General features: G+C 38.8%; 10 protein-coding genes across 14 annotated transcripts; 4 read left to right on the plus strand and 6 right to left on the minus strand.

Annotated features, from left to right (window-relative positions):
• Positions 1 to 4,795: 4,795 nt before the first annotated feature.
• Positions 4,796 to 56,598, minus strand: dtnbb (dystrobrevin, beta b; the record flags this gene model as incomplete). 2 transcript variants are annotated; one of them, XM_079833777.1, is made up of 18 exons in its annotated part: positions 4,796 to 4,845; positions 7,402 to 7,455; positions 7,538 to 7,627; positions 7,897 to 8,056; positions 9,595 to 9,615; positions 9,790 to 9,886; positions 11,988 to 12,101; positions 12,337 to 12,422; positions 12,680 to 12,770; positions 23,046 to 23,120; positions 39,427 to 39,551; positions 49,496 to 49,662; positions 49,813 to 49,918; positions 50,041 to 50,195; positions 53,103 to 53,188; positions 55,081 to 55,294; positions 55,442 to 55,522; positions 56,532 to 56,598. In XM_079833777.1, 18 exons carry the CDS (start codon positions 56,596 to 56,598, stop codon positions 4,796 to 4,798), a joined length of 1,839 nt encoding a protein of 612 aa, XP_079689903.1. The 2 variants fall into 2 exon arrangements, with proteins under 2 accessions (XP_079689903.1, XP_079689902.1); XM_079833776.1 differs by having other exon boundaries at positions 12,680 to 12,773.
• An 11,926-nt stretch (positions 56,599 to 68,524) lies between these two features.
• Positions 68,525 to 95,039, minus strand: asxl2 (ASXL transcriptional regulator 2). Of its 2 annotated transcripts, XM_079833648.1 has the most exons (12): positions 94,868 to 95,039; positions 91,465 to 91,547; positions 90,376 to 90,484; positions 88,758 to 88,902; positions 82,270 to 82,388; positions 79,786 to 79,903; positions 78,393 to 78,533; positions 78,153 to 78,313; positions 77,937 to 78,033; positions 76,988 to 77,093; positions 73,244 to 73,877; positions 68,525 to 71,208 (listed from the first exon to the last, which is right to left on the minus strand). In XM_079833648.1, exons 1-12 carry the CDS (start codon positions 94,922 to 94,924, stop codon positions 69,346 to 69,348), a joined length of 3,633 nt encoding a protein of 1,210 aa, XP_079689774.1. In that variant the 5' UTR covers positions 94,925 to 95,039; the 3' UTR covers positions 68,525 to 69,345. The 2 variants fall into 2 exon arrangements, with proteins under 2 accessions (XP_079689774.1, XP_079689775.1); XM_079833649.1 differs by lacking the exons at positions 88,758 to 88,902; positions 90,376 to 90,484; positions 91,465 to 91,547; positions 94,868 to 95,039 and adding an exon at positions 83,763 to 83,882 and having other exon boundaries at positions 68,869 to 71,208.
• Positions 95,040 to 97,039: 2,000 nt separating this feature from the next.
• kif3cb (kinesin family member 3Cb) lies at positions 97,040 to 102,132 on the minus strand. Its single transcript, XM_079832454.1, has 8 exons — positions 100,485 to 102,132; positions 100,293 to 100,394; positions 100,062 to 100,184; positions 98,803 to 98,921; positions 98,572 to 98,688; positions 98,374 to 98,482; positions 97,754 to 97,911; positions 97,040 to 97,664 (listed from the first exon to the last, which is right to left on the minus strand). Exons 1-8 carry the CDS (start codon positions 101,925 to 101,927, stop codon positions 97,556 to 97,558), a joined length of 2,280 nt encoding a protein of 759 aa, XP_079688580.1. The 5' UTR covers positions 101,928 to 102,132; the 3' UTR covers positions 97,040 to 97,555.
• Positions 102,133 to 103,017: 885 nt separating this feature from the next.
• slc30a1b (solute carrier family 30 member 1b) lies at positions 103,018 to 107,349 on the plus strand. Its single transcript, XM_079833932.1, has 2 exons — positions 103,018 to 103,990; positions 105,385 to 107,349. Exons 1-2 carry the CDS (start codon positions 103,369 to 103,371, stop codon positions 106,239 to 106,241), a joined length of 1,479 nt encoding a protein of 492 aa, XP_079690058.1. The 5' UTR covers positions 103,018 to 103,368; the 3' UTR covers positions 106,242 to 107,349.
• Positions 107,350 to 110,089: 2,740 nt separating this feature from the next.
• On the plus strand, positions 110,090 to 124,205 carry hadhab (hydroxyacyl-CoA dehydrogenase trifunctional multienzyme complex subunit alpha b). Its single transcript, XM_079832441.1, has 20 exons — positions 110,090 to 110,226; positions 111,064 to 111,105; positions 111,235 to 111,305; positions 111,396 to 111,529; positions 111,651 to 111,789; positions 112,395 to 112,514; positions 112,611 to 112,713; positions 113,046 to 113,168; positions 113,298 to 113,416; positions 113,506 to 113,562; positions 116,581 to 116,690; positions 116,848 to 116,982; positions 117,842 to 118,013; positions 118,090 to 118,176; positions 118,260 to 118,400; positions 118,510 to 118,578; positions 118,713 to 118,908; positions 120,398 to 120,512; positions 120,640 to 120,785; positions 123,038 to 124,205. Exons 1-20 carry the CDS (start codon positions 110,160 to 110,162, stop codon positions 123,181 to 123,183), a joined length of 2,292 nt encoding a protein of 763 aa, XP_079688567.1. The 5' UTR covers positions 110,090 to 110,159; the 3' UTR covers positions 123,184 to 124,205.
• A 598-nt stretch (positions 124,206 to 124,803) lies between these two features.
• tmem62 (transmembrane protein 62) lies at positions 124,804 to 145,404 on the plus strand. Of its 2 annotated transcripts, none has more exons than XM_079833542.1 (14): positions 124,804 to 125,182; positions 128,083 to 128,194; positions 128,286 to 128,423; positions 130,936 to 130,981; positions 131,685 to 131,826; positions 133,053 to 133,177; positions 134,567 to 134,689; positions 134,866 to 135,021; positions 135,667 to 135,826; positions 137,669 to 137,782; positions 137,964 to 138,048; positions 138,149 to 138,244; positions 139,780 to 139,898; positions 142,169 to 145,404. In XM_079833542.1, the coding sequence occupies exons 1-14, from the start codon at positions 125,006 to 125,008 to the stop codon at positions 142,487 to 142,489; spliced, it is 1,914 nt and encodes a 637-aa protein (XP_079689668.1). In that variant the 5' UTR covers positions 124,804 to 125,005; the 3' UTR covers positions 142,490 to 145,404. The 2 variants fall into 2 exon arrangements, with proteins under 2 accessions (XP_079689668.1, XP_079689669.1); XM_079833543.1 differs by having other exon boundaries at positions 124,838 to 125,182; positions 133,059 to 133,177.
• ptgr2 (prostaglandin reductase 2) lies at positions 144,481 to 151,270 on the minus strand. Its single transcript, XM_079833545.1, has 9 exons — positions 151,108 to 151,270; positions 150,886 to 151,004; positions 150,499 to 150,690; positions 150,233 to 150,403; positions 148,366 to 148,575; positions 148,146 to 148,267; positions 146,240 to 146,327; positions 146,124 to 146,163; positions 144,481 to 146,013 (listed from the first exon to the last, which is right to left on the minus strand). The coding sequence occupies exons 1-9, from the start codon at positions 151,145 to 151,147 to the stop codon at positions 145,949 to 145,951; spliced, it is 1,047 nt and encodes a 348-aa protein (XP_079689671.1). The 5' UTR covers positions 151,148 to 151,270; the 3' UTR covers positions 144,481 to 145,948.
• Positions 151,271 to 152,860: 1,590 nt separating this feature from the next.
• mideasb (mitotic deacetylase associated SANT domain protein b) lies at positions 152,861 to 181,038 on the plus strand. 2 transcript variants are annotated; one of them, XM_079833850.1, is made up of 13 exons: positions 152,861 to 152,974; positions 159,775 to 161,651; positions 164,249 to 164,557; positions 164,869 to 165,226; positions 165,960 to 166,026; positions 167,377 to 167,519; positions 167,683 to 167,786; positions 172,196 to 172,271; positions 172,731 to 172,819; positions 176,326 to 176,472; positions 176,562 to 176,684; positions 177,039 to 177,238; positions 179,954 to 181,038. In XM_079833850.1, exons 2-13 carry the CDS (start codon positions 160,149 to 160,151, stop codon positions 180,177 to 180,179), a joined length of 3,345 nt encoding a protein of 1,114 aa, XP_079689976.1. In that variant the 5' UTR covers positions 152,861 to 152,974; positions 159,775 to 160,148; the 3' UTR covers positions 180,180 to 181,038. The 2 variants fall into 2 exon arrangements, with proteins under 2 accessions (XP_079689976.1, XP_079689975.1); XM_079833849.1 differs by lacking the exon at positions 152,861 to 152,974 and adding an exon at positions 155,116 to 155,510.
• Positions 181,039 to 202,603: 21,565 nt separating this feature from the next.
• On the minus strand, positions 202,604 to 210,280 carry crip1 (cysteine-rich protein 1). The gene is made up of 5 exons (XM_079833527.1): positions 210,112 to 210,280; positions 203,568 to 203,662; positions 203,293 to 203,350; positions 202,935 to 202,987; positions 202,604 to 202,850 (listed from the first exon to the last, which is right to left on the minus strand). The coding sequence occupies exons 1-4, from the start codon at positions 210,149 to 210,151 to the stop codon at positions 202,947 to 202,949; spliced, it is 234 nt and encodes a 77-aa protein (XP_079689653.1). The 5' UTR covers positions 210,152 to 210,280; the 3' UTR covers positions 202,604 to 202,850; positions 202,935 to 202,946.
• A 28,942-nt stretch (positions 210,281 to 239,222) lies between these two features.
• crip2 (cysteine-rich protein 2) lies at positions 239,223 to 262,137 on the minus strand. Its single transcript, XM_079833526.1, has 8 exons — positions 261,903 to 262,137; positions 247,027 to 247,121; positions 243,657 to 243,714; positions 242,480 to 242,614; positions 242,159 to 242,227; positions 241,941 to 242,035; positions 240,893 to 240,950; positions 239,223 to 240,664 (listed from the first exon to the last, which is right to left on the minus strand). Exons 1-8 carry the CDS (start codon positions 262,060 to 262,062, stop codon positions 240,597 to 240,599), a joined length of 738 nt encoding a protein of 245 aa, XP_079689652.1. The 5' UTR covers positions 262,063 to 262,137; the 3' UTR covers positions 239,223 to 240,596.
• Positions 262,138 to 278,106: the final 15,969 nt, after the last annotated feature.

Below are 278,106 nucleotides of genomic sequence, written 5' to 3' on the forward strand. Positions count from 1 at the left end.
GCGCAATGCGTCGTGGAGGCACACACGGAAGGCAATAACAAGTTGGATAAAGGTGTTATTTTGATTTTTTTTTGCGCACAAAAACTATTGTCGTCGCATCGTAAAATGATTGTAGAGTCACTGTGGTGAGATTGACTTTGTAACGACGTTTTAAGTGCCTTTTCTGGGTCTTGGGAGTATTAATGTACTGAATGCCAATGGAGGCCTATCTGAAGCCTTTCGCAGCCATCAGCTTTCAACAAAAATATCTTCATTTGTGTTCCGAATATGAACGGAGGTCTTACGGGTGTCGAACGACATAAGGGTGAGTAATTAATGACAGAATTTTCATTTTTGGGTGAACTAACCCTTTAAGGTCGGTGGACGAACTTGGAAAAACGGTGTGTACTGATGTCTTTCGGTTGAAACAACATTTCTTTTTAGTATTCATTCATATTTATTTCATGCTTATCAATGAACTAGGCTACAAGGAAGAGATAAACGGTTCACCAGCAGCTTTAACTGAGGCGCTACAGCGATCACGACACATTAAAGAGCCACAAAACGGTATTTATTGTTTAGATTTATTTTAAAAAATTACAATTTCAAAGTTGAGACTTTGTTTCATATCAAAAGTAACTTGCTCTGTCCTGTCTGTCGGTGTGTTGTCAGTGTCCTCTTTGCTCCGCAATGTTTTCTCTACATGAGAACGTGTGTGGTGTGAGAGCGCCATGGCTTGTCGGACATAGCAACAGTAACTAAAGGGGGGGGGGGGGCTTTGCGAACGGTCCAATGTTCACACAGTGATAATATCAAGTTTTCAAGGAATACACCATATTTACTTTTTCGCAATTGAAAACATGACATATAGTCGTACCGTCCATTCAAAGGGTACTTTTGTGTGCATGGGTACCGAACATTCAGCTAATATTGGGAAAATATCTGGAATAAAATTCTGGAAAACATTTGTTGTGAAAATTAGATATGATATTTTACTTTAAAGTTGGCATGAAATGGAATGATCATATAATTAAAAAATATTCATCCATGCATTTTTTTTTAATTGACCTTGTAATTTAAACGCATACGTTTTGAAAACGGTGTCATGTAAACATACTGTTTCTTTGTAATTATTTGTGAAATTAGTCTGAGAGAATGTCTGAAAATTAATTCAACACCAATTTTTTTTCAGTGTATAAAAATGAATGAGAAACCGTAATGTCTATTAGGCTTAACATTAAAAGATTAAACATTTGATAGATGACTGAAAGGCCTCATCTTGTTTACACATTAGCTGGAACAGGCCTAAACTATAGGCCTGGAAAAATTTGGTTTAGCATAATTTGAGCTAAAGAAACAATCTGTAGCAGCACTTTCATAAATGGAAAGAGCTGCCCGGCAGGTGATGGCTCCCATGTATAGGCTTGCCTTTAAAGTGATTTATAAGGTCTACAAGTCTCTGAGACTTTGTCAGTAGTAAGCCCGTAGGTAAAAAATGATGGGGAAAAAAATAATAGGGGGTGGGGGGTGGGTGGATATGAAATCTCACAGAAAACTGCTGTAATTGCTTTTTTACAAGTTACAAGTTATTCTGCCTTACTTTTACTTTTGTGCTGCACTGGAAAAAGAAAGTCATATGGACTTGGAATGACACGAATAAGGAGTTGTGAAAGGTACAATCTTCATGGTTGTCTACGGCAATAAATGTAAATAACTCGTACGCTAATTTTGTCAGGACTGCTGCCTAAATTCACATTTAATTTTTATGGGTGGCCCCTTAATCACAGGGCCCTTTGACAACAGGTTTTAACTCAATCCTATTGGAGCTGATATACTGTATAACACACACACACACACATACACACATTCATTGTCCTTTGAAGTTTTTTTCATATACTTTACCCTTTAATAGTTTACAAAAAGACATAGGGGTGACGTAAACATAAATATGGACGTAAACCTTCGCAATACATGATTGTATACAGCAGCAAAACCCTCAAATGAAATAATTAAACAGTGCTTGTGGATATGACTGACAGTTTTGCTTTTTAAAAACAGAGTTGCTGAAGAAACTAAAACCTGATTTAGTTTTTGAAATAGTGTTTCGTCTATCTTTGATAACATAGGAGGTCCTCCGTTGGAGGCCCATCTGTAACGTATAAATCCACAATGATGCTTGAAATTGATTTCAAGCAGGGTTCCTTCCTCTTAAACCATATTGTATTTCAACCATTTAAGGCACCCCGTTATTAGTTGCCCTCTCTGTGGACTGCTTCAGTAAATTCATAATCAATAAATCGTGGTTTAACACACACAAATACACAGAACAAAGACCTAAAGGACACACTACAGGTTGGCAAACAGTTTGGCACAACTTTTAAAGGCAGAACAATATTTTTTGTCCAAAAATCACAGGTAAATAATGACTGCATTCCGACTAAGTCACATACTAAAACTCCTATCTAAGGGCTGACTTGCACATGTGCAGAATTTTTATTTTATACAGCACTTTATACAGTACATCTAGGCACACACCTACATCAGAAGATTGCATTCATATTTGTAGCAAATGTTGGAACATAATCGAACTTTCAAACTTGCCATGTGAGAATATTTTGTACGCTGTCGTTCAAGCTGTATTGTTTCTTGTAAATTTAAACAATGACAGTAAATTCCCAACTATCTTTTATATTCCTTTCATTGAAACACAGAACAAGCATTATGATCATCTAAAAATCGATTTGAAAAGCAAATATATAAGATTTCACCCACTATTACAGAAGCAACACTTCGATTTCCAGTGTAAAACAGTGAATGATACCTCACTGTTCATATTGTAGCCATTCAAAAGACCTCCTTATGCAGAATTACAAGCATTTAAAAAAAAGTGTTGAATCATTACACCTACTGACCCTCATAAATGTCAAAGAATCTTAATATTCTACACCAAAACTCACTTCAAACTGTTGCTCAATGGATTTATCTAATTTAACATTCAAATGTTAGCAGTCACAAACAAAATGGGTTTTTTTTAAATAATGGTAATTATTATTTCTTATTTGAAACCAATCTAACAGAACAAATCACAAGTATAATAAAATCACATACGTATAATAGTTAGAGAAATGTAATTATTGAACCTGAATTCCTTCTGATTCAAGTACAGTAAGTCAAACTGTCTTCCTCACGACAAATAAAGCTTTAGACTCTAAGCATATCCTCTTCTTAACACTGCGTCTCTACGTCCAAAGTGCAATACTATGGAAATCATAAATCATGTAAAAATTAAGACAAAAAATTATGATTGTCATATTCATGACTTTCAATATAATAATTGTGACTTTTTGTCAATTATGACAAAAAAAGTCATCATGTCGACTTTTTATCTCCTAATTATAACATATATTGATTTATTTTAATGTCAATTTTGACTTTTGTCATAATCATGACACTTTATCTCATAATAACTTTTCATAATATTGACTATTTATGCCAGAAGTCAAACTTTTGACTTTTATATCAATTTTGTTTTTGTTATATTTAATTTCATAATTCGATTTTTTTCTTCTCATAATTTCGACTTTCTGTCATAATTAGGACTATCTCATAATTTTGACTTTTTATCTTATAATTATGACATGTCATAGTTTGGGCTTTTATGTCAAACCTTTGACTTTTTATATAATAATTTGTTTTGATGTTATAATTTAAAAAAATTACATTTCAGAATTATGACTTTTTATCTCAATTTCGACTTTTGTCATAATTGTGACTTTTATCTCATAATTATGATTTACCAAAGCATTTTTCTTATGTGGCAGAACTGGGCTTCCATACAATACCGTTTCTGTTAACCACCCTCAGCCATTCCATAAAGTTTTTATGACCTGTGCTAATCTTTGACACTTGACCTTTGGGGGGGTCGAAGTAAATTCCACCAATTTGTTCACAAGCATTGCTACCGTGTTCCTCTCTCAACAGTCCCTGAGCACTTGTTTCATTTATTTCACACAAATATACACAATAACTGAACTCAATAAAGCTTTTGAAGTAACTTTTACAGAGAGACGTGTGCACTCAAAGATGGCTGGCTAAGCTGGTTCATGGATATACGGAATCTATCCGCATTCCATTAAAGTCCCTTTATGCTCTCCATAAATACAGAGAGATACAAATGCGATACTCTAAACTAAGAAGCGCTAAAACAACGGCCACAACGACGGGATAAACTTAACACAGTAGCAGAAATCCCAGACAAACGACGAGACGTCCCTGATATATGGTGGTTCTGATGCGCGTGATGCAGAAGCAGCAGTTTGATGATCAGAAGACTACAAGGAGCGACGGAGCAGGCATAAATGTCACATGCAGAGCAAATACGAGCCCTCTCCACCTATCCAGCAGAGCCACTCCATGCATTAAAACACAAAAATCATCACTAGTTATACAAAAAAAAGCTTCCTGTGTGGGGAACATCTGGAAAAAATAGCTACAGCTTAGATCGATTTGAGTGACGTCATGAAGATGCACAGTGCGTTCGTTTCAGAGAGTAATAATCACAAATTCATAAAGGTTTTTTAAGAAAGCACAAACAAGCCATTCTCATGGGTAACATGATAACAATGGGTTTATACAGATAGACATAGAGCTATATTTATATATATATATACTGTATATATTTATATACTTCCTAATAAATACAACTTGCTCTGTGCAAGATGTGATGAAGAGTTTGTTTCACATAGTGAAACCCAGTTGGGAAAGAGCATGCATTTGTGCGAATGCCAGGGAGGTTTTGATGTCGCTGGTTCTTTCCTTAGAAGGAAGGAGTGGATTGCCTTTTCCCAGAATGCTTCAGCGATGACACTGGACAAAACACAAATTTAAGGTTAGGGGGTCACGACGGCGCCACAGCTCATGGCACATTAAACTTTGGCATTCAGGGCAGGACTAGTCAATGTTCTCAATTATACTTACATGTAATATTCTATATTCTTTTACTCTGACTCAGCTAGAAGAAAGAAAAGAGGCCTTAATCAAACCGAGAAACTACTGACAACTAATGATTCTACAGGCTGGAAATTGTGGCCGTTTAACCCCTTTAAATAATTAGGGATGCACCCATATTCAAATTCTGATAAGTAAATTTTTTTTCACTTTATGACTGGTAATTAAGATAATTTTTACTACTTTGTCTACGGTGGGGCGAAAAAGTATTTAGTGAGCCACCAATTGTGCAAGTTCTCCCACTTAAAAAGATGAGAGAGGCCTGTAATTTTCATCATAGGTACACTTCAACTATGAGAGACAGAATGAGAAAAAAATTATCCAAAAAATCACATTGTCTGATTTTAAAAGAATTTATTTGCAAAATATGGTGGTAAATAAGTATTTGGTCACCTACAAAAAAAGCAAGATTTCTGGCTCTCACAGACCTGTAACTTCTTCTTTAAGAGGCTCCTCTGACCTCCACTAGTTACCTGTATTAATGGCACCTGTTTGAACTCGTTATCAGTATAAAAGACACCTGTCCACAACCTCAAACAGTCAGACTCCAAACTCCACTATGGCCAAGACCAAAGAGCTGTCAAAGGACACCAGAAACAAAATTGTAGACCGGCACCAGGCTGGGAAGACCGAATCTGCCATAGGTAAGCAGCTTGGTGTGAAGAAATCAACTGTGGGAGCAATTATTAGAAAATGGAAGACATACAAGACCGCTGATAATCTCCCTCGATCTGGGGCTCCACGCAAGATCTCACCCCTTGGGGTCAAAATGATCACAAGAACGGTGAGCAAAAATCCCAGAACCACACGGGGTGACCTAGTGAATGACCTGCAGAGAGCTGGGACCAAAGTAGCAAAGGCTACCATCAGTAACACACTACGCCGCCAGGGACTCAAATCCTGCAGTGCCAGACGTGTCCCCCTGCTTAAGCCAGTACATGTCTGGGCCCGTCTGAAGTTTGCTAGAGAGCATTTGGATGATCCAGAAGAGGATTGGGAGAATGTCATATGGTCAGATGAAACCAAAATAGAACTTTTTGGTAAAAACTCAACTTGTCATGTTTGGAGGAGAAAGAATACTGAGTTTGCAAAGTATCCAAAGAACACCATACCTACTGTGAAGCATGGGGGTGGAAGCATCATGCTTTGGGGCTGTTTTTCTGCAAAGGGGCCAGTACGACTGATCCGTGTAAAGGAAAGAATGAATGGGGCCATGTATGGTGAGATTTTTAGTAAAAAAACCCTTCCATCAGCAAGATAATTGAAAATGAAATGTGGCTGGGTCTTTCAGCATGACAATGATCCCAAACACACCGCCCGGGCAACGAAGGAGTGGCTTCGTAAGAAGCATTTCAAGGTCCTGGAGTGGCCTAGCCAGTCTCCAGATCTCAACCCCATAGAAAATCTTTGGAGGGAGTTGAAAATCCTTGTTGCCCAGCGACAGCCCTAAACTACCAGCATAAGTGTGTAAAAACCTTGTGGAGACTTACAGAAAACGTTTGACCTCTATCATTGCCAACAAAGGGTATATAACAAAGTATTGAGATGAACTTTTGTTATTGCCCAAATACTTATTTTCCACCATCATTTGCAAATAAATTCTTTAAAAATGTGCTTTTCTGGATTTTTTTTTTCATTCTCTCTCATAGCTGAAGTGTACCTATGATGAAAATTACAGGCCTCTCTCATCTTTTTAAGTGGGAGAACTTGCACAATTGGTGGCTAACTAAATACTTTTTTGCCCACTGTATCAATTAAAAATAAAATGTTAAAAACGGTGTGAATTTAGGAAAAAAAAAAATTTATGATTTAAAAAAAAATATCTCTTATGCTCACCAAGGCTGCATTTATTTGATCAAAAATACAGTAAAACAGTAACATTGTGAAATATTCAATTTTAATATTTTTTTTATGTAATATTGACAAACGCTGAATTTTCAGCATCATTACTCCAATCTTCAGTGTCAAATGATCCTTCAGAAATCACTCTAATATGATAATTGATAAACATGTTTCAATAGTATCACAGTTGAAAACAGTTGTGCTGCTTAATAATTTTGTGGAAACCATGATGCATATATTTTTCAGGATTCTTTGATGAACGGAGAGCTCAAAACACCATTTATTTGAAATATAAATCTTTTGAAACATGTCTTTACTGTCACTTTTGATCAATTTAATGTGGCCTTGCTGAATAAAAGTAGTAATTTCTTGTTTTTTTTTAAATGAAATATCCAATATCTGCTGATATTTTGCCGATATATCGTGCATCCCTATAAATAATAGCTTGGTGGCTTACGAAAGACAAATGGACTTTGGACCTTTACTGTTCTAATAATTAAATCAGTTGTTATTCTAAGAGAACATAAGTAAAGGAGTAAGGGTAAAATGGCAAACAAGGCTTTTGGGACTCACCCTTCTCCCTTCCATTTCGCATGTTCTCCTCTTCTTCCTCCAGACCGTCATCCACTGTGAGATTTACAAACGTTACAGTTACCACTAAAATCATGAAGTAGGTACTTAGAAGACAGAAGTGAGTTTACGAGAGTACCTGAGTGAAGTTCTTTCACTAGTGACGACATAGTGTTTGTGATCGAGTCTGCAGCCACCAAAAGATCATTACGGAGATTTCTTGGTACACCTAGATGAAAGAAGACCGTTTTCAGATCACAATTTCCAAAGCTAAAAAGGAATATATATCATCAACATATATATATCTATTCCTCACTCTATCGCTATCATGTGGTATTTCAAGAAGACTTCAAATATAGTCAATAATAGTTGTAACGAATACTTTTATGGTACATCTTGTCCTTAAAAATTTAAATCCTTTGACATTCTTCTAAATATCTGCTATACATCTCCTAAACGTCTCCTTTTGTGTGGATGATGAAGCTTCAGACTCCTCACCCTGAGAGAAGGCATCCAACACGTCATCTCCGACCCCTGCCAGGCAGTCCTGCGGTGTGTGTGTGGGGGTTGAGCCGGCCGAGGTTGAGCGGATGGGCATAGGCATGGTGCAACTGGCACTGTGGCTGGGTGATGAGTGGGGCGAACTCCCTGTCTGAGACTGTAGGAGGAGAATGCAAGAATTACACTAGATGTGTAACAACCTGAACCTCCATTGGTCCCTCGCTCCCCAAGAAACACTCATAAAAAGCTACTACTGCATACATGGCTATAGATATCTGATCTATTTCTTGATTCTCCATGCGTTTTTGGCCTGAGAGCTCACTGAGCAGCATGCAAGAGCCATTAGAGGAGCAAAAGGCTGGTAGAAAAGGGCTGCACTGTCCCACAGATCGATGCTGAGCCCAAGGCCTGTGGCCCACTGCCAGGCAGCAGATGGCTGGCCAGACTGCAGTCACATTAGACGTGAGGTGCTTAGCCTTGATGAAAGGAGAGCAGGTCTCTGATATTTGGCAGGGAGACATGCGGCTCGTGGTCCCTCCCTGGGTCACAGGAACAAAGCAGCAGGACTTGACTAGAAATGGGAGCTTCATGTCCTCTTTATGAGGAGCAGACGTGATAGAGATCGCCCAGAGAGACAGTCTGCGATATCCATGCTTTATTCTAATTAGGCAACTTTCACTTATCAATCATTTTGTAATAGTAAAATGATTTGAACAGTCACTGATAAAGAAATTACAAGTCTGTGATCATTTACTCATCCTCATTACAAACCTATATGACTTACAATGAACCGACATGCCAAAAAAAAAACAGACAAAAAGAGCTCTGTCCGATAATTATCTTTATATTATAGCCAAATACAGCAGAATGTCTGATAGTAACATTCTATACTGTTTTGTATAAATAAATGTTATTATTTTACATGCTGCAAGTGAATTTAGGCATCACAGCATTAATAGTCTTAAATATGCATATTTATTTTGAGATTTTTTAAAAGATTACATAAAAAAAGTGTTAATTTCAGCAATTTTATATACATTTATTTTTCACAAAGTAAATATATAATATAATTTATAATATAATATAATCATTTTAAACACTGCAAGTTAATTTAGGCGTCATAGTATTATAATGTACAGTGTTACAAATGCATATTTATCTTGATATTTGCTAAGGATTACATTACAAGATTACATACAATTTAATACAATCAAAAGTCGTGCACAAATTCAAGATTAATATAATATAGTATAATATAATACTGTATGCATTATAACATACAATATTAAAATGCATTTAAAAGTGTTATAACATTTTTTTTAAAGATTAACTAAGCGAATGTTAGATGATGTCGAATACGGACTAATTTCATAGTATTTTTGCTTGACAGAAAAAAAACCCATTCACTTTCACTGTAGTATGGAAAAGAGCGCCCTGAACATTCTTCCTAATATCTGCTTTTGTGTTCCATGGAAGAAAGAAAATCAGGGTGAGTAAATGATGACAGAACATTTTCTTTTTGCCAGTGATCCGCTCTGTTTTCGGCGTTGTTCAACCCATTATTCTTTTACCTGTCGCCTTTATGAAAATGTCTGTGTTTTGCCATACACTATACATATGTTAGATCAAACTTTTGCAGCTGTGACCCAGTGTGTTTACTCCAGAATTTTCGAGCTATATTAAAGGAACACTTACTGCCTGTTTCTGCTCTTCGTCCTGTCAGCCAGAAGATGAGAGATGATAGTGAGTGAAAGCAGACACGCCAGAGACAGAGGTGGTAGAGAAAGACGTGGAGAGAAAAAAAGTGAGTATAGAATGAGAAAATAAATGATGTTTTCAGACATGCCATGGGAAATGAAGAGCCACATTTTTGTCCAACAAGTTGCGTACCTTCAGCAGCCTCATGAGACCTTCCAGCTGGACCATCAGTTCTCTCCTGCTCTCCTGCAGGGCCGACATGCGCCTCTCCAACTCGTCTTTTCTGTGGCTGAACAAAATGACAAACAAAATGAATGAATGAGTCACCATGTGAATCATAAAAATCAATGACTGCCAAGTATATAACTTAAAGGGCATGTATGATGGAAAACAGGATTTTCTAGAGAAAAGCTCCTTGTACTAACGCAAATCTCCCTCCACAACCTATTCATACAATTCATGAAAACTAAGTGGGGAAAAATGGCTCATGGTAAAACAGAATTGAGTCCAAAAATGTGAGTACAGAGGATGCACATACTATTCTTAAAGGTGCAGTAGCAAAAAAGACTGGAAAATGGTCATGTAAAACTAAATTATGAAACCTTTATTAACAATAACAATGTAGAATATGCCTTTTAAATCTGCTCAAAAAGGCACATAATGTGGCAAAATCTCCATTAAACCAAAACTAACTAACATATAAACTAACATATTATTAAGAAAAATAATTGTAATTTGGCTCCTACATGCCCTCTGGTGCCCATAAAAGGTACTCCGTTTAAATGACTTTAGCAATGACTACAGGGAGCAAAATTTATTTCACTAATACCATTCAAAAAGTGAAACTTGTATATTGTATTCATTCATTACACACAGACTGATATATTTCAAATGTTTATTTCTTTTAATTTTGATGATTATAACTGACAACTAAGGAAAATCCCAAATTCAGTATCTCAGAAAATTAGAATATTACTTAAGACCAATACAAAGAAAGGATTTTTAGAAATCTTGGCCAACTGAAAAGTATGAACATGAAAAGTATGAGCATGTACAGCACTCAATACTTAGTCGGGGCTCCTTTTGCCTGAATTACGGCAGCAATGCGGCGTGGCATGGAGTCGATCAGTCTGTGGCACTGCTCAGGTGTAATGAGAGCCCAGGTTGCTCTGATAGTGGCCTTCAGCTCTTCTGCATTGTTGGGTTTGGCATATTGCATCTTCCTATTCACAATACCCCATAGATTTTCTATGGGGTTAAGGTCAGGCGAGTTTGCTGGCCAATTAAGAACAGGGATACCATGGTCCTTAAACCAGGTACTGGTTGATTTGGCACTGTGTGCAGGTGCCAAGTCCTGTTGGAAAATGAAATCTGCATCTCCATAAAGTTGGTCAGCAGCAGGAAGCATGAAGTGCTCTAAAACTTCCTGGTATACGGCTGTGTTGACCTTGGACCTCAGAAAACACAGTGGACCAACACCAGCAGATGACATGGCACCCCAAACCATCACTGACTGTGGAAACTTTACACTGGACCTCAAGCAACGTGGATTGTGTGCCTCTCCTCTCTTCCTCCAGACTCTGGGACCCTGATTTCCAAAGGAAATGCAAAATTTAGTTTCATCAGAGAACATAACTTTAGACCACTCAGCAGCCATCCAGTCCTTCTTGTCTTTAGCCCAGGCGAGACGCTTCTGACGCTGTCTGTTGTTCAAGAGTGGCTTGACACAAGGAATGCGACAGCTGAAACCCATGTCTTGCATACGTCTGTGCTTAGTGGTTCGTGAAGCACTGACTCCAGCTGCAGTCCACTCTTTGTGAATCTCCCCCACATTTTTGAATGGGTTTTGTTTTAACAATCCTCTCCAGGGTGCAGTTATCCCTATTGCTTGTACACTTTTTTCTACCACATCTTTTCCTTCCCTTCGCCTCTCTATTAATGTGCTTGGACACAGAGCTCTGTGAACAGCCAGCCTCTTTTGCAATGACTTTTTGTGTCTTGCCCTCCTTGTGCAAGGTGTCAATGGTCGTCTTTTGGACAACTGTCAAGTTAGCAGTCTTCCCCATGATTGTGTAGCCCACAGAACTAGACTGAGATACCATTTAAAGGCCTTTGCAGGTGTTTTGAGTTAATTAGCTGATTAGAGTGTGGCACCAGGTGTCTTCAATATTGAACCTTTTCACAATATTCTAATTTTCTCAGATTATAATCATAAAAGAAATAAACATTTGAAATATATCAGTCTGTGTGTAATGAATGCATATAATATACAAGTTTCACTTTTTGAACGGAATTAGTGAAATAAATCAACTTTTTGATGATATTCTAATTATATGACCAGCACCTGTATATCCATTCTGTGTTTTTTTTTAATTTTATTGTTTGTATACCGTAGCAGTCGTAGCTCTGCGAGTAGAGTGGGGTTTTGCTGGGCTTTTTCAGGGGTGGGTTGAGACGCCTGTTCATGTTCTAGACGTAGACGCTGGATTTCTTGCAGGATCTCCCTATATACACACATTGCACAAAAAACAAAAATGAACTTCAAATGGCACCTATTGAATGCACTCAATTCATGATCTTTATTCTTTTATGGAACAATAAATATGAATACATAATGAGTTTAATTTAGCAGTGGTGTTTGAAGAGCATTTAGATAAGCATAGTGTAAAAGCTCTGACTCTGGGAATTTAGAGATCGGTAAAGAACGATCTGTTCTTCAAAAACTGCTCAAAAACCCACCTGTTTTTATTCTCTAATTCTGCGATGAGCTGCCTCTGTTGCTTATTAGCATCAAAGTTGAAACTCAGATCAGTTGGAGGGCATTGCTGAAAGACAAAACAATTAAAGAAGAGTATTACTAATTATGCACAAAACTAATTAGAAAGATGCCGTTAAATGAAGATATCAAACTATGCATGCATAACAGCCAGATGTACACTAAAACGAATATTACTAAACATGCTGTGGATTTTCAATAAATTCCACACAATAAAACAAACGTGCCCTCTGAAAACATTGTTAACAAGACGTCCCCCTCTTGTAACGTATGGTGTAATTTGAGTGTCTATGAATTGAATCTTACTGTGGAGTTGCTGGCCTCCGCTGCCAGACGAGCGGCATATCGAGCGATAAGACGATGTTCTTCATCCAGTCTGCTGGGACTCTCGAGGGTGCTACTGTCCAGACAGATGGAGAGAATAAGAAGAAATACAAACAGCAGGGAGAACAGAGGCAAAGAGAGTGGTGAAGCATGAGACAGATGAGGGCAGATGTGAGGACATTTTTGTTTTAGAGCATTTCATTTTTATATGCATTTATTATACACTTTTACATTATATTACATTATAATTACTACTCTAAAATCATGGCTGCCCAAGCTACTCAATCTACAGACCATGATACATATTATTTATATATAAAAAATATTTAATTTTTATTAATTTAACATTATAATATAATTAATATAATATAATAACCATTTTAAACACTGCAAGTGAATTTAGGCTTCATAGCATTATAATGTACAGTGTTACAAATGCATATTAATTTTTAGATGTGCTAAGGATTAATAATAATAATAATTTATAATATAATAAATATAATATAAATCCTTTTTACATTTTTGTAATTTTGAGTCATTTTGTAAGCGTTTCAGCAATTTTAAAAACATTTATTATACATAAAAATCAAGATATAATATAATGTTTATATAATAGATAAATATAATATATGTAATATAATTTTTTTGTAAAATTTGAGCACATTTTAAGCTTGTCTGAATGGATGTAGAACACAGACGTGCATTGGATACATAGGCTCTCGTAGTGTGTCTGGGTCTTGTGTTATAGGGTTTGGCATATGCTGGAGCAGATGATGGAGCATATGTTTTCCTTCCTCATTAAGTGTTCTACAATTAGGAGTGAATCACGTGTGTATATGTGTGAATATGCGTATGTTCTGGCAGTTAGATACCACACACACACACACATATTTATCAAAATGCACACGCCACATTCATCAATCAGATGTAACAAAATATTATATTAGTCTGATAATACAATAGGATTATAAATGACCTGCATGGAGCTTTACTGCTGTGTCAGTCCCTGGGGCCGCTCCGCTGTGACCTGCCTGAACTCTCACAGTCTCAGGGGAGTGATTCATTAAGTGGGTTGTTTCGATGCCAGACGTCTCACAGACAGACATGATGTTTATAATAATCAGTGTCACGCTGAGAATGATCCACTGGAATCCACTTATTGATATGGCACCCTGACAGCGACTGTTAGGCCCTTATATTGACACTTCAAGTTGCACTAGGTAATTTTTTCCTCATTAAAAAGCTTTACACAAAGACATGAAGAGCACTTTTGACAAATATGTTTAAAATGATGTGCACTCATTTGAGATAAATACCCATGCGTATCAATGGACTAGAAAAAAAACCTCACTGGGTGGAAAATGCTGTCGGTGAATAACTGTGAAATCTTCCTCAAATCCTTTACATGCAAACTTGAAAACTTGATAATAATCAATTCTAAAAATTTTATTAAAATTATTAAAAATATAATAATTATCAATTATTAAAAATATGATTAATAGTTTATTAATTAATTGTTTTGATTGATTTAATTGATTAAAACAACAACAATAATAATAATTATTATTATTATTATTATTATAACATTACATGTAACATTATAACAATATGCAATTATTAAAATGTTATTACAAATACTAAAATGTAAATTATATTAATATTTATTATTATTATTTGCTTTTCAAGAGCTCAAAATGCTCTACCAAGCATAAAGCTGCATGTAAACACATATCAATTATTATTATTTATTTATTTATTTTTTAAATAAAAACAGAAATGAATCATGGTACTTTCCACCAAATAAGCACAACTATTTTCTACATTGATAATAATATAAAAAATTTCTTAAACACAAAAAAACCTAGCAAACCAAACAATATAATAATGAACACAATCTAAATTTTATAGACAGAACATAACAATAGTCCCATGTGTGTGATCCACCAGCCAAACAATGAAAACAAGTGAAGAAGAAAAAAAGGGAGCATTAAAGATTGGTGGCACATAGTTTCCATACTTATCAATGTAAAAAAAAAAGGGGAACATACTGTCAAAAACAATTTAACTTTAATGCCATTACAAATTTCTGTTGTGACAGTGTGAACATCAGGCATTCATCTTAAATATTAACTAACAATCTACTTCATATAGTTATTAGTTTGTAAAAAGAATAGTGTACATTGAAAAGTCATAGAAGTCTTAAAGGCACAGTCAATTCTAAGGGCCCTACCATACAACTGGCGCAATGTGGCGCAATGTGGCGCCAGGCGCGACGCAAGTGTTTTTTGCTAGTTTCAGCCAGACGTAGTTATCATTTTCAAGTCCAGCGCCATATTGCTTAAATCGCAAATGCATTTGCGCCCCCCATGGGCGTGCTGGTCTGAAAAGGAGTGTGTGTTCAGGCGCATTGTTAGCGTGTTGCTATTTTGAGGTAGAGGTCTGCGCGGGACTGTTTTTTTTGTGCCTCTCCTGTTCTATTCTGCACCCACCCGTTCCCACTTAAAGTTCACTCTGTGTTCACCCGCTTACCGTTTAGAACGATTTTCTTCCTGACCCGCCCCGATCCCGCTAAATTTAGACCTCGTTTCCAGATTTAAATTTCCCCAAAAAGAGTGACTGGGATAACAAATATAAAATGTTGGCTATACAATAATTGTATTTGTTATTTTGTATAGTACTGTCAACAGCGTAAAAAATGTCAGAGAGAAAAATAGGCTAATCAAATACGACCTCTGTCACTCAAAATTATAAGCCAAATGTCGCTGAAGGACGACAGTTTCATTACCGAACGTCTTTCCTCCAAAATGCGACCACAAAGGCTTCATGTTCTCTTTGAAGGTGCTCTCGTGGACGGGACGCAAAGAACATATATTGCCAAGTTCAGGACAGGGTACTCGGAACTGTGTGAACGCCACCATTGCAGAAAGTTTTGTTCACTTTAAGTTCAAGCGCGAATACGCTGTTGCCAAAGGATTGTCGAAAGTACACCAGAGTTACAAACCGCTACCGTTTTTGATTTGGAAATTTACTCCGCAATACACACTGCAAGAAAACTGATCAGGTCCCACAGTTCCTGCAGGAGAGCGGTGGGAATGCAGATCTCTATTTTGAGGCAACTGAAAAAGACTGCCCCATTGACAAACAAAAACCTGGTCTAAAGTCAATAGCGCAGTATTTTTTGTGTTATTTAAAGAGCGCCTTTTTAATATGCGCCTATAGTCGGGTGCACAACGCACGTACACTCTGCTTATTACACACACAGGGGCGCATCAGCACACAAACATGCCAAATTTCTTAAATAAAAGGATTATAATGTAAAAGATTATTATTGTGTACATAAAGATAAAAATGCCTACATGTCATAATGGATGGCATGTATCAGAATTACCTGTTTGCAGTAATGATGAATTAAATTGGCTACTTATTTAACCAAACGTGGCAATACACACATGTATTTAAACTGACTCATCAGGTTGAGTGTGTCTATATTCCCCCATGTAAACAGCGAATCAGCCATGGTGCAAGCGCTACTGGCTTTTAAAGGGAATGGGAGATGAGACTCGGATTGGTTTATTGCACGTTATGCCCAAAACACACCCACGACTCATTAAGAGACTAGGCACAACCCTTTTAGACCATGCGACGGGCACGCCAACCATTTTACCTGTCGTTAAACTAGCAAAAGGGGATTCGGACACGCACTTGTGCCGTGCGCTTTAAACCATGCGCTTAGATTTTTAAAATAGGGCCCCAAGGGTCAAAGAGAGGGTAGACAACAGCCATGAATACCGAACAATGATATTTTACATTCTAAATTACCTGAAGAAAAAAAAAAAAAAAAAGTATACCCTGACCCCTTCAAATACAAGAGTCGATAAAGGACATGGAGAACCTATCAGCACTCTCTGTAGGGCTTGACTGAGAGATGGAGTCTATGATTTCATATCCAGTGGCAGGTGGTCAATACTCACTTAACTTCAAATTAAAAACTCATTCAGAGCAAATGGAAAATTATATTTCTGTTCTGGCAGCAAGACTGGCCATGACCCAGCAGACGATAAATTCTACGCAGGGCCACTTGTCCTTGAATGCCCAACCCGGTAAATGAACGTGTGCTGGAGAGGGTGCACCGTCAGCAGAGAAACTCGTGCTTATTGTCCTAGCTTTGATGGCCCTACAAGGCCATGCAATTACACCCAAAGAGTGAGATAGAGAGAGAAGGAAAAACTTCTTACGGAAGTTCAAGGCCAAAAAAGTTCCACACTGAATCTTGCTGTTGATGTTTTGAGAAGTAAGAGAGATCAAGGGCTGTTGTGGCATTTTTTACATTTTCAACTTTATTTAGTGTGTATTGTTGCTCTTTGAGCATGAAAAAGACCTGCAGAGTAATAAAGCACAAAGTCCACTCAAGTCAATTCTTCTCCATTTCAGTAGGCACCGTTTTTCTAAACTCCCTGAAAAGCCTCGATTGCAGTCTTGAGTTTTCTTATGGGAATGTACACATCACAATATTCCTCATTCAAACACTTCCCGCCCAAGGTATATGCAAAAAAAAAGTTATCAGCATGTCCAAGATATCTAATGTGGTTATGGTAAGAGCATGACATTTCCGAAACAAGCTCGAAGTGGCTGACCAATCACAACACACTGAACCAGCTAACCAATCAGAGCACACTGTGCTTTTCGTAACGAGGGGCTTCATAGAGGCTGGAACTAAACAATGTTACTGACAGACTGGGAAGAGAGGTGCTGCAAAAATGTAAATAAAATATGTGTATATTCAAGCATGAAAACCTATTCTAGTAGACCTCAAAAACAAAATCAAAACTTTGTAAATGTGCACAATAGGTCCCCTTTCAAAACTATTTGCCACCCTTTGATATAAAAATATATGTGTGTGCCGCTTAAAGCAGGACTTAAACAAGGGTTGATGAAATGGGAGGCGGGTGTGCTAACAAGGAATCTAAAGTCCACAGTATATATCTTCAGTCGCTAGTGCGCCTCTTGAGATCAGGGGAGTGAGGTTTAACACAGCTCTCACTAGCTGGCCTCCGATACATGTGCTAATAGTAATAGTACAATAAAAAAAATATTTTAATACTGAATTTAAAATGAGAAATCATAACATGATCAAAATGAAGCATAACATGAAGTGACATGTGAAGGTCAAGTATGGTAACCCATACTCAAATTTAACCAGTTTACTTGCAAAGAAAAAAAATGATATATGAAACTCGGTACACATATAGGGCCCTATCTTGCACCCAGCGCAATTGACTTTGTACACCGACGCATGTGTCATTCCTATTTTGCACCCGTGCAAAGCGCGCTTTTCCCTCCACAGAAGCACGTCGCTAAACTAGTGAATGCACTTGCGCTCCCTGGGCGGTTCAGCGCAAAAAAGGAGCCGTGTTCCGGCGCAAACAATCCCTGGTGCTATTTTGCTGTTCCATTAAACAATTGCGCCACTGACCAGAAAAAACCTAGTCTAAAGTCAGTGGCGCGTTGCGCGTTGTTCATTATGCTATTTTAAGGGCGCATGCTTGACCATAATGTATAGCGTGCACAACGCGCATACACTTTGCTCATGTAATCTACACAGATGCAACAGATATTTTTGCAAATCATAAATTGTTTCACTAAAAAAATATTAACACATGAGATGACGGAAATCATTGTGGTGTGCCACGAAGATGTGAAAAAATAGGCATAAATCTAGCTTACAAATGATTCAGGCTAATTGTAATAATTAAGGATAAGACCTGTTTGCCCAATAGTGGCAAGACATATATGTATATAAGGACATCTGACAAATTGGTTTGTCCGTCAAGAACCAGGAAAAAAAATCGACTGAAAAACTGAAAAAACTGAAAGACTGAAAAAAAAAAAGACTGTGAAATCACCTTTACCATAATGTACAACATTACAACTTCACTTCTCTGTCTTTCACTGCTCTTACAAGCGCATCAGTCTCCTCGGCTGTGAACCGCTCCTGGCGTGCGCCTGGTAAATACGCCATAATAATAGCAATCCATTATGGAACTTGCGCACCTGCTTTTAAAGGGAATGTTGGATGACGCTCGGATTGGTTTATTCACGTTACGCCCAAACCACACCTATGAATAATGAAGCTACTTCAGACCAACCCATTTTAGATTTGCGCCGGGCGCAAGAGCCATTTATCCCGCCGGGAAAATAGCAACAGCGCCGAGACCCGCCCACAAAGTTACTTGCGGTTCGCGCTTTGACACTTGCGTTTCAGATCGTTAAAATAGGGCCCATAGACCTCATCGGGCAACTTTCGTGCTCTAAGTTGTACGTCAGCCCAACAGGAAGTCAGCTATTATGGGTTGTTTAAAAAGGCATGCTCTGGAATTTTATATACTCCTCATAGGAGATTAACCCGATCAGCGCCAAACTAGGTCAGCATGAAGACTTAATTGATATTTATAATAAAGAATCATTTTCAATCTTATACAATAGTAATTATTTAGCTGGTTTTTATAATATGCATTTTTAAATTATATAATTTTTTGAAATCGTAAAATCCTTAAATGCACGAAATTCCTAACGAGTCCAAACTAGTTCAGAAAAGCCTTTAATGAAATACCATTCATTACATATTTTAAGCATTTGTTCTTGAGACATTTTTTGTGCAAAGAAAAACTTCTGGCGTTATTTTTCTCATGCAGAGAGAAAAGGTTTTTGAGAATATGTTACAGTTGCCCTATTGATGTTAAAAGTTCTGGTTCATCAGTATCAACTACCAATTAAAAGTCAGGGGTCAGTAAGATTAAGATATTAAATTGATCAAAACTGACATTAAAGACTTTTATGTTGTTTTGTATATATATATCTATATAATAAAAAAAAATATATTAACTTTCTGGAGAATTTTTCCCCCACAAAAATATTAAGAAACATAACTGTTTTCAACATTGATGATGTTTCTTGAGCAGCAAATCAGCATATTAGATTGATTTCTGAAAAGTCACGTGACTGAAAACTGGAGTAATGATGCTGAAAATTCAGCTTTATATAATATATTATGGAAAACAACAATTAAATTAAAATTGTAATATTCCACAAAATATTTTTTTTTGTACTATATTATTGATTAAATATTTTTGGTGAGCATAAGAGACTTACTGTGAAACAAAATAGAGGTAACACTTTAGTTTAGGGTCCATTTCTCACTATTAGCTAGTTACTTATTAGCATGCATATTAGGATATTAGGTGTTTATTAGTACTTATAAAGCACATATTAATGCCTTAACCTGCATGACCATATTCTACCTCCCTTACCCAATACTTAAACTTAACAACTGCCTTAATAACTATGAATAAGCAATAATTAGGAGTTTATTGAGGCTAAAGTCGTACTTTATAGTTAGTTAATGTTAGTTGACTAATGCTAGTTAGTTGAGAATTGGACCCTATAGTGTGACCACAACAGGTAGAATCGTGACAATTTAATCTTGGCATAAAATTCTATACTAACGATACTATAATTCACTAACCACTACAATCTAACTTAACCTGTTGATGAATGGACTGACTGTCTATCTGATATTCTGCTGTATCCTCCATATAACAAAGCAATTATAACTGACCTTTAACCTATTGCACTCATTACAGATTTTGTCAATGCATTTGCAGCATTACCTGATTTACATAATTCCTTTAGTAAATGAGGTGTTAAAACAATGCAGATAGCACGTGCAAATAAACTACCTCTGGATAACCTTGGCTGTAACCCAGCCTGAAATGCACCAAGGGTTCACAGACAGCAGCCAATTTCTCGACTGAATGCTTTTAGTCTTCTGTGTAATATCACAGGTATTGGCATCGACTACTAAAATCATCACGACACTAACAAATGTAATCAACTGTGGCGGGTTGAACGCAACATAATTACATAAGAATGCTAAGGAGCACTCCTTGTGTCCCTAACATCTCCATTTTGACAGACTCAAGTAAACAAGAGTCGAGACGAGAATTAAGTGAATTATTATTCTGCATAAATTTCTGGCGCCCCAGGCATTACCAGCACTTGACATCCAACTCGCATAAACAGTGTGTTGTAACGTACGATTGTGATATTGGGTGAAAGGTTCAAGCAGACAGAGAGACTGACAGTCTGTGTCTTTGATTTCATATACAGTGGCACGTTATTGATGGAAGCGCAGATGAAACTAACATGTACAATCTCCCTCAACCACAGGCCTCATTTAAATGCGTCGCATCTCCGATCGCCTGAGGTTAAAGAGTCAAGAAGAGTCAGCTCCTTTTAAACTGACTATGATCATTACGGTAAGGGACTTTATGTAGGGTGAAGTGTTTACCCGTCCACTGGTCCTGCCTCGACGCTGGGCTATATATAGAGCCGAATACACAATAAGCCAACACTTCTCTGTGCAAATTCGACACATGTCACATCTGGTCCATTTAAGCACGACACGCATTAGTCCGTTAGTAATATAAGTATTTTAGCATTCACCCGATATTTACTGTCAGTGGCCTGACACAATGACAACAAACGTAACGCTTTACCTTCCAATGTGTTCAAAGGAAGGCAGACGACACAAGAAATCCTGTGAGAAACAGGCTGCTTTGGCAGCGGCTGTAAATAAATGGGGAATGGTGGATCATAAAGACTGAGATTGAATTTTCAGCTGATGGAAATGTTTGCACCGGAGCTCACCACTATAATAAAATACAAAATGTGGCGCAATAAACCATGGGTTTCTGCACAGTGTTTTTCAAACAAGTCTATCAAACCAGGGTGCGAATTATGAGAGTTTGAAAGGTCTGTTCCCCCTAATTAAGGGAACTCAAAATAAAGACAGGGTTTTTATGGTTAACCAAAACTAAAACCAATACAATAAACGTTAACTGAAATAAAATCTTAAAAAATAAATCTTTTATTTCAGGTAGTTGTCAAGGAAACACTTCCTATTTTCATTTAGTTGAACTTGATATACTAAGATAACAATAAAATTAACAACATAATTATATATTAATTAATATAAAAACATTAAAAAACAAATCAAATTCAGACAAAAAATTACAAAAAAAACAACTAGAAGTGAAAGTTTTAATGTAAAATATTTTTAAAAAACGAATTCAATAAATACATTTTAATTCTATTAATAAAAACTCAATTATACTAAAATAACACTGATAAAAGCTTATCATATCAGCTTATCAGAAAGTAAAACATGACACTAGAAATGCCAAGGTCATAGGTTTGATTCCCACGGAATGCATGAACTGATCAAATATATATCTTGAGTCGCTTCAGATAAAAACGTCTGTCAAAAGTATAAACAAAAATTATAAAAGTACCTTCCTTTATTTTTAAATCTTCTTTAAGATAGCTGATGACTGTCATGTTATGTCGTTCCAAACCTGTGTGGCTTTCTTTTATCTGCAAAACACCAAATACTTTGAATACATTTAGTAACCATTCAGTTTTAGTTACCTTAGACTTCCATTGTATGGACGACAATAAAAGAAAGAAAAACTTCTCAAAATATCTTATATTACATTTCACAGAATAAAGTCAGTCATTCAGTTTTGGAACGACACAAGGGTGAGAAAACAATGACAGAATTTTCCTATTTGTGTAAACAATGTCTGGGAAGATTTACTATTTGAAACTTTCTACACTTAAATTTCGGTCTATTCCTCACATAAAGATTTCATATGGCTCAAAATTGACTACTTTTTTACCCTTTTTTTTGGAACATTACAGCATCTGTCCTCTTTCACTTTAATTCAATGGAATTGAGCAGCATGAACATTTGACCTAAAATCTCTTTTTGTTGTTCTATTGAAAAATTCCTACGGATCTGGAAAGACATGATGGCGAATATATGATAACAGAAAAAAACTTCACAACGCCAGAAAGTCAAGTGTTAAGTGACTACAAACAAAGGCATTTGTCTTGGGACCCTGGGCATGTGTCAACAGCACAAAACAGAAAAAGCCATTCTGACCAGCTCTCTATTTACAAGATAAGGCTCTCGCTCCATCAGAGTTTATCTTCCAGATCACCTTTGGGCTGCAGCCCAGCCCAGGAAGCGCAGAGGGTTTCGGAGACAGCAGGCCAATTTCTCGATTCAATGCTTTTAGTCATCTGGCTTTGAAAAGCAAACATTCAACCTAATTCTGCAGCGAAACATGGAAAATAGTCCACCCAGAGAAAGATGCTACAATCTTCTACTCATCCGCGCGCAACATAATTTCAAAACAAGCCATTTTACATAACAGGCTTAAGTGGAGGAGCCTGAAAAACACACACACAATCAGCATGCAGACAGAAGCCTGTATGGAACGCTTACCTTTTTGAAGGCGTGGGCGTCCCGGAGGAAATGAGAACGGTATCGTTCATGTTGTTGGCCACTGGCCTCAGCTGACTGCAAAATTATAGAGTTTGAGTCAAGCATGGCCACAAACCTATGCCGCTCTAAGCTCTCCAAACGCACAAGGGGGCATCAAACCGCTCTAAGAAGTGATGTTATTTTTGAAGTGCACATTAAACTTCCTCCTCATAATCGCCTTCCAGACGCACACGTTTTAATTTAATGCTATTTGCCCAAACTTAATTAAGTTAACAAGATGACAAAAGGGTTTAGAGGAATTCTAATTAAAGCTGAAGAAATCCGAGAAGGTTGGGAGAAACAGGGGTGGGGGTGACATTGCGCAAGGTAATTTGTGTGAGTAAACAGTGCCACGAAATCCATCTGGACTCGATGCCCGCACACATGACAGATCATTTCGTTTCATTTCACAAGGTTAATTCTAAGAGGTTTCAAAATATTGACATTGTAAACTGTTTTGTCGGTACACTCTCATTGCAATTCATGCTTTTGCGAATTTGTGGCTATTTTGCATACATTTTTACACTTTAAGTAAGATCTGCTTATATCCCAATGACAGTTAGGTTTAGGGGTGGTGGGACCTTCATTCTTACCTTTTTTTTTTTAAATCATGAAAATCACTTCATAAAATGGTTACGTTTTTGATTTTTGTACATACAAGAACAGACCTTCTGAAACGTCCCTTCCTTATATCAGTCCCTAGCCTCTTATGTTTATTGTTCCTATTTTTTACCTCTTGACTGATAAATATTTAGGATTTTTCCTAAATATGTCCACAAGGTCATTTGCGACATATTGATAGGGATTTTAAAAAAAAAGGGTGTTAAAACACACACAACCACTGAAGAAATTTCCAGAACTTTTCCCTGACTTTTTAGGATTTCTTTTTCTTTTTCAGAGCCTGTAAACCACAATTTTAAAATCCTTGATATTTCCAGACTTTCCATGACTGTGGGAGCCCTGCTCATATTGGAGGCATTTGTTCACTGCAATCCAAAATACAATCTCTTCAAATGAAAGAAGGATGTCGTTTCTTAGTTCAGTCGATCGGAGGGTCGGTGCATTTGTATTACTGAGACGTCCTAATGTTAAATGTTCCTCGAGGCTGCTAGCGTCATGCCACACGGCTCGTGGAACACCGTATTGCATTTGGAACATCCTTCTGAGACCTTCAATAAAATAGTTACCAACATCGAGCAAAGTGATCCAACACATGGCAAGAAAATCATGCTAGACATTTACTATAACTGCAAGTTAAAAATACAAAAGTCTCCTTTTCTTTAATAATAAAGCTCTTCTGTTCTATGCAATTACTCACCCACCTCCCGTCCCGTAAGGCAAAGAGTGGCCGTCTGTCAAGTGGCGAGACGCAAGCGGTGACCGCTCAGTCCAGCTGCCTGTCCTGTTCTGTGCTCAACCGAAGGAGCATCTCAATGCACAACACTGCTGCTGTCTCCAAGGAAACCTGACAGTCACGTGACACAGTGACGATCCAGACACACTCTTACTCTCTCCTCTTCCCTCTCTCTCCTCCGGGCTCCACCGTTTAGACACACACACTTTCTGCCACTCAGAAATAGATGCTATATTCTTCCCTAAGAACATTTAAATTTCTTCTATCTTTGTTTACAGCCACCCACATTAGTCATGATCCAGATAAAACAATTCCTCTTTTCCAGCAGAGAGCTTCATTTACAACACAATTACTACACAGAGCGTTGCCTACAAAGCAGTCTCATACTTTAAGTGCAAAACTACAAATTTCCAAAATTGACTCGCTCTGTATAATGACACATATAAGACATGTTTCATGCATCAAATGTTACAAGCCTTTTCCAGCCAATCACAAAGTTCTGAAGGAACTGGTACAGATACTCCAACGTAGCGATCGAACGATATGGATTTTTTAGTGCCGATGCCGATACCGTTTCTTTTTCATCAGCCTTAGCCGATGACCGATACGGGCTGCCGATTTTCTTGAGCCGATATTTGGAGCCGATACTGCTTTTGCTCCCTCAATTTACAACATAAAAATGACACAATGATCATGGTGATAATTTAAAATTTACAATTTAAAAAAGGAACATTTATTGAACTAAAAAAAACTATATTTAACAAATAGTAAAAACAGGTGAGGTAGAACAAGAAAAAAAAGAGTTCAGTGGTGAAAATAGATTCTGAAAATAAATATTTAAGCATAAATAAAATAATTACACTATTGCATACAGTATCAACAAGCAAGCAGCATAATAAAGTGCACACTGACTGTACTATGCTTCATTTTAAAACGATTTACAACCTAGTCATTTAATGGTTACACTCTAAAAAATGCTGGGTTAAAAATAACCCAAGTTGGGTTGAATATGAACTAACCCAGCAATTGGGTTGTTTTGACCCAGCGGTTGGGTTAAATGTTTGCTTAAAACAAACCAATTGATGCTTTAGTCCATTTTAAACCCAACTTGGGTTATTTTTAACCCAGCATTTTTTAGAGTGTCGGTGCACTTAACTTAATCTCTTGTAGACCAACACCAGCGGTAATTCAGGAAAAAATCTCCCAATGCTCCACATGAAACTTCAGTCTTTCGACCTTTTACCATCGTGTCAATTCTCAATTGATTTTGATTAATATACGCAAGGGAGGGAGAGCAAGACAGTCTGAAGACGGTAAAAGCTTCCTGTGGACGCCTGTCTGTAAATAATGCAGGGAAAAAAATATATAAATATATACAAATAATATCAGCCCGATATATCGGCGGGCTAAAACTACTCCAACGGTATCAATAACTGTGATTATCTACACCGTATAATTTTTTTTTTAACAAATTGGACAGACGCTAAATGGCACAACTGTTTAAAGGTAATTTCCGGCAAAGGACATCATAGAATGTTGAAGCTGATGTGTAGATTATAAGTGTGTGTGTGAATAGCATGTGGCACATTCAATTGGACAAGGTAATCTAGCTTATTTACTGAAATATAATGGGTTTTGTGTGTGAAAATGGCTGGTAGAAATGTTGTTTTGGTAGAAATTTAGGTAACACTTTAGTATGGGGAACAATTCTCATTTTTAACTTATTAGCTTGCATATTGGCTGTTTATTAATACTTATAAAGCACATATTAATGGTTTATTCTGCATGACTATATTCTACACCCTTTAATTCTACCAAATACCAACACTTAAACGATACAACTGCCTTACTAACTATTAATAAGCAGTAAATTAGGAGCTTATTGAGGCAAAAGTCGTAGTTAATATTGAATATGTGTTCCCCATATTAAAGTGTTACCGAAATTTGTTACAGAACCAGTGGTTTGTAGGAATGAATTTTGAGATTATCAGAGAGTTATTAGGGTCCGTTTATAGAGATAGAGACAAAATGAATTAACTTTAATTCAAAATGAATTGAAAATACATCTACTAGAGAAAAAAAAACATCAAGGGGAATTTATAAAAATATTTTTATAGCCTAATTATATTTTTATATAATAAAATGTAACAATTTGGTTTGGCTTCAGCGAAATGTCAAAATTCAATTAAAAACAAATATGACAGCTTAAATATGATTATATAAAACACATTTTTATAAACCTAAATGTTGTTTCTATAATATCACTTTTTTTCCTCACACAGTGTAGCTACATGAATATATAAAACTTTATACTTTAGGTAGGGAAGAGTTGCAAGGGGATCATCATATTTTGGGGGTCCTCCTCGGCATCAAAAAGTTGAAAATAAAAAACAGCAAACTAAAACCCTCTCTGCAAGGTTCTTCAAAAAAGAAAAGAGGAAAAAAAAATGGATTAAAATTGTTTGGTCAAACTCACTAGTTGTGAGCCTGGACCACAAAACCAGTAGCCATTGTATGGGTCAAAATTATCGATTTTTCTTTTATGCCAAAAATCATTAGGATATTAAGTAAAGATCATGCTCCATGAAGATTATTTTGTATTTTTGTATTTCTGTAAATATATATAAAAATGTATTATTAGTAGTTATATGCATTGCTAGGACTTCATTTGGACAAGGCGTTTTAAAGGCGTTTTTTGCACCCTCAGATTCCAGATATTCAAATAGTTGTATGTAACTATCCTAACAAACATGCATCAATGGAAAGTTTATTTATTCAGCTTTCAGATAATGTATAAATTGATGACCCTTATGACTGGTTTTGTCAGTTGGTCACATATATATATATATACACACACACTACTGCAATCCTCCACGCCAGATTTATGGGAAAGTTTGGGATAGTATAATGGGAAACTTTGATGCCTTTCTAATTAGTTGTATCTCTCAAATCAATGTGCATATGATGCAACATAATCATTAAAAGGTAACCCCACTGCTAACAGATTCCACCCCATCACTCTCCGTCACTGTATCTAGATTCTTCAGCGCTCACTTGAACCACAAAAGCCACATTTTAGCTAATCTGCAACCACTCGAATTCATCAAGCAGATCAAACCAGGATGAAACCGTCTTCTAAACTTTGATTAGCAAACTTCGCGTGACTCAAAGCCAGAGACTGACAAATCTTAGATGTCAGACGTGTTACGAATGTAGATTTATTCATCCCGATGTTCTGCCCTCACACTCACATCTTTTTTATGAGGTCAAATGAATTACATCAAGGGCCGTTCACAGCCACTCTTCTCCTCTGGTTAATTACAATGAAGTGAGTACTTTCACAGAGCCTGAGCTGGAGAAATATGGAGCATCTAATATCCCGTCTCAGCTGAAAGTTATCAATGCGTGACCTGCCTCTCAGCCGGTTTACGCCTCCGGTTCTGGGCCCATGGCGCACATCTGCAGTGAAACATCACTGTTTTATGACCTTGGCTGTTTATTCACTGTCTATTTCAGCTACATTGCACTAATTCATACTGATTAAGCAAATAAAAGAAAGAGGAATGGCATATGCACATTTGGTAAACAATAGTCTCTGCTTAAATTCAGTGTGAAATCATAATTCACTTCATTCTTGGTCTTGTTTTGCTTGATTCATCATTTTGAGCTCTAGTATGTAATGCTAGTTGTGAATGATTTTTCATGTTTCATAATGTCTAATACTAATTAAATACTAATTCATAGTTCAAAACGTAAACAATTGTATTTGGGTCAGTGGCATCTTAATCGTCATTTTGAAGTAATATTTTTCAAATATCAATTCATAAACATCAATTAATTTTCATGGAAGCCCAACACATGACATTGACTAGGCAGACAGAAGTTTTTCCACATATAAATACTGTTATATTATTTATATTTTCACATAAATAATATTCTTCACATATAACAAAAATAAATAATAAATAATTATTGATTGATTACGCCACACTTCATATGCCTTCATATGCCATCAGCTGTCAGAAAAACAACATTCCAGTAGGTCATCAGAAAAATGTATCTCACATTTATCTAAACAACAACAACAACAAAGCTGTCAGAGTCCCTGTGTCTTTTTGATTCATGGGGCTGAGCAGACATGATTCTCCCTTTCTCTGACTCTGCTCTGACCAATCAGAACCAGGCAGCCTGCAGCTTGTGACAGTGGGATATGGAGGATCATGTTGATGGATGTCATATTGAGGTCAAAGCCAACATGAACACTATGCTGACCAATTGTGAGGGGCAGTAAAGGGGCAGTTACGTTTATCTGCTAACTGCCCACATTGCAAAAGGTGGTCATAACGGGGCAGAGCTTTAATAATGAAAATCATGATAATAGTGTAAAAGTCAGGTTGAATTTTTTTTAATAAATGTTAAATAAATAAATAAACAAATAAATAAATTGTCACAGTGTAATATTCAGGTTTAAGAAAAATACATGCATACATGCAAAGTGTGACCAATAGTAATTTGCACCTCAGTAATATTATATTAATTCAAATTACTTCAAAGTTAAATGTCCAGTGAGTGGCACTAAAAACACGTTCGGTTTTATTTAAAATAGATGAATCTGAAGTGTTATAAGCTGCTTCCCAATTCAGAGGCTGCATCCTTCAAAGGACGCAGACTTCAAAGCCCACGAAGGTCAGAACGAGCGTTGGTAAATGGCATGGTCTAGCCTACGGAGGATTGTTCTTGTTGCCTAGCAACTGTGAAAGCTACTGTTGATAAGTGGCAGTACCGTTTGTACTGGACTTCTTTGAAAGTTATATTCAAATGCCTGAAAACAAAACAGGGTTCACAAACTGTCTAAATATGTTCACCATGGTCCATTTTGCTATATAATCAAGAATATAAATGATATATAAATCGCATCTTAGTATGTCAACATTTGAACCGATTTAAAGGTTTTTTATTTGTACATTCGTATCAATAGATATTCGAGCAAGTTGAAACCCATTGTCACTGGCACACAATAAATTCTGGGGTAGGCCAGGCCGCGAAGGATCCAGCTGTCATATCCGTAATTACACAGGAAACAAATGCTGCATTTGAAGGAGCCTTCAAATTGGGACAGCCTTCGTCACGCCGCTGTGACGAAATCTTTTTTTCGAATGCACCCTTCGAAGGATTGGGACAGAGCTATATTTAGTGGTGTATAGGCCAACCTGGAAGTTAGCATTACCCTGGTCCCCAGGGCCGTGCACAGGGGGTGGCCCGGTGGCTTGCCACTGCCCCTCTCCTCATCAGCTGAGGTGCCCCTCTTGCAGTCTATGGTCGCTACCCATCCACGCTAAAAGTGTTCTGTTTTCCCTCCGCTAAAGATCTACCGATTCTGCGAATCCTCTCCCGTGTTTTCCCCTTCGCTCTTCAGCGTCATTCAGAGTCTGTGCACAGAAATCTGGAAAGCGGCGGAGACAACAGTTCCAGAATGTCGTCGTATTAACAGTATGCATTAAAATTCACGGAATTAGTAATTTGGTAGTTCGTTGTGCTAACAACTTGTACAAAATAAAATACACTGGGTTTTTTTTATAATTCTTGTCTAATCAAATCTGATCTAATATAAATAACACCAGCTTTGCTGTTGATGGCACACTTTGTAGAATATATATAGGCCTAATTTCATATAATAACCCATAAACTGGTACAGAATGTATAAATTACTTTTGATATAATTCTTATTACTATTTATATATATTTTAAACAGTCATTCATGTAAAAAACTAAAAATATTCTACTTAAAATTTTATTTGGACAATTAAGTAGAATAATTGAATAACTGATAACAGAATAATCTGAATCCCATTAAAAGATAATCATCTAAAAGGTAAATGTTTTATGATTTATCTACAAGCTAACAATATTTACTTATTTAATTGCCCATATTTTAATTGAAGATATGTCATAATAATACAAATTAAAAAAAAGAATTCATAATACAATTCACTCACTTAACCTATAGGTTTTAATGAAAGTGAAGATGCCTGAAATGTACATCTAATTCATGAAAATATTAAATCATCGCCCCGTTAATTACAATAAGTATTACGTTTAAAAACAATAACACCAGTAAAAACATGCCACTTGGGGCCTTCTGTGCCAAATATGGCTGGGTCATCTTACCTCAAGAGTCTATTTTATCTTTTACTTCAAAATAAAATCTATAACATTTACTCCACAAAACCAAAAACATTGTTGCTTGATTACAATTCTTTGAGCTCTTTTATATTGACTTTCACAGGACTCATACCTGAGGGCTCCACATAACAAGTGCATTGCTGTACCAGGTGAGCTATCGAACAAGTTTACTATTACAATAATCATAATTTGTGTGAAAAAGAATCAAAGTTTTTTCCATTTTACTGCCTCTAGTGTTCATTTCTGCTAGCCTAGAAATCTAGACACACCCTAGCGGCAGCAAATCTAATTTGCAGCCAGGGTGTCTAGCAACTCTCCGTTGGCTTGCAAGCTGGAAAAACCAAACTCTAGTCAGGCCAATCACATCGTGTGTAGAGTCGGTGGGCGGGCTTAACATAATGATGGCAAAGTTGCTGCGGTTCAGCGTGCTACTTGTAAACAAAGAAGCTGGCGAACAGCGGCCTTTTGAAGCGGCTTTGGCCGCGACTCTGGAAGACTTGGAGTTCAGCTTTTCTTTGAGAAAAGAACAAAGAATGGCGCTGAAGTCATTCTTAAAAAAAGGAAGACGTGTTCGGAGTTTTGCTGACCGTATAGGGCGAAAGTTTAATCTATCAACTAGCTCCGCTTCACCTTCTTCGTTGCTCTGGTTGGTTGTAGCGCTATCCTATTGCGTGTAGAGGGAATTTGAAAGACAACCGTTTATCCCGCCCCTCGGATTGAGCCCTGCCAATGGTGTGTTCCCAGACCCAACATGTCAGGCTACATTTCTGCTGGAAACTGCGGTGAATTGTATGTAGCCTATAGGTATGTTTTTGGAGTTTTAAAAAAATGTAGGTAGAGTCATGTATTTCCAATGAGTCTAGGTTAGTAAAATGTGCATTACCAAGTACAACTAAAAATATAATGTGACACCACTGAGAGATTTATCACAACAGAACCACTTCAATATCCAATATAAGAATGCATTCATCTCAGAGCTGAGAGAGAAGCTCAATGGAACAGACCATAATATCTGTCAGAGTCCATAAAAATGGGATTGTAACATTCCACAGCCATAGTAAACAGCAAAACGCTGGAGGCTTGAGATTGATTTAGCACTAAAGAGATGGACTGGCCCGCAGGCACCTCAAACTACATTTAGATAAGTTGGAGGACAATATGTGACAGAAAGAGAAGACAAACAGTGCACAGAGTTATAATACTTTTGTAATATGTTAATGGGCTTGTTGTAAAGAATTTATCTGTGCACATTAAAGGGGAAAATGGATCAAAATGTACTAACTTGCTCCGGCTCTGAAATGATTTTGCTTGTCACTTACATAATTTTCTAATTTAATTCCTGATTCATTCCAAAATATGCCACATTACAGAAGTTAAATGGGTTGTGAATGCTATTTCATGTCTTTAAAATGTGTGGAAAATGTGCTCCGCATTGTAATCAAGCACTGATATTCATCTGTTCTAATTCAACTCTTTCATATCTCGAATTGTCACACGGCCAATTGAAGAAAGCATTACGAAAGTCTCTTGCTATCTTTATCCATAAATAGGAAGGGTTATTTGAAAATAAATTGCTACAAGTCTTTCACACGAGGACTATTTGAAGCGGATGCTATTCGAGTGGTACAAAGGGATATTTCAAGAGCAGTTTTAATTGCTTAGCAATCTGAATTTGGGAACTATAAATAGACAACGCTGGCAGCAAAACACAGACTGGTAAATGTGCCCTTCGGTCACAGTGAGTTCAAAGGCAATTTCATCATTAAGCCTGCATCTAGGTGGTAATAAGATTTTTTCATTGATTTACATGCAAGATTGTGTTTAGAATACAATTCTAAGGAAACATACACTCCTGGGCAAAAAACTAAAATTGGCCAAGCCAAAACTGGCAAAATACTTAGTGGTCTTTTAATGGTCTTAACCATTTTAAATCACAAATCACTGGTCAGAAAATTAGCAAGTATTGCACAAATACTGTATATATGTAAAGTAACTTAGCACAGAATAGCCTTCCCTTTTGTTTTCTTTAAATGTTTAAGCCGTGTACATACATTTGTAGATGGCTTTATACAGGAAGAATAGTCAGTGTTGTTCCACTCAATGTTGAAATTGGAAAATATCTCCTAATTAGTTTGAGTTTAAAGGGGTGGTAAAACATTCTTTCAAAGGCTTGGTTGTGTTTGTGGGGTGCACTGTAACATGTGTTCATGCTTCGTTTTTAAAAAATGTCATTATTTTTCATATATTTTACCTTTATTCTACACTGCTCTGTCCCTCCTTGTAAAAATGGTCTATGGTTTCCGGGTTCTATGAAGCCAGTCCCTCAAAAATACGCAATGGGCTCAGATTGGTTTGCTGGCCCAGTGTGTTGTGATTCGCTAACCGCCTAGTGCACGTTTGTCGGAAACGTCACGCCCCTTACCTTTTCCGGTAGTCTGTGCTTTGGGTAGTATTAGAAACAATGGCGTCAATAAAACCATACCGATTTGAGCCCGAATCGGACCCAGACAATTTTAGTGAAGATGATTGACCAGAACCTGTTAATTCCTCAAGAGTAAAGACTGCGGATCTATAGTGATCGCTACTGAATGGCACTGTTACTTTTGTATTTTTAGAACGATTATAGCCAAATATCTGTCGCAAGAACTATTAACCCAAAACAAACACTAAACATTGGCTTTACTAGTAGCCAAATCAAACACAGAACCATGTTTAGCATGCCTGTAGATAAACAATACATAAAACCTCTAATCAAAGAGTAATTTACACTAATTCCAAGTTCGCTGTTGAGATTTAAAAAAAAGTTTGTAACATTAGGTGTTTGTCGGATAACGTCAAGTATGAATGAGCATTTAACAAACTGGTTTGCAGAGCCAAACAGCGTTGTCATCTGTTTACTTCCTTGCTACAACGTACAATTAACAATACGAACTATAACAGGAAAACACATCGACGAAAAATAAATCATACTTACAGGTTGTGGCCCGTGGCTTCTGTTTTTAAATCCATCTTTCAGGACAAGCCGTTGTGCGAATCCTGCATTGAACTCGCGAAGATTGTGGAAGCTTTCCTCCGGGAAATGTGCAGCGGGAGCCTTTTTTTTTCTTTTTTTTAATCGTGTATTGCAAATACAGACGAATATTGTCCATTATGTCACATTTTCCGGTCTTCTCCTCCGACCCCTGTCTGCCTCGTGCTTTGATTTATGATGGGCAGCATATAACTGCTGCAAATGCGACCTGTTCCCCTCTGTCTCATACACGCATGCATATAACATGTTGTATGTTAAGCGCACTGCAACGCACCCCCGTCCCTAGGAAGGCTGAACAAAGTGGACCTGCAATCCGGATGAAAATAACAGCGTTTCGTCTGCATTGCGGCAACAACACTCCAGCCTAACTATACCGCAAGAAAGCTTCCCCGCGGCGAAACAAAATGGCCTCGCCCCCCCTTATTTAATATTCTCGGAGGAGGGGTTTATGTAAATATTGGGGCTGGTGATGTCAGCAACCCTGGAGGAATGTCTGTAGTCGCCTACCGGCCGTTTGCTGTAGTCCTTAGAAATTGATTTCTTTAAAAGCAAATATCTCCCTCTGCTTTAAACTTTGAACGTTGTAACTTTGCAGATGTTGTTTATGCTCAAACAGCAACATTACACACTAGCTAAAGTTAGAAAAGTGAAATCGTGGTTTACCACCCCTTTAATGTGAGACCAATTATTCACTATAGGGTTCAAACCAAGACCAAGACCAAAACATGAGCCTGATGACCTTATTCTCAAACCACCAACATCTGATCCTTCCTCTTTAGATAACAACTTTTCAATTGTGCGAAGCAAGCCATTCTGCAATATTCTCATGTATTCCAAAGCATTAAATGTCTTTCAAAGTGAAGTAGCTCACTTCAAAGTGAAAACACCTCTTCAAAGGTGAAGACACCGCTCTGGAGCATCACCATGCAACTCGTGTTTCATTGTTATTCATCACTCCGCACACAACTTCCCATATACTGCCAAAAACTTAATTCTGTCTTTGATGTTTTTCTGAGACAGCAATGGCTTTTTAAGTAGTGCATTTGCTTAAAGTTAGATGCTGAATAAAATCACTAGATGTCAGCTATATGCATGTATACATAAACTAACATTTAAAAGTGCAGCCTTTCAACTGGTTAATTCAAAAGATATTCAGAAAATATATAGGCTATAAATGGTATATCTTTATTATACAAAACCATCAAAGTCAACACACAAAATTGAGACCTACAGATTATGCAGAAAATGGGTACAATAAAATCAGACAAAGTCTGACTTTGTCTTTAAAAAATGATTGTCGAAGCCAGTAAATGTTACACAAGTTCTGCTTTATATGTTAAGCTTGATTGTAATGGCAGGCCTTTAAATGGGATTGAATTTAGAAGCACATCTTATCTTAGAGGGCTTTTCCATGCTGACCATTCAAACATTTTCTCTGAGAAGTTGCATCTAATAATTCATTACCTTCAGAGCATTGTCACTAAAATATTAAAGCTAAATATTTTTTTTTTTAAAGAAACGCTGTAACTCAGATCACAAACTTTTGTTCTTGTGTTATTCTACATCCACACCACTAGGTGTCAGTATAAAGTATGTCAATATGTCTGACGACACAAGCAGAAATCATGTCATCTCTGTATTTTTTGCACTGATAATAATACAAATAAAACATTTAATGTTTATTGTTCACTCTACAGACAACGAGATGTGTTATTCACAATATATTTTTCCCCATAAGGTTATGAAAAATGAGTTGAATTGGATTATGAAAGTGGGCAGTACAGTATATACCAGAATGGTGACTGGCGGCTGGAGGAGAAAGGTTGCTTAGTCAGAGGGATTCATGATTCATCAGGTACACTATGGAACGTTTGGCCTTCTAGCGGTTAAAAAATAAAACGGCATGCCTTTTGAGGAAAACAATTTTTTGGTTGTTGTGCTTCGGCTCTGCGTGACCGTGTGGATGAATATGGTTATCCTGCTGCTCATAAAACATTCGCTACTAGGCTTAAGAGATGTAACCAGTTTAAATGGAAAGGAACGCAAGCTGACTAACTGAAGACGTTACTGTAGCTATACCCAAAATAAATTCCAGCACAGCGCTACAACAACCATAATGAAACAACCCTTCACAATAGACAATGCTTTACAATGAACTCTGTTACAGAGCTACATATGGCAATTTATCTGTTTAATAAAATCACTAACCTGTTGAGTAATAAAAACGTCATCGCCACGTCACTTTTACATTTCAAATCCCTCGGTTCTGAAAAAAATGCCAAGCCAATGTTGATTCTCGTTTTATTACGAGCTCTGTCACGTTCTCTTTTTGTCACCAGACACTCCTCTGTTCTGCATTTTTTTTAAATGGGTGATTCCCCAGAGGTTAAAGATTTAGCTGCTCCATGTCAAACTTTCTCGCTAATTGACAAAAAACCTATGCCCCTCCCACACCATACATGCATCAAAAGTAGACTAAGTAACTTTTCTCTATTTATAGATATTGCACGAGCTAGCAGCGCCATCGGCCAGACAATATTCGCTTGTTAGCCAGGGTTCAAAGTCCAAGTGCTACAAAACCAGGGCTAAAACGTAACATTACTCGTCAGTTGCCCGGTAACCTTTTTATGAATGGATGGATTTGAGAAAGTGATATGGTTTAGTGCGAATATCTTGTCTGACGTGCTGCATGTTTTGTACGGAGTACAGCATGTTTTTCTGCAAACTGCTATTTCGTCCCCTTGGATTTATAAGTTGTGTAGCCTATTTTTTGGAAGTTTTTATTTAGAAAATAAAAAGTTTCTTTCTACACAGTCGACAGGAATGCAAAAAATAAAATTGTATTTCCGCCAAAATAAAAGCTCTGTTTAATGTTTGAAAGAAATCAACATTTCTTGTTTTTAAAAGAAATCTCTTCTGCTCACCAAGGATGCATTTATTTGATCAAAAAAACAGTAAAAACGGCAATATTGTGAAATATTATTATAATGTAAAACATCTGTTTTATATGTGAATATAGTAACGTGTGATTTATTCCTGTGATCAAAGCTGAATTTATCATCATTACTCCAGTCTTCAGTGTCACATGATCCTTCAGAATTCATTCTGATATGAGGATTTGATGCTCAAGAAACATTTATGATTATTATCAATGGTGAAAACAGTTGTGTACAATATTTTTAGGATTTTTTTGAAAGCTTTCTATTTAAGAGAAATGCTGTTCTTTTGAACCTCCTATTCATCAAAGAATCCTGGGGAAAAGTGAGCATATTCAGCATAAGAGACTACTTACATTTTTTTTTCTTAAGTACATATCCCGGTTTGAACTGTAGTACAGTAGTAAGGCTTTGAATATTAACACCTGACCACACCTGCGGGTTTGCTACTGTTACAATTAAAAACCGTATAAGGGTAAGACCATTACTGCCAGACATGATGAAAGCAACACAGCTACAACTACTAAAATGGATACTGGGTGTGCGAATTATCAAGAATAGACAATAGTCAATTGTATTGGTGGCACAGAGGGGCCCCCAAATAAAATTCTGCTTAGGGCCCCATAAGGGCTTAGGCCAGCCCTGCACGGGTGAGTGACGTATGTATGCAATAACCGACAAAAAACATCTAAAATAAAATAAAAACACTTATAAGTTATAATAGGCTTATCGTAGTGAATCAGGGTAAGACAAAAACCTGTTTTAGAAGAAGGATTGATAACGTAATGACTCATTTTTGAAATTTTGTTTATTTAAAAAAGTAATGTAATTTTAGAGGTGGAGAAAATTATTTGATTTAAAGGAATAAAGTGCAAAAATCAATCGTTCGATAAGACAAGGAATGTTATATGACAACTTGTATTAAGAAAGTAATCAATTTTGGTATTGATTAAGGTGACTTAAAAATAAAGATTTCAAAAATAGTCCACAAGTGTTTTCGGCAATCATCCACCACCCATTGCTACAGACAGAAAGGGTCAAAGGGAATGTCTGAGAGAAACATTTGGTTTAAAAAGCTTGTATATCTCTATAAAGATACAGAGTGGGATCCTCGAGGGGATGTGACTCAGGTACATCAGCAGCTTCCATTAAATTTAAAACTCCATCATTTTTAGTGCAGCTATTCTCTGCCAACTCAGAAATGTCACTGGAGCATGACTGTGCACTTCAGCTATTATTTTAGTCCCCACAGGAGACCGTCTGCCTGGCTGGGCTCTAAGGACTGGTAAATCTTATTTTTATATAATTTTTCTGCACTTTATAAACAGCACTATGCACTTTGCTTTGACTGCTGTGATGTTGGTGACAACATCTACCTCAAGGTCAGATTTTAATGCTGACCATCAGTGCACAATTAGTCCAGTTATGAACTGTATTAAATTGTGATTTTAGCAACATAAAATATCACATAAAATAATGAATTATACATAAACTACTATTCAAAATGTATTTATTAAAAATACTGTGAAATATTATGACAATTTAAATATTTTAATATATTTTAAAATTCCTTCATATTTTTTATTTCCTTCAGAAATCATTCTAATATTCTGATTTGGTATCATTTTGGAAACTGTGAAACCTTTTTTGGCCCCACTTTATATTAGGTGGCCTTAACTACTATGTACTTACATCAAAAAAATAAGTACAATGTACTTACTGTGTTCATATTGTATTGCAAAACACCTTTGCTGATATTGAGTTGGGATACGGGTAAAGTTAGTGACAGGTGTGGTGGTCTGGGTAAGTTTAAGGGTAGGGTTAGGTGTAAGGGAAGTGTTAACTGTGTAATTACAAATGTAATTACAGAAATTAATTACAGAAGTAATTACATGAAGGTATTTTAAAAAATGTAAGTACAATGTAAAAACATGTATGTACACAATAAGTGCAATGTATCAAATGATTGATTCAAATGTTAGTACATAGTAGTTAAGGCCACCTAATATAAAGTGGGTCCCAAATCTGACAAAAATGTATGAATATGATTACAAATGTTAAAGATAATTTTCATAAAAAGACAAGATTATGACTAAAATAAATGATCACAGACTACAGTCTTACATTCATATTGAAACATTATGCTTTACTGCTGTTAATTTTCACAGTTCAAACACTATGCACGATAATATAAAATCATGCGATTGTAATCCGAGCTAGTTCATAATCAAATAATGCTGGTACTTCATCAGAAAAATAAATTATCACAGTAAATCTGCTACACTTTCCCTCCAGTGGAGGGCACATATGTTCTGTAGTTTTATGGTCTTCATCAATCCCCAAGTTCACGTGTCATTTAATGAAGGTACTTCAAGACCAGCGCCTGTTCCTGAGAGCGAAGGTCTGGCAAGATTGATTCAGCGCCCCGATATTTATAATTCAGTAAATGAGAAAACTGTACCCATATATTTTTACACACAATATCTTTCTTCTTGGCATTTCCTAATTACATTTCTTTCTCATGACAGATCTGCAGATCGATATTCTCTCTCGCTATAGAAATAAGAAACAAATACTGTGAAATTTCAGACAAGAGGACGTGATTACAATTATTAAGACCTGACTGCAATACATACATTTGAAAACGTTTATGTAAAGTCTTAAACGAACCGAAAGACCCGTCTGGATCAACTTGGCATTCGTATACCGTAGTGAGTTGTTTTGTCAAAGTCACGCAGAAATGCAGTAAATGAATGATATGAGATGTGTATGTAGTACAGAGCTGAGATGGTAAGAGCAGAGGGAAAAGTGATTGGAAAAGTACTCCAGAGAACTTACGTAGTGTGTGCAAGGTCCTGAGGTCTTTCCGCTGCCTCTGGGAACACAGGATGAGGAGGCTCGCCGATCGGCATGCAGCCCAGAGATTTACTGATGGCATGGCTGAGCTTCTTTGCTGGAGACTTCTGTAAAACAAAACAAAAAAAAACACACTAAATACAACCCAAAAATACTTGCATAGAATACAATAAAATTATAATTTCTGCCTCATTCTGTGATGAGAAGCCACATCAGTTCACAGAAGGAAGTTATTTCAATCACTATATATTTCACACACAATTTTGAAGTAAAATATGCTGTTTTTCTAAACAAATTGTATTTTGACGCTGTGCTACGCTAAAAACGGTTAGCATTTTAGTCTCCTATAAATTAAATCACATAGCATGGTCTTAAAGGGATAGTTCACCCAAAAACAAAATGTTTATGTTTATCTGCTTACCCCCAGGGCATTCAAGATGTAGGTGTCTATGTTTCTTCAGTAGAACACAAATGAAGATTTTTAACTCCAAACGTTGCAGTGTGATAGTCGTATAATGCATGTCAATGGGGATATTTTAGAGTATGAGAGCAATGAGAGTAAAAACACATAGACATACGAATCCTTATTAAACCATGCGGCTCGTGGCGACACATTGATGTCTTAAGACATGAAACGATTGGTTTCTTCAAGAAACCAAACAGTATTTATGTTATTTTTTTACCTCCTATCAGACGAATGTCATCTAGTATTCCCAGCGCCATAACTTCCGGCGATTAAGGTCAACATACTGGCGCAGTCAAAGATATATATACGTAGATGCCTCATTCAACCGATCCACGCAGGCACTAATGAGGAATCTATGTATATTTCTATGATTGCACCGGTATTTTGCATGTATTTTGACCTTATTCGCCAGAAGTGATGGCATGGGGACGGCTGAAAATGATTTTTTTTTTTAAATATGGATATTTTTCTTACACAAAAGGCATCGATTCGCTTCAGAAGGCCTTTATTAACACCCCGGAGCCGCGTGGAGCACTTTTTTTTGACGGACAGATGCATTATTTATGGACTTCAAAAACAGAGCAACTATTACTGCTATTATAGTTCTTGGATTAGCCAGAACATTTTTAATATAACTCAGATTTTATTCATCTGAAAGAAGAATGTCATTTACCCCTCGGATGACTTGAGGGTGAGTAAATCATGGGCTAATTTTCATTTTTGGGTGGACTATCCCTTTAAAATTGTTCCATAAATCGTCTCGGTTACGTATGGTAACCCACGTTCCCTGAAGGAGGGAACGGAGACGTACGACGGACGTACCGACGAATTGGGATCACTTCTGGGAGCCCCTATCAGCTTCGAGCTATCTAGAACCGGCCAATGAACAATTGGCGTGCGAGATTTGCATCTCGCGCTCCGCCCCGCGCCGCGGGTATAAACAGGAAGCGAGAACGAATGCACGCTGTTTTTCACTGAGGAGCCAAACGTGGTGGCTCAAACTGCAGTGATGGTACAGCAACTGTGGCGACGGGACGTACGTCTCCGTTCCCTCCTTCAGGGAACGTGGGTTACCATACGTAACCGAGACGTTCCCATTCAGTCGGTCACGTTTGACGTACGACGGACGTACCGACGAATTGGGATCCCTTATGGAAAACGCCATAGTTACTACCACTTCCAGCGCCCAGCGATGAGCCCCTCAGACCCCGATCTGATGCGGGCGGGGAATTCACGCAGGGAGAGTCCAAGCTGCTGTTCCGCAAGACCCATTCAGCTGACTGTATTGGATAACGCTGGGAAAGCGTGCCTGTGAAGGCAGCTGCGGAAGCCACATCATGCCCAGAGGGAGTTAACATGTGGAGAATACACGTATGGGCTGACCGTGGGCAGCACAACATACGGAAGTCCCAGGGGTGGCCCCGGCCAATTAGTGGAGGGGGACAACACGTACCTGGGACGGCAGAGGACACTCTGCCGAGGGAAAGACACGGGCTCGCCGTAGGGAGCCGTACCGTGGAAGAATACACATATGGGACCGCCGTGGGGGTCACTACATATGGAACCCAGCCTAACACAAGTTCCACCAATGCATACGAGTGTTAGACCTGGCGTCGAATGCTCCGCCACGTCCAACTGCCGCGGGTTGCGGAGGACTCAACAGGGTTCGCCGTTCCGGGGATCTCGACTGGAGCAAAATAATCGCACGCATCCGTCTACCATAGGGGAGGGAATGGCGCAGCAAGCCGACACTAGAACAGGCACTTCGGTGTTACTGACTATGGGAAGTGAGCACACAGGAAGATACCGGCTCTACACGGAGGCTATAGAATCTAGCGAACGTGTTAGGTGTCGCCCAGCCCGCAGCTCTACAAATATCTGTCAGCGAGGCGCCACGAGCCAGCGCCCAGGAAGAGGCAACACCCCTAGTGGAGTGGGCTCTTAACCCGAGCGGGCAGGGCACGTCTTGGGACTGATAAGCCAAGACGATGGCATCCACTATCCAGTGGGCCATCCTCTGCTTGGAGACAGCCTTTCCCTTCTGCTGTCCTCCATAACAGACGAAGAGCTGCTCTGAGGTCCTGAAGCTTTGCGTTCTATCCACGTAAGTCCGGAGAGCACGGACGGGACAGAGAAAAGCTAGGGCTGGGTCTGCCTTCTCCGAAGGCAGCGCTTGCAGGCTCACCACTTGGTCCCGGAAGGGAGTAGTGGGCACCTTGGGCACATATCCAGGCCGGGGTCTCATGATCACATGAGAGTTACCGGGCCCAAATTCCAGGCACGATTCGTCGACCGAAAATGCCTGCAGGTCCCCTACCCTCTTGATGGAGGCCAACGCAATCAGGAGTATTGTCTTTAACGACAGGATTTTCAACTCAGCTGACTGCAGAGGCTCAAAGGGTTCTCTCTGTACTGCAGTTAGCACCAGAGTTAAGTCCCAAGAGGGTATGGAGGGAGGACGAGGCGGATTTAATCTCCTCGCTCCCCTAAGGAACCTGACGACCAGATCGTGCTTACCTAGAGATTTCCCATCTACGAACTCATGATTAGCGGCGATAGCGGCGACATAGACTTTGAGGGTGGAGGGAGACAGCCTTCGCTCCAACCCATCTTGTAGAAAGGTAAGCACAGATGCGATCGAACATCTTCGGGGGTCTTCTCGGCGAGAAGAGCACCAATCGACAAACAGGTTCCACTTCAACGCATAGAGGCGCCTCGTAGAGGGGGCTCTAGCAGAAGTGATGGTGTCAACTACCGCTTGCGGTAGGTCACCTAGAACCTCCGCGTCCCGTCCAGGGACCAGACATGGAGTTTCCAGAGGTCTGGACGCGGGTGCCATAGGGTGCCCCGTCTCTGAGTCAGGAGGTCCTGCCTCAGAGGAATGGGCCAGGGAGGTGATGTCGCAAGGAGCACTAGTTCCGGGAACCAAGTCCGGTTGGGCCAATACGGAGCGACCAACAGGACCTGCTCCTCGTCCTCCCTGACTTTGCACAGTGTCTGCGCAAGAAGGCTCACTGGGGGAAATGCATACTTGCGTTCTTCCCGGGGCCAGCTGTGGGCCAGGGCATCCGACCCGAGGGTCCCCTCGGTCAAGGAATAAAACGACTGACAGTGGGTCGTCTCTGGGGAGGCAAACAGGTCTACCTGTGCGGCCCCGAAACGACTCCAGATTAGCTGGACCGCCTGGGGATGGAGTCGCCATTCTCCCGGAAGTACCTGCTGACGTGACAGCTCGTCGGCCGCACGATTGAGCAGGCCCGGAATGTGAACGGCACGAAGCGACCTCAGATGCTTCTGAATCCATAAGAGGAGATGGCGGGCGAGTTGCGACATGCGACGGGAGCGTAGACCACCCTGTTTGTTGATGAACGCTACGGCCGCAGTGTTGTCCGTCCGGACCAGAACGTGCTTGCCTCTGAGCGGCACTTTGAAGCGGCTGAGTGCAAGACGAACTGCTAACAACTCGAGGCAATTGATATGCCATTGCAGTTGAGGCCCCGTCCACAGACCCGAAACTGCAAGCCCGTTGTACGTGGCACCCCAACCCGTGGATGAGGCATCCGTGGAGACAACGAAGTGCCTGGACACTTGTTCTAGGGGAACTCCCGCCCCGAGAAACAAAGGGTCCGACCACGGGCCGAAGGTTTGGCGGCACTTCGGAGTCACTTGGACATCTCGGGACTCGATCGTGTAGCCAGCGTTGAAGCGGTCTCATATGAAGCAATCCGAGCGGCGTTACTGCGGCTGCGGATGCCATATGCCCCAGGAGCCTCTGAAAATGTTTCAGTGGTACCGCTGTCCTGCCTTTGAACGAATTCAAGCAGTTCAACACTGACTGGACACGCTCCTCTGTGAGGCCCGCTGTCATGGCGACCGAGTCTATCTCCATACCGAGAAAAGAGATCCTCTGTGTGGGACAGAGTTTGCTCTTCTCCCAGTTGACCCGAAGTCCCAACTGGCTGAGGTGACTGAGCACCTTGTCCCTGTGTTCGCACAACTGCTCCCGCGACTGGGCAAGGATCAGCCAGTCGTCGAGGTAGTTGAGGATGCGAACGCCATGCTCTCTCATGGGAGCAATGGCCGCCTTTGCAACCTTCGTAAAGACGCGGGCCGACAGGGACAGGCCGAAGGGTAAGACGCGGTACTGATATGCCCGTCCCTCGAACGCGAAGCGCAGAAAGGGCCGGTGTCGAGGGAGAATCGAGACATGAAAGTACGCGTCCTTCAGGTCGATCGCTGCAAACCAATCTCGGGGACGGATGCACCTGAAGATGCGCTTCTGCGTTAACATCGTGAACGGCAGCCTGTGAAGGGACCGGTTCAGGAATCTCAGGTCCAAGATTGGTCGTAACCCGCCGCCTTTCTTGGGTACAATGAAGTACGGGCTGTAGAACCCGGACCTCATATCGGCTTGAGGGACCGGCTCTATCGCGTCCTTCGCCAGTAGGACAGCGATCTCCGCCCTGAGCACGGGGGCGTTCGCCTCCACTACAGTCGTGAAGTGAACGCCCCTGAACTTGGGGGGACGCCGGGCGAACTGAATCGCATAGCCGAGTCTGATGGTACGGAGGAGCCACCGAGACGGGCTGGGAAGCGCTAGCCAGGCTCCAAGACTCCGAGCAAGGGGGATCAATGGCACCACAGATGTACCCGCAGCGAGGCGGAATGCAGGGATCCGGCTCGGACGGCATGGGAGCGGCCCGAAGCGGGATCTGGCACTGGGGCCAGCGGCGGAACAGACAAACAAAAGATTCTCCCCCGGCCCTCCTCCGGGGGAGGGAGTGGTGCTGCAGCCATCTCCCTCAGAGCAGTTTCCTCCATCTCTGGGCGGGCCGTCTCAGGGTCGCTTGCGACGGCGCTTGCCACCTGGCTTGAAAGCGGCATGAGCGGGCTGGACATCCTTCCCACGGCCGCCCCCACGCCGTCGGCTGGTGTTAGGCTGCTGCGGTGCTTTGGCGGGGGCGGCGGCGGGTGGCGACGAGCAGCCGCTGCCACCGGCGGCGGGGTGGAGGCAGCAGCGGGCCGCCGGGGCAGGATGTGCTTGATCGCCTCCGTCTGCTTCTGGGCGGCCGAGAACGGTTGGGCGAAGCTCTCGACCGCGTCGCCGAATAACCCAGCTGACGAGATGGGGGAGTCCAGGAACCGATATTTATCGGTCTCCCTCATATCAGCCAGGTTAAGCCAGAGATGCCACTCCTGGACCACAAGTGTGGACATCGCCTGACCAATGGCACGGGCGGTGACCTTCGTCGCCCGGAGGGCGAGGTCCGTCGCCGTCCGGAGCTCCCGGAGGAGCTCTGGGTCAGGCCTACCCTCGTGCATGTCAAGGAGTGCCTGGGCCTGGTGGACCTGAAGCAACTCCATGCCATGCAAGGCGGACGCAGCCTGTCCGCAAGCCTTGTAAGCCTTCCCGGTCAGACCGGAAGAGAACTTACAGGCTCGGGACGGGAGACGTGGGTCACCGCGCCAGTTAGAGGCGGTCGCCGGACACAGTTGCATCGTGACGGCGCGCTCCACTGGCGGGATCCCCACGTAACCCTTGGCTGGTCCGCCGTCGAGGGTAGTGAGGGGGGAGGAGTCACTCGGCCGGGTTCTGGCAGAAAAAGGTGCCGTCCACGACCTCGTGAGCTCCTCATGCACCTCCGGGAAGAAAGGTGTCGGGGCGGGACGCTGAGAACCAGCGCGACCCGCCCCGAGGAACCAATCGTCCAACCTAAAGGGTTCGGGACACGGTGGAGGGTTCCACACGAGCCCAACCCTTTCGGCGGCCTGGGCAAGCATAGCAGTCATCTCAGGGTCCGGGGCAGCCGTTGCCACTCTCCCAGAGGGAGGCAGTACAGCTGACCCTTCATCCTCCGAGGACTGAAACTCCCCCTCCGATGCAGCGATCGACATCTGTTCATCCGCTGGAGCTCCAAAGTCACCACTGGTCTCCCGTGGGAGGGTCCAGCGGGTTCTCTTGGAGGCTCTACCGGCTGCGGAGCTGAGGGATTAGGGGCCTGCGGAGGTTCACTCGGCGGGTTTGCCCTAAACGTAATCCTCAGATCACCCTGGCCATCCAAAGAAGCAGGTCCACCCGGGTTAGGGGTAGACCTAGTTCGTGGGATGGGTAAGGGGACTCCCCCAGCCCGGAGGTAGGAGAGTCTCGATCTTAGCTCCGATATAGTCATGTTCCCACAGTGGGAACATGAACTATCCACAAACGCCGCCTCAGCATGCTGTGGGCCCAAACACGTGAGACAGCGGTTGTGACCGTCAGCAGGGGACAGGGAACGACCGCATCCAGAAACGCACGGGTGGTAAGACATCTTGAAAAAGACGGCACGCCACCCGTGTAGCTCTTTTTGTGAGGAAACGCTCTGTGCTGAAGCACTCAGGGGGAAACCCGACAGCGCACGGGATTGTTGTGCAGCCCGTGCCTGTACTCGGCAGGAAAAACGTCCAACCAGACCAACAGTGCTGTTGCTGTGAAAACAGCAGTTTTTCTCTGCTTGCAGAGGCAGCCGATGAGTCAGCGCGGTCCCACTGAAGCGTGCCGTTCCTCCAACACGCGTCTTCCTCTGGATTCTCCGGTTCGATAAACTTGCTGAAAGCAGCGAAAATACTCAACAAAATGTTGTGAGTCTCCTTCATATGCTGTTTGGCTCCGAAGTGAATGACAGCGTGCATTCGCTCTCGCTTCCTGTTTATACCCGCGGCGCGGGGCGGAGCGCGAGATGCAAATCTCGCACGCCAATTGTTCATTGGCCGGTTCTAGATAGCTCGAAGCTGATATGGGCTCCCAGAAGTGATCCCAATTCGTCGGTACGTCCGACGTACGTCGAACGTGACCGACTGAATGGGAACTCAGAATTTTATCATTGGATTTAAGGATTCAAAGGTGCAATGTGTAGTATTTATGAGGATCTATTGACAGAAATGCAATATAATATACATAACTATGTTTTCCGTGGTGTGTAAAGACCTTACATAATGAACCGTTATGTTTTTATTACCTTAGAATTTCAATCTACATACACCGCGGGGGCCCTTCCAGTGAAGTCACCATTTTGCGCCGCCATGTTTCTAAAGTAGCAGACAAACTGCTCTGAGCACTAGCTACTCTCTGTTGTCTCAAATGACGACATCTTTGTCCCGTGTCGGCCACCGTAGCTTCTCTATGTGCTTCGAAATGGAGGGGTGAGTGGTTGCAATTCGCAACCTCACCACTAGATGCCGCTAAAATTTAGACAGTGCACCTTTAATTAATCCTGATTATATGACAACAAGCTGCCAAATGTTTTCTTTCAAATGAGTCTACAATGTTTGAAGTCCAAAAGCTTCATGACCTATGCATTTTAATTTGGGTATACCATTTCTTGGATTTGGATTCTAAATGGGGACGCAAGTTAACAGTTTAAGGTATTAGTTGTGTTGTTAAAGCTTATTTATAATACTGTTGAACTTCACATTATTTTCTCTCTCCGGGTTATTGTCAAAGAAGCCAGAGAAAGTCTCAATTGTCAGTTGGCTAAAAAAAGAAAGCAAAACACAAATTAAACTAAGTAAAGATTAATTTGACTGATAAGGTTTCTATGGATATCGCAATATACCGTTACTGTTGGCCACGGTAACCGGGTGAAAGATCTGTTATCGTGACAGCCCTATTACATACTGTATATTTCTGGGGGGAAAAAATCTAATGGAATCCAATTATATGTAGTTTGAAGGAATAAAAGGGGAATTAATGCATATTTGATCTGTACATAAAAAGTCACAGACTTACTTCCCATGTGAAGCTGGAACATTTTATATAATTTAATGTAGAAATATATATTTAAAGTTAATGAAAAATTATCTTTGATTCAGCAAAATCCTTGTTCTGTGGTTAGAGAAAAAAAAACTTTATCGAGGTTGTAAGAATGAGAAAGAAAAAAACCCTCTCTTATAATTGGATTTGGAAGGCAGTGCAAATCGTTTCCCAAGCTGTAATTTCCAGCAGTGTGACTGAGCTTTGGAACAACGCTTGAGTATTAAAAATGTAATCAATATAACTCACTCGGTGAAAAACATGAACCCCTTGAAATCCTGAATTAGAGAGGAATGACATTAAACAGGAAACAAAAAACTTGCAGTTCATCCATCCCTGTTTCATGGCCTAACAATTTTGGTATAAACACGTACACTACTGTTTGTGGTCAGTACGATTTAAAAACAAGAAATGTATACTTTTATTATAAAACAATATTGAAAATAAATGTATCACTGCATCCACAAAAATAAGCAGCACAACTGTTTTTCGACACTGATAATAATGCGGAAATGCTGAAAATTCAGCTTTGCCATCACAGGCATTAATTATATTTTATAATACATTTAAATAGAAAAAAAGTTGTTTTAAATTGTACCGTTTTTACTGTGTTTTATCAAATAAATGTAGCCTTGGAGAGACTAAGAGACTTATGAACGGTAATATAAATCATGTTCATTCAGTCCCTTTTGAGGAGTTATGAGCTATTAAAAATATACTTGTGCTTTAGAGAATAAGCAGTAAGTGTAAAGCTTGAAATCTTACAGGAATAGAAAAGCGTGTCATTATTTATTCACCCCAATATCATTCCAAACCTCTATTATTTTCTTTCTTCAGCCAAAAAGCCAAACCTTCCATGTTTCCTTTAGAAATGGAAAACACAAAAACCAAAACCTCAAAACCTTTAAGCCTTTTTTCAAGATTTACGCATTTCAATTAATAGCAAAATTCCATTTAATTGAATAATCCTTGCATATTATTCCGAATTAAGAATTTTAAACGAGTAAAAAACTAGAGCTTAATAAAACATTTTGTACAAACCTTAATGGAACAAGGGAATGGACCATTTCGTTTATGTGATTCGTTTTCATAAAAAGATAAAAATAAATGAAAATAATGTTTAAATGTAAGTTTAAGATTTATACAAAATGTTTTATTTAGCGCTGTTTTTTACTTATTTAAACTAATTAATTCATAATGTGAATAGTATAAGGATTATTCAATTCAGTTTGATAGATTTTTACTATTAATTGACATGCGTAAATCTTGGAAAAAAAGGCTTACAACATTTTTGCGTACATTTGACTTTTTTTTTTTATTCCTTAAAGACTATATAGGGTACGGTGTGCTAACATTAGCCAAAAATCAGTTGTTCAGTATTTTAAAAGCATAACATTTTTCATTGCATTTTTCCAGACAAAGTTTAATTATGCGTCCAGAAATTTCAGTTTCAGCCAATAATTTTCCTTTTGATGCAGCACTACTGTATGTTGAACCTTAAGCTGCATAATTGAGAGCTTCTGTGATTAATGACTTCAATTTTGGTCTATTTTTCTAACAAAACCATTTTACACTTTGAATATAGAGTATTATAATTATGTACATTTATGGTATTTTATTGTAACTTTAGAGGAATATAAATCACCGTCCACTTTCATTATAAGCTAAAGAACAGCTTGAAAATAACATCTCTTTTTTGTGTTTCATGGAAGAAGAAAATAATGCCATGGGGGTGAGTAACGATGGCGGAATTACCATTTTTGAGTGAACTATCCCTTGAAAGTGACGGTACGTACCCATGAGGAGTGCTCCTTCATCTGGTGCTGGTTGCTATGGGGGCCGCTGGCATGACCACGCCAGAAGCAGCTCTGACAAAGCTGGTAGCCATGGCACTGCTGGCAGCGGTACCGGAAACCCATCATGCTCTCACTCCGGCAATACGAACATTCCACTGGATGGAAGACTGTGGGACACCAGCACAAAGGGTTTCAGGCAATCGCAAACCTTGTTTTAGCCATCTTTTTCGAGTGAGGTGTCCAAACGTAGTGGGCGATGGGAAATAAGTCGTTAAAACCCACATACAATCTCACAAATCTCCAATCGCAGCACGTACCATTCTCTACATTAGCGAGTCGGTGCATGAGAGGTAGCCATACGAGGTACTGTGGGGGTGGATCTGCCATCAACACATCCAAAAACGTATTCAGCAAGATCTTCTTCTGGCAAAGCACAGATAAGACACTCACAGTGAAAGCCTTTAAGATTTCGAGACAGGTTGAATGAAATCCCGATCGTTTTAAAGGGACTCTTGCTGTTATTTGAAGCAGATTAGTGTACTTACCTGCTGAGGGAAGCATGTTCTCACAGAATGCTCGGTGTAGCCAAACGAAGGCCCCTCGAAAACTGCCGTGGGAAGCTTCAGCACTTCCCTCAGGAACTGGTCAAATTTGGCATAGACCATCACCCCATTGGAGTCTGATATTTGGGAAAATATATCTGAAAGAGAAAGAAGTGATTTTAAGTTATGCTATGTTGTGGATAAATATTTATAACCATTAAAAAAACGGAATCTATGAAAGTGAAAAAATGCATTATTATTTCACATTAAAAAAGACTATAATATGATGAAACAGAACTTTTGTAATGGTGTAATTTAACCAAACGATGCACACCATTCTACAGTTAAAATAACTCGTGGGATTTTTAATTTTAGATTAATGATACAATTTTAATAAATGTAATGAGTAAACATTTAAAGGAATAGTTCACCCAAAAATGAAAATTCTGTCATCATTTACTCACCCTGAAGTTGTTCTGAACACAAAAGAAAATATTTTAAAGAATGTCGGTAACCAAACAGTTGATGTGCCCCATTGACTTTTTTTTCTCCATACTATGGAAGTCAAACTGGCCAATTTACTGTTTGGTTGACGGTAATCTTCAAAATATCTTCGTGTTTGGAAGAAGAAAGAAATTCATACAGGTTTGGAACAACTTGAAAGTGAGTAAATGATGACAGAATTTTCATTTTTGGATTAACTATCCCTTTAAATTTTTTGGGAAATGTAATTTTGTGTCCAGTACACATCATGTACAAAAGGGGGAGCCAAACTCTAAGTAAAGCATCTTGCATGAAGGCCCTTGTTTATTATTTTAAATTAAAAGTTTGTGTATATGCCTCCTAAATAGACATATCATATAATATAACATTTTATGAGCTTACAGTCTTTAAAAATTGAGTAATACTGACAGTTTAGTAGAAAGAAATGTAGCAATTTAGCAAAAAAGAAGAGTGCAAAATTATTACAAATGAGTTGCTCTCATCATCCGTGGTTGGATCTCTCTATTAGTGTTACTGGATCTGCTGCATTTAATACTATCGACCACAACATTCTTTTGAACAGACTCAAAATTTACATTGGCATTAGTGGAATTGGCATTTGCATGGTTCAAATCATACTTATCTGACCGTTACCAATGTGTAGCAGTAAATGAAGAGGTGTCGTATTGATCAAGTTCAATATAGAGTACCGCAAGGCTCAGTACTAGGACCGTCGCTTTTCACTCTGTACATGCTACCCTTGGGAGATACCATTAGGAAGCATTGCATTCATTTTCACTGTTACGCTGATGATACTCAGCTCTATATTTCTTTGCGCCCTGACAAAACATACCAATTCATAAAATTAATTGAATGCATATAAAAAAAAATGGATGACTAGTAATTTCCTACTTCTTAATTAAAAACAAAAAACAAAAACAGATTCTAATTATTGGTTCAAAAACCTTCACATGTAATAATGACTTAGAATACGGTCTAACACTTGATGACTGCTCTGTCAAGTCTTTGTCATCAGTTAGGAACCCGGGTGTGCTCTTTAATACCAATCTTTCATTTGAAAACCACAGTTCTAGCATCTGTAAACCACATTTTTACATTTTAAAAATGAATCTAAATTACGACATGCTCTCAATGACAACTGAAGAAAAGTTAGTTCATGTGTTCATGACTTCAAGGCTAGATTATTGTAATGCTCTACTGGGTGGTTGCCTTGCACGCTTAATAAACAAACTCCAGCTGGTCCAAAACGCAGCAGCCTGAGCTCTTACCAGAACCAGGAAGTATGACCATTTTTATAATAATTAGCAATCTTGCTAATTATTTGCAAAGCACAAAAATGGTTTAACTCCTTAGTACTTGAGCGAGCTCTTAACACATTATAGTCCTTCACATCTATTGTGATATCAAAATTCTGGCCAGTTGATAATAGCTATAATATCAAAATCAACTGCAGGCAGTAGATCCTTTTTTTTATTTAGCACCCAAACTCTGGAATAGTCTTCCTAGCCTTGTTCGGGAAGCAGACACACTCGTTCAGTTTAAATCGAGACTAAAAACACATCTCTTTGCCCTGGCATACACGACATATTATCAATTTCTAAATGATTTTTAGGCTGCATAAATTATGCCAACCGGAACCAGGAACACATAACACCCGATGTACTTGTTACATCGTAAGAAGATGCCATCTATGCTAATATTAGTCTATCTGTTTATCCCGAGGTTACCGTAGTCAGCTGGATCCGGTCCATATCCAGATCAGATGGTGGACCTGCACCTAGACACGACCAAAACGCAGCCCTGAACTGTGTCTACAAGACAATCCCCTGTGAAGGCCTCGTCGACATGACAGCGCCGACATCGGCACAGATCCTCAGCAAAGACCACAGAAGCAGACAAGTCCTCCGGCAAAGACCCTATGGCCAGCTTCACCTCCATATCAGCGTGATGAATTGATCTTGAAGCAAAAGGAACTGGATGAATATTTGAATGCTACCGATCCTGATCTGAAGTCTGACTTTTGATGCAGACTTTTGGCCAGAGGACAACTGTCCCCCCGACTGAGCCTGGTTTCTCCCAAGGTTTTTTTCTCCATTCTGTCACCTGATGGAATTTGGGTTCCTTGCCACCGTCGCCTCTGGCTTACTTAGTTGGGCACACTAGATATTCAACAATAATATTGATCTGACTGCACTGTACTGATGCTGTTGAATGAGAACTGAACTGAGCTGGACGATGACCATTTTTTGCAGAATTGCTTTATAGATTAAATCAACTAATTTTATAATTGATTATCTTTACAACAAAACTAAATCAACACTGAACAGACTTCAACTGAACAACAGCCGAAATGCATAAGTATCCTGTGATAACTGTAAAGCTGCTATGAAACAATCTGTATTGTATAAAGCGCTATATAAATGAAGATTACTTGACTACTTAAATACATTCAACGCTATCAATAACAGTTTAGCATTGTACAGCACATGAACTCCAGAAAATATCCATAGTGTTCTAGAAAAATTACTGTTGAATAGCTGTATAACAGGCATGATACTCACAACGTAATTTGTCCAGTATTTTACCGCCACACATTGTAGCTAGCATTGCCTTCATAGCAAACACTGTGAGTTTCCCATGGCCTTCACTGAAACACAAACAACACATTATCAGAAGACATTCTGTTATAACAATTCAAAGGGGTTCTTTAAATTCCAGTCACTTTTTGGACTACACCAATCTTCGTACTCTTTATTTCCAATCTTTTGGAAAAACAGAACATGTTTGACTACATGTTAATAGTGTGAGAACAGGCCCACAACCCCACAGCCACACCTTATTAGTACTTTTCAGTACAGTGTTGGGAAGTAAGTAGCCTAATTGAAAGTACCAATGCTCTAACCTTAACTAAATTTTCTGTAGCTTAACAGCAGCTGTTTTTGTTTATAATGTAGTTTTTTTTAGTTGCTAGCAACTTTTAGCGTGTAGCATGACAAAAAGCTACATCTCCCTTTTTGTCACACTGCGCACACAGCTTTACAAATAAGGAAGCTAAAATGTCCTCAGGATCATTTGTAGTGTTGGAAAGTCTGATTCATTTCAGTGAATTGGTTCGTTTGAATGATTCATGTAAATGAACCAGTTCCAATTAATTTGAGTCCATGTGCAGCAGCATCTTTTTTTGTGATTTAAAAAAAATATATATATTACTGTTCGTCACTATGTTTTTGACTTTTATTAGATGTTATTTGTGCTTGGTGTAAATGTAACATTTTATTTCAAATGTAATGCTGTCAACCCTGATTAAGATTGCTTCTGAACCAGTACTTATTTAAAGGATTAGTTCACCCAAAAATGAAAATAATGTCATTTATTACTTACCCTCATGCCGTTCCACACCTGTAAGACCTCATCTTCGGAACACAAATAAAGATATTTTTGTTGAAATCCCGATGGCTCAGTGAGGCCTCCATATCGAATCAGCGAGTTGAATCATGATTCGGATCGCGTGTCAAACCACCAAACTGCTGAAATCACGTGCAGTGTTTTGAAATCGGTTATCGTTATTGAAGTCGTTATTTCGTTTTTTTTTGGCGCACCAAAAATATTATCGTCACTTTATAGTATTAATATTGAACCACTGTACTCACATGGACTGATTTAAATATGTTTTTAGTACATTAATGGATCTTGAGAGTGTAAATTACTTTGCTCCCTATGGAGGCCTCACTGAGCCTTCGGATTTCAACAAAAATATCTTAATTTGTGTTCAGAAGATGAACGGAGGTCTTACGGATGTGGAACGGCATGAGGGTGAGTAATAAATGACATTATTTTAATTTTGTTATATATATATATATATAATGGTACCATATTATTTTTCAGCTGATATATATTATTTAGCAATATTATTTAGAGAGTACCTTTGCTGTCATCTAACACTAATCTAAAAATTAAATAGAACATATATTTATTAATATATGCATACAAACTTTTATGTTAGATGTGATCGATTTGACAGCACTATTAAAAACAATAATTTAATAACACTGTTAAATGTAATCATGTGAAAAAAAGAGTATCCAAATATCCACTTTTCATAAAGTACATTATAATAATGTACTGCCTAACTTGCACCATATAAAATGATTGATTTTAGATTTTTGTATTCTATTTTTATTTATAGCAGAGAGCCCCTCACATGACATGCTGGGGAATTAAAAACAAGATATTGTGCTGAAGGATGGTAAATGTGACCGGACCTTTTAAATTATACCATAATGAGGTGCAGCATCTTAGTAAGCAACATAACGTTGTTGTCTGTTGTCTTTTTTGAACAGCCTTCACGTTGGAGTGTTAACGATACCTTAAAATGCTGCCTCCGTAGGCAGCTCACTATGTGTTGGAACAGAGCATATGCCTTCCAAACACACCCTCTTGTCACGATTCATATGACTCACAGTCCGTCAGGTTTGCAGGGACATACTGCCACAAGGGACCCCCTGAGAGAAAAACAAATCTCCCGCACTAACAACACACCTGTCATAAGTGGCCACGATGAAGTTTAGCAGCAGGCCGATGGACTGCTCCACATTTATCTGGTGGGTGGTGGGCAGCCGCTTGTTGAGCTGGTAGAAGATGGAGGACAAAATGGTCTCCAGGCGTGACACATTAATCTCTGCGTTGTGGTCTAATGTGCTCAACCCATTGTCACGGAAAGCTTCGATCATGTTCCACACGTCCACCAGGTGAACTACGACAGGAAAAGTATACAACTGAGATGATCGAAAATAAGAATTTTGTTGTTTTTCCCATACCAAAACAAATGCACATACAGCCAAAGTGAATTCATACATCACAAAATAACATTTTAAAGTAAAAGCATGTAAACAGGACTTACGGTTGCATCTTTTCTGAACAAATCGTAGCTTACACGCTGTCCTATATGTTGAGAGGCGAATAACGTCAAAGTTTTGTGCCCCTGTTGAAAAAATAAATACATAAGTATTAGCACTTTTAGAAGACCCTTGTTCGGCCCCAAAATTAAAATTCGGACATTACTCATCCTCATGTTGTTCCAATAGCCTCATGGGCAGCTCTCTGACATATATAGCTCAACTGCGTCTCCGGCGACCCACATTCAATTCCCGATTCGAGGTCCTTCGCTGACCCTGTACTTTCCTGTCTGATGCCTACACTGTCCTATCCAATAACGCATTAAAAATATAACTTTAAAAAATCCATCGTCTGTGGTCAATAGTGTGTCGATATATGACACAGAAACTACTTTGAAACCAAGCAGCTTTTTGTTGGTCAATGAAAGTGAGCAAAATCTGTGTGAGGAACATTCATTATTGGTCACACAGATTCCTATTGAAATAACTGGATTTTGCCTATACAAACAGAGGAACTGTAAACGTGACTGCACCTTAAAACTTTCTTTAAAGTGGTCCATTTGATTTGTCCACCTTTTGTGCTCCACAGAAGAAGAAAAATGTCAGACAGCTATGGAACTAAATGAGGGAAAGTAAGGGCATGTTCACTCTTGGCAGGTTTGGTTCAATCTAAACAAACTCTGGTGCGATTGGTCTGATAGTGTGGTTCATGTGAATGTTCTAGTGTGAATGCTACCATCCGAAACCTGGTGCAAACTGAACAAGCGGACTGAGACCCATGAAAAGATGGTTCTCAGTCTGCTTTTAAACAAACTCTGGTGCGGTTCGACTTAATGAAAGAATTGTATTTTTGAGAGAACTCATACTTTGTGAATATACACAGTAAAGCAACTATGTAGCATCTGTACTGCATAGTTCTACTTAGTCTATCAACCTGGTTCTGGTGTTTTCTCAAAATCAGCTTTGCCTTCCAACCATTGACGCTAGATCTATTGCCCTGTGGCAGTGAAGGGTGAACAGGATTCGACAAGACCTCTGTGTATGTGTGTGTGGTGCATTGTGCAGGAAATGTTGTTAACGCTGAAAGCAACTCACTCATCTCCATGAAGAGCTGTCTCTTCTCCACCATGGACTTGCTGCTTTTACTTCCCTCTTCAATCATTCTACACAACACAAAAGGTCCATTTAATACCACAGCTTGACCAAGGCCTCATTACGAACACATAACTCAATACAACAAAAATCAAAAGATAGCATTATGTTAAAGTATTTCATAAACAAGTTAACAAAGAAATTGTAATTACCATACAGCTAAAAACACAGCGATTAAAATACAGCGATTAAATTAATAGTTTTAATCAAGTCTTTTGTGTATTTATCTGGTTTCTTTTTTTCGTTTACAATCATCAACCAACATCTTTGTTGATCCTGGAACAACGTTCCAATCAACCAATCAGATTTGAGGGACAAGTTTACAGTTTAAGTCAAGTTTAGGCTTACAATCAGGGTTAGGTGCTTCTACATCAGTGTTATTCACCCTTCATTTCTCTCTGATTTTAGGGATAACTTATGGGTAGGGTTGGGGTAAGGATAGGATTATCACCATGCACTGATCTGTATTATGATTGGATTGTTCACTGCATTCTAAACTGTCGTCAGGCGGTGAAGCCACCGGAAATGTTTGAGCGGCCATCTGGGATTTGAATATACAATAAATATTGCAACATAAATATAGACATTACCACGATATTGCACTGTATGTATTGTATTAAAATCGAAAGTTTACCATGCATCATCATCTTGCTCGGTGCGACAGTACAAATGTTTGGAAATAAAATGTCATGTCTTTAAATCCAAACGCAGTCAGCGTTATTTCCTGATGTCTTTTTGTCGACCAACATCCACTTGGAGATCTTGACTCTTGGAGGTCTTTAAAGACCATTAAAAAGCCACCGGTCAGCTCATATTCTATCGCTTTTTACTAGCATGACAGTTTGCAAATGAATTAAGTGTTATTTGTATTGTTGAGCTAATTATTAATTTAAGCAACGTTTAAATTGTTATCTTTACTGCTTCGAAATACATGCTGTTATTTAATGAAAACACTGTCTAATCATTTACAGTTACTGTAAGATTAAAAACAATATTATAGCTATAACACTAAATCATTTCATAACCACAGTGAATAACTGTAGCCTACATGATTAATTAAGCTGCATGTGCATGCCCTTACAAAGCATGAATCTGTATGCAGATTTCAGAAGAATTATTTTGAAATTTGTAATGCAAATGTTGAGTTGTCTCGTCCGTCAGCTGATATTCACTACTGCAACGAACAAAGATGAACGTAACTTTTAATAATCTAGGGAAATTCCCGATTTTAAACAAATAACCATTCAAAGGTTTACGTTGCAAGAATGCACAGGGAGTCTATAAAAATGCTGACTCGTTAGGTAATGTTCTCTTATCTCCTATTAATTCAAAAAAATGTGAGGGATACCAATGTGGCGGCACGGTGGCTTCACTTTTTATGATGCCATGAGCAATCCAGTTCTCTATATAGATCAGTGGTTAGCACAACATTTTGGGATATGAATGTTGTTCTAGGATCAACAAAATTCAGGAACGTGTCTTGGCAAAATCACGGTGACTGACTAGCTTTAGCAAACTCATGCATTTCTTTAGTCCTTGGAAACTCCTGAACACTATGACTCACCTGTCAGGTTGGCTGGGACTCAGAGAAGATGATGCAAAGGAACCAGGAAGCTCCTACATAAGGAAAAACATTTTGATGTTGACATCTGGGGAAATACTCCACCAACTCCCCCATTCACAAAAGGGCATTTGAGTTCTTTCTATATGCAAGTGCTGATTATGTATGACAATAGTGTCTGCATAGGCTGCATTCTGTGAGCTAATGAAACAAGAGCCACTAAGGAGCCACTTTAGTGACAGGCAGTCTAAGAAAACACATCATTAGAGACAATGAAGGAAGAATTCTTACTAAATTGATTGTAAATACTATTATATTATAGATTACAATTTGCTGTGAATATAAGTAATGAGCAGAGACAAGAGAAACAAGAGCCACTAAAGAACAACTTGATGCCAGTGTGTGTTTGTATAACCTATAAGTAATATGCAACGTTATTATTGCTCGTGTAATTGTAGCTCTTACATCATCAACATAAAGCGTCACATCAGCCGTCATGTCACATTTACTCGCTTTTTCTTTTCACATTTACTTAGGCCTACTATTTCTACGCAATCTTTATCTATAATATATGTATATGGTAAAAATAGTAAGTGGAGTATAGTAGCCTAGCTATTCCAAATTGAGCTAGCGTCTCGTTCAGATAAACTGAAGAGTTTGTTAAAGGCACAACATGTAATTTTTGCCGCTAGAGGTCGCTTATTTAAAACAACGGTGTAGCACGCCGTGATTTCGCGGAATCATGGGAGTTGTTGTCTTCACCTCTATAGCCGGTGGAAAAGAATCTGGTGGAACTTGGGCAGAAATCATATTCATGGATGAGCTAATGTATTAAAGATTTATTAACGTTACTGTAGTATGAATCAGGGTGTGTCTGAAAGACGTTGGAGAGGAACGAGGCCGCTAGAGCGATTGCTAATGAGAGACAAGCACATGGCTAGTGAGCAGTGGAACTTTTATTATGCTGCAGATGACTGCTTCCGCTTCCTCCAGTCATACGGGGTAACGTATCGCTGTTTTATCATATTAGATACATTTGAGTGTGTTGCAAGTTGTTATAATGCCTTCGCTCGGCGGCAACCATGAGACACTTGTTGCTCACTGCGGTAAGCTAGATCAATATTAGTCATGGTAAAACATGGTAGTTGCGGTAAATAAAAAAAACGAGATTTAAACAATAAGACTAATCACTGTTATATAGCTCAACACAGTTAGTTTTCTTTATATGAAGGTATCTAAACTGTCGCTCAACTGTCTAATAAAACACAATATATTAAAGCGTCTTTTGTGTTTCCATGGTTTCTACAAAATAAAACCGTAAATCAAGGGTAACGCAGGTATGAAGTCGTTGATATAGGTGACGCACGGACACGATCCGTGCCCTTGTTAAAATTGCTTATTTCTCTGGATTTAAACATTTTTGGAAACATTAGGGATGATGTAAGTACACAAGTCAACAAAATATATAGGCATAACATTGTTCTAGTGGTTATTGGATATTGTCTTTAAGTAATTAACAGTTCTTCACAGGACATACTGGAATACTATTAGCTCTCAATCATTAAAGTTGGCATGAAATGGAAGTTGCGATAGTCTTGTGATGTAGGCTATATCCGAGTGAAACGGCTTTTTGAACAAGACAACTTTAGGCCAGGACTTGATTTTGTCTATTGATTGGATTATTGCGGTTTGCTATTCTCACATGAGTGACAGGTTGTCCCGCCCTCACACCAGTAAACACGTCACCAGAGATTAAATATTATGAGGGCACATGAATAAAAACATAAATAATAATATGCACAGATAGACAATTTATAATGAACATTCGTCCATTTTGATTTCATGGTGACTTCAGTGACAGGAAGGCAATGGGAGAAACTTCCGTGAACCAAAAAATATGAGTCAGTGCATGGAAGTGAACAAGATTCGTTCACTTAAAAGATTCGCTCAAAGGCACTGATTCGTTCGAAAACACCACCAGAAAGCATTATGTCATTCCTGACCGTTAGAGACACTGCTGACATGACTTCTGGCTTCACATCATTCCGTTCGTTTTGCTAGTCTAATCGCATCTAGCAGTGCTTACTACTGCTGAGTGAGTGAATATAAGGCCCAGCGTAGAAGTAAAAGGCTACACCGCACCTCTATAATGACTCGCGCTTTGACGTGACTCAACGTGAGGATTTTTCATTAACCATCGGAAATTCACATTGTACAAACACTCCTATATTCAAAATAGCAATACACCCCCGTGCGATTAAATGACAGCGTCTAAGCTTAATGCATACGGCCATATTATATTTAACTCCATGTATATTGCGTGTTAAATAAATAAAATACTATAGCCTATGTTGCATACATACATTTAGATCCAGAGGATATTCCGAGGACGCCTTTGGTATTTGCGTCTGAATGTGAAAGCATCATTAGCGGATGATCTTACCAGCGAGAGGAAATCACGCAGGTCGCGCGACCATCATCAGCATCTGATGAGAGCGATCAACGGTCTCGCACTCGATTCCTGGCGTATCATCATCATCATCATCATCTTCTTAGCTGTCTTTCGTTTCACTTTTTTTTTTTTTTTTAATATAGACTTACAATCACCGACATAATACGCAATTTGGCAGCGCTGCGCCTCCCCATTGTCACATTTGTGCCGTGGTTACCGTTCGTTCCGTTTGATTCGGTCTTGTAGGAACTGCAGTACAGGCTGCGCGAGCGCTTCTCTGAGCATCAGCCAACAGCAGAGGACAGCAGAGCACTCCTGCCTTTCCCATTACTGGTGCATCACTGTTGCTCTTCATATGCACGATTATTGCAAAGACATTAACCGACTGTTAGTTTTATGTAATGATGTGCAATGTGCTTGCTCGAATATGCAGCTGTTCATATTGCTACTGTATGTATCCTCATTATGTCTACGTCGGACACAAAGATATTTATATAGACTATAGGGCCTTGATGTAGTGCTAAACAGAACAGAATAAAAGTCCTCTAAACTAGGCATAAAACAATTCTAGCATTTTTCCTATTAAAATAGCATATTGTTAAAATCCTAATTTATAGTCTATATTAATGGCATATTCTTTCATCTGCGTGTGAAGCTTATTTAATTTTGATGAAATTTCGGATGTTATAGGCTGGGTTCTGCATGGGGTCAGTTTCAGACTTCAACTCAGATTAGACTGATCTACCTTTATGTAACTGCCTTTTAAAAGTTTCAATCAGTCTTGAAGAAGAAAATTTACCCCCGATTATACAGACAAGGCTTAAAACTAGTCCCGTACTAAAATGCATGGTTGAGCTGTTTTAACTGAAAGCAACTCGCACTGACATATCTTAAAATATATCAGTGCCATTGTTTTGTCTCAAGAGGCACACCAGCTATGGTTTTTCTTTCTTTCTCCCTAAGGCACGTTTAAATGCCCTAAAGGAACTAAAGCCTAATCTTGGCTTAATCTAAACTGTGGAACCGTGCCTTTGATGACTAACTTTTAAGACTACTCTAAGCAGTTTATGCAACCGGCCACAGGCTTCTGGATGGTCAATTCAGTGTTCCATTGCTAAAAATCCAGAGAAACACCTGCTCACCTTTTCATAAACAGCAGATCATTATTGTTATTGCACGCACCAATGTTCCGTAATTTACCTATTTAGTACATGGCACTTAAAGGGGTACTTCAGCGCTGGGAAGATGAATGTGTATTTAAACTGGGTCATTTATGTAGTACAAATGTGAAATTATTTTTTAATTTGGTGCCTTCTAGACTGAGAAAAAACATAAAATGTATATTTGTCTCATGTGGATGGAAGACAACAACTCCCAGAATGCACGTCGCTGCTCGACCAGGCCACTCCCATGGCACCGCCTCCTCCGTCGTTTTGATATTCATAGTAATAAAATAATTTTGTTCAGTTAGAGAACAGACATACAATTAAAAACTGAACGTGTCTTTTCAATAAAGTGTGAGTGAGCCGAACGAAAGTCACCGCACAAACGCAGCAGGAGTCAGATTTCATTCATCAGGAGAGCGAAGAGCTGAGCAGAGCTGAGGTAAGCGCGGCAGTTATTCACGACGCATGTCCAGTCTGGCGCGTTTTCAGATCATGTCTATGGAAGCTAAACTTATAAAGGAATTCATTGAAAAGTTGAAACACTCACTTTTCTCCGTACCGCTCCGTTATTAAAGGGGTAGTTCACCCAAAAACGAAAATTGTATGTTTTTCTGCTTACCCCCAAGGCATCCAAGATGTAGGTGTCTTTGTTTCTTCAGTAGAACACAAATGAAGATTTTTAACTCCAACCGTTGCAGTGTGATAGTCGTATAATGCATGTGAATGGGGTCTAAATCTATTAGAGTAAAAAAAAAACTTCAAATTAAACCCTGCGGCTCGTGACGACACATTGATATCTTAAGACACGAAACGATCGGTTTCTGCAAGAAACGGAGCAGTATTTATGCTATTATTTCACCTATTATTAGACAAATGTCATCAGCTCTCCAGACCGCCATGACTTCCTGCGAGTAAGGTCAAAATACCTGCGCGGTCATAGATATATACATAGATGCCCCATTAGTGCCTGCACAGATCGGTCGAATGAGGAATCTATGTATATATTTCTATGATCGCACTGGTATTTTGACCTTACTCACAGGAAGTTATGGTGGTCTGGAGAGCTGATGACATTCGTCTGATATGAGGTGAAATAATAGCATAAATACCATTCGGTTTCTCGCAGAAACCGATCGTTTCGTGTCTTTAGACATCAAACTGTCGTCACGAGCAGCAGGGTTTAATTTAAAGTTGTCTGTGCATGTTTTTTTTACTCTAATAGAATTAGACCCCATTCACATGCATTATACGATCACACTGCAACGGTTGGAGTAAAAAATTTGGAGTTAAAACGCAAAATGACGAGATTTGTCTCATCGGAGGAGTTTTTTCCAGAAATAAAGTGCATAATTCTCTTGTCTCAGGGGGACATGGGGGGGGGGGAATTACGATAATGCGAATATACAACAGAGTTTCTACTGATACAAAGCTTAAAGCAGCACTAGGTAACTTTTCAACCTTTATAATATATTTTCAAACCTCTTGTGATGATACATCGACTTACAATAGGTTGAATGACACGTCTGCCATAGCCTGACGGGGTCTGTATTGTTTTTAATCGTACTTTTAAACTTCGGGTTTCGGGTAGTAACCCGAGAAAAAAAAGAACTACAAAATTCGACTGCTTTACAGCATATACGTCACTTCCACCACCACCTCCAATTCCTTAAATTCGGACGTGCGAGAAAAACTATCATTTGTTTGCCGAATGTTATTATAGTCATGGCCGAAGCAGCACAGAAAAATAAGAAAGCAAAGGTTTTGTCGGAGGAAAGCAAAAAGAGGAAACGAGAAAGTGATCGGATTAAAGGCAGGACGAGGATCAACATTGGGCCAGCGTTTGCTCGTTGGCGTGAGCTGAAGGAGGAGGGGCTACATTCTTGCAAGTAAATATGATGAGACGTACAAAATCATATTTTAGGATACCTAACATGTCTGTGATATTGGTTTATTTGTCTTGCCTCAAGCTATAATGCAAATCGATTTTTCAAATTTGCAGATTCATCTATGGTAGCTTGATATTATAATATTGACGATATATGGTTATTATTACCTACCACAAAAACATTGAATTGAAGTATCATATAGATTCTGTAAAACGGGAACCAATAGACTAGGCTACTATAATGACGCTGGCTTGTAAACGTGAGCATCGCGATCATTTGGCATTTGAAAAAAATAAAACCCATGAAATTATATTCATATGACATGCTGAAACATATGCCACTGTACCTGGGATGAAGACATTTCACACGCGACGCAAGCAGAACACCAGCATGTGAACTCCGGCAGTGTTCAGGGCTATCATGGTTGTCATGTCAACAAATGCACATGCGATGCATCCCCTGACAGAGTTTACGACAGTAGTAGAGGACAATACTGTTTCCCAACTGTAGGGGGACCCCCGAGAGCAAAAACTACCTAGTGCTGCTTTAATGCCAATCGCTGAAGTAACCCTTTAAATAATTTGCTAATTAAAATGACATTTTAATGAAAATGTGTTCTTTATATTTAAAATAATGATGTACTAAAAGCAATAAAATCCTAGCCATATTGAAAATCAACAAAATTAAGCCTATAAAAATACCCCATCACTTCATTTGTTTTATAGCATTTTATTCATATTGTTTCTTGATAAAATACACTTTGCTTACAAGTGCTGATTACAATGACTATTTTACATTCACCTTTATTTTACATAAAATATTTGACTTTTAAAACATAAAATAACACACACTGTGGAAGCCAATCTAAGGTCTGGAATACCAACACCTCCTGCACTAAGAGTCGTAATCGTATTATTTCATCGTTCCGCAGGGGAAAACATTGACTCATTCATTAAAAATCCAAGTGTTTTGTAAAATGTCACAGGCATATAAGGTTGGGGACAGAGGAAGTGGTAAATCATGCATTGCAATAAAAAAAGCAAATAAACAATGACAGTTAAACACTGCATGTTTACAGCTCTGACAAATGAAAATATTTCCAAGAACCCAAATATCCGTTTTTAAAGATTCAAATCAGTTCTAAGGCCTGATATACAGTAAATGGAGGTATCACAGTTATAGTCTATGAGTCTCTTGAATGTTTATATGCTGCATATGTATATATATGTAAATGAAAGCTGACAAAAGTCATTGAAAGCCAGTTACCTGAAAAACAATCTAACACCCAAAGACATTCAGCACAACCCAACCACCACTAGTAAAATATTATTCATACAATACAAACACGATAACCTGATGGAATTTTTTTTTTTTCAGTAATAAGCTAGACTGATATTATTAGTCAATTATAAATCCACTGTGAGGGAACATCAATTCATTGCAGGCAAAACTAGCCACACAAAAGACTATCACAAGGGCCCTGGTACAAAAAAATGTGTAAAAAGTTTGTACACTTCAGACAAAGGTATACCAAAATGGGACAGCCAATATAAAGATATAGTAAATACCCTGTTTCTTGAACGTTTCATAAAATGATTTGTATATAGACCTTTTTTATTAAAATATATTACTTAAAATATATTACTTTGCTTAACTAGACAGACATTAAAAACAAAAATTGATTATCTAGTTACCATAAATTGACTTTGGTATATTACCAAGCAAATCTAAATTTATTTCACTTTTCTATTGCCTGGAAGGCAGACGATAAAAAAAAAGAAAAAAAAAAGACTAATTCATAGATGCAACAAGACAGGTTTTTTTAACATAGAACTATCGGTATCAAAATGTATCGGTTTAGCTGAATTGTTTCAGGACAGAAATTGAACCACAACATTTAATGTTGCAACAAGATTAAAATTATGATTTGTGTTGGACAGTATTTCTCAAACAAAAACCCAATCAGACAATCAGATATGTGTAGGCAAGATGCACGAATGCTTTGTAGAAAATGTTTGTACATCTCAAAGAAAGTCAGTATTTACAATATAAAACAAAAATCTTCATATCTCCCTTCTGAGTGTTAAACTTCATTGTTCAAATAGTTTTGCTGTGGATACTCAGCATTATCCCTAAAAACTAAGGTTACTGGGAATATCTACTATTTCAATTAGAGGCAATGTCAATCGTGTGACGTAAACAACTCAAATGATTAGACACAGGCTATTAAAATGATTAAGACCTGTAATTTTTTTCTCCTGAGAGGGTACAATAGATTACTTGATTAAGAAGTGCTTTAATTCATTTCATCCCTACAAGTCATTTTTGAAGGTATAGCAAAGGTAAAGTCATTTTCGAACATAAAAAAGTGCAACCCTAATAAATCCTTTTTTTCTCTTTGAAGAAAATGATGTAAGGGGCTAATGCTCTTAATTTTATAAATATTCTTAATATATAAATTATTGCCATTCATTATAAACCTGTTCTTACATTCTTCTCTCAAGTAAAAACCCACCGATGTAAGAGTGCTAGCCTGCTAACGTATTTGAAAAAACTCCCTTCTATCCCATAAATAACTTTTAACAGTACCATATAAACCTAGTAACAAGGCAGGTTAATATATTAGGTTTACATATTCACAGTAATTCTGCAAAGTAACTGGTATTTCAGTTGTGTGGTTCTTCATTTGAGTCCAAAAGTCTCAAACCAACCGACAAATAGTTTTGCAGGATAAGCGAAGACTAATCCAGCAGGGCGTTGGGGGATGGTCATGATTTTTAACATCTATAAAAATAGTATTATATTGATTTCCATATCTAAAATTGTAAAAAAAAAATATATATATTAAAGAAAAGAAACATGCCTTAAATATTGCCACTATTCAATATTGAGTTGAGTCTAAAGCAAGGTGCTCAAAGGAGAGGAAGTATTACTCATTGCACATTTAACATACCTCATATTCTACTATGCTAGTTTGTGCTGTAAAGAAAAATGGGGCGAATTCACTAAAGGAGTGCCACTTTTGTGCGCAGCATTTCAATGCAATCCAGTTTAAAGGTGCTGTATGTAATTTTTTACTCTACTAAAGCATAAAAATACCATAATATGTTTGCAGATATTTAGGAAACATGTCGGAATGTCTGTTTTTGTTTTGGTCTGTGCGATACCGCAAGTTGCCAGTTTACCCAAATAGTATTTCGACACCCCAGGTTGCCAGTTGGCGGAAAACACAGCATATTGCAGCCATGAAAGCCAGCAAACAAACTGGGTCAAAGATCGCAGATTATACCCGACCTAAAATGCCTCAGCATCCACCTATCGAGAGCAGATTAAAACGCGGATAAATCAACTCACCCACTTTGTTTAAGTCTCCTCGGCTTTCATTGTCAATTGCGCTCGCTCCTGTTGTATGTCCTCAAGCTGGCAACCCGCGTAAGAGTTGAGCTTGAGGAGGAGGGGGCGGGGGAAACGACTCTCTCCAATATTTTGAATTTGGACTGCAGTACCCATTTCGACCACTAGCTGTCAATATTACATACTGCACCTTTAACCAGGCGCTTAAAGTGCTGAAACTGCAAATGATAGACAAAAGTATGATAACCTGGCACATATCCAGACATGCAGTGTAGAGGTCTTCACAGGTCCACTTGGATCCAAAAATTCGAAGTCTGACGCGAGTCCAAAACTTTGACGAGTGCCTCGGACACGGGTCGGGTTCGCTGTTAGTGGCCTCGGGTCTCAGCTAATTTAAAAATAAATGTGCTTTTTCCAAATAGACCTGAGAAGACCCAAATTCTTTTGAACTATGTCGGGCATTTAACAAAATTGTATAATTTAAAACAATTCAATGACAACGTCATTATCTCACGTTTTTTAAGTCCTCTCTGAATCCGCGCTTCAATGTGCAATGCACGGTTTAGACTCCGGTTTATACGGTTAGATATACGGTTTAGGGTGCGTTGTCATGTTGTCAAATACTTGTCATGTTTGGTACGATTAAAACGAACCCTGGTGCGATTGCTCGGTTAGTGCGGTTCATTTGAACATGTGAACGCTGCCATTCGAACCCTGGTGCGCACACAAACAAGCGGACCGAGACCGCTAAAAAGATGGGTCTCGGTCCGCTTCCAAACGAACTCTGGTGCTGTTCGATTGATATATGAACGCAACACGGACCAAAGACATGTAAACGAAGCAAAAACAGGACGTGCTGTCACAAGATGCCGCTACAAGTCAGCTGATTTGACGACGCGGAAAGATCAGTGTATCCAAAATGAGTAGAGGGCAAACGTGGAGCAACGAAGAGGTAAAGTGCCTCATCAATATATGCAGATCTTTGTTTCTGCATACAACGGAGGAAATCCTGGTGCTGTTTTGAATGTTTTGAACATTTTATGAGCTCTTCGTGAGTTCTCAGCTGGTAAAAATAAAACCATATGTACACGCATAAAATGATTGCGTTTAATCCAGCACACAGCATTGTTTTGAATGTTCGGTAAGCAAGCTCCGTCGCGAAATATACGCCATAAAAGCCGACCAATCAGGTTGTGACCGTATCTCTATGCCTTTGGTTCGGTAACTTTAGGTTCGCAGTTAAAAATGCCAGTGTGAACGCTAAGCGGACCAGGACTATATGCTTTGTTTTTGTTTTTTGGTCCGGACCAAACGAACCGAACTACAAGTGTGAACGCACCATTAGTTGCTTTTGACATTTCAGCACTTGTGATAAGTGCATTTTTGAGAAACGCACGTAGAAAAGGAACAAACGTTTGTAACCTCGCACACAGAAATCCATCTTATAGCCATGAGATCCATCAGGAAAAGCCATTTGCTTCATTACACTGTGTGTTTATGCAGGGCTTTTCTTTTTTGCGTGCAGAAGCCCTTCGCTGGAGATGAGGTAAATAGCTTTGCAGACAACACAAGCGAATCCATGATTTCTTAGGCTATCGATTACATTTTTATGGAGCCATCACGTTAATTTTTCCAATCCAACGGTCACAATTGAATGCCGAATAACTTGCATCCATCGGGCAGGCAATAATATAAAGTAATAATAAATAAGTAAATAAATAAACAAAAGTAATGGAGCAGCAACTAGGATTTTTCCTAACTGACTGCGGGGCTGTGCACACGTCAATGCTGTTTACGTCCAGTCGGGTTCAAAAATAAATGCCTTCGGGTCAGACTTTTATCGGGTCAGTTTTTTCTTTTTAAAAAATGTATGCATGTCGGGTTCAGGTAAGAAGTGATTTTGTGCGATTTGGTTCGAGTTTAGATTTTAGGACCCGAGAAGACCTCTAATGCAGTGTAGTCGAGTGCATTTTCGGTACTTAAAAGAGCCGATTCAGGTGTCTGGATTGCAGTAGTGCAGTAGTCTGCTGCATTCCCCACAACTAAGAACTCAGAACTGACTTACGAGAACAGCAACATTATTTGATTAGCATAATTCCTTTCCTGAATCGGCCACTAAAATAAAGCAGAACGTACAAGCAAATAAGTAGCACTATTGGCAGGTGCAATTCGTTCTTAGTGAATTCCCCCCAAAGAATAACAGCAAAACAGCCTGTCTCAAATGACAATGGATACATGACAAGGTTACCACAGCGAGAGCATCACTGCTGTACTGTTGTAACATTTCTGCTACCCTTTTTTGAATGAGTGAACGAGTCGCAGTTTATCCTCATGACCATTATCGTACCACCAAACATGAGACACATAGTTTGGATGGACCAATGCAATCATCATGACAGAATGCGCCACATCCCTTGCACATAATCATGGCCTTCAGCCGACAGTAGCACTTTGATTGGACGTCCTCCATCCCAGAGGTTTCCATGTAGGCTTGCTCAGGTGAGGTTTCACCCTGACTGCTCTGATCCAGTAGGTGACCTGCAGGTATGGCAGTGACAGTAACGGAAAAAGACATCATACCTCTGGCAGCCGTTTCACCATCACCGCTGCAGGACACAGTAGTAGAAGTTGGAGTGTCAGCCATGCTGTGGTTCAGTGCATGAGGGACAGACACGCTGATAGTGCCACCATACTGAGGTCCATTATGGGCTTTCTGAGACAAAAACGTGTGTTGGTGACAGTCACTTAACTGATATCGCTCTGTTTTATCCTGTATACTGCTGCACATATCAAGTGGTGTTCTTGAGCATGTTTCTTTGGTTCTAGTAGAAGTGCTGCCTTCTTCTTTGCTGGATAAACAGCTCAGTGATGGAGATTCAGACTTTATATCAGAACAGGGTTGGGCTGCCAAACCATCATCTGATTTATTGATGAAACATCCCTGCTGTTCCACTTTGACCTTTGGGAAATTCAGATGTCCTTGAGAGGTGGTATGAGACCCTGCAAGTGATTCTGTCTTCCCTTTCAAACTCTCCTCTGCTTCAATTTTCTCTATCTTCAGGTTGGCAAGGGCAGAGCTTGTACTACTAGCTAGGTGCGGCCGTTTGCTGCTCTCGGATACTCTACCGTATGTGGAGACATTGAGGAGGTAGTGTCCTGTCATAGCTGGCTTAGATATCCTCTTCCGTCCAAAGATTCCTAGCTGGACTCTCTGGTCCAGGCTGCTCTCAAGGTGACCTAACTGACAGGATTGAAACTGAGAGGGTTGACAGTTTGAATTGGTGTGCATCTGCTCACATTTGAGCCCGAGTGGATGGAGAATCTGGTCCTGAGTGCCAACTTTGTCCATACTTCTGACTTGCATCACAGATGAGCCAAAAGGAATTTGGTTCCCAAATTTGCTGATATCATCTTGGTATGTTGGGCTATCAAGATTCCCTTTATCTCTGGCAGAAATAGCCATAGATTGAACCTCCACCTTGGCTAGTGGTTTTGGGAGGATTTTTTCTAATGGAACCTCTTCACCTTGAAGAAGCTGGGTGACCAGAGGATTGTTTGCTGGGATTGAAGAGATAGGCTTGGTCACTAACACTCCTGAAAAAGGTGTCTGCTGTGGTCTCTGGTTTTGTGCAATTGTGTTTGAGACAGTCACATTTCCTACATGACTTAAAGGTGCTAGCGTCCCTCCAGGACTGATGAGGTTATGCTGAACCATGCCCGTTGGATTCAACATGCACGGAGTGGTTTGGGACCCCATCAAAGAGCGATTTTCTTTTAAAAAACCCTGGCTTGCACTGAAGTCTTGTACAAAACCAGGGTCTGTGAGTCCAGTAAAACCTGAGGAAGGAGGGGTTCGTGAAAGAGTCACTGTGCCTTCAGAGGCCGGAGATCCAGAGCTTAGCTTTATAGGCGACACAGATTGACTTCTGCTGCTTGCTGGTGAAAAATCTTCTGACAAGGACCGAGCTGGAGAGGGTGTTGAGGTACCTCCAACTGAGCTGGTTCCTCTTGAGGAAGATGACCCGGCTGCTGCTGCAGCAGCACGCTGTGCGCGTGCTAACTGGGCTTTTGCCTTGATGTCAGCTAGAGTGCGTGCACCGGTGCGACCGGGCCGAATGCTAGGGGGTGTCAAGGGAACAGGAGTCCTTGGAGATACCTGCTCCAGAGAGGCAGGGGCAGAGAGAATTCTTGACACTGGGATCTGCAAAGAGAAGTTCAAGTTTAAGTGTTACTATCAGATCCTAAATTCCACTAGTTAACATTTAATGTCAAAATGAATAAAAAGCATTTTGACAGATATTTCCATTTTCAAAGTTTTTTCTAAAGTGTAGGGAAAACTCCCTAGCACAATAATAGGATGTTGTGGGTGGTTGGCAGGACATTGCTAAATGGTTGCTAAAGGGTTCTGAGCGGGTTTTAGCATTCTATGATTATTCTATGGTTATGATTGCTAGTGTTCTCGATAGTTGGTAGTGCATTCCAAGGTGGTTGCAAGAGTGTTCTGGTCGGTTGTATAAAAGTATGATTGCTTAGAAAATCAATAAATCTCTCCTCAACAACTCACACAATGTGAGATATCACCCCTAGTTTGTTTATTTTGGGGGACCCCTCCGCATTAAAGGGTTAGTTCACCCAAAAATGAAAATTCTGTCATTTATTACTCACCCTCATGTCGTTCGACACCCGTAAGACCTCCGTTCATATTCGGAACACAAATGAAGATATTTTTGTTGAAAGCTGTTGGCTGAGAAAGGCTTCAGATAGGCCTCCATTGGCATTCAGTACATTAATACTCCCAAGACCCATAAAAGGCACTTAAAACGTCGTTTTAAGTCCATCTCACCACAGTGGCTCTACAATAATTTTACGATGCAACGACAATAGTTTTTGTGCGCAAAAAAAAAATCTAAATAACACCTTTATCCAACTTGTTATTGTCTTCCGTGTGTGCCTCCACGACGCATGCGCGAGAATATGACGTAGCGCCAGCGTTCGGGAATCCATGAAATGCACACTTAAGCCCCATTTTGAGAACTACGCTGAGACCTAAAGCACGATCAATGTAGAATCCAACAGCTTAGACACGCGCGTCTTCCTCTGCTTGTAAACAAATCCCTTCTGGGTCATGTGTCCGAGCGCCGGATCTGCTTCATATTCTCGCGCATGCGTCATGGAGGCACACACGGAAGGCAATAACAAGTTGGATAAAGGTGTTATTTTGATTTTTTTTTTCGCACAAAAACTATTGTCGTCGCATCGTAAAATTATTGTAGAGTTACTGTGGTGAGATGGACTTTGTAACGACGTTTTAAGTGCCTTTTATGCGTCTTGGGAGTATTAATGTACTGAATGCCAATGGAGGCCTATCTGAAGCCTTTCGCAGCCATCAGCTTTCAACAAAAATATCTTCATTTGTGTTCCGAATATGAACAGAGGTCTTACGGGTGTCGAACGACATGAGGGTGAGTAATTAATGACAGAATTTTCATTTTTGGGTGAACTAACCCTTTAAGTGATCTGACCCCTCCACTCTCTAACTGGACCCAGACTGTCCTTATGTTAGGCCGGAAACTTCTGGTCAAAGAATGGAAAGCCCCCTCTGCACCTGCACTGAATTTGTGGCTCGTTGCTCTGGGTCAGCTGGCTGCCCTAGAGCAACTGTACTACAGGCTGCTTGATAAAGTGGAAGAGTATAACTTGAAATGGGGGAAGTATCATTCGTACATTTTGGGTTTTTAATGGCGTTCTGGCTCATAAACAAAGCATTTAAATAGAAAACATGATTGACGGACACTTTTTGATACAATTCTGTACCTACATATAGGAAAGGTTGTAAACTCAAGGGCTCTGTGCATCACTGTCATCGTTTTTTTTTTTTTTGTCAATGGTCGTGTTATGTCTTCCTTTATTCTATTTTGTTGTACGGATTTGTGTGTGTTTAAATGTTTTGAAAAACCAATAAACTGTTAATCATAAAAAAAATGCAAGCAGCACAAATGACACTTATGCATGTATACACTGGGTGTGACCCTTGTCAGCTGCTTAAAGCTGTCAATAACTCATTCCATTGCACCTTGCCGTAAACAGCGTAGACAGTATCACTGAATATAATGGGTTCTATTGGCTTTTGATGCATCGCATCACTCTCATCTGGTGTAAACAGGGTGTAACACACTGCAGTTTATTACTTAAGGTTATTTTTTCTTTTCTTCAAAAGAAATAAACCTAAAACTTACTTTGAGAGGAGGTACTCTCTGTTCTACTTTTTCTTTAGCTGTCACAGTGGATGACATTTCTGATGAAGAGAGACAGGGCTTCTTCTCTGTTCTGAGCTCTGTATCCAGTTCAGCAGATAATTTTCTCTTCAGAGGCTCAGATGTGACAGCAGTTATTGGAGATCCAGCCATATTACTCTCCGTTATCTGTCCAGCCTTCCCCACGGGACTTTCCTCTTTAGTGGTTTGTGTTTCCTTTTCTTTCAAACAGGTGACTATCGCTTCCAAAGGAGATACTGGGGTCTTACATGTGATCTCATCCTCCAGTGTTTTCTCACTGCCAGATTTGGGATCCACTGCTTTTTGAACAGAAGACTCTAGAGTCAATTCTTCCTGTGTATCCTTCCTTGTGTTTAAGGATACATGTGATTCCTCTGAAGCAGGAGGTTTGACTGGCTCTTCAGGGGGGGCATGCGTTACTGTTGATTTCACATCTCTGGATCTCAACTCCATGTGGATGACCTCTGTCACCGGGTTTCTCTTCTGAGACTCTTTGACAATCTCTGGCTTTTCTGATAGGACTGAGCTTTTAGCTGGTTCAGGAATGTCCCTGGCTTCTGTCAGCTCTTTGGATTCCTCTATACTCAGTCCAGAACTGAAAAGCAAAAAAAGGACAGAAGATTAGCAAAAAAGGATGTCAAAAACAAAACCTCACCTATGATACATTAAACTAAGGGTCCACTAATAAATTTTCCGGCCTCATGTTGTTTGGAAACCAAAATAAGACAGAACTACATGGCAGGGATCAAACTGTAAGAAATGATTGTGATTTAAACGGTAAAAGACTATAAAAATGCTGCGGTTATAGTTTAACAGTAAGGTTCCTAATAAAATACAGTGAACAAAAGATCTAACCTAAAAAGATTTACAGTTTTTGGAAGTGAAAAATAATTTAATTGTATAATTTACAGTGAAAAAAAAAAGTAAATTCCCAGAATTCCCTGCGTGACACTTCACATTTGATGTATTTTTAACTAAATAACTGCGTCGTCTCAATCAGTTATATACATTAGGGTTTTATGTTATATCTAACATTGTTAAATTAATGTTCATTACAGAACTTTGTGCTCATGTGAATAACACTGTGCACCTTTTATATATTAGTATTTACCTTCTCAGCTAGTAGAAAAGCTGCTTGTGATGAGCTTTGATTCATCACATGACTTTCTCATCACCACCTGTTTTTGGTGGTTGTCAGTGTTTTACAGGTACAAGGTACAAGGTACAAAAAAGATATTATTACTTCAATATATTAGTATATTAACATTATATCAGTTAATGAAATATTTTTTTTTTTACTGTAAATTTAAGTTAAATCTCTAAAACCTAAATATATTTACGGTAAATTTCTGGCAACCACAGCTGTCGTTGTTTTACTGTAAATGTCAAAGATTTTTTTTTTTTTTTTACAGTGCACAATATACAGTGAGGAAAATAAGTATTTGAACACCCTGCTATTTTGCAAGTTCTCCCACTTAGAAATCATGGAGGGGTCTGAAATTGTCATCGTAGGTGCATGTCCACTGTGAGAGACATAATCTAAAAAAATTAATCCAGAAATCACAATGTAGGATTTTTTAACTATTTATTTGTATGATACAGCTGCAAATAAGTATTTGAACACCTGAGAAAATCAATGTTAATATTTGGTACAGTAGCCTTTGTTTGCAATTACAGAGGTCAAACGTTTCTCACCAAGTTTGCACACACTGCAGGAGGGATTTTGGCCCACTCCTCCACACAGATCTTCTCTAGATCAGTCAGGTTTCTGGCCTGTTCCTGAGAAACACAGAGTTTGAGCTCCTTCCAAAGATTCTCAATTGGGTTTAGGTCTGGAGACTGGCTAGGCCACGCCAGAACCTTGATATACTTCTTACAGAGCCACTCCTTGGTTATCTTGGCTGTGTGCTTCGGGTCATTGTCATGTTGGAAGACCCAGCCTCGACCCATCTTCAATGCTCTAACTGAGGGAAGGAGGTTGTTCCCCAAAATCTCGCAATACATGGCCCCGGTCATCCTCTCCTTAATACAGTGCAGTCGCCCTGTCCCATGTGCAGAAAAACACCCCCAAAGCATGATGCTACCACCCCCATGCTTCACAGTAGGGATGGTGTTCTTGGGATGGTACTCATCATTCTTCTTCCTCCAAACACGTTTAGTGGAATTATGACCAAAAAGTTATATTTTGACCACATGACTTTCTCCCATGACTCCTCTGGATCATCCAAATGGTCATTGGCAAACTTAAGACGGGCCTGGACATGTACTGGTTTAAGCAGGGGAACCTTCCGTGTCATGCATGATTTCAAACCATGACGTCTTAGTGTATTACCAACAGTAACCTTGGAAACGGTGGTCCCAGCTCTTTTCAGGTCATTGACCAGCTCCTCCCGTGTAGTTCTGGGCTGATTTCTCACCTTTCTTAGGATCATTGAGACCCCACGAGGTGAGATCTTGCATGGAGCCCCAGTCCGAGGGAGATTGACAGTCATGTTTAGCTTCTTCCATTTTCTAATGATTGCTCCAACAGTGGACCTTTTTTCACCAAACTGCTTGGCAATTTCCCTGTAGCCCTTTCCAGCCTTGTGGAGGTGTACAATTTTGTCTCTAGTCTCTTTGGACAGCTCTTTGGTCTTGGCCATGTTTGTAGTTGGATTAATACTGATTACTGGTCTTTGAGGGTCAGAATTCTAGCTGATAGACAGGTGTTCAAATACTTATTTGCAGCTGTATCATACAAATAAATAGTTAGAAAATCATACATTGTGATTTCTGGATTTTTTTTATAGATTATGTCTCTCACAGTGGACATGCACCTACGATGACAATTTCAGACCCCTCCATGATTTCTAAGCGGGAGAACTTGCAAAATAGCAGGGTGTTCAAATACTTATTTTCCTCACTGTATGTCAGAGGCACTTGTTTAATTCAGTGAGTGTGACAGACCCACAAGTAACAAGTGGCATTAATGGCCCCGATATACTTCAAGCGAAATCAAAGAACAAACTTTTGTGATGCCATTTTGAACAAAATCAAAAAGTTTGAAACAGCTTGCCAAAGCAAACTTTCTGCAAAAGTTCACTTCGGATGGTAAAACCCTTCAAACTACCATTGGTCTGTGGCGATTGCTTAATAGGTAGGTGTGGTCTGAGGCTCCGCCTTCTTTGACTAGTTCATTTCTTCTGATCAGTCTGTCAAGGTCAGATGTGAGTAAAGTTTTACAGTATAAATTAATGTCATTTAAATTGAAAGCAACAACAACATTTCTTTCAATTCTGTAAATCTATTTTATAAAATGCTATAAATAAACAACTTGACTGGTGTCGAATTATTTTGTTATTGAAAGGAAAACGCACAGCACATGCATGTTTATTTAAACGCCGCTTCTAGGAGCATGGGCAGATTTTTTTAACAGTAAAAAACATCACTGTGAGCATATCGGGGCCTTAAGTGACAGTGGGCAGCTTGCTTTACCTAGACAAGGGGTATGCAATCCTGCTCCTGGAGAGCCACCTTCCGGTTGAGTTTCACTCCAGCACTAATTACACACATAAACAAGCTAATCAGTGTCTACAGGATGATTAGAAACTGCCAGGCAGATGTGCTGAAGCTAAACTCTGCAGGACAGGATTGTACACCCTTGACCTTTTCAATTTTCTGATTTTCTTTTTTCAGTATTTCCATAAGGTTTGGTGGCTGACTTACTGTTCACCATAGTAGCTCTCAAAGAAATGCTCTTTCCAAAGTTCCACCTTCTTTTCCTTCTCAATTTCTTGCCGCATTCTCAGTCTCAACTCTGGGGTAAACTCACCTGAGAACATAATTATAACAATTATGTTATTACACAACATCATTTTCAACTAAAAACTGAAAACTTTTTATGCATTTTGGCCGTTTCCACGACAACAGCGTTTTGGTGGCCTGAAAACGCAAGCTTTTGAAAACTTCCTTTATCATCTTTGTGATAAAGATGCAAAACCGCAAATTTTTTAAAACTGTGATGCGTATTATTATTATTATATGTCATGCATATTACATGTTCAGTCTATAGGCAGGCAGTGTTTCTTTACAAAGTGGCATTCGCCAACTACTGGCCTGGTAGCAGAATACAGTGTTTTTAGTCATTTTGGTGTGAACGGGATTGATTTGACAACGCTGCTGTCTGTACATGAAAAATGCAAAGGCAAACCTTTTCCATTTTTAGTACATTATTGTTGTGTAAACGTACCCAAATATTGCAGATAAATCTGCTTATTAACCAAGTAACTTGTTCTTTGTGTGTGTAACTAAGCACTAAGTAATTTCTTCCACTGTAAAAAGGTTTACTCCTAAAGAGTTTTACTTTTTTTTGTATTCTTTTGATAAATGCTTAAAAATAAGTACATTCACATTAAATGAAGATTCCTTTGATATTGCCTCCTCATGGGGGCTGACATGTTGAGATCGCATGACCTGTCAAATGCTACTTATTTTACCTCAATTGCCGAAAAAACAATACCTCCAAATAGGGTATTTCTATAATTATGACCAAAAACTTTTGCTTCTGTGTGATGCTGTATTCACACAGAGAAGTAAAACATTCAAGACCAATGATGTATCAGGTAGTGAAATTAACAAAAAAATGTGCATTTAAGAAATGAGGACAACAACTGACCCTCTGACAACCTCTCCTTCCAAGATTGTGCTGCTGATGTGAAGAATTCATTGTTCAAGGCAGAGCTGGTCACCTTCAATGCTGCATCCATACTAGCCTGCAACAAAGAGTGAACACTCAGCACCACAATTGGATAATCGATAACAATCAGTGATTCATGATCCACAAAATCATACTGCATGTTCAACACAGCATGGTTCTTCTGCATTTCACTACCTGCTGGTCAACCTCTGGCAGCATCTTAAGGAGCTTCTGTTGACAGTCTGTAGGCAACATTGAGAATGTGTGCTTGTTGATTAGTGCTCGCAAGTTGGTGTTGACAAGGATGGAATCTGGTGTCTCAACATCTATCTCACACCTGGAACGTCTCAGTTGTCCTGAAAATCCAAAGCGGTGGGATCAGTTACAGAATCTCGTGTGGTGACACAAATGACATCAATCTGTGATGATACTCACTGGCACTGAGCCGGCTGGAGCGCTGAGACACCTTTCGGGCACCAGTCGGGTGGCACACGTCTGCTTTGACAGAGGAGGACGAGCTGGAGGTAGAGTTCTGTGGACTGGCGGGGCAGCGCTCTGTCTGTTTCATCTCCCAGGCTACAGCAAACAGACATATGGTTTTATATATATTTATATTTTGTATTTACATGAATACGCAGAACCATCAATAGTTTGAACACACCTGAAGAACATGCTTTTATTTCTTACACAACAGACAGGAAGGTAAAATTCACAATGAAAAATATATAGACAATTCGTATCATTTATGTTTTGGTCATGTGATGAAAAGGTGTTGAAGGGTCAAGGGTCAAGTCAAACATCACTTGTCTCTTCATCAGACACATATCCTTCAAGAATGATTTTATGTTCAATATTAAAATAAGAATTAATGATAATCAAGTTATAACCATTTCCTACATTTGATAAATCAGTTCTCTATATTCAAGGAGTGATTTTGGATATTGTAGTGTTTTAGTTGCTCTGTGCTTTTGAATCCAGATTATTTAGGTGCTGCTCTGATGTCTGTGTCAAGACGTGCTGACAGGCAACTGTCCTTGGTGTTGTAATAACACCCCAGGGAGTGAAGAGTGCTCAGCATGTGTTAACTGTATGTCTTACTAAAGTGACCCCTGGAGTCATCTATGTCACAGCTATGGGACTCTTTGGGGACTCAGAGAAATGTACCTCTTTGATATACTTTTCTTTCTTTATAAAATAGAATAAAGTCACTTCTGAACTAAATGTAGTATCAGCATGTTTTGGAGAAGTGCTTTGTTGATAGTTAGTTAAGATGTTCCGACCTTGATGGAAACTGCTATTCTGCGGAGCTTTGTGTGTGCGTCTCATGATTCTGTGCAGATCCAGTTATGGAGATGGTCCTTTCGGCAGACGATTCTAGACTTGGAGGCGTCTTTTCTATGACCTCCAAGGTCACTAGGGACTAATCTGGGCCTGGGCGACATCAAGTCTACGCATTTTTAGTGATATATGCTCCTATCTGTCTACCTGTGGAAAGTTGCTTACATTGCATGTTGTTAGAACCAATCAGAATCATTCCACATGGCAGTAATGACGTGTCTAGACCTTGAAAACAGTATAACTGTTCAGAAAATTGTATGTACGTGAGACGGAGGCGGGGAGACTGTTAGAGGGAGTGCGGCCTACGAACTCCTCTTGAGCTGGCTTCTGCTGATGAAACTGCAAACTATTCTTCAGTAAAATTTTCTTTAATTAATCTGACTCCTGACTCCTGGTCTTCATTTTTCACTACTGGTCCTGGGTCCTAAGCGGTTACCCCAACAGTGTCCAGTGAAACTAAAAATACTGTAAAATCTAATACTGTACTTACAGGATTTGGAGGAGTCACGAGCCATGTCTTTGACAGTCTTGAGGAGCAGCCGTGGGCTTGAGGCGTTGGGGATTCCACATTGCCGACGTTGATTCCTCTGCTGCTGCTGTTTCAGCGCCTATAAATGAAGAAGGGCAAAAAGGGAGAACGTCAATAAACCCACAGGTTACATAACAGGTTATGTGCAGAGTAGGGCTGTCAACGAATATTCTAAATTCGAATATATATTCGAATAGTTTTTAAAAAACGAATTTCGAAGGTGAAAATTAATATTCGAATAAACAAAAAAAATGTGGGGAAAAAAACGCCCGCGGTAGTAGAGGCGTGGCTGTCTGCTTTGCGAGTGGGCGCGCTAGCGCGCCTGAAGCCTTGTGTACTTTGGCCCGTCTCCAGAGCGCGAGCCCCCGCTGACTGCGCGCGCTCCTCCCCAAACGGACGAGGCGTTTATACTTGACGCGCTCGGCGTTGTGCTTTTCTTTGAAACGACAGATGGCGACTCGGAGTAATTGTTCTATAAACTATCAGGAAAAGCGTTGAGAAGAAGTGGGCTAATGTACACGGAAAAGCGTCGAGAAGAAGTGGGCTAATGTACACAGGTGACGATATTTATTTTAGTACACTTCACCGAAAACCACACTACAAAAGAATCATGTAAAACAGATCAAAATAAACCTTGATATTACTTGTGACATGAGAACAAAATGTATGTAGAAATGTAACGTTAACTTATACAACTCAATTTATGATATCTAAATGTTTCCTAATTTCACTAAACACTTTAGTGAGTTTTCACTTAGTTTCGTGAACTTTTCTTTATTAAACGGGCTTTTTTATGCTTTTGTAGGCTCGTTTTGTAAATATAAGCAACTAATTTGTATGTGCAAACTGGACCACCCTTACTTTGCATCGCCCGCCACAAGCTCTCTGTCTGCACACGACAAGAGGCCATAACGGAGAAATTAATTTAGTTCATTTGTAAGGACATGAGAGCGATCAGTGTCGTGGATGGGGCAGGCTTCAGGCAGTTCTGTCAAGCAATGGAACCGAGGTACTGACTGAATAGATATTGCATGAATGAAGGATAAATGCACTGCTTCCACTGGTTTGATTATTTACCGTTTCATGTCAAGGAAAAGTTCCATGTTTACCACAGCACAGCTCGCTCGGAGCGTTCAATAATATGCTGTAAAACTTATATTAATATTTGTTTCAATCACTGAATGAAGCCTGCTATATTTGGGACAAGAGTCGCGACCTTAAATTGCTTGCACAAAACTCTTGATCAGCTCTCAAAATGTGTGTGTGTTCATTTAAACCGTTATGCGCAGAGAGCGTGAGGGCGAGAGAGAGAGAGTGAGGTCTGCGGTCTTTAGCCATTAGTGATTTACTTGTTTTTGTGTAGGTAATACGTTGTCAAATATGTTTAAACTTAAATAGACTACCTATATAAGTAGTTATGTGTCTTTTGTATTCATTTGTCCTGTTATTGACGTAATGCGCGTCATTGATAAAATGCGCAACCAGATGTTCGAATAGTTCGAATATTCGTGCTTTATTTAGAGGGAATATTCGAACGTCATTTTTGAGCAATTTTGACAGCCCTAGTGCAGAGAGGGTCTCTCAACAGCTTAAGGTTTAAATTAAATGTAATGAATTACCTTATGTTTTCCCTCAATTAAGTTGTAATTACAAATAGAAAAAAACTAAAATGATATTATGTACTTCTACTTTATGTTTAATTAATTGATTATCCAAATAGGCATTACCACATGGTTCTCTAATATATAAAGCATTTTTACATTGAATTTCGAGGAAAATTTAACATGTGATATACCGTTATCGTAGTATACAGTCAAACCAAAATGTATTCAGACACCTTCAACATTTTCTCACATTCTCACGGTTTATTCGCTATAGTTTAGAAAATGGTAATAAAATATGACAAGAACACAGAATTAAACTGTGTCAGAACAGATTCATCTTGATAATGTCAGATAACTTTGATAGAAAGGTATTTAATGGATTACAATCATCCAATCAACTGTTCAATTTAAGTAAACAATTAGATAACACCAATTTTTCTCAACCAATTACCAAGCAATGCTTAATTTTGTTCAGTCTGTGGTGTAAAAGGTCACATTAGCAATTAAAGAAAAAACACTTGCAAAACATGGCCAGGTCAAAGTGAATGAATATTTTTGGTCCCAAATTTTGTATATATTTTACTGGTAGTCCACTGTATGAAGAATCTTTGGGTATAATGTGTCAGTTTACTTTATTTTGCTATTCTCACTTACATAAATGAACTATAGTGTCCTGCACCCACTAGTAAAAATATATATCTGATGTCTGATTAATTTTTGGTTTGACTGATAACTGAACATCAAAACAAATGCCATGAAAATTAGACCTCCATGTTACTTGCAGTAATTGTTATTTACAGCTTGAGAAATAAACAGTAATAAGAGATGTAAATGACAGCACCTGTTTGAGGGCCTTCTTGCTGTGTTTCTGTGATGGGGACATGAGTTTGCTGCTGGAGACTGACGGAGACGAACAGCGAGACTGTGGGGAGGATGGCTGAGACTGCAGTTTTGTTGGCACTGAGAATGATTGGAAAGCAATACATATTTGGACATCTGTACCACAAACACAAATGAACAGGCATAATGCATAAACTTAATTTCACTCGATGACAACTCATTCAAGGTAATTGTAATACAAATACACAACAAGTTTGCAAACACAACAAAAAGTACAATATAAGTACATGATTACTATTAAAAAAGTCTGAATTTTTTAAATATATTTGTATCATAAAGTTAAGTTGTTATCTTGCAGTAAACACTGGAAATGACATTGCTTTTACACTGTTCCGTGACAACTATAAACTTTTGCTGGAAAACTATAAACTGTGTGATTGTTTAATAAATGTCAACTGCAACCCTTTCTTCTTGATTCTTCCAAGACTATTCATTCTCACAAGTCATGTATCCAGTTTGTTTGTTTGTTAAAGTTTTAACCCCATGTTAGCACCAGGGCCATTTGTCCTCAATCCAGCTTGCTAGATCAGGGGTTTTCAAACTTTATGATGCCAAGGACCCCCAAATATGATGAACCGTTTATGAGGGACCCCCTTCCTAAAATCCATCTATATATTTGTATGTATGAAAAAACATTTAAACTGTAAGATAGTTAGTAAGTGTGGCATTATAAATACAACATTGTTTCCAAACTTAAATTGGCTATGCTTAATGTTGGATGTATAAACCCGAAGAAGAACATTTTCAATGAAAAGGATTTGTATAAGCAACTTTCACAATAAATGTATGTAAGCAGATTACGTAAGCAGATAAAGGGGACTAAAGTGAGAAAAACCTCACTAGAAAGATACAAAGCAAACATATACTACAATTCTGGAAAATATTTATACGGCAAGAAAGAAGAGAAACATTTAGAATTGAAACTGTTAGAATATTCGGTAGACTTGATCTATTTTTGCCTTGTCTTTTTATTCACAGAAATTGTCTGGGGACCCCTAAGAACCTTCTGGCGGACCCCAGTTTGAAAACCCCCGGACTAGATAACTTTACATTGTGACATATGTAAATCAGCATAATTCTCAACCATTATTCAGTGCGTCACAAAAAAACAAATGTTCAAGTCTGCAAGGCATAAAAAAACTAATTTATAAATTCAGCTAAGATGTAGTATACCAAAAGTCATAACCTTACCTAACCTCAAAAAATAACAACAGATCTTTCACTGTAATTGATCCATCCAGTCATCCAAGCACATTTATAAAAGAAGGAGTGTTTTAAAAAAAATACTTCAAACTAACTCTCAAGAATAATATGCTGTGGTAATTATTTCCTGGTCTTTGAGAGTTAATTTCTCTCTCTGACACAACAATCCTCATCTTCTCAATTCACAACATTAAAGTTTCATCAGCATATTAAGATGAAAGTGTTACTTACAGTACTTTATTCTGCATGAATTCACTCTGTTAGAGCGCATTATCCTCAAATATTTAATTCAAAATGTTTCTACAAGACGGCTTGAAGTAAAGCCTGTGTTTGTCTAGATAACTTTGTACTGAAACTCAAATACATGAGGAAGTGGTATCAATCTTGCAAAAAAAAAGTAGAGTAGAATTTCCTGTTTAAAGGGTGTTCTGCATTCAAAGAATATTTTGACTTGAAAGGAACAAAACTACAACGTGAGGTCTTTTATACATATATCAGAACCAGTTTCACATTCATGGTTCAGAATGTCATCTCCATCCCACAACACGTGGCATGAGTCCTGACATCTAATAGTGATCATGGGACCATAGGTTACTGATACATTTACATACAGTAAACCATTTTACGTACACAAATGTACTTCAAATATTTAAATATTAGTGAGAACTGCCACCTGCTGTTAGATTCAACATCTATTGACAGTTGTTTTTGTTTAGTGTAAATATTGTTTAAAATAACTGATATTTTAAAGAGACATTGTAATTAACTTATTTTCTCATTAAATTGCATTACAGTATATGTTTTACAATCATACCCTGTTATATAGATCATATGTATTGCCCTTTGTTCTTTAAAAATCATAACAGTCGACTTTTAAGTCATATAATATATCGAGTGACTGGATATAATATAGGTACAAATGCTTTTATAATCGGCCGCCTCATTCATGAAACACGAGCAGAACGAATTTGTGTGTAAATCACTCGTAAAGCCGCTAATCCCGCTATGACGTAAATTTTCATATTTACGAAAATGTTTATATTTTCAAAATGTTAGTTGGTACGAAAGAAATTTACTCCTGCTCCCTACCATGTGTAAATGGTGCGTAAAATATTTGAATCTAGTCAAACTGATGACATTGCATTTTGATGCACTATGTAGGCCTACCATAATAATATTTCAAGAGTTGACTTATTATAATCGTTTTTTTTTACTGTTCAACGTTAGGTAATAGATAGCACTCGTCACTGTCCCTTTTTTACCAAGCCGTCCAATCACAGTGGAGGAAGGGCGGGACAAATACTACACCGACCAATCATCCTACTGGTACACAATAATGGAGAAGTTAAAGGGATAGTTCACCCAAAAACGAAATTTTTATGTTTATCTGCTTACCCCCAGGGCATTCAAGATGTAGGTGTCTTTGTTTCTTCAGTAGAACAGAAATGAAGATTTTTAACTCCGTTGCAGTGTGATAGTCGTATGATGCATGTCAATGGGGATATTTTAGAGTATGAGAGCAATGAGAGTAAAAACACATAGACATACGAATCCTTATTAAACCATGCGGCTCGTGGCGACACATTGATGTCTTAAGACACGAAACGATTGGTTTCTGCGAGAAACCAAACAGTATTTATGTTTTTTTTTTTACCTCTTATCAGACGAACGTCATCTAGTATTCCCAGCGCCATAACTTCCGGCGAATAAGGTCAAAATACTGGAGTGATCAAAGATTTATAAACGTAGATGCCTCATTCGACCGATCCGCGCAGGCACTAATGAGGAATCTATGTATATTTCTATGACCGCGCCGGTATTTTGCATGTATTTTGACCTTATTCGCTGGAAGTGATGGCGCGGGGACGACTGATGCAGAGCCATAGAAAAAAATGAAATATATCCATATTTAAAAATGTTTTTCTTACACAAACGCATCGATTCGCTTCAGAAGACCTTTATTAACACCCTGGAGCCACGTGGAGCACGTTATTTGACGGACAGATGCATTTTTCATGGACTTCAAAAACAGAGCAACTATTACTGCTATTATAATGCTTGGATTAGCCAAAACATTTTTAATAGAACTCAGATTTTATTCGTCTGAAAGAAGAATGTCATATACACCTCAGATGACTTGAGGGTGAGTAAATCATGGGCTAATTTTCATTTTTGGGTGAACTATCCCTTTAATGCTGCTTTTTACTGCATTTTTTATATTCAGTAATATTCTTCAAAATGAGATACTAGTAACACATTACTGCCATGGATATTCTGTATCATAGCAATCAAAGTTATCAAAGTATCTCAGCTGGAAAAATGCTGCCCTTGCAAAGCGCTTTCAAGCGCCACCAGCTGGCCGTTTTCAGAAGAGCACCAGGTTTTTTTAGATGGCTAAAAATGCTTTAGTGGACACACGATAATTGAATATTTATTGCTAGGCATATGGTCAGTTAGTCTCTTTAGCATTTATGCAAAATACTAGAGCGAGCCAAACCTCAGAAAGAATTCCAGAAGATTCCACGGTTTTCCTGGCCACGTCATTTGCAGTTGTAACTCATGGGCGGGAGTTATGCTAATTATGAATGAGCGTGCACGTGCATCCTATTTACGAATGTTTGGAATTCATATACACACATTTAACTACCGAATCAGTGGTATACGAAGCGTTTGTGAATCTGGAGGAGAGTTTTCGTAAAGGTCCACTTTACGCGCAAATTACTCCGAATTTGCTCATATATTTACGAACGTTTCATGAATGAGGCCCATTGTGTGGATGTTACAGACTGTCATGACACAATATACTTCACCATGTAAAATGATGGCAACCTTAGGACGAAACCTTAAAAAAAATTCTCTCCCAAACAATGATGAGATATTTCTAGTGGCACAACCTTAATAATCAGCCACAAATTGCATTTTCTTTAAAAGAAATTGCCTTTTTTAAACAAGAATCTAGAGCTGTAGAGCATTAATATTTAAATATATTTGTAAATAAATATTTAAAGGGATAGTTCACCAAAAATGAAAATTAGCCCATGATTTACTCACCCTCAAGTCATACGAGGTGTATATGACATTCTTCTTTCAGACGAATAAAATCTGAGTTATATTAAAAATGTTCTGGCTTATCCAAGCATTATAATAGCAGTAATAGTTGCTCTGTTTTTGAAGTCCATAAAAAAATGCATCTGTCCGTAAAATAACGTGTTCCACGCGGCGCCGGGGTGTTAATAAAGGCCTTCTGAAGTGAATCGAAGTGTTTGTGTAAGAAAAATATCCATATTTAAAAATGCATTTAATTTTTTTCTATGGCTCTGCATCAGCCATCCCCGCGCCATCACTTCTGGCGAATAAGGTCAAAATACATGCAAAATACCGGCGCGATTATAGATATATACATAGATTCCTCATTAGTGCCTGCGCAGATCGGTCGAATGAGGCATCTACATATATATATATCTTTGATCACGCCAGTATTTTGACCTTATTCGCCAGAAGTTATGGAGCTGGGAATACTAGATGACGTTTGTCTGATAAGAGGTAAAAAATAACCTAAATACTGTTTGGTTTCTCGCAAAAACCAATTGTTTCGTGTCTTAAGACATCAATGTGTCGCCACGAGCCGCATGGTTTAATATGGATTCGTATGTTTATGTGTTTTTACTCTCATACTCTAAAATATCCCCATTGACGTGCATTATCCGACTATCACACTGCAACGGTTGGAGTTAAAAATCTTCATTTCTGTTCTACTGAAGAAACAAAGACACCTACATCTTGGATGCCCTGGGGGTAAGCAGATAAACATAAACATTTCGTTTTTGGGTGAACTATCCCTTTAAATGTACATTACCATTAAAAAGTTTGGGATCAGCAAACATTTTTAATAAATTAATACTTTTATTCAACAAAGGTGCATTAAAGCAAGACACAAGATACTCAGCAAGACACTCAGCTAAGCGTTGCTAGCATGTTTTAGAATGTTTCTAGTATGTTTAGTTCTCAATTACATATTTTAGTACGTTGCTAGCAGTGAATCACAGTGTTAAACACGTTGTCATTTCCTGTTGCCAGTGGGTGGTGTTATTACTGTAACTGAATATTGTCATGTAGATGTATTCAGGGCAGGACTCTAATAAAACATGTCAAGTTTGGGGCAGGTCGTACATTGTATGCCTGAGTTACAAAAACGTCCTATTTCATGGTCGAAACATCAGGCTTCGTCAGGCCACCACGGACACGCCCTTCAGCGAAAACTCAAGATCTCAAGAAAATTTCAAATATATCACTTCCTGTTGGTTTTCAGATTTTGTACCGGGAGAATTTTTTGTAGGTATTGGGGTGTTATATGTGTGTACCGGAATTCATACCTGTTCATGAAACGTAGTGCGAAAGGCACTTCGCTGAAAATGTGTAGGTGGCGCTATTGAGCCATTTTGCCACACCTAATTCTGAAACCCACATCAGATGGGTTCAAATGTTCGCCGCTTCTGACGCGTGTGCAAAGTTTCATGAGTTTGAGCATGTTTAGGTCCTCAAAAATGCGATTAATTCTAGATCAGACTTTGTCAGGCTGCCACGGACACGCCCTTCAGCGAAAACTCAAGATCTTCACAATTTAACATCGCAAAGGCCTTTAGATTAGACTGTGCAAATGTGATGTTGATCTGTTTCAATCTCTAGTAGGAGCTTGTTAAAGTACGTCTGGAAATGGCAAAAACTGCAAAAATTTTGCAGAGAAAATTCTAAATATCTCACTTAGTTATTTTTCAGATTTTGCTCCCAGGGACATTGTTGTAGGTATTGGGCTGTTACATGTGTCTACCAAATTTCATACCTGTACGTGAAAGGTAACGTTTCACTTTAGCTATTGTAGGTGGCGCTAGCTATCGAGACATTTTGCCAAACCTAATTCTGAAACCCATATCAGACGTAAATTTTCATCACTTCTGACGTTTGTGCAAAGTTTCATGAGTTTGAGCATGTTTAGGCCCTCAAAAATGCGATTCATTTCGGAGAAGAAGAATGATAGGCCGAGCAATTACAATAGGGTCCTCACACCATCAGTGCTCTGGCCCTAAACATTGTTGTTTCAGTGGCCCAAGACAGGTCTATCCAGTGTCATGAGTTTGGAGTGGAACTATCTGACCAACGACAGACAGGAGGAATATTACACACTTCAGCTCTAAGTTTGGCTATTCAGAGTTCATAAAAATGTGGTACCTCTCCTCGTCCACCTTCCTCTGCGTCCATCTTTGCTGTAGGTAGTGGTGCTGGTATTTTCTGTGCATCGGGTATCAGACATGCTATCACTGCTGTCCTCTGAAGCCTCTTCTGACAGTTCCTTCACCACATCTCCAATGTCCTTCTGATCACATACAAATACAAACCATACACAGATGCCCAATATTAATTTTCATAAAACAGCTCATTTGAATCTGACCAAACATTTAATGTTAATTCATACATTTAATAAATCATTAGGAATGTAAAGAGAAATCTTCTATTCTTTACATTTTCAAAAGTGTGGCATATGCAAACGTTAACTGAGCATTAATTCATTAAAACAGCAAATGGCACAGTAAATATTCATGCCAGTCAACAGAGCCGTAGGAACTTTAGAAAACAGACAAGCAATATGTAACATTTATATTTAATTTTATTCATAATTTGGAAGGCACTTTTATCCAATGCAACTTACGGTTCATTCAAGGTATGCATGTTATTAGTACAGTACACTCCACTAATATTGGCACCCTTGGTAAATATGAGCAAAGAAGGCTGTGAAAATAAATCTGCATCATCCTTTTGATCTTTCATTAAAAAAAATAAAAAAAAATCACAAAATTCTAACCTTCCATTGAAGTACAACAATTGAGGGGAAACTCTCATTATGAAATAAATGTTTTTCTCTAGTTAACGTTGGCCACAATTATTGGCACCAAATTATTGCAACATCCTTTTACCAAGATAGCTAGGAGTCTTTTTCTATAATGCCTGATGAGTTTGGAGAACACCTAAAAAGAGATCAGAGACCATTCCTTCATACAGAATCTCACCAGATCCTTCCGATTCCCAGCTCCATGTTGGTGCTTCTTCTCATCAGTTCACCTCACTCATTTTCTACAGGGTTCAGGTCAGGGAACTTGGGCGGAAGCTTCATTTCAGCTTTCATTTCTTCATTCCATGGCAGAAGCTTCATTTTGAGCTCAGTGACACATTAATCTGTTGATTTTGACGTTTGTTTTGGATCATTGTCCTGATGGAAGATCCAACCACGGATTTCTAGCAGAAGCAGTCAGGTTTTGATTTTCTTATCTGTTGGTATTTGCTAGAATCCATGATACCACGTACTGTATCTGAACAAGATGTCCAGGACCTCCAGCAAGAAAAATAGCATCCAGCATTATATTTAACCGTGGGCATGGGGTGCTTTTTATTTCTGTTTACACCAAACCCATCTATTGTGTTTGCTGCCAAAAAGCTCTTTTTTTTATTTCTTGTTTCATCTGACCAGTTAAGCCATGTCACTTTTGAGGTTCCAGTTGTGTCTGACAACTGAATATGCTGGAGCTTGTTTTTGGATAAGGGAGGAGGATTTTTCTTGAAACCCTCCCAAACAACTGGTGGGGATGTAGGTGCTGTTTGATACAGTTTTTTTTTTTTCAGCCTTCTTTGCTCATATTTATCAAGGCTGCCAATATTAGTGGAGGGCACTGTATATACCATCTGAGAATGTAATCTATGATCGTATTTGTAGTGACATGCTGAGCTACAGGACCTGTGCGCAGACAAGAAATATGTAGTCTCTGAGAGTTGCGGTGTGATTAGCCTTGTTTACCTTCAGTGTATAGACTCCCATTCGACCAGGGACCTTGTAGAAGATCCCTTCCTCTCCACGTGAGTTTGTATGGAGCATGGCATTGAGACAGGCTAGAGGGGAAGTCCCACTGAAAAATGAAAAATCAGCAAATTAAATCAGTCACCATCTTTACATAACTGAAAAGCTGCAACAAAGATCACAGATCAGTGGTTGGTTTCCAGATATTTAGATACCTAGTAGAATACGTTTTTAATGCTTGAATATTCAAACACCACATTATTTTTCACATATTTTACATTGTTAAAGCACCTCTTTTTTCCAGTCTGTCAGTAAAGCTCTGTTTAGTTCTGGTCTCTATGAAGCCCCTCCTTCTGAAAAGTGCAATGTGCTCTGATTGGTCAGCTGGACCAGTGTGTTGTGATTAGTCAAATGTGTTTTATGCGGGTACTCAAAGCGCTTTACATGGAAGGGGGGGAATCTCCTCAACCACCACCAATGGATGATGCGATGGCAGCCATTTAGATTTAGACTTTTCCTTGCAAAATGTTTGTTTGTAGTGGCAAGAAAACTGATTTGTTGTCTACAACATTTGTGGATGTCATTCACAAACGCTACTAGGCAACCAATAGTGGGAAGGCTAAACACGCATTCGGTACACAGATATTATGAAGCATCATCAAACAGAAAAAACTGCCAGAAGCACAACAAGCCACTAGCCATTTCTGAGGACAAGCACTATGGTCAAAGCCATGGCCATTAGGTCCTCACTCTTGGGGTTTACAGAGTCCCTTTGCATGCTGTGTCAACTGGGGACATGTTAATAACATGCATAGGGATTGGCTAATGGACTTAAGTTAGTTGGAGGGGAGGGTGTACTACTGTGTAATCTTACCTTCTGGAAGACAATAGAGAAATGAAAAAAAAGAAAAAAAAAGATGTGATAATTAGATACGTTGCCACATTAAATTTTGCTTTGGAAAAATAAAACAAAAGACAGTAAATAAAACAAAATATATGATGTGGTACAGTTCAGGAGAAGCCTACACAATCTGACCTAAGTGTGTTTGATAAAGAGATCCTCAACAAACATCTGGAGAATGACCTCACCTTATCTCCTTAAGCCTTTCTCTCTGAATCACTTGCAGGATCTCTTTATGACTCATCGGTGTGTTGGGGTACTTCTCGAGCACCTGCGAACAGTATTACGGGAACAAGTTAACAATTCAGCAATGACTCACTATAGCAGCAACCGCAGTGAAAGGGTGAAGTGGAACTAATGGTCAGTCCAAAAGGAGGTTTGTTAGACAATAATACCTTTGAATTATATCATTAGTTGACAATCCCGTCCTGTGAAACTAACCTAGTTCTTATTGGGTCAGAGAAACGTGTTAGTTTGGGTGAGATATTTTGAACTTTGATCTACATTCAAAAGTGGTTGTATTTCGAGAGTTTGGAAAATGCAAACAGACTTAGACATTCCAAGTCATCTGTGGCTTTTAGCCACACATGAAGTCAGCTGCTGGATGGAGGCCAAAGAGCCGCTTCACCCCTGCTGTGTCACAGTGATGACGTGATCTCACATCCTGCATACATCCATGCATCTTTTGCTTACATGAAACCCTGTTTCTCGTCTTAGACACAAGGCACATACAGTGGCCCCAAACTGCATCTGGATACCAGTGTCATTTTAGTATTACTGATATACTACTCGTTTTTGTTAAAGCGGTCATGACATGAGAAATCAAATTTGGTCTTTTGAACCATTAAATCCTATAAAATTTTCTAGTTTAAAACATCCTACTCGTAGTAAACAAAGCATTTATTTAATCATGTTCCAAAAACAGCTTGTTTTTATATTGTGGGATCTGTGACATCACATAGACAAATACATTTATGACTGCTTCCAGAGCAAGACATCGGCAAATAGTTATACGTCATAGCACTGTAGGCCCTGCTGACTTGTGTTCAGTCTTAATGGCTGACATTTACTTATGCTGGATGTGAGCGCTACGTCTCTTCACTAAAAGCAAATAGAACCCATTATAATCATTGACGCTGTCTACACTGGATACAGTGCAGATGCGCGTTCAGTTTCAACAGGACAAATGGAAGAGAGAATGAACGTTTGATTTGATGTGTTCAGTTTAAACGGCTCGTTTGCGTATCTTTGCAGACTTCAGAAGGATCCCAGCGCCAGAAACAAGTGGATGGTTTGTTTTAATGGGTTATGGCTTTTAAATTATTTATTTAAATTGTAAAGATACTTAGTAAACAATGTTAGCTATTGATTCATAACAAGCCCCTTGTTCAAGATGGATAATTTCACACAGAGATTAAAAAAAATTGCAAATTTTTTTATATTTGTGTGTAAAAAAACTAACATTATAAGTGAACCTCAAGGAACATATTAAAATAATAATTTAAAAAAACCCTTTAATAATGACATTTTTTGTATTTATACACCGATCAGGCATAACATTATGAGAATTAAGGCAGTGAATGAAGGCAGAAAAAAGTTGCGGTGAAAGAGTAACCCTTGACGCATGGGTATTGCCGAACGCAGAAGCGCAGAGGATAGAGCAAAACACCAGTCATGAATAAGAACTCTAAAACGAGAATTTTTCAAGCGAAATGGAGGGGGATTTCGATAAAAGAGAAGAGGGGCTTGAGTTTGTTGCCCAGCCCTATCCGCAAGAGGCGTCAAAGCCTGCGATGCTCCTATTGCATCGCGTCAGGGGTTACTCTTTCGCCATAAAGTCGGCTTGCATATCCCTGACCGCCGGAAGCTAGTTATTTTATTCTATAAAGTTTTAAATATGGATATGTTTCTTACGCAAACACACCACTTCGCTTCAGAAGGCCTTTATTAACCCCCCGGAGCCGTGTGGAGCAGTTATATGATGGATAGATGCACTTTTATGGACTTCAAAAATGACTGCCAGTCACTGCCATTATAAAGTTTGGAAGAGCCTGGACATTTTTAATATAACTTTTATTTGTCTGAAAGAAGAATGTAAAATACACCTAGGATGGCTTGAATGTGAGTAAATCATTGTCTAATTTTCATTTTTGGGTGAACTAACCCTTTAATAAATACAACATTCAATTCAATTCAAATTTATTTGTATAGCGCTTTTCACAATACACATTGTTTCAAAGCAGCTTTACAGAAAGTGCATTTCATAAATGTACATTGAAAAATGTTAGAAAGAGAATGTTAAAGAAAAAAGAAAAACATTAATTACATCGTTAATGTAAAGATAAGAAAATACAATTGTATTTGATTTATTTTTATGTAATGTAATGTTTATTTAAAATGTAACATTATGTGTAACTGGGACATGAATAATAAAAAAAAAAATAAAAAAAAACCTGAGTTTGCCTCATTTCAGAACACCACTGCCTGCCTCTAACTTTTTTTTTTTTAGCCTTTATGCTGTAACTTTCAATTCTCTCATTACGAATTGGACGGTTTTTATTGTAATTGCATGTGTCCACGTTCATTGTACTGTAAACCTGTTAGGCAGTCATGGCATAAGCATTTTCCGTTGTATTTGCATTTCTGCTGCAACTCTTTCGAACATTACGATTTGGACAAAGAGTCAGTTCTTGGTCAAAGGTGTGGTTGAGCTGTTGACACTGCGAATAGGAGATGTCCATTTAATCCACTCATTCGAGGACCACTCTGACTGATTCAGAAGGATTCGTAAAACAAATGGTTCAGTCAGATTCGTTACCGATTGATCAAGAACATCCGACTGGTTCACAAGTCGAACAGCGCAAACAGGTGCATAATCAAAAGCTGTGAAAATATGAACCTTCAGTTTGAAGTCTTGAAGGGGACACTTGTATCTCAGAAACCATGTCCATAGTGTGTCGCATATTACAAACGAAAGTTATATGCAACAGCAATACGGAAAGTCCGTCTGAATTCAAAATACCATAGCCAAAACAACAATTTTAACGGCGTCAAAAAGTAAACAAGCTCTGTTTGACAAACTCGCGGTCTATAAAAGCACACCATACTTAAGCGGGCGGTGATTCTAACCGTTTACAGCAGAAAACACTGACGAGTTCAAAAGCAAAGATTAATATCAAAGTGTCCTTGAAATGTGAATGAAAATACGGGGTTGTTTTTGTGGGTTGAGCTGTGCTAAGCTAACTGGCTAACCAGCGAAGTGTCACTAGTCTGCATAAGCGCGCTAAGCTGCCTCACGCGAGCTAGCAACTGACAAGAACGTCATGCTACATACGTTTCATCAAATCACTTCCCGGATCAAAAAGTTCTCAAATGTAACGTAATTATGGAGAAAACCTTTTCATACACGCGTTATGTCATGCTTTATAATGTATGGATCTAAATGCACTTTGGCAACACCAACCGAAACCAGGCCGCGAAATGCATACACAATACTTCGCCTACAGCAGAGCGGGTCATGAACTCATAAACACAGTTGTACAAGTGGGAGCACAAGGCGAAAACAAGCTCTCAAGAAGTCTTCTGTTTTACCGTTTTGGCGGCCTCTGCCCACGTCCTCCCCTTTTTCTTCTTCGGTCTTTCCCTCATGTCGGCGGTCGGTCGCGAAAAATCGACCAGGGTGCTGTAGAAAGTGTTGGTGTTGCTTTAGTTACCGTGCAAGACCTGCCATCTCTGCCATATTGGGTTTTTACTGTAAGAGACCAATCATGTGACCCTCTGGGAAACGTCATCTACTGTACGATGACAGTTCAGGGGAAACCACCTACCTTAGGCTACCTTCTCTCCATTGTTTTCATTTGTGTAAACGTTTCAAACTCCAATCAGACACACGCTTACACATAGTGTCACTTTTAAGCATTTATACCGATCAAATTTACAACATGAGCTTTTTCCCATGCTAGATTACAGTGGTCAACAGATGGACAATATATGTTTAAAATTTAGCCTATGTATATATTTATAAAATAAATCTTAGACTTTACATTACAAAGCATGTAGGCTGTCATTTCACTAAATAAAACTTGTGACATTTGTTTTTTAATCACAAGCAGAAGTTTCAAGCAAGCATTTCACAAAAACTAGTTTGTGGGTATGAATTATAAAACGACAGATACACGGTTCAATGGGTTCAATAGATGGGGGGGGGGGGGGGGGTATTTGGACACTTTCTAGTAGGCTATAGTGACACGTTTAAAATGAAAGGTGCACTTTTTGTGAGCTAAAAGAACACACATTAAAAGGCGTTTTTGGAAAGGTATCAGTTAAAGGATGTTAGTAAACATATTGAGAGATATAAAGACTCAACTCATTAGTATTCATAAAGAAATCTACATGGTGCATGTCGCCCCCTGATGGGTGGTGCCATGTTGACACCACATGACCAGACCTTTTTTTTAAGGTCTATGGACCAGCCACGTTAAACTTGCTGCAGTTCTGATATTGTATTTTTCATTCATTTATTTGGCCTGGATCTGTACTATTTTAATGTCAGCTGGAGTGCATTTAATTCATAGCTGATAAAATGTTAATAATTTAAGTTATTAGACACATTATGTTTATTACACTAAAAAACACACACAATATAGACTTACAACATTTACCAAAATGTAAATCTACCTGAATGCTTTATTGCTTTATTTATATATGCTTTTATATATGCTTTAAATTAATGGACATATGGAAATATGAACATATATTTCAGGCAAATTGCAGGAAATTCTAAATTTGAGATTAATTGAGACATTTTTTTTTAAAATATTGACAGTCCTAACGTTGTGTTAAAGAAATAAATACCTTTTCGAAAAGTACACATGGCATAATTAAGCATTGTACTGTTGTTTTCACACTAACACATTAACCTGAGTTGAGAACTAAAACTCTTCATCTAAAATTATATTTAGGCTTACACCTAATTGAATTGTTAAAAACCTTAAACAAATTGAACAGCAGAAAACACCACTGCGCAAGATACATATGTTAATTTATATTGAATACATACACTTCCATTCCTGTCTTTGAGTATATGGCCCCCAAATCATTAAACATAAACACAAAAATATAATGAGCACCTTTAATGTATGCAGTGACACCATGTGAACTTGAGGGTAACTGACTAAAATATTCCCGGGACTTGTTGGTATCATAAATCATAAATTTGTTAATATAAATATAAAAATAGCTATGAAAAGTGAAATTAGTTTTTAGAAGAGGTTTGGCATTTGTTAAGAGATGCTATTTGGTTTAATATTTTGTTTTAATACTATTAAAATCTTAATCGTTTTAATGTAAGATTGCCAAGCTAACCTATTTTTTCTGTTGCATCTCTAAGAACAGGAACATGTATTAATAAAGTAAACAAGATCAGTTTTGAATCATGTTCACCTTAAATGTACAAATAATATCTAAGTATGTGTGAGTTAACGCTTGCCTAGTCCAAATTTGTGATTAACCTCCCAGAGCTCTGAAGCTAATGGGTATGTAATATACAATCATGAGCTATAGTATAATGGCATTCTTAAACAAACCCCTTTTGTGCTTTTATTTCTTTTACATCATGTGGAGTCGTGGTTAGATATTCAGAATTGTACAGTTCAGTATTGTATTTCTACTAATTTCTGTACGTCTTCATACTATAAAACCTCAGCTACTTCTAAGCGATAGCTAAACTTGTTTTGTGGTAAAATAAATATTGAGAGATCATTTGTTTATGATACATTTATTGTTTGCATTTCTGTTCAATGACATCACAAGCTTAAAGAGGATACACTAGCTTTTTTCAAGTATACAGGAGACAATTGTGCTTAAAATTACTAAGCTTTGATGTAAAAAAAATTAAAGGGATAGTTTACCCAAAAATGAAAATTCTGTCATTAATTACTCACCCTGATGTCGTTCCAAACCTGTAAGAATTTTGTTCATCTTCAGAACGCATTAAATCTTTTTTAATGAAATCTGAGAGATTTCTGTCCCTCCTTGACAGCTATGTAATTACCACTTTAAAGCCCCAGAAAGGAAGTAAAGACATCATTAAAGTAATCCATGCGACGCAAGTGCTTTGTTTGTGCAAAATAAAATCATTTTTGGGTGAACTAACACAAGACAGACAAAACTGAAACAGACAGATGCCATTGCTTAAAGCTCATGAAAACAGTGCAAAGAATAATTAAGTGCTTTCTATGCGTTCTATGTGTGTAGGTGCCTGAGATACACTGTACAGGCTCATGGTTGGTAGGTTGCCGCACAAGCACCCATTACTGAGGCTGGGCATTGGGACCCAGAGGCCACAGAGCTGGCTGATGAAGAAGCAGACTGACCTGGCCCTTGGTACCTTGAGGAGAAAGAAAAAAGTAAGGTTTAAATGCAGACAATTCATTTCTGTGTAGCAGTTGCATAATGTATGATATGCAGGGTACTCACCACGATCTAGCTTTCATGACCCGTGATGCAGTCGACTTCTTTCTATAATGGACAAAATCCCGAATCAAGTCTTGGGTTCTTATATCTGACCTCTGAAGATCCAAGGGCACCATGGTGGGTGGAGAAATGTCCAGCTCCAGAAGCATGATATTCTCAGCCTGTGCCAACACAAGATTTGTTAATCAAATTAATATACAATACAGTTTTTTGAATCCATCAAAAGTGACATTAAAGACATTTATCATGCTACAAAAGAGTTCTATTTTAAAATAAATGCTGTTCTTTTGAACTTTCTATTCATTAAAGAATCCTGACAACAATCCACAAAAATGAGCTGTTTTCAACTTAATATTAAGAAATGTTTTGAGCAGCAAATCAGCATATTAGAATGATCTCTGAAGGATCATGTGACACTGAAGACTGGAGTAATGATGCTGAAAATTCAGCTTTGGCATCACAAGAATAAATAGAAAATGCCTTGTTGAGCATAAGAAAAACTTGTACTGACCCCAAACTTTTGATTGCTAATGTCTATTTAAAATTCACTAAAATATTATTATAATCATAAAATGCTAATATGATTGAAAGTTTAAAAACATAGTTGATCTCTGTATACCAACCCTGTATCTTGAAGGAGACCCGGTTGCCACGGCAACTTGAGCATACTGACTAATTGGTCTCTTGTATCCCACTACAGAAGTTGGCCTTCGTCGAACGAGAGGGGAGTTACTGGAAAATGAGAGAAAATGCAACATCATAAGATAAAAATATCATCATCATGGTCCTGTAATATGTAAAAATGTCGTTCTTTCACTTACTTTTCTGAAGGGAAAAGAGGTAAGACTTTCCACTGGTCTTCCTCGCTATCAAAGTGAAGACGATTTATGATCTTATTCTTTTCCTCTGGGGGAATGAAGTTCTCGATGATCAGATTTCTGGTCAAAAATACAAAGGGACAAGTGACAATCGAAACCATCACCGCATGTAGAGGAGCTTTGTCTTTTTATAGTTTATTTGAGGATAAAACGGCGAGGACAGGTGGGACATACTTGAATTTCATCTCTCTTGTCAGCTCATTCATTGTCTGCTCCAGTTCCTGCCTCATTGTGACATGTTCATTGATGATATCGCCAATCTCAGACCTCACCAACTGCAGCTTACTGTAAAACTGAGAGGAGCAACCAATGGGGTGAAAGGAAGACATCAGTTCGAAGCACGAAAATATAAGACGTACAGTAGCTGCTGAAATATATTAAACATGGTTTATACAATGTACTGAACTGATGTGCTTATGAGCATCAAATATAGCCATGTCATGCAATGAGCAGTTGTGTCCTTGAAAATGCTGATGTGACAAAAACGTTTGACAAAACGACTGAAAAAACACAAGCAATCTAAAGGAAGTATCCCATGCCTGTTAAAGATCATACCATGTTGGGTTCCAGAAGTAAAAACTCTATCCAGGAAATTGATTTTGAATGATAACTTATAGACCTTTAGAGACAGACCTACTGTGAGCTATGAGGTTGTTAATCCACGGTATTTGCTTCTGCTGAAGCCGTCAGCCTGCTTTATTTTAGCGTATTTTTCAAAATAATTGTTTAACAGTGGAATTCCTGGTGAAAAACTACATTACCCATGATGCCGTACAGAAATTACACCAATCAGAGAGTTGAAAAAGCAACATGTGCCAAAACTTTAGCTCCGCCCACTCCCATGAAGCACTGTGAATGACATAATCGAATATATATCTCCCTACACTCTCAAAATACTGAAATGTTTGTGTGTATATATATGCATATTTTGCAATAAACTTAAAATAGATTGTAGTTTTATATTTCCCCATCATTTTCATGTGATTGTAGTCCTTTCCCTCACGAAAACCTTTGTTTTCCAAGGGATTGTTCACCCAAAAATGACAATTATCCCATGATTTACTCACCCTCAAGTCATCCTAGGTGTATAATGACATTCTTCTTTTAGAAAAATACAACCGGAGTTATATTCAAATATGTCCTGGCTTTTCCAAGCTTCATAATGCCAGTAAATGGCAGCCCAAAAGGCGGTCGATGAAGTTGATGTTTTTTATTCATGGCTTTTTGACTGAAATAAGGTCTGTGACATAAGCTCAAGATATTGTCATGTTTTGTTCTATGACATAAAATACATCAGTATTTCGTCTGTTTACAGTTTAGTTGTCATTCCAAGTCTATCTAGTCTATCATATGATGCACTAGACTTAGACTACAATGTTAACATTTTGTTCTATTTGAAATGCAGCGAGGAGATGAGCTGTGACCTTACGCACCTTTCTAAGTTTCTTAGTCTTAAATTCCACCTCTTGCTGTAGAGTGGAGAACGTCTCTTTCAGTTCAATCGTCTCTTCATCTTGTTCAAACATCAGCTGCTGCATATCTCTTTCCTTTCTGTCCTAGAAGGATTTATCACACACGTATGAGATTCTTATCCTTAAAGTGTATTCATATGACTGTGTATTATAATCTAAATATGTACATGTCTACTTTTGTACTACAGTTACCTGTTCAGCAATCTCCTGCCTCGTCAGTTCCAGCATTTTCTGCTGTTCATTCGTGTGGTCAATGATGTTTTTCCCTCCAACCAGAAGCTTACTTTCCATAACCTACAAAAAAACATGGCACACGGAATTTGATGTGATTTATGAATGATACGGTGTATAATTTGCCTGAAAAGTTGTGTGGAAATAACTAACCTTGTATTTTTCAATCATAATTTCCATGGCTTGTTGCTCCTTCAGCAACTCTTCCACAGTCTTTGCTTTCTTGTCTACCATGCCAAGTTTCCTGCTAATATCTGGCTTGTAATTGGCAGAGGTCTTGGCCATCTGCTGCTTCCACCAAAAGTCCTCCACAGTCTCCTCCCGAACCGTCTCAACGACCCCCACCTCGCCACCTCTCGGAGTTTCCACCTCTCCGCTACTCATACTCCTCGTCATCCTCATACTATTTCTCCTCTTTCTCCTCCTTTCTTTTGCCAGCATCCCTCGTTCCTCGAGCTGCGCCTTTAGGCGGGCTATTTCCTCTTGGAACTCGCGGAGCAGGGCGTCTTTGGGGTCCTCGTTGATCTTTGGCTTGTTCCTGATGTTCTTTGCTCTGTTGGCATACCTCAGTGTGGTGAGGGTCTCCTCGTAGTGACACGAAGCTGGTCCAATGGTGGCCACCATAACGGTTTTAGAGTTGCCTCCGAGGGAGTCCTGTAACAGCCGGGTGAGTTTTGAATCCCGATAGGGAACATGGGTGCTCTTCTCATCCACCAAAGCCGAAATAACATTTCCAAGAGCGGATAGAGACAAGTTGATCTTCGTAGCCTCTTTAAACCTTTGTCCGTGCACACCTGTTTTGCTTTGCCGCTCACTGCCGGCAAGGTCCACCATGTTTAACTTGCCGACACGAATGTGGTCCTCACCATCAATGCCCATTTCACTGCATTCAATGGTTATGACAAATATCGCATGAGATCTGGAGCTACGCTCGTTCATTTTGGTGAATCCGACAGATCTTGATTGGTTCCCTAGGTTCATGACATGTTCAATCTCCTTCATGTTCTTAGTCACCACAGACGAGAGATCTTTGACATAGACGCCCAACTCTGGATTTTCCTTGATCTCCAGTTTTTTGTTGTTGTCCTTGCAGAGAAGGTCTCGTATCTCTTCTTGGTATATTTCGAAGTAAGACACTCTCACCAGATACTGTTGGTTCTGAGATCTAGATATGTGAGTGAAAATATGCTGAAATGAATTTGGGATGACTCCCCTCGTCTCGGGGTTTGTGGGCACACCTTCCATTGTATATGTTTTGCCAGTGCCAGTTTGCCCATAAGCAAATATAGTTCCGTTGAACCCGAGCAAAACAGAGTCAATAAGAGGTTTGCATGCACAGTCATACAAGTCGTTTTGTTTTGAACCCGCGTCATAGACAGCATCAAAAGTGAATGTTTTTACAAGGCTCCCCGATGATTTGGGATTACGCACGCTCACCTGTCCCAGTCTGACATCTACTTCAACAATTCTTTCTCGATTCATCGCCTCTTCCTTCTTGTTTAAAGGGCGGCACCGCACCACCACCTTGACCGCCTCTGATTTTTTGCCAATCGACATGGAGCGTGGGCGCAATAGGCTATTATTTCTCTTCATCATTTTTATGATAAGCCGTTATGTCTGCTATGTTATATGTCCATGCAAGAAACTATTGCACATTCACACGAAGGCTACAAATACGCTTTTGAATGCAGCAAATGTATGTCCGTCATATGAAAAAGGAGAGCACACACCATCATCTTGGTCCAACGCCATCATTACATTCCGCTCCATGCATCGTGCCTCGCGCATCTTCTCCTGCTCTGGCTGCACACGCCCTGCTCCTCACAGACAATAGGCAGAGCGCGCTCACATGCGGCGTGCTGCTGATAGGTAGACTAGCATGTTTTCTGTCTGCGTGAGGGTGTGACGCATTCGGTGTGGGTGATAATCATTCAATGATAAAATTACTGGTGTGTGCTGTGTGGTGATTAAGTTATTAAAAGTCAGTAGCCTATAATTGAGCACAATCATTGTCTATGGCTTAAACAGTTTATCAAATGGGCAATAATTAGGTTATTTGAATAATAGCCTTCATGATTGTGTAGGGTTTTGAGATAGCTTTAATAGCTCAAAATCATTTATAAGGATAAGACTGACAATTAATTTTTTCAAGGGAAAAATGGCGTCTATGAATTTTACCATGAAAATGCAATGATGAAGATGATGCGAGCATTATCTTATGGGTATTTTATTTACATCGGACATAATTTAATATGCAATGTGTGTGTGTGTAAGAGGTGGAACATGTTAAAATAATTGAATGGAAAATAATTACAAATTGCAATTATTATTCACTTTTTACTATTTTATATATATATTTTTATTAATTTCCCCTATACAGCACAACTACCTACGTGTCCCCCAAAATAAAATAAAAGAGTCAATTCGAACAGATAGGATATTTAATGCTATTGCAAAATACTGCAGCGATTCAGAATTATAATAGTTTGCGGGTAGGCCTAATGGTAATCTTTATTTATTACCAGTGCAACTCATCTATCTATGCACACCTTGGAGTAATTTTCATTCATTTGCACTGATTGCTATGATTTACATTGTTTAAAAGATTGCAGAATGTGTTCTCACTGACCATGTGACTCGGTGATAATCGGCCAATGGGGACGCATGGGACTGCGTGTCCCCTCTCAGACCGTGTGGAGAAGTTTACCGGTCCGGGTGCAAAGTCTCAAGTTTCGTTTAACTTCTCCGGGCGATTCACGGGCGTCTTTTATTCCATCCTCAGTCTATGGCGGCCGGTGTTTCTCTCTAATAAGTATGAATGAATGTTTCGCCCCGCTGAATTCTTTAGTGCGTCGCGCAACTGAAAATTCGCAAGTTAATTGCCAATAACAACAGTGTTTACGCGTTTATTTTTAATCTCTTACAAACGTTCATGCCCTTGACACCTTAACCCGTTTTTGTCAGGGCATGTACGTTATTGAAAAATAGCCTACTATTCGCGAAATTAATTGTTTTTATTTGCCGTTAAAAGACAAATATGGGGTTGGGACAGAACCGGGTGCGTTTGCTGTGTATGCTTTCTTTAACGCTTGTGTTTTTCATCGTTGAAGTTGTGGTAAGCAGGATAACGGCATCTCTCGCAATGTTGTCAGACTCTTTTCATATGCTCTCGGATGTAATAGCCTTGGTAGTGGCGTTGATTGCCGTGAGTTTTGCGGAGGCAGCTCAAGCCACAAGTAAAAACACGTATGGATGGATCCGCGCAGAAGTGATGGGAGCACTGGTGAACTCCGTGTTTTTGACAGCCCTCTGCTTCACGATTCTCTTAGAAGCCGTCGAGCGCTGCACGCTGCCTCATGAGATTGAGAATCCACGCGTGGTCATTTGGGTTGGCGTTGCTGGTCTCCTGGTGAATGTACTTGGACTTTTTCTGTTCCACGGACACGCAGGGTTTGGAGGGCACGGGCACTCTCATGGTGGTCACTCTCATCGGGGACACGGACACTCTCATGGTGGTCACTCTCATCGAGGACACGGACACTCTCATGGTGACAACACAAAAAGCAAAGATTATGAAAAACCAAAAGAACATGAAGAAGTACACAATTTAATAAACAGCAACAGCTCTCAGGGAGATAAAACTTCTGAGCTGAAATCAGGTAGGACTTTTTTTAAGGCTAAGTATTAATATTAAATATAGCCAATGCTTTTTCATTATAATTGTATTTATACACTAAAAAAGTTTCTGTTTGGATTTAAATAGGCAAATTATATGATTGTATCATTATTGCAGTGATTTTTATGTTTCTTCTAACCCTAACTGATGGATTTTGTAGCATATTATGCACTCTAAAAAAAAAAAGGTTCTATATTGCACCAAAAATGGTTCTTGGCTCGTAATCATAGGGGAACCTTTTTTAGTGCTATATAGCACCAATTTTGGTGCTTCAGTGGTTCTTCAGCGGTTCTTCAGAGGTTCTTCAGCGGTTCTTCAGAGGTTCTTCACCGGTTCTTTGACTAAGGTGCTATATAGCACCTCTGAAGAACCGCTGAAGAACCACTGAAGCACCAAAATTGGTGAAAAAAGGTTCCCCTATGATTACGAGCCTTTTTTTTTAGAGTGTGGCCATGACAATGTCAAGATTCATCAGGCTCAAACTGTGAAAGAATAGTTGGGAGGGAGCATAAAAAAATTATTTTCACACATGAATTGGCTCCTCTGAGTCCAGACCTTAAATTCATCGAAAGTTTTTGGGATGTGCTGGATGAGACTTTACATAGTGCTGGACTCTTGCATTGACAATTCAAGATCTTGATCAAAAATTGATACACCTCTTGATGGAAATAAATGTTGTGATGTTACATTTTTGGTCAGGATCTTGTAGTTTTATATAACACATACATGTAAATTCAGGGTTATCACCGTCTTGGAAAATCTGGAAATATTAGGGAATTTTAAATGTGTTATTTGAATTGAGAAAGAAAGAAAAAAACAGGATTTCCACAGTCCTGGAAAATCTTTAAATATCAAAAGTATGACTTCAAGGCTTGGAAGAGTCATCAAAATTGACAAAATCTTAAAAAGCTAGTGGAAATGTTTATAGTCAACATAAATTTGTGTAGATATTGTTGTAGTTATTTCTTCAGCTAGAAATCGGTATCCAGTCATCACAAACAACTGGAAAAGTAATGGGGAAAACCCTGATTTAAAAGGCATGGAGTTTTCTATTGTTTTTGTAGTTGTTGCCTCTTTTGAGTGCAATTTCTATACAATTATTACTATAAAAAATGATTTCAAAAACGATGAGAACCATATAAATTATAGCTTTGCTTAATTTTTTAGCCTCTTCTTTTTATGCATATAACAAAATGGAAACCGTATAATTGAAAAAATTATTTCTTCGTCTTTATTTTTATACTCACTTTGCGCACTTGTAATGTTTTTATAATGTTGTGTATTCCTCCTTTTGTTGTGAAGCACTTTGTGATTTTTATCTGTGAAATGTGCTATACAAATACATTTTACTTACTACTTACTTACTTCCTTTTTTAGACAGCCTAAACATCAGAATCACTGCCAACGGCTCGTTGGAGGACCTGGATCACAGTTCTGAGTCGGCCTCCCAGCTGAACATGCGTGGAGTGTTCCTGCACGTGCTTGGTGATGCGTTAGGTTCCGTCATTGTGGTGGTCAACGCCTTGATATTCAATTTTGTGTGGACGCCATGCCACAGTGACGAAATCTGTTCCAACCCCTGCCGTAGCACCCACTTGACTGAACACCAACATGTTAATACCACAGTCGTCCTGAGCATATCCAAACTGCACGACAGGACCCCAAGAACAGTATCTGTAGCCGGACCATGTTGGGTGCTTTATCTGGACCCAACGTTGTGTCTAATAATGGTGTGTATTTTGCTCTACACAACTTTCCCTCTCCTAAAGGAGTCGGCTCTGATCCTCCTACAAACAGTACCCAAACAGATTGATATGCACAAGCTGAATGGGAAACTACGGAGCCTGGATGGTGTTATAGCCGTTCATGAGTTGCATATCTGGCAGCTGGCTGGGTCCCGCATTATTGCCACCGCTCACATCAAATGCGCAGATCCAGCTACTTACATGGACATAGCCCAACGCATTAAAGACATTTTCCATGATGAAGACATCCATGCTACTACTGTTCAGCCAGAGTTTTCTTCCATTTCTGAAGGATCTGGTGACTCCCGGTGCGAGCTTTCCTGTCAAAGTCAATGCAAACCCAAACTATGTTGTAATCCGACCAAAAGGGCTAAACCAGAGTCGGAGTTGGCCAAGATCAAAGAAAAGACCTGCAGGCATGCTGTAGGATGGGCTGATCATCAGGAAGTGGACGAAACTGTACAAACAGAGATGGAATCATCAGTTTAGGTCAAGAAGGACATTATATTGCACAAATTGCACATAACCACTTGCTCAGATGATTGCAGGAAATGTGTGAAATTAGGGCAATTGTCTGGATTATTTCAAATCTGCTTATTGCAGAAGTATGGGTTTGTTGAAACCAACAACATTAGATTTTATGCTGTGTTCTTATATATAAACCTGATATATAGAAAAACTCAATTAAATTGTATTCATATTATGTTTGTTTGTTCTTATTGATGGCTAGATATAGATAGATATTAAAGAATACATATTTACAAATAAAGATATATATTGATGATATTTATATAGCAGATGATATTTAATAGCAGATATTTATTTTTCATAAATATAGTATAATTTCTCAATCTTTCAATTATAACATGCAATTTTGCCATCCAGTAGTGGCCAAAAGTGATGTCCGGAGCGGATTGGTTTTGGCTTTTGTTTTTAATGAGTTTGATTAAACCACCAAAATATGAGGAAAATATTTTCTAATATTTTAAATATGAAGGTAGAACAAAATGCTAAACTTGGTTAAGATATATTATTTGGCAAAAAAGGGCTAAACTACAGCTAGAGGTTTTATTTTTCTGTGCATAGAAACACAAGCTCACAGGGAAAAAAAACATTAATTGACTACAACATAATCAGTTATTATTACAATTTAGTTTTTATGTGTTCATAATGTCTTTGTATGACAGCCGGGCCAAAAATTACGTCCTTATTTGGCATGTTTCATTTCAAAATAACACAACTGACATCCAAGCGCAAATATGCAAAATTCTTACAAAATTTTTAACACATTTTTTATAAACTGAGTAAGGGGTGAAGATGTTAATCACTTTTGGGCACTACTGTACATGTTCAATTGACAATAATATATTCAAGTTAGATTTTAATCTGTCTATTGTGGCTATATTTGTGGATTATTAAAAAAAAAAAAAATCCACAGAAATATATAATGCTGCATTTTTAAAATGAGCATTTCTATTTTTTCTGCTTTTCTCTTCTCCTCAAGAAAATGTTGGCAATGTTGATTATTATTAAAATATACATGAATATTACAGGATACATGAATTTGCCATGCTGCAAAATAAACCTATATTCTATTATTTGGTTGATGAGTAGTGAATGTTAATGTGTCTGATGTAAAGTTGTCATGACGTAAATCTATCCAAGTGAAACACCTTCTCAAACAAGAAAAAAATAGGACGGGACTTGATTTTGTCAGGAATTAATTCGATGGTTGGATCATTGTGGTTTGCTATTGGTCGATCTCATGTGAGCGACGGGTTCCTCCGCCCTCATGGCAGTAAACACCATCAGAGAAGAGAATTTGCTGCAAGTTGATTAAAGATTACAAGGGCACATGAATTAAGAAACAGCCCGTGTTCACAGACAAATCATTTATAATAAACACTGCAATATTCCATAAAAAATAAGAATGGTCAATTTTGATTTCATGGTGACTTTAAGCAGATGCACCAGTCAGTGGCGTCCTCTCACACAAAATGGCAGCTTGTTCCTTGCACAGCTGTAAAAACAAATCATGTCTTGAATGGACCTTGGAACCAACTACACTCGCATATGAGCACACAATCACAGTGATAAGTATTTAGTGACTAGGTTGAATTCTTTAAATAGATTTCTACTCTTGTGTGGCCATGTGGAGGATCAGGGGATGTTTGTTGTGAAACAACAGTATTGGGATAAGGGGTGGCGAGCACTTAATGAGGGCAGTGTGATGCAATCAGTAAAGCAGTGTATGGAGCCCTGTTTCAAAACAATGAAGAATGGTTCTTATTCAGTCATTGCAGTCTTCAAATCAATTCTCTATAGGATAAGAGACCTGATGTGTCTACTATTGTAACAATTAATAATTGATTGACCGTTATTCAGCAATCACTGTTTTGTGCTGTTTGTATCGCTGTAAATCCGTAAGGAGTTTTTTGCTTTTTAACTATAGGTTAAATGTGGAAAAGTTCACTTAAGCCAATTGACTGTTGAACTGAGAGTATGATGAAGGGGCTGGGGATGACAGAGCTTATCATGTGAGAATGGTCCCGAGTTCAGATGGAACGTACAAGGAAAATACAAGGCTTACAATGAGACCACTGTAACACGCAAGAACAAAATAAGAAAATCTGCCAGAATTTAGTTCAGCAACATACCAGCTATGTTAGTAATATTGGAGCATTATCATGCTGATACACGGCACCCCATTCAGGGCAATGTTTGAACTATTAGGTGCACATGGTCCTCCAGAATGGTTCACACGGCAGTGATGCGCCCATCAAACACAGTTGAGAATGCCATGATATTTAGGGTGACCGTATTTTGATTACCGAAAACCAGGACACTCGGCCTGTAAACGAGATACTCAAATGATACTCAAAGTTTACTCAAAGATTCCTTATTAATTTCAATAGCCTACATTTAAAGTATGCCCCCTCTTTATGGATAGAAAATTGTTATATTAGGGCCAGGACAGGACTTGAAAACAGGACATGTCCTGGGAAAACAGGACGTTTGGTCACAATAATGATATTGCAGCCCAAACATCACTGATCCACTCATGTGCTTCACTCTGGGCACCAACAGCCCTCCCACACAAATGTGGGAAAGACATGAAGGTGGACTCATCAGAGAACAATACATGTTTCACATTGTCCACAGCCCAAGATTGGCACTGTTGGCACCAATGAAACCGATATTTGGCATTGGCACAAGTGACCAAAGGTTTGGCTATAGCATCTCGATCATGAATATTTGCGGAACTCTGTGGAACGCCCAACGAAGTTTTTGTGGAAACAGTAGATTCGAGGTTTTACTAACTGCTAATAAAATAAATAATTTTATTGTGTGTTTGCCATCTTGTGGATGCACGTTACACTGCAGATTTGTAAATAACTGTGGTGATTGACTGTTGTAATAGACTGTGGTCAATTGCAATTGCACGTATCATGGTCAATTTATTTGACCTAAAATAAACTAGTTGACTGAAATAAAATAAGATATAAAAAAACTTAAACTTATTTTATTTCAGCAATGCCAACATTTCTTATTTTAATTTAGTTTACCTTAATGTACTTAAATAACTAAACAAAAACGAAAATGCAACATTTTGCATGAAAAAATGTATAAATACAAATAGGCTAAAAAAAAAAAACGAAAACAGAAAATATAAACAGCCTAGGCTACTGATAAAAACAGGCTAATGAAATATCACCGGCACATTTTAATAATCATAAACCACAATGCAACCAAGATGGTAGGCTGTAGGCTACATAATTTTCAAAGGGGTCCAAAATTCTTCTGTTGCTGAGTTTGTCTAATAATTTGACGCAAAATTATATTTTTAGCATAACAAATTCAGTTAAAAGTAATGGAAAATGTATACATTTCTAAATGTGTTAGTATGTCTCTATTTTGCTGTTATCCTGTTATCCTATATAGGCTATTTTAGAGAAATATATAACTTTTAGAAATATATCCACCCATCCCATTTATTGTTGTTGTTGACGTTTATGATTCCCCTGCGGGAAACTCGTTACCAAATCACTCGTCCTTATATAAATAGCCTATAAAATGTATATAAATTAATACAAATACATTTCATTTTTTTAAAGTCTTATTTATAGGTTATTCTGCTCATTTCTAGGTTTAACAGAAAAAAAAGAAAAAAAAACAGAACAGAACGGTTCAAAGGGTGATAGCACATTGAAAATCAAGGATTTTACCCCCCCCCCCCCCCCCATTTAAACCCACAAAAAAAAAAAAAGTATTATTAGTAGGCCTATTCTTAATCTTAGTATTATAGAGTTGGTGTTCAGCAGGTATCTGGCAGTTTAGAGAAATACGGTAACGTACCGCCTCCTCCAGTCTTCCGCCTGCTGTCATTACACACATTGACCTCCAAACATGGCCGGCGTACGAGCCCTCGGTTCCCTCTCCAGACTCACAACCAGACGATATACCCTGTTTCCAGGTACTTCATACTTCTACAATCCTTCATTAAATGACTCCACATCCCTATTGTATTTCGTTTTGACACTCGCGTAAATAAACTACTTTGGAGAGTCATCTCAGTCACACTTCAATGAAGTAGCTTAGCCCAACTGCTAATTAACTCAAGGTCTAGTGATCAATGGTTTGTGTCTGTTTTAAGTTTCATGCGCGTGCAGTATACATTAAGGCGCATGCAACGAAACGCGCACGTTTACCATTGCCTGTTTTTCTATTTAATTTAATAAGCAGTAGAGTTAAAGCAGTGACGTGTTGGTGGTTGTTCTCATTCAATTCAGATGGCTATTGCTGGACATTATCTATTAATGCTGGAAGAACTTTATAATAAATATTTTGAAGTTTTTAATACGTGCTAACGCCACAGTTGTTGCCTCTGCCGTTTAAAACTAGTTTAATCGAGGTTGGTTTAATGGCATCTGCTAATACAGCTGCATATACACATATTATTGTTAAATTATGGCTGATATGTCAGATTTGTTTACAAAGAGCCTTTGTATTCAGTTCTTTAAGTTTCCATCATTATTGAGATGTGTATGACATTATGATTGTGGTTGTAGTGTAGGTTAAGGGGAAACTAGGTTAAAGTTCATCTGTGGCTGTACTACAGAGTCATGTCCTCTACAGGCCTGTCTACATTCTACTGTGTGTAATATATCTTCAGTGTCTTCCAATTGAGCCTGACATGACCCTTACTGGGTACTAGAGGTCTTTTTTATATGACTCCATTTCTTATATTGAGTCCATTTCTGTGATTATACCTTCACATCACTATTAACTATTTTCTTTTCACACAATAAAGGTGTTACCAGGCGGACCTTTAAAGTTGCTGCTTGTATGATGGGTAAATATTTTTTATATTATTTATAATGATTTATAGTATGTGTATAAATATATACCTTATAACCCACACATTTTATATTTTTATGTTATCATTTATTTAATGTATTGTGTCTTTTCAATATTTCCTCAGCTCGTACACACGTGAGCTATGAGGTCAAGGGAGATGTAGCTGTGATCCGTATGAATGATCCCACTGCAAGGGTAATGGTTGTCTCTGCAGCCACATTAATGCATTCAGATGACAATGCATGATCGTTATATGTCATAATGTGTTTTTTTTGCCATGTCTAGGTCAACACACTGTCTGTTCAAATGCAAAGGGAAATGGAAGAAGTTATGAATGAGATTTGGGGAAACAATGCTGTCCATGGTGTTGTTCTCATCTCATCCAAACCCGGCAGCTTCATCGCAGGGGCAGATATTAAGTCAGTATCACAATCCGGTAACACTTTAGAATTCGTAATGTGTTTATTAGCTGTTGGTGGTTATGGTGATCATGAATAAATACAGTGCTGATTTTTTTTTTTTACTGTACAATGTATTTAGCATGATTCAGGCCTGTAAAACTGCAGAGGAGGTCACTGGCCTTTCTCAGGAGGGCCAGAGGATGTTTGAGAAGATTGAGAAGTCTCCTAAACCCATTGTCGCAGCCATTAATGGATCGTGTCTTGGTGGAGGCTTAGAGGTACTGCATTCATGTTCATATTTAACACATTTTCTTTCTCCCACAGGGCGGGCAAAGGATTACTGTAAAATTTCTGATCTGATTTTAAAGTGCCCCTGGCTATTATGCTATTTTAAAGGTTCCTAATTTTGATTGGACTCCTGCAAATAGGTTTACATATATCCAAGGTCAAAAATCACTTTAATTTTCTCATAATATTCATTTGCAGCATACATTTTCTCAGTGTCTGAAACTGCTTGATAAAGGATACAGTCTTTCTAAACCCCTCATTTCTCCGACCCTACTCTGCTCTGATTGGTCAGATGGCCCTGTCTATTGTTTTGGGTCCACCGCTTAAAGCGTGTGTCGGAAGTGAAACGCAATTTCCTTATCTGAATTTCGGCTCCGAAGGCTTCCTCAGTGCTTGATACATAGTGATACACAGTAATGATGCCGTCAGTTTTATCGTATCAATTCCAGCCCAAGTCCTCATCCTTTGGCAGTGCATGCAAAGTGAATTTGCTTTCGCCTAAATTCAACACAAAAATTGAGATTTAAAGTGCATTTAGTTTTCAGAACTATAATACAAGGAATAAAAGTTGATATTCTGTTTTATGTGTTTGTAGTTTGCCATTTCCTGTCACTACAGAATAGCCACCAAGAGTAAGAAGACAGTTCTGGGCTTACCTGAGGTCATGCTCGGCCTTCTGCCCGGAGCTGGAGGAACACAGAGACTGCCCAAAATGGTCCGTAATATGCCACAGACACGTTTAGTAATTATTCTTTTGGTTGAATCTTCACAACTCAATGGTGGTTGTTTTTACACCCATGCTTGAATGTAGATTGGTCTTCCCGGTGCTTTTGATATGATGCTAACAGGAAGGAACATCCGTCCAGATAAAGCCAAGAAAATGGGACTGGTTCACCAGCTGGTGGATACTCTTGGTAAAACATTTTCTGTGATTTGCAGTTGTGTGTGTGTGTGTGTGTGTGTGTGTATGTGTAAAACAGTAAATTGTGAAATGTTATTACGAATTACTGTTTTCTATTTTAATGTATTTCAAAATGTAATTTATTCCTTCAGTGTCACATGCTCTTTCAAAATCAATGTAAAAAATGCTTGTATTGTTTAATATTTTGTGGAAAAAAAAATTCCGGATTCTTTGATTAATAGAAGTGATTAAAAGAACAGCATTTATTAGATTTTTTGTCTTGTCACAATTTATAGCATCCTTGCTGAATAAACATATACATTTCTTTAAAAAAAAAAAAAACAGGACCTGGACTGAAGAGTCCAGAAGAGAGGACTATTGAATACTTGGAGGAAGTAGCTGTGGAGGCTGCCAGAGGCCTTGCTAACAAGAAAATCTCACTTACCAAAGAAAAGGGCTTGATGCAGAGTGAGTATTTGCAATGGTCAACTACTAGACGGTTGTAGTTTCAAAATGAGTTAAAGAACACTAGTTATTTAGGCTTCAGTGTTGAATATATAGAGCTTCATTGCATTATTATATACAATTTCCTTGCAGAAATTCAAGACTACATCATGAGTTATCCGTTTGTGAGACAACAGATCTACAATACAGTTGAGAAGAAAGTCATGAAACAGACCAAGGGACTGTACCCTGCACCTCTGAAAATAATTGAGGTATGATTCTGTGGTTATTCTGTGTTCAATGGAGTTATCATAAATCATAGTAGAAATAGTTTATATTGAGTGCTTGTTTTCTCTTTCAGAGTGTGAAGGCTGGTGTTGAACAGGGTCAGACTGCAGGTTACCTGGCTGAGTCGCAGGTGCGTGAAAATGTTTAAACTGTTCTATTATACAGTAAACCAGAATCATGCAACTAGGGCTGCTCCCAACTGGATATTTTTGTAGTTGCCTCGTAGTCGATCATTTCTTTATGGCATAGATTCATCAAGGTGTTGGAGACATTCGTCATAGATTTTGGTCCATATTGACATGATAGCATCACGCTGTTACTGCAGATTTGTGGGTTGCACATCTGTGATGTGAATCTCCCATTCCACTACATCCCAAATGTGCTCTATTGGATTGAGATCAGGTGGCTGAGGAGGCCATTTGAGTATTGTGAGCTCATTGTCATTTTCAAGAGACCAGTTTGAGATGATTTGATCTTTGTGACCTGGCGCATTATTCTGATAGAAGTAGCCATCAATAGATGGGTACACTGTGGTCTTAAAGGGATGGACATGGTCAGAAACAATACTCGGGTAGGCTGTGGCGTTTAAGCAATGCTCAATTGGTACTAAGTGTACCAAGAAAATATTCCCCACACCATTACACCACCACCACTAGCCTGAAATGCTGATAAAAGGCTGGATGGATGCATGATTTCATGTTGTTTATGCCAGATTGTGACCATACCATCTGAATGGCATAGCAGACACTCATCAATGTAGCCTCCGTTTCTCTATTCTTAGCTGTTTGGTGTGGCACCGGTGTGTCTTCAGTGGCTGTAGCCCATCTGCTTCAAGGTTTGACGTGTTGTGCATTCAGAGATGCTCTTCTGCAGACCTCGGTTATAAGGAGTTGTTATTTTAGTTACTGTTGCCTTTCTATTAGCTTGAACCAGTTTGGCTATTCACCTCTGGCCATCAACAAGGAATTTTTGCCCACAGAACTGCCGCTCATTGGATATTTTCTCTTATTTGGACCATTCTCTATCAACCCTAGAGATGGTTGTGTGTGAAAATACCAATAGATCAGCAGTTCTGAAATATTTAGACCAATCCATCTGCTACCAACAACCATGCCACGTTCAAAGTCACTTAAATCAACTTTCTTCCCCCTCCTGATGCTCAGCGGATCATCTTGACCATTGCTGCGTCCCAATTCGACTTCTTATTCTATGCCATAAAGTATGTACTGTTTTTGTGAAGAGAAAGTACATACTTTTGAGTGTGTAACAGAAGAGTAGGCAAGCTTTAGGACTACTTCATTATAATTGCGTCTTTAACCCACAGCTAATGTGTATCCACTATCCTGTCACCATCGGGACGCAGAACGTCTACATGCATAAACGATTTGAGTTGCTGCTATGTGATTGGCTATTAGATATTTGCGTTAACGAGCAGTTGAACAGGTGTAACTAATGAAGTGGCTTTTGGGTGTATACCACAGACTGTAAAAGCCTAAAGTCGGCCGTTGCCATCTTGGCAGCGCGTCACCACCATAGACTGTAAAAAAATATGGACGTAGTGTGCGTGACGTCACCCATAGAATTCTGAAGCGCAAAGTAGGGACGAGCTGGCCGTTGCCATCTTGGCAGTGCGTCATCGCGCGTCACTCCCAGATAATAGAAAATAGGCAAAGAGGCGGGACGTGGGCGGAGCTGAGGTGATGCGATGACTAACAGACAGCAGATAAATAGCTATCCACCTGTCACTCAAAGTGGCCACGCCCTTAATTATGCAGGACTTTAAAGCTTTATATAATGTAAACAAATGAGTTATAAAAAAATTCACCCCCTCACTGTTGTCATGAAGGGCAAAATTAGCCGTATAGACCAAAACCACAATTTGTACCGGGCTTTAAACATGTTTTTTTCTGCTGTAAAGTTGGGCATTTTAACATGGGGCTCAATGAGATTCTGCTCCTTTGCAGTTTAAGTCACTTCCGTATTGGCTTCAAAAGAAACTGGGGGAGGTTGCTGCTTGGTGTATACCATAATAATGAGCCTTTAAAATTTTAATTAAGCAGACATAAAGCTTGCCGCAGCACACTGGCAAAAGTAATGATTATGAATGTGTCAAAAAACAGAAAAGAGACTGTCTAAACATTTTCATAATCCATTATCAAACTAGTGTTTTCTGAGTCTGTAGTGTTTTCTTGATGACACTGACTCTCATCTTCACATTATAGTGGAGAAATGCATGTTAAGAACCTTTGGGATGCGAACGTGTACAGTTTGTTGTGGAACAAAATGTCCTAGTATCGTCAAGTTATATTTACTACAGCCTTATTTTACTCATATATTGAAATATCCCTATAGGAAAATCGCGAAGGAACCAGCAGCGAACTAGCCTTCCGGGTTATGACGTCATACCTGCAAATAAGTCGTAATATGTTAATAAGTCAATAAGTCAAATATGTTTTAGGCCGATAAATGATAGACGAATGCACATTACTACATGGACCAGCCATGTTAACGATCTGTCAGTCATGGATGGATTTTTTTTTTTCTGCAACCAACCAATTAAAATTTGGTCGACCGATGTTTACACAACAAAGATGTAATAAAAACTTAGCATTTTTTCGTGTACAGACGACAACGTTGTCAAAATGGTCCCCAAATACACAGATCTGCGGAAACTACTAAAAACACTGTATTCTGCTGCCGGACCAGCAGTTGGCGATGTCACTTTGTAAAGAAACATATAGACTGCCTATAGACTGGACATGATGAATTGAACAAATTCACGTTTTTTTTTGTTTATACTGAGACCACAACAGTATAATAAAAAAAAAAAAAAAAAAGACTTTGAAACCCATTTTTTCAAGTTTGCACTTTCAGGCCCTCAAAACAACGTTGTCGTGTAAATGAGTGGCCTAAACGCATACAAAGTTTTCTCTTGTTTTTCTCTTCAAATCTTCACTTGCATCTCTGATCTGGTATATTTTTGCAGGGGGATTTTTTTTTTTTTTTACTTTACAGAAAGCTTTTTACGTTATCTGTTAATATTCATTTAATAATCATTTTTGGTAATTGCTGGTTCTGGTTAAAACAAAAGACAATGTTATGTGTGTAGCATAATAATCTAATTATGCACTTTTTATTTCCATTACAGAATTTTGGCAAGTTAGCCATGACCTCTGAGAGTAGAGCACTTATTGGCCTTTACCACGGGCAGGTCACATGCAAAAAGAATCGATTTGGAACCCCTGAAAAGGAAGTAAAGTACGTATTTTCTTTGTCTATTAAAATCTGTAAGTTTATGAGGGAACTTGACAGTTACTGTATGAATGAATTTATATTGCAGCTACTTTATACTTACAATTATTTTTTCCGTAGAATTGTAATTAATTTTACTTGCATGTTGATTTTCTATTTTTAGATCACTCGCTGTTTTGGGAGCAGGTCTGATGGGTGCTGGCATTGTTCAAGTGTCTGTAGATAAAGGTGTTCACATTATTCTTAAGGACACCACAATGGAGGGACTCAGTCGTGGAGAACAGCAGGTCTTTAAAGGGTGAGTATTAAATATACTGAAAATAGAGCTGCATGATTAATCGTTAAAATATTGCGACCGTGATTCAAACACCCACGTGATTTTATTCCTAAATGACAATGATTCAGTAGTGATCAAAATAGAGTAAAACACCTTTTGAAAGTAACTCAAATAAAGATTACACCAGTAGATGGAGACAAGTGACTGTTAAAAAAATTTTGTCATTGAATCATTCAGTCAAGAGATTCGTTCAAAAACACTGATTCATCCTGTAATAAAACAAGTGAAGTCTTTTTGAGTCATTGAATCGTTCAGCAAGTTTTTTAAATTTTTTATTTATTCACTCAAATTAATTAAACATTTTTTAAAAAAAATCAGAACTTGCCAGAACCATTTTGTGTAGTTGTATGTTCAGAATTGTCTCTATTTTACTTTATTTTAAACAAAAAAATATTCTCAATCTATCCAGATTCGTGCAGCTCTAACTGAGGCCATTTACACAACGGCCATTTTCGACTAAAAATTTTAAACTTTTTGTGTTTTGTTAATGAAGTTTTTGAATATGATACCATTATCATCTCTATGTGAACTATAAAAATGCTCAGTTGTGAAAACGGTGACATCATGCGTATGCAATTTATGTGTTCAGTCTATAGGTGCGTAGTTTTTCTTTACAAAGTGGCATTATTAGTCGTTTCCGCGGATCCGTTTGAACGTTTTTAACAACATTGTCATCTGTATGCAAAAGAATGCAAAGGAAAAACTTTTCCTTGTTTTAGTACATCATTGTCATGTAAATGTACCCTGAAACTAATGGATTAAAAATTACAGATGGATCAAACAGCTGCTTTTAAAAAAAAAAACTTTTTTTTTTTTTCAGGCTAAATGACAAAACTAAGAAGAGGAGCATAACATCATTCGAAAGGGACAGTTTTCTGTCCAACCTAACAGGACAGCTGGACTACAATGGCTTTAATAAAGCCGACATGGTCATTGAAGCCGTTTTTGAGGATCTGAGCATCAAACACAAAGTCCTAAAAGAAGTTGAAGCAGTAAGTTAAAATTAAACTTTTAAATGATAATAATAATAAAAAAAACTTTTGGTGATACCGTATCTTGTCATTGCAGGTGATTCCTCCACATTGTATTTTTGCTACCAACACATCTGCTTTACCAATCAAAGATATTGCAGCTGTGAGCAAGCGGCCTGATAAGGTAAGGCACTTTTAAGAAAGTTCTTGACCACCATGTGCGATAGTTTGTGATTATCTCAAATTTGTTATTGTGTTTTGTTTCAGGTAATTGGAATGCACTACTTTTCTCCAGTTGACAAGATGCAGCTACTGGAAATCATCACCACTGATAAAACCTCCAAGGACACAACAGCCTCAGCGGTGGCAGTCGGCCTGAAGCAAGGCAAAGTCATTATCGTCGTTGGGGTGAGACTGCATATTCTTCCATCAATCCAGAATGCGTGTTTTACAGATCTACAATCATACATAAATAGATGAATTGGATGCAATAGCTAATTGCAATGTTTGTCTTCAGGACGGACCAGGATTCTACACAACCAGATGTTTAGCTCCCATGTTAGCCGAGGCAGTACGTGTATTGCAGGTTTGTGTATTTCCTTCTGAATTATTAATTTATTCCCATCTGTTGTAAAAGTGTTATGTACAGAAATCAGGCCATGATGTTCTTTACAATTACACACCTGATATACAGATCATAGATTTGTTTTCTACATACAGGAAGGTGTCGACCCCAAGAAGCTGGACTCCCTGACCACAGGCTTTGGCTTCCCTGTGGGTGCTGCTACCCTGGCTGATGAAGTGGGCATTGATGTGGCAGCTCATGTGGCCGAAGACCTCGGCAAGGCCTTCGGCTCCAGATTTGGTGGAGGAAATATTGAGGTCTTGAAGACCATGGTCGAGAAAGGATTCAAAGGTACATTCTTTAGCTTAAGCACAAAGTACACTTCAGTTTGGATGCATTTTGACACATCGCATGTGTGAAAAGTTTCATCCGTGACCTGTAATTTGCGTTGTCAAAATTCATACTTGATTCATACCCGATATGTAAAAATCAACTAAATGGTTACACTTGCAGTGCGTTTACATGCACATTGTTAAGCCGGTTATGCTTAATAAGCTGACAACGCAAGTGGTCATGTAAATGCGTTAACCCGTTTTCTTTTAATGGAGTAAGGTCATAAATGGCTTATGCATAAACCGGTCGACCCCGGTTTCGTGCGGCATGTAAACACATTAACCTGCTTTCTGTGGGCTTATTGAAGTACGCATGTGTGATTTGAGGCAGGAACGCATCCTTAGTGCAGATTCAAGCGATTTACAGGAAAGAAAGATGGAAATATCACAAACCCAGAATCTTTCATGACCGAGAAAATGTGTTCTCATCTCATGCAGCAGAAGTAGAAGTGATTCAGTCAAAACGCTGCATCTGTAACTGCATGAGAGGATAACATTATGAGCTGGAAGTTTCTGCTGACATGTTGCAAGCTTTACATTACATTACAACTGACATAACATGGAATACTCAGGGTCAGATACACAAATGATTGTTTTTTTTTTTATTATGATTATGTCACTACAGGGAAATAACCTGATTTATTAATAAAGTCATGTAAATGTGGTTTACTTGCGTTGTCAGGTTACTGATGTGCATGTAAACGGGGAAAACTGGTTCTTTCAAAAAGCTGATATTTGTGAGTTATCAGCTTACTGGTGTGCATTTAAACATGCTCAATCACATTTGTAGAAAGCACATAGTTTGTGCTCAATTCAATGCCTTAAATGCAAAATAATAAGCCTAATAGGGAATGTTAAAGACCCCGCCCCCCTGTGGTGAATGTTTTTTATATGTCTGTGGTATGCTTTATGACAAACCATGTGTAGTATTTTTTTCCTTAAAACTGCAGTATCAAAAACGCTGTTTGAAACCACGATACGTAAAAAAACATTCTGATACATTGACGTGTAGACGGACCCTTTATAATTAACTCTTCCTCTTCTTCTTCTAAATCAGTTCCTGGTTTAAGGACATATATGGCCGAATTAAATCAGTATTTCCCATAGACTGCAAAAAAAAACTGACGACGTGCCTTAACTTTCTTTACTCGGGCTTTATGACCTATACTGCATCAAGTCACCTGGGGGCGTGCAGGAATGAAAACAAGACTTTAAGGGATATAAGTACGATATGTTCAATTGATTGTACTGTTGTTTAACAGTATGCCATTTGTTCAGCTGACAAAACAACTTTCCAAAAGACTTTCAGTAAAACAGTTTTGAAAATGACATGTGATATCTGACAATTCAGTATGGCGTCTACCCAGATGAATTCTGTTCTTTGGGTTTATTGACATTAACATGTTCAGTAATTGCCATATAATATTTCTTCTCGATTCACTTTTTAGGCCGGAAATCGGGCAAAGGCTGCTACACCTACCAGCCAGGACTTAAACGCAGAGATGTGAACCCAGACGTTCTGGAGATTTTGGAAACATACAAGCTGGCGCCAAATGCTGCAGTGTAAGTTGTCCGGACAGTTAAGTTTAGATCTATTTTAATCTTTATCTGGACAAATTAGTGTTATTGCTTTGTAGTAGAACAGTATTTCTGCTCCATCATCACTACTTCTTTCTGTCGCTCCACCCAGATCTTCAGACTCAGATATACAGTACAGGCTGGTGTCTCGTTTTGTGAATGAGGCTGTTCTGTGTCTACAAGAGGGCATCCTTGCCAATCCAGTGGAGGGTGACATTGGGGCAGTGTTTGGTCTTGGCTTTCCACCCTGCCTTGGAGGTGAGACTCTTAATATCTTGATTTACTTTTTGAAACTTTTCCTTTTTTTTTCTTTTTTTTTTCTTCAGATTAAAGGTGCTATATGTATTTTTTTGACTGTACTAGAGCATAAACAAACTATAATATGTCTTTATTTAGGAAAGATGCTTAGTTCACATACTTGTTTCTCTGAAAAACAACAAACTACAGCCAGTTATTTTGTGTCGGAATGTTTGCTTTTGTTTGAACCGTGTGATCCCACCCACTGGTAATTTACCCAATAGAGTACAACAGTGCCACCCCCTTTTTCCAGATACATTTTTCCCATAGGGATTTTAAAATAGACTTCTTTAAGGAGTTATAAGCCATGAACCAAGACAATCAGCTACGAGGTGAATCACAACACTTCAAACTTTGATTTGAAGCAAAAAAGTTTTTGAAAATCAGACAAAAAGACAAGGGTACAAATCTGTGAACTTAAAGGGATAGTTCACCTAAAAATGAAAATTCTGTCATCATTTACTCACCCTCAAGTTGTTCCAAACCTGTATGAGTTTCTTTGTTCTGCTGAACACAAAAGATTATATTTTGAAGAATATTTGTAACCAAGCAGATAGAGCAACCATTGACTACCATAGTAGGGAAAAAAATACTATGGTAGTCAATGGTTGCTCTATCTGCTTTGTTACAAACATTCTTCTAAATATCTTCTTTTGTGTTCAGCAGAACAAAGAAACTCATACAGGTTTGGAACAACTTGAGGGTGAGTAAATTATTTTTCATTTTTTTTAAAGAATTTTCATTTTTGGGTGAACTATCCCTTTGACGGCATTAGTGAGGGAAGATCTACAATCCTATGAAGCATTGCGAACAGCATAATCTAATTATAAATCAATGTTCATAAATGAGTAGTTTTATATTTCTTTGTGGTTTTTATGTATAAAAACAATATTTTAAGTTTATTGCAAAATATGCAATATATATATATTTATATACACACATACACACAAGCATTTCAGTATTTTGAGAGTTTATGGAGTGCTTCATGGGAGTGGGCGGAGCTAAAGAGCTATTTTGGAGCGTATTGCTTTTTTGGTGTAATTTGAGAGCATCATGGGTTATGTAGTTTTCACCAGGAATGCCACTGTTAAATAAGCTAATGTGGGCTGACTGCTTCAGTAAAAGCAAATTCCATTGATTAACAACCTTGTAGGACTGTCTTTTTAAAGTTTTATAAGTTATCATTCAAAATCCATTTGAATGGAGTTTTTACTTCCGGAGCCCAACTGTTGTACTCTATAGTACTTATACACCTTGGGTTGCCAGTTGGTGGAAAACACAATGTATTACAGCCATATAAGCCAGCAAAAGAATTGGGACCGAGATCGCAGATTCTACCTCACCTAAAAAGCCTCGGCATCCATCTAAAAAGCTCTGACCAGAGGCATGTTTAACGCATATAAATCAACTCCTCAACTTACAGTGTAAGCAGGCCCTGTGCGAACGCGATGTGCAAGCCCCGGGGGGTATATTAACGGGGGTCTACTGTTGCTATAGTGACGAACAATTTGTTGTTTATGTTCTAAATTATGAATGGGTCAAACGCGTTTGCAAAAAAACGGCCTGAATCCCCTCGCCTTAGTTTGGACTGCTCTCTCACTGAATCATCTCAAGCAATTTCTCAGTCAGTAAAACAAACAGACAGACAGTATCGACAGAACAACCAGCGCTATTTTTCAGTTTTCCTCTGAACATGCGCTAAATGGATGTCTGACAATTTTGTTGCTTTTTGCAGTTTTCAGATTTAAAAAAAAAAAACGTTTAAAACATCTAGAGATAGTAGCTACACTCGTTCTGCACCATTGCACTCACTGATGGTCCGAAAGCTGCGTACTTTGTGTTCAATATAACAAACCCTTTGATGAAATCCTGCAGGCGTCCGTGCTTTCTCCGTACATGCAATAAACGCACATCCTTGAATGAGCGTCGATTTCTAGCGTATTTACTTGAACTTCTTAGGTAATATCTATGGCACTAAATGTAAGGCTCATCGCCTTCCATTACCAATTGCGCTCTTTCCTGTTGTGTGCGCTCAATCTGGCAACTAGTGTGAGCGTCGAGTCTGAGGAGGTGGTGGCAGGGGAAACGACTCTCTCCAATATTTTGAATTTGTACCGCAGTACCCATTTCAACCACTAGCTGTCAATATTGCATACTGCACCTTTATGGTATATTGGCATTCAGTCCTTTAATTATTTGAATTGTCAATGCAGGACCCTTCAGATTTGTGGACAACTTTGGTGCAGACAAACTTGTGGAGAAGATGAGAAGGTTTGAGGAGGTCTTTGGGAACCAGTTTACTCCTTGTCAGCTGCTGCTTGATCACGCCAAGGATCCAAGCAAGAAATTTCACAAGTGACTTCAGCCGTCATGTGCCATTACGACTTCATAGAAGTTTCAGAGATTTAAGTGAAAAATGAGCAATCAATTGTGCACTTAAAGCAAGAGTTCAGAATGTGAAGGGCCTTTTTGTTCCTTATTAAGGAAATAACAAATTTCCCCAGTAAGATACCATGCGCTTGACTAATATTCAGGTAGACTTTGGCCAAGTGACAGCCTTTTACTGAATTAAACAATTTATTTTTGGGGTTGTTTTTGTATATTTAATGAACTCTTTAGGTGAAATTGTTTTCTAATGGTTGTGTACATATCAAATGTACAGACAGAGATATCAAGCATGTTCCAGTTCAGGCCGGGTGTCAAAAACCCCTAATAAATTTACTCACATTTTCTAGGGTATAGTCCAAAAGCACTTTTCTGTAAAATAATTGTTCTAATTTCAGCGCACTTGGGTACTTATACACAATCTCTCTCTCTCTCTCTCTCTGGACATAGAAAGTGGCCTCAGAAAAAATGAATGTCAGTGAATTAAACAAAATGTTAAAGTCTTCTGTGATTTATGGTGTTTATTTTTATTGATTCCATGTGGTGTTTACAAGTGGGACCATTTAGGCAAAGTGAACGTCTCTTTTTGATGCAAGAATTATTTAGACGTTCAGAGCGGTTATGATACATTTCAAATAGGGTCATAATCTGTACTACCTACTGTACCAAAACGTGAATGAATGTATAGTCAGTTTATAATGTTAGATAAATAAAGCTTTGTTCAATTATATTAAAATAGGATGTATATTAAATACACATTTTGAAATTAGGTTAAATTTAGTGACTTGAAAATTACAGCAGAAAACAGTATGCAAATATTTAATTAAGTCCATTATTGTAGCATAATCTGTCTGTCTCTCCTACAGACTTTTCTAAGTGCAACAAACAAAATTGAGTAGAAAGGCCAAAGTTATTGATTTATATTTTACTGATAGAGAGAACCTAATCTCCTACAGGGGGCGCTCGGTGGATCAATATAATAAATAATAGATGTACAAGGAATCAACTAGAAGTTGTTTATTTTGTGAAAATTACCAGCTGATAGACTACACAATAGTCCACTTATTACAGTGCTACTTACCAAATAAATATTTATGGGACAGTATTATTTTAGTATTATCAATATACTATTATAGTTCTTATTAATATTTTGAATTAGCTTTTTTTTTTTAGTTTTCATTTTGATTTTACTTCAGTAATTTTGATATGTACTTTTTACATGTCATTTTATTTGTTTTTAAATGCTTATGTTTGGCCTTTATTTGTATTTCAGTTTAGTTCTAGAAGTTCCAACTTATTTTATTTCGATTATTTGCCAAGACAAAAATTTTTTAAAACTCGAATATTCAGATTTCATTTATTTCATCTTTATTTCAATTAAAATAATTTTTAATACTTAATCATTTATAATTTATTTATCTAGTGTAATCAAGCTTTTGATGGAGTAAACGGATTGTGTTGATAATTATTAAAATGTAACTTCTATTTAATATTTCTAAAAAAAAATTAAAGAAAATATTTAAACCATAGACTGTAAAAACGTTCAATCAAGTGTGAAGAGGAGTAGTATAGCTTAGCCCCGCCCCCTCGCGGTCTACAGAATCCTGGCTGCCACCCGGAAGTATCCCATTGATGATGTTGGCGATTACAACGCGCTGGTTTGCTCTTCCGTATAGCGTTCGGTGAACCGAGTGACCGAGGATGTGAGGCTGTCTGAATTCCCCATTAGGCTCCTTCAGCATGAAGAAGAGAAGCGCGTGAGCGGATCTTAGTGAAGGCAGTGTGATTTCGGCAGGATGCTCAGGCTGTTCGCGGCGCTGATGATTGTTGGGCTGCTGCTCGCGTGCTTCACTTCTTGGGTGTTTGACAGCTATGACACCGCCTGGCACCCGAAGCGCAGTTTACATCAGCCCAAGAAGATTGTCCCACCGTATCCCGGCGGGCAGCTGGACAACATATTTTGGTTCGTGCAGGTAAGCAATGAATGAGAGGCCAGGCATAATAACCTGTCACGCTGTCAATTAACTGATCATGTGATCGATTGGGGATGGCTTTTATTTTGTGCTCTGCCATAATAATTTATTCTTCTTCAGTATAGAGGATTATTGTGCTCGAAAAGGAATATTCTAGCAGGTAGCATGACATCGAAAGCCGTTAGTAAGTTAGCTGTATTGTATATGCACTTGAATACTCAAGACTGTTTTATGTGGTTTATAAGTGTTACAAAAATGAAATTATTTTTTTTATAAAGGACATATATCGCATAATTCCAGTGTAATCAATAATTTGATGTAGTATACTGATTTAATTGTTTATTAATGTTAATATGTAACTTTTCTATTGTCATGTAAGAAATCTTGGGTAGGCCTAACCAGTCTTAAAGGGTTAGTTCACCCCAAAATGAAAATTCTGCCGTCTTTTACTTTACATGTAATAGAATTACATAATTTCAGTAACAATGTTAACCCTCTGGTGCTCTTCGTTTAGGGGTTGCATTGGTTGTCTTGGTTGACACCTAAAATTAAACTTCCTCCACCCCAGTAAAACCAATGCAATTTATTTTTCTTCAATAATATTTTTTCTTTTTAATTTTGTATTTTGAGATGATTTTATGGTATTTTTTAATATTTATGCAATAATTATGGTCTATTTTTGCCATTGAAAAAAAAAATTGTAATTTAATTTAAAAAAAAAAAATGTATTGCAGTACTTCAGGTTAAAATAGAGACTAGGCCTTAAAAATAAAAATTTTTGAAGGCAGATTAGTTCCCTCTTTTGGAATTATTTAAGAAATCATGCAAACATGGGTGTAATCACTAGAGGTCTATATGGAGAGGCTTGAGAATTCCCTAGTTCTGTTTTAGACACATTTAATTTTTTTTTTTTATGGATTTGAATATATATTTAAAAAATCTCAAAGACTACTTATTATAAAGTTTTAAATATATATATATTTTTTGTTAGAAATAAAGATTTTTTCTGTGAATTTGTGTTTTTGAGGATTTCCCATTCATCCCATCATGGTCATTTTTGACCGAAGAGCACAAGTGGGAGTATTTTTTTTTACGACCAATTAGCATGCTCGAATCATGCCCTCAATTTTTTAATGCTAGAAAAGTCACCAAGTTTCATATCATTCTGATGAAGCTGTGATTTTTAAAAAATCCAAATGTGGTTCATAGGTTAAATTTTTCCATAGGTGTGTGCGCGTGTGTGTGTGTGTGTGTGTGTGTGTGTGTGTGTGTGTGTGTGTGTGTGTGTGTGTGTGTGTGTGTGTGTGTGTGTGAGAGAGTGGATGTGTCAACATCACACTCTTGATGTTTTAGAGTGTCACCCCTTTACTGCTGTGTACTTTTTTTCAGCATCGTGGCCGATTTGTTGATTGTACACACAAATATTCTGAGAATTTTTGTGTTTTTGCCGATTTCCCATTCATTTCCTATGGCAATTATGACCGAAGACAATGAACGCTTTTTTTGTTAACGACCAATTAGCATGCTTGAATCATGACCCCAATTTTTTTGTTTGCTTACATACCTAATGCTAGAAAAGTCACCAAGTTTCATGTCATTCCGATGAAGCTGTGATTTTTAAATTTTCAAAACTGGTCAGAAATGACCGAAGAGCACCAGAGGGTTAATGCTGGGACTTTAGGCCTTTTATAAATTATAATATGTTATTTATTTTAGAGTAATTTTTTAAATATATATTTATTTAGAAGAACTGTATTATTCTACTGTTAGCTACAATTGTAGTTCATGTGTCTTTCACTTATAAATCACTTGGGGGGTCCTTTTGGCCTGTTGTCACTTGTCATAGAAAAGAGGATAGGTCATAATTGGTTCTTCAAATATGAGTCAGATTTGATATTTTTAATACATATTAATGAACTATTTTAAGAAAATTTTAAATGGAAGGCTTAAAGGCACAATATGTAAGATGTTTGGATTAAAATATCCAAAAACCACTAGAACAATGTTATATATTTTGTGGACTTGTGTACTTGCATTATCCCAAATGTTTCCAAAAAAATTTAACTCCAGAGAAATAAGCCATTTTGACCAGGATACGGACCGTGTTCGTGCGTCACCTATCAATGACGTCATACCGCCTTGCCCTCGATTCCTGGTGGAAACACCAAAGACGCTTTAATATATTATGTGTTTTATTAGACAGGTGAGCAACTGTTTGGATCCATTCATTGACAGGAAACGAATCAATCTTATATAGCTCAGCACAGTTAGTCTCTAGCTTACTGCAGAGTGCAACAAGTGTCTCATAGTGGCCGTCGAGCAAACTCACAGAGTAGCATTATAACATAACTTTCAACAAACTCAAATATATCTAATTTGATAAAACCATGCTGCGTTACCCCACATACGCATGACAGGAAGAAGCAGAGCCTTGTCTGCGACATAATAAAAGCTCAGCGAAATCAAGGCGTCATCAAGCTAAGCCTTTGCTTTGAATAAGCAACCTCTAGCGGCGAAACCATACACACACACACACACACACACACACACACACACACACACACACATACATATATATATATATATGAGGCTTATTTCTCTGGAGAGAGAGAAACATTTTGGCATTTTTTTTTATCTACTGTATGACATCCTGGAAACAAAAAGCATATCACTCAGATGTGTATGTACAGTGTGGATAAAGCCCTTATGTTATAGTTTGGATGGTAAAACATGAAACCTTCAGCTGTGTACTAACTCGCACATAAGAGATGCCTCCTCTAATATGCCAGTGGCACTTGTTCTATAAATAGGCATGTTTTATATGTGAGATTTCCAACACTCACTGTTAACTACACACAGGCCTGCATGAACCCTCATTATTTACTGATTTCTTTGTGCAGGTGTCCGACATCCATATCAGTCGTTTCCACGATCCGAGGCGCATTCCAGACTTCGAAAGGTTCTGTAGTGACACTATTGATGTGATCAAACCTGATCTTGTGCTGGCCACAGGTGAGCTAAAATAAGTTATTTATACATAGTCAAATTAGATTTTATATTCAGCATAAACACACATGTGTCTTTTACTTTGACTATTTAACAGGGGACTTGACAGATGCAAAGACTGAGAGTAAAATGGGTTCTCTTCAACATGAAGTGGAGTGGCAGGCCTACCACAACGTCCTTAAAAGATCACGAGTGCTGGAACGCACAAAATGGATTGACATTCGGGGAAACCATGGTGATTATTTTTTCCCCTTGATTTTTAAGGGATGATGTTGTGAAAATACTGATGCTGTCAAAAAGGTTTACCTAAACACTCCAACCTGATTTATGACGTAACAGCCTAACTTTTTTACAAGGTGGCGATTTTGTATGAATTTGTGCGATTCACATCATAAACACAACCGTCACTGGGACGTAAGCAGATCATACGAAAAATAATTCAAACGAATTAGCCACAAATTCAACTAAAGATTATGTTCAATACTCTGCCTGTCTGCCATAGGTCAGTAAAACCAATAGTTCCGCCCCAAATGCATGTGATTGGTTGAGCCAGTGTTGCTGTGTCAGGCTGGAACCACAGCAATAAAGGCCTTGTCCACACTAATACATTTTTGTTTGAAACACATCTTTTTCTATTTCCACACTAAGGGGCCGTTTACAAGACACTGTTTTCAACCAAAAACAGAAAACTTTGTATGCGTTTTGGCTGTTCATTTACACGAGAACGGCGTTTTGGCAGCCTGAAAATGTAAGCTTTTGAAATCGGGTTTCAAAGTGCAAGTTTTTGAAAACTATATCGTTATCGGTAACAACAAAAAAAACGCTGACGTCATCCGTATTATGTGATCAGTCCGTATTATAGGCGCTCAGTGTTTCTTTACAAAGTGACATCGCCAACTACTGGCCGGGCATTAGATTACAGCCTTGTCAGTCATTTTCGTGGATTTGTGTGACCGGCGTTCGTTTTGACATTGTTGTCTGCATGTGAAAAAAAGAAAAAACTTTTCAGTTATTAGTACATCGTTGTCTAGTAAACATACCCCGAGATGGCATTTTTGTCAATAAATACAGAGCTTTTTAAAAACGTTTTCCCAAAGTGGATATATAAGTCGAGGTATTTGAAAAAGGATGACGCATGTTTAGTCATGTGATGCATATTGTACCCATAGCATGAGAAATGTATTATGTCTGCTCTATCGGTATGACCTTGTGAGCTTTTATTATGTTTTATGCGCCGTAAGGTGATTTTAAGGTGACATTTCAGTATGGATGAGCAACGTTTGGAAAACTCTGGTGTGGACGGAGAGCGTTTTGAAACGAAAACATGGTTTTCAAACATATCCAGATTAATACAGATGTTGCATATTACAGTGGGATAGGAAAAATATTTTAACATTGCAAAAATGACCCACTTTAGCTTTAGTTTCTATTGTCAGTTGCATCCAGATTTCACCGTAGACGTGTTTGGGTGGGAGATCTAAATAAAGATCAGAATTAAGTTTCCTCTTCACACGTCACTGTTGGTCAGGGACAATAATTGTCCATCTTTGCCCCAGTGTCTGTTGGCAATAAAACAATTAAAGCGAAGACAGCTGGACACTATTATGTCCCACTAATGACTTGAAATGAAGCCTAGCTCTATTAAACAGGATATTGCCTGCTTGTTGTGACACAAGAACAAACTTCAGTGGATTAATAACTTTGCCATCATGTGGCTGTTTATCAGATTCATTACTCCTCCAGTTTCTTATCTTGATTTAAAGGGATAGTTCAGCCAAAAATGAACATTCTGTCATCTTTCAGTCAGCATTGGTTTAGTATTTATTAATATTTGGAATTTGCTTTTGTTTTATTTATTTATTTTTTTATACATTTTTTCAATCTGATATTTTATTTTATCTTTATTTCAATGATAGAAAATGATTTTTATTAAGTTTAGGTTTTAATTAACAACAATAACTCCTCATTCTAAACTAATATGAGTTTTTATTTGTGTCTGTCATACACAAAAAGCCATTTGATAGCTTTGCGTGAGAAAAAGACTGAAAATTAAGTCATTATACTGTAAGAATTATGTTTTGCCATAGTTCTACTGACATTTATCCCTTTAAGCCTCTTTTTAAAACTAACCAGGTGTGACACTTTAAGTTTCCAAAGACAAGTCCACGCTTAAACAGAAAACTATGCAGCACAGCAGAATCACAGCCAGTCAAAATACATGTTTAATGTACAGTTAATATTTCATCTGGTATATGTATATTAATATTAAAGGGATAAAAGGGTTGAACAGAAGATATTTGAAAGAATGTTGGTAATCAAAAAGACATAGCCATTGACTTCCATAGTAGGAAACCAATACTATGGAAGTCAATGGCTAGTACCGTCATTTGTCTGGTTGGTTACCAACATTCTTCAAAATATCTTTTTATGTTCAACAAACGAAAGAAACTCATACAGGTTTGGAACAACATGAGGGTGAGTAAATGATAACAAAATTGTCACTATCCCTTTAAGCTACAAAGATGGCATCAGCTTTAGTGAAGGCTAATGAACATCTCTAATGAATTTGCATAGCTCGCATATCATTTTTCCCCTATTCCCATTATCCCATTTCCCCGCAGGTCCTGTAACTGGTGTTACATTACAAAAGCTGCCAGACATGTAATTAGAGCTCCATTATCAGTTTGTCCTCACTCTTCTTCCGTTTCCAGGAAATCTTGACTAATATTCTCTTCTTGTCTCCTCAGATGCCTTTAATATTATTTCTCTGGAGAGCGTGAACAATTATTACAGGTCTGTACAAATATGACAAAATGGCTATAAAGCTACTAGAAGGTTCAGATATTAAATTCCACATGGAAAAAATCTGTTTACTTTTTTAATTCACTTTTAATGGTGTTATTGTGGAGAATATATCGATGCTTATTTTTTCCAAATATTGTCTTCATTATCTTTCAGCAAAATATAATAACTTGCGCTGCCTCAAACAGAAGTACTATGCATCGCAATTACTTTTTCAACTTAACTTTAAATTGTAGTTAAAGGGATGGTTCACCCAAAAATGAACAATCTGTCATCATTTACTTACTCAAGTTGTTCCAAACCTGTATGAATTTCTTTATTCTGCGGAACACAAAAGATGATATTTTGAAGTATATGGGGAACTAAACCGTTTATGGACCCCATTGGCTTCCATAGTAGGGAAAACAATTATATGGAAGTCAATGGGGTCCATTAACTGTTTGGTTACCAACATTCTTCAAAATATCTTCTTTTGTGTTCAGCAGAACAAAAAAAATCATTCAGGTTTGGAACAACTTGAGGGTGGGTAAATGATGACAGATTTTTCATTTTTGGGTGAACTATCCCTTTAAATCAGTATGGGGTGTAGGACAGTTTCAGAGGGATTCATGTGAAATGACTTCTCCAGGCAGACCAGTTATACAAGATTTACACTGACTTGTCAACTGTTTTATCTCCATTCCTGAAAACTTAGCAAGTACTCTGCCAATCAGAAAGTTGGATCCTTCCACTACATACACAGAACCTCCTTTGGGAACTACTCGTTCATTTGTGCCGATGCCACTCTGACCCCTGGACCCAAGCGGCCATATAACTTCTTTGGGATTATCAATCAAGTAGGAGAGATGTGTTCATTTTTAGCTTTGCTTATGTAAATATAGAGCTGCACGATTCATTGTTAAAAGATGGCAATCTTAAAGGATTAGTTCACTTTTAAATAAACTTTTGCTGATAATTTACTCCACCTCATGTCATCCAAGATGTCCATGTCTTTCTTTCTTCAGTCGAAAAGAAATTAAGGTTTTTGATGAAAACATTCCAGGATTTTTCTCCATATAATGGACTTCAATGGGCTCTAAACGGTTCAAGGTCCAAATGACAGTACTTCAAAGGGCTTTAAACGTTACCAAATGATACCAGGCGATGAATAAGGGTCTTGTCTAGCGAAACCATCAGACGAACGTGATCATCTCTGAGCTCCGCCATAACTTCCGCTAAGTGAGGTCAAAATACTGGCGTGTCATAGATATATCAATCGTAGTTGCCTCATTCTACTGATCCGTGCAGGCGCTAATGAGGCATCTACGTATACATCTATGACCATGCTTGTATTTTGACCTCACTTAGCGGAAGTTATGGCGGAGCTCAGAGATGATCACGTTCGTCTGATAAGAGGTCAAATAATAGCATAAATACTGCTCGGTTTCTCGCAGAAACTGATCGTTTCGCTAGATAAGACCCTTATTCATCGTCTGGTATCGTTTGGTATCGTTTAAAGCCCTTTGAAGCTGCACTGAAACTGTCATTTGGACCTTGAACCGTTTGGAGCCCATTGAAGTCCATTATATGGAGAAAAATCCTGGAATGTTTTCATCAAAAACCATGATTTCTTTTCGACTGAAGAAAGAAAGACATGGACATCTTGGATGACATGGGGGCGAGTAAATTATCAGCAAAAGTTTATTTAAAAGTGAACTAATCCTTTAATTCAAACACCAACGCGACAAGTGACTGTTGAAAAGTGTGTTTGTCATTGAATCATTCATCCAAAAAATTAATAAAACAAGTTATGTATGAGTGAGTCATTGAATCATTTACACCGTTTAAAAAAAAAAAATCATTCAGATTCATTAAACATTTTAAATAGATTGCAGCAATTAACATTTTGTCAGAGCCTCTAGTAAATTTCATTATTTTGTTCAGTTGTCTGTTCAGAATTGTGATCTCTGTTTGAATCACAAAAAAAAAATCTTTATTCCAGTTTATCCAGAATCGTGCAGCTCTATGTAAATGTTATGGCTAAAACTTTTTCTTTGGACTAAAATATGAATGTTCCCCATAGACTCAGATGGACATGTTGGCAACCTTTAGAGAGGAGAGCCTGAGCAGTAACAAGTCCATCTGGTTTGGACATTATACCACATCTACCATCGTCTCCCCTTTCCCAGGAATTCGAGAGCTTATGAGGTTTGGAGAAATCTCGCAGTAACTCTGTCATTCAATTCAACCCCCCCAAGCACTGATATCTGGCACAGATCATATGCACTTATGTTGTAGGACGCTTATAAATAGCACAAATGTTTGAGATATGTTTAGTTTTTTTGGCACATGATTTACGCATTTTTGCTAAGCCAAAACTTCGACTAAACAGCATAAGGTTGTGAAATATTATTACAGTTTACAGTAACTGTTAATATAAATTAAATCAATGTAATTTATTCCTGCGATGGTAAAGTTGAATTTTCAGCGGCCATTACTCCATCCTTCATTGTCACAGAAATCATTCTATGTTGATTTCTTGCTCAAGTAATATTTCTATTATTATCTATGATGAAAACAGTTGTGCTGCTTAATATTTGTGTAAACAGTGTTAAATCTTTTTTAGGGTTCTTTGATCAATCGAACGTTCAAAAGAACAGCATTTATTTATAATTATAATTAATTAATTTGTTACATTTATATAGCGCTTTTCTAGGCACTCAAAGCGCTTTACATATAGGAGGGGGAATCTTTTTGTGGTAGAAATCTTTTGAAACTATGTAAAGTCACTGTTGATCAATTTAATGCAAATTTAATGCATCCATGATGAATTATACTATTGATTTCTTTAAAAATAAACTGTCCTCACACTTTTAAATGCTAGTGTAGATTGATATTATTAAACATTTTTAATTACAGCACCACGTCTCTTAGAACAATACTGAAAACACCAGAAAACAACTGAAAATTAATATAGACTTTGTAAGTTTCTATCCATAAAAAAGTAATAGTACAATAATTTCATTTTAAAATATATATATTTGCATTAGTGCCTCAACCTAAATTCTATATCTTCCAAATATTTCATTTTACTTTGGCGAATCCAGTGATTTATTTCATCTTAAAAATCACAAATTTTCTCAGTCTTGTAAACATGACTTATTTGCAATTAAAAAATTCCCTCTATGTTCCAAATTAGGAAAGTACATACAATTTTTGTGTGCGATATGAATCAGTCAGTGAACTGGCTGTGCCGTCTGAGACTAGATTTGGGCCACTTTTCAAATGTTATTCTAAATCCGAATTCTGGTCTGAAATCAACATTTAGGTGGTCAACACTCAGGTGCATGGGAATATGCTGTATTAATAATGTTACATTCAGTGAGTTAAACACTTGTGAGGAATAATGTTAAAAAGCTAACAAGCGCCACTAGTTTGCAGATTGTGTTTTGGAAGGGCATTATTGTGTACACAGTGTCTTAAGTGAATGCAATCAGGTGGGTTGCAGGGTAATTGCAGCCTATAAGACCGTTCATTTCAGTGCTGGCGCATCATATTCTGCTAAATCTCCAATTTCATCCGTTGTGTTTTCTACAGTACAGCCGTAGCGTATTTGTGTGGGCACCTACATACACTAGGAGGCTACATGCCAGTACTGCACAGTCGACATCAAGCAGGCACGATGGAGTTAGAGCTGGGAGACTGGATGGAGAACCGCAGGTAAGCTCACAGAGAACGAGGCCCACACTCAAGGGAATGCCGCACGATGTAAATATAGCTGTATAGATGTTAGCAAGTACAAGAACAGCTGAAATATGAGGAAGACAATTCGTTGTGCCCTAACTCTTATAAAAATAATAAAAAATGCAGTCACATGCTGTTTTCCCTTGGTTCAGGTACAGGATATTGGCTTTCGACCATGATCTGCTTAGTTTCTCTGATGTGACGTTTGAGGACTGGCCAGTTTTGCTGATCACCAATCCCAAAGACGCACAGTACCTTCACCCAGGAGTGGAGCCTCTGGGTCGTATCCGCAGTTCCACGCACATCAGGTGTCTCTGTGTGTGTCCTCTTGAACCTTCAAGTGTTCAAATGTTGACTAGAGCTGCACGATTCTGGATAAATTCTTCCACGATTCTTAACAGACAACTAAACCAAATCATTATTTTAAAAAATCGGTTTGAATGAATGATTCGATGACATGTTTTTGACAGTCACTTGTCGCCACCTACTGGCGTAACGATGTAATCAATACAATCGTTATTTGAAGCACCAAGTTACTTTTAAAAGGTTATTTACTCTATTTTGACATCAGTGTTTATATCCGAACTATAAACTTTTATCCCAGTACTTCTGTGATTTAATATTAATATTTTTAACACAGCAACAGCGATACTGTGTGCCACTGTTTGTGAAGCTATTTCATACCTATACATGGTAACTGCTCTCTCTGGATCAGCAGCAGCACAAACGGAGATTTGAATGTTCCGATGTAACTTTGTCAAAAGTTTAATAGACACAGGCAAAGTCATTGAGATCGCATGGGTGTTTTAACGGTTAATCGTGCAGCTCTAAACGCGTGAAGCATTATCGTCTCTCATCTAAACCTCACACTGTCTTGTCCTGTCATACCAAGAATGTCACATTTTGAAGTTTCAGTTATTGTTGCTAAATGCGCCATGTGTCGGGTTCTGTAGGGTCCTGGCTTTTTCTGAATCTCCGATCACATCCGTGTATGTGAGTGTGGATGGAGTTTCACTGGGAAAAGCAGTCAGCGCTGGGGGTCCTTTACATGTGCTGCTCTGGGATCCAACGCTCTACTCTACTGGACTGCACTCTATCAGAGTTCAAGTGGAGGTAGGTAATGATTAGGTAACCAACCCTGAGTATGAAACTTCAGGGTGTAACCCTTTCCTCGAATCATGCGATTTGTTGAGGAAAGATGTGCTATTATTTTTCTTAACAACTGGACAAGCAAATTATGTCTGGTGGACGATAAATTGAGCAAAAATCCCCACTTTGTAAGACGAATATCTGGAGACAGAATATCATACAGATGGACTTAAGCAACCAATTAGAAAACACAGAATAGCAGCATGCTTAAAACCACACAGAAAACCTTAGCAACTGCATAGCAGTGCCCTGGCAACCACCCAAATTATCCCAGCAACTGCAAAGCAACATGCTTAAACCAGTCCAACCTTTAGCAATCGCATACCAATACCCTGGCAACCAACAAAAACACCCTAGCAACCTAAAATCAACATGCTTAAACTGCTCTGGACCTTAGTATCCACCACATAGCAATGCCCTGGCAACAACCCAGAACACCCTAGCAACTGCAGAGCAACAGGCTTAAACCATTCAGAACCTTAGCAACCATATAGCAATGCCCTGGCAACCAACAAAAACACCCTAGCAACCTAAAGCAACACTTTAAAAAACACTTAGAACCTTAGCAACCACATAACAATGCCCTGCCAACAACCTTGAACACCCCTGCAACTGCAAAACAACATGCTTAAACCATTCAGAACCTTAGGAACCATATAGCCATGCCCTGGCAACCAACAAAAACATCCTAGCAACCTAAAATCAACATGCTTAAACCATTCAGAACCTAAGCAACTATATATCAATGCCCTGGCAACCAACAAAACACTCTAGCAACCTAAAGCAACATGTTTTAACCACTTAGAACCTTAGCAACCACATAACAATGCCCTGCCAACAACCTTGAACACCCCAGCAACTGCAAAACAACGTGTTTAAACCATTCATAACCTTAGCAACCATATAGCAACACCCTGGCAACCAACAAGAACACCCAAGCAACCTAAAGCAACATGTTTAAACCACTTAGAACCTTAGCAACCACATAACAATGCCCTGCCAACAACCTTGAACACCCCGGCAACTGCAAAACAACATGCTTAAACCAATCAGAACCTTAGCAACCACATAGTGGCGCCCTGGCAACAACCCAGAACACCATAGCAACTTCAAAACAACGTGCTTAAACCATTAAGAACCTAAGCAACTATATAGCAATGCCCTGGCAACCAACAAAACACTCTAGCAACCTTAAGCAACATGTTTAAATCACTTAGAACCTTAGCAACCACATAACAATGCCCTACCAACAACCTTGAACACCCCAGCAACTGCAAAACAACGTGTTTAAACCATTCATAACCTTAGCAACCATATGGCAACACCCTGGCAACCAACAAGAACACCCAAGCAACCTAAAGCAACATGTTTAAACCACTTAGAACCTTAGCAACCATATAGCAGCGCCCTGGCAACAACCCAGAACACCATAGCAACTGCAAAACAACGTGCTTAAACCATTAAGAACCTAAGCAATTATATATCAATGCCCTTGCAACCAACAAAAACACCCAAGCAACCTAAAGCAACATGTTTAAACCACTTAGAACCTTAGCAACCACATAGCAATGCCCTGCCCACAACCTTGAACACCCCAGCAACTGCAAAGCAACATGCTTAGACCATTCAGAACCTTAGCAACCATATAGCAACGCACTGGAAACCAAAATAAAACACCCTAGCAACCTAAAGCAACATGTTTAAACCACTTAGAACCTTAGCAACCATATAGCTGGTTGTGCTGTTATTTTAAGAAAATGGCCCAGTGTGAGCTTTTCTCACCTCTTCTCTGTCTCCCTGTTCCAGGACTCAGCAGGTCGCTCAAAAGTGCGAGAGCAGCACTTTACCCTTGAGGAGGACCTCACCCCCAGCTTTGGCTTCATGCAGTCCTTCATCCTACTCACAGACCACTACATACTGGTAGGGAAATGCAACAAAATCATTGTGTGATGCTGAAAACTTCATCACACCATAAATATTGAATTGAGTGTTTATTTACTCATTGTTCATAGCTTTAAACGTCATAATTCACATACAACAATAAAAGTTAGTGTTAATGGATATTAAATGCATCTCAATGACCATGTGTTTGTTCCCACAGGCACGGTTTGCCTTTGTGGCAATAGTATTACTAAACCTTGGTGGGCTTGTACTCTTCAGACTTATGCCTGTATCTTCAACAAGAGGTATTTCAGTTGCTTTAACATATAATACATCTTCTGTCCTGTCTTCATAGTGCCAAAGCATAATTGACATTTCACACTATATACTCTTCTATTTTAACAGGGATGTTTTCTCAAGTGTGGATGTCCCTGCATCTTGTCAGTAAGAGCAACGTGTTCTTCTACTCTCTGCTGCTGTTCAACCTGTGTACAGCATTAGGTAAGTCATTGCCTGACACCACTTTAACAGTTTTGCAAATTGTTGGAACATAATGACTTAAACTACCCCTGTAGAAGGCCTGTGATCATTATTATACAGAAAGAGGCTTTTTTTCCCATTTACCATTCAGAGGAGAGAATGAATTATAGATAATGACATAATTATTATATTATAGATAACTGCCTCTTAGTTTTATAAATGTCTATAACTAACCCTTGACCTTTGGCTGCATAATTAATTTAATAAAATAAAAATCTAATAAAATTGTGAAAGTGCCGATTACAGCATTCTATTCAGGTCAACTCCTGTTTTAGCTAAATATTCGTAAATACATTGTTTTTTTTATTGTTTTGTGTTTATAAGTGGTTGAGCATTGTAAACAAAAGACAAATTTTCTTCAACGTTTGCTTTATTGATTTTTAGAAAAAACACTAAAGAACAATGAGAAAAAAACTATGGTAACACTTTATTTTACATTGTCCGTTACATATGTTACATATACTTACCATAGTAATAACCGTAAAAAATTATGCATAATTACATGCAAATAACCCTCAACCAAAAGTACATGTTTTTAATGAATAATACTCAGTACTTAAATATATAATTACACTGTAACAATGACGCCTTAATAATAAAAATAAAGTGTAACCATAACTATATAGTATATAATATACAAGATGCATGTCAAAACATTGGTACATTAATATCATGACATGTGATGGATATTAAGCCAGGTTACACAGAAAATAAAATAATATTTGGATCAGGTTTCATACTTTGAAAAAAAAAATCTAGGTTTTCCTTTTAACAATTTCCGAGTTTTTTCCAGAGCCAAACAATAAGACAGTTCCTGTAACCACCATTGTTTAAATTAGGGCTTACAAAATCAATAGGAGTGTACTGTACATTTTCTTAATGTAAATTGAAATCTATATGGGTCATTTTTGACCCAAAACATAACCGGTGTAATTTTTTAGTTCACAACTGTTCACAAAATGAAAATTGTCATAATTTACTCATCCTTGTGTTGTCCTAAATTTGTATGACTATTTCATCTGTGGAACAAAATTATAGATATTGTTTTTTATAAAAAAAGGAGTGTTTGTTTTTTGACTATACAATGAAAGTCAGTTAACCTTCCATTGACTTTCATTGTATGGACTATATATATATATATATATTGACAGTAAGTCATAGAGGTTTGGAAGGATGTGAGGGTGAGTAAATGAAAAATGAAGACAGAATTTTCATTTTGGGGCAAACTATTCTTTTAAAGCAGTCAGATCCACAGATGTGTTTTTTAGGTGTCACTTTTGTTGTGAATCCTGAAGAAACCTTACCTGACACTTAAAAAGAAGTGGTCTGAAATGAATAATCATGATTACAATATCAAGGAAATTGATGATTATTATGTAGCCCTACTTGGTTTGCTAAAGAGCGCAATGAAGACATGTCAGGATGAACTCAGTCGCAACATGTCTTTGTAATTACCGTGAAGAAGGAACATTGCACTTTGTCTGCTGGTTTTTCAGGTCCATGGTTCATCGGGGAAATCATTGATGGACACAATGGAGCTTGCTTTGCTTTTGGCGTGTTTGTGGATGGGCATTTCCATGAAGGCAGTCTGTCATATGTCGTGGGAGTCACACAGGTAATTCAGAATTTAGCGTTGGGAGCCAAGAACCTGCATATTCTTATCCAGAACTGGTTCTGTTTTTTTTTATGAAAAATACCGTAACCGTACTAAATGAACAATGAACTGTATTCCTCACAGAATGAATGTCACAGAATTCAGCAAATATTAATTAATCATCAGTAGGGCTGTTTAATTAATCAAATGGCGATATGGACTGTGAATATTAAAGTGCAAAAAGACTGCTACTTAAATATGAAGTCTGCAATTTCTACTGTTAGCTGTCTCTGTGAGAATGAACAGCACTGATTTGTCTACTATACATACTCAAGTTTGTCGTGTTTTCAGCATTCTGCCGTCTCACTATATGAACACATGAACATAACTAGCTTTTAACTCACCATTTAATTTGATAAAAACTGTCTCACCTCAACAATAAGGTATGAGGGGCTGTGCTGTATTGTGACAGTGTACAGTCACAGCTGAAGGGCATTGCTAGGCATAACGTGAAGTAATGGTTACCACAAAATACAAATATTGAAGCGAAAATATGTGTTTTTAATATGTTACTCTTTTTTTAAGCAAAATCATTCCGTTCCATCCTTCCGAAGCCAGAAATATAGTCCCTGACAATGACAGTAAACGTCTAGAGAATGCTCCTAGATGCAATGCCTCATCTGATAGACCTCAAATAAAAACGGAGGCTAGGAACTGTTCTCATGCACTGAATTTTTTTTAACACAATAAATAATATTTCCTCACAGATATAGAAATGCTCAAAGGGTTAGTTCCACCCCAAAATGAAAATTCTGTCATCATTTACTCTCATGTCGTTCCAAACCCATAAGATTTTGTTAATCTTCGGAACACAAATGAAGATCTTTTTGATGAAATCGGAGAGATTTTTGTCCCTCCATTGACAGCTATGCAACTACCACTTTGACGTGTAAAAGAGTCTCGATCGCTTTATTTGAGGAACAGATTTAATTCACATATAAAATTTTATCAGCGAGCACAAACAGAAGATCAACTGAACCTGCCGTGACACAAGAATGAACCCCATTGGTTCTCGCACGTCAAGCGAACATTGAGCTTCCGTTTACCACAACTGATGTGTGAGTTGATCAATGTTTATATGTGAATAAAAGTCTAAATTCAATCTGTTCATCATATAAAGTGATCAAGTCTCTTCAGAACATTTGGACAAAACCGCTCAATTCATATGAATGCGGTTGAGGTTCATTTGTGTGTGTTACGCAGCACGTTTGAGCTTCCTCAAGAACCAATGAGGTTCATTCTTGTGTGTTACGCAGCACGTTTGAGCTTCCTCAAGAACCAATGAGGGTCATTTGTGTGTGTTACGCAGCACGTTTGAGCTTCCTCAAGAACCAATGAGGTTCATTCTTGTGTGTTACGCAGCACGTTTGAGCTTCCTCAAGAACCAATGAGGTTCATTTGTGTGTTACGCAGCACGTTTGAGCTTCCTCAAGAACCAATGAGGTTCATTCGTGTGTTACGCAGCACGTTTGAGCTTCCTCAAGAACCAATGAGGTTCATTCTTGTGTTACGCAGCACGTTTGAGCTTCCTCAAGAACCAATGAGGTTCATTCTTGTGTGTTACGCAGCACGTTTGAGCTTCCTCAAGAACCAATGAGGTTCATTCGTGTGTGTTACGCAGCACGTTTGAGCTTCCTCAAGAACCAATGAGGTTCATTCTTGTGTGTTACGCAGCACGTTTGAGCTTCCTGAAGAACCAATGAGGTTCATTCGTGTGTGTTACGCAGCACGTTTGAGCTTTCTCAAGAACCAATGAGGTTCATTCTTGTGTTACGGCAGGTTCGGTAGAGCTTTATGTTTATGTTCGCTGATCAAATTTTATTTGTGAATAAAAGCCTAAATATATGATCTGTTCATCATATAAAGCGATCAAGACTCTTCAGAAAATTTGGACTAAACGGCTCAATTCATGTGGATTAGTTTTACGATCTCTTTAAGAACTTTTTGAAACGTCAAAGTGGTAGTTGCATAGCTTTCTAAAGGGAGTACAGAAAGCTATCAGATTTCATCAAAAAAATCTTAATTTGTGTTCCGAAGATCAACGAAAGTCTTACGGGTTTGGAACGACATGAGGGTGAGTGATTAATGACAGAATTTTCATTTTTGGGTGAACTATCCCTTTAACTCTCAGCATGAGAAAACATTTGTTTTCCTAACCCCAACAAGAAAATGTCTTACAATTCCCAACCCTAACTATGGGTGAGTCATAACTGGCCGTTTGTCATCCACAGGTGGTTTTCTTCAATATGCCTCTCACTTTTTACCTCTGCTGGAGTCTTCACCACAGGTGTCGTGGCACCAACTTCCGCTCACAAATCTGCCGGCCGGGCTACCGCTGGAGGACTCTGGCGATGCATTTGGGCATGCTGGTCCTCATGATCTGGCAAGCCTATTCTTGCTACTTCCTGCTGGAGACCTACGGGCCACTGGCCTTCTTCCTGTCTCCCGTACGTACCTGGGCCTTTCTCATGGGCCTGCTGTTAGTGTACAGGGCATGGTGGGGAGCACCTCCTCGTTTCTCCGATGGCAGCAGGACCAACCGTCCTTTGTGACGGTGACAGTTGAAGCGAGGCCTTCACCTGTATCGTTGTGACGGACATTGTTTTGTGCCAAGCTCTTCCCTCCTTTCGCCATCAAATTGCCAATCATTCCCATTACACGTTAGGATAGAGAAAATAGCCTTTAGTTAATATACAAATCTGTTATATGGAGCGATGATGACATCATCACACGTGGATGACGGAGCCGTTTAAAACCATTCAGACACGTTGGTAGATTTCATAGCCAGTTCCCACAAACGTGAACCCATGCAGTGTTGAAGTCCTAACCCGATGTGTGTGGTTAAGCATACCTATTACTTTGATAAACTGCACATTATGTTCTTGTCAAATTATGTTTGTTTTTATGTGTGAGGAGCAATCAAGAAAGGGATAAGACTGCCTGATATTTTTAATGATTCTGCATGAAACTGCCACTACACAGAGAGGTCATTCAATATGGATCCTCTCAAATGTTTTTAAAGCATAAAGATCACACTGTAAAGAGGAAGATATATCGCTTTCTCAATTTTCTCACACCTGTAGACAATAATATGTAAAGGATAATTTAAGGGACGAAGCTGGTCACAAATTAACTTTGTTACAGACGCAATCATATACCACTCCGCCAAAAGACGCCAAAGCCTCAAGCTTTGCATAGCACCAAGTTGAAACCGTGTATGTGAGCATAATGGGACACTGTTCAGCCAATCAGAACTATTATGATCAGCTGACTATATTATCCACACTTATTACTACTTACCAAAATAGGAAAAAAACTATACTGTGATACAAGGAACCTGAAATTGCCTGTGACAGGTAAATTGTAGTTTAGTGGTCATTTTACAAAAACATAGACATCCGACATAGAATGCCAACATTGACTGAAATTTGTCAGAATTAAAGGGTTATTACTTCACCCAAAAATGAACATTATCAATTACTCACCCCTATATGTGACCCTGGACCACAAAAAATAGGGATCAATTTTTTAAAATTGAGATGTATACATCACCTTAAATCTGAATAGATAAGCTTTCCATTGATAGGACAATATTTGGCCGAGATACAACTTTTTGAAAATCTGTAATCTGAGGGTGCAAAAAAATCTTAAATATTGAGAAAATCGCCTAAAGTTGTCCAAATGAAGTCAATGCATATTACTACTAATAATACATTTTGGATATATATTTTTGGTAGGACATTTACAAAATATCTTCATGGAACATAATCTTTACTTAAAGATTACTTACTATTACTTACTTACTTACTATTATTACTTACTATTTGGCACAATAGTTTTGACACGTATATTGTTCACTATTGCCACAAATATACCCGTGTGACTTATGGTTTTGTGGTCCAGTGTCACATATTGTTCCAAACCTATAAGACTTTTGTTTATCTTCAAAATACAAATTATATTTTTAAAGAAGCTAAACAATACTTAACGTGCGTAAGCAAACTTAATTGGTTGATCGGTGTTTATATGTGAATTAAAGTTACAAAATTACATCTGTTCATACTAAGCAATGGTGTCTCTTCAGAAGACTTTGAGTCATATGGATTAATTTTACAATGCCCTTTGAATGGAGGGACCGAAATCTTTCGGAAAGACAAAAAAAAAATGGGTCACGGGTTTGGAGCAACGTGAGGGTGAGTAAATGAATTTGTAAACCCTTCAAGTATTCTGCAGAGCCATGTAATAAGTTTAGGCATAGAACACAAAGGATAATCCACCCTCTGCGGTGTAAGATCTTGATTTTGATCATATTCAAATGCATTTTCCAAAAAAGACTGTTCTCTCAAAAGGAAGAAACCACTATATTTATATAGATGAACACGAATGTAGAACATTTTTGTATTGCACAATGGTTCATAGTCACATTTGATCCACTAAATCCTGGACACCTAATAGTACACATCTAAACACATGCTGAAAAATTCAAGCCACTCATTTTGGCCTGCTAAAGGGCACATGCCAATGAAGCGTATAGAAGAACAATCAAATGTGCACAACTCTGATGCGTGTTTATTAGAGAAATGTTGTCAAGCAGCTCTTTTATATTTGGTTTTGCACACTTGCAAACCACACAAACAACCTAAGGACAAAAATCAGCTAGTTTGAAAGGAAACTTTGTGTTGTCATTGAGGTCTGTCTTTTTTTGCCCCATAATCCACTTGACAGGTGACAGAATGAGCTGTGACAAGAGTTTCTGGTGGATTCACTGACGTCCCTGTTTTGTCAGGTCACTCAAGGTCTCTGTTCTCTCTCAGGAAAGTAAAGACTTGAACAATAGGCTGCTCTAGTTTGTCTTTCAATGACCTGAATGTTATTTTGAAAGAGTTTTTGTTGAAGTTTTAAGGCACATGGTAGTGAGAATGAACATTTTTAGAATATTCCACATTTACTCTGTATATGTTAATCTAGATTTGTGGTGAAGCAATAGGATTTTGAATGTTTGATAATGAAATATCTGCTTATATGTGATTTGGTTTTAATTACTGTATTTAATTTTGAAATTAATTCAGTGTATTCATCCACATTGATATTGTAATGTATATTCCTTCCAGTTGTTAAGCACTGTTTTATGGGCATTCTCTGTTTCTGTGATCACGTGGCTTTTGTAATTTCACTGATGTTGGAAAGTGCTGTTCACATTTTTGTGGAAGGCACAAAAAAGTTTATTTTCAGTGAAAGATTACTACAGATTTACTTATTATTCAAATTTACTTAAAAAAAAATTGTCACCACAAAAATTTCTTTATTCAGATTTCCTGCTGACAAGGTTGTTTTTCCACATGAAGATGACCTCAATTTATATTTGTCAGATTTCTGCACCTCTGAATCATCTTGCATTTGAATTGATTTATCTGGCTGTATTTATGTACTGTATAACAAAGTAAAGGGGTTTCATATTGTGACTTTCATATTTTGTGCCGTCTTTTTCATGTAAAGGTATCAGATTTTAAAAAAAGAAAATAATACTTTTAGTCCGCAAGGATACATTAAATTGATCAAAAGTAACAGTAACGGCATTTATAATGTTACAGAATGTTTCTATTGCAAATAAATGCTGAACTTTTGAACTTTCTATTCAACAAAAAAAATCCTGAAAAAAAAAAAAATGTATCACGGTTTCCACAATAACTTTACAGCACAACTTTTCAGAGCATCAAATCAATTTATTAGAATGATTTCTAAAGATTTTTATTAAACATCATTATATTTAGTTTAGAATGAACACTTAGAGCAAGGCCAATTTTAATTTAAATTAATTCCATTTTTATTTGATGCCGTTATCTATAGTGACTTCCAGCACACTTAAAGGGACAGCCCCACTGGAGCAACCTCAAATGACTTTTCAAAAGGCAACAACAGAGTGCTTTCAAGTAACCTTTGGGTTATCAGCCCAGATTTATACCGACTACACCGCACAACTCCCACAAGTCCTCCAGATGCAAATGTTTGTGTCAGTCTGAAATTTTGACAACTTGTTTGCCTACGTTGCCTCCGGTCATCATGGAGCAGAACGCTTCTGAAATATACAAGTGTAGTATTAATATAATAAACACAGACGGTTCATACAATATGTATGCAGAGTACACTTCATCACATGAGAAATTAATGACAATAACAAACTCTCACCTCCCATGTTTTCTATACCATTTACAACAGTTTCCATCACCTGTAAAATGAAAAGGAGAAATATGGTGTACAAAGGGTTTGTTACGATTTCCATGTGAGGACTGTGGTAGATTTACCTTTAACTGGCCCATTTTTACCCAGTGGCTGAGCTGCATAAGACCTTCTTCATGTTTCTCCATGTAGTTCAATACAACAAATCTCTCCCTGTGAACATATAGTGCGTACAAGTTTTAAAAAAATAAAACGTTCATTTCTGCGATTAATCCTTTCTGTATCACGCATTAAAAATAACTTAACCGTTGGCTACCATATGTGAAGCTCTCTGTGAAACATCTGAACAGATGATAGCGTACAACAACTGAGCGCTTGTAAACAAAAGTCCACTAGATAGTGCACACCAGTGATGCCAGTAACGCGTTACTCTAATCTGACTACTTTTTTCCAGTAACGAGTAATCTAACGCTTTACTATTTCCAAACCAGTAATCAGATTAAAGTAACATCCAAGTCACTGAGAGTTACTATTTTTGTCATTTTCCTTAGTAAAAATATATATTTTTGCTTTCTTCTTGCGTCTCGGGGAGAGTATTTATGTTAAGTGAAGTCAAGAATTAGTCTTAATTAAATTTTTTATTAAAACATGTTTGGTTTTTTTCAGGAAATATTTTTTAATTTCAATTTAAAATGTCAGGAGATACATTTTTGAACATTACTGTTAAAAATGCACTTCCAAGAAAGTGAGTGTTGGCAAAAATGTTTGTCATTTTTATGTTGAGGCGGCAGGGGTGTTGTCGGCAACTGCTGAATGTAACTAATAAAGTAACTTGTTATCTAACTTAGTTACTTTTAAAGGAGTAATCAGATTACTTTTTCAAAGTAACTGTGGCAACCCTGGTGCACACACACACATTTCGCGCTTACGGCCAAGGTATACTTTGAAAGGCACAAGCTATGTTTTCCATCCACCACATATGCATTCCATTTTAATGCGCATTCTGGGATGTTTGGATATAATTCGAAAAAACATAAAATTATGAGCTCAATTGAGTCGATATATTTTTTATCTGATAAGAAAACATGCGCATAAACTATGATGGGAACATATAAATTCCTCAATGCGCATCAAAAAAAAGACATGACTAGAATAACCAGGAGACCGATCTTGTTGCACAGCACCTGAAATGCTGTTTTGGTAATTCTGAAATGCCTAAGCAAAGTCTTACACAAACTGTCTTGCACGACTGCATTCCCAAACAGTTTTATGCAATATTCCAGTTTTGAGCATAAGTTAAACATAGCTACAGAGACAAAGCGGAACACAGAAAATATAATATATACGCGGGGCCTCAATTTGACAGTCCCTAATTATGTCTTATTGCATTTCAATGGACAAAAACTAAATTATGTCAAAATGTCAAGAAAACTTTTTGTCAAGTATCTTTGTAAACCCAGTCTTAAATAAGTTAAAAAGTTTTAAAGGAATGTAAAGAAAATCGGATTTGTGTCATGTGCGACAGGTCTTAAAGTGACAGCAGCCTAATAAATCTGCTACTGTCTGTCATTAATGTTAATCAAAGAACAAAAGAAAAAGAGAAAATCACTCACTGCTCTTGATTGGATAACTTTTATAGCTTTAATGAGAAATAGTCTATATTTAATATATAGACTGTGAAGTGTGCAGTTTTTTACATTTGATTACTTTATTCAATTTCTGTACTATTTCTTAACTGATTATTAGGCTACTGTTAGACCCATTTCATTTTTATCTTTGTTCTATAGTATTCATTTGTGCTATCACTTGTCATTTGCTTATTTGTTCTTATTTTATTACAGACTGCTTGAATTTAAAAAATGTTTGAACTTTATACTAGTTTTTGTTGAGGTATAAAAATGATAATTGAGAACTGTGAAATTTCACTGGCATATAAAGTGTTGGTGTCTTAATTATTATTATTTATAAAAATCCACAAACATACAAATGTATTGGCCAACAAACTAGGTCCTACTAGCTTCTCTCTTGTACCTTGTAATGTTGTTACGACGCAAAGCTTCTTGGGTATCCTCACTTAGAGGAGGTGGGTAAGGCACATCCTTATTGTACTGTGAGATTTGGCCGCACAGGATCACATGACCACCGGGATTCATCTACACAGCATGAGTATTGCACTTTAACACAAAAACACCACTCTGACATTGACAAAAAAAACAAAGTAAGAATGCAGCACATACTGTAACTACTGTACCTGTGATATAACAGCATCACTGATGGGACCCCCTACATTATCAAAGTATATATCAATGCCTCTGGGGCACTTCTCTCTCAGTGCTGAGCTGATATCTCCATTTCTGTAGTTTATCCCTGCTGTAAAACCCAGCTCCGTTACCAAGGTCTGGCATTTCTGCTCGGAACCGCAAATGCCCACGACTCTCTCACAACCATCCAATTTGGCAATCTTAAACAACAAAGGGGGGAAATAAAATAACATGTCAAGGACAGAGCCAAAATTATATAAGTTAAAAATGTATTATGCATGAAGCACATAGTGTAACTTACAGCACTGACTTACAGCTCAAATGATGTGCAAATTATTTTAGGGTCCATATACTTTAAATGACAACGGAAAACTTTTTTTATGTGTTTTGGCCGTTCATTTAAATGACAACGCTGTTTTGGGGGCCTGAAAACACAAACTGAAAATGGGTTTCAAAGTGCAAGTTTTTGAAAACGATACCGTTATCGTCTCTGTGTACACCAACAAAACACAAAATTGTGAAAACGGTGATGTCATGTGAATTACGTGTTCAGTCTATATGTGTGTATTGTGTTTCTTTACAAAGTGCCAACTACTGGCCTAGCAGCAGAATACAATGTTTTTAGTTGTTTTCACAGATCCGCGTGAACAGGGATCATTCTGACAACGTTGTTGTCTGTATGCACATTTTTGTTTAATTTTTAGTACATTGTTGTTGTGTAAACATACCCTTAGACCGGTGTATCCATTTACCCATTAATAATCATCTTCAAAATCAATAAATAAAAAATTATATACAGTAAGGAAAATAAGTATAGTGCATATATATATGTATATATATACTGTATATACTGTATATATATATATATATATATATATATATATATATATATATATATATATATATATATATATATATATATATATATACTGTATATATTATATATATATATATATATATATATATATATATATATATATATATATATATATATATATATATATATATATATATATATATATATATATATGTATATATATATATATATATATATATAATTTTTTTTTTTTTTACAAAAATCTTGTATTACTAATTAATAAATAACATTATGTTGCAAATGATGACCTTTAACAACCTGAACTAAACTTGTCTTATCATAAAACAGTCAAATTATCTGATTATTGACTTGAAACACAGTCATAAGGGGTCCTGTCTATGATACCATTTCCTGTTTTATTATTAATTTTTTCACTTTGGTTGCACCCCATGACTGCAAAACTTGTTCATATTTTATTTTTCTAAGAAATAATAAATTGTTTTTTCTATTAACTACTTAATACGATTTTATATTCAATATTTTAATTCTTTAATGAGTTTTTTTTCTTCCTTATGATATCAGGACAGTTGAATCTCCCTGATAATTTTGACTTTATGCCCCCAAAAATATCAAAATCAATTTTAATTCAGAAATTAAAACATGCTAGTCATAGAAGAGATGTATTTGAGTCACAGTACATATACAGCTCTGGAAAAAATTAAGAGAAATCAATGTTAAGTGGTCTCTTCATTTTTTCCAGAGCTGTATATGTATTGTTTTTTTAGTGCTGTCAAATCAATTAATATCGCATCGAACATAAAAGTTTGTAAATATATATATATTTATACTGTGTATACACAAACTTTTATGTTAGATGCGATTAATATTTGACAGCACAATTAAAAAAATAATAATAATTCATACCTCCGAATGAAAAATGTAAAACTAAAATAATAAAACTAAATTCATAATAACCCTATTTCATAAATCTCTATCTTTTAGTAGAGAACAGGCCAGTTTTGTATACACTTACACATTACCTGTCCAGCAACTGACCCACAAGCTCCAGCTGCTCCACTGATGACCATTGTCTGGTGGCTTCCTGCAGTCACATGGCCCTTCTCTCTCACACCTAAAAGAGCAGTGAGGCCAGGCATGCCTACCCCTCCTAGAACATATGACAGGTGTCCATCAACCATCTCTGGGTCAACCTGCAAGAATGAGTACACCACACATCATAAAGCCTCATATTCATATACACGAAAAGACTATTTTATCAAACATGCCAAAATAAACATATAAATACCTTTTGTAAAAGGCTGCCATCCATCACATCATAGGTTTGCCAATGCCAGTTGAAGGAGGTGACGATATTGCCCACAGATAATGCCTGATTCTTGCTGGCCTCGACTACACCAACTCCACCTCCATCCACACACTCATCTAATCTCCATGGCAACAGGTAGTCCGCTCCAGTATCATCGTTCATGCGACAGCGCTGAATTGAGTTTAGTGTTATATTGTTTCATAAAATGAGTGAAATAAGTCTTATTTATATTATATTATATTTATAGTGAATTGTATTATTATAATATATAATATTTACTTCATGAAAACTCAAAAGCCCCACATAAGAGATAAGAAGAAGAAAGAAGGAGGGAGGGAAGGAAGGAAGGAAGGTCGGTCATCTCACCATGTAAGGGTCAACTGAAAGAAAGACTGTCCGAACTAACACTTGTCCTTCTTTCAACTCGGGGGATTTCATAATCTCTTCTACACGGAAATTCTCTGGAACCGGATGACCATTTTTGCCTAATCATAATACAGGGAAAACAAATGTACAGGAGACTCTTGCAGCACGGCAATATCCTGATAAGTAGAATGTTATTGTTAATGATGTGTAAACATGGTTTACCTGGTCGGGAGCCCAACACAACTCTTTTTACATTTAACATTTCCCTTCTTTTTATTTTATTACTCTTTAAGACTTGTCTAGTCAGAACTTATATCTTTAATGCAACTCTCGCAAAGACTGAATTTCTTCCTGAAATGATCACATGTAGCCGAGGCGCTCGTCTGATTGGCTGCAAGATAGTTAAAGGACTGGGTAATCAGACTCGCGAATCGGTTCTTTTGAACAGTTCGTTTCAAAGAACCGGTTCTTTTTTGATGACTTATGCATACTAACATACAACAAAATTATAACAATAATAAGCAGATATACAGTATTTCATGTGTTCAAGTTAGTCTGTTGCTGCTTTGACAAAAACATAAAGGTCCGGTTTCAGAGACAAGCCTTAGAGTAAACCAGGATTACGCCTTAGTTCAATTAGGACATTAAAGTAGCTCTGATAAATGTGCCTTAGAAAAAAAACATTACTGGTGTGATTGAGACAAAACAATGCCTCTGACATATTTTAAAATACGTCAGTGCAAATTGTTTTCTGACAGTTTAAGCTAGACAAGGCTTAAAGGGATAGTTCACCCAAAAATGAAAATTAGCCCTTTACTCACCCTCCAGTCATCCTAGGTGTATATGACATTCTTCTTTCTGACAAATACAGTCGGAGTTATATTAAAAAATGTCCTTGCTCTTCCAAGCTTTATAATGGCAGTGAATGGCTGTTTCTATTTTGAAGTCCATAAAAGTGCACCTATCCATCATAAAAGGGCTCCACACGGCTCTGGGGGGTTAATAAAGGCCTTCTGATGCGAAGTGATGCCTTTGTGTAAGAAAAATATTAATTCTTTACAAACTGTAATCTCTAATTCACGCTAACTGTTGCACGTTCACAAGAGACTGGCGTTCCAGCGTATAACGTAGGACGCAGGAACACCAGTCTCTTGTGAACGCGTGTAGTTAGCGGAAGTTAGAGATTACAGTTTTAAATATGGATATTTTTCTTACACAAACGCATCACTTCGCTTCAGAAGGTCAGAATGTCACATAGGCCTACACCTAGGATGACTTGAGGGTGAGAAAATCATCATTTTCATTTTTGGGTGAACTATCCCTTTAATCCTAGTCCCAGACTAATGTTTGAGCTGTTTTAACTGAAAGCAACTTGCACTGACGTATCTTAAAATATGTCAGTGCCATTTTTTTTTTGTCTCAAGATGCACACCAGAAATGTTTTACGGCACGTTTATAAAAGCTCCTTAAATGTCCTAACTGACCTAAAGCCTAATCTTGGCTTAATCTAAACCATGTCTGTGAAACTAGGCCTTAGTTTGGGACTAGATTAATCCTGGTCTGTGAAACCGGCCAAAAGTCATTTAGAACCCTATAGTAAAACTTGAATTTACATCAACCAATAGCCTACTTAAATACAGTTGACTCAAAGGTGTTAAATGCTAATAGCTGCTTTCATTCCGACTCACAGGAATGATTCGTTCACATTTCGTACATCGCGTGTGTTTACTTTCGACACAAATGCAAATCTCAGGCGATTCCTTATGGGATCGTTTAAGGAACTGGTCTATGTTGTTTACAGTACACATTACATTAGGATGAGGAGATTGCATTGATTTAACTCGACTATGTTCATGTTCATATGTCATCGTATTCGTAAATCTGCCACACTTTACTAAAAGTGTCTCCTGTATTGAAGGTGCAAGAGAAAAATGACATCACTGTGCAATTTGCAGCGGGTGGCGCTCTTGTTACCAACGAGGAAGTGACGCTACAGGCAAAGGCTTAAAGTTTTTTTTCCCCTTTTTTTTCTTGAAAGCAACACGAAAAAGATCTAGATCGCTGGAGCTACGTCGCAGATGTTTTACAGGTAATGTAATGGCCAATAAGTAATTCCAACTAGATTCGGTTTGAATGTATTTCCACTCGTAAAACATATATTTATGAAGAGTTTCTGCAGGACGTCGAAGGAAGACCTTGCTCTGGAGAATGAATTCGATTGGGTGGTTCCGTACTTTTGACAGAAACAATTAGATGCGCTTTTACAGTCATTGTTACGAGTGGCGACTTTTTCATATAAACACATTTTTGCAGCAGCAAGCGTTGCAACTACACATCACACGTGAGCGGCAACAGAAAGTGCTTATCATTGGAACAGTTGTGCTGCTTGCAACTGTGTAACGATCTGTTTATCGAATGCATGCGTTTCCTTTAAATCAGTGACGGTGTCAGCAGTGCGTATGTCAGTTCTGTACCTGCATTATGATGGATCATGTTACTGTTGTGCAACATTTGGTGGTGTTGCAACAACTGTGTCATGTTAACTTGTGTCAGCCTCCCCCTTAAGCCATCGCAACACTTACAGAGTGTAGTCGTTTTCATTTAGGACAAAATGTAATTATTGATGTACAATCGTGCATGCATAGCTATTAAAGGGGGATGCAGTCACGATCTGCATTTGCGATTAAGAATGCAGTCTGCCTGCATAAGTGATAGGCTATGCATCTACTTCCAGTAATGCATGAGAATAATATTTTACACACCCGAATAGCATTCAGGGTATCAGATTGTTTATTGAGGCTGGTACACTCAGCACATGCCATACCCGGTGAATGGCTGGCCTGCATGTCTGATGGCTTTGCACTTTATTTTAAGGAGGGAGGGAGGGAGAGAGAGAGAGAGAGAGAGAGAGAGAGAGAGAGAGAGAGAGAGAGAGAGAGAGAGAGAGAGAGAGAGAGAGAGAGAGAGAGAGAGAGAGAGAGAGAGAGAGAGAGAGAGAGAGAGAGAGAGAGAGAGAGAGAGAGAGAGAGAGAGAGAGAGAGAGAGAGAGAGAGAGAGAGAGAGAGAGAGAGTCTACAAACACTGACACGATGAGGCCTATGGGTGTCTCCTTACTCAAGGCAGCACATGCTTGATCATGTCCGTGCTGCTGTACATCTGCACGCATGCAGAAATGCTTCCAATCATAGGCGTTACAGAGTCCATATTCAGAACTTTCACAAATACTGTTTCAAAAGCAGTCTGTCTTGCCTTGACACTCTGCTTGCTCCAACATAATTATGTTCACAATGTTTCCTTTTATATTGATAACAATCGAATCTGTGAGAATGGATTGGGATTGTCTGTTAGTGCAATGTTACATTCACTGGGGGAAACTGAATTGTAACTCGGTGCTTGTTTTTTCTAAGTCTCTTAGATTGTGAAATAATGTTCTGCAACATGATAACAGTCCACGATTTATCCCCAAACTGTGTAAATTAGTCTCTAGCTCTGCAGTGAGTTAGGGTAGTTGCAACAGTCATAACGTGTAACGTTGTCATTTAAAATGGAAGAGCTCACATGGGAAAACACCTTTAAAAAAATGAAAGTCTCATAGTTGTGGGAAATGTTGGTCTATACATTGTACAAAATGGGACAATCATTGTATCCAGTATAAGTGCTCTGGATAGTGTTACAGCCCGCCCTGTTTGCTCAGAAATTATATTTATGCTTTTTTTTTTTTTTTTTTAAAGAAATAAAATACGGATATTGTGCAGAACGTAAACCTGTAGATTCATCATTTAACATCACAAATTAAATGTATAAAATAATACAACTATTTTTTGTGTCCTATATACTTTTACATTCTAGTCTCCTCATGGGTATGGTGGTCATAATGATTTCACCCCTGTATCTCGTTTCTTATTGGTTAAACGGTTGGTTACAACACACCTTGTGTTGCAACACACTCCCTGCTCACCGCAATCCAAACAACCTTTCAGTTTGTTTGTTATGATAAACATCTTAATAATTCTGTCATTTGCTGGTTTTCAACTAGTATCAACCACGTGTCTTGGCTTTTGCTCAATGACCACATCGTAATTCATTGACTCGATTCAGGTTTGGATGGGGATGTTTAGTACAAGCCATGCTCTGAGTCTGAAGAACGTTTCCCAGTGACGGAATTTCCCGCATGTCCTGTGCATTTGCTGTAATTTACAGCGCCCCGCATGGAAGGGGAAAGGCCTTATATGGTAACGGATGTGGGTGTGGCTATCGGGACAGTAGGGGATCACAAGACTTCAGCTGAAAGAGAATGTGTTGTTCTATACTCCGTGTACGAGTGAACTAGATTGTTTTGGGGCGATTGGATTCGCATGTGTGTGCAATAATAACGAAATCGCGTGCAATTGTTTCGGAAAACGCCTCGCCATTTTGTCAAAGAAGCCCTCCATTTCCATTTCTCGGTGGTTTCGTTTGCACAAGGATCTACGTTACCTCTTGACTTGAATATTACAGGAGTGAGGTCAGCATTGCATGACTCAATCGTGGATAAGCATGCAGTCATTTCTGTACTGTTGCATTGGACCTTGGCTTGCAGTTGTTCTCACTTAGGGCGACCTGAAGCGCAGAAAATAATAACTACGGTAAGGATTCTTTTTAAATATATCATTTCATGTTTAAGACATGTTTACCAGTTGACAACCATTAGCAAGTTGTTGCAGAATATTATTCGCATCCGAGCGTCGCATCCGTGGCTGTTAGCTTCTCCAAAAACTAACTTGCTCGCAAATTACATTCACCAGAGTTGACAACTAGGAAAAGACAGGAGGGGGGCTTGTCATTTAGCACTTTGATTATTTTGCTGCTCAAGCATGCTTCATAGGGTGTATTGTTGTCTCACTTTGTTGCAGTGTGACACGGAATTAGTGACTGGATAATCCCTTTTCTGCAACAAAGGACTTCTGGTAAATAGCGCTGAGCTGGCTTCACTAGGAAGGGGGGTCCAGGAGGGGCTTCCATGTAATATGCAAACATAAGTTGTCTGTGTATCAAAACCTTGAGCTGTTTACCCAGAGAGTTTTATGAGGGTCTATTCGAACGCGTAGCGCTGCGCCACGAGCGTTGCGTTTTTAATGGAAAAGTTAAACGGATGGTACACGCACAAAATGAGAGTCCTGTCATTATTTACTCATATTCGTGTTGTTCCGAAACCGTGTGACTTGCTTTTTGTGGAACACAAAACAAGATGTTATGCAGCGTGACAGCCTCGGTCCCTATTCACGCGTCTTTTTCCACAAAATGAAAGTGAATGGGGGCTGAGGCTGTCATTCTACATAACATCCTTTTCCACGGAAGGATTACAGTCATACAGTTTGGAACAACACGAGGCTGAGAAAACGATGACAGCATATTGACTTTTGGGTGAACTATTCTTTTAAAAGTACATCAACTTTTAAAAGGCACCTCGAGACCCCGTCCTGTGTCTACGCCCCCTAAAATGCTGTCTAGTTAGGCAACTCGCTAGGTTTTGACCCACAACCACTCTCCCTGAGGGGAATTCGCTCATGCCTCAGCACTTGAGTCTGTTCTACATTCGTTCGCGGTTTAAATTAAGTAACTTAGTAGGTGCGATTAGGTAACCGTACTTTAAATTACAAGCTTATTATGCGCGTTGTCTTGTTAACCGTTAAAACCTTGGCTTGTTTAACGTGCATCGCTTTTTCTTATGTGTTTTTGCTAATGCAATGCGTTCAGTGCGAGTAGTTTCAACGTCTGGATTTAGAATTAAAATGGAAATTGACCTACAATATGGTGTTAACACTATAATTGGACGTTGGTTTGGTTGATGCATGTGTTGTTTACATCCCTGCGCTGTTGGTTGTTTCACATTGCGTTGCACCACCCCTGAAAATAGCCGACTGCAGCTCTACTGCTTTAACTGCGCAGTATTACATACTATACACTTTACTAGCCTATATGTTGAACTTACTTAACACCCCCCCCCCCCCCCCCCCCCGACACACACACTAGATGATTTGGCCAATGTAATGTAAACATGACTGAATGTTACTTTTGTAACATTACTCTGCAAAATGCTCAGTGCTGTAGTTGTTTTTCTCAACAGTCACCATTAAATCAAAATTATTGTTTGTTTAGGGAATATTGTAGTTTTTATTATAAATAATTTATCTGTGTACATTTTTTTTTTTTAATTCATGTGCCCTCGTAATCTTTAATCAAAATAACATCCACTCCCACTTGCAGTGACATCTCTTCTGACGTGTTTACTGGCATGAGGGCGGAACCGGTCATGAGATCACAGCAATAGCAAACACTGATAATGATCCAGTCAATTAGCAATGGACAAAATCATGTCCCCTGACTCCCCGCCTAGATAGTTTCTTGTTCGAGAAGCCGATATACATCACAATAGGGAAGAAAAGACTATTGCAACTTCCATTTTAGTGCTTTTCCAATTAATCATGCTAAGACCCTACTGAGTCATTTCCATGGCTTTATTTGTGATCTTTAACCTAGCATATGGAATGGAAAATCCTTTGAATTCTTCTCTTGGTTGTTTTAAAAATAAAATACCTTGTGCACAAAGGTGCACAAAAAATTCCCAGGTGCACAAAAAATTTAGATTTCAGAGCCGTTTTATATTAAGTCGAAAAGTATCGTCCAAAAATGGCATTTTCAGTTTTTGGCCGAAAGAGAAAAACAGACGAAAATATGAGCTGAAAATATATACCACCCTTCAGTGTTGAGCGCTTAGGTTTCACTTTCGCTCTAGCCGTTATCACTGCGCAATGTGACGCTCTGCTCAATATACCGCTCTATGCACGTGCGGAGCTAAGTTGCTCACGGCCCTTGCAAATTTTGTGGGTTGAATAAAATTATAGTTCAAACTTCAAACCATTAATTGCACAGATCATTATTGTCAGTTTGACCATCGTTCTATAGGCCTATCTAAATTAATGCTCTGCCTTCACTGAGGTACACATAATGAGATCGGAGATTACGCTGCATTCACACACAAAAATTCAGGAGCATAGAAAATTTTTATCAACATATTAATTAATAAAATAGCTTCAATAGTATACTGAAAAACTACAACAAAATGGTAATATATCTGTTTTTGATGTAATTAAACTTGCAGTTTCATTATTATTATTATTATTATTATTAGGTACTAGATGCTGCACAGACACAGACAATTTACACCCACAAATTACACCTCTCTCTCTCTCTCTCTCTCTCTCTCTCTCTCTCTCTGTTGCTAATTCATTTAAATAAATGATATCCTTCCAAACTACTTTATCTCTGTGTCTGATTTAAGGCATGCAGAATGCTAGATCTAAAGACCCTTTGCCAAAATAACGCATCGGGTGGGTTCTTGCCCCCACAGCATTCATTCAAATCGTGCAATTGCTTTTCTGGGAAAAATAGCAGCCTTCTCTCTTTATCTTATTGTTTTCATATTTCTCCCGATATTCCAATACAACTGCCAATGAGAGTAAAAGGTTGGAAGAGCATTCTCATCTTATATACTCTTATATTTCATGTTGCATTGCCTGGGAAAGTGAAACTGAATTACCGGCGTATGTGAAACTTTCCTTAAGTTCTTTACCTTGCCTAATGAGAACAAACTGTTATGTGGAGAGATGAATACTGAAAAACATGAGATATTTCTGATGCTAATAAACGCTTATATAGCCAGATCGCAAGCAGACATATGGCTTAATCCAAATTAATGGGCTCACGTACCCCTCATATAGCAAAAATCCAAGTGTTGCCCTATTCACAAAATAACATTTAATTTCTAAACTGTTATTCCTTTTGTAAAAAAAGCTTTGTACTTAATTCATCTCCCAATGTCTACATTAAATGAAACCATCGTATGGGCAAAATCATGTGTTCAAAATCGCATGTTTTTTTTTGCATACCACCGTATGGCACAATGTTGATGCGGTTGGCACGCTCACTGGCACAGCCCAAAGTGTAGAGAACCAAGTGTATTGGTCTGTGACTGTGTAATAAAGCAAAAACCCACAAGAGATGTGTACTACAGTGATTTTAGAAAAGATTAATCTATGTTGATAAAAGCAGAGACACTAATGAACACAATAAAGAATTCTTAATGAATATAGATCACAAAAGAATAATGTGAAATCATCAGGTAGCGTGATTGGTATCATTAGTGTAGCTAATCATTTGTTTGTATGCAGATATGTTTCTCATTTAACAAATGTACTCTCAACTGTTTTTATATATACATCTGAGATTATTCATTTGGTTGCTACATATACGCATACACGTATAACAACACATAAGCCCTCTATGATCACTAAAAAGGAAGGCATATCAGGTTAATGGTACACCTTCATTGATTTTTAAGATAATATTTAGATGCTAATGTGAACTTTGGAGGGAATCACCTTAAAACATTCTCATTGTGAAACTAGGCTAGTACGTTTTCACACTCTGTGGGATTATGTGTGCAACTGTACATCTCTCATCATTTTACTCACTTTCACTGTTGTCCTCTCTGCACAATCTAGAAACAATTATTTGCGGTAACATGCACATTTTCCCCCTACTCGCAGTTAGCATTCTCAGATATGTGTCATTTTGGTTTGTTGGTTGCTAAGATAAGTCTGTTAACGTTCTGTGCATACTGAACAAAGTAGCTTGAATGCAGTTTGTTCAATATAGTTTTATCATGTGCACTAAGCTGCTAACGGCACAGCTCCCCCAACCCTTAACAATCCACCTTTCCCTTTCAAATCCTTTCTCTAGGGCCCTATTCATAAAATTGCTGAAACGGCTATTTCAATGAACCCCCACTAAGCCCAAAGTACTGACTCTGAAGGCTAACCAAAATATTTGTGACGACTGTCTTCTCAGGTTGTCTCCCATGAATGAGCAACAAGTTAACCTTAAGACTTCTCAACCCAGCTTGGCATCCCAGGACCTGACGAGTTGGCAGTGAAGAACACAAGCAAATAGACATGTTTGAGTTTCACCATACTGAAACTACTATTTCTGCACAGGAGATGCTGCAGTTTTGTTTTTTAAAGCTTACCTGCATTCCTACCATGTTGAGTAGGTTTGGATGACCATTAACTGCCATAAAACTGGTTTAAAACAAGGGTACTCTGTCAAGGGCGATACTCTACTCTAAGACTCTTCATTAAACCAGAGAAAGCTTTGTGTGGTTTGGGGATTTGAACTCTTATCTCCATAACTACCCACTCCACCTCTCCCCAGAATCTATCTTCATGAAAGTCATGAGTTTGCAACCTCAACAGAAACCAAACGCAAAGAGAACGGGCAAACGCATCACTTTCTTTAACGATCAGGGTGTGGCAATGAAAGAGGCCTCTCAGCATACAGAGGCCTACTATGGCATTGGGGTCCCTCCCTCAGGGCCAGGCCATAATGACAGTGGAGGTGTGGAAAGCTCAAATGCAGAAGCACCACATATGTACCTCAATTCTGTCATTTTCAGCCCAGAGAAGGGTGATCAAAGTCGTGGGCACTACCAACAGACGGTGCCCATGAAGTGGTCACATCAAGACCCATCTTTGCAGCCCCAACAGCGACCAAACAGTTGGTCACAGGGTATGACAGCATGGCCCCAGAACTTTGGCCCTTACCTGGGGGCTCAGACTGCTTTTGCAAAGCAGATGCATGAGGGCATGTCAGTACAACAGCAGCAGCAACTGGAGCAATCGACCATTAGGGCATCTGAAAAACAAGGGGCTAACATAAGTGGAGAGACCTTCAGGGACACGACCAAACCTGGCCGGGGCATGGACTGGGAACAGCAGCAAGCTTTTCAGCAGACACAAAAGCCTGGAATGTTAAATCCACAGCAGCACGGACAGTCCACTGGAAATTCGGTGCTGCAACCCTTTCAGCTAGCTTTTGGACAGCCCAAGCAGAACTTGGTAGCGGGTTACTATCAGGTAGTTCAGGGAAATCGGACCTTGCCAAATTTGAATTACAATACACAGACAAATTCTCAGCATCATCTTCAGCAACTACAGGAACAGGAGCAACAGCAACAACAGCAAAAGCTGCAGATGCAGCGACAGATAATGCTCCAACAACGGCAGCAACAGTTGGATCAGCAGATACGACAGCAGGTGCAGCAGCAACAGGTACTTCAGCATCAAAAACAGTCAAGACAAATATCACAATCACAGTTACATCACCTAAAGCAGACTCAGCAACAGCAACAGCAACAGCAACAGCAACCACAACAGCATATGCAACAGATTCAACCGCAACTGGACTTGGTGCAGCAGCAAAAAATATCCGAGCAACCTCAAAACAAACGTGTATTGGAAAATTACTCTGATGGCCAGCAGCAACGTGCCCCTTCACTTGATCAGCATCAACCCTCATTACAAGGACAGTCCCAAGACACCACTAATCCACCATCAACACAGACTAAGGACTCTGTTCCTCAGCCTCCTGCAACTGTTCCCCAGCAATCCATTGAGACCCAACAGCCTGGGCCCCGGAGATCACGTCGGCTTTCGAAAGAGGGTGGAGGCCCTGCCTCAGATAACCCATTTGTCATGCCGAATGATCTTCATGCCCAAGGCTCTCAGAACGGGGCTTCTGAGACCATTGCGGTGCAAGACATCCGGGCCGCTCCGACATGTGTAATCCAGAGCACACGCCGTAAGAGAAGGATGTCGCAAGAGGTCAACCTGGAAACCTTGGCCCAGAAGGCTTCGGAAAGGGAATCTCTTCCCTCACGTAATATCAAGGTAAGACAACTGACTGTTTTTCAGTCAAACATGAAGGAGACAAGCAAGCAATTGTGTTTTTTTTTTTTTTTTTTTTTACAATTCATTGTTAAATAGTCAAGATGAAAGGTTGGCCTGTGACTTAATCACAAATTATCCTTAGCCAAGGGAGGTTGACGTCATTATCTGCTTAACATTGTACAGTGAGGATGAACTACCTGTTTTAAATGCGTACAAGTTCTACAGGTTTATCAGTTGATACAGGAGTGTAAAATTAGTAAAGGACAGGCACTGACTGTCGCCATTAGGTCACATGATCTCTCGAGCCAAACAAAAGCTTTTCCACACATCTGCAACCACTATCTCCTGACTGACTTCTCATACAAATACCAGCAAGTGCCCCCACCCTCACCCCACCGGCCCTCTTTAGGGTTCCTGAACATTGATGTACATAAAGAGCTTTATTTCTGTTTGTCAAAATCCAAATTTTTAATTGGTAGGGTCACTGAGTTGCTACTTGTTTGGGAGAGGAAGATAATTAAGAGATTTCATCCTATTGCAGTAAATCCTGCATCGATGGACTAGTGTTAATTGCTTGGTTTGTTCATTTTTTTTATTGCGCATGAAGAAATAGCAATCAAGTTTAACGAGGGGATCTAAGTGTTTCTGGGCCACACTATTTAGTTCAGTCTGCTTTTCCTTGGTACGTATACTTCCTTTAAAAAAGAACAGCAGCCCTCCCTTAAGACATCCAACTGATGATAATAAAGAAAGGGTGTGTGTACATATACTGTTGATCTGTGGGGCAGATAATGCACAGAACACAAAGCACAGTCCAGTAAAGAGGCTGCTGTTAAAGCAAATCTCATGTCAGCTGATTCCAGCTCCTCGAAAGGAGTAGGTGCATTAGCCAGGGAGGTTTTTTTTGATCTCCTGGTGACGACGGGTGTCAGTTAAACCTTCCCTACTCCAAACACGGGCTGAAAAAAAGCTCTTGCTCAAGGGTGAGCAAGCTGCAAGAGCTCCATGTACTAAGCTGAATACCTCAGTGGTGCCAGCAAGGCCGGAGTTCAGATAAGACAGGACACATCCTCAGGGATTTTCACGCAACTTCCAGTTAGTTACACGGTAGTAGTGACGCATATTTCACAGTGGTGGACAATAACAAAGTATTTTCACTTTGGAAAACCTTTACATTTACTTCACTACATTCCAAAGCATGATATTACTTTTTACTCCACTACATTTCATAAAAAAACATGTTGTTCCTTTTTATTTTGAAAAGAGGAAATCGGCACACACCGAATAATAAATGAGCAGATTCTTTTTGATTAAATCGTTCACAAATCAAAGATTAATTTGTGAATTGAAACAAGGCTACTGTTCTCGAGTCAACTACTCACTGATTCACATGATCTGGTCAGAATGAATCTCCAGTCCTGAATTCAAAAGTCTGACTCGAAATGAGCCAAGAACAGGAGATCCTCGGAGCTCTTAATGTTTATCTTAATATGTTAACACATTTTGCCTTATGTGACGTCTGTTTTTATATTGTATGTTTATATTTGTCAACACATTGTACACACATTTTGTTTTTCCTCATTTTAATATACTGTATGGTATATTTTGTATTTTCACGTTTGCATACTTGAATTATCAGTAATCAGTACTTTACAATTAAATATATAAAATTACAAAATATATAAATGTATATAAATTATATATTAATTGAAGTATAAATTGCAAAATAAATAAACATTCATCAATCAGTACTTTTTACTTTTAATACTTAAGTACATTAAAAAGCAAGTACTTTTCTTCTTTTACTCAAGTTAAATTGAAAAAAGTAGTTAGTCATTTTACTGGAGTAATATTTTATTAGGGTATCTGTACTTTTACTTAAGTACTCGATTCGTGAACTTCATCCACCGCTGATATTTCATTGCATTTTCCCACAACATGCCAAGGAAGTTTAAGCGGTTTTCTTCCCTTTAATGCCTTACTTAAAGTTAGCAATGAGGAGAAACAGGAATTACTTTAACAATAAACGAAACAAGGGTTTGGTGCTCCTCCCAGAATAATTTATTTCTGACGTGAACATCATTGTGTTTATGAGGTTTCGAAATTTGCAGGCATTGTGAAATTGCAATGAGTGCCACTTTTGTATGGTTCTTTTTAAGTTCCTGTTTTGTGTAAAAGTTTGAATGCAGTTCAATAAACCTAACATAGAGGGAACCCCTTCTCTAATCATTAACATACCTCTACTGGAGAGAGTCTGGTTATACTGAACCAGAGATCTTCTCCTGTGCTGGCAGGTCATTATGTTATTCACTTGTGACACCGATCTACAATATACATCCTCATGCAATCTGTTGCTGGTCTGCAGGGCAAGATGTTTCATCCTGGCACAAAAATGAGGTCACAGTTGATTCATTAAGTTGTTTTTGAAAAAAGATTTCAGTTAACCTCATTTCCTGTGCTAATATATCTTATCAGTTTTTAAGCACTCAATCATTTCTCATGCATATCAATTGTTACTATAGCAGAGGAACGATGCACTCTGCTTAGATTTAGGTCTTTTTTCTAACCATTAATTTGTGTTAATCATGTGTTGTCAGCAAGAGCCACACAGGCCCTGGAGCCCCCCTGTTGCCCCGACAGGTCCAGGTCGAGGGGCAGCTGAGGTGGATCAGATGAGTGCCAAGCGGCCCAGAGATGACAGCCTCATGCCATTGGTCATTCCAGTATCTGTGCCAGTGAGGCAGACTGATTCCTCATCCCCGGATCATGAGCAGGCTTCCCTCTCAGCTAGTTGGCCTTCACGGCCTTTGGGCAGCCATGACATGAGCTGCTCCGACTACAAGACCTCAGTGATTGTTACACGACGACGTTCACTGCGGAACTCTCTGTCTGAGAGCACAGGCCAGGTGAGTTCACAAACTGACCGATCTTATCAAAACATCAAGGGCACCTTTCTATATCCATGAATATCTTTCTCTCTCTCTCTTTGCTCTCTGATTTAGTCCATTCCTTTTTGTTAAACCTTGGATTAAAACTCCCCATTAATCCGCAAATCACCCCCCCCCCCCCATGTCTTTTCTCTACACCCTAATCCAACCTTCCCCCACCCCATTTCACCACCAGATTTATAATTTCTGATAAGATCACCCTAGATTGCATATGGTTTATGTATTTTTTCCACACTATCCAGCTTTTCACCATCTAATTTCTTCTACAGAATGGTGGAACAGAGAGTGGAAGCGAAGCTGACGCCAAATCAGCCAAAGCCAAACGACGGCCTCGTCCAGAACCGCTCTTTATTCCCCCACCCAAACTAGGCACTTTCATCGTCCCACCGGTCTACTCCAGCATCACACCTTACCAGAGTCACTTACGCTCACCTGTCCGATTGCCCGACAACCCCCTCAACATGCCGCCTTACACTCCTCCACCCATCCTCAGCCCGGTTCGAGAGGGTTCGGGTCTTTACTTTTCCACCTTCCTGTCAGCCGCCGCTGCTGCTGCAGCAGCAAATAATCAGGGGCTGCCCCCACCTGCCACTCCCAAATCTGCCACCCGCAGCCTCCTGCGTTCCAGTGAGTTCCCTTTACTATCTCTGCAAAGTAGACAGATGCAAATTCGTTAAGTACTACTTTAAATAGTGTTCTGGTAGTCAGTAGATTTCAGGTAGTTCTGTTCCAAAACCTAGTAGGCTACCTAGATGCTAACCTTCTAAGGCAGTGTCCTAACTGTATTACAATCTTATAAGGGACTGAACAGCTTTCTAAACCGCCACTCATGTGCATCACACAAATAGCACTGCCCGGGCTTGACTAACTAAATTGATGAACAGTTGAATCCAGTGGGGACTAGCATACGTTGCTAAGCTAACAACGTGATATTCTAATAACTCCCCAAAATGCATAGCACACACAAATATTGTGAAATAGTGATTTTGTTATTTAGCTGGAAAAAGGATTATATTCTTTGGAGACTTCGCAGTATTCCATAAAATGTATCTTGAATCTGTCCACCGTCTGATTAGGCAACCCCAGAATGCATTACACATGCTGTGCTGCCTTAGAATTAGGTACTCAAGATTGAGCAAAATGAGGTATCTTAAAATGAGCTGCTTACTGTTTGTAAAAAACTTAAAATGCTGTCCAAGTAGGCACCTCATTAGGTTTTGGAACAGACTTATTATATGTTCCAGCAAGCCAGGGTATGTGCAGTTAGGCATAATTGTTACGCATATCATGATTAGGAGGATATATAATAAGAAACAGTTTACTTTAAGTCTAAGCAGTCTTTTTGTTTGTATATGTTCAGACAGCAGTGATATAACCCCTCCAGTTCTCTCTGCTATGAACGAGGCTACACCTGTCAGCATTGAGCCGTAAGTACACACGCTATTCAAATAACACCCCCGCACATTACGCTTCACAAGTTTCCTTAATTAGCTTGTGCTTCTAGCCATATGATAACTTTCTTTACTTTGTTAACTTTTTTTATTTAATTTTTCTACTTTCATACTAGATTCCATTCAGCTGACTGAAAGTCAGTGGTCTGAATAGGTGATTGTTTCCTCATACTGTTTGGATGGCAGTTATTACTCAATATAGTAGCCTGGAAATTATTTTCATTCATTTTCTACAGAGCTGCAGCTTTACTCAGCTTAAACGTTTTGACTGAAAGCACAACTCAAGGCTGCTGTTGCTTACACACAGCTAATACATGTGGTGTCTGTAAACAGGCTTTACAGTGCCATATCGTTGGTATTACCTGATTGTAAGTGGTAATCTGTAGTCTGCAGATGCAAAATTCATGGTTTTTGTTTTTGTATGTTAACAGTGGAGCTGCTTGGGGAGCTGTTATGTCATGTGCAAGTCACTCTGTTAGTGTGTTAAAGGGATATGACATCTGAATGGGTTTCTTGGATCATACATGGGAAATTTCAGAGCTCTCTTTTTAAGAACAGAGTAGGAGGGGGATGGAAGCTGAACAGAGAGAATTATGGGATATCATCTCTGACTGGTACCAGCTGGTTTATCTAATGGTCAGAACAGTGTTTGGTTGAAATTCTTTCTCTCTTACATGCTTACACAGACACAAAGTCTCTGTGAATGACTGCAGATCCCTTCATTTTGGAGTTGGCCAATGCACCACAAAAGCACATCTTGGAAGAAAAGAATAAAACACAATCTGCCTTGCCTTATCCCCAGACCTTGGCAGTCAGATACTGGAACATTTGGCTTTGGAAAACATGGGGTGTTAATTTTATGCAAATACCCATGGTCAGAGTCTACTCTCATGAGTGCTCAGAAAAAGAGCTGACAGTGAGATGAGCAATAAATCAGTTCAAACAGCAGCCTGAAAAACCTTGATAGTCTCTGAATTCTGATTCCGCTTGTCACTAAGTGACCGAGGCACATTTTGGAAACTACACAAACTACCTGTGGAATGAACTGGAGTGGAATGCAAATTTTTTACAGGAATTTCTCATTTCAGCTTCCAATAGCTCCCAACCACCGACCACAAAAGCTTTTGAAGATGCATTATCTTTCTTTTTCTTATGCTACTAATATAAGTAGTAAAAACAATTGTATTTGAAATTTAGAAAAGTGTAAATAGAAACATTTTCACTAGTGGCCTCTTGCGTTTAGACCCCATTATTTGTTTTAAAAATCATATTCATTTTGTTTGGATTGCTACAGCAGCCTGTTTATATTCACTCTCTCTTTTTCAGTCGGATAAACATTGGATTGCGTTATCAGGCGGAGGTCCCAGAACTGAGAGAGCGCTCGGCAGTGCAGCACGACCTACACAAGGCTGAACTGGTGTGGGCGCCACTGCCTGACCTGGAGGCCAATACTCAGTTACAGCAAAGAGGTTTGCAACTTAGACAATACCACATTAACTTCTCTTACTTATTTAATCATTTCATTTAAATTTAATGAAGGAATATTTTTACAGCTTGCCTTATTCATATATAATTAAATCTGCATGACCGTGTGTTTAAGTCTTTTCCTGGACATTCTGTGTGTCCCTGCAGTGGATGACCTCATGCACCTGGCATGCTCGAGTGCGTTGTATGGAGGAGGGACCAATCAGGAACTGGCTATGCACTGCCTGTATGAATGCAAGGGTGAAATCGTGGTGAGTATCATATAATACATGGCATAGCTTGAGTGCATTTCCTGCTGTATTGTGAACCAATCAAACCTGTTTAAACCTGCTGATTACTCAGAGCAATAGATGAAGGGTTTGTCAAATGAGTGGAAGATATCTGATTGACATGTTGTTTTTGAGTCATTTAAGGATTTCTTGGTAACATCTGTGACAGGAAATATCAGTTTAGGCAGTGTATCATATTTGACTGAATTAAAATTAAATTATGTGTAATTATATTTTGGATTTGGTAATGTATTACAAAGCCTGAAAGGGCAAAGTGTTTACGTGACTAATGCGCGCAAACGCATTACATGCACATGGAAAATTGAAATGTAAATTACTTGGTCTGCATTGTTTCCTTGAACAGCATTTTACTTGAGGCCATTCATACACAAACATGCATGTGATAAAGCTATACATTTAAAGTCCCGACTCCCAAGAAGTCCATACAAAACTTTTGCAGCAAAGACTCACAAATGAACATGTTGAATATACATTTCAGGAAAATGCATTGTACATTTTGGTGACACTTCACAATAAAGTTCTGTTTGTTAACATTAGTTAACATTAGTTAACCCATTAGGTGTCATGAAATAACAATGAAAAATAAAGAAATGTATAAATATATAACTGCGGTTTTCCTGTGGAATTGGGCTACTTTTACACTGTAAGGGTACGCAGGTTTTTTTTTTAGTCCACGCGTTGTGGCGACCCCCCACTATTGGGCTAGTTTTGGCCGTGGTTGGGCATGTTTTGAATGGCAATTTGGCTGGTTTTGGCTGCGATTGGTTGTGAATAGCAATTGGGCTGGTTTTGTTACATAAACCTGGCAACCCTGCTGTTAATACATGCTAGTTTATAATATGTTATCTAATGATCATTTTACACCTTGAAAAGTATTCGCCCATGTCATTTAAAAAAATGCTGTAATACATTTATTTATATATTTTTGTTTGTTATACATGTTTTTGTAAAAGTTCTACTAAATTCTACTGTACTGTGCTATGGCATATATTTAATTAATTTGTACACTGCTTTTTACCAAACAATTTGTCCCAAATCAACTTTATAGAGAATGGTGTCATATGCAACTTGTCAGAGGTGACTAGTTTGTGTCTCTTATAGTCTCCCATCTTAACTAGTCCATAACATAACCAACCATAACTATTGTCTCCATTTACATTGATGATAACATTATAAGTATAATTATAAGCATATATTCCAGTTGATAAACGATGAAAACATTAACAGTCAGAATCCATTCTGTCTTAAAGAGCTCGAGCATTTAAATTGGCACTGCAGACGACAAAACTGCATTGTTATAGTTACCTTTTTAGTTATCGTTCTTGGTGTAAACCGGCCTTAACACAGTGACAGTTTTCTGTCCGCTGAACTTCAATCAACAAGTGACCGATAAACTGAACATATTTATAATTCCTGTGCAAGTACATTGTGAAATGCATCTTTTCATGCGATATGCAGCTTTTTTCCTAAATTGAATTACATTTAATATTGATACATACAATTAATTGTGATTCATTTGAATGATTAAACAGCATATTGTGTGATCAAATCTATTTGTTTAATAGCCCTAGCTTATTCATTTATGAAGAGTTGAAACCAATGCAACTGCATTCTGCTAATTGATGACCCTTGTTTTATGAAAACACAAACAGTGCGTGTGCTTTGATTCTTTTCAACGTTCGCTCAGTTGAGCCAGCAGCTGCAACAACACAGCAGCCTGCCGCTTACTGCTGAGCTGTCACACTGCCGCCATAGCAACCGCTTGTCAATCACAGACTCGTGTTCACAACGACACATTGAAGGCGACTGAATTATGTGCGTTGGGCCAAATTTCAATCATGCATTTGTTACACTGCAAAATAACATGCTGTTTGATGCTTTGTGGTTCATGTGAACTACTTCTGCAGAAAATGAAAGTCAGCTCAACTCTCTTAGAAGTGTCTGTGAGGTTTTGGGTGTTTACTGAGTTTCTATGATAAGAGAGATGCACTGAAAAGGGTTTGATGCCTTTGCTTTAAATAGATTTATCTTGTTGCATCTTAGGTTTTGTAATGCCAAGTTGCTAGAGCTCAGTTGTTCTTTGCTTTTGTGTTTTGTGCAAATTAATAATTTGTATTGTGCCACTTGCAAACGTGGTTTCGACATAGATATTTTGATAGATTTAATACATGGTCTTCAGCAAAAAAAAATGTTGTCCTGCAATGCAATGATCTGTCATGCCATGTTAAAGTTTATTATGTGTTGGTAATGTCAACTCAGAAGTTGACATCACCCTGATTCCCGCCAATCAGATTTTTCAAATGGCTTTTGGCATTATTGCATCTTTATTTGAAATTGACAAGTTAGAACGTTAGAGTTAGAATAGTTTTTAAGAGTATGAGTTTAAACAAATCGGAGAAAGGCCGACTAGATGCATTTTCCTGATCGGTGTGATGACATTTAGGCCTGGATTCGAAGGCAGGGCTTAGATTAAGCCACAATTAGGACATTTAAGTAGCTTTTATAAACATGCCTTAGAAAAAAAAAACATTACTGGTGTGCATCTTGAGACAAAACAATGGCACTGACATATTTTAAGATAGCTTTCGGTTAAAACCGCTCAAACATGCATTTTAGTCTGGGACTAGGCTTACACCTTGTCTGTGAAACTGGGGTTTTATGTTTCCGACAACCTCAGGACACATACAAGCTTAAAATCATTACTGATGTATTTTATGTTGTGGAATAAAATGTGAACATAACCCAAAAAACCCATTCAAAAAATAAGCAAATGACTAAATAAAACACTGACTTCAAACAATAGAACCAGGAGTACAAAGAAACCAAATTTCCGGGTTAAGACACATACCCGAAGCACTCCATTACTTTGAAATAACAGTCGTAAGGTGATTCCACAACCTATTATCTACAGGTGTAGTTAATCACATAAACTATGATCATAATCTACTAATGTTTAACAACCAAAAACAATAGTTACATTATATCATGGTAGTGAGTAGCTATATGTGTGCGTGATTTTACATATGGTTATCAGGATCTAAATGTATGATATTGAACAATGCTTAATTTTAATAAAATCAGAGTCCTAACTGAAACAGAATATTACAATTTTACTCTGAGGTTGTTTACATTTTTACAGATGTTACTGTTTTTGTCAATTAACTTAAATTTACATCTGCATCCCATCTCAAGCTACTGTCAAATGGGAAAAACACAGAATATTATTAAAATTGCAGCCTGCACTGCAAACTATGCCAAAGATACGCGTCATCAAAGTCAGTTTTCCTGTCAGAAACTAAGATTTTTTTTTTTCTATTATGATATTTCTTTTGTTAAGGAAAAAAGACTGAAAAAGGATTTTCCTTAAAGGATAGTTCACCCCAAAATTTATATTATCCCATAATTTACTCACCCTCAAGCCATCCTAGGTGTATATGACATTCTTCTTTCAAACGAATACAATCGGAGTTGAATACGGAAGGCAGTCCGTCGGAAGCTAAATATTTAACTTTATAACGTGTTATATATGGATATTTTTCTTACAAAAACCCATCAATTCGCTTCAGAAGGCCTTTATTAACCCCCCAGAGCCGTGTGGATTACTTGGATGGATTACTTTTACTTTTGGGCTTCAGATTTTGCCATTCACTGCCATTATAATGCTTAGATTAGATTGTATCAGATTGTATTTGTCTGAAAGAAGAATGTCATATTCACCTAGGACGGCTTGAGGGTGAGTATATTAGGGTAATTTAAATTTTTGTGGGTAGTTTGTTAACTCGTGCATATTTTTATGTAGAAAAAATATTTTATTAAAAATGTTTTGAATATACTACCTCAGATTTGGGAAATTTGGAAAGTGTTTGTCATGTTCTGACAATGAAGAGTAGTTTAAACCACAATTAACTGGTTTCTACAACATTCACTCACAAGCAAAAATCTGTATTGCTTGTGTCATTTGCCTGGTTCTACTCCGCTGTACACACCACTAAAAGTGCCATAAATAAGAAAAGAGCACACGTTAGACCTCTCTGACCTAGAAAAAGATGGTGTCCTCGATTTATTGCACCCTGAGATACTGTATGGTGGATCGAAGCAGAGAGAACAAAAGGGATCATCCAGCGACTTGCACAGCTGGGATAAACCCCTTCAGCTAAAGCCTTTCACTCTTTGCTACGGATATAGTGAAGGTCTTGCAGAATTGCATCGCTCCTTCACTCATCTCTTTATATCAGGTCTGGGACATAACATGCCCTGACCTGTGATTCTCACACTTTTGACCATGTCTCTATATCCAAAAGACATCACGTACCACAGTCAGTTTTGTTTCCTCAACCATGATAAGTCTACTTTCTTTTTCATTTTCATAGGGAGCCCTCACCCGTCTGTTGCTAAAAAAACCCATCTTTCCCAAAGCGCACCCCCTGGCTGACTACCACTACTCTGGTAAGTCCCTCTTACCACCAAGCACACTTTCCTTTTCTTTTCCTTTTTCTTTCCCCGCAGAGGTGACGTGAGCTAATCCGTACGGCATGCGGCCCCGGTACCCCGTCACCCCCTGCGCTGACATTCCAAACCATGCTCCCTGTCTCGGTTATAAACAAAAGCAGCTGAGGAGTGGAGTACAGCGGAGGGGAGGGGTTTGACTGGAGATGGGTTGACCGAATGGGTTGCTGGGTAGAGTACGGGAGTGGGTGAGAGGAAAGGAGGGGGAGTGTGTCTGTGGCATGTTGTTAAATCCTGGGAGAAGACAGCGGCATCATTGTTTGTCTGGACATGTGTGTGCTGGCTGTTTGCCCTCTCTCTGTCCTTTGTGCGTGAATGTATTTGTGTTAGCGGGTGGGGGTGGTCTATAAGCAGCTACATGGTTTCTGATTGTGTGGACCGTTTGTCTGTCCCACACAGGCTCTGATAGCTGGACGCCAGAGGAACGACGTCTCTTCAACAAAGGCATTGCTGCCTACAAGAAGGACTTCTTCATGGTCCAGAAACTGGTATGTACAGGTTTGAACAAACCCTGAACAATAAGTATCAATTTCCCACACAATCATATTAAACAGCTTGATGATGTGTGCCATTACATTTCCAATGATTAAATGGGAGAGTAAAAGTCTGTTTGTTGAAGGTGAGACATATTTAGGGACATTTATTGTAGAGACTTAGGCCCTTTTGAATTTAGCTAGTAGGTAACCATCTAGCAACCCCCCAGATCATCTTAGCAACACTTTAACAACCAACTACAATACTAGGGCTGCACAATATATAGAAATTATCGAAATATCGCAATATGAATATCGCAAGGGCACGCAATATCTGAAAGATTTTAATAGGCTACTTCAACATTGTGAAAAGTGTACGTTTTAGGTCGACACATATAGCAGAGAATAGACTGGGCACACAACTATTACTTATGTGACTTGCTTGACGTTAAAAAGAGTTATTAAACGCAATAACTTGCGAAAAACAACAACTTGCAGTCTCGTGCTGTCTGACACTGAAACGTGCACACAAGCCGCCTCTCTGAAAGCGTGTGATCCCTTCAGTTCTGTTTCGTGTCTTAATACACACTCGAACAGTCAAGGTATTTAAATATTGGCATTGCATTTTTTGTTTGTTTACATTGATGTTAAAATCATATTGTCAGATTTGTGACATTAATTTTTGCTAAAACACTGCTGGTCCCTTTCAGAAGTTGAAGCGATACTTTCTTTTCCCAGAAAGAATGTGAAACACATAAATGGTATCATTCTCAGTCTTTAAATAATTGTTTTAATATAATTTATATAGATTTTACACACTTAAAGCAATATCGTATTGCATATTGAATATCGTATTATTTAACAAGGATATCGCATAATGCATTTTTCTTCAATATCGCACAGCCCTATACAATACCCAAGCAAACAGATTGCAATTAATTAAAACTAGGGCTGTCAAAGTTAACACGTTTTTTTACCCTCATCTTTAGGCTAGCGTTACATTATATGATCATGCTCTTATTCACGAAAATTCTTTTAAAGGTGCAGTGTGTAGTATTTATGAGGATCTATTGACAGAAATGCAATATAATATACATAACTATGTTTTCAGTGGTGTAAAAAGACCTTACGTAATGAACTGTTATGTTTATTTTTATTAACTTAGAATGAGCCATTTCTATCTACATACACCGCGGGTCCCCTTAAAGTCATCATTTTGCGCCGACATGTTTCTACAGTAGCCCTAAACGGACAAACTGCTCTACAGAGTGCTAGTTACTCTCTGCTGTCTCAGACGACATCTTTGTCCTGTGACGGCCACAGTAGCTTTTCTATGCGCTTTGAAAGGGAGGGATGAGCAGTGGCTGGTTGCAATTTGCAACCTCGCCGCTAGATGCCACTAAAATTTACACAGTGCACCTTTAACCCATTCAAGCGCATGTCTGTGAATCTCCTGTCTGTGTGACACACACATTCGTGTGCACAGAAAGCCTCTTCAGACAGTGCTTGAACTGACAAAAACACAAAAAATTATGCCAAAATGCCTGTTTTGTCGAGTATCCCCTCAAGCACAGTCTTAAACAAGTTAAATTATGTCTTATAGGAGCGTAAAGAGAAAATAGGATGTGTGTCAGATCCGTGTCATGAGTGTCAGGTCTTTAATGACAGCCAGCAGCGGGTTTATTCGGCTGCTGTCACTTTATGTTAATCAAAGAACAAAAGACAAATAAAATCACTCACTGCTCTTGACTGAATAACTTTTATATATTTTAATAAGGATTAATCTATATTTAATTTATAATTTATGCTGTGAAGTGTTTGATAACTTTATTCAATTTCTGTATATATCCTACCTGTTAGACCTACCTAAAAATTCTCATAAATTGGTTAGTTCCAGTCCTTGAATTTGATTGGTCAATAGCTGTGTTTTATTTACGATAAAACCATAGACCGTAAAAAAAAAAAAAAATGTACATAGTGTCCCTGATGTCACCTGTAGGTTTCTGAAGAGCATTTTTTAAGCCTAAAGTGGGCGGAGCCGGTCGTCGCCATCTTGGCAGCACGTCACCGCGTGGGCAAAGTGGGTGGAGATGAGGTGTCTGGTTTCTGAAACCACACCCGTCTAGCTCGACCATAGTGGCAATCCACCCGTCACTGAAGTGGCCACGCCCTTATTTATGCAGAACTTTAAGGCTTAATATCATTTAAACGGATGAGTTATAAAAAAAATCACCCCCTCACAGTTAGCTGTATAGACCAAAAAAATTTTTTGTACCAGTCTGTAAACATTTTTTTCCTGCTGTAAAGCATTTGGGGGAGATACTTCCACGTTAGTTTCAAGAGAGGCCTCGGGAGATTTGACTCCCTTTTGGAGCCTGGCTCTAGCGGCCAGTCGATGAATTGCAGTTTAAGTCCCTTCCAAGTTAGTTTCAAGTGAGACCGCGGGAGGTTGCCGTTTGGATAAAACATGGCTATGACCGCTTCACCCAACGGTTCTGTGCATCACTACACAACACCCTTAGCAACCACTCTTAGCAACGTAAACATATGTTTGTTCTCATTGATATTGTTCATTGAAGCATACTGTATTGTGCAGATTATTGTGTGTGAGAGATCGAGTGAGCGAGTGTATTACCTGCATTTAGATATAGCATTTTCCTTCAGGTCAGTCCTATGTTCATAATAAAAAATCAGTTTGAATGTGATATCTTGTCCTTTTAACAGTTAAGGGGTTGACCTGACATTGACAGTGCTAGTCAAAGCATTTATCAGTTGCGTCTTGCTCTGCGTTCACAACGAGTTTCAGTCCTTTCAATATAAAAGTCCTTGCTACTGACTGACTCAAGACAGTCTTTGCCGCCATCTAGAGGTATAATAATGTCACTTCTGTTGCTGTTCACGGTCAGGGAATATTTTTTTCCTGCAGAAGGAAGGCTTTTAGTGATTTTACTACATGAAAGTTGGATTGACACATATTTTTTGGCTTTAATATTTGTATTGTGTGGTAACCATTTTATAAATGCAATTAACTTAAAGCACTGTTTACAAGGTTACATGGGTCAAAAAAACAAAAACAACTTTTTGTGCAGGGCAAGTAAAAATCTGAACCGGTCTGACTGAGGCAATAGAAAAAAAAATTAAGCCCTGATATATTGAAGGGCAAGGGTAATATAATAGGTTAATGTTAAGTTAAATTAAATTAAAAGTTTTTTTTGTTTTGTTTTGCCTAATACATGTTAAAATTGATAGCTGATATAATTATACTGTAATGTTGAATGGCTATAATTAATGGCTAAAATTGAGGGGGAAAAAATCTATTTCATAGAGGAGACAGTATCAGTCTCACCCGACTCATAGCGGAATTATTCTTTACGTTGTCGACTCCGGCGTTTCTAGTCAAATTAGTGTATTTTCATAGCTGAAAATGTAAATCACCACTGACACCCTATCATTAAAGCGGCAAGTTCTAGTTGTGAATGCTAGTATGGTAATGCTGAATTGTTTTTTGGTTTGACTTGAAGGTGAACTCCAAGACAGTGGCTCAGTGTGTGGAGTTTTACTACACATATAAAAAGCAGGTGAAGATCGGCAGGAACGGAACGCTCATATATGGAGAAGCAGAACCACAAGAAACTAAACCCACAACAGAGGAGGAAGTGGACAATAAAGTGAGTTCCTGTGGCTTGTATGTATGTGCACCTGGTTAATTTGATTCCGTACTAACTAGTGCCGCACTGTAATGTTTCTTCTCCATCAGAGTTCACAGAAATTTGAATCACGGAAAGAAGACGAGGAGAGCAGGAAGTGGGATGGGTCATGTGACCGGAAACAAGAAAACAGCCTGGGCAGAGTGACACAATCTCTACAGGCCACTGAAAATGTGAGTTCGGGGAGGTTACATGAGGTTGCAAAAATGCATCCTACTTGAAATTAAATATTTGTTTTTAGTTCCCCAATGTTCATCCCCAGTTCTGGCCTGAACAATAAGGACTGGTCTGTCAGAGTTTGGGAGGCATGTGTAGTTTGGCACTGTAGGATATTTAGAGCACCATCTAGTGGTATACTTTATTACAAGTTTATCCAATGTAATTTCTAGTACATTTATAAGGGGACCGTTCACAATAGTGAAAGAATAGATTGGGTTGAACTTACAACCACAGAAGAAGTTCCCTGTGTCTGATGTCTGTATGCGTTCTGCTGTGCTTGCCTAATCTAACCATTTGTTTCCTGTTAGGCTGCCGTCTTAGTCTTAAGAAGTCAGGAGGACAGCACTAAGGATCCGTCCACGATGGGGGTCAGTCATCCACCTCCTCCACCACCACCACCACCATCTAAACCTCGATCAGAAACAACAGGCCGGAAAAGTGGGGCTAGCAATACAGGGAAAGGACAAACTAACCAAGAGGGTGAATTTCCTTGCAAGAAGTGTGGCAGGTCAGTTTATTGGGATGCACACTCAATTTTACGCATTTACTCAATTTACAATGTATTTATTTAAATGTACCTTATTTTATTTATTTACTGAATAAGGTACATTTAAATAAATACATTTATTTAAATAAAATATTTAAATGCTCCTTTTTATTCAATTATTTATTCATTCATTTAAATGTGTTTTATTTGAATAAATGAAATAAGGTCAATTTAATTTAACAAATATGTAATTAAGTTTTTATAAATAAGGTACATTTAGATAAATCATTCAATAAATTTATATTTAAATATTAATTTATTTTATTTGTGGTGTTCTGTGCCATAAAATGTTCCTGTATATTACGTTCTAAATGTCACAATATGTTAACTACAATATTGGGGAGTAATTAACTAGTTGCAACACTACTAACTTAACCACATTTTTCAGTTGCGTGACTGATGTTTTTACAATAATGAAGAAGTAAAACGCTAGCTTCTCCATCAAGTAGCATGTAGATTGACAAACATTTTAGTTTCGTTTTTCACATTGGATTGGGTATTCAGTCAAGCAAACTGAGGTAATAATCAAGCATGCTTACTAAGGCGTCTTGCATCTATATGTAGCATTGGAATTCATTCAGATGGTTCCTGTAAATGTTTAAATAAAATAAAAAATCACAGATTCAGTTGCTGGACAGAAGTCCCTGTGCAACATAGTGCTGGGCGGTATACCGGTTCATACCGAATATCGGTATTTATTTTTGTTATGATATGAATTTTGATGATACCGCAATACCGGTATGTGTCTCGTTTGGACGTTTGGAACGCGGCGCAGCGCATAACTGTTCGAGGGGTCACGTTTCACTGTTGCACTGTAGTGAGAGCACAGCTGAGATCGCATCACAACCTATGGTAAGTCCCAAATCACCCCCTAAAGCCTCATTCACTATTATTCCCTACGTTATCCACTTATATTGTTCACTTAAAAGAGTGAATGAAAACGAGTGAGTGAATGCGGACAGCCGTTGTGTGTAGGCAACAACGGCTGTACACTCGTTATTGCGGTGCAATGTGAGATTGAATGAGTGCACTCAATAACGTCCACTATTGTTTCGGACACCACTACAGATTGCTCTCCCTTCAAATAATGCCCTATTTGAGGTTATAGGGGGCGATTTCGGATTCAGCCCTTGATTACAGCAGAGAATTCAAACTACACGTGGCGTGCGAGAGAGAGCAGTTTCTGCGCGGAGCTGAGATTAACGTTCTCCACATGGATCATATTATAGCACATATAGACCGGAGCGAGCACGTTTAAGTTTTTTATGGACATATTTCATATACTCTAGTGCTCTAAACATAAACTGCCAGCGTATATGCGCACATATTTCATTGCGTCTTCTTCAAATGAAATGTAACGTTATGCAAAGGACACTGAACTGTACGTCTGATCACGAACGCAATGACACGATGCGTTATTCTGCTACACAGAAGACAATGATGTAAGTTAATAAATAGACTGACAATTCAAACAAGAATGGTCGAAAATTGTACTGCTTTATTCTTTCTGTGTTAAACTTACGTGTGCCATTTGTTCAGAGACTGTAGTGTTCTTAAATGCATTGCAAATATCCTTCGACCTTTTAAATGTTCTTGCGCGTTTCTCCCTCGTTTGGTCAGTTTGTGGTTATAGGTTAGATTTTTTAAATGTTTAAGGTGCCCTCAACTTTTTTTTTTTTTCTATCTCCATGGTCACATTTTAATATGCATGTGTCTGTAATGAGTGTGTTGCATGTGTTTTATTGGTTGCTGTCTCCCCTGAGCATCATTTTGTGGGGCTTTGTAAACCTGTAGGCCTATTAATTCTAGTGTGGAATTTTTCTACAATATTTTCACTCATCATGACAGTAAAATAGGGCATTCTAGTCAATCTACTGCAGTATTTCCTCTCTCAATTAGTAGAAAATGTGGTTAGCACCCGGTCATGCATAGGGGAAAAAAATACCGTAAATATACCGCAAAACCGATATAATTTTGAAAAATACCGTGATATAAATTTTTGGACATACCGCCCAGCACTAGTGCAACATTTTATGTCTTTTTATATATGAAATGATGCTAAAAGCTTCTGTTCATTGCTGTTTTTAATTATATGATTGGTTCACAAATCTGACTGATCTGGTTCTCATGTTCAGCTCATTGGTCTACAGTACATGCCTGATTTATGAACAAATAATCCTTTTTAAGTCCTTTTATCCAGATCTTATCTGTATGATGATGCATTCACAAATCCGGCTGATCCGGTTCTCTGGTTCAGATCACTGACTCATTGGATCTGCATGTATGAATCATTCTTTGAGTCAGACCTTTGCATTGAATCGGCTGACCCAAGTCTGAATGATTTGTTCACAAATCAGACTTTCCTAGTTCTCGGGTACAATTCATTGACTCAATAATCTTCTGGTCTGATTAGTGAATGATTTTTTCTTTAAAAGTCAGATGTTTTCAATGAATCTGGTGCAAAAACAAAAAAAACGGTCTGAATGATTATTTCTTGAATCTATAACTTCAAGAAACTCAGTGACTCAAAAGAATGATTCGTTCATGATTCAGATCATTGAGTCGGATCTTTGCAATGAATCAGTTTGCAGAGCCAGTCTAAATGATTGGTTCACGAATCCTACGGTTCTCGAGTTCAAATCACTGACCTAAAGATCCGAACACTGTTTTCTCCAGGATCTTCTTTAAGGTGAAGAGCCGCAGTGCCCACATGAAGAGTCACGCTGAGGCGGAGAAAAAAGCAGCTGCGCTCCGACAGAGGGAGGCCGAGCAGCAGGCGGCAGCCGCCCTGTTGGCCGCCCAGCAGAACGGAGCGATGGGGGATCAGGGCAGAACCAGAAGAGCCAGCAGTGACGACTCCTCAGAGGAAGAGGAGGATGCAGATGATGAAGACTGGCACTAGCTAACAATCTCCTTTGTGTGACAGAGAAAATACTTATTTATTTAGATTTTACCAGCCAACAAAATCCCATCCCAAAAGAACAGTTTCAGGGACTGGCTCACTCCCGTAGAATGTTTGTGTGAGTGCGTATGTGTGTTATGTGTGCATGAGACGGACAAAGACAGAGACCGATGCTGTAGAAGCATTCAGGGGCTTAATGTTCAGATATAGGGCTATTGGAGTGTAAGCCATGCCATCTCAGTGTGAATGTGTGCGTGTGTGTGTGTGTGTGTTTGTGTCTATAAAATGCACTTTCGGACTCATCCAACACACACGGATCTGACTGCAGCACATCTATCTGTGCACAGAACTCACTCCCTGTTCTCCCATGAAATGAACTATTATGGATTCAGTGCTATGGGCGTAGACGGACACAAAAGCAAGTGCGCGTGTGTGTTTAGACTTTTCCTCCTTTTTTCGAAATGAAAACGACGGTATCTTTCTCTTCCACGTGACTGCCAAACGCTTGCACAACTGTGCTTGTATGCCTGGTCTTGATCTCCAGTGCTGTAATTTTGGGCTTTCTGTTTTCAGTATCTTAAAGGTATAGTTCCTCCAAAATGGAAAATTCAGTCGTTTTCTCACCCTCATGCCATTGCAAACTTATGATTATGAGTATGATTTTCTTTTATCTGTTGAAAACCAAATTTTAGTGGAATGTTCATGCTTTTCTTTGCCATATACTATTGCTTAAGGGCTTTCATTTCCCAAAAGATAAAAAAAACTTACATTAACCATATAAACCATATTCCAAGTCTTCTGAAGCCAAACAATAGATTTGTGAGAGAATTTTGACTCATTTTAACGAGATAAAACTATTAAAAATAAATTTCTTTAATTTATATGAAGCTAAATATAAATATTAGAGGAAAATCCTAAAGGAGAATAGGCAAATAACTTAAATAGAATAAAATTAAGTTGGAAGTACCGTACTGTATAGAAATATAAAACATGCGGACAAATAAATAAATTTATATCATGGCCACGTTGAACTAATTCATTCCCTCGTTTTGATTGAACTAAAATGAGAATGAATTACTACGTGGTCGCCGTTTAATACAAACAAATTATTATATCGTGTATGATTTACTTTAAAACGAGGGAGTGAATTAGTCAAATGTGTTGACATAATTATTAGTAAGTCGTGGGAATTAATTGTTAATTTGTGGCCACAATATGCTTTTTCTCCCTGCATGTCATGTGTGGGGCTCCATAAACAAAATGATGATAAAATTAAATACTTAATTTTTTTTTAAATAATGTTAAATTATGTTTTTTTTTTTTTTTTTTGTTTAATCACAAATCTATGGTATGACATCAAAAGGCTTTGTATTAGCGCTGTGAAATTGATTAATTGCGATTAATCAAATTTAATATAAATCTTTGTGAATATATATAATGTCTGTGTGTGTGTGTGTATATATATATATATATATATATATATATATATATATATATATATATATATATATATATATATATATATATATATATATATATATATATATATATATATATATATATATATATATATATATATATATATATATATATATATATATATATATATATATATATATATAATATACATACACACACACACACAGTATATTTACAAACTTTATATGTTAGATGCGATTAATTGACTATTTTTTACTTTTTTGTTTACTTTTTTGAGCTCAAAACCTGCGCCTGCTGTTTTTATATACTTTAATTTCATGGAAATTAGCAGGTTGAACATTCAGCTTAACATTTCCTTTCATATTCACCGTCAGATACGGCTTTGGAAAGATGTGAGGGTGAGTAAATGATGCTAGAAAAAAACTATTCCTTTAATTTGAAATGGTGACCTCGCTGATGCCTTCAATGTTTTTGACACTTTCTATCTTTACATGACAATCACTTTTACAAGGTCTTTTTTTTATACTCTGCAGATTATAATGGTTGTCCTCAATATAATCATTTATTGCTGTTATCTTTACTGTTACTATTAGCTTTGTACTGTTTTATTATAATTACGTTTTTTTTTTTGAGGGGTGGGGGGGGTGGAATTCTTTTTCTCATTTGACTTTAGTTTTAGACGTTTACTACCTGTGTTTAAGTGAAGATTGCATATACTTGCTGAGAGCGTGATTTATAAAACCACACTGTAAGTGCAATAGCAATAGTGGGACTTTTGAGTTCCCTCCCACTCCACTTTTTTATTTAATTCTCATCGTCTTTGAACAAAAGTATTAGATAACCAACTTATGTTTTGTTTTAGTGTAAGAACAAATGTGAGATCTTATGCTTGGTGAGTTTAAGGGCAGTAGCGAGCAGCTCGGGTTTCTATCTCTCTACTGGCCAAACACTTAAGCACTTGGCTTTGTCTCCATGGCAACAAAGAGTCTTCTTTTAAAGGATAGGCACACGGGGGATTTCACAGCCAACAGTAACAGCTCCAATTATTGCTGATAACACAGAAGTCTTCTATGCAGCCTGTGTGTGTGTGCATGTGCGAATGCATGTGTGGTTGTTTATTTGCATGGGTGTGCATGCGTGGTTGTGAGTTGTTGATGCACCAAAACTCTTTCAAACTCAAAGCCAAGTGAGAAAAAGAAGCTTTTTTTTTTCTTTTTAAAAAAAAAAAAAAAAAAAAAATATATATATATATATATATATATATATATATATATATATATATATATATATATATATATATATATATATATATATATATATATATATATATATTATATACTTGTTCATATGTGAAAAGACTGATTTGCTCCAATATGAAGATATGGGCATTTGTTGAAATGATTTAGCCAAGCTTTTTGTTATTGTTGTTGTTGTCAAGAGATGAATATTCAGAAATGATAGTGAAATTAATTCTGGGAATGTTATAAGGGTGCACCTCCCGTTTCTTTCATTCAGCCAAGGGAAATTCTTCTGTAGAGGAATATAAAGTATGAAAAAGGCTTCTATAACTGTATGCACACTTTCTATGCTATTTTCATAGGGGCTTGTACACTAATGTTGGCTGTGGAAAGAACTCTGAAGTGCTTTTTACTACAGTATAACTTATTGTGTTTCAGTTGTGTTTTTATCATGTGTTTTAGAATAATAAATAAGGAAAAAAACACAATAAACATGACGATATTTGTAACAGTATTTGGGAAGGAAGAGTGTAATTTAATTGGCCACATGATGTCTAGAGGACATGAATAAAAAAAGTTCAATATAATTTAGATGCATTCACTATATATATTCAGCGTACTGAATGTCCACATGGTGGCATTGTTGTCTACTTTATTTAACACCAGAAAAGCTACAGCGATCATATGAAAATGTGCAAATGAGAAAAAAAATCATGAATTTATTAATTAAATAAACCATTGGTTCATAAGAGAAAGTAAAAATATAAACATAGAATGGCAAGTGTGGCTAATATATATATATATATACATATACACACACACAGTGCATCCGGGAAAGTATTCAACGCTTCACTTTTTCCACAATGGTTAAATAAAAAATGTAAAAAAATTCTAAATTCCGTAAACAATACCCCATAATAACAACGTGAAAGAAGTTTGTTTAAATCTTTGCAAATGTATTTTTTAAAAATCACGCACATCAGTATTCACAGCCTTGCTCAATACTTTGTTGAAGCACCTTTGGCACCAATTACAGACATAAGTCTTTTTGAGTATATGATGCTACAAGCTTGGCACACCTATTTTTGGACAGTTTCTCCCATTCTTCTTTGCAGGACCTCTCAAGCTTCATCAGGTTGGATGGGGAGCATTGGTGCACAACCATTTTCAGATCTTTCCAGAGATGTTCAATCAGGTTCAAATCTGGGCTCTGGCTTGGCCACTCAAGGACACACAGAGTTGTGCCACCACCATGGTTTACTGTAGGGATGGTATTGGCCAGGTGATGAGCGGTGCCTGGTTTCCTCCAGACATGACGCTGGCCATTCAGGCCAAAGAAATCAATCTTTGTTTCATCAGACCAGAGAATTTTGTTTCTCATGGTCTAGTCCTTCAGGTGCCTTTTGGCAAACTCCAGGCGGCCGTTTACAGAGTGGCTTCCGTCTGGCCAATCTACCACACAGGCCTGATTGGTGGAGTGCTGCAGAGATGGTTGTTCTTCTGGAAGGTTCTCCTCTCTCCACAGAGAAATGCTGGACCATCGGGTTCTTGGTCACCTCCCTGACTAAAGCCCTTCTCCCCTGATCGCTCCGTTTGGCCGGGCGGCCAGCTCTAGGAAGAGTCCTGGTGGTTCTCTTCTTCCATTTACGGATGATGGAGGCCACTGTGCTCATTGGGACTTTCAATGCTGCAGAATTTTTTCTGTACCCTTCCCCAGATCTATGCCTCGATACAATCCTGTCTCGGAGGTCTACAGACAATTCCTTGGTCTTCATGGCTTGGTTTGTGCTCTGACATGCACTGTTAACTGTGGGACCTTATATAGACAGGTGTGTGCCTTTCCAAATCATGTCCAATCAACTGAATTTACCACTGGTTGACTCCAATCAAGTTGTAGGCTGAATCCGAAATCGCCCCCTAAACCCCCAATCACTATTCCCTACTTTAGTCCACTTATACAGTTCACTTGAAGGAGTGAATGAAAACAAGTGAGCGAATTCGGACAGCTGCTCTGTGTACATTGGCTGTACACTTGTTATTGTGGTGCAATTTGGGATTCAATTAGAGCACTCAATAACGTCCACTATGGTTTCGGACACCACTACAAATGGCTGTCACTTCAAATAGTGCACTATTTAAGGGTAAAGGGGATGATTTTGGATTCAGCCGTAGAAACATCTCAAAGATGATCAGTGGAAACAGGAGCACCTGAGCTCATTTTTAGTGTCATTGCAAAGGCTTTGAATACTTATGTACATGGGGTTTTGTTTGTAGAATTGAGGAAAAAAATTATGAATTTAATCCATTTTGGAATAAGGATGTAACATAGCGTAACAAGCGAAAGTATATGTGAATACTTTCCGGATGCACATTACAGCAGGTTACTGTAACAATTACTAAAAGGATAGAAGCGTGTTTAGAAGGCAGGGTATAGCCAATTTGTTCTAGAAACATTGGTCTTATTGGTTTATTTTGAAATTTAAAAATTTTCGGGGGGACTTGTCCCCTTCAATGTCTATGGTGGTTACGGCTTTGAGTTACACTGACATCATCCACAAGCACTGCAACTGAAACTCTGGAGGGAGGGTTGGATCTGTCACTACTCGATCCGTACCGGAAAGACAATTTGTACTGCGCATGTGCGAAAATTCAGTTTTATGTTACATTACACACGCTCGATTGGTGACCGATATCTATATGGATTCTGTTACATTTTACTTGCAAATTCTCAAATTTTTCTTAAAAGGAGAAATTCCTCACAATCACACTGATCGTCGAAAGGTGAAACGGAAGTGTCCGAATTTTACCATCAAGGTAAACTATGGCCCAGTTTCGCAGACAGGTCTTAGATTAAGCCACGATTATTCCTTCGTTCATTTATGAATCAAAGGAGTTAATTTTGCAAATCAAATGATAACTAGACTTTATTAGGGTGCTAATTGGGTCTAAACAAAATGGCATTCGTTTTAGTTTACAACAATACACTGACATGGAAGGCTTAAAGGGTTAGTTCACCCAAAAATGAAAATAATGTAATTTATTACTCACCCTCATGCCGTTCCACACCCGTAAGTCCTCCGTTCATCTTCGGAACACAAATAAATATATTTTTGTTGAAATCCGAAGGCTCAGTGAGGCCTCCATAGGGGGCAAAGCAATTTACACTCTCAAGATCCATTAATGTACTAAACACATATTTAAATCACATGTGAGTACAGTGGTTCAATATTAATATTATAAAGCGACAAGAATATTTTTGGTGCACCAAAAAAAAACTAAATAACGACTTATACAGTGATAACCGATTTCAAAACACTGCTTCGGAGCGTATCGAATCAGCGAGTCGATTCAGTGATTCGGAGCGCCAAAGTCACATGATTTCAGCAGTTTGGCGGTTTGACACGCAATCATGATTTGACTCGCTGATTCGATACACTCCGAAGCTTAATGCAGCAGTGTTTTGAAATCGGTTATCACTATGTAAGTCGTTATTTCGTTTTTTTGGCGCACCAAAAATATTCTCGTCGCTTTATAATATTAATATTGAACCACTGTACTCACATGGACTGATTTAAATATGTTTTTAGTACATTAATGGATCTTGAGAGTGTAATTGCTTTGCCCCTATGGAGGCCTCACTGAGCCTTCGGATTTCAACAAAAATATCTTAATTTGTGTTCCGAAGATGAACGGAGGTCTTACGGATGTGGAACGGCATGAGGGTGAGTAATAAATGACATTATTTTCATTTTTGGGTGAACTAACCCTTTAACACGTCAGAACCAGATCAAATCCGATAAAATAAAATGACAAACAAACAGGTGGTGGAGTGTTGCATTTCTACAAAAAAGAAAGAACATTATAAAAGGAAATTAAACACTCAAATGTTTTTGTGACTCAAATAATCTACTTTTATGTAACGTTATATCCTATAACATTTAGCAAATATTAATCACGTAAAAGTAAAAAGCAGTCAACGTCGCATAACGTTTTGCTCAACTTTGCTCAGGATTTCAAACTGTTTTTTCCCCCTCTACCATTGGGTGGCGCCAAGATCTGTCAAATAATCCTCAATGAGATCTTGCAATCCAGTTGTTTCTGTTTTAAGCATTGATGCACATGGAAACCAATTATGTAATTTTGTCCAGAACATTCAGATAGATAAACAAGATTCGTCTTAGCTAAATATGTGCAAACAAACAGAGTATTACAAACACATATGTAATTTTACTTTCAAATGAAAGGGTAGGCCTGCGTTTCACAGAGCTGTATTTAGCTGTGCGTGCATATGCAAACTAAACGTCAGAACAAACTTTTACTGCAAAACCAAAACCCTTTGTCTTGACAAAGAAATATCGAGAACACATAAACACCACCTGAACACTGACCAGAGCCACCAATCCACCACATACTGAGGTTTGTTGGTGCAGTGATGAGAAACTGCTCAGAGGTGTGTTGACTGTTGCTGCGGTTCTGTGTAGATTCTGGGCTGTAGGTAAAGAACTGACTGATGTATTTCAAAGTGCGCACCAGGGGATTTTGTGAGAGACAAACGAGAACAGTGTGAGGTGGTTTTGTGCACATTCTCACTCCCTTTCCCTCCCACTTGGAAGAGATGCAAAGAGAATGTGGCCAACATAATCTCTGTAGAGAGAAGATTGTATTTTTTTCCCTTCTCAATCTTAGACAACATATGGAAGCAATCAGAGATCAGAGGGGATCCGTTTTGTCTTATAGAAGGACGCACAAAGGAGTCTGCACAATCTGCAATGCAAACTTCAGGTAAAGTGTTTTTGGAGGAAATTCCACCAGGCCATTTGTAACCGATTTGATAGGTTTGTTCATTAATCAATGGAAAGCCCACCAAACATGATCCTCATCTCTTCGGCCTGATGTCCCCCAGGGAACATGTTAAAAAAAAAAGACAGCAATACAAGAGAGATGTTTACTGGCATAAGATTTAGTGGTCCTGTAACTTTGTGTAAAGTTGTGGAATCACGTTTGAAGTGTGTGGAGGAAGAGCTGCTTTACATATATAAAACTTGATACAGATCCACTTACAAGATGTTTGCTGAATCTCCTGACTGAGTAAATCTCTCAAAACATGTATTTAGGTTCAACACACTATGGCAATTCATTACTATTTAGCAATTTAAGGAATTGTACATTTTTGCAGGATGTTATACTTTCTTTTGTACGATTTGCTTATGAGGGTTGTATTTAGGGGTGGACCTTCAATCAAATTTTTGCTATTTCAGCTATTCTAACGGAACACATCTGAGAGATAAACAGTTGCTTGTGTCGTGTGTGCGTGTGTGTGTGTGCGTGTGTGCGTGGGGTCTGGTAATCCCTACGTTATAATGTTTCCACAAGGATAGTAATACCAGTCATTTTTGACCTTGTGGGGAATTTATATATATATATATATATATATATATATATATATATATATATATATATATATATATATATATATATATATATATATATATATATATATATATATATATATATATATATATATATATATATATATATATATATATATATATATATATATATATATATATATATATATATATATAAATAAATAAAAATGTGTGTGAGTGTGTGTACAGATTTTGTGGTCGCAGAGTATAAACTCTCTTAGTAGTTAATTTAACAGGAACATTGGGGGGAAAATTCTCAGAAGGTAGTGGACCAGAGGCAAAGTCTTAGTTAAATTCCCATTTATATTTACAACTAGACCTACAATTATAGTGTAATTTGCACCGGATACCATCTTGTTTTATCACTTTCTTAATAGAAGAACCGCGTAAAAGACAATGGGAGGCGGACTGCCTGCAGGGAGGAGTTGAGACTTTCTGACTTTCTCTGCTATGCAATACACTTCAATTTAATCTAGTCCAGTCTAATGGACCCTTTCACAGACTTTAATTATGTGTTTCCTTGCAGTTCTTACACAAAACCCCAGTTGAGAAAGCCTGACATAAGCCTTTGTTTAATGCACTAATTATTAACAACACACACACAACAAAATTCTCTTTGCATTTTTATATCAGTATGCTACAAGATTATTAGCCTGGCTCCGCCCTCCTATGTACTTCCGCTCAATTTTCATTTTCCTTCAGTACTCCGTCTGGGATTGCGGTATATTCTTTTGTTTTCTCCGGTCAAATTTAAACCGGTCCAATCAGCGAACAGAGGGAGTGGCTGTGAACGATGACGTTGATGTCGTGCGCTAGTTTGAAATGACATACATCATGAACAAATGTTAGCGATTGGTTATGGCAGATCCAGAGTGGCTCTGGGCAGATCCAATAGTTTTAAACTTCAACAGAGTACCCGCCTTCAAGGAAGTTAATGCTTGTCAATGGAGAGTGGCCAGACTCTCTGTACAAATGAAATGTACCAGGCTACAAGATTATAGCCTGACAAGCCAGACCCACATCAAGATGTTGGGTCAGGGAACACCCCATTGGCAGGGCTCAATCCGAGGGACAGGATAAACGGTTGTCTTTCAAATTCCGTCTGCACGCAATAGGATACCGCTACAACCAACCAGAGCAACGAAGAAGGTGAAGCGGAGCTAGTTGATAGATTAAACGTTTGCCGTATCCGGTCGGCAAAACTCCGAACACATCTTCCTTTTTTAAAGAATGACTTCAGTGCCATTTCTTTGTTCTTTTCTCAAAGAAAAGCTTCATCTTCCAGAGTCGCGGCCAAAGCCGATTCGAAAGACCGCTGTTCGTCAGCTGCTTTATCTACAAGTAGCACGTGGAACCGCCGCAACTCTGCCGTCATTATGTTAAGCCCGCCCACCAACTCTACACACGATGTGATTGGCCTGACTAGAGTTTGGATTTTCCAGCTCGCAAGCCAACGGAGAGTTGCTAGACATCTAGATTTCTAGGCTAACAAGATTATTCTATTCAAATCAATGTGATAAATGAGTCAAAAGTAATCAGATTACATGTGTAATGTAACAATTAGCCCACGTTATTAACTAAAAATGTTATCATGTAATTTGTATTCAGTAATGGATTACAGTTTTTGAGGAATCTACCCAGCACTGCTTAGCTGTAAAGTTCAAAAAGCAAATAAACACAGCTTCAAGGGTGTTAAACGGCAGAGGAAGTGTCGGCAAATTTGACATATTTCTCTCTTCTGACTACTGTAATTTAGAGGCTGTTTACACAACACCTCTTTCAATTAAAAAACAGAAAACTTTGTATGTGTTTTGGCTGTCATTCAAAAGACAATGACATGTTGCGGTCCTGAAAGTGCAAACTTTTGAAGTTTTTTCTTTTGAACATGTTTACGTTTTTAGGAGGCTACATTGTTGTTGTGGAGCCTAAACACACACTAAATAGCTGTATTTTTTCTTTCTTTTGGAAAGTCACAGAAACACTATTATGGATTTGTTTTTCTTTTGCAATTGGAGCAAATAGAAATAAAAAAATTATATCGTTATATCATTCACCACTATAGAAGTTTACCCAACTATGACAACTTCCGCTTCTGAGAACCACCGAATGTCAAAATGGTCCTTTGTGGAATAATATCCAGTTTTGCTTACTATATAAAAAATAAAAAAAGTATACAGTGCACCCTTAAAAATAAAGGTGCCAGGAAGAACCAAAAAGGTTCACATGATGCCATAGAAGAACCATTTTGGTTCCCTGAAGAACCGTTTTGTGAAAGGTTCTTTAAAGAACCATTTTTTTCTAACCATTTTATTGTCTAAAGAACTACAAGGAACCTTTTGTGTAAATGTAAAGGTTCTTTGGATATTAAAGGTTCTTCATGGAACCGTACACCCCGCCAAAGAACCATTTGCGAACCTTTATTTTTAAGAGTGTGTAGTGTATACTGTGCAGTATTCTGTAAGTACCCTATATTCCGAACATAGTCAAGCACCTCACAGATTTTATCACATCCTTCCCCTGGGATTTTGCAGGAAGCCCGCCCTGTTTGATAATCAACACATTAACAAAGACAGATGTGCAGCCCCTCACACCTCGCAGGTGCCCATAGCACCGATCGGCCCTCTTCCTGTCTCTCACTCCACTCTTATTAACACACGCCGACTTACTCATTAAACATGATGAGAAATGTGCAGCTCATCGCAGCAGATTGCTTCCAGCCTTGCTTCACCATTTGTGAGGAAAGAACAACAGTGAGTGAGGGAGGTTGGATACAATAAGATCGGACTGAAGGGACATCAAATTTAATTCAACAAATATTATGTAGTGCCAAAAGAGACGAGGACCAGATTCAACATCAAACCACAGCTTCTCCCTCATGTCACATTCTGGCAGGGCTGTCTGCTATCAATAGAACTCTGTTGTACTTTCTTGGACAAATGTATGCGCTTGAAAGATTTATTTGGAAACATTCTTGGAAAATTCATTCCATGTTTAATGGTGTATCGTTGCTTTAGTTACAGCTTCTCTGAGCTCTGCACAATAAAACTAATCGCACAGTAATAAATGCCTTGAATCATTAATGTTGATGATTAAGATTTGACTGCAAAACTTCTCAAGATCCCCACAAAATCTTAAGAATTTTCTTAATATCTATTATAGCCTACTCTAATGTCATTATATTGCTCAAACAAATATTAAACTTTGACAAATACGATACTTCAAATCATTCATGTTGTTCAGCAGAGGTGTGCTACTATTTTTCAAATAAATCAGAATTATGCTTTTGGCTTCATGGATGATAAAGAGGCAAAAATCTGTATATTTTGGTTAAATGAGCCATATGGACATAAACCATATAAAGAGACCAGAATTTCAGAGAGACTTTAAAGCAGATCCTTTCGACTTGGGCCAGCAACCGTTTACAAACAACAAACACTTTGAACAGCTTAGCAACCACTGCATTTCCCAAAACATCCTTTGCATTTCCCAAAAAGCATTCTTAAAAAGTCAGATGACTATACTCTAAACATTACATAACCGGTCAGTGGTTAAAAGCATAGTTTCTGTTAGTATGACGTGTACTGGCATAGATCATGCTTTTGAGCAAAATAAGCAAGCAACATGCAGTACATTCTATATCTTTCATTCATATAAAATTTCCATTCTACGTCTTTATGTTGTCAAGCGAATTTTAACTTGGGTTTTCCGAGTAAACAAGGCATAGTATGTGAATAGTAAAGATTACTAGATTGTTAAGCGTTGTTTCTGAAGACTGCGGATGTGCTCGAGGACGCCGGGGAACCCGAGAGACGTAAGAGGGAAATTGTGTTTGAAAGAAATAGAATATTAAGCAAAACAATGGATAATTAAAGGTGCTAGCAGTGATGAAAGGGCCCTCGCACACGGGGCCACTGCCACCCGGTGGCCTCCGAAAAACAGTGAATAGTGGGCGACATGCATTATACAATCTATTATTGTTATTTTTTTTTTTCTGATAAGATGAGCTGCAACGTGCAACCATTGGTTTTTATGCTTCTAATCTTAGATTGTTGTAACCAGTAGCACATTATTCAAGTACAGGGGAAACACTAAAACTGAAAAGACAGCTAAATGCTTTGTAAAAAGGTCCATTTGAGAAACCTAAATGAAAATAGGCCTAAGTAGTGCGGTGGTAAAAATGTCATTTTTTATAACAGAGAGGATAAGCTGAAATATGCTGGAAACGTCTCGGTTACGTATGTAACCCTCGTTCCCTGAAGGAGGGAACGGAGACGTACGTCGGAACTGACCGACGAATTGGGATCTGTTTCAGAGACCAATCTACTTCGAGTGTATTAAAAACGAGCCAATGGACATTGGCATGCGGTGCACACATTCCACGCACCGCCCCGCATTGCGGGTATAAATACGGAAGTGGAAGTACCGCATATTGTTTTCAACTGAGGAGCCGAGAAGAGTGGCTCGGGCCTTCAGCTGAAGCACAGCACCTGGCGACGGGACGTACGTCTCCGTTCCCTCCTTCAGGGAACGAGGGTTACATACGTAACCGAGACGTTCCCTTTCAGTCGGTCACGTTCGACGTACGTCGGAACTGACCGACGAATTGGGATCCCTACCAAAACGCCAGGGATGCTGGCCCTTCCAGCGCCCTGCCTGAGCTCGCTGGACCACTCCTAAGTTGTAGTGGGAGTCAGGGCTCCCGGCAGGGAAGGACAGTCACTGCTGTTCCTGCAAGACCCACTCAGCGTGACTATTGGATAACGCTGGGAAAGCGTGCCCGTCTCGGGAGATGGTACGCTGCGGAGCCACATCCTTCAATGGAAGGAGAGGTGGAAATACGCATCAGGACTAACCTCCTAGGGTAGTGCAACTATGGAAAATCTCTGGGGTGGACCCAACCTGATCCCAGGGGGGGAAGAACACATCCCAGAGATGACAGAGCGGGCTCTGTCGAGGGAAAGACACGGGGCTAACCGAGCAGGGTAGCAGATACCGTGGAGAATACACATATGGGGTAGCCGTGAGGGGACCGCAACATATGGAACCCAGCCTACACACACGTTCCACAAGCATACGGGTGCAGGCCTGGCGCCAGACGGCCGCAACGTCTGGCACCGCAGGGGTGACGGAGGAACTCACAGGGTTAGCCGTTTCCGGGGAACACAACTGGAGCAAGAATAGACGCACGTATCCGGCCCGGAGGCGGGAGTGGCGTTGCAAGCCGACACTAGAACGGGTACTTAGCGCTACTGGCCCTGGGGGGCGAGGATGCGGGAAGATACCGGCTCTACACGGAGGCTATAAAATCTAGCGAACGTGTTAGGTGTCGCCCAGCCCGCAGCTCTACAAATGTCTGTCAGCGAGGCACCTTGAGCCAGCGCCCAGGATGAAGCAACACTCCTTGTTGAGTGTGCTCGCACCCCGAACGGGCAAGGTACGTCTTGGGACTGGTAAGCCAAGACAATGGCATCCACTATCCAGTGGGCCAACCTCTGCTTGGAGACAGCCTTTCCCTTCTGCTGACCTCCGTAACAGACGAAGAGCTGCTGTGAGGATCTGAAGCTTTGAGTCCGGTCAACGTAAGCGCGAAGAGCGCGGACGGGACATAAAGCTAGGGCTGGGTCTGCCTCCTCCGAAGGCAGCGCTTGCAGGTTCACTACCTGGTCCCGGAAGGGAGTGGTAGGAACCTTGGGCACATATCCAGGCCGGGGTCTCAGGACAACGTGAGAGTTGGCCGGCCCGAATTCTAGGCACGATTCGTCGACCGAAAGCGCATGCAGGTCCCCTACCCTCTTGATTGAGGCCAATGCGGTCAGGAGGACTGTCTTCACGGACAGGATTTTTAGCTCGACTGACTGCAAAGGCTCAAATGGAGGACCCTGGAGTGCTCTAAGCACCAGGGCTAAGTCCCAAGAGGGTAACGAGGTAGAACGAGGAGGATTTTAGTCTCCTCGCACCTCTGAGGAACCTGACGATTAAGTCGTGCCTACCTACGGATTTACCGTCTACTGCATCGTGATACGCCGCTATTGCAGCGACGTACACTTTGAGGGTGGAGGGAGACAGCCGCCGCTCCAACCCATCCTGCAGGAAGGAAAGCACAACGTAATCGAACACTTCCGGGGGTCTTCCTGGCGGGAAGAGCACCAACGACGAACAGGTTCCACTTCAGAGCATAGAGGCGCCTCGTAGAGGGGGCTCTAGCTGAAGCGATGATGTCTACCACAGCTTGCGGTAGGCCATCTAGAACCTCCGCGTCCCGTCCAGGGACCAGACATGGAGTTTCCAGAGGTCTGGACGCGGGTGCCATAGAGTGCCCCGTCCCTGAGAAAGAAGGTCCTTCCTCAGGGGAATCGGCCAGGGAGGGGCTGTCGCGAGGAGTGTGAGTTCGGGGAACCAGGTCCGGTTGGGCCAATAGGGCGCAACTAACAAGACCTGCTCCTCGTCCTCCCTGACCTTGCACAGGGTCTGTGCAAGAAGGCTCACTGGGGGAAACGCATATTTGCGTAGGTCCCGGGGCCAGCTGTGCGCCAGTGCATCTATGCCTAAGGTACCTCCGGTCAGGGAGTAGTACCACTGGCAATGGGTCGACTCCGGGGAAGCAAACAGGACTACCTGCGCAACCCCAAAGTGGTCCCATATCAGCTGGACGCTCCGGGGGTGGAGTCGCCATTCGTCCGGAGGTGTCGACTGGCCAGAGAGCTCGTCGGCTGTCTGGTTCAGCGCACCTGGAAAGTGAATAGCACGAAGTGACCTCACAAACTTCTGACTCCACAGGAGGAGATGGCGGGCGAGCCGGAGCATGCAACGGGAGCGTAGACCACCCTGACGGTTGATGTACGCAACGGCCGCAGTGCTGTCCGAACGGACCAGTACGTGTGCGCCCTGGAGCGGTTTCTTGAACCGGGCCAGGGCAAGACGTACTGCCAGAAGCTCTAGGCAATTGATATGCCAACGTAGTTGGGGTCCCGTCCACAGTCCCGAACCTACGTGCCCGTTGTACGTGGCCCCCCAACCCGTGGAAGAGGCATCCGTGAAGACCACAGCATGCCTCGACACCTGTTCTAAGGACACACCGGCCCGGAGAAACGAGGGGTCAGACCACGGGTTGAAGGTTTGGCGACAGTAAGGAGTCACTGGGACCCGGTACTGACCGCTGTGCCACGCCCATCTCGGGACTCGGTCGTGTAACCAGCGTTGAAGCGGCCTCATATGGAGCCATCCGAGCGGCGTTACCGCGGCTGCGGATGCCATATGCCCCAGGAGCCTCTGAAAAAGTTTCAGTGGGGCCGCTGTCCTGCCATTGAACGTATTCAAGCAGTTCAACACTGACCGGACGCGCTCCGGAGTGAGGCGCGCCGTCCGGCTGACCGAATCCAGCTCCATACCGAGACAAGAGATCCTCTGCGTGGGACAGAGTTTGCTCTTCTCTCGGTTGACCCGAAGTCCCAACAGGCTGAGGTGACTGAGCACCATGTCCCTGTGTTCGCACAACTGCTCCCGAGACTGGGCGAGAATAAGCCAGTCGTCAAGATTGTTGAGTAAGCGAACGCCGCGTTCTCTGAGCGGAACAATGGCTGCCTCTACGCCTTTCGTGGAGACGCGAGGCGACAGGGACAGCCCGAAGGGCTTCAGGTCGATCGCTGCGAACCAATCTTGGGGACGGATGCACTGAAAATTGCGTTTCTGCATTAACATCTTGAACGGGAGCTTGTGCAGGGCCCGATTCAAAATGCGCAGGTCCAAGATTGGTCTTAACCCACCACCTTTCTTGGGTACAATGAAGTAGGGGCTGTAGAACCCCAACCTCATATCGGCTGGAGGAACCGGCTCGATCGCGCCCTTCGCCAGCAGGACATCGATCTCTGACCGCAAGACATGGGCATCCGAGCTCCACACTGAGGTGAAGAGGATGCCCCTGTACTTGGGAGGCCGGCGTGCGACGAATCGCATAGCCGAGTCTGATGGTACAGATGAGCCAGCATGACGGTCCGGGGAGGCCTTTTAGCCAGGCCCCCAGAGACCGAACAAGCGGGATCATCGGCACCACAGACGTACCCGGGGTGAGGCAGCGAGGTGGAGCACTCAGACCCGACTCGGGAGGCCCGGAGGCGGCCCGGAGTGTTGTCTGAGTACTCCAGGTGGGGCAGAGTGTGGGTGAGAAGGCCCGGGGGCGTCCTCGGTGCCCACACTGCTGCCCCCTGGCGAAGGGGGAGAGGGGAGGAAAGGAGTGGCAAGGCCCGGGGGCGTCGCACACTGCCAACCTGACCCTCTCAGAGCCCAGGGAGGGAGGAAACTGCTCTGAGAATGTGGGTACCGCTGGACTCCGGAGAGCCAGCGGCAGGACCGAACCGAAAAAATATTCTCCCCCCGGTCCTCCTCCGGGGGAGGGAGGGGTGCGGACACCTTCTCCCCGAGCAGCTTGCCATCTCGCTGGGCTGCCCGTTCCAGGGCCGCTCGCCCATGTGCTTGCTAGCGGACTCGCGGTATCCTGGACGGGTTGGGCACATCCCCTGCGCCCGGCCACCTGCTGCCCGGGTGGAGGCTGCTGCTTGGCTTAGCAGGGGCGGAGGCGGACGCAGGGGGGGCACCCTCGGCGACAAGCAGATGGAGGTGCTGCAGCCGACGACTGGGTGGAGGCAGCAGCTAGTCGTCGGGGCAGGATGTTTTTTTTTTTTTTTTTAAACCTCCATCCACTTCTGGGCCACCGAGAACTGCTGGGCGAGTTCTCGACAGCGTCGCCGAAGAGGCTAGCCTGACAGACAGGGGCGTTGAGGAACCGAACTCTGTCAGGCTCACGCATATCTGCCAGGTCTAGCCCCAGCTTCCTGGACCACTAACGTGGACATCGCCTGACCCAGGGAGCGTGCAGTGACTTCTGTCACCCGGAGAGCGAGGTCCATCACTGCACGCAGTTCCTGCATAACCCCTGAGTCAAGACTACCCTCGTGCATGCAGGAAAGAGGGTAGTGAGAGAGCGAAAAAATTCATACAGATTATGGCCCTTCTGGCGTTACATATTTTGACACCAAAAGCTCCACACTGCTAAATTCTTCCAATGCACATCCAGGCAGCCACCCTGGAAGGCATGGCTGTCAACACTGAATCTGATTCAGCATGAGCACACACTATTATAGTGGGAAACTCAGCGTCATCATCTCCAGCGCATAACAGCCCTCTCTCCGATGCAGCAATTGACATCTGTCCTCTGCCAGAGCCACAAATGAAATGCTGGGTCCCCCTTTTTTTTTCTTTTTTTTTTTTTTCTTTTAAAAAGGACCAGCAATCCCATCTGGGCTACCAGCAGGCATGAGAGACAGTGGGCGTGGCCGCCAGACTCGACGGCACACGGCACGCTGAACGCTCAAGCCCCTATTAAAGGGGCAGGACGAACAACGCGCCGACGTGGCCATGTCCCCATGAGAGAACATGAACCACCCACGAACAAAGTCTCAACATGCTCATGATGCGATAGAGGAGTGGGGGCCCGAAGAGATGTACCCGGCGGGGATGCCCCACTGTAATCCTCAGGTCACCAAGGCTTATTAACCAAAATAATCCTTTTCTGGAGCACCAGAAAAGAAACTAGATCAGGGAATAAGCAAAGGGACTCAACCCCGTTTGAGGTTTCATAGTCTGGACCGCGCATCTAGAGAGCGCCGAGTGACGCGCTGGGTTGCCGTGGCAACCCCCGCTGTCAGCCGGCGCTCGACGGCACACGGCGCGCTGAACGCTCAAGCCCTTACGAGAAAGGGGAGACGAACAACGCGCCGACGTGACCATGCTCTCCTGAGAGAGCATGAATCACCCACGAAAGCAATCTCACATGTTTATATGTGAGAGAGATCGTGGCCGTCAAATGAGGACAGGAAACAACCGCATCCAGAAACACACGGTTTGAATGACATCTTGAAAAAGACGCAGGGTCAAACCGCGTTGCTCTTTTAGTGATAGAGAGAAGAGAGAACCGCTCCAACAAGTGCCGAGGCACACAGGGGAATAGCCGCGGCTCACAGTGGTTTAAAGGTGCAAGCCCACTGTAAGCACTCAGAGGAAACGCCCAGCGAACCGACAGATTTCTTCTGCTCGCGACCACCGCTGTAAAGCGCCGTCACACCGACACTGGAACAGGTAAGCTGATCTTCTCGTAGAGACTCGTTTAGTTTGTGTAAACACACTCTTCGTAGGAACATGTAATGCTCGGCTCCGAAGTTGAAAGCAATATGCGGTACTTCCACTTCCGTATTTATACCCGCAATGCGGGGCGGTGCGTGGAATGTGTGCACCGCATGCCAATGTCCATTGGCTCGTTTTTAATACACTCGAAGTAGATTGGTCTCTGAAACAGATCCCAATTCGTCGGTCAGTTCCGACGTACGTCGAACGTGACCGACTGAAAGGGAACTGTATGTACCATTACTTGTACCATGTTGGCTACAAACTTTATATGAATTCCATAACTCGGTGTCTAACTCTAAGCATCTTAAAAACACATAAAACTACAGTGTTATTCTTGGGCATGTGTTATAATTCCCTTTGGCCTGTAGCATTGCACTGCTTGCCCATTTAATGTCACTTTCACCAAAGGGAACTTGAAAAATACCCTGTCATAAAACCGTTGAAGGAAACTGTGCTGCCGTTGCAACCCTAGTGAGTGAAGAAAGCGAGAGATTGATATCCTTTAAACAAGATGACGAGGCCATGCAAATGTACATTGATTAGCAGTTTCTCTATTTGAGTATGTTTATGCAGGGAAAGCTCCACAGCACTTTCAGTTCTGTTATTGCATCTAAATATCAGAAACATCCTTCCGGTGGGTTGCAAGCGTGAGGGGGTGGCACTTTCGCAGCTGGATGATCTCAATTATATTGCTATAAAAATAGATGCATTTCAGCATGTGTGCGCTCAATACTTCTTTCTCTGAAAAATATTTTAAATAGCAATGTGGGGAACAACCCTTTCTGTCTGCCTCATTCTTTCATTCCAGATCTCACCATGATAAAGGATCGTTGTTCAGGGGCAAATGCTAAAGAGAGACATGCTGAGCCCTGGCCAAGCCACTGTTAGGTTTTGTTTGTGTCTGTTACCATAGCGACTGCTGTCCTATGACCCGCCAGCAGCCGTTCTATGTTGGATGGTGGGAAGGAGTTGAAGGGGTGTAGGCACACAAGTCAAACAGTCAAACATAGAGTGGAAGTGACACTCCCATTTAAGTCAGTCACCTCGAAATGTATGTGGGATTCAGCATGTGTTCATTCTGGTATGTTACCATATAAGGGTAAACTCTAAATAAAGTTGCTAAAATCAATAGCTACCGATTAACCCTCCTGGCAGATTTTTTCCTGGTCTGCTCTGAAGCATTACTCTAAATTAACACAGCCTACTTGCATGCATCTGTTTCATGGTTCTGGAACCCGGAACTGTGCCAGTGACGATTAGCTTTTCATTATAAAGTTCAACATCTGTTGGCTTCACCTTCTCCCGAAATGGAAATTGCTCTGTTAAAGACTCATCTTGTATTTTCATATATGGTGGGGCACAGGGTGCAATATTAACACTCACCAAGAGCCAAATAAAAAAATATATAAATAAATAAACAGTTGGCCGGTAGCCTAAAGCTTTTCTTCTTCTCCACATAAATTGTTATTAAGCTTCTAAAATAAAAACACAAGTAACAAATCATGATGTGTCATCTCATATATGATGCTATACGTGACAGACTTGTGCAGCTTGTCACAAATGTGCAGGAAACAATCATTAGCTGCATTTACATCGACCCTAATAATCCATGTCAATCGCAATTAATTTAATTGAATTTGGATGTAAAACGTGGTTTAAAACTTTTCTAATCTGTCGATAGGACATGTAAACACTTTAAAAAATTGGAACTGGAATGTTCTGCGTAAGTGCAATGACATAGAAATTGTAGCCTGGATGCCAGCCGAATTTAGCCCCGCCCACAATTTTTTTTGCTCGGGCAATTCGGTCTGGACTCGCTCCATAGAGGAGTAATTATGCCCGAACAGAAACTGTTCGGACCAATGAAATTGTCAGGGCGGGCTTTAGACGATGATGGACAGATGATAAACAGTAACGTAATCATCCACGTCATCGAAGGCTCTTGGGTTGAATTTGCTCTTATCCTAAACTGGAGAACTTGTTCGTATATGCATTCACCTTCACTATTTCTCTCAGAAACGATGATCGTGTTGGTAAGTACTCTGTGTATCCTTAAATAATTTTATTACTGCCAAAGATCGTTTACACTCATCTTTTTCTTGTAACGTTACTTAATCCAGCGTGCGTGCAGACAGGGTTTCCAAGTGTTTTTGCAATGTCGCGCACAATTGCTACTCAAAACTATAGCCCAAAACAATAACTTTCCGGGGTGTTCTCCGGAAAAAAATGGCGTTTGGTTGGCAAAATATGTTATTTTGGCAAGGTTGCCTGCTAAAATTCGCATTCCTGGGTTTATATAATCACATAATTGGGGTCGCTTCAACCCGCGGACATGGAGAAAAACACGGACTTGGCAACACAGTGCAGTTGAGTTCTGTTGACATTTGACAACTAACGTTACGCGTCGCTCCGTTGCTCTGATTGGTTGTGGGTCCATCCAATTGAGGTCTTTCCTGGCTCGGTTGAAACACGCCCCATAATCAAAGCTCAATGGAGCGGTACCAGACTCAAATTCTGACTAGAATTGAGTATGGCCACGCCAGGCTATAGAAATTGCGTAATGATGCACAGAACGAGTTGTTGTTGAATGGAGGCTATATAGGTTGCGTCCGAAATCGCATACTTCCCTACTATATTAGTAGGCGAAAAACTATAAATGACAAAATAAGTACAGGTGCTGGTCATATAATTAGAATATCATCAAAAAGTTGATTTATTTCACTAATTCCATTAAAAAAATGAAACTTGTATATTATATTCATTCATTACACACAGACTGATACATTTCAAATGTTTATTTCTTTTAATTTTGATGATTATAACTGACAACGAAGGAAAATCCCAAATTCAGTATCTCAGAAAATTAGAATATTACTTAAGACCAATACAAAGAAAGGATTTTTAGAAATCTTGGCCAACTGAAAAGTATGTACATGAAAAGTATGAGCATGTACAGCACTTAATACTTAGTTGCACTGTAAAAAAAAAAAATCAGGTCTCCAATTGAAAATTTTCTAGTGACTGATTACATCTAATTTTTTTAGTTGGCCAAATTGAATTTCTGTTAATTAAATTGCATCAATTCACAGACATTCAATTTGGCCTGAAATTTTGAGATTTTCAATTGGAGACCTGAATTTTACAGTGTGGGGCTCCTTTTGCCTGAATTACTGCAGCAATGCGGCGTGGCATGGAGTCGATCAGTCTGTGGCACTGCTCAGGTGTTATGAGAGCCCAGGTTGCGCTGATAGTGACCATCAGCTCTTCTGCATTGTTAGGTCTGGCATATCGCATCTTCCTCTTCACAATACAACACAAGGTCAGGCGAGTTTGCTGGCCAATTAAGAACAGGGATACCATGGTCCTTAAACCAGGTACTGGTTGCTTTGGCACTGTGTGCAAGTGCCAAGTCCTGTTGGAAAATGAAATCTGCATCTCCATAAAGTTGGTCAGCAGCAGGAAGCATGAAGTGCTCTAAAACTTCCTGGTATACGGCTGCGTTGACCTTGGACCTCAGAAAACACAGTGGACCAACACCAGCAGATGACATGGCACCCCAAACCATCACTGACTGTGGAAACTTTACACTGGACCTCAAGCAACGTGGATTGTGTGCCTCTCCTCTCTTCCTCCAGACTCCGGGACCCTGATTTCCAAAGGAAATGCAAAATTGTCCCACCAGTCCTTGCTTCAGACTCTCATCCACAGATGCCTTGTTTTGGTTGGGAAGGGGCATTATTTTTACTGCATGAGCATGGCATTCATTTTGAGTGCTTGACGCCTCCAAATTAGGACCCAAAATAGATATTAAGTCTGCTGTTTAAAACAATGAAAAGAAGCAGTAGTAGGAGAATGGTAAGTATGTGCCAACAGTGGGAGAATGGTAAGTATGTGCAGTGTCCGTGTGTCAAAAGATCAATTGTGAATTTGAAGCTTGTGACATATAAATGCATAAATCAACCTGATCACTTTATTTAGCACCCATGTAAACACTGTTTGGATTCATCAATCGGAATGATTTCAAATAAAAAGTGTCAATGTAAACATAGCTATTGTCAAAAGGATAATAAAAATAAAAAACACTGCAACATTTAGTTTGATGCCTCGTTTCATTTGAGGAAAAAATGTGAGGGACAAGTAGAAGTTTAAAACATACATTTATTGTATAAAATGTTCAGTTTAATTATAAAGGGCTCTTTGACTAGTGCCCCCAATGAAACATTGTGTGCCACAGCAGGCAACGTTTTACAAAACAGATTATACAAATTAGTAATTTCTAAAACATGGAATGGCTTGGTCATTTTGTCTTTGGTTTAACAATATGTGGAAAAAAATAGTGGCCAAAAATCAAGCTCTTCTAAAACAAGCTTATAGAGTGAGAAAACCTGTAAATGGAAAAGAAGAGTACAGTTAGTGCATGTTATCCGTCATCTACTTTAAGCATAGGTAAAATTGATCATTTCTATCACCTGTGCAATTGCCTATTTGAATGTGTGGCTCTCAGCGCCGCCACGTCCAAAACCTGAGGGCAAAAAGAGAATTAAATGTAACGATGCATGATAGAATGTTATCTTAGCAGGCTAATCGGTTTGTATGCTAATTATACACACACAATAAAAAATCTGGATGAGTGGCAGATATTTGCATTAAGTACCACTGGATAATGCAAGAAGAGATTTGTATAGTGGTACTGTCCCACAGCAGTCCCCAGTCCATGTGTTTTGAGCTGAAGCAGTATTTTAGATCACTGTGACGCTCTAGTCTAGTTGAACAGTAACCCTACACAGCACAGTAAAACAGAGCCGCTGATGCATTGTAGAAACGTACCTTTAGGTCCAAAGAGTGCAGCGTAGCATGGGTTGTTACAATAGGGCTTCCCATCATGCTGTGAGGAGAAATACATTAGTCAGTACATTAACGGACTTGAACGGGGGCCATTATGCAAGACCTTCCTCAAGACATAATACCCTGACAGCCTAACCCCCTGAAGTGTTTATGTAAGGTAAAAGTATGCCAAAATTTAACAGGACTCCATTAAGTCTGTCTGGAGCATTAATCTGTCCCAGTAAGAGGTTGGCAGTCCGTGTGCATTACTGACTTACCTCCGCATGTGAGCCAGCCGACAGGGTCTTGTTGCATTTCTCACACTTCAGACAGGGTCTATGCCAGTCTTTGCCGAGTGATGACACTCTCTCCGCTGAAACATTAATGATAAACATCATTGACTCATAAAACCACATAATAATAGGCCAAAATGGATTGATTTGTGCAAAATTGCATTATTCACAAAATTTCCCAGCCCTATCCAAAGTAACTTGCATTGCATTTCGAGGTAGGCTATATATTTTAGTCAGTTCCCTGGGAATTAAATGTTTGACTTTAAAAGGTACCAACCACCTTCCTCCTCCGGTGACGCCAGACAAAATATGTAAATAATTTAATAAATATTTAAAGGGATAGTTCACCCAGAATGAAAATTCAATTTTCATTTACTTACCCTTTTGTTGTTCAAACCCCTGTGACTTTCTTCCATTGAACACAAAAGATATTTTGAACATTTGAATGTTTTTGTGGTTCAGTTTTGGACCCCATTGACTTTCATTGTATGGGCAAAAACAGTTGAACATTATTCAAAAGATCTTTTATGTAGTAGAAAGTCATACAGGTTTGGAACAACACGAGGGTGAATAAAAAATGACTGAATTCAAATTTTTGGATGATCTATCTCTTTAAATATTTAATCAATAATTAAACTTTTTTGGTTAAGAACTGGCATCATCGGTGATTCATTTAACACATTTTATCATGTTTAAATCCATTTAGCTGAACTCCAAAGATTTCCTCTGAAAAAGTCAATGCAGAAACTGTCTAAAAATAAATGTTTGTTTCCATCTGGGCCAGTTTATGACCTCATCGACAACTTGGAAAAATCTAAATGAGTACTCATTAGCCTTCAAGTTGTTTTAATAAAAGAGTCAGGGGGAATACAAAGTCAATCAGACATGGGGAAAAGAGCTGATTTGGAGCCATTGGCCCTCATTTATCAATCTTGCGTAGAAACGGGTGTATATGTTGGCGTAAGATTATGCTTACACTCCTCTCACCGCCTGATTTATGAAGCTGTGCGCACCTCTGAAATCCAGGCGTACGCAATACCTGCCCTTGATAAATGCCGATCGTCATTAGAATAACACGCCCCTATATATTCAAGTCTCTGCCTCCCCCACGCCCTCATTTTACGCCATGGACACTCGGAAGACGGCAATGAAGCGAAACTTCTCTGACGTGGAGATCGAGACCAACACCAGGGAAGTGGAAAAAAACTAAATTGTTTTATTTGGGAGTTTAAAGAGTAGGATTAAAGGCGCCCACAAAAAGGTGTACGGTGGAAATCCAGTTTAAATAGCTTTTTGGATGAGAAATTACCTATCACAATTCATTATTTTACAGCACGTGTTTTGAAATAATATGCATTTAATTTCGTATCACATCACATGTATTGGGGTGTACAATAGTGATGATGATGTGATGTGGAGTACCATTCATTCACATTAATATAAATGCATGACAATTTGTTAGATTCTTATTATTATTATGATTTGTATTATTAATGATGCGTATTGTTATTTAGAAGAAGAATGTCGTTATTATTATTATTTATTTTATTATTATTTAAAAGAAGAAGAATGTCATTTTTATTATTTTGTCAGTCTGAATTATGTTCAGTCCCAGTCCGTGCACAGCTGCCGGGCCTAACCAACGTCAGGTAAAGCGCACAGGCTCGCAACTGGAGGAATACATATCAAATGCTTTGGTAAAGTCACACAAATTAAACATTGAAGTCCATGTTGCACAAAAATAAACACTGAAGTTTATAATTACTTCCCTATTCGCACGGGATTAGTATATGTGGGGAGCTCTGGTGATTTGTAATAATCGCAGAGAATGTCTGTGATCTTAATCCCGTGCAAATCGGCCATGTCTGTAATATGTAAAGTAAAAATTCCCCCGCAAATGACCTACCATATTTCGCCGAACACCGAGGTCCTGTGATAATATTAGTCCCGTGCGAATCGGCATCTATTTGGCCGGGATTAGGCGGATCGTATATAATTTTTGCAAGGTTTTTGTGTCCCGTGCGCATTTCTATCTTTATCTTTCACGAAGAATGGAGCTAGGCTGCTTAATGCACACCGTTATGACTTCCCGTGAGGCCGCGCGGATTATAGGCTACTACTTTCACTTTAGAATGAGCACAATTTGGGAGTAATTGCTTGAATGGTGTGTTTAATATTACTCTTAATGAAAAACACAAAAACAGAACAGTACAATGACAACTCGCTTAAATGGGCACTTTTACATTAGCTTTGAAACTGAATCTTCCGTCGTATATTGTTATTATATTGCTCAGTTACGTTTTTAATTGCGTCTGTTCTCTAACTGAACGAAATTATTTGTATTAGGCTACTATAAAACAATCAAAATTATATCGATACGACTGTTTATAATTTCATACAGCTATATAACGAAAAAACATTTTCAAGTAACATCATATCCGGGAGATAAGTCAGTAAATTCGAGTAAAATCACAGCTTATCCCGTGCAAATGCGCCACGCAAAATTCAGATGTGGGGGAGTAATTTCTAAATCACACGAGGTCCCCAGATAATACTTATCCCGTGCGAATATGGCTTTATATGTTGTTGTTGTTGTTGTTGTTGTTGTTGTTTTTTACAGTGGGTATAGCATATCTTTGTCAGTGCGTTTTGTGGTGTTAGGAATTGTTTTTCTGCGCATTTTCGCACTAACTCAAAACGTGCGTACACCACCTCCTGAGCTGGTGTAGGATTTGAGCGTGCCGTACGCCAACGTCCATATTAATAAATCTCAAAGTCGCGTGGTTTTAGGTGTACGCCAGGTGTACGCTGGAAAATTGGTGTACGCACTTTTGATAAATGAGGGCCATTATGTAGTTCAATTAAAGTCGTCATGAGCTTTTAATGTCAACAAAGCTCAAGCTGAAGTCTCGATTCTGGCAGATTGTCTACAGTCCAGTGCACTACAAGTCTTGTCAGATTATTGTGTTCTCGGCTCAAAGCAGATAAAGTCATGACAGCGAGAACATGGGTGGGTGTGGACGCTGCATGCTGGACACTCCCAAAGGAATTTATTCCTCCCTTTCCTTTTAAAAGGTCCATAAAGAAGTCTTTATCTGCAGCCTTCAGCAGAAAGATTTCTCCAAACAACCCTCATGATGAACATCGTAAAAGAAGTGGGAAGGGAAGACAAAGTAATGCGTGCTCAGGCGTCTCCAGTAGGGGAGGTGCACGTCATGCCTTTTATGAGGGAGGTTTTGGGCAAGCGTCTAAATCTCATGGACGCCAAAGACTGTCTGAAAGCATGATTAGCCTACTCTGAAAGATGTGAATCAGATTCATGGCTTCAATAGAAGAGCTTCGTTTGAGCTTTTTGACATGCAGAAACCAAAGGATGGACAAAGAGCAGATTAACAGTTCCCATCTGTGACGTAAAATGTAAAAAATGTGATGAGGTGATAGCAAAGACCCCAGACACCAAGTAATGCTTCCTACTTTATGTGGTAGGCAGAGTGTTGAAGGATAACACATAACACTACATCATTCCCATTGTTATGGACTACTGTGAGCTGCTATAATTGTGTACAGCAGCTGTAATAAGAGTCATACTCATTCCAGCTAAGGCAGTTAGTCAGTCACACTACGGTGGATCACACAGGAAGATCTTTTGTTTTGTACTGGACTGTGAACACATGATCCAGACATGCTGGGAGAGTTGGATGCAGAATCAATGGTCCATGTGAGAAAGAACATTTTGAAAGGACAAACAAGGCAGAAAGGAATTCACCAGGATGGGTTTGGGCCCTTGCAGTGCTGCCAAGAAATAAGTTTGGTCATATGAGCCACACCTAAGACAGTAATTACTTAACTTCCCTCAGTCAAATACACTGAGGACACACCAATCTTTCTCTCTGTTAATGCTCTTTATCAATGCAAAGTGTCCTAGACTGGGTGTAAAGTCTACAACACAGAGATTTGTAATCTGCAGCTGAATTACTGCTGTCTTTCTTCTGCATAGCAACAGTTCCCCCCCCCATAACATTAAATGGTGAAATTGTTACGCACACAAAGAGCAAATAATTGAAGAAAAAAAAAAATCTAACTAAATAATAGCAGTAATAATAATGTTAATAATAATAGCAATTATTATTATTAAAGGGTTAGTTTACCCAAAAATTAAAATAATGTCATTAATTCCTCACCCTCATGCCGTTCCACACCCCTAAGACCTCCGTTCATCTTCGGAATCAAATTGAGATATTTTTTTTCATAATGGAACGTTATGAATCAGCGTATTGGATCATGATTCAGATCGTGTGTCAAACTGCTGAAATCACGTGGCTTTGGTGCTCCGAGCCGCTGATTCAAAACGCTCCGAAGATTCATGAAGCAGTGTTTTGAAATCGGCCATTACTAAATAAGTCGTTTTTTTTTTTTTTTTTTGGCGCACCAAAAATATTCTCGTCGCTTTATAATATTAATATTGAACCACTGTACTCACATGGACTGATTAAAATATGTTTTTAGTAGGGCTGTCAAAAGATTAATCGCGATTAATCGCATCCAAAATAAAAGTTTGTGTTTACATAATATATGTGTGTGTACTCTGTTAATTATTATTTATATATAAATACACACACATTCATGTATATATTTAAGAAAAAAATATTATTTTTATATATAAAACATTTATATTTATATATATTATAGATTATATAAATGTATATACAGTATATACATATATTTAAGAAATATTTGCATGTATATACTGTATATACATTTATATAATCTATAATATATATAAATATAAATGTTTTATATATAAAAAATAATATTTTTTTCTTAAATATATACATGAATGTGTGTGTATTTATATATAAATAATAATTAACAGAGTACACACACATATATTATGTAAACACAAACTTTTATTTTGGATGCGATTAATCGCGATTAATCTTTTGACAGCCCTAGTTTTTAGTACATTAATGGATCTTGAGAGAGGAAATGTCATTGCTGGCTATGCAGGCCTCACTGAGCCTTCGGATTTCAACAAAAATATCTTAATTTGTGTTCTGAAGATGAACGGGTGTGGAACGGCATGAGGTTGAGTAATAAATTACATTATTTTCATTTTTGGGTGAACTAACCCTTTAACAATTATCATTATTTGAGCTTTGTTTGTTTGAGCTTCCCAATGGTGTGATTTTGGGGGCGGGGCTATCTGGGGCTATATATAAATATATAAACTGAAATTACACTTCAGAACACCCAAGAATTTTATTTGCAGTTATGGCAAAGCTGGAAAAGTTTGTTGTTTTGATTATGCCAGTATCTAATCTCTATCTTATATCTTCACGGTGGATTTTCTCTTTTCCATCTCTGAGTGGCTGCGGTTGTTAGATTGCTTTCATATGAACATTAAACAAGTCAGAGTGAAGGAAGACCAGCACCAGCCACATGAGGCAGTTTTGTATGATGGAAAAGTTACAGGTTTAGAGAACACTAGGGGTGAGCAGGATGGGTGATGGTGTGAGATGACACGTTTGCTTTTTCTTGATCATTACTTCAGAGAAAGTATGCATGTAAATTATATAAATAACAGATAAAACTTTCAATTAAATGGTGGCTATTAAAAACAATTCAGATAAAGACTTTGTGTTTTAAAGTGACTGAAAACGTCTGTAACTACACTGCTGGAAGATAGAAACCAAACACAGTCTGGCTAGTTGGCTACAAATGTACAGTAAATTAGCAAAGAAGAAAAAAAAAAGAGATGGAATGGATGGTCAGGACAAAACCCAAGCCCAGATTTGCAGTGAGAGTCTCAATGGAGAAGCTTGGCATGCACAACAACTTAAAGAAACTTAAGAAAAATGAAATGTTTCATTTTCCATACATGCATTTACCATATTATTTCTCTGTAACATTTGATACAGAATCAGATACATATCTAATTCCTGGGTGAATCTGAGCTAAATAGTAAAGTTCTTTAAAAACATGATCTTGTTCTTTTGTTTTCTTCATGGTACAGAAAATATGAAAATAGTTTGTTTGAATCCACAATGCAAAAAGGTTACTTTACAATGTAAAGCAGTATGATAATTTGCATAGTTTACCTCAGCTGTGCTGACTCCTGTTCTTTGTTATTATTATTTCTTTATTATAGCCTATAAAGATATATTTTCTGTTTGTCAAAACTAATTTAAAACCCTACTACAGCAACATACAACCCAACACAAAATGGCTTATTCAAACGGGTTTTTTTTTTCATATACCGTATTTTTAATGACTGTATTGCTGCAAACATGTCTGCACAAGCTATTTTGTAATGGCTGTTTTGCAAAAGTTTCAAGCAGGAAATACTGCCCACATGCATCAGTTGACATCTATCTTCCTGTCAAATCCCTCGTGCTGTTGTATTCAAGTTTACACATTCATTTAAACATTTATAAAAACTATACAACAACACAGTAGTGTAGTTGACTTTTTTATTACTTTAAAAATAAGTAGACTGTATGTAAATATGAATATTTTACAGGAGTCTTACCGAAGTATACTTCCTTCTCGCATTTGGGGCATTTAGGCATGTTTGCGGTGATTTAGTTCCTCGGAGGAGAAAAGTCCTGCTTGAATAAAGTTGAGATGGAGTCCACCTGCACACAGCCACGCCTTTGGTGTAAGACCATGTACTCTGCAGCCTTATTTATAGTACTGTGGAAATAGTTTGCACACGGTGACGGAGAGAGAGAGAGAGAGAGAGAGAGAGAGAGAGAGAGCGCGAGAGAGCCTGCGCGCGTATGTGCGACTGTGCGTACATAAGAACGCGCCTTGATTCATCATATGTATAGGCTACTCCTTTTTGTGGTTTTTACTCTGTGTATTCTGTAGGCTATCTATTTGGCTTTTAATTAGTTTGCAGAAAGAATACAAACTACATTGTGTGTGTGATTGTGAATGAACCTTTATCAGGTTTGCTCTTAAAGCAGATGAGTGTGCTTGTTTGAAATGAAGATGGAAATGTGACACAGAACAGAAATGTGATCCTGTAGGTACAAACCTTTATTCCTTTTCATAAGGGTTCTTTTTCAGAACAGCCATGTGGAAAGTAGGTGGCCATCTGATGTCATCAAACAAGTACCGGACATGCTGGTCATCACTAATTTGTGTTTTTAAAATAGTTTGTTTTAGACGCACGGAATAGCCAGAGCAGTGTATCTTAAACAAAAGCAGGTTTACTATTGGCTACTTGCTCATTCATTCACTATGAATCTGGTGCAGAGAACTGTATGTGTATGTCTGTGAGTTGCTATTTTGTGAACGGCGGTGTTTTTACTTTTAGTAACATCAGTATTTGATAGATCAAATATTTCCTGAGAGGATAGGTGTGTCTCTGCCCAACCCCTGGATTGATAAAATGCACCATGGCAATTGCTCAACATGTTTTTTTTTTCAAGGGCAGAGAAATACATCATTGATGTACATCATTGTGTGTGTGTCATTGATGTATCAATGACATTGATGCTTCAGTGACACACACACACACACACACACACACACACACACACACACACACACACACACACACACTTGAATGTGTTGAATGGGTTTACTGGGACTCTCCATAGGTGTAATGGTTTTTATACCGTACATTATATACATTTGTGTCCTTATAAACCACATATACCTGTAGAGAGAGAGAGTGAGAGAGAGAGAGAGATTAAATGACAGATTTTGTATGGATCTATTCATTTATTCAAAAATATTCAAACAAAATGTAATACATATGCAGTGACTTCACTGTTCTATGATCTACATGTTTTTAAATTAAATTCACTTTGATATTTTGTCATAAAGTGAAAAATGCTTATGAATGCAAATATATGCAATATATGCAATATATGAAAAATGCAATATAAATGATTATTGTGCCACAGTATCTGTATATAGCTGCAACCTCTCTCTGTCTCCTCTTTCCTGTGTTTGATTTATCTTGACAGCTCTACCCTCAGCTGATCCATCAGCAAGCTCCCAACTACCGTGCCACCCATGTTTACCCAGTCATGTCTGGCCGCTGTTTCGTCTCAGCAGGCTCCAACTGCCAGCAAACAACCCATCCGCCGTTTCATCTCTAGCAGGCCAGTGTAACTGCACTCCTGTTCACTGGGCTTTTCCCAGTGTTACACTGTGAGGTTCACCATCAAGGATTTTCCGCTGATCTTCATTTCCTCCCTCTGTTGACAGTAGATCCAGTAATCCATGCTGAGAGATAAATTTTCCTGCCAGTCTCTTCCAGCTCTATTATCATTGTCTGCTTATCATCACCAAAAGTGTTATCTGATCTGAGCACCCTCATTGCTCGCTTCCCCTTACTGTTTATTTTTTAAACAACGTGTAAGGATTAAGCTTTAAAGTTTGTAGATTGAATCATCGTGGGCTTGTGACTCTATGTGACTGTCACATAAAATGATGTATCTCACAGCCTCATTCCCATTAAAAATTAAAGATGGCACTTATGTGAATAAGATCAAAGTCCCTTTAAAGCTACACTATGTAACTTTTCCGTCCACTAGAGGTCGCCTGTTCAAAACAAAGGCGTAGTTTGATGACGCCACGTTTGAGCGCAGAATCTTGGGACATATGGTCTTCACCTCACAGCCGTTGGAAAAGAATCGGGATAGGACTCGGGCAGAAATCATGTTCATGGATGTGATTATTAACATTACTGTAGTCTGAAGCAGAGCAGGAGCGAGTGTTGTGGAGCTGAGCAAGGCCGCAGGAGCGATTGAAGAGCGGGACTGTTATTATGGCATAGTCGCCGGCTGGACTTTTATTATGACACGGTTGCCGGCGCCACTTCCTCTTTTCCAGTCATGAGTTTGAGGTAACGCAACTCTGTTTATCGTATTAGATATATCAGAGTGTGTTGAAAAGGAAGTTATGACGTTCGCTCGGCGGCTGCTATGACAGTTGTTCACACTGCAGTGAGAGTAAAGTGTTTCACTGAATAAAACCGGAAACCGAGGGTGACGCAGATATGACGCAATCGACAGGAGACTCCCTCAAACGCATAGCTCACACGTCCCAATTTCTTGGTTAAAATAGCAATTTCTCATGATTTACAAATAGTTGGAAACATTTGGGATATTCTAAGTACTCAACTGAACAAAATATATAACACTGGCCTAGTGGTTTCTGGATATTTTACTGCAAAAATCCTCCATAGTTCACCTTTAAAGCTTTTTTAGTTTATTCTTAGCTAAAAACACTTAGTTCTTTCAAAAATATGTGCTCATTAATGTATATTTACTTCTTTCAAGTAATCGTAAGTTTATAATATGCCATTGAAAATAGATACAGGTGAGGGGTTTGAATGCGGGTCGCCATGTTGCCCCTCCATCTTGAAAGTACATTAGCCAAAGAGGGACATACCCGTAAATTCAAGCTTCGCCTTTCGCGTTATAGCACTCGATGGCACCGTGTCGAATGTGGACGAGGTCGAACTGGAAGCCATGTTAATCTTGGACTAAATCGGCCACTTTTTTAGCCTGACGTCGTCATACTCAATTCTAGTCAGAATATGAGTCTGATACTGCTCCGTTGGGCTGTGATTATGGGGCGTGTTTCAACCGAACCTGGAAAGACCTCAATTGGATAGACCTACAACCAATCAGAGCAACGGAGCGACGCACAACGTTAGTTGTCAAATGTCAACAGAACTCAACGGCACTGTGTTTCCAAGTCCACGGGTTGAAGCGACCCCAATTATGTGATATACAGACCCAGGAATGCGAATTTTAGCAGGCAGCCCTGCCAAAATAACACATATTTTACCCCCCAAAGGCATTTTTTCCCCGGAGAACCCCCCTAGAAAGCTATTGGGCTTGTTTTTGGCTAGTTTTGAGGAACGTTAGCAATTGGGCGGGTTTCGTTGTAAAAACTTGGCAACCCTGTCTGCACGCACGCTGGAATAAGTAGCCTAACGTTAGAAGAAAAAGATGAGTGTAAACGATCTTTGCCAGAATTTAAGGATACACAGAGTACTTACCAACACGATCATCATTTCTGAGAGAAATAGTAAAGGTGAATGTATATATGAACAAGTTCTCCGTTTAGGATTAGAACAAATTCAACCCAAGTGCTCTTTGATGACGTGAATGATTACGTTACTGTTTATCATCTGTCCATCATCGTCTAAAGCCCGTCCTGACAATTTAATTGGTCCGAACAGCTTCTGTTCGGGCATAATTACTTCTCTATTGAGCAAGTCCAGACCGAACCGCCCGAGTAAAAATGTTGTGGGCGGGGCTAAGTTCAGCTGGCATCCAGGCTACCACTTTTTTACTCGGTAGGAGTAAAAACGAAATCGGAATTGAGAGGAACAGAAACTAAAATTCACTGGATGGTCATATACATTTTCACCACTAGATGGGGGAAAATATCGCACAGTGTAGCTTTAAGACAAGTCATTTCACTCGGCGGCCATCTTTGAAACGCATCTCGGGCATGCAAGTGCAGCTCCTATCTCTTTGAATGGAGAAACATGAAATTCTCCAAAACTGTTTGCCAAGCTTACGATTAAATTTCATTTTTGAAATCACCAATGAAATCTGACAACAATTGTCTCATACATTTTGCTGATAAACGCTCGAATCATGACAAAAAAATGAATTGTTCAGCCTGGTTAAAGCTAATGCGCATGCGCAATGCTAAATGCGTGTCTAAGAACACTGCCTGTTTCTATAGCAACCAGAGCTTCTAATGGCAGTTGCGGTGACGTGATGACTTTACTAATGAATAATTGGCTCTTTCGTTTAGAAGGCGGGGCTTATGCCCCATATTGGGCGTTGCACTTTCTCCCATTCATAAGTAATTAGAGTCCACCGTCTTCCTATATATATAAAGTCTTTGATAAGATCTATGGACTGTAAAAAAAAAAGATGGACAGCATGTTCTCTGCTTCCTTTCACACTGTAGAAAAATAAAGCCAAAATATCCCAGTAACGTCGTCCTGGCTTCACCTGTCAGGACTTGTCCGGCACACTTGGTTCACAACGATAGTTCACACTGTCAAGAACGATAACTAAAGATAACTATAACAATAACTATGTTAGCGTCCACACTAACGCACAGTAACTTTCTATTTATTCTAAGCGCACACACTACAGTTTTTTACAGTTCGCTTTAAATGCTTTCTTATGCTCATTAAAGCAGGATGGATTCTGATTGGCTGTCAAAAATCGTTTTGAAAGTGATTCCAACTTTATCATTCATCTGTGTCGTTATCGTTATGGTGTGTGTGGACTGCTATTCTTTTAAATTTAGTGTGATTTAATTCAACTACATCTTTATCGTTATCATTACAATGTTGTACTTGAACAGGCCTTAAAGACATAGTTCACCCAAAAAATGAACATTTTGTCATTATACTCACCCTCAAGTTGTTCCAAACCTGTATGAGTTTTTTTCTTCTGTTGAATACAAAAGAAGATATTTTAAAGAATTTGAAGGTATTGACTTCCATAGTAGAAAAAAACGGCTATCGTCAACTCTCTGGTTACCAACATTCTTTAAAATATCTTCTTTTGTGTTCAACAGAAGAAAAAAAGTCGTACAGTTTGGAACAACATGAGGGTGAATAAATTATGACAACATTTTCACTTTTGAGAGAACTATCCCTTTAAATCTGGAACTGGAAAAGCTATGTTATTTTGAAAAGTGCTGAGCTACAGCCACGCTACTGAAAATACAGTAAGTTAATAGAGTTGCTTATTCTAGTCAGTTACTCCGCATCACTGCACCGGTCAATGGTCAAAACATTCATATGTCTCAGAGGGAACACTATTGTAATTTGTCTGGCAGCGAATATTTGGCATTAGCAAGCTGGCGTGGTTCACAGATCATTACTCTAAAATGCTTCTCTTATAAATAACTTGATTTCCTGGTGTTATTCTCTACAAAATATCAGCATATCATATTTTTGTCATAATCACAGATCGTATCGCGTAGCGGGCTATTTGTGGGAGCCCAATGCCAGTTTGATAGATCAGGGTGTATAGAAGTGAAAGAGAGGGCGGAGTGCAGTGAAAACAAACACAGACGTCTGTGATTAGGTAATCAGGGTCTGTGGAATAACAGTTTGCTGGACTGAACTCATCACTGCTGAACACAAAGGGAGGGCTGGGATTCAAGCAATGTGAGCTGAGAAAAGACAAAATGTTACTGCTTGTCATTGAGTCAAAGCTGAGGAGGAAACACACATACACACAGAGTCTACAGACCTTGAGGGTGATTCTTTTACTGCCCCTTGCAGTTGCGTCACATGTACAAACACAGCAATGATGATGTCAATATGGGTGGTGGAGACGTTGCCATAGTATCTCTGTTATGGGTGAGGTTTCTGATTGACAGCTGAAAGATGTTTATCGGTTTCTCAACACACGTGATGTTGAAAAGATAAAATCATGGACGTGCTAATTATCCACTACACATTGTATCCACTAAACAACGTCATCATTCTATTCATCTCAGGCTTACTGTACTAGCTACAACACCTTCTCACGTACGATAATTTCAACAGTTACATGTCATTACAGTCAAAAATGTTTGTCTTGGAAAAATTTCAAGATGGTTCACACAGTCGCAGGATTGTTGAACTCATACTTGTCAGCCCACACATAAAATGGCATTTTCTCTAGTAATGTAACCTGCTGGTGTTTCAGCTCTAAAGTATGTGTTTATTTAAGAAATAAAACGAATAAAACAAAGATTCAAAATATGCAGGGACTGGTTTAAATGTGATAATCTCAAACAATCATCATTAAGCTTCATTTTTGGTGAGGAAAGAATACAACTATTTTCTCAAAAAGGAGGGAGTTAAAAAAAATGTTTCCTTAGCAACCGGTCATTATTTGTCATAGTTTACTTCCTGTGCCATGGTAACAAGAAATAAAACAGGATGTGATGAGCTTGCGTGTGTTTGGAAGATTTTAACAGTGTTGCAAGCAATTGCACTTGTATCATCCCATGTCTGCTGAGCTACAATGCAAGCTAAACGGTTCTGATTTTATTGCCAGACAAATATTTAAACATGGTATCAAGTTGGACAGCATAATGTATTTGATTAGCCTAGTGTCATTTGTTAACTAAACTGCAAGCATATGTTGCATTATATTTATGCTAGAACAGAAGAGAAAAATACACCCTTAGTAGAAAAAAAGAGAAAGGAAAGAGCTATGTAATTATTGTGATATTTAACTTATCACAGTCAGTGCATACTGCTGCTGTGCATACTTTGTGCAGGAGTTTCACGCATCTACCACTAAAAGTTTATGGCACTGAGCTGTTCATGATTTGGCACCAGTTCGGCATTAAACACCCGTGTTTCATGCGGGGGTGTAATTGGCATTTTTTCTCCTAGGTAGCTGTTGCCTGAGCTGATGAGATTTTTTCTAATATAATGGGCAAATGTTGAGAGAGAATGTCACACATGAAGCTGAGAAGTGTGATATAATCACTGGCAGACAGACACCATGCAGCTGGGCGTGAAGCGAGTCCCTGTTAACCTTCAGTAAACATTAGTGCTTGAACTTAACTGGGTCATCCTACAAAATGGCTGACTTTTGTGTCCCTCTGTAACATTTATGTAAAAAAGGAACAATGAATATCTGTGATTTTTGCTGTCTCTGTTGTAAACTAATCAACAAAAATCATTTTTTTAAATGTATTTTTCTCATCATGGTATGTCAACCCTGTTACCATCTGTTTTTGTCTTTCATCATGAGGATGCGGCCCCAGATTATATGTCAACCCTGTTACCATCTCTTTTAAGGAAAAGTGGATAATTCTTTCTCAAAATTTTTTTTTTTTGGATTTTGATTGTTTTGATTGCCCCCTACCGACAAAAAGTCAACCCTGTTACCCCTTTTGTAAACTTTTGTAAAAACAATTGATAATTTAAAGGTGCATTTTATTCAGAAGTCAGAAATTTACTTTACTTTATAATATCTTTACTTTACAATATCCCCACTCAAAATCAAATTGCAATTATTGAATGAGAACTTTTTAGAATGCTTTAAAATAACATTAGTTGAAAGCAAAGTGAAGAAAGTGAAAAATAAAATAAGTCATAATTAATGATTCATGTCTTTAAAATGTTATGTATCAAGCACACTTGGGTACTGGACTCATTTTAAATATTAACCACAATCTCAGCGAAGTGTGGTGTGGTGTCAGAAATCAAGACTCAAGACAAAAAATATATATTTGAAATCTAGCTATTGCAAACAAGCAGAAAGCAGTAAATAGTTAGACAGCTGATGACAGTAGAGAATTCAATGTAATGTGAAATCATCAGACAAACCATCAGCTTCATAAAACGCCAAGTTTCCATGCAGTTTCTGTTTTCACTCACTTGATAGGTAGTCTAGCAATAGGTAAATCAAAAGTAATCTGACCGGCTTTACTTTGGCTCTACTCTACAGCAGAGAAAATTGCTCTCATATGCCTCAGAACAACTGGTTGAAAAGCCCTGTCTAAAATAGTGAAGACAGAAATGTTACATTTTGCAGGATCTCAGAGGCAGATCAATAAGCCTCAAAGTGCATTTATTGCTGGATTACCGCCACAAGAGTACCACAATCATCCACTCTACTGTGACACCACCTTACCCCTTCTTGGCCATATACTACCATAAACCCATTGATACAAAATCAGACATAATATTTAGGCAGACCACATATCCACACGGTTTCAATTATGAGGCCACCAAGCCACACATGGCATAGATCAGAAGCACAAATTACCAGGAATACAGGTTTATTGGTGTCTTGGTGAAGCTTTGAACTTGGGGATTTTCTTCACCATGTACTAGATCACCAAGGCTTCTACATTTCAGACAGGCAGTTTCCATTTGTGTACTCTGGAGTCTTCATTAAATCAGTTTATCAGCACGGAAATGACTGTGGTTGCAATGGAGAGAGTTTGGCGTGGGACAGACGGTTTATGTCATAATGGAGTAACTAGGCTGAAGGAAAGCAGAACGGACAGGAAAACGACTGTACGGTAACCATGGTAACCTGCCACTGTTATATGGTATCCATTCCCTAATCGGTAACTTTTTAGCATTTAACACCTACCTGTAAAATAAACCTGTGAGTAATAGAGTGAGAAAACTGTCAGCACACTAAAGAAAATGATTTAAGGATAGTAAAACTTTTATTTCAAGCCAATACTCTGGCATGCCTCAGTATACAATAGAATGAATGAAAGTGCTTTTATATGGAAACTGTGCAATTTAGGAATCACAGACTGTAGGACAGCAGGAAAATGTCCCGTGGATCAGTATCCTGGAGAAGCGATCATGCTCTTCTACTGTATCTGGCTCTGTTCCATCATTGTGCTGCAAATGTTTAAGCCATTATGTTGGAGATGGTTTGATGTTTGTTCTTCTCCAAAAGCCTCTTTGTGTTAAAATCATTTCTACTATAAAATGGAATGGTTTTGAAGGGTGTAGTGGAAATCTTTATGCTGATCTTATGCATCACATATATTATAGTGGTTAAGTAATCATTACATATCAGGCTGGGGATCCTGTGGTCGCTTGTTTGTGAATAGCCTACTGTTGTTGTTGTTAAACTGGCCCATTAAATATGGCGTTACTGTGGAAACGGCTTGTAAATCTATGTCGTGAAATAAAGGACTCTAAGGGGAACAGGAATGAGAAACACATTAGATGTTGGACTTAGGGCTGCAACAACTAATTCATAAAATCGATAATGAGAACAGGCTAATTGACATGATGACAGATGCGTAGCAGAAGAGTATGCAAGCTTTGGGACATACTACTTCGTCATCTATAACGGACTCTGTTGCATACCGTCACTGTTTAAAGGGGTGGTAAACCCCGATTTCACTATTCTAACTTTAGCTAGCGTGTAATGTTGCTGCTTGAGCATAAACAACATCTGCAAAGTTACAACGTTCAAAGTTTAAAGCAAAGGGAGATATTTGCTTTTAAAGAAATCAATTTCTAAGGACTACAGCAAACGGCCAGTAGGCGACTACAGACATTCCTCCAGGGTTGGTGACATCACCAGGCTCAATATTTACATAAACCCCTCCTCCGAGAATATTAAATATGGGGGGTGAGGCCATTTTGTATCGCGGCGCTGTTGTGGTAAAGTTAGGCTGGAGTGTTGTTGCCGCAATGCCGACGAAACGCTGTTATTTTCATCCGGATTGCAGGTCTGGGGTACTTGCTTTGTTCAGCCTTCCTTGTGGGACGGGGGTGCGTTGCAGAGCGTTTAACATACAGCATGTTATATGCATGTGTGTTTGAGACGGAGGGGAACAGGCGCGCTCGGGGCTCACGCTGCACATTTCACGGAGGAAAACTTCCACAAACTTCGCGAGTTCAATACAGGATTCGCACAACGTCAGCTGCGTGAGACAAACACGGCCAGTGTGAATCATGCATGACGCGTGCGGGGCTCCCGCAGCACATTTCACAGAGGAAAACTTCCACAAACTTCGCGAGTTCAATGCAGGATATGCACAACGGCTTGTCCTGAAAGCTGGATTTACAAACAGAAGCTGTTTACGGGCCACAACCTGTAAGTCTGATTTATTTTTCATCGATGTGTTTTCCTGTAATAGGTTAATTGTGCGTTGTAGCAAGGAAGTAAACAGATGACAACGCTGTCCTGCAAACCGGTCTGTTAAATGCTCATTCATACTTAACGTTATCCGACAAACACCTAACGTTACAAACACTAACGTTAAAATCTCAACAGCGAACTTGGCATTAGTGTAAATGATTCTTTGATTAGAGCTTTTATGTATTATTTATCTACAGGCATGCTAAACATGGTTCTGTGTGTGATTTGGCTAACTTACTAGTAAAGCCAGTGTTTAGTGTTCGTTTTGGGTTAATAGTTCTTGCCACAGATATTTGGCTATAATCGTTCTAAAAATACAAAAGTGCCATTCAGTAGCGATCACTATAGATCCGCAGTCTTTACTCTTGAGGACTGAACAGGTTGAACAGGTTCTGCTCGATCATCTTCACTAAAATGTTCTGGGTCTGATTCGGGCTCAGATTGGTATGGTTTTATTGACGCCATTGTTTCTAATACTGACCAAAGCACAGCCTCCAGGTAAGAGGCGTGACGTTTCCGACAAACGTGCACTAGGCGGTTAGCGAATCACAACACACTGGGCCAGCTAACCAATCTGAGCCCATCGCGTATTTTTGAGGGACTGGCTTCATACAACCCGGAAAGCATCAGACCGTTTTACAAGGAGGGACAGAGCAGTGTAGAATAAAGGTCAAATATATGAATAATAATGCTTTTTTTTTTTTTTTTAACGAAACATGAACACATGTTACAATGCACCCCACAAACACAATCAAGCCTTCAAAAGAATGTGTTTTACCACCCCTTTAAAATGCCCTGTCAATCATCGTCATAGTTCAACAAATCCTCCACATTCGATTTCATTTCCTACCGTATCGGAGAGAAATGTAGTAGCATGTTGATCTGCCATTTGTGGGTCTTTAATGCAGAGACTCCTCTCATGTGTTTGCAGTTTAAATATAATGATGCATTTAAAAGTTAATGGCGTATCATTAACCAAACGTATCATTACAAAAGTTCACAATGCTGCTGCAGGTGAAATACAATATTGAATAAATATCTTTTGTGTCAGGTTAAATACTGATAATTGCTCACTCAAACCCCTTTATCTAACCCTCTCTACTTAAACGTCGGACTCGTAAAACCATCATGTTTGTAGTTTACACTTTTTAACCGCATTTATTGTTGTCTACTAATCGAATCCTCGTCCATCTCACAATGGGTTGTGGGCAATATCAGCCGTTAGAGTGCGCATCGATCTGCACTTCGAATTCTGACCGGAAATAGTAGACCATCCGGGAATCTTTGAAATACTCTTTTCAACATACTACGATTTGGGACATACTAATTCTTTTTTCGAACACTATTTAGTACTGATAGTGCAAATTGGGACGCAGCGAGTGTCTTTATGAGTGAGTCGTTGAATCATTTACTCAACCGATTCGCTCAAATAGGCCTACAACGATTCATTCAGGAACGAAACACCAGTACTGTGTGTCGTTCTAAGATGGAAAGATGAATTCTGCTGTGGCTTTGTTTGGAACTATTTTCACTGGCAGAGCAACTGTGTCTAAAATGTAAGTTACTAAATATTAACTTCTTGTTTATTAAACTGTTGCATAAAAGAAATGATCACACTTGTAATTGTTCTGTTGCTCTTGATGTCAGCCAGTCTCGCGTAGCCAGACTTTAGGCTGATGGCGGTCACTGGACTCCATCGCAGCTTTCATTGGCCAAGGATCACCCCGAGAGGACGTCTGACTGACATGTAAGCAATCAGTTTGTTTTGTTCTGTATCATATTTAGGGATGTGAAAATGTAAAGTCGATGTTCCTATGGTAACAGACCAGCTTGTATCTAATAAATTGTTAATTCAAGAAAGTTGTGCAAGTTTACTGCAACAATGGCGTTACAATATCTCACATATTTTGAAAATCCAGCATTTAGTTGATCCTAATTCATTGTCATAGCGTTCATTGTCACAGTTGTAAACACAACGGCTTTCTTCTTCCATGAGGTGGTTTGGCATCACAGTCTTTTAAAGAATGCGACACACATCTCCCGGGAATCCTGGATAATTGAACCAATCAGATGACAACTTCAAAACTCCTGAAGTGTTTCCCATTTGGTATGCCTTAAGCATCAGATTAGATATCAGATCAACTTTGTTTATGCACTGTTTTTCAGAACAGCAGCACGATTGCAAGAGCGATATTGCTTACATAAATTAATATTGTAAAAAACAAAACTACAAAGGGCCTGACTTGTATCAAAACCAGCTATTCTTTTTGATATTTAGCCAGTTACAAATGTTTATTCAGTTGCACTATTCCCTGGTAGATATTGCTTGTTGCAAGCTATGAAATGTATGCACTATGATTTTGTCATGAATATGTTTTATGCATTTTTAATATCTTTGCAAATGTGATGGATCCACTTTTTATAAAAAGTTGACATTTTGAAAACACTGTTTCCACAGGGTGGTTTACTTTCCACAACCAGCATTTCTGACTCATTGTAGAGCTGAATGAACTGACTGAGCTCTGATTGGATACAGTTCTCTCTGAAACTCAAATCAATCGAGTCTGGTTTAATTCACATTCCACAGGTTTGGGCGTCTTCTGATCTGGTTCTTTGTTGGCTGCCGTTTTTAGTTGCTAATCAAGCGCTAATCACATGTTAGCGTACTAACAGATCAGGAGAGATTTTCTGAGGTCATTTTGAGGGCCCATTTGTCTTTTAATATTAGAATCAATGTTAAACAGAGACCTCGCTTTTCTTAGTGGCCCCTAGTTATTATTAGCCTAATCTTTCTTCAGGAGGAAATAAGAGGGGATTTTATTTAACATGCCTGTTGCATCAAAGAAAAAAAAATATTAGAAGAAATATTCTGGAATGCTGAATGTCTGAGAACTTTCTGTCTCTATGGAAACCGTTGCTCAACACAAACAAATGCTGATTTGCTCTCCAGACGTGAAAAGAAAAGAAATGTTTTCCCAAAGGATAGAGTTGGACCAAAGGGTTCCTCTGGTGGGTTTATGTGGGAACTCTTTCAGACGACTGAAGAATTCAGCCAAGTCAAAGAATAACAGAGCAGCTGCTTTATCTATCACAGAACATTGGGCATATTCCAGTCTGCCTGTCTACCCTTTTTTATAGTATTTATCTATGTATTTACTGCTAACATAACTGGACAGAGAAAAAACTAATAAAAGACTAATATTAAAGTCTCATCGATATATTGACTTTTTTATGGCGAGGCAAGGTTCGGTTAGGTTGTAAAAAAAAACCTTATGATACTTATAATAATAATAATAATAATACATCATATTTGTAAAGTAAAGACTTTTCGAATTGAATTCAAATTTAAGTTTTCAAATTGAAATATTTTTTTAAATAATGGACACATTTAATCATGTAATGTAAGGAAAATGTCTTAATATTTTTGATAAAAAATTTATTTTCTACAAAGAGTACATTTTAAAGAATTTGGATGGTGTTTTAAAAAGGATTTTTGAAAGATTTTTCCTTTTTATTATGGGCACTCTTATTTGTATGGAAGCTTGTTTCCGCAACTGGAAAAAATAAATAAAAAGGTAATTGCGACTTTTTAAAATCTTGCTATACTTTTTTCTCAGAATTGTGTGACCAACTCGCAATTACGAGTTATAAAGTCAGAATTGCGAGATATAAACTCACAATTGCGAGTTATAAAGTCAGAATTGCATGATGTAAAGTCGCAATTTTGTGTTATAGATACAAACGAGAGATATAAACTTTTTATTTAATAAACTTGCGAGTTACAAAGTCAGAATTGTGAGATATAAACTAGCAGTTCTGAGAAATGGACGTTATAACTTGTATGTTGTGAGTTTAAATCTCACATTTCGGAGAAAATAAGTAAAATTTGCGAGCTATAAACTCGCAATTGTGAGAAAAAAGTCAGAATTGTGAGATAAAAAGTTTTATTCCGTGGCGGAAATAAGTTTCCGCATATTTTTTTATTGTGAGAGGCCGCAAAGTCGTGGCTATAGAGTGCTGCAGGGATGACATCAAAACCCAGAAGACTAATTTGCCGCTGGTTCCCTTGAGATTTTCCCAAGGGGTTTTACCCCCGTCCACACGGAGACACGTTTAGCTGTATACGTAAAAACATTTTAATCATATCAGCGTTTCGTCCAGACGGATCCGCCGTTTTAGGAGCCTGAAACCGGTATTTTTTGAAACCTGGTCCCAGAGTAGATAAATCTGAAACCGTCACCCTTGCGTTTTCGTGTGTACAGCCAATCCGTATATTTTGTGAAACGGTGATGTCATCACACCCCATCCCACATGGTAAAGGCTAGAAGGGATACATCTGCGGCCACTGGGCATGCGCACATCAATACTGCGTCATTTAATTACTGTATAGCATTATTGTAAGGATAGGTTTAGGGTTGGAGTAGGTGTAGGCGTTAATAAAACACATCTGGTAATAGCAAATTTATTTATTGTTATTTTATCGTGAGATTTTGCCTCACTTCCGACCGTTTCTGTACCCCTTCTAGCCACAACTCTTCTTCTCCGTTTTTAGTGCATTTCTGTGGCAGAATAACAGCGACACATACTGGCCTGGAATCTATTCTACATCGTTTTGACTCGGGTTCAGTGGTTTCGTGTGTACGCAGATATTTCTTGAGACGAGGGAAAAAAAGATCAGATAGGGAAAGCTCTCGTGTGGATGTGGCCTTAGTCTTCTAGGTTTTGACGTCATCCCTGCGCCACTCTATACTGTTGCTATAGAGTTTTGAATATTTTTAGGGCGTTGCTATTCAGCTGCTAAGGTTTTCAATTGAAGTCTATGGGACTGCAGAGTAAGCAATGTATGATGTATTAACAGGGTGTTGTCTCTTTGGCTGCTGTACAATTATTGGTTTTGGCCTTGATGAAGAGTGCTGGTTTGGCTTAGATCATGTCTTCCCATGATTTTGAGGTTATTCCACACAAAATATATAAAAGTCCTAAAAGAAAAATGTGTATGAACTCCCGTTTGTCACTTTATTAGTGTGTCTAAATCAGTGTGTCAACCATTTAAGTGTGTAACTGAGGAACAGATGAGGAACATCAAACTAAAAGACTACAGGAATGGAAAAGAGTCTGGGTTGGATTAATGGTGGGAATGCAGCCCAGTTTAGATGCTGGGATGGGGAGGCAAACACATAACAGGAAGTTCAGTGACAAAAGAAAGGAAAGATTGAGAGAGACCTGAGGAAGGGCCAGAATTGTCACATAATCAGTTTAACAGCTTTTCCCCATTTCTTCAATGAAAGAGTGAAGTTACTGTATATGCTGGTTGTCTTCAACTGGATTGTTTTAATGTAGAATGGTTTGGCTGTCCGTCTTTGCAATGATTAAGTTGCCTTCGTAATCTTTGACGTGCTGTTTTCAGCACAGATTTTGTGTATACCATGTATTTAGCTTGTCTCAACCATCTGCTGCAAGTTTTGAAAAGTCATGCAAATGCTGTCAGAATGTTCAGTAGTTGTAGGCTTTGCTGAATAAAGCTTCAATGGACCTTGAAGGCCACTGTCAGCAACCTTGTGAGCCTTAAAAACGGTTTTGTGTTTCATAATGCAGGACATATAATTGATTCTGCACAGCACATTCCATGAATATGATACACTTTGATGCATTAGATATAACTCTCCAATGACCCCCCCCCCTTCTATTGCACCCTTATTTGTTTTTTTTTTGTTTTTTTTTTAATATTGATATATTTAATGTAATTTTTATTTTTTTATCTATGCACTCTCGTAATCTTTAATCAAACTAACATCCCCTCCTTGCAACAACATCTCTTCTCTGGCGGGACAGCCTGTCACTCAAATGAGATCACAACAATAGCAAACCACAACCATCCAACGATCCAAGTGCGAAACATTTTTTTCTTGTTCAAAATGCGGTTTCACCCAGATATAGCCTATGTCTCAATAGGGAAGACTATTACAACTTCCGTTTCATGCCAACTTTAATTGGCATTATTTGTGGAAAATGCCACAGGTTAAGCTCAAAGCAAGACTCAACATTGTGAATGGAACACCCCAAACCAAGAAGAAGAAAAAAAACCCACTTCAGACATCAGACATGGTATTAGTCTTGGGTCAGGGTTTTATTTATTTATTATTATTGTGTTCTTGTTTTTCCATTTTTCCACTCGGTATCCTCAGTGAATGTTTTCCAATGTTTTTTCAAAGTCTGACTTCCTAAGTTTGACAATAGTTAAACAGTTCCAGCTTGAGAAATAAAAAGACAAAGAGATCAGCATATGGAGGAGTCTTATGTTTGGCTTAACTGCACAGAACGGTTCAGCATTACTTTCAGATCTCTGAGTGTGGTCATGTATGTGATTTTCCAGGAAACGAATCCATTAGATCATCGATTCCCAACTAGCTATATTTGTACCTCAGGGTGTCCTTGGAAATTTTTTGTTGACTTGTGTACACATTATCTTAAATGTTTACAACAATGTTTAAATCCAGGGAAATATGCAATTTTAACCAGTGAAACGATCCGTGTCTTTGCGTCACCTGTGAATATCATCATATCCCCCCTACCCTTAGCTGTCAGAAACCATAGGAACAGAGTACACTTCCTGAAAAAAAGTGGAAGTAGTAATTGTAGCATCAAAGCTACAATCTCTGGTAGTGTCTAGCAAGCCTTAGTTGTTTGTTTTGCACATTTGTTCATTCATTGTTGTTTGCTGCAGGTTCTGTCACCAAGTATAACAGGGCCGGCACTGACCAATTTGCTGCCCTGGGCAAGATTTTACCTGATGCCCCTTGCATCACAGTCAATTTGAGAATCTTTAAAAAAATGTTTTTAAAAATATATGTTTTTTAATTTTTTTTAAATAGGGATCGCGATTCTGAATAGACAACTTAAAAACAACAACATTTAATTTATAAAAGGTTCTGACAAAATGTTGATTGCTCCAGTTTGAATGAATCAATCAATCACTTCACTTTTTTCATTATTAAAATGATCAGGGTTTTTGAACAAATCTCTTGAATGATTCAATGACAAATACATTTTTTAACAGCCACTTGTCACCACCTTGTGAAACGATGTAACTGAGACAGTCTTTATTTGAAGAGTCGTAACTTTCAAAGGGTGATTTAAAAAGCTGGTGATGGTGAAACAAACTATACAAAAAATATCACCTAAGCCACATTAAGCCTAAACACAAATAATTACTTCTACTAACAAAACTGTATTCATTGAGCATGTCTCTACTGTTTGATTTTTAAAAGTAAATGTAAAAGTTTTCCAGTAGAAGACACTAATCTATGGCACATTTGTCATGTTATCAACATGAATGAAACTGAGAAATGTAGATCTTCTTTAACGTGAATTTTACATAAAATGTTGCTATTTTAAATAAACCCATATATAAAAATCATTAATATAGGTAAATACATTTTTAAATTAAGCCTACCATATATCCCTCCGAAACTGCACAACTGTGGAGTAAAAACATTAATAAAAAAATGCATGATTATGTTGCAAAATCACATTTTAAAGTGTACACTAGAGCCCTGCGCGGGACTGTTTTCTTCATCCCGCTCCCGCCCGCACCCGCCGAATTTCTGACCATTACCGCCCGCTCCCGCAACGTATGTGTTACACTCCCGCCCGCTCCCGCAATATGTATGTCCACTCCCTGCACCCGCAAAACTCTGAGAATTTATTCCCGCACAATAATAGAGATGCATTGATTTTGTGTCTTCTCCCGTCCCGCAGGGAAAAAAAAAACACGTATTTGTATTGATATTATTAAAGAGATTCATGGGGTTGTTTGTTTCGTTTCCCTGGCCTGCATGTAAAAAAAAAAAAAGACAAATACATTCAAATATAATTTCGTTTTTATCAAAAACTTTGCACATAAAAATAGACTGCTTTGCAAAACAGAAAACAGAATGAGAAACAACAAACAGATCCCAATTCGTCGGTCAGTCCTGAGAAAACATGCTTCAACAGAACGTAATGTGAACACAAAATAGCAAACGGACATTTAGAAACAATCCATTTCCACTCACTAAACTTCTATGTATTGTTTGTCAAAAACACCAAACAGTCAACTTGACCTGCAGGGAGTGCTGAGCGTTTTTGTTGAGGTATGATCAAGTAGCTATGTATTTGCTAGCTGCGCAATATGTGGATAGCCTACATATAACGTTATACATACCGCATGATTTTGCCTACCAAAACAATTGAGAAACTTCTCCAAATGTCAGACTTTCCTTGCTTAGCTTTTGTGCTGTAAATACCTCGTTTGAGGTTCTTTTCTACATCATCTATTGACATCTCCATCATGTCGTTAGGCAACCTCCCTATCCCGCCGATTCCCGCGGTGTTTTTTTTAGCCGCCCATTCCCGCCCGCAGCAAAATTCACACCGCCCGCTCCCGCGAGATTTGCGTTGGGTCCCGCGGGACCCGGCGGGACTCAATCCCAATGCAGCCCTCTAGTGTACACCTTACAACAAACAGCGCAAAAGGTTTAAGGTAAAAATAACTGTCCGTAACTCTAGCTAGCTATTTTAAATTAGCGAACGTTACTAGTATCACCTACTATGCAATTAAATAAACGTTTCATTCAGTTCACCTTTGTCTTTATCCCCCTTTTCTTCCGCTTTTCATCTTGTTTTTCTTTGGGGTTTTCACTTTTTTTGTAATATTTCAAATTAATTGTATTAAAATAGTATAAGTAGAAAGAAAGGAGGTGAAAGGAGGTGCTTGAATGCATCAAGCAATGTCTTTGTTATCGTTTTGAATATAAGCGACCTCTGGTGGTGAAACTTACATACTGTGCCTTTAAATGATTAAAACAACTTTTAAAAAAGTAATAATTTTGGTGTTGGGTAAATTACTCCAAAAAAGTAATTAACTAGCAACTAATTACATCTTCAACAGTGTTATTAGATAACTTTACTAATTATTCTCTCTCTAAAAAGTATTGGATTACTTATTGCTAATTGCTTTCTAAATCCAATATCAAGTTCAACCCGTTGAACAACAAAGTCTTTTTAATCCCATTAATTTACTTTTTCAAGGGAAAAGTAATTAAATTAGAGTAATTAGATTACTTAATAATTAATTACACCTATCACCGAATGCAAGGAAACAAAAAACAAATCAAATGGTCATTATCAGAGTAAACCCTGATGTTCAGGATCCTGATGTGGTGATAAAAAAATTTGGTTGTGCTCACACAGCCCGGCCCCTGAACAAAGAGAACAATGAGTCGAACTCACAAACGTGCAAACCCTCTGGCATTCAGTCCTTATTGTGGCAGGGTGCCATCTTCTCAGAACTCTCTTTTATATTCACCAGTTTGAAATGTCTGCCAGCTCACCTGCGCAGCTCAATCACAATTGTGCGAGGATGACGGCGGAAATGTGAGATAAGGGGTTCAGTGTTTAGGTAATGCTGTCTAGGTTCTTAAGGTATCAGGGCTTTTTGACTTGCATTCAGCTTTCTTTCATCATTGATGACATTATGAAAATCAGGGCTTACAGTGCTAAATATCAGTAATGTGTTTTGCCCTACAGGCTGGAATGAGACGAATACAAAAAGAAGGGAATTTCCCATGATGCACCAAACATTCAAATCCCAGTAACACATGTGGCATCAAGGCTGCGCTTGCAGATTAAGAAGAAATTGGACTTATAAACATAAAGCGTTTTCAGGCCAGTGCGGATGCACATCTGTGTATCATTATGAGAGGAAAGAAAAGAAAATGCACGGAGCAATGAAAGAGACTTTAGACTATTATAATATACAATAAAATATTGTTTTAGGCAGGTCAGTGCTGAAGGTTTTGCAGTGTGTGAAAGTGATGGATGAGAAATCAAGATATCATTGACAGTGCATTGATTTTGCAGTCAGTTTAATGATTTTATTTGTTGAATTACAGATGAATGGAGAGTCTTTCTGCATGTCAAAAGTGCTACTCCACCGGGAGCCGGCAATGTTTTATTAAAAGCAGACATTACATTCACCCTTGACATCTAACAATTTAATTATCTGTGATAAACACATGCAGTTAGTTTATGTGCAGATTCTACGGGAGCCAAACGATGACTTCATTCAGGATAGAATACATCCTTTTGGCTAAAAGGCTTAAAGATAAGGCATAAAGGCTACAATTCATCTGATAAAAAATATCAGGATGATACAACTGTCCTGATATAATGAAGAAAAATTCTAATCTAAAAAGTTGAACCTTGAAAATGTGGTCATGCGGTACAAACAATATGCAAAATATGCATTTAAGGGTTAGTTCACCCAAAAATGAAAACAATGTCATTTATAACTCACCCTCATGCCGTTCCACACCCGTAAGACATTTTTGTTGAAATCCGATAGCTCAGTGAGGCCTGCATAGGGGGCAAAGCAACTTACACTCTCAGGATCCATTAATGTACTAAAAACATATTTAAGTCAGTCCGTGCGTACAGTGGTTCAATATTAATATTATAAAGCGACAATAATATTTTTGGTGCGCCAAAAAAACTAAATAACGACTTGTAGTGATAACCGATTTCAAAACACTGCTTCATGAAGCTTCGTAACGTATCGAATCAGCGAGTCGATTCAGTGGTTTGGAGCGCCAAAATCACGTGATTTCAGGAGTTTGGCGCTTTGACCATAGACTGTGAAAAAAAAATATGGACGCAGTGTCCGTGACGTCACCCATAGGATTCTGATGAGCAGTTTTGAACATAGATAGTAAAAAAAATTGACACAGCGACCCCATAGGCTTCGACGGGGAAAAGTGAAGTAAAATAGAAGCACTCACTTCCTGATGGCCGAGCATACTGCGCAGCCTCAGACTTAGCTTGACGACGTAGATGTGACGTGAGCAGCCTGTCTGACAGTTGTAAGTCTTCTAGTAGTTGTGCAAATTGAAATCTGAATCACGTTATTGAAATATTTTGTCCCGTTGCTTTTGGCTCTCTATGGGCTTCTCCCCATGCTTCTCCCTTGACTTTATCTGACTTTATGCCTCCACGTCCCCCCGATTGCCTCATAGACAGTAAAAGATTGCCTGCAAGCTTCTCCTCCTGTCTATACGGTAATTTTTCTACTACGCGACGGGGAGTCGCGTGGTTATGATGCAATCGTTAGCCTATTTTTACAAAAACGGCTGGGCGATAGTGTAAGATACAAGGTAATGGAGCCTTTTATACTTTGTTGTGTTTCTTTAGAAATAAACAATGGACAAATGGAGTCTTTAAACGCCTCAGATGTAAAGTTATTCGCTGTCAAAGTGACGCCAAAATGAATGGGAGTCAATGGGATGTTAACAGCAGGTGATGGCCTGGTTAGCAATGGCTGCCCCTATGGAAGGTACGCTTTCCGGGTGCTGGATTACCCCCTTAGGGTTAGGGTTAGTACAAACTAATCCATGGTATTTGAAGAACGTATTTTTAAATGCACCCATATATTTAAAAGTATAAAATGACTAATTCGTAATCATTGATTAAGAGTATAAAATACAATATATTTGTTCATTGAATATACAATAAAATAATATACATATATACAGTGTTGGGGAAAGTTACTTTGAAAAGTAATGCATTACAATATTGCGTTACTCCCTTAAAAAGTAACTAATTGAGTTACTTAGTTACTTTTTAAGAAAAGTAATGCGTTACGTTACTTCTGCGTTACTTTTGCGTTACTTTTTCTCACCTGGGCTGGGCTTGCTTTTTTGTTTAGTTTTTTAATAGCAAAAAAAATCCTTTTTTGTGCAAATGTAAAGACCTCTTCATACCAAAATTTAAATAATAAGCCTCAGGCTGAGATAAAAATGCAAATTTACGCATGAACCATACTACCGTGCTGTGCTGCCATTCTGGATAATGGAAGAATAGGATGCAGGAGAAAAACGTTTTACCAATAAAAACAAAAAATCTAGTAATTTTTGCTCATGGCTTAACTGAATCAAAGATCAGCAGCACGACATTGGTCAATAAAGGTAGATTAAATGCATAAAAATATTTGTTTTATTTAACATTTATATATTTGAGGTTTGCATAGTACTCTGATTTTGCATTTGACTGATGTTATTAATTTTGAGGAGTACTGAATCTTTATTGTGCAAGTGAGATGAATAAATGCTCACATTTAGTCTAGAACTACAATAACACATTTACACACAACGCCTCTGCACTTACTCTCGATTTTTCTCAACATGGGGACAGGAGAGTCAGTCAAATAAACAAATAAATGTGAAAAAAGTAACTTGCGTTACTTTTTTGAAAAAGTAACTCAGATATTTTGTTGTAAATTTGAAAAGTAATGCGTTACTTTACTAGTTACTTGAAAAAGTAATATTATTACGTAACTCAAGTTACTTGTAATGCGTTACCCCCAACACTGCATATATATATATATATATATATATATATATATATATATATATATATATATATATATATATATATATATATATATATATATATATATATATATATATATATATATATGTGAAATAAAATGCTGCATGCAGGGAGCTTGACTCAATCCTTTGAGATTGTTTGACAGCAACTTGTCTGATTGGTCCATTTTGCTTCAGCATTATGAGGTGTGCAGTTCTTCTCTGCTATTTTGACAATTAAAAAAAAATAAAGTGCCTTTGCTTAATCTTAAATCTCAGTATAGATCTGGGAAGATGTATACATTATAGCTAAAAAAATAAATCGATACGTCTTTCTATCGAGACCATAAATGAAGCCTTCAAGAACATTACAGGCAAAAACTGGTATAGTATAGTAAGAATCATATCTTATCATTATATTGAGTCTTTGACTTCACTAAATGCTTTAGCAGGAATCTGTGAAATAATTCAATTCAACAGAGAAGACCACAGTCAACCCTGAGATGATGTAATAGGTACTTTTGGTCCTAGATGTAATTTAGTGACCTATTCAAACTCCACATACCACAGTCCCTTTATTTAGGTGAAAACCATCTGGTGGATGAATCTATGGGCTTTTCGCTGTATAGGAAAATCTCTGTTTCAAAAATAAGACTAAGCAAACACTCATTCAGAGCATGATGAAAGATAATAAGAATGGGTGCAAATTTTTCCACTTTTTTGTGTTTCCACCCATTTATGCCCAGTGCCGCCCATGGGTCTGGCCTTTGTTGCTGGGCAATGTGATGATGAACTATGTAAACCTACCTGACAATAGCCAAACTGTTCCAAGTTGAGAAATGAAATGTGCAGCGGACATTAGCCATCTGGTGGATGAATTTATTCGTATTTCCTCCCACAGAACTAGAAGAGGAAATTAAAAGCATTCTTGACTTAAAATTAAGCAACTGTTTATTTCAAAGTACGTTCAAAAATATACATCTAAATTGAAAGCCTTAATTCTGCAGAAAAATTTACTACTGTACACTTTTACGCCAAAGAAGTGAGTAGTCTTACGTTTAAAATGTCTATGTTTCAAATGTGTTTAAATGATGCTCTATCTAATGAGACTCTGCTGCCAATGTGGCTGTTTTTATTTATGTTCACTTCGCTGAGGCTTTTTTTTTTAAATAGTTTGTTTCCAGTCATGGAGTTGAGTGAGTTTAAAGCGTTTGGGAATGGACCGGAAGTGTATCCTGGTAACCAAATTGCTCCCTTGTGTAGGGCAGGAGCCATTGTCCAGTCAAGAGACTAGAACTGCAGTAAGATCTTATACCAAATTTGGAAGATGAAGAAAATGAATAGGAATGCTCAAAACAGTATTACATAATCCGTTGAAAGGCTACAGTTTGCACTGTACAAACTACGTTTTGACAGAAAAAGGAATTTACTACAGTGTTTTGATTAGCACAGTGGTTGGGACAGGGTGGGTTGTTTTTTGGGGGGATTTTTAGCATCTTTACATGATGGATGCAATGCAACTTGACCAGTTCTCAGGCTGTATGGCGGCTTTACTCCAGTTACGGACGTTTCACAATGATGTCAGGGTGAAACTCAACACAGCAACTGACTTTCAGTCAAACACCATGTGTGTACAATTATTACTCTTCCTGTGGTTATATACAGTGGCCCCAAAAAGTATCCGGACAATTATGTCTCACTTAAAAAATGTATGAATTTAATTGCATTAGATAACAACGTTGGCAAACTGCCAGAATATCAAGTGGCATTTGCAAACGAATGATGTTAAACCTTTTCTCAGAACTAAATTCACTTATCTGAGCCATTACTTTAAACCAAATGATCCTATTTTTAGTGGCCGTATGAAAGTTCATACAGGTGACCTTTAACATGATCTAATAAAGTTTAAGAGAATTCCAGAACAACCATCGTTATTGTCCTTAATTCCTTTTTAATCCATGTTTGTTTCGGTCTGACATTTAAGTACATATTTCAAATGTCCTTATAACAAAAATGATAACACACCTACAATATTTCAGCTAGATAGACAGCATTCAGTGACAGTTTAAAAGCATTTACGTCAAGGAACTTTTGATGGGTAAGTCATTAGTAGCTTTAAAAGGTGACTGCTTTATGACATTGGATGATGAAGGTGCTGTAATCTGAAAACAAACATGTCACGGGCCCAGTGAGAGCATTAAAGAGTGCGAGTTTGACAGTTACAGCTGTAAACACGTTGAATACAAATGCACAGTTATCACGGCATAATAAATCTTCTATTCTATAGCTTTGATTTGTTTGTAGAGGTTATCCGCTCTTCTATTTGCTCTGGACTATAGGACAGTCACACTGTTTTATCAGAGAAAATGCTTAGAAAAGAAAATGTGCTTATTTTATAATTGTATTTACAAAGAGTGTCCTGTTGAAACACGATGAAGGGAATACACTCTTTACATTTGCTGTTGGGCGGCATCATGGATAACTATGACCCAGAGTGCCTATCATCGCACTTTGGTCAGGCTGAATTGTGGGTTTTTGAAGCAAACAACACACCCTGTCCCATTGCTAACACATCACAGTATATGGTCACATTTCCAGCTGTTTTGAGCTAACTGTACTGTAAGCATCTGATGACAAATCCAGTAAAGCACTCCATCCGGTCAGATGGGAAATGTTTAGATCTATGGTATTAGGGTGATGTCATAGTTTGAGGTAGGTTTCGGGACACTGGAAAACTGGTCTTTTTGAAGTTGCTTTGTACGGTGGCCGAGAGCTCAACGCGCTGCAAATGAAGAAAACGCATGCAAATAGAAAAAAACCCACCAGAAAATAAAAAAACATCTTCATCAGTTTGACAACACATGCATATACAGAAACATGCTGCAAAAGTCCACAACACATGCAAATACAAAAACGTGCTGCAAATGCTCACAACACATGCAAATACAAAAATGCGCTGCAAATAGGCCGGCTCATAATGCACATACGATCAGAATGTTAAGATAAACAAAACAAAACAAAACAAAAAAACTCACCTCTCAGGTGCACACCACTGAAGAGTACAATTTGAACAATCCCAGCATTGTGTGTGGCTTACTGAGTATTTGCAGCGCTTTTCTGTATTTGCATGTGTCGTGAGTATTTGCAGCGCGTTTCTGTATTTGCATGTGTTGTGGACTTTTGCAGCGTTTCTCTATTTGCTATTTGCTCTCTCGGCCACCGTAGGAGCTTTAAGACACCGTGTGTATCAATTAATAACATCAGTTCTATACCTGGGGCCCGTTTCAATAAGGAGGTTCAACCAACTCTGAGTTTAAACTTGAACTCTAGTTGACTTACCCTGCGATGGGAAACTCTGAGTTTTGGGTTTCAGAACAGCTGAATTGAGGTAGTTCAATCAACTCTGAGTAGACTGACTCTGAGTTAAGCACATGCACCCCAACTATGAAAAGCCACGATCAATGGAGCTCCGAAATTATGATTCACCATGGCGACAGCACCCAACAAAAAGACTTATGCATACTTCCAGGTCAATATGTAAGTTAAATTCTTAATTAGTTTAATTTTCATGGTATCCAAAAGGTAAAAAAAAAAAGAATGTGGCAGCAGCTAAAAATAAAAACATAATTCAATCAGGTAAAGCTTTAAGCATGGTCCATGGGTGTAGGTTTAATTACTTTAAAATGACATTTGACACTCTTTTTGAAAGTTATGAAATCACTATTGTGGAGTTTTTCTGTTGCTATTTGATCAAATGGGAACACAAAAAAACATATTTAATGTATACTCTCATTCACCCGTATTAAGTTAACCCAACTCTGACGACTTTCGCTCTGAGAAACCCAGAAATGTGAAAGGGTCTATGCTCTTTTCACATAATGAAATGTTCTCTGACCCCACCTGTTACATTTATTATAGGGTAATGACATTAACATTTGACTTCTACTCAGGCCAGCCGAACACCAGCACCACTGACAGATGAAGAGGAGATGGAGGAAGAATATAAACATCCAACAGGAAAAAGAATGGAGTATTTGTAGGAAATAAAGATGACCATACAAATTTTAAATAAATGTATTTAACAGCTGTGGTGGTGGTTATGGCATATATCTCGGACTACCATCTGGCATTCTTCCATTCCACACAATAATCCGTTTTCAGAAAGTGTGATGATGGGAATAGGAGTGTCATCAATGCACCCAACCACTGGAAATCCTAAAGGAAATTCTAATTATTAGGTTTACTTCTAGGTTTATCAAGTGAACGTCACGATCCTTCCTGTATAAAAGGACATGCCATTTTTGTCACATTGACAGTGTCCTCATGATGAAAATATATGAGCAATGAATTAATGTTCCTGCACTGCAAAAAATGCTTTTCTTACTATGTATTTTTGTCAAGTGGCAGATAATTTAACTTGTTTTAAGTAAACTTCACTTACTTTAGATTTAGATTTCATTTATAATTTTTTTATATTTGTACTTGAAATACGACAAAAATACTCAGTTTGAATGAATGAATAAAGTATTTAAACACCGCTGCCGCTTTAAAAAGGGGTAGGAGACCGAAATAAACGGGTTTAACATACCTCCCATTCTAAAACGGAAAACTCAGAGTTCCCCTCATTTCAGGGTTAACATACTCAGAGTTTTCACTTAACCTCCTTTCTGAAATGGGCCCCACGAAACTTCCAACATCTATATTGTCAAATATTGACAAAATCGTCATTTCAATAGGAATCCATTCAAAAAGGGATTTCGCGTGAGGTTGGACGATTTTCCACAGGTTTCACAATAGGTTAACACAAGTTGGTCACACAAATTTGGCGTGTTGACCAGGGGCGATTCAAGGAATTCAATATTAGGGGGGCTCAGCCCTCAATGAAGGAATATATTCATTTATATTTAGGGAATAATGTTTGTATACTAGGGTGGGCATGAATAATACAGTAGGCACTACCTATCAAGTCAATCCCTGAATATCGATTTCATAATATTCTAAATACTTTAACTAACCAGCTAATATTCATTAAGGATATAGACAAACCTTATATTACCATATTGTTTAGATTAACAATGTTTAAAGTCCTAAATCATTCCTTTTTTTTCTCATTTATTAAAAAAATAACGGCACACAAATCTATTAATTTGCCACATTTATATTCAAATTGACATCAAAAACTACAAGAATAAAATTACTCCATGTGACGTTTCTCTGGCTCTGTCATTTACTCTGATAAGCAGTTTAAATGCAGAACTCTTAAGGGGTGAAAAAGATAAAATTTAAAGGTACACTATGTAACTTTTCCGTCTGCTAGAGGTCGCCTGTTCAAAACAAAGGACGTGGTTTGATGACGCCAGGATTGAGCGCAGAATCCTGGGACATGTGGTCTTCACCTCACAGCCGTTGGAAAAGAATCGGGATAGGACTCGGGCAGAAATCATGTTCATGGATGTGATTATTAATGTTACTGTAGTATGAAGCAGAGCAGGACGAGTGTTGGGGAGCTGAGCAAGGCCACTGGAACGATTGTTAAGAAGATGAAGGCAACACACGTCTCGCAAGCAGCGGGACTTTTATTATGAAACAGTCGCCGGTGCCACTTTTCCGGTTATGAGTGAGGTAACGCAGCTCTGTTTATCAGATTAGATACATCTGAGTGTGTTGAAAATGATGTTATGACGTTACTCTGTGCTTTCGCTCGGCAGCTGCAATGACGTTTCTGCAGAATAAAACCGGAAACCGAGGGGAACGCAGATATGACGGCATTGATAGGCGACTCCCTCACACGTCCCGGTTCCTTGGTTAAAATAGCAATTTCTCACGATTTACAAATAGTTGGAAACATTTGGGACATTGTAAGTACTCAACTGAACAAGATATATAACACTGGCCTAGTAGTTTTTTGATATTTTACTGAAATCGTTATTACATAGTGCACCTTTAACATGGAAATGACCACTATTTCATAACCAGTAGATGGCTGCAGAGGACCACTCATAATATTTCATTTCCATTCTCTTTTATAAGGCCTAGTTCATTTCACAAAAACTGATGAGGGGTTAATACAGTGAAGATTTACATTATTGACAACAGACACTGGACAATTTTCTGTCCACAAAATGTTGCACCTTAAGAATATACAGAAACAAACTATTTTGGAAGCAGAATTCAAATATACCAGTCTGAAGCACCAGTGGTCTCACACAGTTCTACACTTTTCTTTGAAGCAAAAAAAATAAAATAAAAATCTACTACTAATAATAATAACAACAGTCAATATACAGACAAAAGTGAGCCGTCTTAAATTTGACTGAATATAGCCTTAACTGCAGATTAAGAGATATACCCAAGACAATCCCTTAATTGTAATATGGAGGAAAATTAATCATTACAACAATTATTTTGGGATCAGAGCACAACTCACAATTCTCATCCACTTAATGATATAATAAATAATTTATTACTGTAAAATAGTAATGAAAGTGCATTCAAGATCATCTATATCAATTTACCTTCACTCACATATTGTTCCCGTCTTTTTATAGCATGTTTAATTACAGCAGTCACACACAGATGGACTTAAATAAGAAATCCAAGAGGAGGGAAAAGTGTTATACAAACTTTAATATGGGATTAAAGCAGCAGGATTTGAATCGCAGGCTCTGCATAAGAAAAGTCCTCAAAAGAAAATAGGCTTGATACAGCAAAAATCATTATAACAATAACAGTCATAGAGTACAAATGCACATTCAGTAAGAATGTAGTCGAACTTACTACAAACTAAAAAAAAAACAAATGAATGGGAAACATAATACTTCAGTTTCAACCCTTTGAGAAACTGGGGTTCATCTAAATATTCAGATCACAAACAATACAAAAAAAGATTATTCATATCTTTCCTTTAATCCATTTCCATGCGTTACGTAACGGTACTAGATTGGCATCAGATATATTAGCTGCAGCTACTTGGTCACCAAGCACCAATCGCATACACCATCTGTCCCTGTGGACTTCCACTAGCTACCTCATAAATCAGGGGTGTCCAGGGCTGCTCCTGGAGGGCTTGCAGAATTTAGCTCCATCCTGTCCCAACACACCAGCCTGGATGTTTCTAGTAATCTGGAAGACCTTGATTAGCTGGTTCAGGTGTATTTAATTAGCGTTGAAGCTAAACTCTGCAGGACGGTGGCCCTCTGGGAGCAGTTTCTGTCCTCCCCTTAAAAATAAGACCTTGGCCATTTTACTTTACTGTCTGTGTACATCCTGCAGACCTTCTCTTAAAATGTTTTAACTCCGGAATGTTGCCATGTGGCCAAAAAGTAAATCTGGCTTTGAGAATATTGTTCAGATTTATGATGATGTGCTCCTGAACGCACCTGCATGAAGCCTCTAAGGAGAGATTCAGCTCTCAGTCAGAAGGCATTTCAAACAGCCCGGCTCCTCTGCATAAACAACAAAGCTCCCCAAGTGAACTTCTGTTGTTTTGTCTGCTACTAGAACACACATTACACACGCATCCTACTGTACATGCAGTATTGTGAAAGTGGGGTCTTGGTTTTGTTCTTTGTAGGGGAGCTATATGCAACATTTTAATAACTACACAAACAAAGATAGTGTATACAATTAAATAAATTACCTTTAAATTAATCATAGGACAAGTCAGAGATGATCTTGTGTGTGTGTGTGTGTGTGTGTGTGTGTGTGTTAGTGTATAACGAAACTCTCAAATTTTCCTCTAGTTGCGGACAGTTGGAATTGGGATAGAGGACTATCAAATGGACCAATAAGAAGAGTCCAAGGGACGGAAGTTGGTGCTGAAGGCATGGTTGTAGTATTTGGTGTCACTTCTCAGCTGAAAGATCCAAGCTGGCACAGGTTATCCGTGATGAGGCAAGAAGTGGGGCATATGTGAAAGTGTGTGAGGTACTGGTAGTGGCTGTTGTTATGGTGTGGTTGGACTCAAAGACTGAAAATCAAGGCTGAGCCTCCGTGTTGGGCTCCTTGTCGTAGATGTAGCTACCAACACCACCAGTGTTGACACCTAGAAATCCAAAAGAATCAATCAAACTGGGTTAATAACTCATTTTAACTAATCCGGATTTAACTTGGACATTATCAAGAAATTAAGAAAGCATGACGATGTATAGAAGATCAAAAATTGCTTTATCTTAAATGCTAATAAAGAACTACAGTGATACTCATGTGAAATGTCAGATTATTGTCAGAAAATGAAGCAATAGCTCCCCCTAGAGTTAAACTCTCATGGTACCTTTTGGGCCGAAGAGGACAGCATAACATGGTTTATGGCAGTAGGGCTGGCCATCGTGCTACAACACAAAAACACATTTTAGGATTAATATAAATATTTATTCAGCTATCAAAATTTTTTTCAGTAACACTTTACAATAAGGCCTCTTTTGTACTAACTAACATTAACAACGAGCAATACATGGGTTACAGTATTTATTAATCTTTGTTAATGTTAGTTAATAAAAATACTGTTGTTCATTGTTTGTTTATTATTAAATACAACTTTTTTATTTTACAAATTTTAATAATGTATCAGCAAGTAATGTACTAGAAAGTGTTACCATTTTTTCAATACCTTTTCATTTCTCAAGGCATGCACAGCTAAAAAAAATTGATTGCGTACATGTATATACAGTATGTCATTAAAACATTTCATTGGCTTCTATGGGGACACAGGAAAGTTTATACAAAAGTAATATTCTTTTTGCACAATGTAATTATCACACAAAGTCATTGAGATTCCATTTTTATTACGATTAATTGCACAGCCTTACTCCCAAAGGATATTTTCAACAAACTGGGAATTGTAAATGAAGACTTTAATACTTTGTTAAAGGGATAGTTCAAACAAAAATGAAAATTCTGTCATAATTTACTCACCCTCAAGTTGTTCCAAACCTGTACGAGTCTCTTTCACCTGATGAACACAAAAGATGATATTTTAAAGAATGTTGGTAGTCAAACCATTGGCGGTAGCGATTGACTTCCACAGTAGGAAAAAAGTCAATGGCTAAAGTCAACTGTCTGGTTACCAACATTCTTTAAAATATCTTCTTTTGTGTTCATCAGAAGAAAGAGACTCATACAGGTTTGGAACAACTTGAGGGTGAGTAAATGACAGAATATTCCCTTTAATGGCCTTCATTTCCAGCAAACTGATTTGTTACCTAATGACCCACAGATGCCCTGCGGTTTATTCAAGGTTTCTAATGTAAAAATGATTCTTCATTAGCCTCTTACAGCCATCTATGCCCTTGTACTATAAGCAACCTTTATTTTCCTCTCACCTCTGCATGGCTGCCTGCTGCCAGGGTCTTTTTACATCTTTCACAGCGCAGGCACGGACGATGCCAGTCCTTCCCCAGTGATGTCACCTTCTCAGCTGCCATAAGAATGTAAAAGGAAATGTTATTCTGCTAGCTCCATTACACTTCCTGTTATGCATTCCCTAGAATTAAAATCCAAGCCACAGTATGAAATGTTATTAGGACAGAGAGAAGCATACCAAAATAAACCTTCTTGTTGCATCTGGGACACAGGTTTGCTTCCCCAGAGAAGGTGGTGATGCTTCCAGCTGAAATGAGAGGTGCATGCACTCTGTGATTCAAATAAACACTTTGTAATTCGACATACGTCATATTGCAAAACATTAGAACACAATGATTTGTAGTCAAAGGAAGATGCACACAACCTACAACCTCCATGTTGTGGCCTTTTGTGGACAATTTTGAGAATCCAGCGATTAGATGTCATTGACAGTTTTACACATTCAGCCAGTGCTGATCATAATAAGTCAGTTGCTGCGGATTGCAACTGCTGTTTGTACCTTTAGATGGCGGCCTTGCAGATACTGGGACCCATTTCTCCTGAGGTTTGGGTGCGGCGTCCACGGTGGATGTGGGTGGGGAAGAGTTGGCGGGATTCTCGTACACATATGATCCTGCACCCCCGATGTTCACACCTACATATTAACCAGAGTTTCATGAAAATCCCACTATCATGCAAAATTCACGATAGGAAATGTTTCACATGACTAATTTACATTTGTTCATTCATTAAAATTAGCTAATGCATTGACAAAAAAAATCCCATGCTATGAGAGTTTTCACCAAATTAAATGTACCATGTACATATACAATAAACAAGAGTATATAATCTAACATTAACTTACATTCATAACATTGATCCTTATTGTAAAATGTTGCCAGTAAGTTCTCTCAAAACAAGAACATTCCTAAGCAGAGGGCACTCTTTAAATTCAAGATAGCAATGTTTTCTATGCAACTATTTATTCATGTTTTAAACTCTGTCATGCACTATATGTACCAGAGAGCAAAAATAATTTTATAACCTAATATATCGTATATAAATGGGCAGAGAGCAGAACAGTTAGTTCCATTTCAATAGACCTTATTCAGAGCAGCGCCACACTCTAAAAAAAAAGTCTCGTAATCATAAGGGAACCTTTTTTAGTGCTATATAGCACCAATTTTGGTGCTTCAGTGGTTCTTCAGAGGTGCTATATAGCACCTTAGTCAAAGAACCGGTGAAGAACCTCTGAAGAACCGGTGAAGAACCACTGAAGCACCAAAAATGGTGCTATATAGCACTAAAAAAGGTTCCCCTATGATTACGAGCCAAGAACTATTTTTGGTGCCATATAGAACCTTTTTTTTTTTTAGAGTGCATGACAGATGTGAAAGCGAGGCTGTGATGGATTGACTTACTGTGTTTCAATGGTATCCACTGCTCCTTGATCACTTATTTTCCACAGCTCATGTTGTCTGGAGTTTGTCTACTGAAACTTCTTGGAAATATATTTTTGTGGCGTTTCATCAGCGTAACTATTCAAAAACAGTACAGCCCACTGAAGAGATGTAGGTCTATCCCTCACAGCCTCGCTTTCATTCCCGTTAAAAATCAAAGATGGCTCTGCTTTGAATAAGGTCTACTGTATGTTGATGTCACAGGACTTCGACTTAAAATGCTGAGTGTGTTCTCACCTTTTGGCCCAAAGAGGGCAGCATAGCATGGCTTGTGGCAGTATGGTTTCCCATCATGCTGTGAGGATGTAAAACAGAATTAAAAACAACAAAAAAAACAAATTTCAGACTCAAATTCCTTCAAATCCATCAAAAGACTCTACAAGTGAATGAGTGGGTGTTTGCTGGCGCAAGTTGCTGCTTGTACACTATCCTAAATGTCTAAATGCCACAGACGGTACTTATCTTGGCGTCCACTCCCTGATAACACTCAAAACAGTTACCGTTACATGTTGATGGATAAGGACACCCAAAGTGTCCTATCTATGTGTCTTTGCGTGCTTTGAGTGTTTCTCTGTGTGTGTGTACATAGAAGGACGTGGTCAGAACATTCTTCAATGGCAGTTGCTCCCAGAGCACTTTGGTAAGGGCCATGGCGGGAAAGGGTTGTCATGGGAACCGTCAGACGGCAACTGTGTGACCGTTACAGCTGCGCAGGTCAGGATAAAGGAACGGAAGGGGCAGAGAATAGTGGCCATATGCCAGTACAGAAGTATGCAAGGGGGGGGGGGAAATGTGTAATAAGCCCCACATTCCAACAAAGACTAGGCAGACACCTTCCCACCTCAATTCCCGCGACGGAAAACTTGATGACTGTGTAACATATAAATACTTCTAAAAAAGGCAAAAAAGCTACACCGGCTGACTCTAGTGGTTCTGGTGTAGATCAATCAGGACCCTAAAGTAGTAGCCCAACCAGAACACTAGGAGGGAATTTTAGGACTTCACCAACACTTGCAGTTGCTATGTGCATTAGTTGAACCGCTAACAATAGCAAATCCTGACTGTTCGGTTTCATGGCAGATTGAAAAAGAGTCTTTTGACCCTAAAGCTGCTGTTACACTGACAGTGATTTAATTGCTTTAATTTGCCAGCAGGCGTTCAAACTCTGACTGCAGTATCCAACGGCAGATCACGTGAGCTTCACTATCTGCACTCCCATTAGTAATGACCACATTGAGTCACTCTGCATTGACAAATGGTGGTCAACGGTCTGGTTCATATCGCTTCAGCTCACCCACTTCTGGTCACTTTGTGGCCTCAAATCACCATTAGGCCCTGTTTACACTCATTATTAAGATTAAGCGTTTTGGTCGATGGAATCACAAATGGATGACACTAAATAAAAGGTGTAAACGAGGGGGGGGCTATGGGTGAGGCGAAAATGCTTTGAGCTTGTCCATTTTCAACCACTAAAGGTGGTTGAAAACACATTCAAATGAATTGCTTTCATAGTGTAAACGCTCATATGGTCAAATGCGTTCGAACAGCCGCAAAAGACCACTTGTGCTGTGTTCCAGGCAGGTTTTTGAGCCCGCAAGTTACAACTTAAAACCACGACTCACGACTTTGTAGCGTTCCAGGCAAAGTCACACCAAACTGCCTGAGCGCAAGGAATTGAGGTAGCTAGAATTGTGGTAACAAAGCATGGCGGACCGTACAGGGTTTATGCTCATTTACAATCATGCTTACTCCTTGCTTATTTGAGGGAAACGGAGAAGAAAAACAGCGCATACAGCAAAAGAAGCTGTTATACCTTTTATTTTACATTACTTTTTATTATAAGTTTCATAAACACTGCATCCACAGGGACTGCCATTGTTGTTTCACGGGCTATGGGACGTCAGAGCTCGTAACTGGGAGTACATCGATCTAGTACGAGTTCACGGGTGGGAAGCCACGGGTTCGACTGCTGTTCCAGTGCACTTTCACGGGTAGAAAGTTGGAAAAACACAGGTTACGGGTTGCCTGGAATGCGGCATTACTCTCCACTTACTGATCTAATGCATAAACATTATGGGAAGCGTGCTAGTCAGACAGGATTTAATCTTTGACGGCTGAAGACCCAAGTTTGGTTAGAAGACGAAAAACGTACCAAGCACAAATGTTCTCTCACCATTCCTGATGCCTAACACACACACACTCACAACATGGTCTTGCAACTTTCAGAGCAGAAAATAAAGCTGCTGCTCTCCGAATGTTTTTCCTGTCGTCACGGCGATCGAAAGAAAACATTTACCTGCCCATAGACCCTCCCCTCGAAATCAGGACAGAAGTGGACTAAAGAGACGGATTAAAACACCAGGCATATCGGTTATGCGTTTTTCCTTGTCAACTTTCCTTGATCCGATCAACCAAAACGCATTTTAAAACCAGGTGTAAACGAGCCTCAGTTGTACACCCCTTGACTTCCGTAAATTGCCAATCAAGATTGGATCTTGCGGTTATGAGAGATCTCAACATTTTTGTGTGCATTATGCATTAGACAGACAGTGAATAGTCTGTGGGTGTGATGTTAAAGTCAGATACAACACTTAGTCCACCGGCTCCCATTACAGTTCTCACTGGTCAACCATCACCGGTCATATGGCAGCTCGTCAGCCCACACTTTTCCCAGAAACAAAAATCACATCATGGTAACTGAATCCAAAGTCCCTTCTTTATGCTTCTACTTACCACCCCTATTCCCATAAATCCTCTCACTTTACCCAGCCAGAATCCATTGAGGACACTAAGGGGTGATCATCTTAACCACAGGGTGAGTTCTTGTTCTATCAATGGCCTTAAAGAGAAATGTGCTTTACCAAATCACAAACCCATCTTCATTCCTGTACCATGTAACAACTAACAGAAATCTCATCATAGAAACCTGACCTGCATCCAGATTTAGGCTGATGTGAGTGGTGAGGATGTTAATATGCGTGACTCTTCCTGGAGTAAATGCAACACTCAGGTGTTTCCTACTCTTATCCTTGTGGAATACAGACTCAGGGCAACATGATGACTGAATGATGATGACGACGACGATTCCTCTGGCTCTAAAACATCACAGCCCTGTCCTTTGCCCTCTGCTGCCATTCCGATCTAGACACAGTCATCACAGTGTGATGTAATAGGATGCTGGAAAGGCCGTGGAGATTTTCATTTGGCTCACAGTCATGCACACAGGAACACTCGGGACATACAAAGCTGGCCAAAAAGCTTTCAACATCACTGAAAACGTGCATCATAAGACAACTACAACAGCTTTCCAAAACAGATAAGAAAGGAAAATGCTTGTTGTAGCATGGTGTAGGCTTTGGGACTGTGTGATTTGCCTTTGTATTTTCATGATTGTATCATATTTACCTCTTAAAATGTTTATGTCATGCTAGCACCCAACATTGCCCCCCAAACACACACAATGCCACGTGACAGGCCTCAGTCCTGGACTATTCAAATAGACCACTGATCCTCTGATGGAAACGCGCGGTGTCATAAAGTCAATACTCTGTTTGAGTTTCCCCAACTACTGCAGAGAGGTAGTGTGTGATCTAGTAGTGAGTCTTACCTCAGCATGGCTACCCGCTGTCAGGGTCTTACTGCAGCGCTCGCACTTCAGACAGAACTTGTGCCAGTCCTTCCCCAGTGATGACACCTTCTCAGCTGAGAGATGAAAAGAGAGAAAGATTGATTTTTAAACTTTTTGATAAGAAAATGTGAGTTTGCACATGAAAAACTTCTTGTCCAAAACTAGGGTTGGTCAGTGGTTGCCAAGTCACTGTAATTATTAGAAAATTGCAATTGCGGCATTGCTATGGGATATCCCCCCTATTTTTCATATACATAATACTAATGGTTAAAACTTAAGGTTGGGTGCTTGTTCAAATCCCTAACTCCGAGTAGTAATAACACTGATGCTTGTCTTAGCGAACATGTGAGACGCATAATTAGTGTGCAACCTCATATAGACGTTACTTCTTTCATTCATATGTAACATTCTTGAGCATAATTTGCTTTGGTCTTTATAATAGACTATGGCTGCATCTGAATGCATTCTTTCCTACTACACTCACCAAAAGGATTATTAGGAACACCTGTTCAATTTCTCATTAATGCAATTATCTAATCAACCAATCACATGGCAGTTGCTTCAATGCATTTAGGGGTGTGGTCCTGGTCAAGACAATTTCCTTAACTCCAAACTGAATGTCAGAATGGGAAAGAAAGGTAATTTAAGAGCGTGGCATGGTTGTTGGTGCCAATCTGCTCAGTTACTGGGATTTTCACGCACAACCATTTCTAGGGTTTACAAAGAATGGTGTGAAAAGGGAAGAATGGTGTGAAAAGGGAAAAACATGCGGCAGTCCTGTGGGCGAAAATGCCTTGTTGATGCTAGAGGTCAGAGGAGAATGGGCCGACTGATTCAAGCTGATAGAAGAGCAACAACCGAGGTATGCAGCAAAGCATTTGTGAAGCCACAACACGCACAACCTTGAGGCGGATGGGCTACAACAGCAGAAGACCCCACCGGGTACCACTCATCTCCACTACAAATAGGAAAAAGAGGCTACAATTTGCACGAGCTCACAAAAATTGGACAGTTGAAGACTGGAAAAATGTTGCCTGGTCTGATAAGTCTCGATTTCTGTTGAGACATTCAGATGGTAGAGTCAGAATTTGGCGTAAACCGAATGAGAACATGGATCCATCATGCCTTGTTACCACTGTGCAGGCTGGTGGTGGTGGTGTAATGGTGTGGGGGATGTTTTCTTGGCACACTTTAGGCCCCTTAGTGCCAATTGGGCATCATTTAAATGCCACGGCCTACCTGAGCATTGTTTCTGACCATGTCCATTAGGGGTGCACCGAAATTTCGGCCACCGAAAATGTTCGGTTGAAAATGGCATTATCGGTAAAATAAAAAAATAAAATAAAGAAATAAAAAAAAAAGCCGAAAACGTAAACCGAAAAAGAATGTCACCCGCCCATCCCATCCGTGCGCAAGCGCTTAGGTTTCACTCACGTTTGAGCGGTTATCACGCAACGCGTCTGCCTATCAAAGATTAAGCATGTCAGCGGTATGAGAACAAATAGAGACGTATCCAGCTGAACTACCCATTGCCAGAAGCGACAATCCCTTTGACTACTGGCGAGCATAGGCCGCTTTCCATTGCTTGCGCGGATTCCATGCAGGTATTTATCTGCCCCTAGCAGTGTTGCAAAGTCTGCGGTTTTCCTGCGGGATGTTTTTCCATGTCCGCGGATTGAAGCGACCCCAATTATGTGATATTTAGACCCAGGAATGCGAATATGCCAAAAAACACATATTTTACCCCCCAAATGCAATTTTTCCGGGAGAACAGAGACAGTGAGAGACTATTAAGTGCAACATCTCATGTTCTTAATGAGAACTATTCTGTGATTTTGTGTGCAGTTATTCAGATAATTGTGGATCTGTTAAAAAACTATTTTATTTGATGGAACATAAAATTTGAAGAATAATATTATTTGGTATTATTATTTATATTTAAAAATATTTTAGGTTTTGTTATGTAACTTAAAAGTTTGATTATTCTATTGGTTCCTGATTTTTTTTGTTTTTTTCATTTCAGATCCATTAAATTCAAGCAATTATATATATATATATATATATATATATATATACATTTTTTTTTTAATATAAATATATTTTTTACATACGTTTTTAAAAAGAAGCCATTTTCGGCTTCAGTTTCGGTTTTCGGCCAAGTGCATCCTAAATTTTCGGTTTCGGCCCAGAATTTTCATTTCGGTACATCACTAATGTCCATCCCTTTATGACCAACATGTACCCATCCTCTTATGGCTACTTCCAGCAGGATAATGCACGAATTTGAGTTCACTACTAAAATGGCCCCCACAGTCACCAGATCTCAACCCAATAGAGCATCTTTGGCATCTTTGGGATGTGGTGGAACGGGAGCTTGCACGAAGCTTGGATTTGCATCCCACAAATATCCATCAACTGCAAGATGCTATCCTATCAAAATGGGCCAACATTTCTAAAGAATGCTTTTAGCACTTTGTTGAATCAGTGCCACGTAGAATTAAGGCAGTTCTGAAGGCGAAAGGGGGTCAAACACAGTATTAGTATGGTGTTCCTAATAATCCTTTAGGTGAGTAAACAAGTGGTACATGTCCAAATTCTTATTATTCATTAAACAGTACCACTACTACTGGCGAGATTCTGAAGTGCACATCCAACAGACATTTTACTATCCCATGAGGCCACAGGAGATGATTTGTGAAGTGAAGTGAGGCAACTCACCGGTAGGCCACATGACGATGACACGACGAATGTCCGGATTACATTCATACTATATAGATCTCACATTTTAAAATGGTTAAGTACTTATTTAAAAAGCATCAACTCAGAGAGTATGCAACTTTGAAAGCATTCTATGCATCATATTGTGTTGCTGCTGATAGTGAACCTGCCTGTAACCACACCCATGAAGGTCTCATCTAAACGTGGGTAGGATTTTTTTAATATAGTGTATGTGGATTTTGAGGCTCCTTCCACTCAATTCTTAATGGCTCCTGATTAGCTTTGAATGTGCATTGGAAACTTCCAAGATCCTAAAAATATGTACCAAAGTAAATAGTGCATTTCCTCAAAGAGCCTCTCCCTGCCATGAAGACAACAGTAAGCGAGAGTCTCCACACAGCATTATTAATGGTGGATTTGTATAGTTTTCATATCCAGGCTAGCTTTATGTTTTTGAGGATGTGTGCTGGTCTGTGCATTTTCACTTTGACAATCAATGTGAGATCATATTCCATAAAAACAATGAAAAGCACTAGCCTCATGATGAGGGATCACATTGTATTACTCTTAAGCAGAGATGTGTTGACGAGCGAGCAACACAAGGAAATGCAGTGGTGGGGGGGGGGGGGGGGGCACATCTAGACCCACTTCTCCATTTCCCCTCCTGTCCTGTTTCTTCAGGGGGGTCCCAGAACACTTCCTTAGACCTAATATTACTCTTTCCATTTATATACCTTGCTCTCAAGACAATGCATAACACTGGCCTTCTGGGACAATTCTCTCACTCTGGAGGAAACACCTTCGCTTATCAAAAAGGAACACAATCGGCTGGAGAGAACAGTTCATTTCCTCCCGTTTTCCTCTCCTTCCTCGCTTTCCCGCCTGGAAAAGCATTGCTTTTGTCCGTCTCTCGGGGGGTCTAGGTCAGTACAGCAGAGATCAGTTTCACCATCAGGGGAGGAGATTTTATACAGCTAAAGTAAAGCAAAAACTCTTAGTACTTATACCCAACTATATCCACACATGGAGGCGTAAGAACAATTTGAAATGTGTGGGCACGGCTCTTTAAAAAGTGTGATAATCTCCAGGACATGTAGATGCTGCAATATACAGTATACTGTTGCAAAGGCGTTTCAAACTTCTTTTTACCTCTAAGCGAAGAACGAAAAGAACGTTGCTGCGAGTATATAAATGCCTTTACTGGCCCAAGTCAAATTTGTTCACCCTCCAGTTCTGGACTCTATAAATTGTGTCACTCCTTAAATCTGAGGGATTTTTTCACATCTTATTTTACGTCAGATAAACATTCTAAATTTGATTGCCTAGAAAAGTAGTAGCACAACTCTCCTTACCCAGCCACAATTTGAGGAATCATTAAGGCTTTTCACACTGCGCTTAACCCTGGGTTATCATCGTTCTAAACACTGCTTTTTAACCTTGGGTAAAGGATTTCACACTTGTAATTTAGATGTGGGGTTAGCACTGCTTTTTACCCGGGGTTATGAAACCCTGCTCTGCATTGCAGTGCCGAACTTGTACAGTGTGAAACGATACAGTGTTAGAATGTCACGACTAGATGCTTAGCAACCGACAACCTATCGCGTGTCTTATATTCACAAGCTTTGGGCAGTCACGGAAACAATGCGCAATGTATATAAACAGTCAGAATACCCAGGATTACTGCCAACCCTGGGTATAGTATGAGCAGTGTGAAACGTGAATAAGATAACCTAGGATTCAGTTTTATAATGACGCAGGTTTAACTATTTCAACTGTGAAAAGCCCCATTGATGTCCGGTGCACATTGATATAGCTAACTTAGCGTCATGGTTTCATGCATATATATAATGTACGATTAGGGGTTTCGAATTTTAAGTTAAAGCTGCGGTCCATAAGTTTTGCCTCTTTGTCGCCATCTGTGTTTGAAACCTGCAATTGCAGTTATTTGCGGAATGATCATCTTTATGTGGGTTGTGCATTGGCATGGCTCATCAGCGCAAATTAATCTAATGTTTTGAGGAGTATGTGTGGCTTGCTGTCAGTCATCGCACCGGTGTGGATACTGTACTTCAATATCACAGATTCTACATCTTGGAAGTATGACCAAAATAAGAATTTTCCCTTCAAAATGTCATCTGAACAAGTAAGTAACATGTCTGTCACTTGTTCTGGCCAACTGAGAAAAAAAAGCATTACAATAAATCCCGCTACCAATGCTGATTAAATCGAAATCGCTTCGCTGACATCACATCAAACCGTGCACATTTTTATTATACTTTGTTCTGAAATTGTTAATGTTACCAACATCAGCATTGCGTGACTGTACATATAAATTTCAATTTCCGTACAGTCTAATCTTTTGCTTTTGACTACGAGTGAATCTCCAATTGTCACTGATGATTGTCGTTTGGACCTTTCTGGATTACAATCTGCCATCAAAATGATATGTTTAATTATTCCAGCTGCTGTGAGAAAAGGCTATAAATGATCCGCCACCTGCAGCATCCTCACGTGATACCACTACTAGCCAGACGACTTCTTTATGTATACAGACGTGATGTAATGACGCAAAGACATGCTTGAATTTCCTGCGGAAATCCACCAGTACCATTCAAATTATAACACATCATTACAAGCTTACCGGTGTGAATCGGGCTAAGGTAAGGAATTTTGAACACTGGCTATTTATGTACTTGCTCAAATTGATTTTGGTTAATTTTTCACTCCCCCCCCCCAAAAAAAAGTTACAGACTGCAGCTTTAAGTACTATAAACGTAACCCTATAAATTAATTCTTAGCTCACACTGGAGAGACAGAGGCCCAGACAGTATAAATCACTGGTATTATAGCAGGAGGATAATCCAAGATAAGTGAAATTTCACAGTCAATGGCCCAACTGGGTGTAGTGAGAACGTCTCCACGGGGAAGAAGCCAATGCCACTGAGTACTATACAATGATAAGCGTGGTGGTGTACGTGGTGGTTAACGAAGTTCAGATGCACAGAGCTGCCATTAAAAGGCTTCCGTTGTTGTACAAGTGTGAGGTTGCTGGGGAGACGTTTCAGTTATTGGTGTTGTTTTGCATGGGCGGAGGGGATCGCTAATCGCTCATCAAGCTGAAAAGACCCCTGGACAACCTCCAGTCACAGTCTAACACACATTCCCCTACTACGGCCAAAGGAAATCAGTGTCTTGGGTGGTATATTTACAAGCAGCTTTGTCCGCAGAAAAATTGCAAGCCTGGTTTCTGTTTTCCAATAGAAACAGCTATAGCGATATCCTAACAGCACTGTCATCTCGTACGTCCCTGAGGGGATCCATTCGACCGGAGAGGGTTTCATTAGGGAGTCAGGTTACCTTGGATGCGAGGCGTAGATGCATGAGAGCCGTAATGGATGGTTATGTAAGATTATACGAGAGGCTGCAATACCTCCCAATGTCCAGCTCTAATGAGCTCAAGCAGAGGTTAGAGTGCAATGTGTACACCTGATCGGAGATAAGCAGCATATTGCTTTGTTTTATACTGCAGAGGTAATCTCTTTAGTCCTGCCGGTACTGCCTGTAGAGGCAACATCTCCCGTGAGCCATCAGATCTCACTTGTGTTTTGTTTTCTCTCAGTTTACCCCATTAAATCAGATGATAACACTTCTAACACCGGGTCAACTGAACTGTGAGCAACACAGAGGTTTGTTTAATGTGTTCTAGCTGGGGCGCGAAGGGAGGATAAAAGAAACCCTCAGCAACTTCACACGAATGAGCATGTGCCATCTCGGCAAAACAGATGCAGGTTTGGATGTGGGCTAATGAAACCACACTATGCAGTCAGCTATCTTTTCAAAGGCAAATCAGTCACAACAAACCACCCTCTCTACCCAACGAGAGTCATATGAGATTTAATGAAGTCAACAATACAGAGCAAGATTTATGAACCTGATGTCGCATAATTTAGTTTTTCTGTAAACATGTCATGCCCAATATCCTGGGGTTGTTCCAGAATAGAAGTCCTGCTCTGCCAGAAAACTCAAGCCGTGAGAGACATGCATCAAATCAATCTCCATTTAATAATTCTTATTGAGTTTGTCACAACATATGCCTCCATCACTCTGGAACATTGGGACACTGTATTTGTAATAATTAAACGTTTCTCTTTAGCCAGCATTGCTAATCATTTTTTTTAACTGATGTGATTAACCATTTTCTACACCCCTTGCTAATTCAGACAAGCTTTACAGAACATATATTGTAAGAGAGCTGTAAGATGAACTGAAGAAATACCACTTGTATCCTCTCTGGGTACCTTGCGTCTCTATTATAAATGACCTGGCAACAATGTTTTTTGTAAACATATTTTTTTCTGTAAAAACTGTTTAAAACTATCCATCCATAGGCTTAAATTTGAAAATAAAAGCTTTTCTATGAAAACGACCAACAACAAAAGTTGTTGAGGGAGAATTAGCCAATAATTCATTTATTTTTGTATGATTATTTATGCTTTGACCTTTATTATTGATAAGGCAGTTGAAGCAATGGCAGAATGTAATAGGAGAGCAGAGGAGAACAGACCACATGCCAGGACTTGAACTCGGGACACACAAACGCTACATGTCCCACAAGGCTATGGCTTCAGTAAATAGTTTTAAGGTGGGATTTAGTGAAGGGTCAATTAAGTTGGTTCAAGCTAGTTCAGTACAAGGATGTAGTCAAAAACAGAAGATTTATCCACCTTATTTTTAACATAAGAGTGGGCATGGCCATTTTTAAAGGGGTCATAAAATGAGAAATCAACTTTTCATTCAGCCTTTGATATATAAAAGTTCACCGTGATATAAGAATATCCTGTCAGGATATTTTATTGACATCAGGCCTAGCCAACGCTCAATCTCAGAATGTGCCAAGCTGTGACATCAGAGTGTGGTAAAACACCGCCTTAACAGAAGAACAACGCCTGATTCTTTAGCCCAGCCCACGACTCTTGCAAGAAATGTAACATAAATAACATAGGTCTACGTGGAGCTAAACCGGATCGAACTTCCAAGCAATAAACATCCTGCATAGGCTCATTCAGATTCCAATATCATGAATGCATGGATGAACTTTATTTTGAATGAAGATCCAGCTCACGTGGGTAAGACATTGCGCGTTTGTTCCTTCATTTCACCACAGATTTGTTTATAAACAAGAGACTGGATTTGCAGACAGGAGGATATTACATGAATGAATGAAGCAACACACTAATGTGAGTAAAACATGTTTTTTTTATATGTGACAGTATTGCATTGATACAGATCGTTTGATATCTATTGATTATGGTGTACGTGTCTAACTGAACATAACTTAGCACGCGGTCACAGGCAGGAGGATCCTTTATTTGATGTGTAGTTGGTTCATTGTCCTGCTATTCGTGATCAGACTCAGACATGTGGGCAAGGGCTCGCAAAGCCCAACGTTCCGGAGCTATGCGTTTTCCAGATGGGCTACCAAAAAATATCACCAGCTATCTTAAATAGTGAAATAACATTCCTTTCTCTATGAGAGTTATTCACTCTCTTGACTTGATATTTGAAGGAAAAATACAAAATCGCAAAAGTTTTAATCATGCTAATTTGTCTGACTCTGCAATGAGGCTTGTGCGTGCACGTGTTAGTGATGCACGGTTCGCGGTTATATCCACCGATCGGGTGGGACAAGTAATAAATAAATAAAAATAACATTCCAATTAATTGCAGGTGGATGAGAGATAAATCACTGTGTTTGTTTGATAAAGACATTTTACGAGCCCTGACGAATCATTCCGGTTGTCATTTCCCCACACGCTTTCAAAACAATTCCCCACGTGTACACGGTTTAGTTCAAAACGCAGCACGTTTGAGATTGTTTATGTCCGCTGATGTGAATAAGAGCCTAAATTAAATCTGTTCATAATCATATAAAATGATCGGAATTTGGACTAAACCGCTAAATTCATATGGATTTGTTTTAGGATCTCTTTATGAACTTTTTGAAGCATCAAGTGGTAGTTTCATAGCGGTCTATGGAGGGACAGAAAGCTCTCAGATTTCATCAAAAAGATCTTCATTTGTGTTCCAAAGATGAATGAAAGTCTTGCGGGTTTGAAACGACACAACGGCGAGTAATTAATGACAGAATTTTCATTTTTGGGTGAACTATCCCTTTAATTTAGAATAATTGTGCATAATGTATAAGATCAGGAATGTGCATAAAGTATGGTCATGTTTGAGGGTTCATGAAATGTTATATCTAATGCTCAGTCCTGCACTAACTACAAGGAGAGAATGATAAGAAAGGTCTGTTATATGCTGACCCTGGCTGAGATGTAATCACAAATAAACAGCACTAGGCCTCAACAACATTTACACAGCTGAACACCCTACGGGCTCCACAGCAGGAATGCACTCTGAAACCTACTCCATCATCTTCAGCAGAGACTTTCTGTATGTTAAAATTGATTTTATAGAACTGAAAAAGCACAACAATATATATATATAAAAGAAAATAAACAAACAAGTACTTAATGGGCGGCACTGGCTAGACTTTCACTCTGAATTGTAATTGGTATGCAAGTCTCTAACCAATTAGGATTCAAATGATGGGCAAAATGACGTGTTATATATCTGTCTACTCACTGTGGTCATACACATGAAAATCAATTTGAAAGGCATGGACAGATTTGCGTCCACTTCATCAACCATTAATGTGGACCCATCTGTTCAGAGAGAGAGATCACTACTGTGATACCGTTCACTCTCTGGCTGTATCCTCTCTCATACTGCAAAAGCAACATGCGCGCCATCTGGTTTCAACATGGCGATTCGCTTTGAGTCACTGATTACAGCCTGACCCGCTATAGCCTTGCACCTGAGGGCCTGCAGGCCATAGTCAAACCAAGATAAAACTGGGTAAAATCTTGCTCAAATGTACACAAAATCATTACATGGACTTCCTGGCTCCAATAAGCAGGGGGATGATTGCTGTGGTTAGTTCCCATGGTCCTCAGCTTTTTCAGACTATAAATAGCACACATGCTCTGAGCTCAAATCATATAGCTCTGTTAATGACCCTACTTTTCTATGATGGCAAACAGTGCCTTTCTGTGAGACCCTGCCCATAACCATCAACTCCTGAAAGGCAGTTCCTTCTCCAAACAAATCTCAAATAGGCGTCTGATTGCGAGCTTGGTTTTCCAATTTGCAGAGGCTTGTAAATTTCCTTACAGTAGTGCGGAAAGGCTGGGTGTGGTTTAGGCCCATGCTGCACAGATGTGGCCCTTCTGACGCAAGGCACAGCACAATGTCTGTCTCTTCAGTCTAGCGCAGTTTCCTCTTGATATAAATTAAGCAACCTCATGATTTTCAGTAGTCTGGTCTGAATGAGAGCTGCAAGTATGTCTGCTCTGAGCTGCTACTGCATTGCCCACGGCTGTCAGTACAAATCAATGCTGCCTCGTGGAGCTCAGCCTCACTCAGTTTCCCCACACAGTTCAGTGGTTGGGTGAATATCAAGAAACCTGCCAGGAAATGATGAACATGCCAGGATCATGTTGTATTCCAAAATCAATTGTTGCTTAAGAAAATCTTTTGCATTGTAACTTTTTCATGAAAATTAGGCCCAACAGTTTATAACTATAATGTGAAAAATATTTATATAATATACATTATAAATATATCATTTAATTTCAGTTTAAGGCATTTATTTATCTATTTATTTATTATGGCTGCATTTTCTGTAATTTGTGCTGATTTAGTAAAAAAAAACAAAAAACTGAATATTATAAAAAAAGAGAAATTGTCATCAAAATCAGCATTGGAAAATAATAGGAAATGCTGAAAAAAAATATTCTTCAAGATGTCTTACTTTAATAAGAATTTTGAGGTAATGTTAATTGTCATAAAAATAGAGGCCAGAAACAAACAAAAAGAAAGAAAATTAAAAAAGAAAACCCATAGATCTAAAATAAGCATCATTTTAATTATGCTTCAAATAATTGTGTTTTTTGCCTTTTGATTTTGTGGTGAAATCTGACCCAGACATTTATTTTTGTAAGATTCACCCAGTTAGAATTCAGATGTTTTTAATTCAATAAATTCAAATAATACATTCATGGGTTGATTTATGAACAATCTAGAGGGGAAAAAAAAAAAACACAAGCAGTATTACATTTCCCTTGATGTATCGCCAGGTAGAACAAATTTATGGAGACAAATTATGGGCCTTCGGGTAGGTCGAATTAGAAATAATGTGAGTTTAAAGACTAGTCCTTTAAAACAAGTATAATTACATTATGGCTTAGGTCTTTCTTCTTGCTAACCTTGCAACAGGAGCAAAAAGAAAAAAAAAACACCATCTTGTAACTATGGTTGAGGTTCGTGCCTGCCAGGAATCCTGACAGACAAGGAGAATGGCCCCGAATTCTGTCTCCCAAGATTATGCAATGCCCCTAAACAGTAGGCAAAAAGTGGCATTATATAACAGATTCTGCAGATTCAAACAGCTTGTGAGGTAGCCATCTGGAAAACACAGGGTTTTATAATGGGAACAGCCAGTAAAAGTACATGAGAGAGTTACAGACAGAAAAATTAAAAATAAAAAGGAAAAGTGAGGGTAAGAACATATTGTGGTATGGGCAACTTTCCATTAAACTAACAGGAGGACAATGAGTTCTGTCTGTATTTAACAGCCAAAGGATCACATGATAGAGATGCCCTCTCACACTTCGATGTGATTGGCATCTAGGAAAGAAAGCATTCTAAACTTCTATTCAAGGAGGAAAACAGTGAAAAATATGAAAGGTTGGGGAAAAGTGAAGACAGCAGAATCCAGATCCTTTTGATATGATGCAAGTGAGCGCTGTCTACCATTAATATCGCACATGATTTCATTCACATAAACGTTAAAAATTTGTTGCAGGGTTTACCTACAATGCTGCTTTTGTTTAAGCATAATTGCTTCCAAAAGGCGTGTTGTGTACAGATCTGGAAATGGATATAATGCAGATAATATTTTGCAGAATATACAGATTCAGACGTTCCACCCATTTTGAATTGAAACAAAGTATGAAAAAAAAATGGGAAAGCACTGATTCCATGCAAAAAACAAAGCTTTTAGGCTTATTCTTGTGCAAGAAAACCCACAGCATCTGCTAACAGCTGTCCAATAAATGAATGACGGTTCAACCGAAAGTTTGCAAAGTTTCCACTCAATACAGTGGCTTACCATTTAGGTTTGAAACAGGATATAGTCAGAAAGGAATTTACAGGAACACATGCACTGACTCCAACAAACTCAATTTGGAAATACCATCCGGAGCAGCTGCGTTTGCAAACAAAAGAGAAATTTGGTAATACTGATCTTTTTTAATGATTTGTATCTCGCATTTTATATTGAATATACTATGATAAATAAATCGAATATTACTAAATATTTTTTATTTTTGATAGAGCCTTTTAATGTTTTCCACTCATTCTACGTCTAGACTGTGGAAATGTGGATTTGGATGCAGCCTTCACCTTCACCCTCAAATATTCCACTCGGTGACATTTTCATATTCAGAGGAAAGCACTGACTCTGAGGACCAAAAGAGGAGAACCGCACCCCTGCTCTTCCACAGCTGTATGGAATGTGTCTTGGCTTCAACGTGAGTCTAATAAAAGCACAGTCACCCACATCTCAAACAGCTCCCTCGTGACGTAAACTGAGGTCTTGGGCGAAACCCTGCATTGTCCTTTCTTCTGCACTATGGCATCATGAACCACTAGAACTGGCTGTGACGTCAGCAACATGTACAACTCGGCTCCAATAAAAAATTTTTTTTTTTAAATACAGCAAATACTGCATCAAAACTAGCCATCATGACTTGAGAACCTGTGTTTTAAAGGGTAAGTTCACCCAAAAATGAAAATTCTGACATCAAGTTCTGCCGTTCCAAACCAGTGAACAAATTCCATCTGTACTCTCCATAGACAGCTATGCAACTACCACGTTGACGCTTCAAAAAGTTCATAAAGAGAAGTAATCCTTATGAATTGAGCGGTTTAGCCCACATTTTCTGAAGGAACACGGTCGATTTATATGATGAACAGATAGAATTTAGGCTTTTATTCACATATAAACATTGACCAGCGAACATAAACAGAAGCTCAACTGTACATGCGCAAAAACAAATCTCATACGTTCTTGTGGAAGCTCAAACGTGATGCGCAACACGAGAATGAACCTCATTGGTTCTCGCATGTCAAGCAAGCATGCTTGAGCTTCCATTTACTACAACGGATGTGCGAGTTGACGAATGTTTATATGCGAATAAAAGCCTAAATTAAATCTGTTCCTCATATAAAGCGATCGTCTTTCTTCAGAAAATTTGGACTAAACGCCTAAATTCATATGGATTACTTTTACAATCTCTTTAAGAACTTTTTAAAACATCAAAGTGGTGGTTGCGTAGCTGTCTATGGAGAGTACAGAAAGCTCTCAGATTTCAGATCTGAAAGATTTGTGATCTGAAGATGCATGAAAGTCTTACAGGTTTGGATTGGGACAACATGCATGTAAAAGATGACAATTCTCTTTTTTTGGGTGAACGAACCCTTAAAAACAAAATAGTCATTTTTTGTATTTGACCCATGTAATTTTTTTTTATAATTTTGCATGTTGCTGGGCATATGAGGTTGATGGGAATATCAATATTGTAGGTGTCTGATGTGAAATCTTGATCCTGAAGCAAAACCAGCTCTCAAGCAAGAGATATTTCTGCCCACCCACTAGACACAGCCATGGAAAGAGCTGCACTTGCTTTTATATAACAGCACCTCACTCACACCATTGATTCAAAACCACCCGACAGCTTTATTGGTCGTGTGTTATGCTTTTCGGTTGACACACAGATTAATACAACATAAATAAGAGCTGAATAATCATCTCAGTTTCCACTACACAGGCTCTGATGAATTACCTTATAAATATGAGAGCAGGGATGATAAGGTCAAGAGGCAGAGAGGCTATTCAACCATTAAATGGATTGAGATATGTGTATGAGATATATAGGTATATATATATAGCAGACATTAATGCTCACCAGAAAATGGGTATAAATGAAAATAAGAGGTTCATTGTGATCTTTCAGCTCCCCAAACTTCCACACCAATGCTGTATTATTAAAAAAAAAAACATTCAAGTCTATAAAAGCAAAGTACAGCAACTTTCAAGGTTTCATTTTAGTGTTTAGGCCTATAAAATAGCTGTAAGATAATGCTAGTTTAAAAAAAAGAGAGAGAAAGGGTGATTGCAACATAACTGCAGACAGGACTTAGACACAACTGTTTATTATTAGCGTTACAGAAGTGGTCAATAAATTGTCTGAATATAAACTGGCTGATATTGCACTCAGCAGTCTGAAAGTAAAAATCTGACTCTCAAAGGTTATATTTTTAATGTTATGTATGGTAGCTACTTTCCACAAAAATTAACGTCCACAAAAGCTTAAAAATTATGCATTCTTCTGAAAATGTTGATCATCAACCACAAAAACTAACTTGTCTATGCAGCATTGCATATATCTAAATACAGCTTACATCAATGATTTGTGAGATCTTGGCATTTTCTACACAAAAATAAAACAATAAATAATCAAGACGTCTAAAGTGGAACAGGCCAAGTATCAGTTCAAGGGGAGGATACAGACAATTGATTTGTTTTGAAGCTAGTTAATTTTCAAAGTTAATTTTGTGCGACACAATAATTAATAAAACATATCTAATGTCTTCTCGCATCCCAAAAAGCATGTGTCCCTGTAATGCTTTGCAAAAGTCACCGGACACCAAAGTGTAGGCTATACCGTATTCATGGAGGGCGCCGCATCTCTTCGTCAGCAAGTTCAAGATTATTTTCATTTTGGAGAGGAAAGCGTAGTAGAAAGTATAACTTAAGTCCTGATGGCGAGTGATTAATGCTTTCTATCACAAACCCTAAGCTGTTTAAATCGTTTTTTTATCAACACCTGTGCAAACTAATAATCGCTTTCCTTGATTATACAGCGTGGATATCATTTATTATACCAAAACATAACGGTGAATGTGTTTAAAAAAGAGGTAGGCTACAGAATAAACCAGAAACGTAAACTTACCAAAATACACAGTCTTTTCGCATTTAGGACACTTTGAAGCCATGGTGAATTCAAACTGGATTCTCTCACAAGGTTTGTCTTGCACGCGCTCAAGCCGACCAATGGCTGAGAGCTGGAGCGCATCTCTTATCCTACTGAAAGCACCGCTCTGTATTTGCATTGCCCCGCCCTCTCTCACAGGTCTACTTTGAGCGCTTCATTCTGACAGCTTCTCTCATTGGTCAGGCAACCGGTCAGTCACCAAGTGGGCGGTGCCGTCTGGCTCAGCTCTGCTGGCAGGGGCTTCTGTCGGCTTACTTACGCTACTGCCAGTGGCTCTTCCTTTCTACATCCTTCAACGGGAATGTGAAAGGCGTCCAACAATAGCTCCTTTCACTTCTCATGAATAGGGATTCTTCAGCACTTGCCAGACCGTTACTACTGGAAATCAGTGAGAGAATGATATTGGCAAGTCCTAGTCATGCTTACAACACTTCTCTTTTTGTTTGGATTGAGGTCACTATATGGCAGTATTACATTTTTGACTAGTTTACATCACCGTTCCGCACACCCAAAAATGTCTGCCACCACGTCTTTTTTTAGACTCAGATCATTGCGAGCTCTTTTAGACTTTTGCCTCAACCACGTGTCCACGTCTTTTCTCCCTTGTAGCCTACTCATCCGTCAGCACCACTGAGCAGAGGAAATGTGCACCTTTCCAGACTCTACACCCGTTCACAGTTACACACAACCAAGTCCCGTTGTCTTCCATAAATCTCTAAATTGCTTAGTCTACTACTCAAATAAACCCTGACTAGTACTCTTGTGAAAGTGCCTCTTGACACCTAACTGAATATTGCCTCTATCTGCTGATTTCAGTGAGAGGAATGTGAGCCTTGCAGAGTCAAGCTTATTCAAGTTCATTTGTGTGTCAGTGTTACAGCTTCAGTAAGTTTGCTGTATTAGCACATTTGCACAGCTGCAATGCGGGGACTTGCTGTGTTGACTAGGTGGGATAAAACCTTAATGCTAGCTATAAACAATGGTTTTAAATGACTGAAAAGTGGAAAATTATAACATTTACCGCATTAAAAACAGTGAGATGAGTCTGGGGCTTGTTGTCACATGGCCTTTATCTCTGTGAGTCGTGAGTCCAATTACACAAGTTGGGGTGATGATGCTGAAAATACAGCTTTGCCATCAATAAATTACATTTTAAAATGTATTCAAATAGAAAAGTTATTTTAAAATTGTAATAATATTTCACAATATCACTGTTTTTACTGTATTTTTGATTAAATAAATGGTGAGCAAAATATACTTTTTTCTTGGAGAGACTTCTTTCAAAACCATTTTTAAAAATCTTATACCGACCCGGAATGTTTGTACATAATTTTTCAAATTACTTTTATATCAAGCCCATGCAGATCCACAAGTGCTGAACAGGTGCCCAAGGCCCTCGGTCTCCATAAATACCCAGTCTTCCATTCACACCAGTTTCCCATGGGACAGATTCAAAGCCACATGTTGCCCCAAAGCACGTGTGTAACCCTCAGTGCATACTCCACCCAAACAACCACACCACCCATCAAACACACCCAAAACCAGGCAGATTTCTCAGACACGTGATATGATTCATGTGGGAATATCTGCATTATTAAATATTATAGCAGCAAAATGTTCAAGTCATAAGGTGTGGTGAAGCATTTATGCTCTTAAGAGATTAGTATGTTTTCCTTTCGAAATAATAATAAAAAACTAGATTTGTGAGCAAAAATTGAATGCTGTTTCACAACCACATCACCACCATGATGCTGCAGTTATCAGAGTGTTGCTATGTGGTTGCTATGTATGCTAGGCTCAAATAAAAACAAAGTAGTGCTGTCCAATCATGTAATAATTGCGATTAATCGCATCTAACGTAAAAGTTTGTCATATGTGTATACACACACACACACACACATATATATATATATATGCATAAACTTTTATGTTAGTTGCGATTAATCGTGATTAATTGATGTGACAGCACTTAAAAATAAAATATAAATATTAGATTGCACAATGCAAAATTACAAAAAAATTAACTAAAATTATGATGAAAATAACTACAATATAGGTTCTGAATGGCTTTTGGGTGATATTCTCTATGATATTATTGATCCTTATACCCTTCTAAAAACGTTTTCTGTTCTGTTCGGTTTAAGCTATAGTCTCCTTTCCTGCATGTCAAGCTAAAAAGTGCTCCAAACTCCCCTTAAACCCGCCAACAGATCAGCTTAAGACCAGCAAACCATCTTAGGCTGCGTTGTTTGAGATGGTTTTTTCAGCAGGGTATTTGGCTTTGATACTAATTTGGTGTAATTCCATGGGATTAACCACACAAATAACACTAATAGAATAATTGTATTTCAAACAGCATAAATTAAATATATTTTGAGGGTAATTTTAAGAATTTAGTCGCATAAGTGTAACCATTTGTGTAGCTATTATATGCAAATGTGAATGAGGATCTGGATGTACTGAAGCAGAACTTGTCTATTATTGTATTAAAGTGGCTCTGGATAGTATTAACTGCAAGAGCCTGAAGGAGGGAGTTTTTTATGTCAGACCTTTTAAAGTCCCCCTGCAGTCAATAATTGTATTCCTTCAAACACATATTTGATCACCAAAATTACACATTTTAACATTTTTTTCCAGTGAAAATAATTTCTTCATGCCTTGTAGCTTGAATGTAACTCTACACCCTTACTTCATTTAGTAAACGTGGAACCATACGCGGAACCATATGTGGATGTGTGCCATATATGGAAAGTGTTCAGGAGGTATACTATAAGGTTTTGCGAGAAAGCAACCGTATTATTCAGTCAAAATACTGAACTCGGCCATTACTCTGTGCGCGTTCCTGTGAGTGCGTGCAAGCCGTCAGCAGCAGCTCATGCTTACTATAACTCACACTGTTGTCATGGTATACACAGGATGGTGCACACGCACCATTTTGAGAAATCAGGCTCAATAGAAACAAATGCGTCTCTCGCCTTTTCTATAAGGTAAATGATAAGAATTAATACAATAATACTAATAATAAGGTAAACCTCCTGAAGTGAATGTTGTGTACCGGTTGTTATGACAACATTGCATGAGCGGCTGCTAACGGCTTGCACGCACTCCCAGGAACGCGCATAGAGTAACGGCCGAGCTCAGTATTTTGAATGAATAAAGGTTTCTTATAGTATACCTTAGTATGCCTCCAGAACACTTTCCATATATGGCGCATCTCACTGTATCATTGCGTTATACTTTTGTATCATTTTTGTAATGTTTTAGACTGGTCGCAGGACGTTTAAAAAAAATTCTGATTTGAGGTCCGAAAAAGATAGAAGGACATAGGGCATTGGAACAACAGCAGGGTGAGTAAAAGATGGCTTTATTTTCATTTCAGGGTGAACTATCCCTTTAAGTTTACAGTGAAGGGTGTTTGGTGTAGGCAATCAGTACTGTGATTGACTTGACCAATAAAATCTTAAAGGGGTCCTATAATGCCCCTTTTTACAATATGTAACATAAGTCTCCGATGTCACTGAGTGTGTATGTAAAGTTTTTGCTCAAAATACCCCACAGATCATTTGTATAGTATGTTAAAATGGTCACCTTTTGAGGGTGAGCAAAGATTGTTTTTGTGGGTGTCTCTTTAAATGCAAATGAGCTGCTGCTCCCGGCCCCCTTTCAAGAAGAGGACGGGGCTTCAAGAGCTCATGTTAGCAGCTCTGATTACGCAGACGAGTGTACGGAACTCATCAACTTACAGTGTAGGCTAGATTGCCTTCCATTGCCAATTGCGCTCGAACTCTCTCCAATATTTTGAATCTGGACTGCAATACCCCTTTCAACTTCTAGCTGTCAATATTACATACTGCACCTTTAATTAAACCATATATGTTTGAACCAGAAACTGATTCAGAAGAAGAAGAGGAAGAGCAAATCCATCTACACAATGTATCAGAAATAGGGGTGTAACGGTACACGTATTCGTACCGAACAGTTTCGGTATAGGGCTTTCGGTTCGGTGCACGCATGTACCGAATAAGATATTTTTGTTGAAATCCGAAGGCTCAGTGAGGCCTGCATAGGCAGCAATGAAATTTACACTCTCAAGATCCATTACCTAAAAACATTTAAATCAGTTCATGTGAGTACAGTGGTTCAATATTAATATTATAAAAAGCGATAATAATATTTTTTGTGCGCCAAACAAAACCTAAATAATGACTTATAGTGATAACAATAGGTTACTATCGTAACCCCGGTTCTCTTAAACATTGAGTGGAGAGATCCACCTATGGGAAGGGCATCCGTACCTGACCTCTGCAGAAGCATCCAATTGCCGCCTTCCTAAGAGGGCACAACTTGAAGGCCTCGTCCTCCTCCTCCTGGTCACATCCTACAAAGCAAAGCGCCATGGAGCGCCCAAAGGTTTGGAAGGCCTGACGAGCGTTACGGAGAAACGAGGTTGTAAACCGTAATGATCTCCTTCCATAATGCAGGAGAGGAAGATCCCTAACTGTTGGCCCAGGTCGTCCAAAATTTTCGCCTGGTAAGCGGAGAGGAGGGAGGAGACATTAGAGCCCTAACAGCCAAGGCCGAGGAATTATAAGCGGCCTGGTGCACCGAAGCAGAAAAACGGTTCATCAGGGCGAACAGCCCTACCTGGACTGGGTTGAGGTGCCTGGCGATCGCTCAATAGCGGGCGGTTAACCCATGCCGAGAGCCGCCATATTTTAACCTCCAGACCCACGAGACCGTGTTTAAAGTCGAGCGGGTCGCTCCAGTAATGCCTTGTGTGCTTAGCGCACGCTAGGAGAATGGGAAAGTTGTTACCTCGGGCCGAGGGGAGCTCCCAGCATTTTCCCGTCGTAAATATCCCTCTCCTGGTCGGTGGCGCTCTGTGGAGCCGATGTTGAGACAAGCGGCCGCTCGCTAGCACACATCCAGGAAGATGGATTGAGGCAAGGCTGCGGGGGCGCTAGCCTGGGGAATGCCAGAGGGCGGGATGGCCTCCTCTTCCTCTGATGGTGCGTTTACACCGGACGCGAATGAAGTGTTTCATGCGAGTGATTTACATGTTAAGTTACATTTCATGTTAATTCAATGCAAAGATGCGAATAGGCCTTCTGCAGCGCAATTCACGCGAATGAGAAGTCCCACGTCGTCGTCATCACCGGACCCTGCCGGATCGTCGGCGAGCGGGGGGTTTCCCGCAAAGATGTCCTCTTCGGGGAACTCAGGATTGGGCTGGTCAGACCAGACAAGAGCAGTCACGCCCCGGGAGGTCCCCGGTGGCGGGTTGTCGTCACTATGTCCCACTGGTTAACAGCAACTTTATGGTGGCATCGCAGGAGTAACTAGGCAGCACCAGGCAGTGACTGCAGTTCTCCGGATTCTCTATGGCCTCTTCCGAGTGCTAGATTTTCAAGCAGACCGCGCAGAAAGGGTGAAAATCATAGCGGCAATAAGAGCACCACACGCGGCCGGGCAGGCCTGTGATAAACTAGCGCTGGAAGAAGCAGGAAAGAGAGCGACATACCGGCGAAGAACTCAGAAAAAATCTGTGGCGGCAGCTGTGGAACAGGAATGACGAGGGAGAGCGCGGGCGGTTCCGAGAGCAGACACAGAGAAACTGGCAGAATAGAAACTGTCACGCCCGGCGGAGGCTGATCCGAAGATATTTCCTCCTGCAGACAATAAGTGAGCAGCGCAAATTCATCCGAGCTGTGTCAGTGCAGAGATCGCGAGAAGCGAATGTCAACTGGAGTACAGTAGCGTGTACAGGCAATTATATGCCGCAGGTAAGGGGTGGGGCCTTACCGGGCATTTGGCTGCGACCTCCTGTATTCTATATGCTCCAAATTCAGAATGGCATGAGGGTGAGTAATATTTTTGGGTGAACTAACCCTTTAACAGTTAACAGTCGGTTTGTTTTAAGCACGGAACACACTTCAGTCCTAGTTCCCACACAAACATATTAAGTATTCAGTCCATTTTATCACGACATTCAAACGATAAATGCCGTTTTGACGCTCTTTAATGTGGCGTGACTGATATAGGCGCGTCAGTTCAAGCGGCCGCGCGGCATGCGCGCGCATTAACGCAGTCATCTGTGAACGCGATGGATCATCTCTTCCTAAAGAATAAACATGAATGAACATCTGAAGGTATGTTGAGGATACATTACTACTTACTGTCACGTATCATATGTGGTGTAATCGCTCAATCAGTTTTTCAACGGCAGAAAGACAAATGTCATTTAGTGTCCACAGAATTGTTTTCACTACTAGATAAATCAACTCTTTCACTAAATATATGCACTATTAGCATATTCTACTTAACCTGTTAGTGATGTCTTGATTTATTTCATGTATGTTTAAATAAACCTGTTATGAAAATGACAGACACTGTGTATAAATGATTATATTTCAACAACGAATTGCAGAACAATTTTATAATTAGATTTAGAAGTTATTGCAAAAACTGCCTTATGTGAAGTTTACATGTTTGAGTGTTGATTATTATACCTAAAAATAGCAACTGAATTTAGGCTAATAGTTTGGGCTCTGTTGTTAACCTTTAATATTAATGTGCAAGTAAGCGCTCCCTATATATTTTACATATTTTCAATAAACTTTTAGTTATAATTTAATTAATTTAAGGACAACCTTTTTTTTCAGTAAACCACTGTTTAATAAAAATAAATAAAAAGCAATTTTGTAAAACTGCTGTACCGAACCCGTACCAAACCGTGACTTCAAAACTGAGGTACATACCGAACCGTCAGTTTTGTGTACCGTTACACCACTAATCATAATGGTAATGTGTTTTATGTATCGCTCTCTGCAACGTCGGACACATAACGGCTACGTTATCAAACAGCTAATAATGTGTTGCTAATGTTACACAATCCATGTTCCCGTTTGCCATCACAGAATCATACAACAGCTGCCTTCTAAAAATCAGCATCCTTAGAAACGCTTTGCACATCATAGAAGTCAGTGGAAAAAAGCCCCGCCCCACACAGTGATGGGATTGGTTACGTGTTTGTGGCAGTAGGAAACAGGAGCGGTTTCAAAATGCATTTACTGTCATTTACTTTGGTACGCTGCAGTTTTAGGGGGAAAATACTCAGCAATTATGGTGCTGGCACATGGTTCGTCTTATAGCCACCACAGGTGGTCTTTAAAGGGTTTCTACCGTTAAAAGTCTGGGAAAACAACAGCAGAGTGAAGCGAGAAACCCCTCACCACGGCTATTACACAAATGACATAGTTAAAGTCCTTGTCATAGCTTCAACTGAAATAGATGCTGAGGAATGTCAAAATCATCCCATGGTATTTGACTTGACTCTCGGCCTAAGATAACAGTGCACTGACCTCGTCTTATACTCTCCGCACACACTCTGAGATTGTAGTGATGGGAAGATGTACTTAGCTTTCTAGCGGCCCTCTATTGGGAGTTTCTCTATTCCTCTCTAGAGTATCTTTGTTTTATCTAATCAGAGCTACTATATTTAGCTGGTTTGCTTACACACTGTTCTTGTCTTTGTCAAATCATTGTTTGTCTTAGTTCAAGTGGAAGATTAATGCTTTCGGTCACATTAAATGGGTGCAGTAACCACAAAAAGTCACAGGAGAACATTATCACGTGAATTCAAAGATTGTTTTTATGGTCAAAAGTACTTTCTAGCACCTGACAGTAAAATAACAGCCATTAATCTGTTGATTACATAATGAGGGAATTTTTGGAGGATGTTGAGGAAGTTACAGTAGTTGATTTGTGCGTGTGTAGTGGATATTGCTTGCCATAAGCAGCTCTTAATGATTTAATCTGTTGTTTGTAATTCACCTGCTTGATTTGTGATTCCTCTGTTTAAATGGTCTAGTAGTTATAGCAGAACATCTTGTATAGTAAGCAGTATATCAGTGTATACTACTGTGTGGCTATTTCTGAAGAATTGTTAAACCATATACTATATTTTGAAATAAAAAGGAACATCCAGTAAGCAAAACAAAACAAATAAATGAGAAAAAAAGTATTTTATTAAATATATTTTATTATTAAATAATACATGAAAATAAAATACAGAATTCTTACCTATGTAAACTATGTAGGTGAATAAAAAAAAATCAAGAAAAAAATCAAGAAAAGAATAAAATAAAATCACTTTAGGAACCATGCTGAGAAACACCAGTACAAAATGTTAGAAGATATAGACCTATTTTGTGTTTGCACACAGCGATGAGATTGTTTTGTGGGCGGAGCTTACCTGGTGGCAGAAAATGACAATTCTGCAATAGCAATTTGTGGAAGCCATGGAATAAAATTATTAAAAAAAGTTAATTTCGAGTTTATATCTCACAATTCTGACTTTTTCTTGCAAATCCGAGTTTATCTCAATTCTTAGAAAGATAAACAGAATTGTGAGATATAGCCTACTCGTTATTGTGTCTTTTTCCCTCAGAATTGCTCATTTATATGCTGCAATTGACTTTCCCCCCACAGAATTGTAATATAAACTCAACAATTGTGAGTTATGAAGTTCGAACTAGAGATATGAACATTCAAATACAAGAAAGAGAGTCAAGAGAGTCAAGCCAAAGTTAGCCAGTTATCTATGTAAAATGTTATAGGTTTAAATATTTCATGCTGTTATTGCTATGTATGCATGACCCCTATGAACTGCGTATGCGAAGATTATGTAGACTTACTGTTTACATCAAATTCATGCTTTAATAGTAGACTAAACACTACAGGTTTCATCAGTCCAGTCTGTGACGTGCAACATAAACATCTGCGTTTAGCTTCAAAGGGCGTCTTCGACGACGGAGTTCTATAAAAATGAACACTGTATTTTTTGCATTCCCATTCTAATATACAAAGGCACATCAAAACATTTTCTCTTATTTATGGATTTTGCCAAATTTCCTCAACTTGTTACCGCTATTTTTCTTTTACCACTATGGATGCACAGCTGCAAATGTATAACTGTGACATCTGCTCCAAATTGGTCTATAAATACACAGGATGATGAGGAACAGGTGAGACACTAATCTATTAAACAATTAACAACTATGGCAACCAAGCAAACAGGAACTAAACACACAGGAACTGAACACAGGCATTACAAGACAAAAACATATCAAAATAAAAGTTCATGGTCAAAGACACGAGAAGTGACAAAGTGACAAAAACATTTTTTTTAACCTTTTTCTTCTTTTTAATTTATATTCACATTCACTTTAACTAAATGTTGAACTTTGAACATCTTTACTGGATATTTGTAACCCCCCCCCCCCTTGCAATAAACCTGCTTAGTTTAAAGGGTTAGAAATGTCCAAATACTTTTTAGACCCAGTGCATCAAATTTCATCTCTATGAAAACTGCATATAGGCTTTTCCCACACACATTTGTTCAAAGTAAACTGCCTACAATGACGCAAGCTTGGGAAGCATATTTTTTTCTAGCAACTATCAGTTCTGATTTAGCCTTTTTCCAAGTCAGACTTTGGCTAAAAGCTTCCTGCAGAGATAACTAAGTATAATATTGCTTTTTACAGTTTGCCAAAGTTTTCTTTTCTCTTTTTTTTCTCTTATGGGATATGAGATCACTTCCACAATGTTTCAAACTGAACCTGTCCAGAGATGTAGCCTAATTTGTCAAAACAACATGTGAACACCCACACAAGAATCACGAAATTCAAACCAAATAGAGCAATAACAAATCTATTCTTCAAACACTCAGCCGCCAGATTCGCATCTGTCTCCCTGGCACGGGACAAACAGTTAGTGTACAATTTTTGGGTTTGGGTCAAGAAAGTACATCACAGTTCATGTCTGTAATTTTGCCTTTGATGAAACACGTAACTATGGAACTCAAAAAATACCCTTGTATAAACAGACAGTACAGTAAAGGGAAAAAAGGTCTTTATTTTAAAAGTGAACAATAACAGCTTCACTCTCTCTAGTAGTTGTTTCATGCCTCAAAAATACACAAAAAAGGTAATTTTGAGATTAAATTTGTCACATTATGAAAAAATGTCAAAAAATAAAGTAGCAAATGTTAGATATAAAGTCATACGAGAATTATTAAAACAAGAAAGAGATAAATTCCTCTTTTTTTAAACCACAAATTCCTTTTTTTGTCATGGGGTTCTGTAATAGACACTGGGATATATAAAAATCTTATTTTCAAACTGTAAAAACTAAATAAAGCAAGTGATTTTCCCTACAATATAATTTGCATGCTCAAAATGAAGGTTACGACCTACATGCTTATAATTTTGCCTGGCATAGAATGAAGGGTTTTGCAGTATTCAAGGAACAAATTCAGTTTCAAGAAAGAAACTGTGATTGATTTAAAGGCTGTGTGAACAAGACTGTCATTCACATTATTATACAACGAACCACAACCATAATGATTGTAAATGACAACAATTTGTACATGCGTGTATGTATGTATATATATATATATATATATATATATATATATATATATATATATATATATATATATATATATATATATATATATATATATATATATACATGTGAGTTCATGCATGTACCTTATCGCAACGATGCGTAAAACTGTCGAGTCCTGTTAAACTGACAGTCCAGTCTGGGGAAAAGCGTCACTAATAGCCCCTTGCTGTCCTACTTTTATTCAGATACTGCTGTATATCATGCAGAGCAGGAACATGCACACACATTTACATTCACAAAAATACACATCCATTGATTTGCACTTTTTCATGCAATACATCCGTGCACGTGGAGCCAGTAACCCAGCCAGCCCTGTGGTCTCTGGGGTCAGCTGCTGCTTTTTTCTCAAGATTTTTGGCATAAGGATGACTCCACTATTTCCTTACCAACTGTTCATGGCCTGTAGAAAAGATAGCGCGCTAAAAAATGGACAGCTGGCCTCTTAGGCCTTGCACCCTTGATGCCTGGCGCTCTGTGGTTTTACTGAAAAGAGGCTGGTGTAATTCTCCAGCAGGGCAGGGCAGATGGAGACAACGTTCTTGCCAATCCACAGCAGCTGAGAGCTTGAAAATCCTGTTGCTTCTGGCCAAAGTGAGTATAGTTTTTTTTTCTCTACTTCCTCTCATTCACGTAGTGCTTTCTTTTTTGTGTCTTTGTGCACCACTCTAAAGTTTCTTACATGACATTCTTCTTTCAGACAAGTACAATCAGAATTGTATTAAAAATGTCCTGCATAATTCAAGCATTATGCACTTTCTCCATCTCATCTCTCCTCTGCTGTCTCATCCTCCCTTCCCTCATCCACACAATTCTCTTCTATGGATGTTAAAACTGCAACTGACACTTTATGTTCCACTTTAACTTCTTGTCTAGATAGTATCTGTCCTCGTTCTTCTAGACCAGCATGAGCTACTCCCTTTAAACCTTGGTTATCCTATGTTATTGGTGAACACCGGACAATACTCAGGGCAGCAGAGAGAAAATGGCGCAAATCCAACCACCCATCTGACCTCAGTAAGTATCCATCTCTGCTCTCATCCTTCTTGAATGAAGTACATGCAGCTAAATCTTCATATTTCCAAAACAAGATCAACAGCACCTCAAACACACGCACGCTTTTCAGAACATTCAACTCTCTTCTCTGTCCTCCTCCACCACCTACCACCACTTCCTTAACTGCAGACGATTTTGCCCAATTCTTCACAAATAAAACAACAACTATTAGCAATCAGTTCTCACCCCCACGCGCGGAGGCTTTTAGATCAGCCACATCCAAAGCCAAACATCCTCTCTCCTCATTTTCTACACTCAACGAGGCAGAAGTATCTAAACTTCTCCCCTCCAGCCATCCTACCACCTGTCCTCTAGATCCCATCCCCTCAAACCTCCTACAAGCCATCTCTCCTACACTCATACCAGCACTCACACACATCATCAACACATCTCTCTGCACCGGCATTTTCCCTACCACATTCAAGCAGGCTCGGGTAACCCCACTGCTAAAACCCCCCACATTAAACTCATCACTCGTAGATAACTACAGACCTGTTTCTCTCCTACCATTCATAGCGAAAACTCTTGAACGTGTTGTTTTCAACCAGGTTTCCTCTTTCCTCTCACAGAATAATCAGCTGGACATCAACCAATCAGGTTTCAAAAGGGGCCACTCCACAGAGACCGCATTACTGTCGGTCACTGAAGCCCTGCGGATAGCTAAAGCTAATTTCAAATCATCAGTCCTCGTCCTCCTTGATCTATCTGCTGCCTTTGACACTGTCAATCATCAGATTTTTCTTTCCACCCTCTCTTCACTGGGCATCACAGGGACTCTGCTCCATTGGTTTGAGTCTTATCTCACAGGTAGGTCTTTCAAGGTTGCCTGGAGAGGAGAGGAATCCAAAGCACATCAACTGACCACTGGGGTGCCTCAGGGCTCAGTGCTTGGACCTCTCCTCTTCTCCATCTAAACAACTTCATTGGGACTCATCATACAGGCACATGGCTTCTCATACCACTGCTATGCTGATGACACACAGCTCTACCTCTCATTCCAACCAGATTATCCCACAGTAGCTAGACTAATCTCAAGCTGTCTGGCGGACATCTCTGCATGGATGAAAGAACATCACCTGCAGCTCAACCTGGCAAAGAGTTTCTCGTCTTCCCTGCCAGTCCCACTATACAACACAACATCACCATCCAGCTAGGTACATCCTTGATTTGAAGTCAGTCAGAAATCTTGGAGTAACATTTGATGACCAGTTGTCCTTCAAAGAACACATTTCAAAGACAGCTTGGTCATGCAGGTTTGCGCTCCACAACATCAGGAAGATCAGACCATTCCTAACAGAGCATGTAACACAGCTTCTTGTCCAGGCCCTGGTTATTTCTAGGCTTGACTACTGCAATGTGCTTCTGGCTGGGCTCCCCTCTTGTGCGATCCAAACACTTCGAATTATTCAGAATGCAGCAGCACGTCTTGTCTTCAACGGATGAAGGACCCACATCACACCTCTCTTCATCTCTCTGCACTGGCTACCACTCGCTGCTCGCATCAAGTTCAAGGCGCTGACGCTTGCTTACAGAGCCACCCCGAGCTCCGCTCCTGCATACTTTGACTCGATTCTACGAGTATACACCCCCACCAGAAGCCTTCGCTCAGCTAAGGAGAGACGGCTTGTGGTAGCATCACAGAGAGGCATGAAATCCCTTTCCAGAACATTTTCATTCAACGTTCCCGGCTGGTGGAACGATCTTCCATCGCCATCCGAAACGCAGAATCATTGACAACATTCAAAAGACAACTAAAAACTCATCTCTTCCGTGAGCACTTAACCTCATAATTTCTTTTTTTTACTTTCTTTTTCCTCTTTCTTCCCCTTTTCCCTCCCTACTCTAGCCTGTGCTACACTGAGCAATGTACACAGACTTAGTATTTCAGGCACTTTTTGCGTTTACTCGACTCTTCATGACGGATCGCTTCCTGTACTTCCCAGTTGTAAGTCGCTTTGGATAAAAGCGTCTGCTAAATGCATAAATGTAAATTATAATGGCAGCCCAAAATTTTAATCCAAAAAAAGTGTATCTATCCATTATAAAAGTATTCCACACAGCTTCGGGGGGTTAATAAGGGCCTTCTGAAGTGAATCAATGGGTTTGTGTAAGACAAATATCCACATTTAAAACTCAATAAAGTAAAATATCTATATCTTACGGCGGATCACCTTCCGTATTCAATTTATGAAGAAAGTGTAGCGCCTCATTGTCAAGTTGTATATGGAAGGCGGTCTGCTTGAATAAGCTTGATATTTTACTTTATAACGTGCTATATGGATATTTTTCTTAGAAAAGAAAACCTACTGGAGCCGTGTGGATTACTTTTATAATATATGGATGCACTTTTCTGGGCTGGCATTTACTGCCATTATAATGCTTTGATTAGCCAGGACATTTTTTATTATAACTCCAATTGTAGTCTGAAAGAAGAATGTCATATACACCTAGGATGACTTGAGTGTAGAATAAATCATGGGGTCATTTTTATTTTGGGGTGAACTATCCCTTTATGACCTGTGCCTTTAGTTAGTCTATAGTCATTCTGTGTTGGATTTACATTCAAAATGAAATGGTTATTCGCAACCAATTTCGTTTTCATGTGTCATTATAATTGCATGAAAAATCGAGGCCTCTTTAGCACAGTGTGCCCACAACACACACATGCACGCCACAAACACACTTCACATCTCCACAACACCATTTTCTCTTCTAATCTAATACGCCATAACACAGAGAACAGGAAGAGGAAAACGATAGTTCTGGAGAGAAAAGCTTTGTAGTATCACACAATGTATGATGAGGTCAGCCTCGAGGTTGCCGTGACAAAATATCTGTCACCAGGCCCAAATCTGATCTCCTGATGTGTTGTGAAAGAGGCGAGATGAGCCAATTAATTGAGTGTCATTTCCTCTGTCAGCAGTGTCAATGCTGCTGTGTTCTGAGGGCTCGCATTGTACACTTTGTTCTGTACCGAGCGCGTGAGGACAAAGACGTGAATAAAGATGGTTTACTAGCGCCCCCGTCTGATCAGCAGCAGAATGTGCATCTGAATGCAGCTGACAAGCAGAACTCAGAAACAATCACTTTAACAAACAAGCTAAAGTTACATAATGCAAACTGCATCATTTCGTTTATGTGTGTTTTTATTATTATTTTTCAGATGTGACATGAGATGATAGGTGTATAGACAGTGTCTATTAATAACCTTACATAGTTTATAAGAATTTTATGCACTAATTCCTTAGAAATATGTGGGCAAAATGTCATTTTGGAGAATTTGGGTGTTATAAGTCATCTTATGTTTGGTTTATTTCATAATATCCTATTCTAGGCCTAGTTATTTTCAGTATGGGTTTATTGGCTCTAAGTGACCTGTAGTCGCCAAATATATATTTATTCACTGTCTAATATGATTTTTTTTATTAATTAAAATTGAAAAATGTTTTGATATTTTAAATGCACATATATGTAAATATAATGCCCTCATAATCATATAATGCCCCTGGAAATCAGTTTAAATGGGGAAATATTGCAAATATTTTTTGACGCTGCACTCTTACTTAAGCTTTTTATTTATGCACCCTGTTTAATGCGCCTATTTTACAATACAAAACGACTGTAAATCAACATTACTATTACTAGTTATCGGTTAAATTATTGTAAATAATTTAATAATCATTTGGGATCAAATCAGTACAAAATCGTTCAGTACACATTAAACAATATTACAAAATAGTTACAATTTCGCTACAGTCTAATTATATAATTTTCATTAGGAACACTAACATTTATTAAGAAAAAAATAAGCAGATTTAATGGTCAGCATCAAGCCACAGGCTGACTGTAGTGGCGAATGCGGTTTCTGCTTTGAGTGGCTTGCAGACAGTAGACAATTATGTGAGTGCCATTTCCTATGTCATTTCCCGTTTTATGTGCTGCGTGACTTTTGTTGTTGATCAGATGTCTTCTCATTTGATCTGCACAAGTTTTTCTGTTTTGATGTTCTGTAAATAAATCTGTAAGTCTTGGTGTCCATTATACAAGCACTTCTGTCTTTGGGTGAATTTTACCTGCATTTCTGATAGAAGCCTTTTGAAAGTCCTGTTACCCTTCTGCAGAGATACAAAGGCAAAGGATTTGACATCACAGTCAATCAATGGAGGGAAAAAAATGGTTATATTATTTTTGGACCATGTTTGGCTGTAATTAAATTAAATTAAATTAAAATTGTATTTATGGTATTTATGCTATCAAATCGATTAATCGTGATTAATCACATCTATCATATATAGTGTGTGTTTGTGTGTGTGTGTGAGAGAGAGAGAGAGAGAGAGAGAGAGAGAATGTGCACACATATCTGCACACATGTTGGTAGGTAGTTTATGGACACATTCCATATAAGCGTAATGTTTTTTATACAAACCAAATAGTCTATCCTCCTACACTACCCCTAAACCTACCCATGAATTTTTACATTTTTGAATTTGAATATGACATTTGAATTACAAGGACATCAGCATGTCCTCATAATTTAGGGGTGTGGCCTGAAACCTGAACACACACACACACACACACACACACACACACACACACACACACACACACACACACACACACACACACACACACACACACA

The sequence above is a fragment of the Gobio gobio genome (genome assembly GCF_949357685.1).
Source record: "Gobio gobio genome assembly, chromosome: 13".
NCBI lineage: Eukaryota > Metazoa > Chordata > Actinopteri > Cypriniformes > Gobionidae > Gobio > Gobio gobio.

Excerpts from the sequence above, each read along its gene's own strand:
- ptgr2 (XM_079833545.1), bottom strand. The coding sequence starts at position 151,147 with ATGTTAAATGTAAAAAGAGTTGTGTTGGGCTCCCGACCAG. Across the intron at positions 150,691-150,885 it reads TTTCAGTTGACCCTTACATG|CGCTGTCGCATGAACGATGA; the intron begins GTGAGATGACCG and ends AACTCAATTCAG. Across the intron at positions 146,014-146,123 it reads TGGTATAGAAAACATGGGAG|AAGCGTTCTGCTCCATGATG; the intron begins GTGAGAGTTTGT and ends TGTATATTTCAG.
- slc30a1b (XM_079833932.1), top strand. The coding sequence starts at position 103,369 with ATGGGGTTGGGACAGAACCGGGTGCGTTTGCTGTGTATGCTTTCTTTA. Across the intron at positions 103,991-105,384 it reads AACTTCTGAGCTGAAATCAG|ACAGCCTAAACATCAGAATC; the intron begins GTAGGACTTTTT and ends TTCCTTTTTTAG.
- crip1 (XM_079833527.1), bottom strand. The coding sequence starts at position 210,151 with ATGCCTAAATGCCCCAAATGCGAGAAGGAAGTATACTTCG. Across the intron at positions 203,663-210,111 it reads CGAGAAGGAAGTATACTTCG|CGGAGAGAGTGTCATCACTC; the intron begins GTAAGACTCCTG and ends TTAATGTTTCAG. Across the intron at positions 203,351-203,567 it reads CGGCTGGCTCACATGCGGAG|CATGATGGGAAGCCCTATTG; the intron begins GTAAGTCAGTAA and ends TTCTCCTCACAG.
- mideasb (XM_079833850.1), top strand. The coding sequence starts at position 160,149 with ATGAAAGTCATGAGTTTGCAACCTCAACAGAAACCAAACGCAAAGAGA. Across the intron at positions 176,685-177,038 it reads CTCTACAGGCCACTGAAAAT|GCTGCCGTCTTAGTCTTAAG; the intron begins GTGAGTTCGGGG and ends GTTTCCTGTTAG. Across the intron at positions 177,239-179,953 it reads CCTTGCAAGAAGTGTGGCAG|GATCTTCTTTAAGGTGAAGA; the intron begins GTCAGTTTATTG and ends TGTTTTCTCCAG.
- asxl2 (XM_079833648.1), bottom strand. The coding sequence starts at position 94,924 with ATGAGGGAAAGACCGAAGAAGAAAAAGGGGAGGACGTGGGCAGAGGCC. Across the intron at positions 78,314-78,392 it reads CTCCAGCCGGCTCAGTGCCA|GACAACTGAGACGTTCCAGG; the intron begins GTGAGTATCATC and ends TTGGATTTTCAG. Across the intron at positions 78,034-78,152 it reads TGCCAGAGGTTGACCAGCAG|GCTAGTATGGATGCAGCATT; the intron begins GTAGTGAAATGC and ends TCTTTGTTGCAG.
- crip2 (XM_079833526.1), bottom strand. The coding sequence starts at position 262,062 with ATGCAAATACAGAGCGGTGCTTTCAGTAGGATAAGAGATGCGCTCCAG. Across the intron at positions 242,228-242,479 it reads TGCAAGGCCGCCATCTAAAG|CTGGAAGCATCACCACCTTC; the intron begins GTACAAACAGCA and ends CTCTCATTTCAG. Across the intron at positions 242,036-242,158 it reads CAACAAGAAGGTTTATTTTG|CTGAGAAGGTGACATCACTG; the intron begins GTATGCTTCTCT and ends TTCTTATGGCAG.
- hadhab (XM_079832441.1), top strand. The coding sequence starts at position 110,160 with ATGGCCGGCGTACGAGCCCTCGGTTCCCTCTCCAGACTCACAACCAGA. Across the intron at positions 113,417-113,505 it reads CACCTCTGAAAATAATTGAG|AGTGTGAAGGCTGGTGTTGA; the intron begins GTATGATTCTGT and ends TTTCTCTTTCAG. Across the intron at positions 118,401-118,509 it reads AAGTCATTATCGTCGTTGGG|GACGGACCAGGATTCTACAC; the intron begins GTGAGACTGCAT and ends GTTTGTCTTCAG.
- tmem62 (XM_079833542.1), top strand. The coding sequence starts at position 125,006 with ATGCTCAGGCTGTTCGCGGCGCTGATGATTGTTGGGCTGCTGCTCGCG. Across the intron at positions 128,424-130,935 it reads TGACATTCGGGGAAACCATG|ATGCCTTTAATATTATTTCT; the intron begins GTGATTATTTTT and ends TTGTCTCCTCAG. Across the intron at positions 134,690-134,865 it reads GACTGGATGGAGAACCGCAG|GTACAGGATATTGGCTTTCG; the intron begins GTAAGCTCACAG and ends CCCTTGGTTCAG.
- kif3cb (XM_079832454.1), bottom strand. The coding sequence starts at position 101,927 with ATGATGAAGAGAAATAATAGCCTATTGCGCCCACGCTCCATGTCGATT. Across the intron at positions 98,922-100,061 it reads AGACTAAGAAACTTAGAAAG|TTTTACAGTAAGCTGCAGTT; the intron begins GTGCGTAAGGTC and ends TGCTCCTCTCAG. Across the intron at positions 97,665-97,753 it reads GTCATGAAAGCTAGATCGTG|GTACCAAGGGCCAGGTCAGT; the intron begins GTGAGTACCCTG and ends TTTCTCCTCAAG.